This window comes from Dysidea avara, chromosome 3, assembly GCF_963678975.1.
Source record: "Dysidea avara chromosome 3, odDysAvar1.4, whole genome shotgun sequence".
Classification (NCBI taxonomy): domain Eukaryota; kingdom Metazoa; phylum Porifera; class Demospongiae; order Dictyoceratida; family Dysideidae; genus Dysidea; species Dysidea avara.
The window spans coordinates 33,639,308-33,919,043 of record NC_089274.1 but is presented as its reverse complement, the minus strand read 5'-3'; the positions used below and the strand labels follow the sequence as shown (position 1 = coordinate 33,919,043).

The 279,736-nt window shown below is 37.2% G+C and overlaps 9 protein-coding genes and 2 non-coding genes across 13 annotated transcripts in view; 9 read left to right on the top strand and 2 right to left on the bottom strand.

The window, feature by feature from the left end:
• Nucleotides 1-61,791, top strand: part of LOC136250804 (BAI1-associated protein 3-like) — a 72,420-nt gene extending 10,629 nt beyond the window's left edge. For both annotated transcript variants that reach the window (XM_066043103.1, XM_066043104.1), the window contains exons 8-36: nt 16,249-16,417; nt 16,470-16,517; nt 17,032-17,088; nt 17,149-17,212; nt 18,838-18,942; nt 20,172-20,249; nt 20,427-20,536; nt 21,661-21,823; nt 28,082-28,206; nt 30,225-30,318; nt 32,435-32,491; nt 32,545-32,639; nt 34,994-35,042; nt 38,458-38,576; nt 45,148-45,265; nt 45,313-45,381; nt 46,202-46,276; nt 47,589-47,693; nt 48,307-48,522; nt 49,187-49,255; nt 49,306-49,385; nt 49,443-49,512; nt 49,580-49,612; nt 58,574-58,645; nt 60,177-60,260; nt 60,310-60,388; nt 60,481-60,519; nt 60,621-60,741; nt 61,304-61,791. In XM_066043103.1, the coding sequence (XP_065899175.1) occupies nt 16,249-16,417; nt 16,470-16,517; nt 17,032-17,088; nt 17,149-17,212; nt 18,838-18,942; nt 20,172-20,249; nt 20,427-20,536; nt 21,661-21,823; nt 28,082-28,206; nt 30,225-30,318; nt 32,435-32,491; nt 32,545-32,639; nt 34,994-35,042; nt 38,458-38,576; nt 45,148-45,265; nt 45,313-45,381; nt 46,202-46,276; nt 47,589-47,693; nt 48,307-48,522; nt 49,187-49,255; nt 49,306-49,385; nt 49,443-49,512; nt 49,580-49,612; nt 58,574-58,645; nt 60,177-60,260; nt 60,310-60,388; nt 60,481-60,519; nt 60,621-60,741; nt 61,304-61,661 (2,921 nt within the window). In that variant the 3' untranslated portion in view covers nt 61,662-61,791. The remainder of the gene's footprint in view (nt 1-16,248; nt 16,418-16,469; nt 16,518-17,031; nt 17,089-17,148; nt 17,213-18,837; nt 18,943-20,171; nt 20,250-20,426; nt 20,537-21,660; nt 21,824-28,081; nt 28,207-30,224; nt 30,319-32,434; nt 32,492-32,544; nt 32,640-34,993; nt 35,043-38,457; nt 38,577-45,147; nt 45,266-45,312; nt 45,382-46,201; nt 46,277-47,588; nt 47,694-48,306; nt 48,523-49,186; nt 49,256-49,305; nt 49,386-49,442; nt 49,513-49,579; nt 49,613-58,573; nt 58,646-60,176; nt 60,261-60,309; nt 60,389-60,480; nt 60,520-60,620; nt 60,742-61,303) is intronic.
• Nucleotides 4,841-12,299, bottom strand: LOC136251606 (uncharacterized). Its single transcript, XM_066044066.1, has 7 exons — nt 12,076-12,299; nt 11,584-12,013; nt 8,631-8,812; nt 8,467-8,577; nt 7,932-8,418; nt 5,294-5,690; nt 4,841-5,236 (listed from the first exon to the last, which is right to left on the bottom strand). The coding sequence occupies exons 1-7, from the start codon at nt 12,297-12,299 to the stop codon at nt 4,956-4,958; spliced, it is 2,112 nt and encodes a 703-aa protein (XP_065900138.1). The 3' UTR covers nt 4,841-4,955.
• Nucleotides 61,792-67,740: 5,949 nt separating the features above from the next.
• LOC136250803 (BAI1-associated protein 3-like) lies at nt 67,741-121,726 on the top strand. The gene is made up of 36 exons (XM_066043102.1): nt 67,741-68,205; nt 81,552-81,648; nt 83,859-84,011; nt 84,718-84,807; nt 85,003-85,065; nt 85,329-85,356; nt 86,128-86,166; nt 87,228-87,387; nt 87,436-87,483; nt 89,275-89,331; nt 89,392-89,446; nt 89,581-89,685; nt 90,748-90,825; nt 91,115-91,224; nt 94,462-94,612; nt 101,037-101,161; nt 102,345-102,441; nt 105,318-105,374; nt 105,428-105,522; nt 107,109-107,157; nt 108,774-108,892; nt 110,526-110,643; nt 110,691-110,759; nt 110,851-110,925; nt 113,512-113,619; nt 114,059-114,274; nt 115,188-115,256; nt 115,305-115,384; nt 115,439-115,508; nt 115,576-115,608; nt 119,149-119,220; nt 119,786-119,869; nt 119,919-119,997; nt 120,096-120,206; nt 120,317-120,437; nt 121,240-121,726. The coding sequence occupies exons 1-36, from the start codon at nt 67,985-67,987 to the stop codon at nt 121,595-121,597; spliced, it is 3,660 nt and encodes a 1,219-aa protein (XP_065899174.1). The 5' UTR covers nt 67,741-67,984; the 3' UTR covers nt 121,598-121,726.
• Nucleotides 121,727-123,070: 1,344 nt separating this feature from the next.
• LOC136250802 (uncharacterized) lies at nt 123,071-157,893 on the top strand. Its single transcript, XM_066043101.1, has 16 exons — nt 123,071-123,375; nt 132,351-132,447; nt 135,003-135,164; nt 138,345-138,434; nt 138,633-138,695; nt 140,456-140,483; nt 143,145-143,183; nt 152,222-152,390; nt 152,443-152,490; nt 152,540-152,596; nt 152,651-152,711; nt 153,798-153,902; nt 154,168-154,245; nt 155,158-155,267; nt 157,355-157,517; nt 157,717-157,893. Exons 1-16 carry the CDS (start codon nt 123,128-123,130, stop codon nt 157,876-157,878), a joined length of 1,680 nt encoding a protein of 559 aa, XP_065899173.1. The 5' UTR covers nt 123,071-123,127; the 3' UTR covers nt 157,879-157,893.
• A 1,195-nt stretch (nt 157,894-159,088) lies between these two features.
• Nucleotides 159,089-177,756, top strand: LOC136250801 (protein unc-13 homolog D-like). Its single transcript, XM_066043100.1, has 22 exons — nt 159,089-159,239; nt 159,439-159,563; nt 160,836-160,929; nt 160,985-161,041; nt 161,093-161,190; nt 161,873-161,921; nt 164,162-164,280; nt 167,978-168,095; nt 168,151-168,219; nt 168,338-168,412; nt 171,202-171,309; nt 171,378-171,593; nt 171,640-171,708; nt 171,754-171,833; nt 171,883-171,952; nt 172,010-172,042; nt 175,244-175,315; nt 176,249-176,332; nt 176,382-176,460; nt 176,518-176,556; nt 176,671-176,791; nt 177,266-177,756. The coding sequence occupies exons 1-22, from the start codon at nt 159,117-159,119 to the stop codon at nt 177,621-177,623; spliced, it is 2,256 nt and encodes a 751-aa protein (XP_065899172.1). The 5' UTR covers nt 159,089-159,116; the 3' UTR covers nt 177,624-177,756.
• Nucleotides 177,757-191,702: 13,946 nt separating this feature from the next.
• Nucleotides 191,703-231,537, top strand: LOC136250800 (BAI1-associated protein 3-like). The gene is made up of 36 exons (XM_066043099.1): nt 191,703-192,078; nt 194,036-194,135; nt 195,236-195,397; nt 196,044-196,133; nt 196,848-196,910; nt 196,967-197,000; nt 198,321-198,359; nt 198,564-198,741; nt 198,793-198,840; nt 199,943-199,987; nt 200,144-200,174; nt 206,328-206,432; nt 206,506-206,583; nt 206,889-206,998; nt 208,515-208,677; nt 209,841-209,965; nt 210,158-210,251; nt 210,451-210,531; nt 210,586-210,680; nt 210,854-210,902; nt 212,033-212,151; nt 214,004-214,130; nt 220,397-220,465; nt 221,094-221,162; nt 222,533-222,637; nt 222,688-222,888; nt 223,039-223,107; nt 223,156-223,235; nt 223,286-223,355; nt 223,414-223,446; nt 223,536-223,607; nt 225,462-225,545; nt 225,595-225,673; nt 225,776-225,814; nt 230,593-230,713; nt 231,037-231,537. The coding sequence occupies exons 1-36, from the start codon at nt 191,843-191,845 to the stop codon at nt 231,392-231,394; spliced, it is 3,621 nt and encodes a 1,206-aa protein (XP_065899171.1). The 5' UTR covers nt 191,703-191,842; the 3' UTR covers nt 231,395-231,537.
• LOC136250795 (uncharacterized) lies at nt 202,229-206,070 on the bottom strand. The gene is made up of 3 exons (XM_066043088.1): nt 205,992-206,070; nt 205,689-205,937; nt 202,229-205,231 (listed from the first exon to the last, which is right to left on the bottom strand). The coding sequence occupies exon 3, from the start codon at nt 205,073-205,075 to the stop codon at nt 202,700-202,702; it is 2,376 nt and encodes a 791-aa protein (XP_065899160.1). The 5' UTR covers nt 205,076-205,231; nt 205,689-205,937; nt 205,992-206,070; the 3' UTR covers nt 202,229-202,699.
• LOC136251605 (anti-sigma-I factor RsgI2-like) lies at nt 226,424-230,585 on the top strand. The gene is made up of 2 exons (XM_066044065.1): nt 226,424-226,480; nt 227,329-230,585. Exons 1-2 carry the CDS (start codon nt 226,424-226,426, stop codon nt 227,749-227,751), a joined length of 480 nt encoding a protein of 159 aa, XP_065900137.1. The 3' UTR covers nt 227,752-230,585.
• Nucleotides 231,538-239,017: 7,480 nt separating the features above from the next.
• Nucleotides 239,018-270,790, top strand: LOC136250799 (BAI1-associated protein 3-like). 2 transcript variants are annotated; one of them, XM_066043097.1, is made up of 36 exons: nt 239,018-239,407; nt 242,827-242,923; nt 243,834-243,995; nt 244,857-244,946; nt 246,831-246,893; nt 248,301-248,328; nt 248,470-248,508; nt 248,570-248,747; nt 248,796-248,843; nt 248,947-249,003; nt 250,062-250,122; nt 250,333-250,437; nt 250,545-250,622; nt 252,543-252,652; nt 252,746-252,908; nt 253,897-254,021; nt 254,256-254,349; nt 255,513-255,569; nt 255,617-255,714; nt 257,858-257,906; nt 258,985-259,103; nt 259,173-259,299; nt 259,384-259,452; nt 259,836-259,910; nt 263,908-264,015; nt 264,075-264,290; nt 264,342-264,410; nt 264,467-264,546; nt 264,594-264,663; nt 264,715-264,747; nt 264,822-264,893; nt 266,178-266,261; nt 266,299-266,389; nt 270,010-270,048; nt 270,125-270,245; nt 270,363-270,790. In XM_066043097.1, exons 1-36 carry the CDS (start codon nt 239,166-239,168, stop codon nt 270,718-270,720), a joined length of 3,675 nt encoding a protein of 1,224 aa, XP_065899169.1. In that variant the 5' UTR covers nt 239,018-239,165; the 3' UTR covers nt 270,721-270,790. The 2 variants fall into 2 exon arrangements, with proteins under 2 accessions (XP_065899169.1, XP_065899170.1); XM_066043098.1 differs by having other exon boundaries at nt 239,019-239,407; nt 266,311-266,389.
• Nucleotides 249,848-249,920, top strand: Trnar-ucg (transfer RNA arginine (anticodon UCG)). The gene has a single exon. It is a non-coding gene; the product is annotated as a tRNA-Arg (tRNA).
• On the top strand, nt 254,488-254,560 carry Trnar-ucg (transfer RNA arginine (anticodon UCG)). Its single transcript has one exon. It is a non-coding gene; the product is annotated as a tRNA-Arg (tRNA).
• Nucleotides 270,791-279,736: the final 8,946 nt, after the last annotated feature.

The window sequence follows — 279,736 nt, the reverse complement described above, 5'->3', positions numbered from 1 at the left end:
GTAAAAAAAGAGTGCAGCCCCCAAAAAGGCCAAGGTGGAAAAAGAATTTTTCAAACGGGGTTTCAACTGGAAAGTAGATCCAGGATGCAGAAATCTGGGGGCACAACCATGAAGATTTAATTTTACAAAATTAATGCCGGTAGTCTGAGTGCTACATAATAAAGTAATATTCACAATAATACTAATCTATGGGGTGCCATTTGTGTCAAAACTCCACTTTTTTTAGACATTGTGTTTTTCGTGGTTATTTACATACATTGCATGGTTATTTACAAAAAGCATGGTTATTTACAAAAAGTATGGTTATTTACGAAAAGTATGGTTATTTACGAAAAGCATGGTTATTTACAAAAGCATGGTTATTTATGAAAAGCATGGTTATTTAAGAATAGCATGGTTATTTACGAAAAGCATGGTTATTCACAAAAGCATGGTTATTTACAAAAGCATGGTTATTTGCGAAAAGCATGGTTATTTACGAAAAGCATGGTTATTTACAAAAGCATGGTTATTTACAAAAGCATGGTTATTTACGAAAAGCATGGTTATTTACAAAAGCATGGTTATTTACGAAAGGCATGGTTATTTACAAAAGCATGGTTATTTACGAAAACATGGTTATTTACGAAAAGCATGGTTATTTACAAAAGCATGGTTATTTACAAAAGCATGGTTATTTACAAAAAGCATGGTTATTTACAAAAGCATGGTTATTTACAAAACGCATGGTTTTTTTATGAAAAGCATGGTTATTTACAAAAGCATGGTTATTTACGAAATGCATGGTTATTTATGAACAGCATGGTTATACGTACGAAAAGCATATTAACTAAGTTTTTCGTGCGATGTCGATACTATACAAACTGGAGGTTATGTATATCGATAACAACGGTGCGTATATATTTGTACCGGATGCAATCTATATAATTAGCGTTCTCCGGCGCGGGCTAGCTAACTGTCTGTAATATTGTTAGTTTCACTCTGTCTGGTGCAAATACACTAAGCGGATCGACATACGCCGAAACAGATGGCCAGTGGACTACATTTAGTTAGGAGTCAGTTAGGAAACGTTTTGCTGGAAGCATGCATGGAAGAACTGGAGAGAAGAGGCTTCATCACGGCTATGGATGATGACGATGACAACGGTGATCAAAGGTATAATTGTAGGTAGTTACGTATAGCTACAGTAAGTTATATATATGGCTGTCTAGCCAGGGGTCAGTGATAACTAAATCACTTCATTAGCTATGCTATTCGGTGCTGCGTAGCTGAGAGTAGTATGGCAGCGCCCACCCCTTTATTATTATCATTGTTAATTAAATAATGAAGAAATCAAAGCTATATATATATAATACTAGCCTTTTAGTCTGTCCATATCCACTCAGTTTCCAGATCTAGAACTTGTTCATACAGATATAACTATCACATGCTGGGGAAGGAAGTTCCACTGATTTACTGCTCTGTTGGTGAAAAATTTTGACCTGGGTCAAACTTGGCAGTGCTGTTTACATATCCTTTGATTATGTGCTCTTGTTGTACTGTTAGTAAATACAAAAATGGGTCAAAAGAAACTAAATTTAGGTGATTTACTATCTTATATATAGAGAGGAAGGGTTTGGCCACTCTATAGCATTACAATACAAAATTGTAGCTAACAATGGAATGCAATTAAACAATGGCATCATCCTAATGCCATCAAGAATCTCTGCAATGGTTAAATCTGGTCCAATCTCAACTACTCTGTTGCCTTACAAATATTATAGCATCCACACTCCGGAATGAAAGCTATATTGATTATTGAACAAATGTCGTGTCCATGCTGAAGATGTTATCAATCATGACCACCCACCTCCAGCCTAAATTGTCTTGTATAGCAACTATATGTACAATATGTGATAAGTAATACTACAAAATGGCTGTTGGACGCAGTGGCAAATACAGGAGGGTTGCAATGGTTTCAGCTGAAACCCCCTCTGAGAATAGCGCGCACCCCAAATTTATTGATGACTCGTCGTGTGGGTGATAAAATTACCACGAGTTATACATAGTGTGTTATAGGACTTTCTGGTGAAACTTTAACAAATGCCTTTGAAATCACAATTACGACATTCAAGAGCAGGTTGTGACTTTTTTTGTCTTCGACTTACAGCTAGGCTGAAGTTGAGTGGAATCTGAAACCCCCTCTGAAAATTTCTAGATCTGCCACTGGGACGTGTTGGTATGTGTTACTTTAAAATTCATGCTTCCACTATAAAGTGTATGGCATGTTTGACAACCAGTTGTCAACATAGGCTGCTAACATAGCTAACTAAGGATTCTTTCCATGTTGGTTATGCAGCATCTTGAGAACATCAGGTCCAACTATATACAAGAACCTCCATTTTTTTTGTTCTTGTAAAGAATATCCCATTGGTGACTACAAGCGGCCTCAATCATATCGCATCTTCACTATACAATTCTTTCAAACATTATACATAATATGATACCCACACAACAAATATTACAAAAGTTTAGTAATTATCAACAACGCAATCAGATTGTTGTTACCTATTTCCTATATGCTAGCTGTTGATTGCTAGAGTGACCAGACTCTTCCTCTCGATGTGAAGGGGTGGGCGCTGCCAGACTGGGTGGTGTATGTGCTAAATAAATATCAGTAAATCTTAAGCATATTATATAAATGATTAGTTATGCTTGTAATTATTATAAAATTAATTGTTACTTGAAACATTACAATACTTCAAATTTGGTTACTTGGGAGATTGCTACAATGGCTACAGCTATCCACAAGGAGCATAAGAAAGATTATTTAACTTTAATTGGCAAGACAGCAAGCTAAAGTTTCCAGGGGAGAGAAACACCCCAAGGAAAATTACACACATACATACAAAATACAGCTGATAATAAATTAGTACATATCTAGCAAATGATTTGTGTGTAGTGCATACAAAAAAAAATCAAAAAAGATTCTCTTCATTTTAATTCCTGGTTAATACATTGGGATTTCTACTGTGCTGATTGTCTGTATGATTTGGATGTACAAGGCCGTGCTTATTCCTTTATCCAAAATTTATATACAATTACAATATTACAATTGTTACTTGCAGTGAGGTGTGGATTTCCTGATGTGATGATCTTGATGTATTATTAGGCAATTTAAGGTATTTAAAATTATGATATCTAGAAAGTACATTATGGTAAAGCATTAAGAGTTGTTGGTTGCTATTTGTTGTGACCAACGGCAAAGTAGTCATTGATAATAATAATAGTGTTTTACTTAACATTGATGGCATTCCAGTGATCTATTGTCTTTTATTAGACTAGCTACACCATAAATTGGTTACTTTGTAACAGAATGTGTCGTACAAATGTAATGGTTATGTATAGTCTAGTCAGTACTGATCAAAAATGCAATCTCATATAAAGAGATTACCTTGGGTGCCTGAATTACCACCATGTCTTATTAAGAAAGTCACGAAATGTCTGTTTCTTATTATTACAATGACGTATGTATTGTAAATAAGTAGCTGCTAATAGTACATCTTTGGATAAGGTATTGCAATAGGTGTATATATACAATAGTTTTCATTTTAAACCTCCGGTTTCCATTTCTACCTGCCATTTGTCAATAATTGTCTTCTTGTTGTTACCTTATAACCTTTGGAGGTAGAAATGTGTTCTTAATTTTGAGATTCTTTAATACATTGACTTTGCAAAATTAATGTTTATTTTAGGTATGGCAGACCTAAGATTGATGTTTCAATAGAAGAAATTGAGTTTTTACGGCAGCTTAGATTCTCCTGGACTAAGATAGCTGAAATAATGGGAATCAGTAGATCAACTTTATATAGACGTTTAGATGAGGAATGTATAACACTAGATACTACCTACTGTGATATTTCAGATGGTGAGCTTGACAGAGCTATTGTGAGGATAAAGCAAGTTCACCCTAATGATGGTGAGCGTATGCTGATAGGTCATTTAACCAGGCTTAACATTTTTGTACAAAGAACAAGGGTAAGGGCATCTATCCACAGAGTAGATCCTATTGGTGCTACCTTGAGAAGGAGTGTAACTGTGAGAAGAAGGACTTACCACAGTGAAAGCCCAAATTATGTGTGGCATGCAGATGGCCATCACAAATTAATCAAGTGGCGCTTTGTCACTCATGGGGCAATTGATGGGTATTCTCGTTTAATCACATATTTAGATTGCACAGATAACAATCGTGCATCAACTGTATTGGCTACATTTCAAAAAGCTGTGAATGAGTTTGGTTTACCACAAAAGGTGCGTACAGATCTTGGTGGAGAAAATGTGGAAGTATGGAGATATATGATTGAACAACATGCTGATAATTCTGCTGTAATTACTGGTGCATCCACCCATAATCAGAGAATAGAAAGACTATGGCGGGATGTACACAGATGTGTGGCTGTATTGTTTGCAGATACTTTTAGAATGCTTGAAAATGATGGAAAGCTCAACAGTCTAAATGAAGTGGATATTTTCTGCTTACATTACGTTTACAAGCCTAGAATAAACTCAGCACTGCAATCATTTATGGAATCATGGAACAATCATTCACTTTCTTCAGCAAACAGTTGTACTCCAACACAACTCTACATTCAAGGAATGCTAGCAACTAATACTTTCCCAGTCCAGCCAACCACAACTACTCTCATTACAAATGTTCAGACTTTAGTAACAGAAGATCGTGTTGAGGTACCAAGAATAACCTTTGAACCATGCGCAATCCTGCTTTTATTGCTTTCAACAATTAACCCATTACAACAAAGCAGCCAATTTGGTTGTGACATTTATGAAGCAGCTGTAAGGATTGTTGGTGAACACCTGCAATCAGGATGCCATAGTTGTACATTATAAATGTCATTGTAAAACACATACTTCTAAATCACTTTAATAGTTACTGTTCACACTGTTATATGGCTCATTTAAGGCATTCCATAGCCTAAACTGTTAGTTATTCCAAAAGTCACCTTGTATGCAAACTGATCATATGACATCTCCTTTGCTGGAATTCTGATGTTATTGTCACAAGTGTTTCCTTCTGGAAACAAATGGTATCTACGGAATGTCAGTGATGGTTTAGGTTGGAATCCCATAGGTGGTTCTTCTGTCATTCCTGTGCCAAACATCATGATCATTTCCAATGTGATGTGATATGTCTCAGGTTCTCCTTCTGAATTCACAACCTCTAATGTACCATTGCCATCTATAATTATAATGTAAAGAAATAAAAAGCATTAGTAGCTAAACAATTCAAAATCACCTTCAACAGACTGGGTATAATTAACCCAGTGCATCAAAGCAGATTCCTCCAATTCTCTCGCATTTGAACCAGCTGGAGATAATTGTGCCGGAAACATGTCAAACAACTTGTCTGCTGTAAGTGGGAGTGGTTTGAAGTACACAAATAATTGCCTGGTGACTTCTGGATATGTTTGAAATAATTCATCAAATCCATATGCATGAAAACCACTCATGAGCTGATCCAGTTCAGCTTTAATGGAAAAAACTGACTGTAAAGCTAGTGCACTAACTATGTCTTCTCGATGACTCAACTTTATGGCAGAAACAGGTTGTGACACACCACAGTCATAACGAAAATTGTATTCTTCTGAATCCAAGAGTGCCACAAAAGATTCCTCATCCGGAGCATCCATGAGCTATAAATATACATATGTATATAATCAGGTATTGCATATACACTATAATTATACTGAAAAATAGTGTATGTAGATCAGTGCACTGACTATTTTAAATGTACATATGTGACCACCAAATTTATAATAATCATCAATACACACACACACACACCAGTGAAGTTCACTATTCACAATGAATGGTAGCCACACACACACACGCACGCACGCACACACACAAAAAAACAAACTATTGAAGGTTACTACTAAATGTAGTGAACATCACTACTAATGTCTGCCACAATACTCACTATTTTGTCTAGTGATGTTCACTACTAATTTTGTAGTGTGGGTCACTACAAAAGAGTAGTGAACGTCACTACACAAAAATAGTGAGTATTGTGGTAGAAATTATTAGTGAAATTCACTACTATTTTTTTACAGTGCACACACACCACAGCCATACCACTGATTTGCACAGGCTGTTTTTCATGACTGGATTGCTAGAGACCTGTGCCAGCCATGGGAATGTTCTAGAACCTCTTAAGGTCATCATCTCCTATGTGACCTCATTTTTCGTTGATACAGTAGGTTGTAGTCTACCAGCTACATTTCACATGCATGGAATATATATTATTTTTTATGTATGACACATTCTGGTACCATAGTATTATCTATGCTGGTACAAACTAAATGACGATGGTATATGACTTGTGGACAAAGAGATGACATTGATAATTTATGAGTCATGAAATACATGTTTGAAGCTTACCAAATATTACCATGTAAAGAGGTGGTCTTCATCAAAGGTGACCATGAAGTGGTCCTTAGCCATCTTTGAGACCTACTACAATGTGGTCTTTATACAGAGGTGGTCTTTATAGGAAGGTGGTCTTAAGAGGTGGCCACTAAACAAGGGTTTTACTCTATGGTACATTTATATGATGATTTGACCATTTCCACTTTCTGTTTCTGGTTTCCATTTCCACCTTTTCCAATTACCCAGCCATTTGTTTGGCCATAAGCATTGCAGTTGTGGTCAGGCAAATGGTAAGATCAAAACATAAGTTTTGACAATTTAAAAATAATAATTTCTGGCCACCCATAGGTGTTTTCTTGTTTTTAATGCTGTATTTCATGTTATATGGACTAATATATATATTAAGGTAATTTTTGTTGGATAAGATGACTTCCTAAAATGTGGCATTTTTTGCAGCATCTGGAATTTTAGGGGAAATCTCTATTTAAACAGTACTACTGTAATGTTGATAAAGAGCAGTGACCACTGTTTTAATTACAAATTCCTAGTTTTAGTGGTGTAGATTGTTGTTAACTAGTGTAAGCAATCAATTATTGACCGACGTCTATTATCAGCCAAAATGATGTGTATCATTGTCCTATAGAATCCAGATTAAAACACGGAACTTAGGATACTGCGATGCCTCATGCTGCTTTGTTTTGTTCTTCTACCAGCTATAGTCAACTTCTATTATGGTGGACTGTTGGTTAATGATGAGTGGTTTGTGTATAGATTAGTTTCGTTACACCAGTCTGTTATTCTTGCCATGGAAATGATGTTTGCGGCATAATCAACTGACATATACATTGTATTTAGAAGTTTGGAGGCTTGCATTGGGTAGATTGCTGGACAGCAGGAAACAAACTAGCTAAAGCTGAGCCCAGTGGCACCAAGATTATTCTGCTGACCATTGATGAAGCAATTGTTCTATTAAATTCATTTGTATTGTGTTTTAAGCCTTAATATTTGAGTGATTGTTTTTCTTAGAAATTGATTTGAGTGTATTCTGAAAATCGCATATAAGACTTACTTGAAAATTTGGTGGAATTACAATTAGTATACTGGTAGTCTATTTTGTAGTATTGGCAAGATTTAGTTTTAAATTGTGTGTGGATGCCAAGTGAAATACTTCAAATAAGACAATAATTGATGTACGCAAGTTACTGAGCGGCCAATAAATAACATCTACTGGCGATAATTGATGCCTTACATCACTAAATTTGGCTGGATGGTGCTAATGAATGCTACTGCCTTGAACACTGGCACATTGTGTACACCTAGAGTATTAAATTTCCTATCGCCGGGTATAAAAAGTTTGTGAATATCTTGTTCTAAATGAGATTCCTGTTGGTTGGCACACAACCAGGTAGATAATTGATTGCTTACACTATCAGTATGGGCAAAACTAGAGACTGCTTCTTAATTGAAACAATGAACAGAACACTACAAAATGTGACAATTTTTACCTTCGTTAGTTTTTCTTTCATCTTATCATTAAGCACATCTCGGATGTTAACTTTCACATGCTCTAAACCATACACAAGGTAATCTGCCACAAAATCAGCAAAAAATGTAGGAGCTGGTCCACCATTTAACAGAGAAGCTGCTAACATATTACCGATGTATTTGAAAGTCTGCTTTTTTAGTTCCAACACATTGTGTATTGGGATACGAGCATTTTCTTTGCCTTGAAATATTGTTCCCTTGGTGAAGATCTCTCTAAGTAGCAGGTGGAAATACTCTCTTAATGGTCCACCTGCATCAACAGCAGGTTCCCCCAAAAAGGTGATCCGCAAATACTTAGAAACAGGGACTCCCCTCTTAAAGACATTTAGTGAGTCCTCCCAAATATACTTCCTTCGGATTTTTATCCTAAAAATGTCATCTTTGTTCTGTGAGAGCATCTTCTGGCTGTGGTTACTGACTAGATCTTTAGTTGAAATAACGTTTTCCCTACAACAAATTCCAACAGCTATAAACTATGTGAAATTATAAGCTTACAGCTCTGGTCTAGGTGGCAGGATGAAGGACATACTAGGAGATAGCGTGGAGTCACCATTTTCATCGTTAGATTCACCATCAGATTCACTTGACAAGAGACTGATAAATGTGCTGTGATATACATATACCCATTAAGATACTTTATATGCACAATAATTTCTAACTTGTATGTATCATCAATATGCGTCCTTGTGCTTAAACCAGATGGCCCTGGTATCACACTCTCATCAACAGATCGCAGGACTAAAGCTTCTGAATCCGTATCTTTCTTGTCTTTCAGAACGATAGGGCCTTGAGGAAGTGCATCATCATCATCTGTCTCTTCATCGTCTGTGTCTTTCTCCATCTGTAATTCCATATTTATGTAGTATTACCCAAAAGCAAAAAAAAATTTAAATATTTTCCTTTAAACTAAGGGACTACAATTACAAACTGATGTATTTCTGTAGTGATTCTACAGATAGCATTCTAAGAATGTGTATTTGTTCATTTCCATTACAACAAGTGCCTAGACTGCAAGCTAGGGATTCAAGTCATCATGCAATGGGTGCAAATTTTTTCTGCACTCAGTAGGAATTTGACACAAACTGTGCTCACTGGCTATGTATAAGTAGCCTTTTCACAGGTCCCTAGTGGCCATAGAATCATAGCAATTATGATTGAAATGGTTATAATGACACATACGTATAATTATGTAAATAGTGCTGTTTGGGTATGTAGCTGACAACAAAAAGACAACGGACAGACTGTGTACAGCTAAGAAGAGCCATTATTTGTTTCAAATTAATCTGTTTGACTTGAATTACTTTATAGCAATGTATTTATTTCATGAATTATGAAATAGAGCATTTGCAACCCAAAAACTAAAAGCAAGCTAAATAAACATATAATGCAATATTATAAAGTTAAATCTGATCAAGTAGGGTTCCAGCAATAAAAGGTAGTGAAAAGAGATGACAGTGAGTACATGAGGGATATCTCTACCTGGCATTATAGCAATGTAAGAAAATTAATGCCAAGTAAGGATTTTCCCTCATGGCTGCCATGATCTCTTGTGTAACTACTTTTATTGCTGGAGCCCTACTTCATTTTAAATTAATAATTATAATTTTTATTTGCCTAATTTGTTAAGATTTTTTTTGTCAATGCAACGCTTTAAAATACAAGTGTGACTGTGACTGCTGCATTAGAGCATTTCAATCTCACCACTCAAATACACAGTACAATAGACAGTAGATCAAGCCATGGCCCATGCGTGGTACAATGCCCAGCAACTACATCATTGAGGTAATGGAACTAATTATTAGTGGTGCAGTTACATGTTCTGATTGTTCAAGGACTTTATAAGCAAAGGTTATTGTTGCTATCTGATACTAGCAGGGATACTACAGTTCGTTAAGCACCTCAAATATTTAGATGGCATCTAAATACCCTCCTTCAAGGAAAAAGTCAATAAATGGAAAATTAACACCACAGTGTGGTTTCCTGGCACAAAGAAGAAGGCAACCATTTAATCAAAGATATAAAGAAATTTTAAAGCACAGAAAACATATATCCATCGGAACCATTAAAGGTGTGTCCCACCTGAGAGTTTGTTGTTGTGGCATAAAATTGTGACTGCACACTGCTTAGTTTAGCAGGCAGGCAGGCAGACAGAATAAAATTCAAGCTTTATTGATTTAAAAAAAAGTTCCATACCCGGCAGCCTGCAATGGTTTTCTTGTTTTAACTCTGTATTTGATGTTGGATGGAATAACTAAGACTATTCTGAGTAAAGTATGGACCAATGTATGGAAGATGCCATCAACCTTAACATGATGGCAAGAATGTTTTGGAGTCTATACATATTGACAGTCACTACAATTGTTATTAAGGTTATGAAGTACACCTTAATTGGGACCTGGCTACTATATTGGGGTGGTCTTATCATAAGAGGTCATGAAGAGCATGTGTCTGGGACCTAACTACTAACAGACTCATTGTTACATGCCTTTGTAAAGATATTTCCATTTTTACTCTTTCCAAATTTTATACATAGTGACTAATTAAGGGATACCTGCATGGGCACCTGAATTTTGAAAGGAACATAGCACTATCTTGTTTTCATAAATGCTACCACAGTTAAGGTTGTGGTGGAAAATATAGTCATTTGGTAGTTTCTGCCAAAATAAAAATTTCACTGGGTGGCAACAGAAAGTTATTAGCTGAGTCAGAAACTTAATATCAAACTCTGAGTTTAACTTGATGCACGCATCAGTGGAGTTCCCAGACTAAGAAATTTTGGTCCATGTATGTTGGAAACATATGTCTGGGTGTCATGTTTTGGATGGGCCTTGTTGACACTAAGAGGTCTAACCAACAATCTATAAATCACACCCACCATTGAGGTTTTTCAGAGAAGGTCTAAGAATGATGCAATACTATTTGCTTGAGTTGTTTATGTCTGCATACCTCAAATTACTGTAGCTACCAGCTACTTGAGAACACACTCACATTCCCACTCACATTCCCACTTACGTTGTAATGTCATACTGTGTTGTATATAAATCTGACAAGCAGACAGCAGCCTGGAGACTATGATTGCTAATCTTTTCCATTTATATAGCCCTGCAGCCTTCCATTATGTTCCTATACCAGGTTGCAGGGTACATGAAAATGTAATACACATGTGGAGTAGAAAGCTCTAGCCTTTACTCCAGGTTCTGGAAAGGCCACAAACACTCCATCAACTATTGCTTTTTTAGAAACAAAATGTTGTATATCTACATGTCTAATTCCAAAACTGAGCTTGTTTGACAAAATTAAATCACATAGCAATTTAAGAGCATAATCCTTGAGCTGGATGAAATAATGTACTGTTCATATCATGTACAATATGCATGGTGCTGCTCAAATACAATGTCGCTATATATTTATAAGTGTAAGCAATTAAAAACCTCGCTGATTAAGGGGTGCGGTAGCCATTTCTTGTGCAAATCTTCATCACTCAACTTGCATGATGAAAATTTGCAAGCAAATAAACGACTGCCATGTCCCTTAGTTAGCGAGCATTGAAATAGCTTGCACTCATGCATAGCGACGTTGCGTTTGAGTGGTACTGTACATGAGTAAATATACCTGCAACTCATTTTCTGCAAGAATGTATATCACAGCTTTGTTACTCTTTCCTGCTATTGCTGAAGCTGTCCACCTGAAAGTAGAGCTGAGAGCTGGAGTAGATAAGCTTTTACTGCTACCACCAGTTGGCTGCAAAATCTTAAAGGCAAAGTTTGGGTTATTCCTCATTGGTTTTTCAAACACTGAACAAATTTCATCCATTATTTCGGCCTCAGTCATTGAGGATGTCAGTCGGATTTTTCCTAGTAATCCGTTCCGACCCAGCATATCTCTGACTTGCTTTGAACGTGGAATGTAAGTGCTACCATGCTTACAAAAACTATTAGGGAGGCACACAATATCTCTTTCATATGTGAACTCTTTGAAGTTTTTCTTCCGTTCGGATTTCTCCTGTTGTCTTGATAGAAAGGACGATGGAAGACTACGTTTGCTATTGCAAAATACGACAGCTTAATTTAAACAATAACTAGCTACTGGTGAGTCAAACTTTACCTCCTTTGAGGCTGGTTTCGACCCAGGTTATCACGGGAGGGTGTCAGAGTCGAATGGCGAACAGTAGGGAGGGTGAGCCCTTCAGTTCCTACTTCGTTGATAGCACCATGGGGCCGGGTCTCTCCTTGACCAGCGCTCTGCTCTTGATGGTCCCCTCTTACAATTCGCGAAAGGGCGTTCGAGATTGCTCTTTCTATACCACGCTCTAAACTTTCTGCGTCCATCCTGTAATTGGCGCATACTACACCTGTAGACTTCTGCGCATGCGAAAGCTCCATGTGACGTAGCTATACGTATACCTATAACAGCAGTATCGATAATGATTATTGATGTACAACGTGCTTTCATTTTAGCGATGCTTTAGCAAATAGCTAACCATGATTTTAGTAAATAACCATCCTTTTAAATAACCATCGTAAATAACCATGTTTTTCGTAAATAACCATGCTTTTGTAAATAACCATGCTTTTCGTAAATAACCATGCTTTTCGTAAATGTGTAGATAACCATGCTTTTCGTAAATAACCATGCTTTTGTAAATAACCATGCTTTTGTAAATAACCATGCTTTTCGTAAATAACCATGCTTTTGTAAATAACCATGCTTTTGTAAATAACCACGCTTTTGTAAATAACCATGCTTTTCGTAAATAACCATGCTTTTCGTAAATAACCATGCTTTTCGTAAATAACCATGCTTTTCGTAAATAACCATGCTTTTGTAAATAACCATGCTATCCGTAAATAACCATGCTTTTCGTAAATAACCATGCTTTTCGTAAATAACCATGCTTTTCGTAAATAACCATGCATATTCTACAGTTATTTGTAAATAACCATGAAATGTATGTAAATAACCATGAAAAACACAATGTCTAAAAAAAGTGGAGTTTTGACACAAATGGCACCCCATAGTTCTGTAATAAATATATGTATTATATATATAATTTGTATATTTACTGATAAATTCAGAAATATTTAAAGCATTTAACATCTGCTTCATCTTTTCTTCTTCCTGTGGTAAAGAAAAAAAGATAGGTTTAAAAAGCCCCAAAGCCAGCCTATGGCCAGCTTTGGGGTATACAAATACAGAAAGAAGTGAAATCTAATCAGCTTGGCAGTTTTGGATTAGATATAATTTACATGAAAGGTTACACTTCGTACTATTGCATGCCAAACATGCACTAGTCCGGAAGGATCTGGTTATCCCAGAAACAGGACCTCTATGGGGGATTGGGCATGTCTGCTTCAGTACTAGTGTGTCTTACTATGAAACACATTTTACAAGTTATAGCAAGGCACAATTTTGTTCTATGTGTGAGTTATGATTCCATGCCGCCATACGGTGGCAGTGGCTGTTAATGGGTTAAGCAAAAGTTAAAATTTAATGGATATTTTACATGATTATACATATTTCTTTTTGTAGACATTTTCCATGCAAAAACAGCCAAGTTGTAAAAAGGGTACAGACTTCAATTACCTGGGTAAAAATAATCAAAGGTGATCAAAGGTGGCTACCAAAATGTTAATTCCAATGAAATTTGGCATTCACTGTGCATTATTAAAATCAGTGGTGGAGGAAGCAGTTGATGGGAGGGGGGGGGGCTGACCAGAGTGTAAAATCTCTGGGAGTGAAGCTCCCCAGAAGCTGTAGCTTTCATGATGTCTTAAAGTACACCAGAATTAATTTATAGGTACAATTTAAAGCATTTCAATTAAAACACCAACTCTTTTAGTCTAAAGTGATCATACAGACTATTTGCAGTCAATAAGGGACCCTTTTGGTGAAATTTTTGGCTGTTTAGTACAGGGTTAATAAACATGCAGCATTTATAAGCAGTACAAAACAGCCTTCTGACACCTGGAAATACCTGGTACTGACGTAACAGTGGTAAGGCATCAACTCTCAAAGTAAGAGGTCAGTGGTTTGATTCCCGCTGTAGGCAATTTTTTTTGTGTTTCTATTATTAGAAACACGTTTTTAGAAGCATTTTGACTGCTCTATTAGAGTATGTGAGCATTTAATTAGAATTACATCTATATTTTTTCATGGTTTTCAGCTCCACTCCAAGAAGAATAATGTTGGTGAGATATCACTCTGAGGGGGCTTCAGTGTCCTAGCCGCCTATAAATAAAAATTTGGCATTAACATTACTTGTAGCCATTGTTATTTGAAAGCAGCACCCTTTTTACATCTTGGCTCTTTTTGCATGCTTTTGGTAGTTAATGTACCTCAAAGGTAGCCATAAGCTAGCACATTTCCTCTTATCTAATGATGATTGTGGAAGGTAGAAGTTACAGTTGTACATTGCATATTTTAATTGGACTATTTGTTAATATTATTTTTTGCAATATTCTAATAGAGTGCACTTTTTTGAGGACTTCTAATGTAACACACATAGAATCTTCTAGAACAATCTAGATTTTCCATTGGTAGATCTATAAAATTGTGATAACATTAGTGCTGAACCATCACTAGCATACCATATCAAAGGGTACCAAATGCATTATAAAAACTTAATTGTGTGACTGAATGCGCACCCTGACTATTGATTACTGAAACATGGAATGGTACATTTTCAGCTATGTTCCACCCATTAAATCCAAACGTGTGCCTTGAGTATCAATTACTAAAAAAAAGAACTGGCTGCTTAAACAATACTACCATGCTATCATGAAGGAAAAGTGAGGCTGGTTTTTGGGTGATTAAGAAACCCAAATCTCCACTATACAGTACTACCATACTGTAATTACTTCAAACAATTCTTTTCAAATTGTTCCCATAAGAAGTATACCCTACATGCATGACAAAAACCAGCAATAAATTATCCATAACTGTAAATATTTATCAGATTCACACTAGACTTGGTATGTGAATACATTCTTAAAGTATGCCAAACTGCATGGTAATCAAGTTATGCATTTACATTTTATTTTATATCAGTGTTTGTAAAGTGTGCAAAAAGATGAAAGCCCCCAAGGAAATTTTTGAGGGCTTGTATTTTACGATTGCATAGGGCATTTAATTGCATATGTAGGGTGCTGGTAGAGGGCATTTTGTAGAATAAAAATAATTTTGCATAAGAGAAAGTAGAGCTATGTATGTGTGAACATTGCATTTTCTTTCTGTTAATATCCCATTGTGTGGTACACCGGCTTCCTTGACCACATGACACACTCCCATGTGTCTTGTGTGATCTATAGATCAGAATTACCAATGTCTTATATTTAGTATCTTGTGTAATAATAGAAATAATTAGACTTTATTTAGGCTGCTTTGGGTGAGTTATAAATCTCATATACTCCACCTTGTTTTCTAATATACTCCACACCTTCAGGCACAATATAACATATGCTCAAAATCTAGGTTTATCCAATTGCTATGCATTGTTCACATACAGTGATTTAACGAGTGCGGTTATTTGGTCATGTGAGGATGCAGGGGTGGAGGAAGTAGTTGATATGAGGGTGGCTGACCAGGGTTGGATCCAGACTTATGGTAAAAAAAAAATGAACTGAAGCACTACATTGTCTCTGGTTTGATAAGGTGAGACCAAAAAAAAAAAAAGGTCACAACCAGCTGACAATAGCTGCCCATCTCACTGATAACCTACATAAAAATCCTTACATAGCTCACTACACACTGCTCTAATACTGTGGTAGCTTTATTAGAGTGACTGCTCTATTAGAGTACCTCGATCTTGATCACAGTTTTCAGCTCCACTCCAACAAGGATAATTTCACGTGATATCATTCTGAGGGGGGGCTTCAGCCCCCTAGCCCTCCTCCCCCCCCCTTTCCGATGTGAGGACGCATAGTTGCCATGGCGCTAGTATTATCGCAAGAAATCCTGCTGTTTTTGCTGAGCCTACAGCAGAACAAGCCGTGGATGAGGTAAGTAATCTGAAATAGAGTCTACAACAGTTATACGAGCACAATGTGGAGTCTATGAAATTTATAAACCCTCAGGCCCTTAGTAGCACCCTCGCTTCGCTCATGCGCTACAGCCTGGGCCTTTGGGTTTATAAATTTCATAGACTCCACATTGTGCCCGTATAACTATTATTTATTGTGTATTACTAGATTTTACATATGCATAATCATATAATTTAACATGCACAGTATTACACTTATGTACATACATACTTACACTGGATGTTTAATTTTTCTACAGGCAAAGGCAATCATTACTGCTTCATCACTATTGTCAAGTCAGAACATGTTGATATGATCACTTCTGCTAAACCTGATGTGGTAAAGATAAATGATACAAAACACCTAGGACTGAAGATTGAGCAATGCAGTGTTTCTCAGAAGCCAACATGGAATCAAGGCTTCATATTGTAAGATGACAAATGAAATGTTGTAAGTTATATACTTGTATTCCTTAATTAGACCACTGAGAAAAGGCACTGTATCAGATATGATTCTCATTGAAGTGTGGTGAGTATAGTTGTGACTGGATCTGCAACATACAACCACACAACCTAAATTTTATGATATTCATTGCACTAAATGAAACATGAAATATAAGCATATTTGTTTATATTATAGATGGGATATATGTTGTCGATGTATTTCATCTTTGTCCTTGATGACAAAAATATGTTACAAATCAACCTACCCAGCAATGTATTGTCCTGTTGGTGGTGAATATGTACATAACATTGTACTCATAAGTTATAACCATTTATTTAAATGTCTGTAATTTATTTTTCTTGTGTAGAAATCATGTTTTAGTTGTTACTGCTTTGTAAAACTGTCACTCCAGTCATATGAAGCTGAAATTTACCCAGATGTTGTTACATAGCTTTATAGAGTGAAGAAATGTAACAAAATAGAATTCAAAACCATGCAAATATATTGTTCTTGCATACAGACCTGGTCACATTAAAATGGTTTTGCTAGAAACAGAAGTAACCTTGAACCTAATGCCTAATGTATCTATTTCTCTCAGGGATAGTGATGAGTCTTCAGCAAAATCAAAAGGAAAAAGTTTTGGTAAACTTAGCAAGTAAGTATTACTTCATACTAACCGGTGATGTGTCAATGTTGCTGTTATCTTTGTTACTAGATTTCTTAGCTTGGATCACGGTGATTCTGATGGTTTCCTGGGAAGAGCATTTATGCCATTATCAGTTAGTGAATGTTGTTGTACACTCAACTACATGTATCAATGCTCACAGTAGTGAATCATATAGCCAAGAAAGTAAAAAGCGCATACCTCAAATAACTCTTAAACCTGAAAAAAACAACTGTTGGGGAATGTGTGTTTGCACAATGTGGGCACACATGGCAATATTAAGTGGATAACTTAATTCTTATAGCCTAAAACTACACAATGATCAAAAGTCTGTTCACTGGGATACTTGGAGAAGGTAAAATGAACACTGTTATTTCAGCGGTTTACTTGTTATGAAGCGATGAAGAACAGCGAGATGCGTCTCTGCATCTCAAAATTCTTGTCATGTTTTTAATTTCAATTGTGGGTTTACTCACGTGAGTCATGTATGGCCTGATAGAAAATTTAATGGTGAAGCTAATGGAACTTGTTGCAAGTTGATAGGAGCAATCACTATCAAGTTATGGATCATTTTATAAAGGTATGTAAAGGGTATTGCGTGTTTCCTTCACATACCCATGATACAAGTAATAGTTGTAACACTGGCAGCAGCCTTGATACACCTACACATCATACTACCAATGGCAACCCCACGACCTCCATCGCCAGGTAAGGTAGACGTGCATTCTATTAGAGTAATTGAATGTAATCTTCCCTTCATCCTTGTTCACAATGGTGTCAGGCAGAGACGTGTATTACAGAATCTTGTCCTTCTTGTTTGTAGCTTTCCTTGCTGACAATACTTGTTTTACGGGGTACGTAGCGGAAGGTAAAAATTTTGACACACCCACTCCAGAGCTCTTCCTTTTGTACTGGTGGGCGTGAATGCTAGATGATATCGTACACACCAGATAACATGTTCAAATTCTCCAATGTGATTGGCTAAATAGTGAAAAAGCAATTTATCCTATTTTATTATAAGCTAGATAATGATGTCATATGTCTCTCATTAGCAACGTGTGCATATCAGAATTGTGGAATACCGTGAGGTTATTCCATAAACTTAAAGTGATGATTTTTAAGAGAATTGTTCCCAAACTGAAGGTTAGCTTGTATGGATACGCACAAAAACCACCTTATGACACATTGATTTGGACAGGAGGTACGTCTAGTGAGTTTGAAACGTTTTGGGGAAAAACCCAGGAAGGGTTTGTGACAATTTTATGGCCTCGATTACCCCCTACCCTAGTCTGGCAGCTACAGAGCAGGGAAGGGCACATTCTAACAAAGGTACACATGGATGGCTGTCAACATATTATGAAGGTCCAGTGAGTTCAGGCGGATTAGTAGCTTCTTCTGTTAGCAATGGCAGTTTAAATGGATATTTCCGTAGTTTAACGAATCACCACCATACCAGGATCAAAAGATTCACATTCAATTGTAAATTAAAATAGTACCAATGTGCGATTGGAATCCAACCTAGAATGACGGGACAGTGTTAGAAAAACATGTGCGTGGGCTGACGAGAATTAATAATTTATATAGGTTAGAGGTAAAAGAGGAATGGAACAAATAGAACATGAGTCAATGATAAAGGTCTAATGTGAACACCTTGGACTAGACATTTAGATATAGTAGATCATTATGTTTATGTACAGTATGTACAAGTTTATCAGACACTACTGTGTATGCTTGTTGCAGGGTGTTGATCTGACTCAAAGAGAGAAGGCATTAACACTTTATAGTCGTAACAAGAAGAAATCAATGGGAGAAGTTATGATAAAAGTAAACCTTGTTGGAGAGAAGGTGTGTATTGTGTGTATTTACCTACTGTGTGTTAAACTGGTTTACATGTGTAACTACTTGTAAATTGATTATTGGAAAGATTACTGTTTCCATTAGATAGGTTTTAGAATTATTCACAGGCTTTAGGCCTTCTCACAGGTCCCTGGTGGGATAGCATTCACAGAAAAAACTCACAGTATACCTGTAATAGCCACTACATATGGTTCTAATAGTGTATATATAATATAACTAGGTAATTGTGTGATATGTCAACAAGTTGATGTTGTGCTACTTCTAAAAACCAGGCACCATGCAGCTAGCTAGCTAACTCATCTGGAATTAACTATAGACGGTATATGCTACTATGAATTAACCAACTATGTATTACTACTTTACAATAGGATAGTTTTGGGTTGTGCAATAATATTATTAGCTAATTCTCGTATTTTGTAATTCATGAAATATTTGTAATTTGTTAAATTACGTTGCTATGCACTGCTAAGGAAGTGTTTGTTAAACAAACCACTTTTACCAACATATTACGCACAGAAGTATCTTCTAAACTGTTTTATAGTGTGACTAACGTGTTTTTTCCCACAAATTCTCTCGACAAAGCCTCAAAGCTGCTCTTCATTTTCGTTTGCGTACGTAAGGAATACGCTCCCTTTCAACTCGAAGCGATAGGCTATTCCTGGTAGTGTACGAGGCCTCCACCGTTTGCTAAATGCCTGAAAACCTCAAGGGGAAGGTAGTCTGAGGAAAGTCACCACAGCCGTATTTCAGTCTGCCGAAAAGAAACCACCTCAGAGCAAAGTTCACCTGTGCAGATGTTTAATACAGACTTCATTTCACTTTTACTTCTTATGTAAAAGCTGCTTTTACTGTTATTAAATGCTTTTGCTCATGTGGGTGCGTACGGATAAACATAGATAGGTAGATAGATAGGTACACACACACACTTTCACGAAAACAATTTCAGTAAACCTGGCATGCGCCCACAGCCAGCCTTCGGTCGGCTGTGGGCGCGCGCCTGGTTTAATAACATTATTTGTAGGCACATACATAGATAAGTTCCCTAGCTGTATGCAGTGTTGAACATCTGTATGTAGTATCCAAAAAGTATTGTTTTAGCAGAGAATACATGTAGGCAATATCACTGAAAATCTTCTGCTATAGTAGCACTGTTATGAGTAATGTTTTTGGCACTAATGAGCTCTTGTTTGTTATTATTCATATCTGTATATGTTTAGCCTCCAGTGGATGAAGCTAAGGTGTTGAAGGATCATAATCTCCTTACTGCAACTATACTGGATTTTGAATCTCACATGGTATGAGCATGTGTGTGTTGTGTGTGTGCGTGTGTGTGTTGTGTGCGTGTGTGTGTGTGTGTGTGAGAGAGAGAGAGAGAGACAGAGGGAGAGTTCAGTGGAAATGTAAAGTAATTTTGATTGGATTTCATTTTGGCCTCTTATTAAACACAAATTGAATTATCTTCTTGTCCGCAGACTGGAGAATATGCAGTTGGATGGAACACAAAGATTACACCACTTGGTTATAAACTGTTATCACTCAATGCTGGTATGAACGGGATCACTCCATTACAACAAGTCTCATTGTACGTTTATTTTTACTGTTTGTTAACTTTACATTCTATAAAGTTGATCTGTGTGAGGACAGACATAGGTAGGTAGGAGGGTAGGTGGTTTGGTAGGTAGATAGATAGATAGATAGATAGGTAAATAAATAGGTAGATAGATACGTAGATAGTTAGATGTTCTATTTTGTTATTAAAATAAACTGGTAAACATATGTGCTCCGCATAAGAAAAAATGCACATTTTAATTGCTTTAGTACACAAAAGGTACATGGGTTATGGGCACTTGATGCAGTAGAAATAAAGTTTACCACCACTGTTACTTTGTTGAAATGGCCTCCTTTGTGCACGCAGAAAAAATATAGCAAAAGCACTAGTGTAAGTTGCCAATTATTGGCAAATACCAATTATTAGCACTTGTAAAGTATATAGACTACAGAGTATATAGAAGCTATCCAGTAACCCTGTGGGCTGTTATACCCTCTAAAACATTTCTTTCAATCATTTTCATTTGGTTATATTTGTTCCTAAAGTGCTCTATAAGCTATGGTGGCTAATCATGAAGTTGTGTAGAGACCAGTATGCTTTTGTGTCTAGCTTAAATATCTCTTAAACAGCCGGCCTCATCTCTGTAAAACTTCTGTGAAACGGAGTATCCAAGGGCTGTATATCCCACAAAAATCCACAAAGAACCAACAAGACACCGGAGAGGTAATTACTCACGAATTCACACAGTCTGTCAATAATTGATCAATCACTTGTCTAAGAAGTACAGGGTGCCAATAATACATATATAAATGATGCCAACAATTGGCGTACAATGGACTTTGTGATTTCATATATAACATGATGGTCACTCATGGGAGATAGTCAAAATTTGGTGTGTTGAGAGACTAAAGACTGGTCTATTGAATAATAGTTCAAACCAGAAATTCATGCATCATTGCAGTGAAAATTAAATAATTGCTTAACAAAATGCCAATAATTGGTGACTTATGCTATTTGCCACTCCTTTGTTACTATATAGAAGTCGAGGAATGTGCAAAAAAAACATCCAGTTTTTGCTTAGCCGGTCACATAAATGTATGTGTATGTATGTATAGGTACGCGTTAGTTTACAGTATTGTAATAATGGTGCAATGTAGCCTATTTCCACTTTTGCAATCTTATGATGAACACCTTGGATTATCCATTATTGGCTACTATGGAGTGGTGAGAACAATCAGGCTATACCAGAAGAAGTTTCCAGTGACTTTTAGTGGATCACGTGACAAAATTGAACAAACTACAAAGGCCAACTCTGAATGGGTAAGAAGAAAATTAACTGCACAACTTGTTATAATAATGTAGAAAAATACATGTTATAGACATCAGGGAAAGTAAATGTACAAAACTACTAGCACCACAATAATAAAACCTTACAGGATTTAGGCCTGCACCTAATATGCCGGCATAATTTCAAGAATTATAGGTCTCCAATTTTGTGAGCATAATTCCATGCAGAATTATAGGATGCTTATAAGCATAATTTTAGAATTATTGGGCATCAATGAGAATAATAGGGCAACACTCTTCTCAATTAGCTAAAAGGATGGGTTAAGAGTGAAATCTTGCTTATATTATGTTGGAGTGTGGGCTGAAAACTGTTAAAAACATTGATATACTTCAATATAACATTGAAATACTCTAATAGAGCAGTCATCATTTTGTATTAGAAAAGCCTTCTGCTAAGTGCAGGAATTAAACTGCCCATCATTGTAATCAATTTATAAGCACTACTGCATCTTCTCCACATCTAAATCTACACAGTTTTACTATGATGGGCTATATATACATAGCTAGATCCATGTAGCTATAGTAACTAAACACTAAAAGCTTGGCCATTACAACTTTTCTTGAGATGGTCTAATTAAAAGAGTATCCCTATTTTTGCCTACTTACTCCTAGATAAAAGATGAATGATGGGATGTTTTCTTATATGCCTACAGAGTACAATATAACGGTCGGCCCTTGGCCATTTTCCGACCAAGCGATGTTGTTGACCGATCAATGTAGCTGTTGATCGGCCATTTATGCCGATCAAATTATTTACAACTGTAATTCTTTATTATTAGTCTTTATAACATGTAATATTATAGTTATTATTATTGTTGTATCGTTAACTTTCCTTAACAAAGCTATTTAATCACTACGTGAAGTCTCGATCCCGTTGAAGCATCGACTCGATGCACATGCGTAAGCTAGAGCACTGCACCTAGTATTTACCCAATTATCGATTGTGGGTTACTGTCGATGTTGTGAAGAAGCGATCACTACACTGACTATACGAGTGGCGCCTTCCAAGAGAAGAAAAGAAAGTAATGTTTGCGAAGTGGAGGTACGATATTAAGTATAAGATGGCCATTTCGTGGTTATAATCTGTAGAGATGTAGTGGCTGGAGAAAGTGGAATGAAAGTCACGTGATAAAAGTGTTCTGCACCCGGAAAGTTCGAGAGTAAGTTTTGACCTATTGCTATTCACAAGAGAAACTTTAGCAATAGCTAGTTGATAATTCAATATATGTGACCGGGCCTGCGAAAACAGGGCATGTGGGCACAAACTACACCCCATCATACTATAGGTCATATCCCAGTACTGGAAAAGTATATTTCCATTCTGTAACTTGCATCATGATGCCAATTAAGTGCGTACTAACAGCTGAAAATTGCAATGCCATAGCATAATGATACAAAATGTTATGAGTGATGAAAGTGTGAAAAAGCAGGCAAAAATCATGTGCCCACATGCCCTATTATCGCAGGCCCGGTCACATATGCTGACTCAACACCACTTGTAACAAAGCATTTAGCCTAGCTAAGTCAACAAACTGGCTGTACAATACATTGATTCAGTTTTTTTGTAAAATATTTATGCAGCAGCAACACAAATTTTGTACATGTATTACTAATACACAATTCTCTGTAAAATGCATGTGCATAAAGTTCAGTGATAAGTAGCTGAAAGTGGTCTCAGATTCAATCTCAGAGTAATCCTTTTTCAAAAATTTCCTGGGGGGGGGGGGGGGGGGGGGGGGGGCATGCCCCCAGACCCCCCTAGAAGGCTTGTGCTTCACACTGTGGGGTGTGCTTCGTACACTAGGATAGTACACCTCTATCTTATGGCCATGCAATTTCAGAAATGGCCAATCAAATTTACTTTTGATTGGCCATTCTTTCCGAGCAATAATTTTCCCTTATATTGTACACTGGCCTATTAGCTAAATTAAGGCATGAATCAAAATGACTACAGATGCATAGGAAAAAAGTTTATTGGAACAATAAGTTAGATATAAGAATAAATTAAGTATAATAGGTAAAAAATTTGAGAAATGGTGGAAGGAATGACTGGTAAATTTTTGGGAATATTAAGCCTCAGGCCTAGCAGGATTGCTTTTGGCAAATACACATGTGTCTTGCTCCTGTGTATAACAATGTATTGGCAACATTTAGTAGTAAACAAGCAGCAGATATAGATACATAACGTTAGTGATTTTGAATGGCTTTGTTGATGTCAGGTTGCTAGTTTATAACTGAACTGAAAGATAATTTTATTTACAGAGAGGTCTATGTTATAATATTTCAATATTGTAATGAAGCAAAATACATGATGGTACAAGTACAATTTGGAATTTTCAACTAGAGTAGGGACTATAGCACATCGATAAAAAGTACTGAAACAAGTTGGAGTAGTCCATGATATTAAATCACAGTAAAACAATTAGAAGTGTTACATATATCCCTACTATGCTCAGGATACCATAACGGAAATGCACAGTAGGGACATAACACTTCTAACTGTTTTACTGTGATTTAATATCATGGACTACTCCAACTTGTTTCAGTACTTTTTATCGATGTGCTATAGTCCCTACTCTAGTTGAAAATTCCAAATTTTTTTGTGTATTTGTTAACTTTTTTTGTCAATGGTTTTATTATGGCTGGTGAACCCACGCATACCGCATCTGAAATGCCCAGCTCCTTATCGTCTGAAAAGTGAAATATCCATTACGCTTCTTTGTTAGTTATGTTCAACTCATTGCAGGGCTGGAGCCCAGAGATTTTGAGTGGTCCGGCCATCCATGGACTGCAATGAAGGTCATAGTCAAGCACACTACTCAGTTTTCATTGATCTAATATGGTCTATAAATCAGAGATTTATCTGCTTTGGTGTGTTACTTAACTGTATGTGCTATAAGTACACACAGCATGCTAAACTAGAGGGGTCAGGGGGCATGCTCCTCCAGGAAAATAGATACTCTGAAATGGCATCTGGAGGCTATTTTTAAATGCAAAGTCTCTTCTTTTGGTTAACATCAATGGTAATTTTGTGCTACATTACCAATTAATTGAGTTTCATATCTGACTATTATAGCTAGTAGCTAATTTTATTTTCATGATGTACACAAATTTCTCAATGTGAAAGATTAGTTTTAGATTGTAGGTGCATGCTAATGCATGACATGCATGATCAATTAGCTCAATGCAGTGTGCCATACAGATGACTCACTGGGTACTTTTAAGAAAGTTAACACAGATGTCATTGCTTAGACTATTAAGTACGGAATTCTTTATTAGAGTGTCACGATGACTTCTATTAGAGTATATTTTGAAGACTGCTCTATTAGAGTATCTCGATCTTTTCACTAAAATTAAGTAGCTGAAAAGTGATTGCATTCCACGCATATCAAAAGAAAGAAAAAATCGTGCCATGTGCCCCAATTATATTAATTATTGTCTGAAAAGTGAAGTATCCATTACGCTTCGCTGTAGGCTATGTTCAACACGTTACACACAAGAACTGTTTGAAAAGTACCTCTGCTTTCAAAATAGCCACTATGAAAAATACGGACAATTTCCGTTACAAAGGGAAGCCATCACGTGCTATCGACACTTTTCGCTGTCAGCAAAGATGAATGGGACACAAAAGAGGACACTGGTAAGTCCGTGGAGAATGCATTGTATGTACTGTGGTATGCCAAAAGGCACCTGTCGGGCCGAAGCGACGTCAAACAGTGAAAAATCAAGCTTGTAGCCTTAGCCGTTATCGAGTTACGTTTGTCTGAAGGCATCAGTTAGTCAGTTACTCAGTTACTCAGTCAGTCAGTCAGTAGAAAATTCTGTTGAATAAAAAATTTTAAAATTCCGTAGCAACTTGTTGAAAGCGTTTCAGGTCGATCTGAAAGCTTGTTTGGGCTTAGTTTTATGTAACCAATACTGTTTATCGTCGTCTGGGAAAATTGAGGCTGGTTTTTGGGTGATATTATTTTGTGGACCATGCCTACTTCTTTGTGGTCCCTACTATACAGTACTATTGTACTGTATGATAACAGTTATGTGTGGTGGCATACATGTATTTGTACAATGCCAAAGTAGGATTTTCCCCACACAACTATGTTGTAATTTATTATCTTGTTTCATTGTTTTGTGTTGCTTGAATCCTTATTTCATTTTAAAATATTTTTCAAATACCTTTTTTTGTTATAACATAGCTGTGATACCAAACTTGGCTTTGTTTATCTGCTTAAAACTATCATTTCTGTATATAGTATTTGTGAAAAAATGTGTTCAACTTTAATAATATTATAGTGGAAGTTCTAGATTGTTCTAGAACATTCTATTAGAAGTCCTCAAAAAAATGTGCATAGACATGATTATTGAGGACAGACTTATAAATGTATGCATCATTTACTGCAATATTTGGTAATATTATTGTATTACTTTAATAGAGTATAAGAAGAAATGTGAGTAAAAACAAACACTAAAGTCAGCCATAGGCTGGTCTTGGGGCCTTATAAAGTACTTGAAGAATTTTGGGTGAGAAGATCAAAGGGACCAGCAATTCACACCAACACGTTGTTTAGTGTACCAAGTCACTGAATCATCAGGAATCCTTTCCAGTGAACGAGTGTAAACATATAGTGACATTGGTGGAAGTCTTGGAAAATATTCATCCATTAGTTTCACAATACACCTATCAGACCCAACTAGAGCATATGCTCAACAAACTTTAGATATAAATTCAGTATACTGGTAATAATACACTTGTGAATTATAAATGTCAACATCTGAAGGAACAAATTTCCTTCGAAGCAGGTTATGCTGCTCCTGCACACCCCTCAGAGCAAACTGTAAGCCAAGATAAAAGAAAACAGTCCTTTGTAGCACTTTAGGTGAAGAATATTCCAGTAATCCCATCATCCAAAACCTATCCTCATTGTCCATTTCAATAACAGGAGCCTTCTTTGGATCAGCACCTATGCCTTCTTTGTGCAGAGAACTGCTGACAACATCTAGTGTCTTGCATAATTCACGAAACTCGGGATGCTGATCATCAAATATAGAAAATGGAGCTTTGTTTTCTTTCAAGTTACAATTCAAACCACTTAGCAGTGACCGGATTGAGCCAGGGGTATACTCAGTGCCATCTGCTTTTCGCACTTAAAGCACAAACATATGCAAATATTTGCTTACAAGTGACTTTCAAAGAGGTTTTCATTCCTCAGGAACAAGTGTATGGCGGTTCTCTGTCCATTCCATGAAGGTCCTTAATGCCCATCTGTTGCTACATTCTGTGTTCACCGGCACTACTCCTTTTGCTGCCTGTAGCATCTCTTCTTCAGTGCATGGCGAAGCATATCGGCTTTGATTAGCCATGTTAGACAGTGGCTTTCTTTTCTGAAGGCTTAAGCATTTCTTGTTCTGTGATTCACTGTCCTTAGCTGACACATCCGCACTTACTTTTTCTTGACTCCTTCTTCTTTGTGTGTACTGTTTGTTTCGCACTCGTCGTCAAGACAGTCAAACACAGACATATCAATTTTTCCTAAAAAGTCTGGTTCACACCCAAGGAACAGCTTGCTGCTGCCAGACTCCATGCTTGTTTGTCCTTGAAAGCTGTCAGATCCCATCCACTCTGCTCCAACTCCAAGGTCAAATTTTGGATAGCATTTAAATGATTCCCCTGGCCATGGACGGATCAAACTGGGAGACACCACTGTCTCTTCAAGTCCTTGTCTTCTTGTTCATATTCAAGCTCTTTGTTTTGCTGAAAATCGCCAAGCTTGCTAAGTTTACAGAAATTCTTTAAACCAGTTAAAGCACTGTATACGCTTGTGCTACACGTGAAATATAGTGCTCGGGGTGTGGTCTCGAGACCAATATAGTACTTGGCTTTGCCTTGTGCTATGTTGGTCTCTTGACCATATAGCACTCGCTACGGTGTTTAACTAATGCAAAAAAGTGAATTCCACACAAAACAGCCAAGCTGTGAAAAAAATGGTATTGATTGCACTTCTACTATTGGAACAAATGTATTGGGAAATTAGTGTAACTATATTGATAATAATAAATGTTAGCAGTTACTTTTGCAAGTTGCACTCTTTTTTCACAGCTGATTGATTGATTGATTGATTGATTGATTGATTGATTGATTGATTGATTGATTGATTGATTGTTAATTATACTCAAAGCATTTGGACTAGCCATTATTCCATAACTGCATTTCATCTATTGTGCATATCTCTGTAGGTTCAGACGCTATTAAGTTGTTTGGACAAGCTGGATAGTGCTGTGGTTAACGTATTAAGGAAACATCATGAGTTGTTTAGTTTCAGAACTGAAGAAGAGATTGATTACCTAGCCCTGCATGTTGAGTACGTATGTGTGTGTGGTGGACTGTACTGTATCATAGTAGTACTAATGTGTGTGTAACTTTCTCTGCATACATACGTATAATGTTTTTATGTATGTTCATGAGTGTGTAGAGTGTGGATGTCATTATACATATTTATGTAGCAGATGGACCTTTCTCAGAGCTTAATGGTTTCATAAGCTATCCTTGTTATTATTGTACTGGGACTGCATCATGTACAACCAAGTGCATAAACCAAGAAGACAACTAAACAGCAGGGCAAGGCATAATACATTGTATAGCCAGCACATTGTGTGCTCAAGAGAAACATACAGTAGCTTCTTCCTACATGTGGCACATTATATAAGTACCAGAGATGCATTATTTTCTATGGTAACTGTATATAGAGATATAACACTGACTACTGTATTAAGGTAAGTGACTGCTCTATTGGAGTATCTTAATCTATTAACAGCTACTTACAGTACCTACTGTACATTGTTGTTGCTGCAATATTATGCATAGCTACTAACCAGAAAATGCACTCTCATTGCACAGTGGCAAGCCAAGTGAGTCTGGCTGCTCCACACAAATTATTGTCTGCATAAATTGGGATATAGCTATAGAATCTGTGGTGTCTGACACATGATGGCATCTGTAAACAACCTTGTAATACTTGTGAAACTCTAATACACACACTATCCTGTTGTTTACAAAGAAAATTGCTGGTTTTTGATCCATATCCCAGTCTGTGCAGTTAATTAGAACTGAGCACACGTGCCAGGTTTGACAGGAGTTAAATGGAAATGGTGTATGTCTTTAACCATCAGCACAAAAAGACACAATTATTATATGTTTGTGCCTTTGTTCTTCAGTGATTACATTCCTGGTGAGAGCATATTTGTAGGCCTTGTAGTTTTAGAGAATATTTACAAAATAATTACTTTGGCCCCTTTTCTGTTACACCTTTTCAGTTAGTCAGTAAGTCAAGTCATTAGGTCTAAGTCCCTGAAATTAGGTTAGGTAATCCTAAGGCTGCAGCACATGTTGCTGTAGACCTTCAGTGCTGGTCACTGTAAAGTGCTAATAATAAAAAAATAAAAATAATAATTCTAACATCATTTTGTATTATTCTTAGTACTTGTTATTTTATAATAATATAATGTATGGGTTGTGTTTACATGTTATTGATCTTTGAAAATATTAATGGTGCTTGAGGTGTTGGTTGTTTTTGTTGAATCACATTCATTAACTGAATTCCAGATGAAGTAGTTTGCATTTATATGACGTGTATTATTAAGATTCACAAACATTTTATAGTGGTTTAGTAATGGTTTAGTGGTAAGCAATACACTTTTGGATCACTGCAAATTGTATCATATTATGTACACGAGTAACTAGTGATTATGTGCAGAGTGTATCCAATTTCTAAAATACTCGCCACCCTCAGAATTACTATTTTACCCAATATTTCCTGCTAACACCAGTAAAATTTGTACAAACTAGTGCTGAAATGATTATTCGGACATTCAACTATTTGGTCGGCATTACATTATTCGATTCATTAACACACTATTTGAATATTTAGTAAGTTGTAATCAGATGAATAAAGCCAATCTAGAAGCTTGAGATTGTGGCATTTTCATAGTGAAAAATTCTATAAATAGAAATAACTCTCAGGCTTTACCTTACTGCCCAATATAGATTTCAGTGCTTAGTCATGCTTAAAGAGTATTCAAATAATCGGTCATTTTGTTCACAACTATATGAATAGTATATTCATTTCAGCACTAGTATACAAACTGACAAAACATATAACATAATAATTGTCGCAACTTAATGTTCTTGTTCTTAGCTTACCTTTAAAAATTATGTGAAAAAATGTTAAGATCCCAACACCATTTTATCACTACATGTAACACAAGTGCAACCCAGATGTGTATAACACACATGACACACAATAAAAATGACACAGATAGTTTACTAACTCAGTGGTCTACTATCATATGTTTTGTGTGCATTTTATGTGTATCCACACAGACTCATCAAAGAGATGTATACTATTACACCTTATGTGGAACAATTGGAGGACTCCAGGAAGACTTTGAAATGCACTGTACAGAATGCATGTGAGGTAGGAAGTTTAGGATCATGTGCAAATGCCTGAAAGAGTGTATCAGTATCTAAAGTTGTGTAGTCACAATGCAATACAGATATACAATATAGTACACTATTTTGTACCCAAAATGTGTGGATGGTTGATAGAATTTAACAGGTTAGTACCTGGTATTAGTCCATTGTATAACAAGCTCAAAGAGTCTAGGACATATTGGTATCATGATACAACTATAGTATCATGATATCTGTGTGTGTGTTGCACATTGATATCACTATCATTAGTGTTTGAAATTTCCAATAGAAATGTCAACCTAAAGCCAGCCTTCATGGTGCCTTGACAGTATTGGTTGTATGCAATCAAGCCCAAACATGCCTTTAGAATGATGCAAAATACTTCCAAAATAAAAGGGAAAAGTAGGAATTTTAAGTTTGATTAGATCATAGAGATAAAATAAGTAATGAAATGAGGGAGGTCACCTACATGCGCCTGCAGATGATTTATTATACTAGTAGACATTTAATCCCTGCTTTGGTCTATATCCATGAGTGAATTAGAAATGTCCGTTAGTATATCTGTAGGTGTAGGCAAACTCCTTGTTACAGTACTTTTTATTTCTATGATCCCTAATCAAACTTAAAATTTTAGGGTTCAGTCTAATTTGATTCATTTTTCTTCTTATCTTTCTTTCCAGCAATTCTTTTATTTTTCACAGATTACTTTACCAGAAGCATTATGTTTTGCTTGAAATTTACTAATGTCAGTGTACAGGGTGGCCAAGTAGGGCACAGCATGACTATTGTTGTATGGCTATAATATAAATTAGACAATGGCATGCAGCATTTCCTTTGATGTGTGGAGGTATCTTATTTATGAAGAAACCTGGTATCAAGTGTCTTACTGGTAAGACAACCTGACTTAATAGTACAGTAACCACAATGTGGCCCACAGAGCCTCTTGTGGACTAGTAGTATTTAGCAAATCAGTAAACACCAAGGAAAATGATGCGAGCGGATTGTAAGAAAGAAATTACACTCAGGTACGCCATTATCTGTGGCTAGCTCAGTGGGATTAGATCACTGTGGTAGGTGGTTAATCAAAAAAGCCATTAATTCAGTTTGTGGCGTTCGCCATATTAAAGTGTGCTCTGTAGACCTAGACAGCCATACCGGCACTGGCTATTCACATTTGCTGCCAATCACACATATCTTACACTTTTTATCGACTTTGCAAACTGGCTTTATTCATGCTCCATGGTCTGTGTGACCTCACATCCTTAATTAATGTATGAATTTCAGGGGGGTCTGGGGATGCAACCCCCAGACGCTGTAGGACTTTTGCAATTTGAAGGCTTGAAAACAACCTAAACTTCATACTAAAAATAATAATGCCAATCTTGACTGTACAGGTCACCATAAGTCAAACACTATAATATATATCAATAAAATATATGTCATAAGAGGTACAAATTATGTGGAAAGTTTCATAATTGTATCACAAATGACACATTGTTTGCAATGTTCCAATTACTACACTGTCCCCTAGTCCCTGTTATTGACACCTCATTAGTATTTACAGAACAGCATAAATGTGTATAGATAATTATAGTACAGTGATTGACTCACTTGCCAAAGCATGCAATACCTAGCTAGTAATAACAGCCAAGTATTTATAATTAACTACTCCCTGATAGAAGTATTTGCAGTTGTATTTCAAAATACTAGAGTAATTGTATTTAAATACTATGCAATGCATATTTGACTACATTCTCATGCAGTTCTTGAGACGAAACAATTTGTAATGGTAAAGCAGAGCTGAACTGACCTCTTTGCCTGCTAGCAGTTAGTATTTGGAGACATGTGTAGTCATGTACTTTATAGTCTATTATGTTCTGGTGTCATTATTTCCTTTGATTGCAGTCACTATTGATGGAGCATGTTACAAAACTATCAATAGTACAGAATTTTATAACCTTCTATGGTTTTGTGATGATGATAAAAGCTCCTCGATAAAGCTGGCAATGGTTACATCATTGATATATAGTGATTTACATATTTCATATACACGTTCATGTATCTCATGCTATTATTTCCAAGATGCCACTATATATTTGTACACATGTGTTTTTTTATAGAATTCTTGTACACAATGGTTCAACACACTAGTTAAAATGGCTATACCTGCTGAACCGGTAAAGTTTCTTGTGTATTATTGTCTATGTTGACGATATAGTAACTATTATAGGATAATAAGAAAAGTTTACTCTGTTTCCTGGAAATAATAAATCACATTATTCAACGCCTACACAATACTACTGGAGTGCAAGCTGTTTTTGAAGGGTGTGTGTGTGTGTGTGTGCGTGTGTGTGTGTGATATATAAAAAGTGGTTATGAGGTATATTATAATAATACACACCCTGAATCTTAAGTCAAAGGAAATTTACTGTCGATAACCCTTGGCTTCACCTTGGGATTTATTGACAATAAATTTCCAATGTCTGATGATGAGGGTGTATATAAGTGCAATATGCTAAAGAAGCCATGGCTCAAATGATATTGGCATGCCTCATAATTAACATGCACTACACAAAAAACTAACACACCATTGCACACAAACTAACTAACAAACGAACTCATGTGTAATTCACCACAATTTGGTGTGGTAGAATTGTTTGTAACCTTCCTCTAGCGATTGAGTTGGCCCTACAATGGACAATTGATTGTGGGACTTAGTAAACATGTTTCCATGTATCCCTAGGACTTATCTGTTCATGTAGGAGCAATGTTACCTGCTGCCACCCATCATCAAAATCATGAGGTATGTCTATAAAATGAATCCAGTGCTTGAACTCTTATAATTACTTAATGCGGTGAGTGGTCACCCAGCGCAATGTGGGCTATAAGCCTGCATTGGCTCGGATGATTGGACGTATTGGTGTTGTCTGCTATTCCTGAAAATAAGCATGAAACACATTAGTGTCACACACCTCAAATGACAGGTGAGTATATATTAACATGTTGGTTGCCGTGGCATGCCTCAGAGGGGGCAATGGTGATACCACTATTTATTCAGGACTCCATTAAATTTATGTTGATCACGTGTAACTTCAAACAAGCTGCTGGGTGTATATTTAGGCATATACAGGTACTATCTTACATTATACCTACCTTAGGTAAGTATAATGTAATTTATTACCTCACAATAAATTGAAGTTAACATGCTTGCTATGCAGGGTATAGGATATATGTCTGCATATAGTTATTGTAACCTAAGAGTGGTGACATTAGATAGTTCATCAAGATACACAGCTCGTAAATTAGTTTAATAAGTTTTGGGTCACATGAGGTGTCATGCCATCAAAGATTAAATGATCCAGCTATACAAAAACCAGGGCAATGATAGAGCTTGGTGCAGTGGGAGGGTGGTGTGTATGGTTGACTGTGTATATATGAACACATTTATGTATGTATATTTGTACATACATACTTATACTACTCTTTTCTTAATTTCTAATGCTTTATGATTGCTTGACTGTAGTTACATAAGATTGATATGTGTAAACAGTATATACATACATACAAGATACACTTTGTTGTTTGCATGTTTAGTACCATATACATGCTTGGTCATAAGTTTATTTACTCAAAGAGCTTTTGAAACAAAGAAACATTGATCGTGAATCTCTAGATTTATGGTATACATATACACATATATTTGTAGGGTTTGCCATGCTGTATAGGGTTAGGGCTAGTGTTAAGGGATAGGTGAAAGCTAATCATAGATATATTAACCCCAGGTACAGGATTGGAAATGAGAATAGTGCTGTTGAAACACTCCATGTCTGATGAATCTTAAGAATTTGGCACCTTTTCCAGTGCTTACAAATCGTGCTCAAGGATTCTAGCAGGTTTTAAATGGTTCTTGTAAGTTGCTGAGTTTGAATAGACCGTCACTTTCCAGTAGTACTCTTTTGCGTGGCTTTTCAATGCGAGTTTCAATGGGAAATCAAGAAATGGCCATAGAGGTGAGTGTCAAATTTTGTCCGCTTGTACTGTCTCACTGGATTAGTCTACGAGGTTCCTACTCTGTTCATGTCTTTTATAAGGTGATATTACAGCTAGGTTCTCTAAAATTGTGTATTATATTGTCTTATGTAAAGCAAAAACTCACAATAAAATAGCACACTGGGTACTTCCTCATGCAAAACTATAGGCCTTGAACTACTGTTAAAGCGAAATGGACACCTCATAGACTAATCCAGTGAAGCAGTACAAGGGGACAAAGTTTGTCACTCACCTTTACAGCCATTTCATTGATAAGTCATGTGAAAGAGCACTACTGGGAAGTGACTGTCTTTTCAAACTCAGCAACTTACAAGAACCATTTAAAACCTTCCTCAGAACACTTGAGTACATGATTTCTAAAGACTGGTATTTGAAAACTAATCGGACTAGGAGTGAGCTGTTAATTGGTGAGGAATGCAGCCATTTCCAATCACATATCTGAGGTTAGTATATCTTTGGCTAGATGCACTCTGTCTTCTATTACTAAAAGACTGAGTGAATGCTTGTAAAAAATTTCCACATATACGTCACAAGACAAATACTGTATGTATATGAATGGCCCATGAAACTGGTTACACAGCATTAGCAGGTTGTTATTCTATATTGTAAAGAATTGTGTGTTTATGTAGAATTGGCATTGATTACTACACTTTGATGTTTAAAATCATGGACAAACAGGTTAGTGTAGCATACACCATACATAGAGCTACAATATTGATCTTTACACACCTATGGTGTATCCTGATCATATTGTGCAATCTCAACATAAAGTTGGCCCTATAGGCTATAGAGAGACTATATTATGTTGTATACAAAATGACTTATTGATGGAGCTACTGTTATTGGTATTGTAATGAGAATAAGTATAACAAATTTTACATTTGAGTAGGGATCATTGAATCAGATATAACAAGGTATGAAACAAGAAGGTCTACTACTAGTACACATTTGAGTCCTTTTTCAGTCCACGGGAAGTATCCAACCTTCCCCCAAAGACATTTCACTTCAAATCTGAACTCCCTTCCAGAAAATGCTGGCTACTCCCCCTGCTATTGACAGGACCATGTTTGAGCAAATATGCATACACAAAATGTGTCCTTAGGCGGTGCCACTCGTGCATCTAACTAGCTAAAATCTACACACTGCTGTTTATAGACACTATATACCACTTTAGCGTATTTGTTCAAAGGCGTCACTCAGGATTTAACTCTCATATTTACTGGGAAATATCTAGATATTCCCCGGGCAATATCATAGGAACACAGTTTGCTCATGGCTTTGATGCCCAGCTAGTTCAAAGATATGAAACGCTTTGACTCGTTTTATTAGCGACACAGAGCATTTTATTGTGGGTTTTAATTTACACATTAGGCAAAGCTTAGTTTAGTTGCTAAGCTTAGATGATTTGACATTAACTAAACTATATTCTAAGACTAATGATCTTTAAAACAATTGCTTGAGTGATGCGTGGATGCGTAGTTCTACCCACTGCACGGGGGGAGTCTCAACCATTGAGCATACCACGAAACAAGAAGAATATGACAACTAGGTGAGTAGTTTATAATCCTAAATGCTTAACTTATTATATTAACTTTCTGCCACAATAGCAAAGGTTTAATGTAGTATTAAAAAATTTACTAAACCTACTGCAACACTAACTAATCTTCTTCAATTCCAGATAGCACACCGATGGCTAACTTTAATTTCCTAGCACACTGGAGCCCTCCATCCTTGAGTCCCTTAGTTGGCAAAACCTTCTTCTTTTTATAAACATTGTTCTCAGTCCTTTTGTTGTCAGTCAGCTAACTTCAAACTTGACTTGTATTCCAATATATTCGAGAGACATCACGTGCCTGCAACATGTGACAAACAAACCATTCATCATGTAAAATTTAATTTACATCAATTATTCACAGTTTGTGCTAACCTGACACTTCAGTCCTTTGCCATTTTCACCATACATCATGTGCGCTATTGATCATGTGACACAATTCTTGAATGATTCAGCAATGTGACCCGCAGAGAGTTAGCCATGGCTGTAAGTTTGGTATGATTTTAATTTTAAACTTTTCTGCCTCTGAAAAAGGGGGTTCATCCAAACCATCCGAACCCACCTGGCTATGCCTTTGAATAGTATAGCCATGAGTAAAATAGAGATTATAATCCACTAGTATAGCTACTGCTGTAAATGACCTCCGTGATTTCATAACTTTTTATTTTTGTAATCCCTACTCAAAATGTTTCTATTTTTTTGTTTTTCTTGTTTGCTTATGTTTTTATTGGTGAACCAGCGTGTACTGCAATAAATGAAAGAATGGTGCCAGACATGATATAAAATTAATTTCACGATTGGACGCGTGCCACAACTATCAATTACTAAAGCATGACAATGCCATTCCACTTCATATTCTGCCCGTTATACAGCATTACAAATGAAGAACAGTATGAGAAGCATCTCTACAATCAATCCACAGTCACTATGGAAATTCTGAACAATTCTCATGATACAGTAGAAGCCATACCATGCTACCCACAAATTAACACCTACATAAATGGCAGTGAAAAAGAAACAGGACACAAAAATAGGTCAAAGGTAAGTCCACGATGCATGCATCGTAGTTGGAGAAAAGGCACATCTCAGGCCGAAGCAGCGTCAAACAGTGAAGAAATCAATACCACAGTGTTAACCATACTTGAGTTATGCTTGGCTGGAGGGGTCAGTTAATTAGTAGAAATTTAGAAAAACAAAATTTCATAGAAACTTGTTGGTAATGTGCACATTTGGATTTGATTGTGCCTAACCAATACTGCCAAGCTGTCATGAAGGAGCTTGATACATTGGGCAAGAAAGTCCAAGCCATCATGATCCCTACTACACAGTACTACTTTACTCTATGATTTACTTTTGACCTACATTTTGTCTTTAACAAATATTTACTAATTAATTATGAATGTGTTTAAATGGTCCAATGTAGATTTATTAAAATCTCAGATATTTATGATTCTAATAAAATAATTATACAAGTACAAGTAACAATAACCACAGTAGGGACCCCAATAAAAAGTACTGAAACAAGCTGGATCGGAGTAGTACATAATGTCCAATTTCTGTGAAGATTCTATACCTAATTGAAATGCACAGTAGGGATATTCACTTCTTACTGTTTTACAGTAGTTGGACATTGCACGCTAGCTCATTTCAGTAAATTTTATTGGGGTCCCTACTCTAGTTTAAAATTATTTTTGACCACTCAATATGCTCTGCATATACATATATATCACAAATCTAGTTTTAATAGTATTCATGACAGAAGTGATGATCTGCAGTGATCACGAATCTAATAATACATAGAAGTACAAGGGCTGTCCACTTACACTCCAGCTGCACCTACTATTGATATAGACTAGGGTCTATTAATAGCCTAAATGATACATTCAGTCAAGTGTAACAAAAAAAACTACATCTACGGTGCTACTTCTTTCGCAGAAATGCTTCAAATTCATTAAGAAACCTTTGCATATTGATAGCCATACAATACGTGCACTATTGTCTTTTTTATCCCTTTCCATAATGGCCATCAGTTAAGCACAGTATGGCTTTCATCTCCGGGTGTACACAAGTTATTGCACCAACATATTGGAATACACATGTCCTCGAAGTTCAGTTGGTGAGCTGTTCTCTGTAGAAGACAAGATGCTACCTGCCACCAGGAAATACACTGCTTGTAGAATGGTATGCGCAAAGCATATGCATGAAGTAGACTGCTATCAACTAGGATGCTGCAACCTTGCATGTACAGGTAAGTGAATTAGTCTGATGTAGCCAGAAAATTCCACTAATTAAATTTTTTTAAATTCTTTAGCAACTTGATAAAAACATTTCGGGTCAATCTGAGAGCATTTTTGGGCTTGATCCTGTTGTCATGAAGGGAAATTGAGGCAGATTGTTGGGTGATATTGTATTATGGGTCTTCATCGTCTCTACTATTTGTACTGTATGATGTGTGCTACATTGAGAACAAATTTGACACATTGATTTTTAAAGTTTTAAGGCTACAATTACCACTAAGTACATGTACACAAATGTTCATAGGTTTCTGATCACGCAAAAAATCATATCAAGAATGGAAGCAAAGTGGGAGGAATACCAACCTACCAACTCTACTTGCACATTAACGACATTTTAAAGCTCTCTGGGAAAGTCCCACGCAGGTAATAATATTTGTTGGTGTGCTCATATCAAGCAATAGGTATAAAGAAAAATTTTAAATTTGAGTAAGGATCATATTAATAAAAGGCTATGAAGCAAGAGAAGCTATCTACATACAGCTGCAGCTATACTAGTGGACCTATTTCAATCATATACAGTAACGGCCTGCTAAAATAGGGATTAAATGTCCACTAATATATCTGCAGGTGTAGATAATCTCATTCCTTTTTATTTCTATGATTGTGAAATATGTTTATTTACTTCTTTGTAATAACATAATCCATACAAAAACAGCCAAGCTGTGAAAAATGGTGCAGCTTTAAAAGTATGGTTGAAAAAATTGTGAAATCAAAAGTGGTGGCCAAAAAATGGCTGAAATGATGTTAATGCTAATAAAGTTTAACAGTGCACACAGCCATTAATAGTATTACAGGTTTTTGCAATTGAATTCGACGACTTTACAATTGAATTCGTCCTGTTTGCAATTGAGTTCGTCGCTTTTGCAATTGAATTTGTCCCGTTTGCAATTGAATTTGTCCCATTTGCAATTGAATTCGTCGGTTTTGCAATTGAATTCGTCCCGTTTGCAATTGAATTCGTTGGTTTTGCAATTGAATTCGTCGCTTTTGTAGTTAAATTCGTCCGTAACAAGAATGGCAGCTGGAGCAAACACGAAAACACGATGTAGCAGCTGCTACAAGAACTTATTCAAGTACAACAGTAGTAAACAACTCTTTATAAGGCAATAATTCTTCCTCTACAGCCTATCCAACAACATTCCAAACTCTACTACGCCATTCGCGATGGGTGTGGTCTCTCGCGAGCAAGTTAATTAACTTGTCAGACAGCTATCAACTTCGTGTACTACCAGCTCCAATTACCTTCTAGTGTCTCAAGTGTAACTCTCCAAGGCATAAATAGTTCATCTATTAATGAACGGGTTGGTTTCTTGGAGCCGTTTTGTTTATGACGAATTGTAATGCAAACGTGGCGAATTCTATTGCAAAACCGACGAATTCAACTGCAAAACCGACGAATTCAATTGCAAACCCGACGAATTCAATTGCAAACGGGACGAAGTCAATTGCAAAACCGATGAATTCAATTGCAAACGGGACGAATTCAATCGCAAAGGCGACGAATTCAATTGCAAAAACCTATAACATCACTGCAGCCATTTCTGGCTGCCACTGTTGATTTTGCAATTTTTTTTTACCCAGGCTTTTTAAGGCCACACTATTTTTCATAGCTAGGCTGGATTTCACTTCTTTTTGTACTTTATAAAGTCTCAAAACCAGCTTATGGCTGACTTTTAAGTTTATTGAAATTGTTAAAAGTGTGTGTGTGTGTGTGCCTGTCTGTCTGCCTGCCTGCCTGCCTGCCTGCCTGCCTGCCTGCCTGCCTGCCTGCCTGCCTGCCTGCCTGCCTGCCTGCCTGCCTGCCTGCCTGCCTGCCTGCCTGCCTGCCTGCCTGCCTGCCTGCCTGCCTGCCTGCCTGCCTGCCTGCCTGCCTGCCTGCCTGCCTGCCTGCCTGCCTGCCTGCCTGCCTGCCTGCCTGCCTGCCTGCCTGCCTGCCTGCCTGCCTGCCTGCCTGCCTGCCTGCCTGCCTGCCTACCTACTTATCTACCTATGTTTGTCCGTACACACCCACATGAGCAAAATCATTAAATGGAAAGCAGCTTTTACATAAGAAATAAAAGTTAAATGAAGTCTGTACTAAACTTCCGCACAGGTAAACTTTTCTCTGAGGTGGTTTCTTTTCGGCAGTCTGAAATACAGGCGTGGCGACTCTCCTTCAACTTTGTGAATTACCTTCCCTTCGGGTTTCACAGGCATTTAACAACTGAAAAACAACTGTGCAGGCCTCGTAGACTACCAGGAATAGCCTTTCCCTTCAAGTTGGAAAGGGGGCGTATCCCCTACGTACACGAACGAAAATGAAAAGCAGCTTTGAGGCTTTGTCGAGAGAATTTGCGGAAAGCAACATGATAGCCAAACTATAAAACAGTTTAGAAGATGCTTCTGTGCATAATGTGTTGATAAAAGCGGTTTGTTTAACAAGCACTTCCTTAGCAGTGCGTAGCAACGTAATCGAACGAATAACGAAAATTTTGTGAATTATGAAATATGAGAATTACTTATGTATTATTGCACAACCAAAAACCTATGTAATACGGATGAGTTAGCTAGCTGCATGGCACCTGGATTTTAGAAGTAGCACAACATCAACTTGTTTCTTTTCTATGCAAACACAATGATGATTAAAGACAAACTTATGAATGTATTGTATTGCATGATTTACTTCAATACTTGGTAACAGTATTGTAATACTCTAATAAAATGCATATAGGACTTCTAATATAACATATGTAGAATGTTCTAGAATGATCTAGAACTTCTGTTGGTAGATCTATTGCATGGTTAACTTCGGTAATATTATTATAATACTCTAATTAGGCTTGCGCCTATTATACTGGCATAATTTTCAGAATAATAGGTCACCAATTTCGTGAGAATAATTCCAGAATAATAGGATGGTTACATGCATAATTTTAGAGTTATCGGATGTTCATGGGAATAAACAGTGGAAGTAAGGGATGTGTCTATTCTTGATTAGCTAGAAGAAAGAGTTAAGTTACTAAGAATGACATATAGCTGGCATTATTGTACAAGTGTTGGCTGAAAAGCATCTAAAATATCGATATACTCTAATAGAACGCTCAAATACTCTAATAGAGCAGTCAGATTGTTTCATGTCAACAATGTGCAGCCAGCATCAGGGATGTAACTGCATTATTCCAAAACTTGTGTATCCTATACCAGTGTGTCTTCTTCAAACCTTTGAACATGTTGATATTATCTGTTTGTTTATTTTGTTTTATAAAAAAAAATGTTATCTACCTAACTTAGCATGTAGCTATAGCTACAGTTTTAATGCACTCAATATTATATTATTGAAGACACTTCAATTATTACTGTAGATATTCTAAGTCTGTTGTAACTATTGATGGCTAGAAAAATGGTTCATTTATGGCTATTAATTAATTCTGGCAAAACTACATATAGCAGCATCTTGAAAACTAAGTAACTAGCCACAGAAACTAATTATAGAATAATAGGCTAAATACAAGAATAAAAAAAGAGTATTAGGAGAAAATTTTAAGAAATTCTGGAAAGAATAATAGGTAAAATTTTGAGCATAATAGGCTCAAGCCTAACTCTAATAGAGTGCACATTTTGAGGGCTTCTAATAGAACATACATACTTCTAATAGAACATACATAGAATGTTGTGGTACAATCTAGTATACTTCTATTGGAAATTTCAAACATCTATGTATAAGAAGATTTAAACTAGATTTTTCATTTATAAAGCAGAAATTAAGTGAGGTGATCGGCCAAGATAGCAGCAGTCTATTGGTTAAGGATATGGGTGTTAGGTATAGAGGTCCGTAGTTCAAACTCTGGTAAGCTTTTTCTCTCAACATTTATGTGCACCTTTTTAAGTAACCCCACAGTAACACAACTGCTCTATTAGAGTATCTTAATCCCATGATTTTACACTTGTTTGATTTTTGCTTTATAACTTAATAGCTGTAACTCTATTGCTTTTCAAACCATCAAAAGGCACTGCTACAATGATCAGCCCATGTACACACCAATTTTCAAGTTATTCTCACCCTGTAGCAGTGACAGAAGTTTGATCTTTTTAGGTGAATAAATGCTCATAACGCCTTGGATATTCATCAGATTCACAGTAAACTTGGTAGGTGAATCCGACTTTGTTCATTCATTAGTACTAAAGATTGAGGCAATTGAGCTCCATGTTTGTGTTTTATAGCAATTTTTGCAAAGTGTGCTGAAATAAATCAAAGCCCCCATAGCCCCTACGGCTTAAGAAGAAAAAAATATTAAATCAAAAGTTTGAACGCCCATATCTTGCAAATGGCTCATGTGAATTGTGAATTTAATCAAATTTGCTGTGTGGTCTATACCTACCTGGTGGACAGCTACAATGCAAAAATAATGTGCTTTGGAGAAGGGGCCATTGAGCTATGCATGCATGAAAATGCTGTTTTCATTCTTCCTGTCAATATACTCATGGTGAGGTGTACCAGCTTTCTTGGCCGCATGACACACTACCGTGTGTCTTAATTCATTACTGTTAAACCAGCACTTACCACAGCAAAGAAAAGAATGGCACCAGAAACATTATGAAAATCAATTGCGCGACTGAATGTGCACCCTGACGATCAATTATTGAGAAGCGAAGTGGCCATTCCACTTCGTTTTCTGTGATACAAATAAAGAACAGTATGAGAAGCACATTCTGCAATCAATCCAGTTATTACAAAAGTTACAGACAATGCTTGTGATAGCCAGCACTGAAGCGCTGACACATTACCATGAATCAACACTTATGCTGTGGTGGAGAATGAAATGGAACACAAGGGAGACAAAGGTAAGTCCATGTTGGCAAAATTTATCTGGCTGATGCGACATTGAAACAATGAAGAAATCAAGCCCATAGTGCAAACCATAGTTCAGTCAGTCAGTCAGTCAGTCAGCAGAAAATTCAGTTAAATAAATAATTTACATTCCATAAAACTGGTTGGAAGAGTTTGGGATTGCTCTGAAAGCATTTTTATGCCTAACCAATGCTGTCAAGCTGTTAAGCTTGTGGGTGATATTTTTGATAGGAAAACCCATGATCCCTGTAGCTACTATACACAGTACTACTGTACTGTATGATAATGACTCTGATGTTACATTCACTAAATCATAAGAGGCCCTCTGTACTGATTCTATTATTTAAAGAGATTGAACATGCTGTAGCTTTTGATGATGTATGCATCCAGTGATTTCAGACTGATATGGGAAACATGTAAACTTTCTTTGAAAACTATTGTATGAGTACATATCATGGTTAAAAGTTGTGTGACACATCTGCACACTGATTAACTGGAGTTTCATGCGTAAAAGATCATATAGTGAAGCCTCTATAATCCGACACTCTTTGGGATAAGAAATTGTGTTGAATTTGTAAGAATGTCAGATTATTGAGGTAGTATATTGCATAGAAAAATCTTTTTGGCACATAAATTTAATGTCAGATTATAGAGGTATTCTGGACTATAGAGGCATTGGAGCAGAGAGTTTCACTGTACTCGGTTCAGTCCTCCTTCATGAATGGATTTTTCATGAACATCGTAAAGAAAGACACACAGGTGTAGTTATTGTCATTACTAAATTTTATCATCAATCTGAAGAAAAATCACCTGGGATAATTTATGCATCATAAGTTAAACATTATAGGCAGAATGTATTTCACGGACTGGACTAACAGACTGGACTCACGGACTGAGCTGGAAATAGCTTTTAAACAATAATCCAGGAATTATCCATCTATTTCAGCACTGGAGACACCATTATCGAGCTACAACTGCTGCTACTGCTCTTCCTTACAAGTTATGAAGGCAGCACATTTGCTAATTAATTAGAGTACACTTACAATACACATGTACTAGTAGTGATAAAGTGTGATAGAGGCTATTGTTGCAGCATAGATGTTTTCCTTTGTTGCTTTAGGACTAGTGTTAAGGCTGCAGTGATGAACCAGCTAATTATTCTCAGCAGGTGGGCGGGTTAAGGTTATGGTGCTATGCAAATAAACTGGTTCATCACTACAGCCCTAACATTAGTGCTAAAGCAACAAAGGAAAACATCTACGCTACAACAATAGCCTCTATCACTCTTTATCACTAGTAATACATGTGTATCGTAAGTATATTCTAGAGCTGTGTGATAATAGTAAAACCTATATCTCGATAAGTGACAACCATTTTATCTCGATAATCGATATTATCTTGATAATAATGTAATATTGTAAGCACAGTTTTACATATTTGTTGACGTAAAGTCCTTTGTAAAGTCAGAAATTTTACCTGTTCCTCTTTTAATTCGATACCTTTCCAAAGGTTTTTCATCTGACTATGGTTGATATACACTAGATTACGGAGATTTACTATTATCTCGATAATGAAAATCATTATCTAATTTACGATAGGTGATTTAAGTATCTAGATTTTTATCTAAAATATCTCCCAGCCCTAGTATATTCTAATTAATTAGTTCACATGTTACCTTCACACCTTGGGAAGAGCACTACAAGCAATTGTAGCTTGACAATGGTGTCTCCAGTGCTGAAATAGATGAATAATTCCTGGATTATTGTTTAAAAGCTATTTCCAGCTCGATGAGTCTGTGAGTCCAGTCCATGAGTCCAGTCTGTGAGTCCAGTCCACGAAATACATTACTCCAACATTATAAGTGCCATCTCACTAGGGACATGTGAGAAGGCAAATACAGTGAGTCAGTCTTGAGTTCTGCTGAATAAGTATAAACATATAATAAACTTACTGCAGCATGATCCGGACACGTATAAGAAGCTATTCCTATTATTAGAATAATATACATCAATGTGACTTATTTTTTTACAATTTTTATAATATAGTTGATCATATGTCTTTAAGATATGTTCAGTGTACATGTTTACCTCATCATATATGTACCAGTGAATTGCAACTCAAGGACTATCATGACTGGTTCAGAGGTTTAGTCGGTGACTGGATTGATGTGGCAGCCAACAAGTGTAATTTAGAAATCAAGAGAGCGGTAACATCACTTGATGAAGTAAAGAGTTACCCTGAATTACACAACTTCACATAATTATTTTACAGGTAGTTACTATCACTGAGAATGTCAAGTTTTCTCAATCTGCTCTTAGTGCTGCTGCCTGTTTTAAAAGGGTGAGTATAACTTGTCTATAGTTACAATATAACACTTTCCCACCTTCAAAGGAGCTGCCCAGGCTACATTTTGTATGTAGCCCTGTATGTAGACCAGGCTACATCTGGGCAGCGATTATATAGATGTTAAGGCCAAAATCAATTGTGGGGATTGATTAATACTCACATGTTAAGTATGCACGACTTGGATTTTGCCATAGAAACCACTTAGATGGAGAGCGTTTGTTAAAACATTGGGCTATAAGGCGAGGACTAGTACTATAACTTATTCACCAATCTTTTCCACACGTTTTTCGAATAGGGACCACACTCCCATCATGAAGTTACCACTCTGCATGAAGTAACCACTTGACAAGCAAGCTTACCTATCTAGGCCTTTAGTAAACTCTGTAATTATTAATTATTCCACAAATGATTCAATAGCACTGATTAAAACATTAAACTTGTGTAACCGAAATTATCTGTAATATCTCTAAGATTTGTCCGTTCATCCTAACCAAACGTAACCAGAACGTACTAGCTGTTGACCCGTAATCAAAATTTTTAGGTGTGCATATGTGATATATCCAGTGGTTGTACTCATATTGGCTTGGGTGATTGATTGCCTTGTGCAGGCTATCAGCCTGATACGGATGGAAAGTGTTACATATTAGCTGTAACACAGAGCATTTGGGCTTTGAAGCCTAAGGGCAGAGGGAATACATTTCTGGTAAAGCCCTCATGCCTGTGTTACAACTATTCTAGTAAAATTTAGATATTTACAATTGCTTTAATTAAAGATCCAAATGTATGTGTAATTTGTACTTTACTACAATTTTAGATTGCAGCATTTTGGAGCAACTTACAGTGGCCACGTGTGGCAGAACATTATTCTTTTATAATAAAAGTTGTTGAGGTATGTACATATGTGTGTGTGTGTGTGTGTGTGTGTGTGTGTGTGTGTGTGTGTGTGTGTGTGTGTGTGTGTGTGTGTGTGTGTGTGTGTGTGTGTGTGTGTGTGTGTATGTAACCAGAGGCGTAGTCAGAACTCTGGCCCAGGCTCGGGCATCTAAAATTCGAGATACTCTAATAGAGTAGTCAAGATTGAGATACTCTAATAGAGCAGTCAAGATTGAGGTATCTAATAGAGCAGTCACAGTATTCAGAGAAAAGTAGTGTAGCAAGTTACGTATTTAGTTATAAAATAAGAATATAGTTGGTGGAGGGCAGCTATTGTCAGTAGGTAGTTATCTTTTCTTTTTTTTTTGGTCTTCAACTGTAGCTGTTGTATTACGGGGACCATTTTATTAGAGTATCTCGATCTGGGTGGGTGGTTAGGGCATTATCATTGTTTTTATCAAAGTGCTATACAACAATTGTGATGAGGTCTAACCTGGTTAACTAACCATCTGAGTGCTGCCATTCCTGACATTGTAGTATAGCGGCACAGCACTAAAATTGTGTACTTTTCATAAAATCATGAAACTTTCCATATAAGTAGTACTCCTCATGACATATATAGTGCTATCGCAGCTTTGACCTTTGGTGACCTTTATGACCATTTTTGCACAAAAACTTGATCATTTATGTTTTTATCTTCCTGAGGCATTAATCAACTTGTCAAAATATGGTACCAAAATAAATATATTGTTGAATAAAACAACTTGGTTTTATTGCAAGTTGATAAGTGATTTCATTTCAAAGTTATGGTCATTTATATTACCCATGAATTTTGAGATAATCTACCTCCTCATGGTTAAAGGGAAGGTAAACTCAAAGAATTTTGCAGCTAATAAAAGTAATCATAACTTCACAATGTAACTACCTATTAAAAAAATAAATTTGTTTCATTCAAAAAGACCTTTACTGTAGTACCATGATTTAACAAGTTGATTAATGCAAAGGGAAATAAAGACAGAGATGGTCAAATGTCTGTACAAAAAATGCTATAAAGTTCACCAAAGTGATGGCACTACATCAAAAAAATTATGTGATGAGGAGTACTACTTATGTGGAAAGTTTCATGAATTTATGAAATAGTGCAAATTATGGGGGTTAAACTATTCACTGTAATAGCTAATGATACATGATTGAATGTGCTCAATACCAACTGAATGTTATTTTGAGTTATACATTATGAGGTCATTTCATTATTAGGTATGCATATCTATGTGCCGCATTTGTTGCCATTCTCATATATATATGTACAGCATGGTTTTCAAATCTAGAGTGTTTCCAGAGCTGCAAGGTTCTATGTAGAAGAGAGCCACAAACACTTGAAGAAAAAAGGATTTCACCATGGTTCTAGTAAAGAGTTTGTAGTTACGCAACAAGTATGTAAATAAGTAATGGTTAGTATTGTATCTGGGTTTGTATATACTCTACCCTCAGCCCTTGGGTGTTCTGCTTTTAAATCAAATACAAACCAAATGATAATTGCTTCATGGCATAGTGCATGCGTGGATCAAATGTACCCATAGATGTTATAAATCATTGGCTTGTTCAAGCCTGGGATTCACAATAGCTCAACTTATTGATGCCAACTTGTTATTTACATTAGTTTACTTTCTGTCCTTGTTAGCTATTGCATTGGCTAATTGCTTTGCATGGCGAGTTGCATGTGGTATCAATGACCAGTACCAATTTAGCATCTGTGATTGTGTTTTTATTAGCCATTGTCTCACCATTAAAGAGACGGCTGATGCTGGGTTTACTGCCATTTCAGATTCACACTTTGTAGTGGCTACGCTTGTGGGGATATAGTTTATAGTTACTTTGATAACCTTTGTACTAACTAGTGTAGCCTGTAATGATACCTGTGTTACAACTAGTTTTACCTGGTTTGTAACACTGGTGGCAGCTTTTTATCCACTCACGCAATATGCTACAAGCAAAACAAGAATACTTAAGTTATTGTAGAAAACTATTAACCGTTTCTTCCGACAGCTGTGCATTAGCCTAAATGACATCGAATATGTACGAAAAGAATTGTCAAAAATACCAGAAACTCTTCAGTTTGATGCAATGATATCACAACTGGAAGCAGTAGAAGGAAAACGACAGAGTGAAGTGGCTAGGAAGACTCTTGACAATCTGATAGATAGCGCTGATGATGATGTAAAGATTCTTATCAACCAATTAATATCAAGTATTGGTGAACAGGTAAATGAAGGCAGCTCTTATATTTTTGTATTTTAATATTGGAAAATCACCTGTATTGGAGTATTGATAGTTCGTAGATAAACAACAAGTTGTAAGTCACTATCCCTGGGAACTGTTTATGCGCTTTCACCACCAAATATGAAACTATCCATGGTTTTCAAAGAATTTTCTGTGTCAAAGTAATGCTTGTAGAGTTCTCATCATTTTTTCTCCACCTCTATCACAAGTGATCACATCTAGGTGGGGGGGAGTAGTGGATGGGTGGGTACCACCTAGAGTCAAATAGAGAGGGACATTGTTTGAAGATACCAGGCTAAGCTGAACAGCCAATCAGGAGCAGTTTACATGCACAAAATTTACACACGTCACACATTTGACACCCTTGACCGTAGTATTACTATTATAGTCCTCACTATATATCCAATCCCTATAGCTGGCTTTCAAAGAACAGTAGATACATTTGGCATGGTTATATATACAGACAGCCAGAAAACCAGCAGACGAGTAACAAATTTGCTTTGAAAATTGTTGATATCTGATAGTGTAGCAACTTTGTACTGGTATTATCTTTTACACCGATATAGTTGATCTTCCAAATGTCACATTAATTTTGTTAATGAGTACACTGCTCATATATATTACGTTTCTCTATACTCACAATTAGATATCAAATGATATCACTGCTCATCTAAAGGTAATAATGGAGAAAGACCATAAAGTTGACCTTGTGGAAGTGAGGATCAATGTAATCTTATAATTAATGTTATGAGGTTTTTACAATAGGCTATTGATCCACTGATGCAGTATTTAGTTAAGAACATGGGGACCTTTCATACTTCATTGTTGGTGTCTGTACTGGAAATGTGAGAGCTTTTACTGTACTTGTTGTCACACGTACATGACTATTATATGCTGTATAGCATGTTGGGGGAGATTTGGCATGTTACTGTACACTGCTTTACTAAAGTTGTTGATACTCGATTAGGACAGGTTAGTGTAATAACCACCTCATTGAGTGTTGTTTATTTAACTAACACACTATTATTGACTTTTGCAGAAAGCTGCTAAACGCCTTTTGGGAACTTTACAAGTGAGTGATACAAATAATATATCAAGTACAAATTATATTTGAGTAGTGACCATAGAAATAAAGTACACTGGTATAGCTGTCGGTGTATGTAGCAACGTTGAAACCGGGTCACTACTGCTGACCCGGATGACCCACTGACCCGGATGTGACCCGGATTAATTAAAGCCGAGACGTGTTTCGGCTAGTCTCGGGTGAGCGAACGAGTCTACATTTTGAGTGTTCGATTCGTGTTGAGTAAATATTGCAACTTCAGCCTAGCTGTAGGTTGAAGACCAAAAAAAAAAAAGGTCTTCACCTACTGGCAATAGCTACCCCTCACCATAGATACCCTCAGTTTCGTGCTAAATACTGCACTTACTAACAAATAGGCGTGGCTGAGCATATGTTGGTAATGCGATAAGTGGGCGTGGCTCACGAAAGAGCTACGCGATAGCGTTTATAAGTTCCACGTCGTCAAACGAACAATTTCGTTTCTCACGTGATCCAATCCGGGTCAGACCCGGATAAATTGTAAACCGGGTCAGACCCGGATGACCCGGAGAAAATGTGACCCGGATGACCCGGATGACCCGACCCGGTTTCAACGCTGGTATGTAGATGACCTCCCTTGTTTCATAACTTTTATTTCTGTAATCCCTACTCAAATGTAAAATGTTTAATTTTCCTTATACTTGTTTGTTTATAATAATATATCATACAGTATGATAGTACTGTATAGTAGGAACCACAAAGGTGTAGGCGTGGCCCACAAAAAAATCACCCTTATTTTACCCTGACAGCAATGAGGCAGTATTGGTTAGATAAAACTAAGACCAAACAAGCCTTTGGATCGACCTGAAATGCTTTCAACAAGTTGCAATGGAATTTTTTTTAATATTTATTAAATGGAATTTTCTGACTGACTGACTGACTGACTGACTGACTGGCTGGCTGGCTGACTGACTGGCTGACTGACTGACTGACTGACTGACTGACTGACTGACTGACTGACTGACTGACTGACTGACTGACTGACTGACTGACTGACTGACTGACTGACTGACTGACTGACTGACTGACTGACTGACTGACTGACTGACTGACTGACTGACTGACTGACTGACTGATGCCTTCAGACAAGCATAACTTGATAACAACTAAGGCTACAGGCTTGATTTTTCACTGTTCGACATCGCTTTGGCCTGAGAGGTGCCTTTTGGCATACTGCAGTATGTACAACATTATTCATGGACTTACCAGTGTCCTCCTTTGTGTCCAATTCATCTTGGCTGACAGCAAAAGGTGTCGATTTAGTGGTAGCATGTGATGGCTTCCCTGGCTTCATAACGTACGTAAATCGTACGTATTTTTCATAGTGGTTACTTTGATTGTAGAGGTGCTTTACGAACAGTTCTTGATTCGTAATGCTGTGTAATGGGTTGAACATAGCTGACAGCGGAGCATAATGGATACTTCACTTTTCAGATGATAATTGGTAGCTGGGGTATGCAGTGCCATTCTTTCTTTTGATGCAGTATGCGTGGGTTCACCAGTCATAATAAATTTATTTTACAAAAAAGTTAACAAACAAGTACATAAAAAATTGGAATTTTCAACTGGAGTAGGGACCATAGCACATCGATAAAAAGTACTGGAGTAGTGCATGATATTAAATAACAGTAAAATAATAAGAAGTGTTGTATCCCTACTATGCTCTTCTTATGGAATCTTGAGCACAGTAGGGATATAACACTTCTTATTGTTTTACTGTGATTTAATATCATGCACTACTCCAGCTTGTTTCAGTACTTTTTTATCAATGTGCTATGGTCCCTACTCTAGTTGAAAATTCCAATTTTTTGTGTACTTGTTACTGATGAACCAGCGCATACTGCAACAAAGGAAGAACGATTCCAGACACCTTATTAGAACTAATTGCATGAGTGAACGTAAGCCCTGACTATCAATTACTGAATCGTAAAGTAGCCATTCCATTTCGTTTTCAGCTATTTTCCTCCCGTTATATGCGTTACAAATGAAGAACAGTACAAGAAGTGCCTCTGCAATAATTCAGTCACACCACAGAAATTATGGCACTACAGTCATGACACATTACGTGAATCAACACCTATGCAGTAGCAGAGAAAAAATGGGACACAAAGGAGGGAAAAGGTATGTTCATGGTGCATGCATTGTAGTGGCCAAAGGGTGCATCTTAGCAAAGCAATCAAGCCTGTAGCCTTAATTGTAGTATTGGCTGGAGGCATCAGTTAGTTAGTCGGTCATTAGTCAGTTAGCAGATAATTTAGTTAACTACGAAATTCCATAGAAACTTGTTGGGATCACTCTGCAGGCATTTTTGATTATGTCTAACCAATATTGCAAAGTAAAAATGAGGATGTGATATTTTTGACCAGGAAAGCCCAAACTTTTATGATCCTTCTACCATACTGTATAGTGTTTTGAGGATACTTAAGTGAAAATAGAATCTCAACACCAACTATATTTAGAAAATTTTATGCAATATTTCCTTTGATATCTGAGGTTACTAAATCCAGTGGCGGGTTACTAAATAGTTAGTAACCTGTGGATTCTCTTGTGGTTTTTTACTACATTCATCAAACGAAAGCCAGCAAAGCCAAAAACAAAATGTACTTACTGTTAGCCAACTTTCTCAACAAGACAGGCATCATTAGTATTCAGTTAGTCTATAAGTTCAATACACCAATGTCTGACAAGGTGTGGCGCCGACAACAAACTCGAAGAATAAATCTTGATGCTAGCACTCACAGTTTGCTTCTTAATAGCTGGACAAGACAAGTGTCATTTAGCCTGGTATAGTAACTACTTGAACTAGCACTAGTCGTCATGCAACAGTTATAAATGTCACATCAGTGCAGTGGCACTGACACGATCAACTCAACTTAAGGATAAATCCCAATGCTAGCACGCACAGTTTTCCATTTTCTCTCATCCTTTCTTATCTAGGAAAATTTTCTAAATCACTTAGAATGGGTGGACATTGATTTCTATGCTATTTGGACAAGGCTACCCACAAACTTAACTACCAAGATAGCACATAGTACAGTGATAAGATTTAGTGATGCACTGATACCACTTTTTCACTACCAATCCAATACTGATACATTTGAGGTCTAAATGGCCAATGCCTATCCAATACACCGATACTTTGCCCCACAGGCATTTCTCACAAGAAACAGCTAGTAATTTGAATAATAGTTAATACACCAGCTTACTATATACATTTGCTAATCTCATCAACTGCAGTTTGCTGGTTTTGTGGCTATCAATTACGAGGATAATAATAGTTTATGGCTTCAATATATCGTGGCTTACTGCCGTTTCCACTGTATATACTAATAATGCTAGTGGTTGGCTTCTTTCAAAGAATTCATGGCTTATATCAGCTACGTTTGTTGTGCTATGTATGTAAAAAGTACTAAATGACATCATTTAAAGTATCAGTTTGTATTGGGCTTTACAGCTTTACTGATACAAGTCCAATACCGCCAAAGTAGGGCCGATTCATACCAATACTAGTAGTGGTATCAGTGCATCACTAGTGAGATTATACCATTTTGTTGTAGCATGTAGCTATGATATACACGCGTGACTGTTCTATTAGAAATTGAACATGGAGGTTGTTAGACTGCTTTATTAGAGATGTTACAGCTGATCACAACGGCATGTTAAGTAGATCCACTCAAAAACAGCCAAGCTGTAAAAAGAGCGCGGCCCTCAAAAGCCTGGGTGAAAAAAGTTGTGAAATCAAAGGTGGCGGCCAAGAAATGGCTGCAATGATGTTAATGCTAATAAATTTTAACAATGCACACAGCCATTATTAAAAATTTTTAGCATTAATATCATTGCAACCATTTCTTGGCCGCCACCTTTGATTTCACAACTTTTTTCACCCAGGCTTTTGAGGGCCGCACTCTTTTTTTACAGCTTGGCTGTTTTTGAGTGGATTTCACTTCTTTGTGTATTTTCAAAAACCAAATTCTGCACCTTTTTACTGGGATATGATTTCCAGGCTGTTGTATCACAAGTTTTGTTAACATATAGCACTTATTATGATGATTATGGTGATGATGATTCACGTGAGTTGGTCATATTAGTCTGCTCGCAGACCGCCTGGGGGCGAAACTAAGCTACCAATATACCACTGATCGATACGAAAATGGCTCTGATTTGATGAAATAGCTACTAGATTGAGCCTCAAAGTGTTGCAACAATAGTATGGTGCTAATGCTCTAATAGAGCGTACATTTTTGCTTTTGCTAAAATCATCTAATAGAACACACATAGAATGTTCTAGAACAGAACAATCTAGATTTTCTATTGGTAGATCAGTTTTACTTATTAAGGTAGAAATTAAGTGAAATGATCAGCCGAGATAGCAGTGGTTCAGTGGTTAATTAAGGATGCAGGCATTAGCTGTGGAGGTCCTTGGTTCGAACTCTGGTCATGATGAGTTCATTTTTTTTCGACATTTTTTATGCACCTTATTTTGCCCCCCAGTATCTCGATCCCGCAATTTTACACTTGCTCGGTTTTTGCTTTATAACTTTGTAGCTGTAAGTCTGTTGCTGTTCTAAGCACCAAAAGCACTCCCACATACCAAATTTGAAGGAAATCTCCCTAGCCGTTTCTGGGATATGAGTGGCCAAAGTTTCGTTTTAATTTCTTTGTTTTTTTTTCTTCGCCGTAGGGGGGCTACAGGGGCTTCGATTTCTTTTCACATACTTTGCAAAAATTGCTATAAAACACAAACTTGTAACTCCATTGTAATAATATTATAATGTCACTTACTTTGTGACATTAAAAATTTTGTGAAATTACAAATTTGCAGCCATTTCTTAGCCACCACCTTTGATATCACACCTTTTTTATACAGAAAAGCAGAAGAAGTAAATTTTAAGTGACATTTGTGCTGTTTTGAAATAGTGTTATTTTCTAACTACATATTAGTTGTTGAATGTCATATGTATATAGGCATGAGCAGGGGCGGATCCAGGAGTTGGCAAGGGGAGGGGCACAAACAGGGGTGGTTGGGGAGAGCAGTTAGTTACTGTATTTTTGAAGCAGCAGATAATCCACTCTTAGTAGTGTCTCACTGTTGATTTTTGCCATTTTGTCCTTTGCAGATGGTTTTGGAATCTTTTAAAGTTGCTTAAAAGGCTATGAATATTTTTAAAATCAACAACACAATAATTATTTTTAGAAGCGCTTATACTGTGCACAAAGGTGCTGGATGACAGTTTCAAAAGCTGCTTGACTTTGATTTCAGGTAAGTTTGCAATAATTATCCTGACAAGGTTTATTATTTCAATTAAAAGAAGTTGGCTTTGGTTCCTTCACAAGGGGGGGGGGGGGCATTTGCCCCATCCTGGACCCGCCATTGATGAGGCTATTATACTCCAAAACTTGAGCATTATATATACTTTTGAGCAGAACTCTAAAAATTACCTATTATGCTTTTAATGCCCATTATTCCCAAAATTATACCACCTTTTGTGGTCAACAATGTTAGTTATTAGACCATTTAAACTGATGTTTCAGCTTCAAATAATTTTCCATTATTTTAGCTGGTTGCTATATTAGAGTATTTCATGTCTACATGACTGTTTTATTAGAATACAGTGGATCCTCACTAATCCGAACTCCAGTAATCCGAACGCTCGATAATCCGAACAGTACAAATGACTGTTTTATTAGAGTATTTGCAAACAAATGTATGTTCTATTAGAGTAATTGAATTAGGTTCTGTATATAATCAATGGGTTCACTAATCCAAACAAATTCACTAATCTGAACAGACTTTTGTCAACTTAAGAACAGAGCTGTTCGGATTAGTGAGGATCCACTGTAGTAATATTGTGCAACTTTCTATTAGAATTTCTGACTGCTCTATTATTAGAGTATCTTGATCTTTTTTACTGGAATTGTGCAGTCTGCAGATTTTCCTACTGTTAAATGCCTGATTTCCACACATACCTATTATGCCTGAAATTATAATTGCTACATACCTATAATGTATATGACTGCTTTGTTAGAGGATCTCGAAACAAATTTGTTACAGTCTTATACCATAGGGTTTCACATCATAGCTCATACAGATTTTTATTGCTGAGGATTTGTACCTTGACAGTTTACTGACACATGCAGGATAATTCAACTAGAGCAATCATTGTAGATCTATTAAATAATATAACTTTACCATTCGGGTGTAGTAAACTAGAACCTTCATTTACAAGATGGAAATTAAGGCCATCATTATTTTATTCCTTGTTTCCCGTCACCGCCACCATTGATTCTTAGGTGGCCACACAAAAAATGATTATAGATTGCACTATTTCACGATAAGGGAGTCACAGAATAACCAAGTAGCTTTGCATACAAACAAAGCAAAAGGGCATCTAATGAATTGGACTCTCTCTTCAACACGATGCATAGTCTTTGCAACTTGCAAGATCGACGTAATATTATACTCTAATAGAGCAATCATATACTTAAATAAAACAGTCAAGTGTATAATTTAATAATCAATAATCACCTCCGGCTGCATCAGCTTTTGTTGCACTAGGTAAACAAGCAATATAATGTTACCAATTATTTTTAACTTGTAATTTATCTTGCTTGTAATTTTTGAAAATTGGTAATAACTTTGCACCACTTTTACCAATCTGCACACAAACTGGAAAGTAAATGTGCTACAATAATGTTCTTTATGCCCTCCTAATTTGAAAAGAATCCAATAATACTTGCGTGGATTATGATAAGTGTTGCAAAAAAAATATGAAGATAATAAGCAAACTTCAAAGGCACATATCTCAAAGACTGCTAGACTGATTTTTGCTCAAATAGATCCCACCCTGAGGGATGTTTCATAGAAAAATGGGCTAGTATAATGCATGAAAATCATGTTTTCTTGGTTTCTCTAAAATACACACTTGTCTGCCATGCACCTGGATGCATTGGCTTTCCTTGTCCGCACAACAGCCACAAAAAATAAGGCCAGTGCTTCTATGAGATAGTTTTGATAATTGTTAGCTAGCTAAATTTTTGGGAAATAAAGAGGTAGGGTGTTTAGAATAATATTTATAAATTGTTTACATGTGACCGGATTTGACAAAACCAGGCTTCCACATGCACACATCCAGATTTGCGACTTTGAAGGACCATAACTTAATGTAAGAGTAAGCTATCGCTTTCAAATTTTGACCTGTTATTGCATGATGCAGTGAACGAATGTTGTGAAAATTGTAGGTCAATAGCATATGAGTGGTCACATTACAAGCAGATAAAGTCAATGAATTGGAGGTGTGTGGAAGCCTGGCTTTGTCAAATCCAGTCACATATATAGTACACTTTGCATAGCTTTATAGCTTTCTATTGACAATTTGTAGGGGGGGTTTCAACCAAAAGTACTGAAACCCATTCAGATCTGCCAGTGTGGATTCACAGTTTTACACTAGTTCACAAGTAGTTTATAGTCTTCCCATTTTTCTAGTTGACTATACATCTGTGCACTGTACTTTGTAGAATTAAGTCACTCCTGGAATTGTATTACTCCTGGGATGATAGTATGGTGTATGGTTGTTATCATGAATAGATATCGTGATTGTTTGTTTGCTGTGCATTCAATAGGAACAATAAGTCTAAATCGTAAACTATTTATCTTGTTACAATATGTTTATAATCATCGTAATTGCCACAAAGTAATTGTATTTTGATTATTGTTGTAATTGGGTTGCTTGGATTATCCGGATCACTTGAATCGTATTTTGGCTGGGTTAAGTGTGTCTCATTAACTTTATATTTTCTGAGTCACACCCATGTTAAGTTACATGGTGTAGATGGCAATGTTTTGTATGCATTCATAAGTTTCAGAGCATATTATTGTTGGCAAATTGCAGATCTCACGGTCTAATCCTCTATATATATATATATATATGTACTAGATAAAGCACTGCTGCGAGTGCTATACGGGAAATATAGCAGGAAAAGAGTGGATGAGAGACAAATATAGCACGAGGCAAAGCCGAGTGCTATATTTCGTCTCGAGACCACTCTTTGAGTGCTATATTTCCCATATAGCACGAGCAAAAGGCAGTGCTTTATCTGGTATAGAGAACTGTCAACTTGAAGTACACACAAGACACACGAAACAATTAGAAACTCATGGAGAAGTGTTATCGTCGGTAGAATAGGCATTGCACCTGTGTTTCGCCTACGTTGCACTGTGCTGCGCCTTCATTAGTTGTTTTGTGAGACTAGTCCGTCTTCTCAGTACTTAAAGTTTTTGATTGTGGTACTTTAATAAGCATATTTCCGTGATATTCTTAGGATTCGTCCATTCATGTGAGTAAAACATTCTAAGAACGTTCACTGCTGCTGACTACAAGCAACCATCATCAAAATCTTCAAGTGTGTCTATAAATTAAATCCAGTGATTTTCCTCTTACTGGTTGGGTTGACTGGTCAGCCAGCACAGTCAGGCTATCAGCCTACACTGGCTTGGTTGATTGGTTGTACTGGCCAAAATGAGTGATTACTCACTCAAAGTAGGCTATCAGCCTACAAAATAGACCTGGCAGTTCTATAACTACCTGATATAGAACTGTGGTCTATTAAAGTGTTCTATAACTGCCCAATATAGAACACTTGCGACTTTATGGCGAATATAGAACACTTTTTTGCTTTGATACTCCCACTCAAAGTTCTTTATATATATATACCACTTTTCTTTTTATGGAGTGCTCAATTAAAAAATTGCTCTGTTAAGGTATTTGAGCTTCTATTAGAGTATATCAATTTAATTTGGCAAGATATTATTTGGGTAGGGAGTTTCATCCCCCTCCCCCCTCCCAGCCACCTACACATGCATGCATACACATGCGCACATATACACACATTACACATGTAATCACGTATGTACAATTATTCTGTTCATTTTAGGAATTAAGGGCATTTTTCCATGCTAATGGAGACGGACTATCACTAGATGAAATTCAATCTGATGAATACAAGGTATGTATATCAACTATGTCAAAAATGCAATTTAAAAATTGGGGGGAATAATTTTATTATCTCCATGTTGTATATAATGTTGCATAAACATATGTGACCGACCAGTCTTATTGCTTATTTAAAAACATTGAGAAATGCCAGTTTTAAGAATTGAAAGTGTTATAGCTTGCCAATGGTTGAAGCTACATGTACAAAATTTTCACAGGTTTATACCAATTCCTTACCTTCCAGAAAAGCCATCGTACAAGTAGCCAACAGCTCAGCTTCAACCATTTTAGATAGTTATTGATTCGATGTTGAATGTATCAGGCAAGCCCCTATAGGGTTAGGTTAGGGTTAGGGTTAGGAGGGTTAGGGAGGAGCGCAAGAAGAAAGTGAAAGAGGAATGCGTAAGGATGAATTAGGCCAAATTATTAACCATTCAGGTATCAAAACTGGCTAAAATGAAAGGCAATTTACACTATATTCAACACCACAGAGCTGTATAGCCACACAATATAGCCATCCCTAGGTTGGCCAGAGCTCCATTTAGGCTCCAGACCACCTGTATAACTTGCCACTGTGCTTGGGAAAAGCAGCTAGCAAAAGCATACCACTCAAGTCTAGCTGATTTTTTGTGAATTATTCATGTAGCTTTATGTTCTTGGTGAAAAATCAAATCTGCTATCATGAGCAATGAGACCAGATCCAGTCACATGTGGTGCCTGTATACCATATACATATACATACACATACAGTACTATGCATCAATTAGAACATTAACTGTTGCTCAGTTGCTCAAACCACCCAAGGCAGTGACCGCAAATATGCCAATGCCAACCCTTCTGCTGCATATATACTTCATATGGGACTATAATAGTGTCTAATGGCATCAAAGAATACCTCAGTATCATCAGAGTGACTTAGAAAATGTATATCACATACGTCCATAATGTTGTATGCCACCTGTATTGTCTAGCAAGTGTATGTTACCTAAGTTGCTGCTTCCGTTGCATTCATTCATGAAACACCTTACACTAGCCTCATACTCAATTATCTCCATTAAAGAAACCAATATCTTTACAGTCACTAGTAACAAACAGTAACCTACACATGAATGATCATTTATACAGTACAAGTTGCTCATGTGAACTTTGACACAGTAAAGAAATCAACTATACATAAGTGTATGCACCCTTGATATTTGCTAAAGTCTGTGGTAAGTTTTATTACAGAATGTAAACACAGGTTGGCTGCCATTTCTATTTATGGGAAGAAACAGATGCTCTGCTAGAATATGTGTGCATGAGATATAAGTGTATGTGTAAACCAATTGCTCAGTATGTTGGCCTATTATGGAAAGAGGAATATTAACTACCATTGTTATGTATCTTTGATAATGAAACCAAGAATATCTCAGATTATAAGGGCCTGTGCTCTTCTGTCCCCCATTCTCTGTCCCCCTTATACAGAAATTATTGTTTGCAAAACCACCCATTACTTATTAAGTAGCTCTATACTGTTTAGTTTAGTATAGTTCTTTCTATTTCAGAAAACATACAAGATACTGGATTTTCAGGCTACATTTGATGATGACTTAATAAATCGTCACCTAAACTGTCTGGCTGAATGGAGTGTAAGGATAATAGTATATAGTGTGATCATTGATGTAGTGTTGTGTACAGAGAAGTGGTGACAAGAAGAATGGTCTTTTATCCTTCAGTGTTGGGTACATTCAAAACAAAGAAACACTGGAAATTACTGGTAAGCAATGTTGCACAGCAGTAATTTCATGTGCTTTCAATTATATACTATATATGTTTTGGGATTATGTTTGTTATCATCTATACTTACAGTGGTTCAGGGAAAAAACTTGCCTGCATTGGAGACAGATGGTATGTTTGGCATGTTACCATACAGATATGTTATTCATGTGCATTTGTGCGTATGTATGTGTTTCAGACTTTATAAATGTTGTTCTTAATGTATTCTACAGGATATAGTGATCCATACGTATATATTGCTTTGATGCCTGAAAGAAGATTCAAAACAAAACCAGTCAAGACAGACTACAAGAGTAAAGATCTGAATCCTACATACTACAAAGAATTTAACATGTACGTATGTTCAAGTGGTTATAGTTATATAACATTGAATGCATGACTGGACAGGGTAACGGCCAAACATTCGCATAATACATGTAAAGTAGATGCATCCTAGCTCCTAGAATACTTGATAAAATTAGTAAATGGCCTACACAAACCAATAATGATATGACTTACCATTAGAGAGATTTCACATCACACACTCTACTCATACATATTGTATATAGCACCATTTTTCTCAAACGGTCTGTTTCAAGAACCATGACTAGCCAAACGTCACCAACTAAACTCTGATTCCATGTACCATATGCAGTATAAATTATTCAAGGTCAAAGATCTTATGTAAGCATTTTTTTGCTGGAGAGCTGTGTATAGTTGCTTAACCCATGCAATGTTATTTGAACAAGGTATGCCATTGTTCTGTGAAAAAACTTAGCTATATATGAAACCATCTCTAAAGGAAGTTGTAGTCCTTGAATATGTGCACCCATGAAATATGACTGCATAGAATGGATTTCTGAAATGTGTTGGCATGTGAATCATCAACAGCTTTAAATTAAGGTATTCCATGTAGGAAAATTAAAGAAAATCTTCTTGACATGTCTGGATCTGTTCTCACACTGACTGTCTACAATCACAATTATGTACAAAGAGATGACTTTGCAGGAATGGTGGTGATTGAAGGTGTAGAAATCCCTCGACTTCCTGGTGGCTCCTCCAACATTGATGATCCTAATGCTCCACAGAGGAAGACCTTTGAACTCCCTCTAGTTGTAGACACTATGACTCCTGCACTAAAAGAACTAGCAAAACGAAGTCACCAATATGTGAATGATTTTAGCTTGTGGCACAGTCGAGGATCCAGTGTTGTTGAAAGTGTTACATCAACTGTAACTGGTGGATTAGCTAGAGCTTTTACACTAAAGCATTAAAGATAGAATAAATAGACTTTTAAGAATGAATTGATAACAAAAGACTCTGTACACATACACACTGCATGTTTTATTACTTTTAACTGTTCATATGTCGTTACTAGAAACAAGGAAATTATTGTGAAGTTTACCTGGATAATATTCTGTGCGTTAGATAACCAGCACTACTGTTCATTCCAGTCCATTATTTGATTCCATTATAAAACACTGTAACCATCTCCAAACAAAGACCACCCCTTTGTAATGACCATTTAAGCTGTTTATTGCCTATAGTCTAAACTAGGTGATACACATGGTCATCATATGCCTCACATGTATTATAAAATACACAAAGACTTTAGTGTATAGATTGCATGATTCCTATAATTTTACTGGTGAACTGGAGAGGGGTGTATCTAGCACTATGTATATGATCATGATGTATGCATGGCATTGTTAGTGAGAACTTTAATGAGCTGACCCATGGCACTATCCAGTGCTTGTAATTAGTAGATTTAATAACCTCATTTCATTACTGAGCTAGGAATTGTTAGTATAATCTATAACCAGCTCGATTGCAGCTGGCACAGAACCAGTGGATATTTAATTGTGACTATATATGCATGTGAAGTTATAGGACAACATTACCTGCTGCATGCAATGCAATATAATGACATATAGATATATATATATACAATGCTCACACTACTCAGATGCTTTACTACACTTATCACAATTATACTCAACCTGATCAGAATCTTTTCTAGTTTGACCCATAATCCCATACACCTGCAAAATAATACATGGAGCAAGTGTGTGTATGTGTAGTGTAACAATGTCGTAACATAATGAATAATCTAATCAAAAACAGCCAAGCTGTAAGAAAGGGTGCGGCCTCCAAAAAAGCCAAGGTGAAAAAAGTGAAATCTAAAATGGCAGCCAAGAAATGGCTGTGATGGTAGGTTAATGACAAAAAAAATTAATAACAACAATTGCAATTCAGGTGAATTTGTGTTTTTTTCACCCTGCACAGGAAGAAAAGCTGCATTTCAGGTATTCAGAAATCCCCAGTAAATGTGCAACGATTTCACATTTCTGTACATTTCTGGTATTCATGAAATTTGCACACTTCCTGAAGTAGTATAGGACACAATTTCCATGACATCCTAATAGCAGAATTGATGATATTTCTTGACACTTCCTAATGTAGGATAGAAAAAATTTACTGACATTTCTGAAACAGGAAAGATTAATTTTCATAAATTTCTTGACATTTCCTGCACTCAGGATGGGTGGTGTCAAAAAGCAAATTTCCTTTCTAGGAAATGTCAGTCAATGTCATGTGTTAACATATTTCCTAAACACAGTATAGTTGGGGGACAGTACGGTGCCAGTGTGCATTATCCTCTCCACCAATTCAGGACACATGACATCATGTATTTATGGACATTTTCTAAATGGCAAGGAACAGATAGCATTAGTACATTATGACTAGCTAGCTCATGGGGAGGCTAGGGGACTTAGTCCCCCTCAGAATATCAAAATTGTCCTTGTTGGGATGGGGCTGAAAGATCAAGATACTCTAATAGAGCAGTCACAGTATTAGAGCAGTGTGTAGCAAGCTATGGAAGGATTTTTATGTAGTTTATCAGCTATAAGTGCATAGCTGGTGATGTGGGAGCTATTGTCAGCTGGCTGTGACCTTTTTTTCTTTTTTTTGGTCTCACCTTACCAAACCAGACACAATGTAGTGCCTCAGTTCATTTTGACCTGTTCATTTTGACCTATCCATCCAGTCTAGATCTGCCCCTGGTCAGCCCCCCTCATATCAACTACTTCCTCCGCCACTGAGCTAGCTTACCTAGAGTTTTCAAAATGTATAAGAAACCTATATTACCAAGATATTATTTCATTGTGGGTTTGGGTTATCACATTTACTGTTAATGTAGGAAATGTCCAGTAAATATGATATTTCTTGAAGTTTACATGACGTACATGTCCTTGGCCTCAGAGTCTATAATGTACCATATATATTACATTTCCAAATACACAGGTTACACAGAGACCTTATCCTAATCTGTAAAGTGTTACAGTAGTCAGGTATGACAGCAGCTGAAGTGATAATCTTGGACTAAAATGTCACTACATGCCATGTGTCCTTGACTTAGGAAATCTCATTGAAACTTCTGAATAGTATAGGAAATCTCACTGCACACCATGTGTTCTTGAATAAGGAAATCTCATGTAAATTTCTGAATAGTGTAGGAAATCTCACTGCATGCCATGCAGGGGCGGATTCAGACTTTTAAAAAGGGGGTTCACTTTGGAATTGCAACTTCAGCCTAAAGGTCATCACCTGCTGACAATAGCTCTTGCAATAGCTTCCCCTCACCATAGATGCCCTCACCAACTACATTTCCTCATTTATAACTGTATACATAGCTTGCTACACTGCTCCTCAAAGACTACTGTGACTGCTCTATTAGAGTATCTCAAGTAAGAGAGGCTCTTTCAAAAGGGGGGTTCCATGGAACCCTTTGAACCCCCCCTGGATCCACCCCTGCCATGTGTCCTTGGCTTTGGAAATCTCATGTAAATGTCAAATTTCTAAATAGTATAGGAAATCTTACTGCATTCCATGTAAGGAAATCCCAAGTAAATGTCAAATTTCTGAATAGTATAGGAAATCTCACTGCATGCCATGTGTCCCTGAATAAGGAAATCTCATGTAAATGTCAAATTTCTGAATAGTATAGGAAATCTCATTGCATGCCATGTGTCCTTTACTTTGGAAATCTCATGTAAATGTCAAATTTCTGAATAGTATAGGAAATCTCACTGCATGCCATGTGTCCCTGAATAAGGAAATCTCATGTAAATGTCAAATTTCTGAATAGTATAGGAAATCTCATTGCATGCCATGTGTCCTTTACTTTGGAAATCTCATGTAAATGTCAAATTTCTGAATAGTATTGGAAATCTCACTGCATACCATGTGTCCTTGAATAAGGAAATCTTATGTAAATGTCTGAATAGTATAGGAAATCTCACTGCATGCCATATGTCCTTGAATAAGGAAATCTCAGTCAAATTTCTCATTAGTGTAGGAAATTGCACTGCATGCCATATGTCCTTGACTACAGGGCTGCCCAGAGAAATTAGGGGGCCTAGGGGGCCCCAGGGTTCTACTCTGAATCACAACTTCAGCCTAACTGAAAGTAAAAAAGGTCATTACATGCTGACAATGACTTTAGCTGTCCCTCACCAACTATATTTCCTTATTTATAAGCTTGCTACACTGTTCCTCTGACGAATACTGTGACTGCTCTATTAGAGTATTTAGATCATGACTGCTCTATATATCGATCTTTTATACAGGCCCCTTTCAGGCTGGGGCATGGGGCAAAATGCCCCAGTTGCCCCCCCCCTGTGGGCGACCCTGATTCTACTCAACCAATACTGCCACCAAAGTTTCATGAAGGCATTGAGAGGCTGCAGCTAGTTTCTGGTCAATATATTTTTGTGAGAAAACACAAAATCCTGATATACAGTTCTACCATACTGTATGATAAATAAATAGATAAACAAAAATAAACTTCATAACTGAATAAAATATACATAAAGTTCAGATTGCTTGCCTAGTGCTAACATGTTTGGCAATTACGTCACTGTCTTGAATACAGGTGAATTCAGAGTTTGTCGAGGGGGTGCACCAGGGTAGTAAGCATTATGGAACAGGGGGTCTGGGGGCACAGCCCCTCAGAAGGTATTTTTGCTATATGTTTCAGGACTGAAATATTTGATGGGGAGCAGTTTTATGCACAAATAATATATGTACTTCAAGTGGTCTGCATTAATCAAGAGCATGAATAGTTCAGCTATGAACTTGAAGATATAAAATGGCACACATAGGACCACATGCATTTCATTTGCAAAAAGATCCTGGCAGCCTAAATGTACCCATGGGATGGTGCTGCAGATGCAAATTTTCATACTTGTGGACAATTCTTCGAAATTTTTGTGTGAGAAGGGATCATAGAAATAAACAGCAAGGAATGAGGGAGGTCATCAACACCTGCAGCTATACTAGTGGATATTCTAGAGAGTTAAATGTCCACTATGCAAGTCTATAGGTGTAAGTGTGGATGACCTATAGCATGTACAGAAAACAGCTTAAAAGAAAGTGATTTTTTCTCCAAGAGAAATAACATATATTTCAGCCAACTAGTGACAACATAGTACAGGTCACTCAGTGTCAAAAGCAGACAAGTGCAGTTTGGCTCCATTATGAGTTTAGGAGAGGGTTGTAACAAACCATGTACTATTATGGCTTCATCATAGGAAAATTATTGTGAAAATTTACGTGTCCAATGGCAGATCTAGGATGGGGCATTTGGGGCAAATGCCCCCCCACCCACACACACACACACACACACACACACACACACACACACACACACACACACACACACACACACACACACACACACACACACACATACATACACACACTCAGGAGTACATTTGTGGAGAAGCCATATTTTTCATTGCAATGTTAAAACTTGCCTGGCCATACAAATATGCCATTAGTTGTAAACTCACCTGAAATCAAAGTCAAAACAGCTGTCAAACTATCACCAGTACACTCGTGCATACTAAGTGCCTCTATTTTTAAAAAAAATTCTTTTGTTATTTAAACAGGGAGACAACATCAGCTAAAGCTGTTTTTCAGCTGTGCCCTGGACAAACATACATTAACAAAGGTACACACATACAATTATTACAACAATAACAATATTAAATATAGCTTAAATAAGCTAGTATTTAATGACTTCATTTGTTTTAAGACATTCATCATAGACAGCATTTTAAAGACTTCACAACCATCTGCAAAGGTCAAAAATGACAAAAATAAGCAGTGAGACATGTGATTATTTGCATAATTAGTAGCTGCTCTCCCTGACCACCTACAACTTAGCCTGTTTATTCCCCTCTCCTTGTCAGCTCCTGGATCTGCTCCTGGTGTCATGAATTTATTGTAGCGGGTCAAGCAGTTCTGAATTTCAAGAACATGTAGTTGCAGTTATTGAGGATTCAGCTCAATGCATACATAGCTACTACAGCAAGGGTTCCATGGAATCCCCCTTGAAGAGCCTTAATGTCACTGTTTACTTGATGAGCTGTAGCCAAACCTCTCTCTAACTTATTCATACCCACACCAAAATAATAAACATTAATGAAGTGTGATTGAAACAAAGTTTGCTAATGAAATTCAGAATCGAAGTTTAACAGTAGTCTTGTGTAGCCAGACCCTTTTCTTTCTGTGTGTGGGGGCAGGGAAAGAAATTCCTTTCCCCCATGCATAAGAAAGAAATGGGTCTGGCTACATGAGACTAGTTTAACAGTATGATTTTTCAACCTCTTGAAGACATAATTTGTCAAACTTTTCATCCCTACTTTATGCACCTGTCAATGTCATGCCCCACCCCCGGGTAGAATACAGGGGATTTGACAAAGTCTAGTGTCAAATTCCCCAGTACTGGGGCTACGAACCCCACTATGTCCCCACCTCAAGAGAGGGGTTTCTATAGGGAATTTGATTTACCTATTAAAATAATTTTTAGGGTGGGGGGATACAGGGGATCTGACAAAGTCTAGTGTCAAATTCCCCAGTACTGGGGCTAAGAAGCTTGGTAAACCCTACTATGTACCAACTTCAAAAGAGGGGTTTCTATAGGGGATTGATTTACCTTCTTTTTTTTTTTTTGGTTCAGCAAACTGTCGCCGTCAAAAGCCCCAGGGGTGGGGCAAGTGTAGATGTCAAATCCCCAGTGCGTGTGTAGGGTAGACCCCCGGGGTGGGGGGTGGGGCTTGGCATTGATAGGTGCATTATTAGGCCTGGGTAATGTAGTGACGGTGACAATAGGCTATTATCAGTTCCGTTTGAAAATTATACTGCTTGCGTGATGACGTCAACACGTTTAGTGATTACATCATCACGCAAAAATTCTTGATTTTAAACGGAGGAAAAAAATATATTTAAAAAAAAAAGATTTTAAACGGAACTGAAATCCCCGGTATTCCGTATTTTCCGGATATTTTCAGTCCGCAGACTTTCACAACTCGAGTTACAACTTGCCCAAATTCTGATTTACCATAGTTTGATACGATAGAATAGTAGCTAGAACCTCAAAAACTTTGGGTTCTTCGTAGGAATCTTGGAATCTCGTTATCTGCGAAGGAATCTACCAGAGATTCGGAATCTCGCCCGATCTCGTCAACGATACTTATATCAGCTTGAGAGGCGTATCAGCTTGAGTATCAGCTATATCCGGCTTAACTGAATGGCGACGGAATTCTTTTCTACAGCAAAAAAGAAGGCAGAGGAGATAGCTGAAAAGGGCCTTACTGACGTCTCTGACGCCATTTACGCTACTGGAAATGTTGTGAAGAGAGGTGGGTCATTGGTGACGAGTTTTTTGACCACTTCAGTTGGCGAATTTGGCAATGATATCTACGACCAGTGGTATACGAAGAAAGTCCAAGAAGCACCAGAGGCTAATGAGTGAGTAACTATTTAGTATTTTATCAATTTGTGAAAATTTACTGCATGGAGGCTAAAGAGCCTATAACACCCCTAATAAATTCACTAAATAGCCAAGCTGTGAAAAAAGGTGCGGCTTTAATTTAAAAAAAACCAGGGTGAAAAATGTGAAATCAAAGGTGGCGGCCTGTTATTAATTATAAAGCCGCACTATACAGTTGCTATCATATAGTATGATAGCAACTGTATAGTAGGGACCACAAAGGAGTAGGCGTGGCCCACAAAATAACATCACCCCAAAAAAAACAGTCTCAATTTCCCCTGATGGCGATGAGGCAGTATTGGTTAGGTAAAACTAAGCCCAAGCAAGCTTTCAGATCAACCCGAAATGCTTTCAACAAGTTGCTACGGAATTTAAAAAAAGAAATTATTTAATAGAATTTTCTAGTGTCTGACTGAGTAACTGACTGATTCCTTCAGACAAGCGTAATTCGACAACAGGTAAGGCTACGGGCTTGATTTTTTCACTATTCGACGTTGCTTTGGCCGAGGTGCCTTTTGGCATACCGCAGTACATACAATGCATTCTTCATAGACTTACCAGTGTCCCCTTTGTGTCCCATTCATCTTTGCTAACAGCAAAAAGTGTTGATTTGGTGGTAGCATGTGATGGCTTCCCTTCCTAACGGAAATAGTCCGTATTTTTCATAGTGGCCATTTTGTTAGCAGAGGTGCTTTTCGAATGGTTCTTGATTCGTACTGCTGTTAATATAGCCAACAACGAAGCATAGTGGATACTTCACTTTTCATCTGGACTATGATCGATATAACTGGGGCAAGCGGCACCATTTCTTTCAGTATGCAGAAATTGCAGAAGTGCTTTTCGAACAGTTCTTGATTCAAAATGCTGTTAACGGGTTGAACATAGCTGACAACAAAGTGTAATGGATACTTCACTTTTTACACATTAATTAACATAGCTGGGGCACGCGGCGCCATTTCAGATGCGGTATGCGTGGGTTCACCAGTCATATTAATTATTTACAAAAAGTCAACAAACAAGTACACCAATAAAATTTGGAATTTTCAACTAGAATAGGGACCATAGCACATCGATAAAAAAGTACTGAAACAAGTTGGAGTGGTCCATGATATTAAGTCACAGTAAAACAATAAGAAGTGTTATATCCCTACCGTGCATTTCCATTACAGTATCTTGAGCACAGTAGGGATATAACACTTCTTATTGTTTTACTGTAATTTAATATCATGCACTACTCCAGCTTGTTTCAGTACTTTTTATCAATGTGCTATGGTCCCTACTCTAGTTGAAAATTCCTTGATGTACTTGTACTAATAAATTTTAAAAATGCAGACATTATTAAAATTTATTAGCATTAATATCATTGCAGTCATTTGTTGGCCGCCACCTTTGATTTCACAACTTTTTCACCCAGGCTTTTTTATTAAGGCCATACCTTTTTTCACAGCTTGGCTGTTTTTGTGCGGATATCGCTTCTTTCTGTAATTGCAAGTTCCAAAGCCAGCCTATGGTTGGCTTGATACTTCATTTTTACCTTTTTTTTACCTTCACTACAGAAATAATTGAAGACTATGTTACGAGGACTGAAATAAGATGAATTTTGAGGATGTCTACATCTCAATGATAGATGGGCAGCGGATACATGAAACGATGTTTTCTGGTTTCGTAAAATTAGTATATCGCCTGCCCACACTGGCTGTACTTGGCCACACAACACACTTGATATAGCCTATTTTCAAGAGTTATTAATCTAGTGTACTAAACCAGAACTTTTATTTATATAAGGTAGAAGTTAAGTGAGATGAGCAACTGATAGCAGTTGCAGAGTGGTAAAGAACTTAGTGTGGAGGTCCCTGGTTCAAAACTTTGAGAATTTTTTCCCAATGTTTTTTGCACACGTTTTTACTTCTCTGTGACTGTTCTATTAGGGTAACTTGATTGCCCTTTTTTCACATGTTTGGCTTTTCTTTATATCTCCTTAGCTAATACTCTAAGTACTTTCAAGCCACAAAAGGTTTGCATTATGATAGTAACTTCATGTACAGACTGATTTTCAAGCTATTCTGTCAAGCAGATTACCCTGTAGGCATGACAATAAATCGCTTTTGCAATTTTCAAAATTGCACATAATTCCGTTGTTCTTAGTTTGATCTGTACGAAAATTGGTCTGTAAATGTACTGCATTTTGTATACTGCTCTCCAAATTTGAAGTCGATCGACTGAAGCACACACGATTTATTTCAATTTTCCTAAAGTGTGTGAAAAGAAAATTTACGTAAGAAGATTAAGAAGACAAACGTTGAAGGTGCACATCTCAGTGACGGCTGAGTGGATTCAACTCAAATTTGGAATAGGAGGTGCCCTATCCCGAGGGGTTTTCCGCAGCAAAATGGTTAATTTCCATTTAGGCACTATTGAGCTACGAATGTATGAAAACAGCGTTTTCTTGGTTCCTGAAAAATACACACTTGTCTGTCACACATCTGCACTAGCTGTACATGACACGGTCATGTGTCCTGATACAACACAATACACAACATGAACTACAAACAGCTACAAAAACAGCCACTAGTTATGCAAAATGATTAAGTAGCTACAAACTCTACGGGATTTAAATTACATATAGAAACTGGTAACTTATTCTGCAAAAAGAGCGTAAGTTGCCAATTATCGGCACCATTTCGGTTAGCAATTGTAATTCTTTACTAGAATGACATATGAACTTTCACTTTGAACTGTTCAATATAGCAGTCTTTAGTCTCTTAGCGCACCAAATTTCATTTATCTCACATGAGTGATCGTCGCATTATGAGTGAAATCGCAAAGAAGTGTATCACATACCATGAGGTACATATTATTGACACTCTGTACTTCATTGATTGACCAATTATCAGCAGATTTTGCGAACTCATGAGTAACTCTCTGGGTGGTTCATTGTGAAATTTTTGTGGGATATACAGTCCTTGGATAACTCCATTTCACAGAAGGTTTGTGACGAAGATGAGGCCAGCCGGAGATATTCAGGTTAGATGCAAAAGCATACTGGTTTCCTTATTTTACGTAACTCCATAGTCTACATAATTCACAAGTGCCGACTGATAACTGCTACCTGTGGATAATTGGTGACTTACATGACCACATTTACAACAACAAAAAAAGAATAGTGATATGCATTAATTATATAGAGGGCTTAGTTACTAGTGTTCTAAGATGGGATTGGGTGTTGTTATACATGTAGTTAAACTAAGAGTGATCAAGTATTACATGTGCTGTCATTCACACTTCAAACTCAGTGCCAAGTATTACAAACAAGTAGCTACGCTTGAGAATTTTAAGTTTGATTAGCTATAGGAATCATAGAAATGAAACAAGTAGTGAAACAAGGAAGGTCACCTACACATGATAGATATACTAGTGGATATTTAATCCCTACTTCAGCCAACTGAATTTAGTCTGACATAGCCAAACCCTTGCAAATAGACCCTTGCTCTGCAATGGTCTGGTCTGTACCAATACTAGCACTTGTGCAGCTGGAATGTGCACAGCTCTTGTGCTTCTATGAATATAACAGCATTATTAGATTCATGAGCACTACAGATCATGACCTCACTCATGAATATCTAAAAGCTGTTGCCAAGAATAGTAAGAAGCCAGTCAATGTGGAGAAATCTTATCAACTTTGAAAATAATGTTTCTTGCAGTTTGCACAAGTGCTAGTATATTGATACTGACCGACTTCGCAGAAGTTATGTCAAACTAACATGTCTGCGACCTCTCCTTGTTTCACTATAATCCCTTTTAAATCCTTGTCCTTATTTGTTATAAGTTCAAAGGAAATAGGAATTATTTAAAGTGTAGACCAACCAAAAGCCACCTAAGTTCTAACCACGCAATCTTACTTGGCTTCATTCTGCATAGCCACCTACACTAAGTGATAACAGGAGCTTATAAGCGCAGCATGATACTAGCAAGAGTAAATAATGGAAGAGAGAGTATCCAACTGCCATATACTGCATCAAAAATGAGCATGTCAAGTAGAGAAGCCATCCTGTAGAGCTGTCAAAGTAAGTGTTGAATGAAGTAATAAACACCTTCTAGCTCAGACTGTTTGACTTCAAATCATGCCTGGACACTTCAAACAGTCTGAGCTAGCAAGTGTTTATTACTTCATTTTGAAAGCACTACAGGTTGGCTTCTCTACTTGACATGCTCATTTTTGATGCAGTATATGGCAGTTGGATACTCTCTCTTCCATTATTTACTCTTGATACTAGTGGTTCCAACATTAGACTAATTACTTAAACCTCAGTCCATGTAGGGCATTCATCCTATATTCACTGCTACTCAGTGGTTTATTGCATCATCACTTTTTAAGTTAATTTTCAAAGGAAGCCATGATGAGTCTAAGTACTTGTGTGCTATTTGTAAACTAAAAGAGACTGAACAACTCTTAACAATGAACTAAGTAGCCATATGTTTTGTAAGCTCTCTGTGCACCAGAAACAGAGCTGTGTTGAAATAATTCTTTTAATTACCCTACCAGTATTACTGATACTCTATGGCTGCATATTAACTGCTAGCACCTGTTAACATAACCAAGCACAGCCCAGGAAATTACTGCTCTCTTTATAAGAACATGTTTCATTAACAAAAGATAGAACACAGCTATATCCTGAGTGTTACGCTCCTTCTATGGCGCTTATAAGCTCCTGGCGCAAGGAGCAATTTTCATACCAATTTTCATACCTAACACAGTAGTCTTTGCTTCTGGACCCAGACATGGTCTTCGCATAGCGCATATCCATTCACAATCGCATGTGCAGAAGATGCAGACTAAATCAGCTTTCAGTATAAGGTACAGGTGCTTATACCAAAGCAATGAGGCTCTAGGAGCTTGGCCTGTGAGACTAAGTTGGAGCATGCCAGCTGAATCTCTGTGAGTGCATTTCTAGAGCGATATATCATAATATGAACCCTTGATAGTAGTGTACTAGCCAATCCTCCGCACATGCACTTATAAATGAGTATATGTGATGATTTCTGGGTATGTAAGTGAAGACTACTGTACAGAAGAACATTAGTTATGAAAAAGTAAATGTAAGTGTATTTTGAAAATGTCTGTGTCTGACAATGTCCTCCTCACTACCCCCAACAGGCCTGTTAATTTGTGTAATAATTGTAAACCTCAGTAATTTTCTGTGGACTAAGCTGCTGATTACTGAGTTCTGATATAATGTTCAGTTGTCCTGAGGGTTGTTGACAACAGACCATCAGTGTCTGTATTTTAATTACTGTCATAACTTTTTTCTCAAGCTTTGAAGTTTCATAAAGTACAGTTGGGGGGATAATCTATGAACATACAGTGAAACCTGTGTATTAAAGATACCTTGGACTGACTAGAGGTTATTCCAGCATGCTAAGGGTCTTAGGGACCATTTGGTTAATCTGTACGAAATTGCAACACAAGGCTTGCCCTACAATACTATGCATTCACCTACCACTGGTGAGCCTACACCTACTGTATCAAAAGAAAGAATGGCTCCAGACGTGGTTACTAAATTCACAATGTTTCCATTCAGTATCAAACAGTATACAGTATCTCAGCCACCAGATATTGAAAGTTATTACACTATGGGATACCTATAGCACTAACCTGCATTCGCTGTTCGACTCTCATCTTGTAGACTAGTGCTCAGCCTACATGATCACTCGATCACCCATGATTCTCTTGAGCGAAAAGAGCAGCTAATAGACAGTCTGAATAAACAAAACCTAACTACTTAACAATACTGGTCTAATTTCTTACTATCCATACTGGCTAAACTTGAATCTGGTGGCATGACAAAAACTGGTTGCTACAATCGATTGTTATGGTGAGTATTATTTAGAATATGATAGTTTATTGAGTCATTGTTGAACAGATGGCACCAGACTAGTAAGGTGTATAAGTAGAGAGAACGTCACCACAGCATTCGGCTCTGTCACCCACAATCGATGTTAGAAACCTGGCCTTTATAAGGGGTGCAGCTGTCTTTTGAGACTCTCCCGGTGAGTGGTACTTAACAGTTATACAATGTGCATTCATACTCTGCCTGTATAAACGCACTCGCCTTTGGGCCTAATGGCCATCAGGCTTGTGCGTTTATATCAGGCAGAGCACTCGTGCCTGTTATCATAAAGCACTCTTTGTGGCAATAAAGCACAGTTGCCCTCGTGCTCTAGTGCAGGCTAATATACAAGGTAACTTCTTCTAGCTGATCTTTTACAGGGTGATTTGTTTGTAGCTGAATTCTCTACAAGGTGATTTATTAGCAGCTGAACTCTATACAAGGTGACTTCTTCTAGCTGAATTCTCTACAGAGTGATTGCTTTTTTGCAGCTGAACTCTCTACATGGTGGTTTCTTTGTAACTGAACTCTCTACAGGGTGATCTGTTCGTAGCTGAACTCCCTACAAGGTAACTTCTTCTAGCTGATCTTTCTACAGGGTATATTTGTTTGTAGCTGAGTTCTCTACAGGGTGATTTGTTTGCAGCTGAACTCTCTACATGGTAGTTTCTTTGTAGCTGAACTCTCTACAATGTGACTTCTTCTAGCTGATCTCTCTACAAGATGACTTGTTTCTAACTGAACTCTCTACAGTGTGGTCTGTTCATAGCGGAACTTTCTACTGGGTGATTTGTTTACAGCTGAACTCTTTGCATGATTGTTTCTTTGTAACTGAACTCTCTACAAGGTAACTTCTTCTAGCTGATCTCTCTACCGGGCAATTTGTTTGAGCTGAACTCTCTACATGATGGTTTCTTTGTAGCTGAACTCTCTATTAGGCACCTTCTTCTGGCTGATCTAACTACAGGGTGACTTGTTTGTAGCTGAATTCCCTACAGAATAACTTGCAATGTAATATAATTGAGTAAATTATAAATGCAGCTGAATACTTTATTATGGTGACTGTTCTATTAGAATATCTCGATCTCGCATTTGTTACACGTAGTTGTCTTTCGAATCATAACTCAGTGGTTTGTAATCCGATTCTTCTGTACTACTGCAAGGACTTTCTATGATGATTATTCCAGCTACATACTGATTTTTAGCTCGTTGCTCTAAGCGGTTTGCCTGGTAGACACGAAAACTAATAGTTTTTTTATTCATAAAAATCGATCGCGTAATTTTGACACAGGTCGGGTTTTGTGTCATATCTCCATGGTCTTTATCCCGATTCCTTTCAAACCACAGAAAGGCACTCCTACGATGGTTGCTCCATCTACATATCAATTCCTCAAAGGAGTTTACCCTGTAGGCGTGACAGACCTTCGACCTTATTTTATGCAAATAATCGGTCATAACTCCGTGAATGTTCATCGGATTCCTACCAAAGTTGGTACAGAGATCCGCCTTAATGAGCCCTTTAAGTGTGCCAAATTTCAGCCCTATCTGAGCACGCATTCGTGTTTTATGGCGGATTTTGCGAAATGAAGAAGTAGAAGAAGAAAAAAACGAAGAAATTAAAACAAAATTTTGTTCGCTCGTATCTCGGAAATGGCTGGATCGATTTTCTTCAAATTTGGTGTGTAGACTCCCCTAGCTGGCCGGCACGTCTGTAGCAGATTTGGTTCCAATCGGATAAGGGATCACAGAGCTACATAGGTGTGAAAATTGCGTTTTCTTTCTTCCTGCTAATATACTCACGGGTGGCACGCCGGCTTCTTGGGCCGCACGACACACTACCGTGTGTCTTGATCTACTTCCTCTTAAATGCTTCAAAAAATTTTGTGGTATCTAAATACGCTCCTCTAAAGAAAGTGTTGATATGGAAAATTAATTCCCTGGTATGGTTTCCTTGTATGAAGAAAACAATGACCATGTAATTGAAGATAAATGAAAGGCAAAGCACAAAATAGTATTGCAGCACAACCAAAAAATTGTGCACTTTTCATAAACCTTCCACATAATTAAGTAGTACTCCTCGTAACATGTATATTTATAGATGGTGTCATCGCAGATTTGACTTATATGGCCTTTTTTGCACAGAAAATTGATATTTTATATCTTTAACTCCCTGAGGCATCAATTAATATGGTACCAAAGTAAAATTCTTGTTGAAAGAAACAACTTGGTTTTATTTGAAGTCAATAGGTGATTTCATTCCAAAGTCATGATCTTTTATATTACCTAGCATGCTGATAGTTTTAACCTGCAAAATTGTAAATTTTATTTGTGTGGTGAAAATGGTACAGATCATCATATGTTTAAAAGTTCACCAAAGGATTCTGTTGTTATTGGACAATTATGTTGTCATTTTCATATATCCCACATATCTCACATCACAGACCATGACCACATAGTTGTACGTAACAGAATCCCTTTCTTATACCTGCATACCTGCATTACATTCCTAGATATGACAATGCTGCAGACTTGAGAGCAAAATGTATAATGACAGTATGGAAGGATTCCACAAAATATGATGTTGTCTGATATTTTGGGGACAGCTTGACCATGTCATTACAAATAAGGTTGGCACAGTGTTTGTCAATAATGCATCCAATTTCTCAATTGCTTTGGTTCTACAGCAAACAGCATAAAAGCATTAAATAAGATAAAATGCATTAAACTCACGCCTTCTTTCTATCACGCCACCTTAATTTACCACCTTCATATTTACAAAAATGTTTGGTTCTATGGTTTCTACGTATGCGTATCAGTATATGTATGTAATAGGACAGATGGCTGTGGTATTCAGGATTAATAGTGTGAGCATTGCTAAGGAAGGACTATTTCCTTCTTGCTTACAATGCAAGAACTATTAATCTCAAATATCACATTGATCTCAAATACCGCAGTGATCCGTTCTATTACAAATTAATCCGACAACCATAGCAACTGTTACTAAACAACAGAAATTTAAAAATAACCACTGCAAAAGGCCGATCACACTTAGTAACCATTGTCAAGCAACTATTGCTATCAGGGCCGGTTCACTTTTTTAACATTGGGTGGGCCAAATTGTTATATACTCAACAGTGGTAAAAGTCACTGTAGACTGCGCTTGCTCATGCGAAGCATGAGCCCTCTAGGGGGGTCTGGGGGCATGCCCCCCCCCAAGAAATTTTTTGAAATTTAGATGCTTGAGAACGAAATTATGACAATTTGACAGAAAATTTGTCAGTATTCACTTAGCTAGTATCCAGTTTAAAAGTTATCCACATAGCTACTGCTCTATTACAGAATGATATTTTTGATTTTTCAACAAAATTTAATGTCAAGAGATCTTTAAGTGGTTAAAACTTATGTTACAAAGTGATCAAACAATGACAGTCTGTGTTTGCTGTCAGAAACAAATTCTTCTGCAACTTCTAGCAAATCTATCTTATCTAGAAGTTCTTGATGTACATGTAAAAGCATTAAATTGTTCAATCTTTCTTGGGTCATTGTAGTCCTTAGTTATGTCTTTATTCACCTCAAGGCACTGAATGATCTTTTACTTGTAGCATTGCTAGCTAGCATCACAAGCAGAAGTTTAGCAATAGTAACAACCTCACAGTATAAATTACGGGCAGAAAAAGTTGGATTGGAACAAATATTTTGGGAGAATAGAGTTAACAGTTGAGCTTTCAAGTCTTCAGTGTGTAAATCAGATTGATATAACTCTGACACAGATTTCAGTTCTTCTTCATAATCCTCATGTTTGACTGATTTCAAAAGCAACTGTTCCAAGTTGGAGTAAAGTGCATATCCAGGTTGATCAAAACGCTCTGTTATTGACATGATTATTAGGTCTAGTGCTTCATAGTATATTCGTTTGTAATGGTCTTTTGGTTCAGATGTAAATTCTGCAGAAGCATGGCCATATTCATACCGAGCAGGTCTTTTCCTTTGCCGAGGTAACCTTGGAGCTCCAATGTTTAAAGATTGGGATTTTCTTTTATCTAAATCCCAAAAAAGAGTGAAATTAGAATCATCTCGTAAGCCCTGGAGTGTTGTAACAACACTTTTTGCTACTTGTTGTCCTGCAACGGCAGAAATATCTTTATGCTGCAAAGTACGACTTAAATTGTCTGAATGACGTAACAGTAAATGAGCTAATGATGCTTCATAATAAAACTCAAAAGTGGTCATTTGTGCCGCTACACCCATAATACGAGCTTTTGCGTCTGTGTCTTTTGTTTCCTCATATGCCTCATCCCACAATTCCAAAAGATAAATGTAATTTTCAAGTATGCTTTTCATTGAATCAGCACAGACAGTCCATGTGGTGGGACATAAGACTCGTACACCAGGAATGTCAGATTGTACATCCTGTTTAATCTGCTGGAGTAGGGCATCTCTTTTGGGTGAGGATTTTACAAGTTTGCATATTTCATGAGCTGTATCCAAGGTATTTTTCATCAAATTACACCTCTTGACAGTATCACTAACAGCAAGATTTAATGCGTGACCATAACAGTGCATATAAATTGCACTTGGCTCGATATCTGTGATGAGCTTAGCAACACCACTCTTAGTTCCAGACATTGTACTTTCCCCATCATAACATTGGCCACGCATCCTGTGAACATCAAGATGTAAGTCCTTCATTGACTCGGTAAGTTCATGAAAGATTGACTGTGCATCTGCTTTCTTTAGGTCTCGGAGGCCGACAAGTTCTTCATGTGCAACAAATTCATCATCTACGCAGCGATATACAATAACAAGTTGTATTTTATTTGCAGCATCTGTAGTTTCATCTGCCATAAGGGAAAAAAATGTAGATTTCTGGATACTTGAAGATATTTCATCCAATACGCATATGGCCATTAACCTAAGCAAATCATTCTGAATGTTGTTTGACAAATAGGTATCAGTCCGCTTACTAAGCCACTCCTCAAATACACTACCTTCAGATCGCAATAGAAAAGGCTGTTTAAAGTTTGAATTGCTTTCATCCCCTCGTAAAGGAAGCCCTTGTCTAGCTAAAAATTTGGCATTCTCGAGAATTGTTAGAAATACCTTTCGATTTCCAGGTTTTCAACTGGCATGACCAGGATCAAGCTGTTCACCAATGTCCTTAGTCTGCTTGGGTAGAATAAAAAGAGCTTCGTTTGCTTCTTTGTGGTGCTCAGATCAGGCATGATTTCTAATTTTTGCCAGTCCATCTTTCCAGTTTGAAAATCCAGTTGAAAGCTGCAATGCAATGTTGGTTTATAAACCGGTTAATACTTAATAATAAACTTACAAAAGCTTGATCAGACCTTGTTGAGCTACGTATTTTCTTCTCCCTGATAGCCTTCTGGTAAGTGTGGCAAAACACTGCATCGAGCTCTATATCATACTAAACTCAGTAAACCACGAATGTTGGCAAGAGCGATTCCTTAAACCATATGACCTTGTGGGAAACCTAAAAGTAGTAGGAGGATGAAATGGTTTGTCCAGTTCAATGTCGACACGTGTTGTCACGTTGGTAGACGTTGACGCCATAAACGCCGGTCCTAAATAAAGGCCAGGGGCGCTACTTTACAAGTGTGAGATAACAATCATGGATGGTCTGATTCAAAGAACAAGGCCTCCTACAACAACCACAACAGTCTACAACTACAACTATGACAAACAATGTCAACAGCAGCTGCTACAAGGAGAAACATGAGTCAGCTGGTTCGCCAGGTTCGGTGACGATTGGAAACCAGGCATCGGAATAAAACTAGTATGTATTGCTCAGTTAAAATATTTTAAGGGCAGGAATTATTGGGTGGGCCATGGCCCACCTGGCCCACCCTGCTGAACTGGCCTTGATTGCTATGGTCCTAAAGTGATATTTACCTTAGCAACAGTTACCTAGTGACCATTGCTAAACAACCATATTGTTGCTATGCTGTGGGGCATCTATCACTATGACACCACTAGTTGTCAAGTCAGACATTTACTTCCAATAAACACACCACACTATTTTAGCCAATCTTACAAATTTTTGTCAAGGGACCTTGGCACGTAAGTGTAATACTAATTCTATTGGCTAATCACTTGATGTATTTCAAAATAATACATAGAGGTGCTATTGTGAGTATCTTCTCACATAAACCTGCATGATCGTTAGACATGTTTCAATTTTGATCACATGAATTACCTTTGGCTACTGCCACATACCATAACAGTGTTTTACAGATGGATACATTTCACAGAACCATTTTTTTATTTGCTGATGGTGATCTTGTGATCAGCTGTAAACCATAATCTCCTAAATGCTTCATGCACTGCAACTGGTCTTCCTTTTCCATGTAGTAGCTTCCTCCAACCTCATTGTTCTGTATGAAGCTGTACATTATCATAATAACTAGTACATGTTAATTGCCCATGTAATTTACCTTTCTTTCAATTCCAAGTCTACAGTGGGTTATAAGTAGTTTCTTTGATGGTGATAGTTAGACAATTGAGTACTGAAAATAATCTCAGTATATCTTTGCTGGATGTACACCAGTGTAAAGCAACAGAAATCAAGATGTTGCCTAGTGGAGTTCTACTGATTTGAGGTTGACTTCTTCACACAAATACTTGTGATTGAATGTAGAGTAGTAATCCACAAACCTTTCTGATTAAACTTGTGGAAGAACTGCTACAAGCCTGCAGTACAGACTGCAAAAAGCAGCAACTGAGCTAAATCAGCACCAAGTAGTATAGGTACTTGGCTGCTGATCAGATCAAGCAACCTTCATATCTATAGATTTTAAATTTATTGCTAAATCTATCAATTGTGTGGGTCATATGTATCATTACTTTCCTCTTTAACGGTAGTAGTGTCTGTCTCATAGAACTCAGACCTTAGTGAGAGTTGAAGTGGTGAAAACAACATTGGTACTGGAAACAATTCACATTGTACAATAAAGTCTTGAACTTAAGGTTTAATTTCAGTTTCTGGTGTGTATATTAGATATGCAAAAAATATGGGTTTTAACGATGGGTGTTCCATAACACTTACCTCTAGATGTCATCTCGGGCAATGACGAATTGGTATTTGGTACTGCAAACTCAATCTCAGCCTCAATAGCAGTGCTGCTGCCCAATTGCGAATCACTAGATTCAGTCTGGGTGTCTGATGATGCAGGCCTCCTTGACAATCTGTATATGTTTTATTGTGAACAGTTAAATCTCAAGGCATTGTTATTTCAATTATTAAAGTTAGTAGGTAGATATTGTTAGGTATTATATACGTTGATGATCTTAATTACCTGTTGGCAAAAAGAAATGAAATACCAAAAGATTTTGTGATACAGTGACTTTACGTTCAGTTTCATTATTGTTATACAAGAAGTTAATGTTCTTGTTTCATTTCAAACTGTTGTCTGTTCTATTAGAAATGTTGCAGACATTATGGATACTGAAGAACAAGAAGATCAAAAAGTCAGGACGAGTGCTCGTGATGCTTTGGATAAACTATATGGTGAAGGAAAGGTACTGGATACACTCACACAAATGTATGTGTACACTATATATGCAAATAGTGCACCATGTTAGTATGCAGCAGGCTTCATCACGTGTTTGATACATGATATAATGTACTAGAAAAGCTGAAGTATATATTGCAGGGTTGAAACCAGGTTGGGCCATCTTGGTCACATCTTGTTTGGATCAACTGCCAGATTGTGCATTGGCTTCATTGACAGTGAGATGAGTAGTGTAAATCCTCAGAAATGGATCATTGCTGTTGAGTATATTCTGAAGAAAGAAAAAAAAGAATGGAGGACAGCATGAGAGCAATTTCAAATCAAGTTACACAACTGCTCTATTACAGTATTTCGATCTTTCAGTAATGTACACCTCAAAGTATATAGAGCAGATAAGTGAGATAACCATTTTGTATCAAACATACCGTACTGTTTAAGTAGGGTTTGCATCAAAAGTGACGCGCCGCCAAAAATACCACCCTTAAAAACCAGCTTAGAAACTTCTTACGTGGCGAAAATCACCTTTACAGAATAATATTAGTCCATCTAACATCAAATGTAGTGTTAAAAACAAGAAAACACTTACTGGCGGCCGGACGTAGAATTTTTAAAAAATCGTCAAAACTCGAAGTTTCGTCTCACTCACTCACTCACTGACCACAGTCACAAGCCTAGAGCCCAAACGAAGCAGCGCACGGTCACCATTTTATGCCACAACAACAAACTCACCGGTGGGATGTGCCTTTTGGGGTTCCGATGAGTGTACGCCCTGTGCGCCTTGTCTTTTCTTTTATCTTCAATCAGGCTGCTTGTCATTCTTCTTCATCCAATGAAACCGTACCAAGGCGTTAATTTTCCACATCAACACTTTCTTTAAGCAGCATAATAGACACCACAAAATTATTTAAGGCGCTTAGACTATGCTGTGCTACTGTACGGTCCCCGACTGTACGGAGGTACCAGTACTCCACGATAGGTCACAAGGTCACGCCCATTCTTTACTCTATGTATTATCGATCTATTGATCAAGACCATGATGACCATGCTCCTTTTACACTAGCTGTATTTGTGACCACACAACTTCAAGTTGGTAGGCTGATTTGAGATACTCTAGTCTAATAATCGATCAAAACCATGATGACTACACCCCTTTTTGGGGCAAGCACACATCTTCGCAGGCTGACTAGAGATACTCTAATACAGCAGTCACCCTAATAAAACAGTCACATGTTTATAGCTAGCTGTATGCTTTAACAAAAAAAACTAAACAAACTAGTATATTATAAATTATAAATTTAAAAATGAAGTAGGAATCCAAGCTATAAAAAGTAGTGAAACAAGGGATGAACAATGGTAGCTATTACAGCATAGCTCAGTGTTAAATCCCTACTTTGGCATGGTATAACAATTATTTTGTGTTCAATGCCAAAGTATGGATTTCCCACTGAGCTATGCTGTAATAGCTACCATTGTTCATCTCTTGTTTCACTACTTTTTATAGCTTGAAACCCTACTTCATTTTTAAATTTATAATTTTTAATATACTATCATCTTTCTTATCACTCATTGTGCAAACCTACAAGTTGTCCAGTTGGAGAGAGTATCTATGTATCAAGTTAATGTGTCACTGTTTGGTTCATATATAGCCTGAATTACCTTTTGCTCTTGCAAACTATAATACAGAACCAATGTGATCTACCATATTTACTTGTTAAAATGCCTCACCCTCAATAGTAGCTGCACTTGAATAGTGCAACAATTGATTGAAATAAGGGCTGCAACTTTGTTTTCGAGAATCTAGTGGTGGTCAAATTCAAATAGCTGCTGCATCAATTTTTAGAACTGAGGTAATAAACGCCAAGGCATTTCACTGAGTAAATACTCTAGTTTAAGTGCACAGACACACAGACACACAGGCACAGACACACAGACAGACAGACACACACACACACACACACACACACACACACACACACACACACACACACACACACACACACACACACACACACACACACACACACACACACACACCTGTACTTAGGTCGCATCCCAGTCAGATCTGGATTACTATCTGGGCATCTAGGTCAGTAATGCTGACTCAGTAGATATGATTGCATTAGAAAATGTATGATTCATAAAGATGTGCAAATTTCATTACATATGCAGTAGTATGTATTGTATTGAATTGACTTGTGATGGAAGTTTCTGTTGCAGAAAATGGTTGGTATGAGCAGTAAAATAGAACTTGGTCAGTTGGACACAATGTTACCACTTAACCCATCCATTGATGTGTGGAGGGAAGCTCAACCCGTGACAAAGATTACTGACTCATTGTACCCATTTGGGAAGAGACCAACTGTAAATGAAGTGAGTCAAACATTTAATATAAAGAGTGTATTTGCGTTTACATATGCAACTGGCCGAACACTTAAATCTACTGTACCTCATTAATTGAGATTGGGATAACTGAACAATTTTTAAGCTACATTCATGCCTCTGGTGACTTGTAGTGATGATCTAGAGGCTTTGGATGGTTTTGTAGATGTAGAACAGACACAAAACTCTTCGTGAACGTGCAGCATTGCCTTTATCAGGCCATGTTTGAGTCTTGCAGGATCATAATTGTGTTGATGGCCTTCCATTGTCTTCCCCCTCCATTTTATGATGTTACTAATTCCCTTATTCAGGGGTAGACTAATAAGGATGGGAACAGAGGCCCCTACCTTAAAGGGTATAGAGGAGAGGTCCCTTTACTTTCTCCTGTGCGGCTTTGAAATACGTATACTCACATGCTTGATTATGCTTTTAGTGCAGACAGATTTGGATAAATTACATAGCATAATTATATTGTGATTTTTGTACTGAATGTTGCTCTGTTTTGAGAGTATGTGTCTCAGTCTTGTGCTCTCTCAATACAAAGTCAAGTAATATTTTATAACCTGGATCACAAACCGTACAAAGGTAAGGAAAAACAAGTCAGTTAGTGTATTATAATAGTTGCTCATAAATGCTATACTTGCTTTTTGCATTGAAATTGAACAAATCCATTATTTATTAACTGTTATCTATATAGCTTGATCAAGTATACAAGGTAGCTCTTGGTGTTCTACTCAATCCTGTTAACAAGGATTATCAGAAAGAACTGGAGCCTTACATAATTCAGGTACAGTAGACACTTTAGTGCTTTAAATATGAGAGTATCTTGTTAATATACATGTGTGCATACATACAGTATAACACCAGTGTGCACTGATTATATTGTTTCGATTGCTTGTTTTTCAGTACGAAGATTTTACTATACACGTACTGTATTATTATGTTGTAACACACCTATTGTGTGTACGTATATATGTTGCAGATGTTTGGAAAGAGTATTGAGAGACATGAAGGACTGAAGAGCACAGTACAACTGGACAAAATGGTTAGTTTCCATCAGAATGTTAGCCCATGGTTAGTCTGTATAGTGAAGCGATCATGTCTGTCACACTCACTCCTTGTACATCATTTTTGCATGTCCTATATGTTGTATAGTTCATATAAGAATATTTGTACAGTAAATTTATCAAAGCTACAGTATGCATATGGCTGGAATGTAAATATTCACTTGCTAGTTATGGCAACTTTGGCGTTTCATTTATATTGGCTGTTTGCATTATCATTTGTTTTTTTTGATATTGTATGTAGCCAACTGAGTTCAAGCTGCACATAATGTGTAAGTTGTGGTAATCTAATGACACAAAGCGTCTAGCATGTTGATCAATTTATATTATGGCAATGTGTACTGGTGGTGGGTTTTTGTAGTTTCAGTCAAAACCCTGTAGCTTAATAGTAACGTTCATTATAGCTATTAACCCTCAGTTACTTTTCACTTCCCAACACCAAGATGTTCAAATAAAGCAGTCAAGTAACTGCATACTCTAATAGAGTGATTTTAGGGCAAATTTTGTCCTATAGCTAGTTTGTTTTACAGTTTAAAGTGTTGGATTACTGTGATTATAACTAAAGAAGTCTAAAATCCACAACTTCAAATTTTCAGAGGACATGTCTCCAGACCCTCTTTCTTTAACTATAATATGTTCTAGCCAATTAATGTTAAATTTTCAAAACTTACTTAAAAATTCTGGATTTGCCATTGTGTATTAACCCCCTCACCACCAAACTTTTAGAGGCTAAGTACACCTACAACAAAAAGTTTACATACTACTGTCTGACCTGTACTATGCAAAGGATTTAAGAAATGACAATGTTCATCAGGTGCTTTTGGTAGTACCTTAACTAGCTCTAACCTCTTAAACAAATGTCTAGATACCATATTTCTAGCAAAAAGTTCTTTCATGCATAAGTCAATATTTTTGACTTTTAGCATTGCAGAGTTAGACTCATAGTTTTTACCCTTTAACATGTACATACATATGTGTGTGTAGGCATTTTGCATATGAGTGTAGTACTCACATAAATTTTATGTATATTGTGTGTCTTATAGTGGTTGGGGCTAAGACCTTAGCTTCACGGGATGCAAGTGGTAAGTCTATTTGTGGCATGCATGTATGTGATGGAACACTTTGTTTACAAAGTTATGTCTTCTTATTTTTATCATCTGTGACCAAGACCTGACTGGTTTGCAATTTTCTTGTATTTTGCATTATAACTGATTTTGTTGTCTAGAAGGAAAAGCCAATAAACCGTTAAAGTTTCAGCTTAATCTTCTTTGACTTTTCGCACACTTACAAAAGCTGTGATAAAACGCAAATGCGTAATGTGATTGCCATGAAATTTGGCACAGATAAGAAGAGTTTAAAGGAGAATTATAGCACCAAGTTTGGTTTGAATACAACAAGCAGTCACGGAATTACATACAGTATATATGCATGAAAATTACATTATTGTTCTTCCTGTCAATAACATACTGGTGTGATGCACTGGCTTCTTGGGCCACATGACACACTCACTACCTTGTGTCTTGATATTGAAATTATTTACGTCACTTGTACTGATCTAGATACGTTTAGCTTGATGTTTACAAATTTAAATACTGTGAACAAGCTACGTACATCATAGTTGCGGTGATTTGTTATGATTACTATCTGCATGTGCAAGCTGTATCTTGCAGTAACACATTCTGTATCACATGATACAAGTGATAGTTGTATCAATGGCAGCCTTGATCCATCAAAGCATTTGATTCACCAAAATAAGTGAAATCTTCCATGCGAATATAGCTTGGCTGTAAATGGTGCATCTATGAAATTAGAAAGTAACTGACAACCGAAAGAACTAGTATCTGGAGCAGTCAAAATTGAATGTTAATATAGCTAACTCTAGGCAAAGTTTTATCCCTGACTTGTGTTCTGCATTTAGCCTTTTTGCATTTCTAATTAATCTAATTAACTAGTAATTTGGGTGTCTTTTTTCCTCTACACTGAGCATTGAAAAGGCGGCCAAATCTCTAGCCAATTAGACTTAAAGAATTAATTAGGAATGCAACGCTACTATACATATAAGTGATTCTTGCATATACTGCATTTCACTTTATGTACACAAATACGTATGTATGTATACTTTATTTATAATTTCTCTCTACAGACAAGAGTGACCCTTACTGCTTCATCACTATTATCAAGTCTGAACATGTTGATATGATCAGTTCTGATAAACATGATGTGGTAAAGATTAATGAAACAAAACACCTAGGACTCAAGATAGAGCAGTGCAAGGTCTCTCAGAAGCCTCAAGATTTTGTATTGTAAGATGACAAATAGAATATTATACAGTACCTCTATCCCATAATTAGGCCACTGAGAAAGGGCACTACATCAGATATGATTCTCATTGAAGTGTGGTAAGTATAGTTGTGACTAGATCTGCAAGCCTGTCATAATCATACAACCTAATTTTTACAATGTTTGTGTGTTAACATAGTGTTGGTTAAGTAATAATTAGATCTCTCCAAACTTCACAACAAAAGGGTCTAAGTGTAGGTTATTGCACAAATTGAGGTATCTTCACTATTTTAGAGACTTGAGGAATGGCACAATAATCACCGAGGGCGAAGCGTGAGGTGATTATGTGCCATTCCGAAGGTCTCGAAAATAGTGAAGATACCATGGATTTGGGCGATAACCAATTTAGACTATGGCTTGTATGGCTTTGGTCACTGCTAATAATGGTGGCTTCCTGATCGAATTAAGGTGGCGGTATACTGGAAGCCATTGAAATATGCCTTCTCTCCTAAATTTAGTTCTAGCACACAGACCTTACAGGTTACACGCACAAGTCATATTGCAATTGAAGAAGCAATGTAACCTCTACTCGTGGCTACAAGTTCAGAAAAGTGGGACCTTCACTTGCCGACTTACACCACGGGTAAAATGCACCTTCGGAATAACCACTCAACGTCAAATTCCAACGAAGGAAGCACCTACAGATCTGTGATCACAACACTGTACGCTAGTATAGGCTACTAACTAGTGCCCAGCAACAGAGAATACTAGGTAGCTTTCAGCATGCAAGAGTTATTACCCGTTATAATTTTCTTGACATTGCGAAGTTGTGAAAACATCACGAATATTACTCACTACAGCAATAAAAGCCGTTTCTTTACACGACTGATCACTACGCCTACATATATTGCACAAGCTAACACAAATACAGAGGTCTAACTCATTACTATACTAGAGAAAACTGGCACAGAAGAACTGTCCTCGCCATTTAGGATACCATACTAAAACCACAAATTACTCTTGCCGCCAAAATTTCACGCAAAGGATATGATGTTTTCCAGCGATGTTTTCTTCACACTCTAGTGATGATTTCTGATGGCTGTTGTGACTGGAATCCAGCTAAACACATGACGCATGTGACAAAAAATTTTGTCACAAGTATCTAACCAGTTTAGATACCTACCCGCGGGTATCTGTTGGATTTTAAATACTTCATTAACGACCAAACTTCAAAGCATACTATGTGTACCATAGTCTAAATGTAGTACACTAAATGAAATATGAGATAGAAACATATTTGTTTATAATATCATGTCTAAGAGACGGAATATATGTTGTCAATGTGTTTCATCTTTGTACTTGCTAATTGATTGAAAATATGTTACAATACAGAACAACCTACCCAACAATGTATTTTCCTGTTGATGGCAAATATGTGGCCTGATTTTGGAAGACCTACCTTTTGGGCATATTGTACACTCATAGATAAACAGTGTTTTATAATTTACATGGTACATGTAAGAAATCACCAACCTTGGCAGCTGTCTATGCAGGTGAAATTTGGAGACAATTTATGGTCTTTCAAACCATCTAGTGTACAAGAAGCAACCTGTACAGCTCCTGCCAATATATTTTTCACTAGTGTTGCTGGATCACAATTAAGTCCTCACAAGGAGGTAGTGGGTGGGGGATTGTCTACCCAATAAGTTATAGTCATGTTATTAAATGACTGGTGCAGAAATCATTTTTTCTGTTGTTGTTGTTGTTGCTTTGTAAAACTGTCACTCCAAGCATATGAAGCTGACATTTACATAGAGTGAAGAAATGTAACAAAATAGAATTTAAAAATATTGTTCTTGTAGGTCACATTATAATGTTATTGAACCTGAACCTAATTCTATTTCTCTCAGGGATAGTGATGAGTCTTCAGCAAAATCAAAAGGAAAAGGTTTTGGTAAACTTGGCAAGTAAGTATTACTTCATACTAACTGTTGATGTGTCAATATTGCTATTATTTTTGTTACTAGACTTCTCGGCAGTGACTCTGATGGTTTCATGGGAAGAGCATTTATGCCATTATCAGTTAGTGAATATTGTACACTTAACTACATGTATAGATATGCTCCTATAACATGTATTTCAATTTCTTCTTGTAGGACTAGCATGTACAGTAATTACATATTTGTAGAGCACATAATGTATTATGCTTGTTGCAGGATGTTGATCTGACTCAAAGAGAGAAGGCACTAACAATTTGTAGTCGTAGTAAGAAGAAATCGTTGGGAGAAGTTATGATAAAAGTGAACCTTGTTGGAGAAAAGGTGTGTATTTACCTGCTATATGGTAAACTGATTTAACTACTTGTAAATCGAAAGCTGCTTATTAGAAAGATTACTTTTTCCACTAGATAGGTTGTAAAATTAATTCACAGTTGATGTTGTATACCTGTAATAGCCACTACATATGAAGTGTTGATTCTAAATATATATATATGATGTAGTAACTAGATAATTATGTGATATGTCAACAACATATTTGTAGTGCATACATAGACAAGTTCCCTAGCTGTATGTAACTCAAATTTCAAACATCTGCATGCAGTACCCACAAAATGTGTGACTGAATTTGGGAAAACCGTCGATCTATGCAAAATAGCACTTTTGTAATTTGAATTAAAATGTAAGTTCCAGAAAAAATTTATACAAGTGTCTATCGCCTCACTGGTGGGTGAATTGACACCCTATGAACCCTGGGTATCATCACATTCACCTGTTCATAGGGAGTTCAAAAACCTTGTTTCATCTCCATACACTGGAGGGTTTCTGAGTTACAGACATTTGTTTATGTTCAGAGACAAAATAATTTACTGACAATCTTTCTTCAGTGAATTTGCCTTCCTTATCAAACACCTTGGGAAAATACTCTACCTTGATAGATTCTCAAATTCATGATAAACATAATGAACCAAGATTCATCACCGTACACATAATTTATGATGGTTTATGTACATAAGCACATGTAGACTATTTTCTTGATGGCTACACTGTACATATCAATTTATTTGCTTGTCTGGCTGTCTAGTGCTGTATTTCCCACGCTGCTGAACTTATGAAGCTGAAACTTGGTCAGTTCATTCCTCTGTCCCTATAGACAACAAACAACCATTTGAAAAATGTGCGGATATTGATGGTTTTCTAAAACTAGTCACATATTGATGATACGTGCAAGCAGAATCACTGAACACCCCCTGCTGTAGTAAGTGTAATAAGGTTCATAAATCTTATATGCACATCTGTGCTTATGCACTATAAAATGGTATGGGGGTACCAATGCTTGTTGTTATCCATATCTGTGTGCAATTATGCATGGTTATACATACGTAGCCTCCAGTAGATGAAGCTGAAGTATTGAAGGATCATAGTCTACTTACTGCAACTGTACTGAATTTTGAATCACACATGGTATGAGTGTGATGTGTTTGTAGCTCTGTGTGTGGGTGTGTGTGTGGGTGTGTGTGTGGTTGGGTGGGTTGGTGTGCAGGTGTGTGTATGCGTGTGTGTGGTTAGTCAGTGAGTGAGTCATTGAATGAGTCAGTGGGTGAGTGAATGTGCATGGTGTATATGGGTATAGTATGTGTATGGGTGTAGTGCGTGTGCGTGCATGAGTGTGAATAATACAGTAGAAAAACAAGTAATTTAAGAATTGAGTTTTTATCATGTTGAATTCTTTTTACAAATTGAATTGTCACAGACTGGAGAATATGCTGTTGGATGGAACACAAAGATTACACCACTTGGTTATAAATTGTTATCACTTAATGCTGGTGTAAATGGGATCACTGTATTACAACAAGCCTCTGTGTGAGTTTATTACCCTGTATGCATGTGCAAGGGGAAATGTGATTGAGCTGTATTCTTTTGTTGTCCACACCTAAATTATGGCTTGGTGACATCCAGGCATCTGAGCAACTCGAAACCTAAGTAAATAAGTAGAATTCCCAAAAGAAATGACTTCAGTCACTTGAAGTCATTTGGAATAGTTCACAGGCATCACAAAGGGCATTATTTCATTGAGTATAATTCTATCTAAACCAAAACAGCCAAGCTGTAAAAAAAGAGTGTGGCCCCCAAAAAGGCCAGGATGAAAAAAGATGTGAAATCCAAGGTGGCGGCCAAGAAATGGCTGTGATGGTAGGTTAATGGAAAAATTTTTAATTACGACAATTCAGGTGAATTTGCGTTGCCTCCTCCGCTAGGATTCGGCACCAATTTCACCTGAATTGTTGTAATTAAAATTTTTGCCACTAACCTACCATCACAGCCATTTCTTGGCCACCACCTTGGATTTCACATCTTTTTTCATCCTGGCCTTTTTGGGGGCTGCACTCTTTTTTTACAGCTTGGCTGTTTTGGTTTAGATATCACTTCTTTTTGTATTGCAAGCCACAAAGCCGGCCATTAACTGGCTTTGGTGCTTCCTTCTAACTTGTTTTTTTTTCTTTTTTGCAGGAATTGTGGAACAAAGGAAGAAATGTTGTGTACAGTTTTTTGTCTGATTAAAAATATTTGTATATTAAACAATGAAAGATAAACATACTGTAGGTAATAAGGTGAGTTCTTATACATAACTGAACTGTAGCTGAAACTCCCATTGTTTGTAGCTGAACTCTTTTCAGAGTGACTTGTTTCTAGCTGAACTCTCTACATGGTGATTTGTTTCCAACACATATTTCTACAGGGTGATTTGTTTGTAGCTGATCCCTATAAGGTAACTTGTATCTAGCTGATATCTCTACAGGGTGACTTGTTTGTAGCTGATCTCTCTACAGGGTGACTTGTTTGTAGTCGAACTTTCTACATGATGGTTTCTTTGTAGCTGAATTCTCTACAAGGCAACTTCTTCTAGCTGATCTTCCTACAGGGCAATTTATTTGTAGCTGAATTCTCTACAGGGTGGTTTGTTTGCAGCTGAACTCTCTACATGGTGGTTTCTTTGTAGCTGAACTCTCTGCAAGGTAACTTCTTATAGCTGAACTATCTACACAGTGATCTTTTCGTAGCTGAACTCTCTACAGGGTGATTTGTTTGTAGCTGAACTCTCTACAAGATGATTTGTTTCTAGCTGATCTCTTCATAGGGTAACTTGTTTGTAGCTGAACTCTCTACAGGATGGTTGCTTTGTAGCTGATCTCTCTACAGGGTGACTTGTTTATAGCTGAACTCTCTACAAAGTGATTTGTTTGCAGCTGAACTCTCTACAGGGTGGTTTTTTGTAGCTGCACACTCTCTACATGATGGTTGCTTTGTAGCTGATCTCTCTACAGGGTGACTTGTTTCTAGCTGATCTCTCTACAGTGTAACTTGTTTCTAGCTGAACTCTCTACAGGGTGATTTGTTTGTAGCTGAATTCTCTACAAGGTGACTTCTTCTAGCTGATCTCTCTACAGGGCGATTTGTTTGTAGCTGAATTCTCTACAGGGTGATTTGTTTGCAGCTGAACTCTCTACATGATGGTTTCTTTGTAGCCAAACTCTATGTAGGGTGATGTGGTTGTAGCTGAACTCTCTACAGGGTGATTTGTATGTAGCTGAACTCTCTACAGGATGGTTTCTTTGTAGCTGAACTCTCTGCAAAGTGATTTCTTCTAGCTGATCTTTCTACACTTTAACTTCTTTTAGCTGATCTCTCTACTGGGTGACTTGTGTCTAGTTGTACACTCTACAAGGAGATTTGTTTGTAGTAAATACTCTACAGGGTGATTTTTTTTTGTAGCCAAACTCTTTGCAGGGTGATTGGTTTGTAGCTGAACTCTCTACAGGATGGTTTCTTTGTAGGTGATGTCGCTACAGGTGACTTGTTTCTAGCTGATCTATTAGGGTGACTGTTCTATTAGAGTATCTCGATCTCGCATTTGCTACACGGAGTTGGCTTTCGAATCATAACTCAGTGGTTTGTAATCCGATTCTTCTGTACTACTGCAAGGACTTTGTATGAAGATTTTTCCAGCTATACACCGATTTTCAGCTCATTGCTCTAAGCGGTTTGCCTAGTAGGCGTAAAAACTAATACTTTTTTATTCATAAAAATCGATTGCATAATTGTGACACAGGTTGGGTTTTGTGTCATATCTCCATGGTTTTTATCTCGATTCCTTTCAAACCACCAAAAGTCACTCCTACGATGGTTACTCCATCTACATAGCAATTTTCAACTCCTTCCATGAAGCGGTTTACCCTGTAGGCGTGACAACAAATCGATCTTGTTTTACGCGAATAATCGGTCATAACTCCCGAACCATTCATCGGATGTGCACCAACGTTGATGCTAGGATTCGCCTTTGGACTCCCTTTCTGTGTGCCAAGTTTCAAGGCGATCGGAGTACGCGTTTGCGTTTTATAGCAATTTTTGCAAGTGTGCGAAAAGACGAAGGAGAAAAAAAACGAAGAAAAGAAATTGAAACTTTGGAAGCTTGTATCTCGGAAATGGCTGGAGCGATTTCCTTCAAATTTGGTATGTAGACTCCCCTGGTTGGCGGGCAACTCTGTAGCAAATTTGGTTCCAATTGGTTAAGGGATCGCCAAGATACAAAAGTGTGAAAATGATGTTTCTTTCTTCCTGTCAATATACCCACAGTGTAGTGCGCCGGTTTCTTGGGCCGCACGACACACTATCATGTGTCTTGATATAAAGTTTAGTAATTTGTTGCATAACATTGTATATTATGGATTTAGATGTCAGCAAAAGTGTTTGTGAGTAACAGAATACAAGCTTCTGAGATATAATCATGTTAGTAGTTATGTGCAAACTATATCAGTTGGTTGGTTAGTCACCACTTTAGCCTTTTAAGACTCTTGTCCAGTCTAGATTATAGAAAGTGTGCAGCAGTTTAGCCCAAACAGTATTTACAAACAATGGACTAAACAAGAAATACATACATGATCACAATACAATCACATCACTAATTCACTTGTAGATGTTTGACATTTGTTCATGTCTCATGTAATTCAAAGTAAAGAGAGACAAGTGTACTTGTGTACAGATGTATTGTATATGGGTACATGTTTGTTATAGTGTTGTAATAATAATGATGCAATGTAGCCTATTTCCACTCTTGCAATCTTATGATGAACACATTGGATTGTCCATTATTGGTTACTATGGAGTGGTGAGAACAATTAGACTACACCAGAAGACTTTTAGTGGATCACATGAAGAAATTGAACAAGCTACAAAGGCCTCCTCTGAATGGGTAAGAAGAAAATTAACTGCACAGCTTGTTTTAAGATTGTAGAAAAATAGACATCAGCAAAAATAAATGTACAAAACTACTAGTGGTGCAAAAATAAAATCTTTCAGGATTGTTTTTGGCAAATACGTACCCTATACATAAGTTCACATGAAAATTGCACGTATGAGCATGTGACTCATTGTTTTTACTCTGGTTGGCAACGGAGATTAATGTTGTAATTAGTTAGGCAGTGTTTACTATAGAATGAGTGACTATTTCAACTCTTTGAAAGACGAAGATAAAGAGAGATACGAAGTGAAGCTTAATGCCATTGGTTTGCAGTTAGATAGGGATCCTTATCGAGGGGAACACAACTATGAGGCAAACATGACCAGTTGGCCACCAGTGGAATACGGGCATATATTTGCCTATTTCATTGCACGACCGGGTGTCTGTGTTTACACATTTGAACAGTTGCTATCTTGGAAACAACTTGATGGTTACAATTATTTTGCAAGTAACTACATGAGGACGGTGATGTCAAGAAAAATTGGAACTAGGGATGTAATGTTAAAAGCATTTGTCAACCCAAGCCAGAAAACACCAAGCAAAGCTAACCAGGCTTGGGTAATGGTGAAGTCAGACGGAACAGTTGTAACAGCTCATTGCACTTGCATGGTTGGGTAGGTCGCATTATAGCTATACCAAGAGTTCATAATATAGTAGAGCCCCAGTGGCGGATCCAGAGGGGGGCACGTGCCCCCCTCCACTTCAACAATTGCATAAAAGATCGAGATACTCTAATAGAGCAGTCAAGTACTCTGATAAAGCAGTCACAGTGTTCATGAGGCTTACCTATGAAGCTGTTAATAAGGATTTTATTTTACATACGTGATATATATACATATGGTAAAGGATAACTGACTATTATTGCTGTGACCTTTTTTTTTTTGTTCTTCAACATTTTTCAGCAAGGTGCATGCCCCCCCCCCCCCCCCCCCTCTTTCCAAACTCTGGATCCGCCCCTGAGCCCTCTCTACTATATTATGAACTCTTGGATATACTGTATCTATAATCAGTTGCCATACTATTATACATTCAGGTTAGGTGAGGGGTGCTCTCACATTGCAGCAGTCTTGTTTAAAATAGAGTGTGCAGTTAGGTTAGGATACACTGCAGGAACATCACAGCCTTGTCAATGGAATGAAGCATACTCTTATCTTGTGATATTCACACTCATATAGCCATTATATTTATTGTCACAACCTGCTTGAGTGATTGATATGGACTTCACTCAACCCAAGCGAAAATAATCTGATGAAAAAGGCACCATTACTTCAACTACTTCAAGACAACCTAAGGAACTCAAGACTATCTCACAGAATGGTGAAGGCATGTTTTGGGAAACTGAAAGAAATTTTACCCGATTTGGGAATTTTGACTGCAGTAGAAGCTAGGGAACACACAGCAGTTGATGCTACCATACGTATAGTAAGAAACCTACCCCCACTGTTGACTGCTTTGCAAGATAAGAAATACAAGGAACTTAATGAAGAAAACTTAAGCCTGGAATGTTCAGAATATTTCAAGGATTAACTGTTGATGAGCATGAAGTTCAGTACCTTGAGGAGTCAACAAAATTGCAGTCTGGATGTCTCTTATGGCACAAGCATCGTATTGGTTGTGTAACAGCTTCCAAGTTTGGTCCTATTAGCAGAGCAAACATAAAGTGTCCACCTCAGTCACTAGTGAGAGAAATTTTGTCACACAGTCAGTTCAATTTTATGAAAGTACCTGCATTACACTGGGGAATAACAAATGAACCAGTTGCATGCGAAGCTTATGTACTTGAACCTTTTTTCAGAGATGTACTCCTACCACTCCTGTTGAAAGGGGATTTTACAGCTTCAGCAGTTTCTGAGCTGAAAACTTCTACTTCAGATGAGACTAGTTCTGTGTACTGCTGGTGTAAGCATAATGAATTTGGTAAAATGATTGCCTCTGACAATAGTACATGCCCCAATGGAGAGTGGTTTCATTTTAAGTGTGTCTAATTAACACGTAAACCGCTTGGTAACTGGTATTGTAGTGAACAATGTAAAAGTGTTGCTACTAATGAATAATATTGTATACGTATGATACATAACATCTGTACAGTGAGTTTATGTTGGTACAACAGATGTCGACAAATTGGTGAGAGCTGCATATGTTATTAATATTTTATCTACATTGGCTACTTCTGTATCTGCTTTGTGTTTTAAACAATTCACAGGTATAGTGCCTTGAAGTATCGTGTACTTATTTTTCATTTCCCCAATAACTTGTTCGACATGAATGCGAATTCTTGCTATTCTCTGTGATACTTCCACCTACTGCTGTGACAATTGCATTTTACCTTTAGTGAATGCTGGCGTTATCAGCCTAGCTCCATGCAGTCCAACATCATCACCTATATTGAATCCTCTGTCAGCAAGTATGCATGGTGTCACCTGGATCTATAAGTTTCAAAAATCCACTCTGCTGTGTTAAGAACTTGTCTGAAACACGTCCTCCCCACACAGCTGACACATATGAAATCGTTCCAGCAGGAGTCACAGCAATTAGAAATTTAACTGTATTGTGTTTTTTATAGTTTGAGTAAGTTTGAGCTCATGCCTGAAATGAAAGTGGTCTTTCAATGAATATCTCAGAACAGTCGATTATACAATGAGCATTAGGATAAGTTTCTTTAAATAGCTGTGGCATGTTGGATTGTATTATCTCCCGAGGAGGCCACTTGATTAGAAACTTCAGATGGACAGCCATGACATTGATCCAATCGGTGTAAATTGAACCAGCTGTTGACTTTGCAATATTAAAACAGTATGCCAGATCTTCAAATAACAAGCCTAACCGGAGTCTCATCATTACCAGTAGAAATTCATCTTTGAGATTGAGTTTTGTGTTGCAATTTTTGTCTTGGTATGAAGGTGTATAAAAGAGAAAACACATGTAAAAGACTTCCCAAGATGGTAATCCTGTGTATAACTTTGTTTTGTTGTTGTCTCCTTTAATATCACTAATACCAAATGGTGGTAAATCAGCTTTATCTGCAAAATGAATTTTAGGTGGTGTTTGAATGGAGGTTTCAGTTGTTTGTCTTCAGTCTGAGCATGAATGGATACTTGTGTTTCTATGTATTATGTTCATCTTTATCTAAATCACACTGTGTTTCAGTACTACTAGTACATGTGCTAGACATTACTAATGGTTTAACAGCACTCTCTTTCAACTTAGCAGCTAGTTTTCCAGCTTTCAATTGTCTAGACTTATTATTATTAGCAGCTTGTTTGTCAACTTTCAATTGCCTTCTCTTCATTGCTCTTTCTAAACGGTCTTGCTTTTGTTTCAGTGCTCTTAAGGGGACAGGTTTGTGAGAAAAGATACTTGGAACATAGTCAGTATGAAGAGGATTGTCCACTGGCATACCTAAAAGGTACAAAATTTCTAATAAAACATACTTACCTAGATATTCTACCAGATTATAGCAGGCTAAAATCAGTAAATAAAATTGTAGTACAGCTGAGATTCTAATGACCTACCAAAAGGCTCACACCAAGGTCAACCCATTAATGCAACTCTACCATTAAATTCCATACCTAATACACTCACCACTACACATGTAAATGCACGCAATGATGATATGTTCGAATACTCTAATAAAACAATCACTAGCTACCCTAATACAACGCACACGAGTCTAACAACCCTGTTACTTATTGATAACTGAAATAAGATTCATGTCCATTGTCCATTCAAAACTTATCTTCTCTCAACAGAACAAACGTACCTGATATAAAATGGTCGCCACAAATACATGACTGCTCATTCGGCTGCCACGCCTTCCTCTTCATCGCCTCTACCCATTTCTGCCCCCTTTCCGTTTGTGTAGAAGGAACCCTAAAGAACCAAGTCCTTTATGCTTTCCATTTCGGTTCCTACATCCATACACACAGCAACTAATAACCATTCTGTACTAGGCCAACTTCAAGCTTGCCAACCATGCGGCCTACCACGATTAATAATAGCACCGCCTTGTGCTAATAGAAATGCATGAACTTATCTATATCAGCTTTGCTGTACAATTATATTGGCAACATGTAGTAAACAAGCAGCAGATCAAGACACATGGTAATGTGTTGTGCGGCCAAGAAAGCTGGCACGCCACACCATGCATATACGAAGAAGACACACCACACCATGCATATATGGAAGAAAGAAAATGCTCTCCAAAGCACACCATTTTGCATTATAGCTGTCCGCCAGGTAGGGTAGAACACAAAACGAATTTATACCAGCCATTGCAAGATATGGATATTCAAAACTTTGATCTGTTATGTTTTTTGCTTCTCAAGCCTTAAGGGGTCTACAGAGCCACAGATTTCTTTTTGCATGCTTTTGTAAAAAGTTTTTTAGAAAATACAATTGTCACAGTTTTACTTGATTGCATTAAGCTTTAGTGCAAATAAAGAGCATGTAAAGGTGATTTCATGTACTAAGTTTGGTATGAATCTGGTACACATCCACAATGTTATGAACATTCATTCACATAAAAGATGGTTGCAGGAACTTTAATTGTCACAGCTACACAGCACACCATGTATAGGAATAACTTGAAAATTGGTGTGTGCATAGGCTGATCATCATAACAGTGCCTTTTGATAGTTTTAAAAACAATGAAGCTACAGCTACAGGGTTGCAAAACAAAACCAAACAAGCATAAAAGTGCTGGGTTGAGGTAATACTCTAATAGAACTGCTTATTAGAGCAGTCACCACAAGGTTAAAGATGCAGCTTAATATGGTTCAAACCAGGGACCTCCACACCTAACACCCACGTTCTAAGCACTTAATTTATACTTTATAAATAAAAGTTCTAGTTTAAAAGATCTACCAATGGTAATTTAGCTATCAAAAAATAACCTTTATGATACATACAAATTGTATATGTGGCAAGTTTCATGCTTTTATCCAAAAGTGCACAAAAAAGGTCTTAGATCCCTAGGTAGGAGCCACCTCCTTTACACCATAAATAATGTATGCATTCCTAATGGATTGGAAACACTCGTTAAAATATTTTCCTATCCTAGTTACAGTGCACCAATACATTGGGAAATTTGTTGAGTGATTGTTTGGCTTTTTCTCGCTTGTTTGAAGGCCAGTTTGAAGGCGTGGACATTCCTTTTACATTGTTTATTGTGTTGCATTGGGTACTGAACAAGAACACAGCGTGTCTGTGGACATTGGGAGAAATATTGTTTGCGACACGTGACAATGGCAGGTACGCACCAGCTAATATTTCAGCAGCAGTACTATTAGCCAACTTCTCGTCACCGCATTTACACAACCAAAGAAATGTGTGATACATTGAAATATATTTTATGCTACAGTACTGCTCAGCTTGAGCTAAACAATTGCACAAAGTAGTACCTGTTTTTTGAAGTTTTGTCGAAACAGTGGAAATATACAGCGAAGCAGTGAATATCTAGCTAGCCTACTACACTCTACCTGCTACAAGTGGTGTAAACAGCAGCAAAGAAACAATGCTGTACTTTCTGTTTTTTTCAGGAAATTCGCACAACTGTTTCGAAACACCATATTTCACCTTTAAACCTGAATTTTCTTACGTTGTTGTTTACTACTCTCCAGCATCCCTACCCAGTCCAGCCTCCAATTAGTGTAGGTGGTAACTAACCCAGCTGTAAATAACAAACACTGATTTGCTGGTTACAAGAACAGCGAAATCTTCCACCTGTCGAGGCCATAAGTTTATGCGCAGCAAAACGAGGATGGCCCATGACATCACTATGTAAATAATACGGGCGTTTCCAATCCATGTGGCATACATTATCTATGTTTACACCCAATTTAATGCTTTAAAATGTTCGGTTTTTCATCTATCTTACCTATGCACGATGCAAAGGTGGTGTCAAATTAATGCTCTTGCTCTAAAGAGTACACTTACATTGAAAGATAGCTTTTTCAAAGTTGTAGCCATTTATAAGAGCAAAAAGGAACCCCATTTTCACCCGCCCATACACACAATGTAATAGTAGTATTTATACATACATACTACAGATTGTATTTACAACATAATTATTAGATGCTGAATTAGATATGTGATGTATGACTGATATCATGTACAGTAGAACCTGTCTCATGGCTAAAATGCTATAATGCTTATGGGATGCAAAATATCCAGTAAAGTAGAGTACATGCAGTATTTTAGTTGTCACCTTTCTCTTGTTGTAACAATGCCATGTTCTTGTTGTATGTGCACTGTTAATACAATATATCATTGCAGATAATTATAGTATCTTCATTTACATAAGGACTTATTTGCTGTTGCATATACACAGCAACATGTACATGTATATACAAAGTAGTTAACAGGCATATCTCTGTAGGTTCAGACACTATTAACTTGTTTGGACAAGCTGGATAGTGTTGTGGTTGACGTATTAAGGAAACATCATGAGTTATTTAGTTTCAGAACTGAAGAAGAAATTGATTACCTAACCCTACATGTTGAGTATGTATATGTGTGTGGTGGATTGTACTGTATCATAGTAGTGCTAAAGTGTGCAACTCTCTCTGTATACATATGTATAGAGTGTTTGTATGTATGTTTGTGTATGTGCGTGCGTGTGTGCGTGCATGCATGCATGTGTGTGTGTGGAGTTTGTGTAGAGCATGTGTATGTGTGTGTGTACATACTGTATAGAGGGAAACTTTGGTGAATAGCAAGCTAATTGCATTTGGCAAAATAGAATTTAAGCTCACTGTTTAGCTATGTATAAAGATGCTAATCTGAGGTGCTATGAGTAATTGGTAAGTTAAACTTTAGCGAATTTGTAATAAATAACCAAATTCGCTAAATAGGGCTATGCAATATACCTATATTTAGTCATACCAAGGTATTACAAAGCCACAATACTATATACTGAGGCACAATACTGAACTGTGATACTGAAATATATTGTAGTGGTTAATAGTAAAATATAAGGAATTGGAATATTGTGCCGTCAAAATAAACTGCGTATTTACAAAATGGGTAGCTGAGTACAAATGTTTTTGGCCTTGCTATTTGCTAAATACCTTTTGTGATCAATAATTTTGTACAGTATCCATTCAAGGGCAATAACCATATTTAGTAATACTGTGGTATTATTTTTAAAAATATGCCAAATAAAGGTTTTTGGCAATACCGCAGAGCCCTATTGCCAAAGTTTTCCCACACTAAAATTTCCCTCTATATGGTATGTGATATATGTACTGCTTATGAAGCTACTCACTATAATTGACATTTCTCAGAGCTCATTGGTTACCTCATTGTTATTAGAACAGACGTATAACTGTGTTTGTGTGCTATTAAAACTGTAAAAATAATTATGGTACACTTAAGGTGTTGGTATGAAATTGTGTTTACCGAGTCACATTCATTAGCTGAATGCCATATGAAAAGTAATTCACTTGTGACAGCATTTTACAGTATATGACATTTGTGTTATTAAGATTCACAACTGGTTTAGCATCAACACCTCCAACACCATTTTATCACTGCATGTAACACAAGCACAACTCAGACATGTATAACACACATAGTACACAATAATAATGACTCAGGTAGTTTAATAGCTGAGTAGTTGACTTTTGAGTAAGACCCATTCTGTGTGGTTGTCATGTTTTGTGTGCATTTTATGTGTATCCACCAGACTCATCAAAGAGATGTATACTATTACTACACCTTATGTGGAACAATTGGAGGACTCCAAGGAGAGTTTGAAATCCACTTTACAGAATGCGTGTGAGGTATGAATACTGTTTTTTGGGAATCATTAAATAACAATGTACCAGATGATGGAATTTATGTAACAGTTTCGTAGTCCATTGCTCTGTTATATTAGGAGTCTAGGAAACTGGTAAACAACCCAGCTACATTGTTAAATTGCGCAAAACCTTGTACCAAAACTCATGGATGATGCAGGTGAACTCCCTTGTTTCATTACTTTTTATTTCTATAGTCCCTAATTGCTTGTGTTCATTATGTGTTTGCAGTGTCCTATTATATAGTACAGTGTAAATGCTGTTAGTGATTGTTCTATTAGAGTATCTCAATCTTGAATGACGCATGGAATTATGTGTTTTAACTTCCTATTATTCCAAAATTTATTCCAGCATGATTTACGCATCCCTATTAAAATTCCTAATTTTTCCTTGTACTTGAGGTGCTGTATGTAAGGTCTTGTGCTAGATTACAAACAAGGCTTAATTTGCAGAACAATTAAGGCTTTCTACAACTGATAAAACCCATGACTTGTCACAAGAATGTCACTAGCAGCTGCTACAAGGAGCAAAAGGATTTTTTAGCTGGTTCACGAGTGAATTATAAGAAATAAATGCCTCCCCCCCCCCCCCCCCCCCCGGGTGTGTATATGGATAAATACAGTAGGCTGGTGTTCAAACCTCAAAGTTGTTGAGGTATAGCTTTGTGATCTCTCTCAAATGTCAACGGATGGTTAATTAAACACCATTTGCTTTGTTTGGCTACTCTCCAGCAGTGTTGTGGTCTGAGATATCCAGACACAGTATCCAGGTCTCTAAGGACTCATCATGTATTGAATTGCACAACAACCATTATTGCATTACATCATCTACTTCATTGTACAACACCTTGCATCATGTACTTCCATTACAGACTCACAGGTAACAAATAAATAAATAAATATTAATGTTCAAAACTGCATATGTAATTGTTTGCCTCATGCTAAGGCCATGCCAAATTAATTAATCATACATTTCACAGATTATTTATTTACCCGGGACCTGGCAGGTCTGAAAATTAACATATAACTACACCTAACTGTTTTATTATTAGAGTATATATGACTGCTCTATTAGAGTATCACATATGCAGGAACTAGAACGTTTTTGAAATAGAGTAGGGAAACTATTTGTGACCGGATTTGCAAAAAGGTACCTTTTTCATGCACAAAATTTGACCCATTTTTTGAACTTTAAAGCTTCATAACTTTTTGATCATGGCATATAATTGCTTGAAATTTTCAATGAATGTAGCTACAGTATCTGGCTACATTTTCGCAAGTTAATCAGTATAAGGAATCAAGTGTTACATCATTTTGTTTGCTGGTATGTTAAATGTGTGGAAAAGGTACCTTTTCACAAATCCGGTCACATTTTCTCTTTACTTTGCTGCTATACCTATGATTGTTTGCACAAAATTCATGAGTCTACAGGGGTTTGCGAAGTTCTTGCAAATTCCGTAATTCAAACGTTTGCACATGCGCGTCATTATTCCTACATTTATCTCAACATTTATCTCCATAAACATGAGTGTCATCTACTACAACTGCCTACTCGTATCTACTGGTAGATACTGATTCGGCAAACATTATACGGTGACACTAGTGTAGACACGGCTTTGTGTCTTGTAGCTAATTCAAACTTTTGCACATGCGCATACAACGCAGTTCAAATTCCTAGGCACAAAAGTGAAATAGGCCATGTCTACGTGAACCACTGTAGCTACCATATCATATTTGAACACTATCAACATTATACAGTTGTAGTAGACAACATTCCTCTCGAGATAAATGTAAGAACAATAACGCGCATGTGCAAACGTTTGAATTACGGAATTGGCAAGAACTTTGCAAACCCCTGTACAGCCATCTTAGCATGCTTTTTAAGGGGTCAGGCGATTTAAATTTGTTTTCTAGTTCTGGAAAACATGGGTCCACTGCATCCATGAAACACATTTGTCATGGCCTAAGGTGCTCAGCATCAAATCTGTATATATAATTTCAATACAGTGGTCAACTCACTTGTCAAATATACAATACTGAGGGTTCTGCCCAGAAATACTTAATAACAGCTAAGTATTTAATTGTATTTAAATACTTCGGAAATTATTTGAAATTAAATACTCCCCTGATAGAGGTATTTCCGTACTATTGAATGTACTTTGTACTATACAGCTTTGACATATCAACTATAGGCTGTGCATAGTGTGCTGTGGTCAGCAATAGTATGGCTTCTGATTTGTGCAGCTATGTGATTACAATAAGTCAAGTACACAGTGGTACACAACAACATTGTTACTCTGGTATGAACTTAATATACTGTGGTTAAATATATTAACACAAATTAGCACGTTGGTTACCCTTGCAGAAAGTGTCAGAAACTAAGTCAGAAGATCAATGGCAAAGTGAACCAACAAGAGGCAAATTTGCTTGTGAATGGGTATTATCATTGTAATATGCATTTAAAAATAGGTAATGGACATGAAGAAAGACATAGGAAGGAAAGTTGTGTAGTTTTATTCCCAAAAAGTACTCACATTTTGCTCTAGCCCTGTGGAAAAATAATAATAAGAAGAAGAAGAAGATGATGAACAAAATGGCATATTTCAGAAAGTTTAAAAAAGTACTTTTATTCATTCCTTTTGACTTCATATTTTCCAGTGGACCTAAACTTCCAAATTAACTTTTAAGGTTTCTTTTGTGGTTGGGGAGCTTCCTAAGGTGGTGTTTAGATGTGTGTTCTTTTAGGATTTTGGCCAAAAAAATATAGGTGATCTCTATTATGAACCACTACCGTGCTTCATGATATTTATGTGTCTCATTTACAAGATGCCATTACATACGTATGCACATGTTTTCTTATAGAGTGCTTGTACACAATGGTTCAACACACTAGTTAAAATGGCTATACCTGCTGAACCGGTAAAGTTTCTTGTGTACTATTGTCTATGTTGATGATAAAGTGACTTTTATAGGATGATAAGAAAAGTTTGCTCTGTTTCCTGGAAGTAATCAATCACATTATTCAACGTCTACACAATGCCAGTAGAGTACAAGCTGTTTTTGAAGGGTAAGGCACTATATATGTAATAGTTGTAACACGGGCATGAGGGGCTTTGCCTGATATGTATGGTAGACTGCCAAGGGCCGCAGGCCCAAGGAGGAGTGCAATATGTATTAGGCAAAGCCTGAATGCTCCGTGTACAGCTAATATGTAACACTTTCCCATCTGTAATAGGCTGATAGCCTGCACAGGGCGATCAATCACCCAAGCCAATACGAGTGCAGTCACTGGATATATTATATATATATATATATGTACATACCTAAAATTTTCAATTATGGGTCAGCTGGTACGTTCTGGTTATGTTCACAATGAACAGGCAAATCCTAGAGATATCATGGAGAATTTCAAGTTTAATGTTTTTAATCAGTGCTATTGAATCATTTATAAAACAATTACATAGTTCACTAAAGGCTTAGATAGGTAAACTTGCTTGTAAAGTGGTTACTCCGTGCAGAGTGGTAACTTTGTGATGGGGACGTGTCCATATTCAAAAATGTGCAGAAACAATTGGTGAATAAACTATAGCACTAGTTCTCACCTTAGCCTAATGTTTTTCAACTCATAGAATGGCGAAGATAACAAAACGCTCTCCGTCTGAGTGGATTTCATGGCGGAATCCAAGTCGTGCATCCTAATCACTTGAGTATTAAACGATCCCTACAATCAACTTTGGCCTTAACGTCTATATAATTGCTGCCCAGATGTTGACCGGTCAACATTTCGTATGTAGCCTGGCTAGCTGGGCTACATACGAAATGTATCCTGGGCGCTTTGATCTGAGGTGTGAAAGTTTACATATTACGTGTGTTGTTGACAATTTGTGTATGTGTACATACGTACATAGTTGCACTACACATTAACTGGTAATGATTTATGATACAATTGTGTACTTAATCACAAATAATTATTTATGTTACTGTATTGCCCAATTATCCACATAACTGTATATGGGACAAGACGATGTTACATTTGAGCAGTACCATACAATATAGCATATTAGTGTGTCCCTGCTAGTAGTGCCATGATATGAAAATTTTCATATCACGATAATCATGATATCATGGGACTTATATCACAATAATCACAATATATTAAATTAATTGAATTTGTGATATTTTCACAGGATAAGTTTTATTCAGTCTATCTATTATACTTACGTAAATCAATGATGTGACAAAGTTGACGCTTGTTTATTAAGTATCACCACATGTTGTCATAAATATCCTCACATTTTGCAAATATCAAGCCACTGTCCACTAAATAATTTGTGTTTTTTTATATCATGATATGGCTGTTTCCCTATCACAATTATCATGAAATGTTACTATCACAATATGATATATCGTGGCATCACTAGTCGCCAACTACATGTTGAACTACAAGTTTTTTAAGTCCTGGCATTTTAAAGTTCTTATCATAAGCCCTAGCTAGATTGCATGTATGTAAAACATTAAAAAACTGTTTACATACGTAAGTGTCACAAAACAAATACATTGCACATATCTGAATGCCCCATCCCAGGACTTTAAACTTTTACACAGCATTTCAATTGTTATCATGTTTTGTTAAGAATTGTGTGTGTTTTGTAGAATTGGCATTGATTACTACACTTTAATGTTTACAGTGGTGGACAAACAAGTTAGTGCAGCATACACCATACATAGAGTAAAGACTGCCATCCCTCTATTGAGGCCATGTGCATCCTGATAATATTGTACAATATTTCTGGTCCTATAAGCTATAGAGAGACTTTATACTATACAAAACGACTATTTGAAAGTTATAGATCAGGCTACTGTTGTTGGTATTGTAATAAGACCTACATTATACATTTAACAAATATTTACTTATTAATAATTGTGAATGTGTTTAAATGGCCATAAATTTATTACAAACTCAAATATTTGGTAATTCTTTATAAAACAAGTACACAAAAAATTTAGAATTTTCAACTAGAATAGGGACCATAGCACATTAATATAAAGTACTGGAGCAGTGCATGATATTAAATCATAGTAAAACAATAAGAGGTGTTGTACCCCTACTGTGCTCATTAAGATATCATAATGGAAGTGCACAGTAAGGATATAGCAATTCTTATTGTTTTACTGTGATTTAATATCATGCACTACTCCAGTTTGTTTCAGTACTTTTTATCAATGTGCTATGATCCCTACTCTAGATGATTTTTTGTGTACTTGTTTGTTAACTCTTTTTGTAAAATAATGATATTATTATGACTGGTGAACCCACACATACCGCATCAAAAGAAAGAAATGATGCTGCACACTCCAGCTATCAAGTATCATCTGAAAAGTGAAACTTACAATTGCTTCCTTGTCAAGTATGTTCAACCCGTTATACAGTATTACGAATCAAAAACTATTCGAAAAGCGCCTCTGCAATCAAAGTAGCCACTGGGAAAAACATGGACGATTTCTGTTGTGAAGGAAAGCCATCATGTGCTATCGCCAAATTGATACCTTTCGCTGTCAGCCAAGGTGAATATGGGACACAAAGGAGGACACTGGTAAGTCCATGAAGAATGCATTATATGTACTGTGGTATGCCAAAAGGCACGTGTCTGGCTGAAGTGACGTCAAACAGTGAAAAAATCAAGCCCGTAGTCTAAGCCATTATCGAGTTACGCTTGTCAATCAGTCAGTCACTAGAAAATTCCATTTTAAAAATTTCAAAGCAACTTGTTGAAGTGTTTCGGGTCAATCTGAAGGCTTGTTTGGGCTTAGTTTTACCTAACCAATGCTGCCTCCTCATTGTCAGGGAAAAGTGAGGCTGGTTTTTGGGGTGATGTTTTTTCATGGACCAAACCTTTGTGGTCCCCACTATGCAATACTATCATACTGTATGATAATTGTGTATGTGTTGCTTTGCAATAAACTGACAGATTAATTTAAAGTTTTAAGGCCACAATTACCACTAAGTATTATTCACAGATTAGTCGAACTCCCTTTACCCAGTTACGTGTACTATTCCGTCTGGGTATGATCCCCAAGAATCACTCGAGGAAATGCCTGTAAATTCACCCAACCCACCACATATATCGATCCCTATAAGTATAGTTTCTTCACAAATGTGGAACAGTTTATCTCCAAACATTATAAATTCTAGCGATTTAGATATACTTTTATATAGAGATTTATACTTGTAGTTGTTAGCTAAGTACCACTTACTGTTATAGATATTTTCATCTTTTGAGGTTCTGCAATTTATTTAAAGTGCAATAATGTTCATAGGTTTCTGGTCATGTAAAAGATTATGTCAAAGAGGGAGGCACAGTGGGAGGAATCCCAACCTACCAACTCTACTTGCATATTGGTGATATTTTAAAGCTGTCTGGGAAAGTGCCACACAGGTAATAATGTTTGTTGGTGTGCTCATTTCAAACAACAAGCATAAGGAAAAATAAGAAATTTGATATATTTGATAGAAATCAATAGCAATGAAACAAGGGAGGCCATCTATACCTGCAGCTACACTAGTGGACATTTAATTCTGTCAGTATTATAGCCATGACTGAAATAGGGATTAAATGTCCACTAGTATGGCTGATGTAGATAACGTTCCTTGTTTCATTGCTTTTATTTCTATGATTCCTACTGAAATCTAAATTTTCTAATTTTCCTTAGACTTGTTTACTTACTTCTTTTGTAATAACATACTTAGTATAGCAGCGTAGCCCCCAAAAATTGGCAATATTGTGCACTTTTTCATAAAACTATGAAACTTTCCACATTAATAGTATTCCTTATGACAAGCATTATTAGATATAGTGCCATTGCTGAGTTGACCTTTGGTGACCTTTACAACCATTTTTGTACAGAAAATTGAACAGTTTTCTCTTTAACTCCATGAGGCAGTAATTAACTTGTTAAAACATGGTACCAAAATAAAGATCTTGTTGATACAAACAACGTGGTTTTTTATTAGTAAATGAGTGATTTCATTACAAAGTTATGGTCATTTTTATTAGCTGCAAAATTTGATAAATTTACCTGCCCTTTGGGTGTGAATTACCTGTGTGCAGATTATTATGCATAAATGTATCAAATTTTATAGCTAATAAAAATAGTCATAATTTAAGAATGAAATCACTTATTGACTTCAAATAAAAACCATGTTGTTTGTATCAGCAAGATCTTTATTTTGGTACCATGTTTTAACAAGTTAATTACTGCCTCAGGGAGTTAAAGACAAAAATGATCAATTTTCTGTATGTACAAAAAGGGCCAAAAAGGTACCCAAGGGTCAAATCAGCGATGGCACTATATCTAAAAATACATGTCATGAGGACTACTATTTATGTGGAAAGTTTCATGGTTTTATGAAAAAGTGCACAATTTTTTGGTTGTGTAGCTATACTAACTGCTAAACCAGCACATACCACTATAAACATAGTGAAACAAGACATATTAATGCTATAGTCTATATCTAAGCTACATAGGTCATTACGGGTGTTAGCACTAAATAGGGCGTGATGGAATGTTCTGACTGTTTAGGGGTGTGGTTCTGTGTGACCATTTTATACATGTATCTACTCTCCCTTAATCACTTCAAATAGTATTGTAGCATCTTTCTGTGCACCTTAAGGAAAGTGTTAATATGGAAAATTATTGCCTTGGTATGGTTTCCTTGCATGAAGAAGATGATAATGTAATTGAAGATAAAGGAATGGTGAAGTGCAGAAGGCAGACACTTATTGGAATCAGAAAAGACACAAGCAACCCGTGAGTTTGTAGCATGAAATGGTAGCCATGCACTGCCACTGCTTCGTTTGGCCTTTAGCTTTGCAACTGTGATCAGGCAGGCAGGCAGGCAGGCACAAAAGCAGGCAGTCGTGTATGATATTTCTTTCGGTTTTTTAAAGGCAGCATTTTGGGGCATATACATCAAGGTGATTTATTTTACAATTTGTATGCAGTTGATCATTATTATGTCTGTTATATATGTAAACAGTGTACATGTTTACCTCATCATATATGTACCAGTGAATTACAACTCAAGGACTATCATGACTGGTTCAAAGGTTTAGTTGGTGACTGGATTGATGTGGCAGCCAGCAAGTGTAATTTAGAAATCAAGAGGGCAGTAACATCACTTGACGAAGTAAGGAGTTACTCTGAGTTGCACAACTTCACATAATCATTTTACAGGTAGTTACTGTCACTGAAAATGTCAAGTTTTCTCAATCTGCTCTTAGTACTGCTGCATGCTTTAAAAGGGTCAGTATAACTTGTCTATACTTACATTGTAGCAATTTAGATATCTGCAATTGCTTTAATCCCATGCATACTTTATATACTACATTTTTAGATTGCAGCATTTTGGAATAACTTACGGTGGCCACGTGTGTCAGAACATTATTCCTTTATAATAAGAGTTGTCAAGGTATTGTGCATGTACGTAACTGTTTGTCTTATTGACTTTTTATTATTGTAGTGTATTATTTGTGCATACACCATGTATATTTATCTTTAATTTTTACATATGTACGTAAAACAAGCAAACACATGCATATGTAATATGTATATACGTACTTACAATACATTACAAATATGCTTGCATAGAATATATTGTGACCCAATTGTTCATAGGAAAGCATCCTTAGTAGGTGTTTGTATGATCAAGACACATAGTAGTGTGCCGTGCAGTCAAGAAAGCCAGCATGTCGTACTGTGTTGACAGGAAGACGAAAACGTATTTCACGCATGCATAGCTCCATGGTTCCTTCCCGAAAGCACACGATATTTACATTATGACTGCCAGCCACTTTCAGCACCTCACATTCCAAATTTCAGCAAAATCACACACTGTGCATTTGTGAAATACAAGCCCTCAAAATTAGACTTAAATTCTTCTCTTTTTTCTTTGTTTTTGGCCTCATTTTTCTTCTTTTTGCACACTTTAAATTGCTGTGAAATTTGGGTTAAGGATGCATTGAGGTGCTTTCACATGCTAAGTCTGAAGCATAATAACTACCACTATAGCCAAGGAAAGCCATATTGCATTACTTCAAGTCAACACCTTGCGTTGTCAGTGAAAAGAACTGCACCACAAAGGAGGACAAAGGTAAGTCTGTGATGTGTGTATTGTACGTACTGCAGTTGGCGAAAAGGCATGTCTCGAGACAAAGTAATATCAAACAATGAAAAAATCAAGCATGTAGTTTTATGCATTGTTGAGTTATGCTTGTCTGAAGACATCAGTTAGTTAGTTCAGTTTAGTTAGTTCAGTTTAGTTAGTCAGTTTGCCATATATGTGAGGGGAGAGGGGTTCCTACTGTAATGTACAATGCTGTTTTACTTTTTGTACAAGAAGTCATGTCTTTACAGGGACGGATCTAGGATTTTTCAAGAGGGGGGTCTCTGAGCTGGGTGGAGGGTAACTCCCCTAATGTTCACATATGCAACTCAGCACATCCCAGCCTACAGCTGTAACATTCATGCATAAAATGTGCCCTTAGGAAAACTGTAACAAGCATAATGTGTGTATCTAGCTATAATCTACACTGCTGTTTGTGCAGCTTATTGCTATACTATGCTATTGTAGACTTATAGCTTACTACATACACAACTTCTGGCACACAGTAGCTAGGACGAATGATGGGATACTTGTTCATCACACTTCTTCCTGACCAAGTTGAAGAACTACTGAAGTAGCTAACTCCGTAATTCATACTGCCGAGTGCAGGGACTGAAGTTCAGTTCATTCTGTGCCTTCTGGGTGAGGTCTCAAGAACAGCCGAGTGATATCACATGCCCATACAAACCGAAATGTCAGGAAGAGTCAGATGAATTACCACAAAAAAAAGTACCAGCAGTAAAACACTCTTTATATAAAGATTATACATACCTATACAACAATATCAGTGACTACAAATGCCACTGCTTCCTTGCAGTTGCCGGCTCTTCCACTCACAGTAAGCACTTGTCTTCTGCCATTTGCTGAACTTTAAACAATGCATATTACGTGAACTATCATCACGTGATGCTATATTATAGTTAATTAGAATAGTTTGGGACTGCTCTTTAGAGTATATTGATCTTTCGTGATCTGTTGCTCCTCCGCACACTTTCTGTCTTAGATTCCTGTTCAAGGTTCAACCTGAACGGGGGTCTCGAGATCCCAAAGACCCCTCCCATCTGCCCCTGCTTTATAAAGGTGTTACACCTGAGGCTGTGCATGGTTATTTATTGGTGTAAATTTTCTCTGATTACTTTGCAAGGAATTATACAAACATTGCTATGTACTCTTGTGAATAATTTCCATCCATAAGATAAAAATAATTTTGAGGGACTACATGTTTTTATAATTTGATCCAAATATCTTGTCTATACATCAATCCATACGTCTTGTCTATACATCAATCCATACGTCTTGTCTGTAAAGTATATATGTAGCATACTTGTTGTTTTATTGTACCAAACCTTTTATATACATCCATGAAAACCTTTCAATAAAATTATAAAGTTATATTAGTAATTGGTAATGTAAAATAATTAAGTATTGAAAATTACTAAAATATTTTTCATTCTTGTATTCTTGCTAAGGATAGTGAGATACAGCTGTATGTAATTATATATTATTATTACACAACTTGTGTCCATATATCACAACCAGGCGGATGGTTGGAGCATTGCCATAGTTATTGTCAAAGTGCTATGCAACAGTTGTACAAGACTTACCTGGTTAAACTATCCATAAGCTTGAGTCCTAACACATCTGGTTTACTTGCTAGGAACACATTATAGCTATGGTGTATATGAAATAATGCATGATATATGTCCCCGATACCAACAGAATGTCCTTTGAGTTGTGTACATTGTGACCTACTTGTATGTTCATTATTACTAGAATCTTTAGTTCCATACAAGCCCTAGTAGATGAGGTTCATGCACAAAAGTATCTATGTAACACATTTGACAAAATGTTGTCATTCTCATGAATATGTATAGCACTTTTTTTCAATTCTAGAATGTTTCCAAAGCTGCAAGATTCTATGTAGAAGAGAGCCACAAGCACTTGATAAAAATGCGATTTCATTTTGATTCTAGTAGTAAAGAGTTTTTAGTTACTCAACAAGTACGTTAGTAGAACATCCATTGGGCATGTTACAGTTGTTTTGAAGTATATTGTACACATGGATCAAAGGCACCTATGTAGTTGTATTATAAAGCACTGGCTTATAGTGTTCAAGCCTGGGATTGCTAATTGTTCAACCTATTGATACCTGTATGACGGATTGCATGTGGTATTGAAGGCTGGTATCATTTTAGCCATTGTTTGGCTTGTGTTCGCCATTTCCACAAAGATATGACCATAGCTGAGCTTACTGTCTTCAAAGTGTATCATCACTTTGATAACCTTTGTACTAACCACTAAAGTAATGGTCAGATTGTATGGTGTGTTACAAAAACTAGTTTACAGCATAACACTGGCAGCAGCCTTTGATCCATCCATGCACTATACTACAATCAAAGCAAGAACATTTAAGTAACTGCAGAAAACTTAATTCCAACAGCTGTGCATTAGCCTAAATGACATTGAGTATGTACGAAAAGAATTGTCAAGGATACCAGAAACACTGCAGTTTGATACAATGATATCAAATCTGGCAGCAGTAGAAGGAAAACAACAGGGTGAAGAAGCTCTAACAACCCTTATCAACTTGATCAATAGTGCTGATGATGATGTGAAGATTCGTATCAACCAATTAATATCAAGTATTGGTGAACAGGTAAATGAAGGCAGCTCTTATATTTTGTGACTGAATATTGGAGTGTATTGATTCAGATTCACAAATAATGTATTGTAATATTTAAGGAAATATAACTCACCAACCCCAGCAGCTATATGTATATGTAAATGCTTTCACCAAAAGATAAAACTATCCATAGTTTTCAAAAAAGTAATGTCTGTAGAGTTTCCACTGTTTTATTTAATTTACTCCATTGGCTTTATCATGAGTGATCACATGGGATGGGCACCAGCTAGGCTTCAAAATGGATACACAAGGCCAAGCTGAACAGCCAGCGTATGGGCTGCATGATATCTCACAAAACAAACACATTCATCATCTGACCATCCTCTCTAGTTAGTCCCCAGGGTTGTTTCTTTGTATAGCCATCATGAAATATGAATTGTAAATGCGATGTGTAACTATAAATACATCAATGTATGGCCGTAAACATATACTCAATGTTTGTCACTGGTTGTATGCTGGTTGTGTGTATATCATAGTAGTTGTGACTGGTTGCACTGTATATTGTCCCTGTCCCCAGCCTTTAAAAGAATAGCTCATAGGATATTTTTCTAGCTATCAGATATTTACTTGTATATAGATCAAGGACCTTACAGGCTTATACCTTTCTTGTAATTATTTTCTGTTTAATAATAATAAAAAAGAGCAGTCAGTACATTTAGCATGGTTGTACAGAAGATGATCTGATAACCAGCTGCCAACAGCAGACAAAAGCAAATTGAAAACAAAATTAAATTGTGATTGCTTTGGAAATTGTTGGTCTGATAGTTTACATAACAACTTTGTGCTGGTGTTTTCTCAACTGCACTTTTGCACCATATCATGATTTTATAATATCCAGACATGTTTGTTAAATGTGTACACTATTCATATTATATTTCTCAATTAGATATCAAATGATATCACAGCACATCTAAAGGTGATAATGGAGATAGACCATAAAGTTGACCTTGTGGAAGTGAGGATTATTAAACTTATAATAAATGTTTTGAAGTTTTTACAATAGGCTATTGATCCACTGATGCAGTATTTAGTTAAGAACATGGGGACCATTCATACTTCATTGTTGGTGTCTGTACTGGAAATGTGAGAAACCTTCACTTGCTGTAACACTGTGTAGTACAAGGCTATGTGCTATAGCATGTTGAGGAAGATTTGGTATGTTACTGTACTTTGCTTTACTGGAGTTGTCGATGCTCAATTAGGGAAGGTTAGTGTAATATCCACCTCATTGAGTGTTGTTAATTTAACTAACACATTATTATCGACTTTTGTAGAAAACTGCTAAACGCCTTTTGGGAACTTTAAAAGTGAGTGATGTAATAATTATATGTTAGATACTTGAGTGTAAAAATGAATTCTCACCAAATAGAACAGTGACAGAACTGTACCTATATTAAAGTTTACACATTCTCACAAAAGTATTGACCAGAAACCAGCCTCATAATGCCTTCAAAGTGCCTTGGCTGTATTGGTGAAGTATAACCCAAAAGTACGACCCAAAATTCTTCCAATAAATTGTTTTAAAATTTTAAAAATAAAAATTTAGTGAATTTTTTTGCTGACAGAATGACTTACTAACGCCTTCAGACAACATAACTCAGTAATGGCTAGGGCTTGATTTTTTCACTGTTAGATGGCCTAACTGATGCTTTTTGGCATACCACAGTATGCACTTACCTTTATAATTTTTTTTAACTTTGTCCTTTTACCACTATTTCCCATCATTTTAGATAGCTTTTTACTTTACATAGACTGTGTCAGGCAAGCTCCAATAGGAGTAGTGGGTGGGGGTGGAGGGGAGGGAAAGGTGCTGTTTGCAAATGAAATAGGAATGCGTTGGGATGAATTAGGCCAAGTTATGGGCCATTCATGTATCAAAACTGTTTAAAATGAAAGGAAATTTTCAGTGCAGATCTTTATTCAACACCACAAAACTGTACAGCCACATACACCTGTACAGCCACAGACAACCATCCCCAGGTTGGCTGGAGTTCCATCAAAGCTCCAGACCATTTGTATAGTTTACCACTAGGCTTGGGAAAAACAGCCAGCAAAAGCAGACCATGCAAGGCTGGCTGATTTTGACAGTGAAATTTGATAGTTTATTCATGTAGCTCTGTATTCATAGTGAAAAATCAAACCTGCTGTCATGAGTGATAAGACCAGTTTTCCCAGACCTATTGGTCACAAATGTACTGTCTACTGTCAACAAAATATTATAATCGCCACACAGCAATGGCATTTTTGATTATTGTGGTAATTGGGTCATTTGGATTATCCAGGTCACTTGGATTGTATTTCGGTTGGGTCAAGTGTGTCTCATCAGCTTCATAATTTCTCATATTAAGTTACATATGATAGTGAATTAATTGCGCTTGACTGTGCTTGATGATCGATGCACATGTCAATGTTATTGTACACTCTCACAAACTTTATAGAGCAAGTCATTGCAGTCTTTATCTAGTTCCTGTTCTTTGGGCTGACACTTATCAATTAGAGACTCCCTCTTTACAAGATGACACTTATAACCATCTAATCTGTAAGGGCCACCCAAGAGAAAGGAGGCTGGGGATTAGATTACATTCAGTCAATTTGCCATGGCCTTTTATGTTGTCATCCTACATTATTTTATGTTGAGTGTGCTGCATACTGGGTGACTCCATTATTCACACAAACACACCTACACTTGCAATTTGGAAGGAAACCATTCAATGGATGATGCTTATTCTGAAGAATCTCATAACCAATCATTGTCAGCCATGATGTTGAAGGCACATTTGTGTCTAGATATGTCTTGTACTCTCATAAAAGATCTGTTGGCAAGCCTCACAATGAAAGGGGTTAGATTGAGGCTGTGGTCCAGCCAGCAAATTCTCTAATCCTTAAGTAATTAATGGTTTCCATAAATATCTGTCTTTAGGTACCATGGGTCACTAGAAGAAAAACTCTTAAAATTCTGTTTAATTTTATCACACCATCTTAGTTTATAAAAAAGGCTGTAATAGCTGTGTTAAAAAAACTTCACACCCAGGGCCGCCCACAGGGGGGGGCAACTGGGGCATTTTGCCCCGGGCCCCAGCCTGAAAGGGGCCCCAGGAGGCCCCATGAAGGGCCCCCTGAATACCTGTTTATAAGATCGATATACTCTAATAGAGCAGTCAGATCTAAATACTCTAATAGAGCAGTCACAGTATTCTTCAGAGGAGCAGTGTAGCAAGCTTATAGATAAGGAGATATGGTTGGTGATGGGTAGTTATTGTCATTGCCAACAGGTTGTGACCTTTTTTTTTTTTTTTTTTTTTTTTGGTCTTCACCTTACAACTTGGGTCAAGGGCCCCACTTTAACTCTTTGCCCTGGGCCCCTTAATTTCTCTGGGCGGCCCTGTTCACACCATGGGGTCATGTCTGTGATCATCACTTATGTGCAACATGACCAAACTATCTGAGCCAGGCCAAGCTTATACAGATTGCCAACAGACTCTTGCATACCAAACTGTTCAGCCTACTGACTAGTGGTATGTAAAAGTACCTTAATTCCAGCTGTATTACAGTGACTTAGCCAACTTCAAATAACCAATTCAAAATACAAAATAAACAAAGTTAGAGCATTGGGTTGATGCACACTGTTTCACTGCAAATGGTGGTGCTTCCTCTCTACTTACTGGTACAGTAGCAACCATCCCATCATGTAAGAAAGTACCAAATCAACCAAAGAGTCAGGCACACTGTAAAGCACACCAGAGGCCTGTCTTGGCACAAAGTCATACACCTTGCAGAGATCAACAAACTGGAGAAATATCTTGCTAAGATGTTCAATGGTCTTCTCCACCAGTTGACCAACACAAAAGATATCCACATGACCTCTTACTAGCCCTGAATCACACTGAGAGTCAGCAACTGAGTCTTTTACCACCGCTTAAAGTTGTTCATTGATCATTCTTGCCAACAGCTTGCCCATCACAACCCATAAAATGATACCCCTCCAGTTATCACCATAGACAAATCATCCTTCTAAGGAACCAGTCCTAGAGTTGCATCATGCTCTTTTGTAGGTACCTGTTTCTCTTTCCACACTGTACCAAACAATGACACTATAAAATCCAACAGTGGGCCACAGGTAAGAGGTCGTTACTTGCAGTGTAATTCTTGAAAGCAGTTAACACTTCGTCACCAGTAAGTGGATCACACATCTCTTCCCTTATTGCCATTAGTTGAATGCCATCAATGGTAGCCATATTAAAGGAGCTCTCTACATTAAGAGCACCTTCAAAATGACCTCTTCATTGACCTAGTGTCTCCACTGATTCACAACATAAACTACTATTTTGCTTCCTCACAGCTCTGGGTTAACTGCAGCTCTACTCTTATGAATAGCGTGAATGTCCTGCCACACCACACTAGGTCTACCTTGCAGCTTAAATAGATTTAGCCTTCTGGTACCATCTGTTTACACTAGCACATACTTTGTGTGAAACTTGACGTCTCTGCTAAAAATGTCTGTCAATCTTGATGGTTTTGAGACTGTAGCCACAGCAAAAAGACTAATTTGTTACATTTATCTAAAAGTGGTCTCACACATCCTCTGCTTCATGTCTCCCACTTAGTCCTAGCACACACAGTATCTTACGAACTATCTCTAATCAATTATTGTCAATCCGTCAACATCATCATTCCGTTTAGCTACATGTACAACATGGTCAATAAACTGAGGCACAAAGATAGCTTTCTTTAGTAGAATAACATTGAATCTACAATGCCTATATACTTGATGATTTCCTTTGAGCAATATAGGGATAAAAGTACTACATACATAGTCACATATATACAATTATTCCATTCATTTTTAGGAATTAGGTGCATTTTTCCATGCTAATGGAGATGGACTACCACTAGATGTAATTCAGTCTGATAAATTCAAGGTATGTGTGTGAGCTATCAGCTGTCAAAAATGTATTTTAAGTATTTGAAGAAAATTAAATTCCCAGAATGTCATTATGTTCTATAGTAATTTCAATGTCAAAATTTTTCGATGCAACATTATTGTTATTTTAGTAACAATGAAAATTTATTACAGCAAATTTAAAACACAGTGTAGATAGAAGCGAATGGCAATGCAAAGGTTGTGTCCGTTTGAAAAAAGATAGCCATTACATCCACACCTGCTAGTTACTAGAACACTATAGCAGCTCTGCTGGATTGCAAAGTCAATAGCTACCGCCTTGCCTGTAAGCCCACTGCTCAAGCTGAAGATACAAAGCTCCTCACAAGTGAACGTTCCCTGTGTTGAAGTGTGATGGATTTTAACCATAACTACATCATGCCCTAACCAACATTCTTCATGGGTGGTGGTATAAATTTGTCATTTTGATTTTCGTTGTACGGGCAATGGCAAAAAAGTTTTGATGTCACTAATTTATGCCGATATGCTCCATGTTATATAATGAAAATATGATGCCTGCATATATGCATAGTTTCTATATTTAGAAAATATATAAGATACTGGATTTTCAAGCTGCAACTGATGATGAGTTAATAGATCGTCATCTGATGTGTCTGGCTGAATGGAGTGTAAGGGTAATAGTATATAGTGTGATCAGTGATGTAGTGTTCTGTACAGAGAAGTGGTGACAAGAACAATGGTCTATTATCCTTCAGTGTTGGGTACATTCAAAATAAAGGAACACTGGAAATTACTGGTAGGCAATGTTGTACATCAGCAGTCTATATTTTACTTAGTGGGGTGTCAATTACTATGTTATTTTATAACTATGTTTGTTATCATCTATACATGCAGTGATCCAGGGAAAAAACTTGCCAGTATTGCATTCAGATGGTATGCAAATATTTTTATCATCTGTGCGTACAGTGGCCGAGGGAAAAGACCTGCCAGCACCAGATCCAGATGGTATGCATATAATAATTCTTACATGATATAGATGCATGGCTTATATATGTTTGTTTGGTGTATATCAGCCTTTAACGTGTACAGCTATGCATGTATTATGTATTCTATAGGATTTAGTGATCCCTATGTGTGTGTTGCTTTGATGCCTGAAAGAAGATTCAAAACAAAACCAGTCAAGACAGACTACAAGGGTAAAGATCTGAATCCTACATACTACAAAGAATTTAACATGTATGTTAATTTATATGTTGGCATGAGCTCCTTATAATTATGTGTCATTGAATTCACTGAATTTCTATCACTCTGACACTTGAAACATTCACACAATACCTGTCATGTAACTGCACTGTTATCCTCCATTGTTTGATATAACTTAGCCTACAACAGATCAATAATGATACGTATATGGCTTGTACTATTACAGAATTCACATCATGCACTACTCAGTGCCACCAATCTGATTGATCAGATTTCAGCCAGCATGCCACTTTTTATAAAGATCGAGATACTCTAATAGAGCAGTCAGATATTCTAATAGAACAGTAAGGCGAGCATACCCCAGACCCCTCCTAGGTGTATCGTACTCGTACAATGTACCCACTATGCAATAGCTGCTTAATGTCAACTGACTACTTTAGACTTATTGTGCAGCCCTGCTACTCATGCAGTTTGTAGTGTCATGTTTGCCAAAAGGAAGCCGTGACTAATGACCTGCAAACATCACCAAGTTTAGGATGCAATTTTAAACTCTGATTTTATGTACCACATATAATATAAATTATTCAAAGTCAGAAGATCCTCTGAAAGCAATTTTTGTTGTTGTTGGATAGCTATGTATAGTTGTATAGTTGCTTAGATCAAAGTATGCCATTCTGTGAAAAATTACTATGAAAAACATACCCATATGATTTAAATAAATTGACCATGCTAGTCCTTGAATGTGTACTGCCACGAAATGTGACTGGTGCATGCACATGGAATGGGTTTCTGAAATGTGTTGGCATTTGAATCATCAACAGTATTTTCTGTGTAGGAAAATTAAAGAAGATCTTCTTGATATGTCTGGATCTGTTCTCACACTGACTGTTTACAATCACAAATATATCAAAAGAGATGTATTTGTAGGAATGGTGGTGATTGATGGTACAGAAATCCCTCGGCTTTCTGGTGGCTCCTCCAACATTGATGATCCTAATGCTCCACAAAGAAAGACCTATGAACTCCCTCTAGTTGTAGACACTTTGACTCCTGAATTAGAAGAGCTATTAATACGAAGGCACCAATATGTGAATGACTTCACCTTGTGGCACAGCCGAGAATCCAGTGTTGCTGAAAACATTAAATCAACTATAACTGGTGGATTAGCTAGAGCTTTTATAGTAAAGCATTAAAGATAAAATAGACTTTTAAGAATGAATTGATAACTGTTAATAAAAAGACTGTACACTTATGCACACATAGAGTTTGTTTTATTGGTAATGTGATGTGTTACTAGAGACAAGGAAATTACCATGAAGTGTTGCTGGATAATATTATGTTGTTGGTTAATTGTATTATGCATGGGTTTCAAACAGAGCTACAAAACTGATAGATTTGTCACTATAATTTTATAAATAAGATTGAGATACTCTAATAACGCAGTCACATACTCCAATAGTGATCTTTTCTACTGTAGCAGGAATCCTATGGGATTTAGTGCATAGGATCGTTTTTACTAGGATGCTTTCAAAGTACACACAAAATTACCCCTAAGATTATTACTAGGCTTGTGTACTGTAGAATTTCATCCCTTTTCCTGCTAGCAGAGCAAACACTGTTTTACCCTCTCTTCTTGCCCTCCTGTGCCCCTCCCCCCAACAGGGTCTCATAGATCCACTTATGATATTATGGACAGGCCACTGAATCTTGCATAACCTCTTAAGTTGAAGAAAGCAATGTCAAATGTAGTGTAGTTACCACATAAAAAAGTTGCAAAAAAAAAAAAACTGGTGACCTGCGCTACTGGGATTTTTCCTTATGAAAATGTAATGAGAATACCCATGAAATTGAACATTTCCCATGAAAATCCAATGAAATAAAGCCATGAAAAAATCATTTCATATAATTCATGCCTTTTTCATAACATCATTTCATTGGTGAGGTTCAATTTCATGGGTAGGTATCCCATGAAATTTGAGGGTATTTCAAATTCAAACATCCTGACCACCTGGTAGACTCCTGTAAGCGTTCGAGCGTAAATCGGATGGCTGCAGGTTCGAGGCTACCTAGGTCCAGTCATGGATTTTTTCTCCTTTCTCCAACTTTTCAAACACATCTTAAGTAGCTAAAGTCTTTGAGCAGGCTGTAGGACCAGGTGTCCTACAGACCTTCAGCACTTGTGCTGTAAAGCATTAATAAATAAAAATTTAAAAAAAAAATTTTTTTTCAGTCTTTTCATGGTGTTTCCATATGGTGAATTCTTCGGTAGTGCTGGTCAACTTTGGGGAATTGATCATGAGGATTACAAGTATAAACACACGTGCATACTGAAAACTACACCAGGGAATTGGTAGGACCAGAAATATATAATTAACTTTTGCACGGCCTTAGGTGTGACTGCTGTGTACAGTCTGTTCTACAAAATAATTAGCTACTGTGCAGCCGGAAATAAAATATTGTTGTGCACAGGTGTGTATGTTCAGGTTGGTACAAACTCATCTAAGGTAGGCGGGAGTAAATTACAAAGGGGGGGTTCCAGAGTCTGATTGTAGAAGGGAAAAAGGAAAAATTAAATGTAATAAGAGTCAATCAGTGTTAAGCTGTTTATGCTAATCCTGGCTTGCCGCATCCGGCAATTTTGTTAATTATTTTTAGGTGTTAGCTAATTGGCCAAGCCACGCCTTAGTGATAATTTCGTGGAAAGTGACCAGGGGAAAGTGACGATGGAGTTCTTATCTGCTACGAGAAAGAAGGCAGAACAGCTAGCCGAGAAAGGCATTGCTGGTGTCTCTGACGCCATTTACGCTACTGGAAATGTTGTGGGGAAAGGAGGATCTATGGTGACGAGTTTTTTGACCACTTCAGCTGGTGCAGTTGGCGAATTTGGTGGTGATATCTACGACCAGTGTTGTAATCTCGTGGGGGCCGCCACCAGTACGAAGAAAGTTCAAGAAGCACTGGACGCCAATCAGTGAGTAAAACAATTAAAAGCATTACATAGATTAAGCTTGGTGCATGGATCCCTGAAACAATCAGTAATGTCATTCACCCCTTCAAACATTTATAGCATGGCGGAACAACGCAATAATTGTGCGCTTTTTCATACTAGCCAAGGGGGTGACACCGGGGGTCCTTCACATACAAAATCCATCTACGAAATATGGAAATTTGCCAACCCAAATTTCTAATTTCTGGATAATTTTCCACCAAATTTCCGAATTTCTGTCTTGGGTGCTACGAAGTTGTAGCTTGAGTTGTAGTATATTCTGTGCCTTAGGCTACTGTATTATGGTTTCAGCATGGGTTCAAGCATAGATAGTATATTCTACGGATCAAGCCGAGCCGTCAAGCCGAGCCAAACGGTTCACTAGTGGTCTGGTAAGCCGTCGTGACTCTGTCACGGTTGGGGTGAGGTAGGAATTTGAATAGAACACTCACCAGTAATCCACGGACACACCAAAACGACTTACACTGTGGCCATCGAATCAGTTCGAAAGTATACAACAAATTTACGAAGCAGATTACGTTACGGACAAATGTTAGTGCGTATAATCTAGATGGCGCTATACGTCTTTTATTGATAGTGACCCATCTTCCTTGCATCTGGCTTCATGTATATTCACATATAAATCCATGCAATATAACTTACACTGATGAAATAATCAAAATTCAATGCCAAACATTATAAAAATTTTAATCGTATGGATTTATGTATTTAAAATTTCAGTTAATATTTCTGACTTCCCAACAAAAATTTCTACATTTCTAATAAAAATTGCCAAATTTCCACGATCATCGACGACATTTCTGGAAGTGAAGGACCCCTCGGGTGACACACAGGCACTCACTGTAGGTGGATCTGCGACCGTGGTCAAAGTCTAAGTCAAAGGTCAAGACCGCCAAAATTGTGCCAAGTAAACGGTCAAGGGTAACAATTTCCAACCCGCAATCGAAAAGTACTGAAATATCGTTGCTAAGTCACTGGTCAAAGATCGGAAAAGGCTCTTAGTCACAGGTCAAAGCAAAATTTCGGCCGGTGAAGACTTTGATCGTGGTCGCAGATCTACCTACAGTGAGTGCCTGTGTGTCACCTCCTTGCTAGCTAAGGCCATACCTATTTGAAAAGTTGTTGCTCGGATTTATTTTACAGCAAAATGGGTCGGTCAGTAGGCAAAAAAAAAGAGTTGATGTCCTACTTCTAAAAACCAGGCACCATGCAGCTAGCTAACTCATCTGGAATTGACTACAGACAGTATATGCTACTATGAATTAACCAGCTATGTATTACTACTTTACAATAGGGTAGTTTTGGGTTGTGCAATAATATTATTAGCTAATTAATTCTCGTATTTTGTAATTCATGAAGTTTTTGTAATTCGTTCAATTACGTTGCTATGCACTGCTAAGGAAGTGTTTGTAAACAAACCGCTTTTACCAACATATTACGCACAGAAAGTATCTTCTAAACTGTTTTATAGTGTGACTAATGTGTTTTTTCCCACAAATTCTCTCGACAAAGTCTCAAAGCTGCTCTTCATTTTCGTTCACATACGTAAGGGATACACCCCCTTCAACTTGAAGCAATAGGCTATTCCTGGTGGTGTACAAGGCCTGCACCGTTGTTTTTTAGTTGTTAAACGCCTGAAAACCTCAAGGGGAAGGTAGTCTGAGGAAAGTTGCCACACCCATATTTCAGTCCGCCAAAAAGAAACCACCTCAGAGCAAAGTTCACCTGTGCAGAAGTTTAATACAACTTCATTTCGCTTTTACTTCTTATGTAAAAGCTGCTTTTACCATTATTAAATTTTAATGATTTTGCTCATGTGGGTGCGTACAGACAAACATAGGTAGATAGGTACACACATACACTTTTACGAAAACAATTTCAGTAAACCAGGTGTGCACCCACAGCCAGCCTTTGGCCAGCTGTGGGTGCACGCCTGGCTTTAAAAAGAAAAAAAAAACAGCTAGCTATTCTATATGTACATGCTTATGATTTCTGGTTACAAGCCATATAATAGATTGGTAAGTCGCATTAAAGTTGTATGCAGATCTATCAAATCTCTTCTAACAAAAAATGGATAAACATAGCTAGTAGTTCAATGAGCATTGCACTGATGCTATTATAGATTTTCTTCGCCAGGGGGTGAAGAACACACTGGTTTTACGTTTACAAATAGCTAGCATTGTATTTGAAATCAAAATTGTACCAACTGACTGTTTTATTAGAGTATCTTGATCTTTTGCAGCATTTTAAAAGGTATCACGTGATCTAATTTTTTCTTTTCTTGATTAAAATCTGTGCAAAATTGGGTCAGTTGGGTCCGAGCGACAACGTTTCAAATAGGTATGGCTTAAAGCATGAAAATTTCCATAGAGTAACTCACCTAATATCGGACCGGCTCCAAAAGTGGACATGATTACTCGAGCTACAACAGGAATTTTTGAACAACTGATATGTCTTTAGCTAGTTCAAGGCTGTGGGACTTTGCACACCAAGTCTCAGCTTTCTCGGCTCCTTTGTCTGGCTGGTGACAGCGAGGGGTCAGCAACCAACCAATTAGCACCAAAAATCGCCTGTGAAATTTCAGATATTAGCAAAGATTTCAAGATTTTTGAAAGTTGTTGCAGAAATTCCCAAGGATTTTTGGAAAGGGTTGAGAAAACCGCACGTAATTTCCGGAAATATCCTATAGATTCCAGAAAATCTGCAATAAAAGATTTCAGATTTGAAAATTTCTGAGTATTTTAGTAAGGATTTTCAGAATCGACCTACAAGATTTTAAGCTTGTTGCTAGGCCCTCAGGTGACAGCAGTCCTGCAAAGTCATTTTCGATTAATACATATAGTCTGGAAAAAAAAAGGTCGATTCATGGACACCACAGTTTACAAATCACACTTACGTCCAATCAACAGTTTTGTATCTTCACTTTGTAGAGCAACTCATCTACTTTCTAAATATCCCCAATTTATTTAATCAAATCCCTTAAATCACGAAGTACAAATTAAATAAAATGAGACGTCACTGGAGTAATAATCGCACCATAAATGGAAACTTTATTAACTATACGAGATAAGTTTACGGGAAATGTGTACTGTATACTTTTACTAACACCATATACTTATGTACACTTAAATTCATGGTGCGATTATTACTCCAGTGACATCTCATTTTATTTGATCATGATTTAAAAGATTTGATTAAATAAACTGGGGATATTTAGAAAGTAGATGAGTTGTTTTACAAAGTGAAGATATAAAACCGTTGATTGGATGTAAGTGTGATTTGTGAACTGTGGGTGACCATGAAACGATCTTTTTTTCCAGATTATACATATTAATCGGAAATGACTTTGCAGGGCTGCTGCCACCAGACAAAGAAGCCGAGAAAGCTGATAATTGGTGTGCAAAATCCCACAGCATTGAACTATCTAAAGACATATAAGTTGTTCAAAAATTCCTGTTGTAGCTTGAGTAATCATATCCAATTTTGGAGCCTGTCCGATATTTGGTGAATTAAGTAGTACTCCCCATGAAATAAATTTTTTGATATAGTCCCATTGCAGATTTGATCTTTTGGTGACTTTTATGGCCAATTTTTGCCCAGTGATTTCATCATTTGTGACCCTATTTTGGAAAACTATACATTTGGGCACATGCAAATTTGTGGGAATTCTCAATTGAAAATTTCACAGATTTTTTTAAAATTACATATTCTGATAAAGCAACTATTAAGCCTTCTTGCTGTGAAATTTCACGCCCATAGCTTCTTTTATCTAGAAGATATATTGAATTATATCAGACCATGTAGTAGTTTCACAATACGTGAGACAACAATTAACTTACAAATTGGGTGATTTGCTCATTCCCAAAACCAAACATTTTCTTGTCTTTAGACAATAATACAAGTGATTTAATTGAGAAAAGGCACAAAGAACACATGATTAAACTCTCAAGGATCTCTTTTCATTAATTTTAGATTGTAAGAATGGTGATCTTTGTCAACAAAGTGATTTGTTATCAATTTGTCACTTCTGATCACTATAAGTTCTATAAACTGATAATGAAAAGTTAGTTTGTACAGTAAATTGGCCATATCTTTGGAATGCTTCAACGTATCATCACAAAATTTTCACACAGGTTAGATAACCACTCAGTACTTCATTGTAGCTATAAAAAAGAAAATTGGCCAATGTGCCCAAATGTATGGTTTCCAAAATAGGGTCACGTTTTTGTTTTTATCTTCCTGAGGCATTAATTAACTCACTAAAACATTGTACCAAATATAAAGATCTTTTTGAATGAAACAACTTAGATTTTATTTGAAGTTAATAGATGATTTTATTCCAAAGTTATGATCATTTATGTAACACTTTCACATCTCAGATCAAAGGAGCTGTCCAGGCTACATTTTGTATGTAGCCCAGCTAGCCAGGCTACATCTGAATGTAGACTGGGCTACAAGGAGCATTCAGGCTTTCGCCTGAACTGTATGCCCTCATGCTCATGTTACAACTATTACATATTACCCATGCATTTTGAGATAATTTACCTCCCCATGGGTAATTTACACCCAAGGGCAGGTAAACTCAGAAAATTTCGGAGGAGATAAAAGCAATCATGACTTCAAAACGGAATTACCTATTAACTTCAAAGTTGTTTCGTTCAACAAGACCTTTACTTTCGTGCCATGTTTTAGCATGCCAATTAATGCCTCAGGGAGATACGACAGAAACGATCAAATTTCTGGGCAAACTGGACATAAATGTCACCAATGGTCAAGTCTGTGATGGCACTATATCAAAAAGTACATATCATGAGGAATACTATTTATGTGGAAAGTTTCATGCGTGCACGATTTGGCTAATTTTGGGGCTATGCCGCTATACTATTATTGTTAATAATAGTGTAAATAGTAAATAAATTTTGTGACCAGATTTTGGAAAATCAGTCTTAATGTCACATTTTACAACTGGGATATTTATAATCAAAATAAGGCATTATAAAAATCTGCTCAACTTTATAGTGATTAGATCAGTAGTCAGTACCCTGAATTACAAGAAATTCTGTGAAATATTTTACTAGGATAATTTTCAACTGTTTCCTAATTTTTACCAAGGCAGCTGCCTTGATTGCCTCAGTGTTAGCTACACCACTGAGCTGAGGGGCAAGTTGAGGTAAATCAGTAACAATTTTCCATCCACAGTAACTCTGCAGGTGCCATATTAGTGGTATAGTTAATAGCTGAGTAATGCCGTGTGAGGATCTGAAGATAACCCTCTCACTGCTATCAATCCATTGCTTTGTGAGTATCTCAGAATGATGGAAGCTATATTGTGAGGAAAACTGTTTAAATGTAGCTAAACTGTGGTCTTTAGTCAGTTACCAGAGAGATGCCATGTCTGAATCTGAGTATGGCAGCTGAGATGGTGGTACACAGCTGGATGACTTCTAGGTTTCATGAGTAATAATAGTCTATTTTATCAGGAAGTGCTGCAGTTTAAACAGGTCTGCAGCTGTTTTGTTTTATGGCTTTTAAGTCTACACATGAAAATCCCTCTAGAGTTTTTTTTCTGGACTACTACCATGCCAAGCCACCGATTTGTTGGCCCAATAGTTTTGCTTTAACTCCTGTAGCCTTCGTCTGTTTGAGCTCTTATTCAGTCTTACGTCTAAGGGGAATTGGTATCTGGCAGGCTGAAAACAAAAGGCATCTTGTTTGATTTTTATTTCATATTCGGCTTTCATTGTTTACAGCCCTTGAAATGGGTCTGTGAATTGGGAAGGAATACTGTTGGTGTTATTGCCAACCTTTGTAAGGATGCAATGGCTGGAAAACCCATGGCTTGGTGTTTTTACAATGTACATTACAGGTATTGTGTTGTGTTTGTACCTTAGCTGTGCTGCAATGCAGCTCAACTCACTGTCTTCTTGGTCCACAGAGTATCTTTGTTGACTTGTGAAGTCTGGGCTGACTGTTGGTATCATATACCTCCTGACAGTGACTGTATCAACCTTAAACACTACTTCATTGCTATTCACCATTGCTCAGATATACCAGGCTGTTGGGAGTTGTCGTTTATGGTATCAAGGGATGTCGGTGTTGTCCTCAGGATCAGGTGTGTCTTCGGATACTGTTTTGGAGAAGTACATCTTGTCAAAATGTCCACGTTGATTGAAGTCACATCTCTAGCCTGGCAGTGGTCTCTGTTATGACTTTTACCACATCTGGAGCACAGTGACACTTTGATCTTGAGTGTACCTGTAGGTTTCAGTTTGACATATTCTAGTGTACATATGCATTCTTCTTTCTTTAAGAAGGATTATTGCTCTTTAAGTGCCTCTCTTTGGTGAATGAGTTTCTTGGCCTTGTGTAGGGTTACTGATTCATCCGTTTGGAGTAGTTCTGACAAACTAGTATTGTGGATGCCAACTACTAGCTGGTCTCATATTATATCTCCTTTGGCATGCCATACTTGCAGTGCTCTACCAGGTTGTAGAGATTAGTGATGTATTGTTCAATGAATTCACCCTCAGTTTGCACCCTGACATTGAAACGCACTTGCTCAAATATCACATTTTTATGTGCTTTCAAACTTTCCTGGCACTTCTGTGGATTTCTTGCAATTGTCGGCAGAAATATTTATGGAAGTAAGGACATCATCAGCATCATCCCCCAAGCAGTAAATGAATGTACTAACTTGTCTTTCTTCATCTTCTGTGCACAATCCAGATGCTACTAAAAGCTGTTCTAAACATCGACACCACTTGGGCCGTTTACTTGATCATCTGCGTAATAGTGGTAATTTAAAAAGTTGTCAGACTGACTAGTATGCTTTCCTATTAGTAGGTAGGAATTTGTTGTGGTGAAATTCCCATAGAACTAGGGCAGTGAATGAGGGATGGACAATTGTACAATTATCGTGACAATCGTGATCATTTTGTTGACAATAATCGACATCGTATAATTTTTGTTAATTCGAAATCGGCAATTATCGTCTAATAATCGCAATAATTGAGGATTTTTTAATCATTCATCTTAAATAATTTGTCATTTAGTTGAATATTTTAGTGTTTTTGTTACAGTGGTTAAGTGGACAATAATTGTGATAATCATGATATTGACTCATGACAATAATCATATGACAGAAATGTCAATACCGCCCATCCCTACAGTGAATGCAGCATTTGTAATGGGCTGTTGATGTGTGGTCACACTGCAGGCAAGTACACACAACTGAATGACAGACAAACATTTACAAACACCCGGTTGTCTTACTTCCTCCTTACAGCCCATATTTACAAATCCGTGATACTAACAAAATTTGTATGAGTTAAGTTATAGTTATATCGCATTACGAGGGTGATATCATTGTTATTACACAAGGCGGAGCCGAGGACGAGTGTAATAACAATGATATCATCTGAGTATACGGGATATAACTATTTTATATCCCAGTACGTGCGTGGGAGTGCGCAGAAGTTTACGGATAGTAAATTAAGTTCCGGTTTAAGTTCCTGTCACTGTGCTGAAGATTTCGTCCGAATTGTGTGGAGATTCTACTTCGTAGCTACAAGAGAGACCTTGCATACTGCCTACAAACTGTAGCGAAGGGCGGTGTCACGAAGCAGCAATTCCAGGTACGATTCGCCGTCGTCAGAAGTTGGTATGGTGGTGTCACATGGTGTGCAAGAGAAAAATAAAGACCAACAAGTGGCTACCGTAGTCCGAGATAGAAGCTAGAGGAAGTTAGTTCTTCACCATAGTGACCGTTGGGAGCGATTGCTGGAGCAAAAATCGTCGCAGACTACTGTATAGCTGGTAATTTTCAAAAGGTGTTTATTTTTGGATATTTCGAAGAGGCCCTTCTCTTCGAAAATAAATTCCCACGTCCAGTTGTTTTTTGAAAATAAATTCCCACAAGTGATTGAAAAAAAAATTACATGTTTACAAGTGAAAGCAACCGTCCAACTTTCGGCGATTCGTTTGTGTATTCCTCGAGTTTTAGCTCAGTATTGCTGACGATAATGGGTAAACTGTATCATTACTGTTCCAATAACCAGAAAACAGGTGATCCAGAATGGAAATTGATGCCATCTGCTCTAGAATCTATGGTAGGATAGCTAGCTATGATCGAGTGTGATCGTGCCAGTGAATTCACTCCACCCGAGACTCCCTCAGTCTTCTCTCCAGTGCACAGGAATGGGGATTATTCCATCAGTAAGTCAGTTTTTGGCAAACATTCACTCATCTTCATAATTTGTGACACGAATTTTTGTTTATTTGAAATCCACCCGGACTTCGAAATATGCACTCTTCAAAATTATGAAATTCAGATTTTGCTTCTTGTGCGAAAATTTCTGTTTCGAAAATAACCCGCTATACAGTATTCTTGACATTTGTTGAACTATCGTATTGGTAACTTGTAGTGTTACTGTGTAAAGGATTAACAGTTTTCTTGTAAGATTTAGCTGGTTTAAGTGCTGTATTGGTGTGTTTTGTATCAATATTTCCTTATTTGGCTCTTTGTTCTATTGGTAAACAATACCATTCGCGGTTATTATGATGTCACGAACGAGACTGAGTGGCTCCGCAACAGGGTGATAAGTTAGTTATCACTGGGTGATAACTAATATATCGTACAGTAGCAGCGCCGCTCTGTCTAGCTGTATGGTAGTTATAACCCAGCGCGGTGCTTTGATACTCCCACGCACTGGGATTTAATATGATTTATATACTCCTCCTACATGTGTAAATGTATTTTGTAGTGTGTGTGTGTGTGTTTGTTATTAGTGCTATTAAAGATCATATTATTTCTTTGAAGCATGCTTAATTTCACCTATTTTGTTTTATCAAAAAAATTAAAAAGTGTGCTTGTGTAAACTAGGCATGTTTGCTGAGATGGTCATATTTTCCATTTCAAATGGTTGTTGTGTTTCTATTAGGAATGTTGCAGACATTATGGATACTGAAGAACAAGAAGATCAGAAAATCAGGATGAGTGCTCGTAATGATCTGAATAGAGTATCTGGTACAGGAAAGGTATGTACTGTATGTACTACGTCATAAACATATTGCATGCTTTCACATGCACACACCTGCACACTGTGCATACACATTATACATCCATATCCTAACTTACGTACATACTAATATCCTGCAGGGACTAATATCCTGCAGGGTTTGTCTAGATTAAAGTACTAGACTAGGATTATCGGTACTCTTGCACTAGAAAGATTTTGCAAATTTTGAAATACACATGTTATACTGTGGTATACATCATGCTACGTTTACCATACGTGTATGGTGTAACATCTTCAAAAGCCTCAACTACAATAGTAAACAATTCCAACAACAAGTGCCTAAATTGACCTACCATCATGTACCTGGAAATGTCTCCTTGAACACTTCAAAAATGACAAGTGGTGTACATTTGTCTGAGTCCTGAATGCTGACTCCATTGTATAAATCTGCTGATTTCCATTGCTAACTGGTACACTATAAATATACTATCTCTGATTGTTACATCTACTGAGGTGTAGTATGTATTCTATACCAAAGCAACCAAGCTGTGAAAAAAGGGCGTGGCCCTCCAAAAAGGCCAGGGTAAAAAAGTTTAGCAAAACTGGTTAATTTCCGTTCAGGAACTATTGAACTACAGAATCATGAAAATGGCATTTTCTTGGTTCCTGTAAAGCACACACTAGTCTGTTGCATGCTCCACACTAGCTTTACTTGGCTGCATGTCACATCATTGTTATTATTTGTTGTTGTATTGTGCAGACCTCAAGAAGAGTGTGGCACAAAAGAAACAATAGAGGGTTTGCATGCGAAAAGTATTGTGGCGCGAATTATAAAAATGCTTAACAACTGTTGCTAGTCTGACATTTGTGAGGTTTACTTTTCAATGGTACACAATGGGGCGAATACACTTACTTGGTCACCACGCTTTACCAAATAAGAAAATCTCTGTCAAAAAGCTAGGATAAGGTTAGAAACAAACATTAAATACTAGCACTAGTTGGACAATTGTAATATCAATTTTTTGTCAACTAGTCGTGAACATTAACGCTTTGTACAATTTTGACGACGGCTATCCTAGTTTACACAAGTGACTAACCTAGCGAACGTGTTCCATTCTACACTGAACCATTGAGAATGGCTGTAGCCTTCACTCACGTACCTCACAAATGTCTGACAAGTAACGGTTATTAAGCACTTTACGAAAATACATCATAACACATGCAATCCCTCTATAATACAATTACAATCATACATAATTACTAATTAATTAGTTAAAGAACAGTCTCTAGACCAGCTAGGTTGTGCTTGAATTGTTCAATCTCAGTCAAGTTGATCACATTTTGGGGTAAGGAATTCCAAATTTTAATAGCGGACGGAAAAAAAGAAAATTTGTAAGAGTCAATCCTTTAAATCTTTTATTGTGTCCTCTGGTGTGGTAGATGTCAGGGTTAGGAATAAGGAGATTGTCAGCATTTATATCGACCTGGCAGTTTATGATCTTATATAACATTATAGCCTTCTGTTCATTTCTACATCTGGTTAACGTGGGCCAGCTCAGGTTGGATAACATTTCAGTCACACTTGCGTACCGGGAATAATTGTTAGTTACAAATCTCGCTGCACGCTTTTGAACATTTTTGATGGTATCAGTGTCTCTCTGCATGTGGGGTGACCAGACAGTGCTTGCGTATTCTACTATAGGTTTAACAAGAGCCTTGTAACAATCACATTTGGTTTGGGGGGGGACTCTTGCTTATATTACATTGTAAAAAGCATTTTACATTATTGACTTTCTTGGTTATTTGTTTGATATGCTCTGACCAGGATAAATTTTATCAATAGTCACCCCTAAACACAAGTCATTAATAGAGCAAAGAAACAGTAGTGGAGCAAGCACCGTCCCCTGAGGAACGCCAGATGAGACGCTAGAGACATCACTTTTTTAACCATCAATTATTACACGTTGAGATGTATTCAAGGTAAAGTTCTTTATCCAGTCTAGTACATCTCCATAATTACCATAGTGATGAAGCTTGTGAAATAGGTGGTAATGGGACACTCTATCAAACGCTTTGGAGAAATTCAAAAATACCACATCAGACTGTTCTACTCTATTAAGTGTTTCAGCAAAGTCGTTAACTGTTAGTGTGAGCTGGGACTCACACAATCTTGATTGACGAAATTCATATTGTTGGTCGCATAAAATCCTATGGTGAGATAGATGGGTGAATATATGTGAGTACACTATGTGTTCCAGAATTTTAGAGCATATACAAGTTAAGGATACGGGTCTATAGTTATTAGGAGCAGCACGATTGCCCTTTTTGAAGATGGGTACAATATATGCTCTTTTCCAATCTGCAGATAATGAGCACTGATGTATGATTATCGTGTGTCCTGATAGTTATACCACAATTACTCAGGATAGAACTGATATATACACACTTTCCCTCAAGTGCTGCACACTCTTGGGAGTTATGTGCATATTCCAGTCATATCCCTTCTAAGTGTGTTGTATATACACATATATATCGTGTACCTACATGTGTATATGGTGGATGTTTCCGTTTCAGAAAATGGTTGGTGTGTGCAGCAAAAAAGAACTTGACCAGTTGGACACAATGTTACCACTTAACCCATCCACTGATGTGTGGAGGGAAGCTCAACCAGTGACAAAGATTACTGACTCTGTTTACCCATTTGATCTTGATGGGAAGAGACCAACTGTGATTGAAGTGAGATAAATGTAGAGTGTATTTATATACACACATGACTGGATTTGCAAGAACCCCACATGTTTGCACATTTTTGAATTCCAGTTTATTACATTCCATTCATCTAGAAAGCTGGTCAACCAAAGTTTCAGTCCTAGAAGCCATGAGCATTAGAAGCTACAGCACTACAAAGTGGTATCAACAGAAAGGTCAACTTATGCAGTAAAAATACTACAGGTGGTTAAATAAGTTGCAGTCTTACAGAGAAGCATAACTCACACCTTCATGTTCCCCATAAACAGGTAAATCCATTGCTGAATAAGTTAAATCCATTGCTAGGTAAGTTATGTCTCACAAGTCCTTCCTATGACCAGCACAAAGCCAAAACAGTGAGAAAATGATGAGAGTAAACCACACGTCCAACATGAGGTAAGCTAACACTCATATCTTGCGTCTATTTGGAAGCATTGATGAGACAAAGATTTTCAAACTCGTTCTGCTTTGGGGAAGATAATGATAACAAGGTTTTTGCTGTTAGCACCTTCCTTCATCGTGCTTTAAATCTGTGGACTTTTGTTGTTGTTGTTGTTGTTGTTGTTGTTATTTTACCCAGTTTGTTTAATGGATTCTACTGTAAATTAGAGTTGTGCATACAAGTGGGATTCTTTCATATCTGGTCACATATGTACTGTATACTTTAAGCAACCTGCTATATCAAGACACGTAGTAGAGGTGTCATGTAGCCAAGAAGTCAATGCACCACACCATGAGTATATTGACAGGAAGGAAGAAAACACAATTTCACACATGCTTAGTTCCATGCTCTCTTCTCCAAATGGAATGGTTTTTATGCTGCAAACACCCTCCACCTTCATACCAAGATTGCCCTGTGCATTCATGAAATACAAGTCCTCAAAGTTTGGCTTAATTTCTCCCCTTCAGTTTTGGGGGCTTAGATTTATCTTCTCTTTTTGTACACTTTACAAAAGCCTCAAAGGAACAGCTTGATTGCCTTGAAGTATGGTTTACTTTAAAGACATACTAAGGCTAATTCACATACAAAGTTTGGTGTAAATTTGATAGATGATCACAGAGTTATGTGTAATTGTTTGCAGTAAAAAAGACCAATAGTTTGTCATGCCTACAAGATAAATCATTTATGGGAATAACTTGAACACCAGTTTGTGTATAGGGTACCCATCATAGCTGAAACCTTTTGTGGATTGCAGCAATAGCTACCCAGTTTACAAGGAGAAAAGCAACTTGGTGTAAAATTATGGGGTTGAAATACTCTAATAGAACAGTCACCAAAATTTAAAAACTTGCATGAAAAATGTCTCCCAGGGTGCAAACCAGGGACCTCTATACCTATCTCTCCAACCCTTTATAGCTGAACCACTGTTGTCAGCTGATAAGCTCACTTAATTTCTACCTTATAAATGAATATTCTAGTACTCAATAGTGAATGTTTATAATATTGTAAATCTACCAATGGAGAATCTAGATTGTTCTAGAACATTCTGTGTGTGTTCTATTAGAAGTTCTGGAGTTTAGAATTAACAAATAGTAAAGTTTGCAATACAATATTTGTAACTTAACTTCTGTCTTCCATAATCATACGGTACAATAGTACTGTATAGTAGGAACCACAAAGGTGTGGGCGTGGCCCATGAAAAAACACCACCCAAAAACCAGCCTTACTTTTCCCTGACAACAATGAAGCAGTATTGGTTATTGGTTAGGTAAAACTAAGCCCAAACAAGCCTTCAGATCAACCAGAAACACTTTCAACAAGTTGTTATGAATTTTTTTAAATTATTAAGCGGAATTTTCTATTGACTGACTGAGTTAATTGACTGAGTAACTGACTGACTGTTACCTTCAGACAAGCATAACTTGGTAATGACTAAGGCTACAGGCTTGATTTTTTCACCATTCGACGTCGTTTCAGCCCAAGAGGTGCCTTTTGGCGTACCGCAGTACGTACAATGCATTCTTCATGGACTTACCAGTGTCCTTCTTTGTGTCCCATTCATCTTTGCTGACAGCGAAAGGTGTTAATTTGGTGGTAGCATATGATAGCTTCCCTTCGTAACGGAAATCGTCCATATTTTTCGTAGTGGCTACTTTGATTCCAGAGGTGATTTTTCGAACAGTTCTTGATTCGTAATGCTGTGTAATGGGTTGAACATAGCTGACAACAGATACTTCACTTTTCAGACGATAATTGATAACTGGAGCATGCGGCACCATTTCTTTCTTTTGATGCAGCATGCGTGGGTGGGTTCACCAGTCACAATAATTTTATTTTACAAAAAAAGTTAACAAAACGTACACAAAAAAAAATTGGAATTTTCAACTAGAGTAGGGACCATACCACATCGATAAAAAGTACTGAAACAAGCTGGAGTAGTGCAGGATAGTAAGACAATAAGAAGTGCCTACCGTGCATTTTTGTGTACTTGTTATCATTAATGTAGATAAGATAAATTCAACAAGGCCAAACTGGCTATGTGGGATATTTACAATTTAAAAAAAAGCTAAACTGTAAAAAAGTACAGCCTTACAGGTATTATTAAAATTTAATAACATTGCAGCTATTTCTTGGCTGCAACCTTTGATTTTACAACTTTTTTCACCCAGACTTTTGAAGGCCACAGTTTTCTTTACAACTTACATGAATACTAGTATCACAAACTTTCTCTTATATTAAAAAGTGCCATGCATGTCTTGGCTTGTATTGGAGGTTATTCATTAAGTCACAGATAATCTGGGATTTGAAACAGTGATGTCGTTTTGGACAGGGTATGACTTGTCCTGGTTATGGGTCCGGTAGTTAACAGTTTTAGCCTAAATTTATAAAACGTAATTTCCATAGAAATCTTCAATCATTGTTCATGCCTATAATTCTCCTAGTCCTTAGTAATAGTACCATTATAGTAGTGAATTGTGAGAAAACTGGCTACATTCATCCAATGCAGTACTAAAGAAAACTGTCAAGATAAGTTGCAATGGAACATTTAAAATATGCATAGCCAAACAAAAGCCTGACTGTATTACTGTGGGAATGATGACAACAGCTAAACACAATATCCTAACAGAACAATCTCAACCACTTAAGTGTATGACTGAGAGTTCTGTCAGAGTATTTATCATGTGATTATAAACCATTAAACATTACATGATGTATTTGTTATGTAGGTTGATCAAGTATACAAGGTAGCTCTTGGTGTTCTACTCAATCCTGTTAACAAGGAATACCAGAAAGAAATGGAGCCATATGTCATTCAAGTATGTGGTCTCAAACATGTAGCTAATACTTACAGTATTCCATAGCGTTAATATACATGCATACATTTTGTAGTTGATTGTGAAATGTTGTGATCATTCTAGAACCAGAATTATCACTCCTCAGAATTATAAACTGTAATGTATATACAAACTTGGTATAGTGAGTGTATATCCTAGCAACGTATTGTGTATGTTCAGATGTTTGGCAAGACTATGGAAACAACTGAAAGATTAAAGAGCGCAGTAAAAGTGGACAAAATGGTTAGTCTCTATATTGTATTTAAGACTAGTCTGTATATAGTGAATCAAACATGTTTGTTGGTATCTCATTGCTACATTTTGCTTCCTCCCCTCCCTCACATTTTGTATAGTGATTTATGAATAAAGATTTGCATGATACAGTATTCATATTCACACAATGGCCGATGTTGATAGCAAATCAGATTTCTTTATTTGCTCAGTTTCTACAGTCTTTTGTCTTGTTATTACAGTCAGTAAAATTAAACAACATAAAATTTGTTGGGTTCTCCAGAGGTTTAGGGAACTCCTTTAGATTCACTTACTACTTGTAACATTGAGAAGGAAATTGAGACTCACACAATCAGAGATTCAGGATGTTTTACATCTCTATGTGGTTTCTTTCTCACTTTATATACATATCAAAATCAGTTTAGTAGTATTATTTGAACAATGATTTAGGTGTAAAAATCAGATGTTCTCTAATAACACAGTCAGGCAATATTAACTATTCTAATATATTAAAAATTTTAAAATGAAGTAGGGATCCAAGCAATAAAAAGTAGTGAAACAAGAGATGAATGATGGTAGTTATTACAGCATAGCTCAGTGGGAAATCCCTACTTTGGCATGGTATAGCAATTATTTAGTGTTCAATGCCAAAGTAGGGATTTCCCACCGAGCTATGCTGTAATAACTACCACCCTTCATCTCTTGTTTCACTACTTTTTATCGCTTGGATCCCTACTTCATTTTAATATACTAGTTTGTTTAGTTTTTTGTTAAGGCATACAGCCAGCTATAAACATGTGACTGTTCTATTAGGGTGACTGCTGTATTAAAGTATCTCGAGTCAGCCTGCAAAGATGTGTGCTTGCCCAAAAGGGGCGTGGTCATCGTGGTTTCGATCGATTATTAGACTATATCAAGTCAGTCTTCCAACTTGAAGGTGTGTGGTCACTGAAATACAGCTAGCGTAAAAGGGGTGTGTCATTGTGGTTTCAATTGATAGATCGATAATGCGTATAATAAAGAATGGGCGTGATCTTGTGAGCTATCTAGTACTGGTGCCTCCGTACAGTAGTGCGTAGTCTAACCCGCACCTTAAATAATCTTGTGGCGTCTATTATGCTGCTTAGAGAAAGTATTGATATGGAAAATTAATGCCTCAATATGGTTTCGTTGGATGAAGAAGAAGACAAGCAGCCTGATTGAAAAGACAAGGCGCAGAGGGCACACACTCGTCGGAACCCCAAAAGGCACATCCCACTAGTGAGTTTGTTATTGTGGCGTAAAATGGTGGCCGTACACTGCTTCGTTTGGCCTCTAGGCTTGTGACTATGGTCAGGCAGTCAGTCTAAAATTCAAGTTTTGGCGATTTTTAAAAATTCTATATCCGGCCACCTGTAATCCGTAAAGGTGATTTTCATCTCGTAAGTTATCTCTAGGAAGCTTTTTAAAGGCGGAATTTTGGGCGGCACATGAAAAATTCACCAGGATCCCTACTTAAATGGTACGACCGTACCGTTTGATAGTTTAATAGAACAGTCAATCACTTACGTAACTGCAGTGGATTTTAAAATTTCTTCATACGCCTGTAATAAGCCAATTAACTGATGTTTTATCAATAAATTGGACTCTCAAACGGTATGTGTATGTTGTATATGTCATTTGTAAGAACATTATTAGTACACTAAATTCATCTATTTGTGCTGTTCAGATGACAGTGTTAGTTGGCTTATGAATTTTATGCATTATGTCTTCTTTTTTTTTTACTTTTACAGCCAACTGATTTTAAACTGCATGTAGTGTGTAAGTTGTGATAGAGTCATTTAAGTAACACGCTATAGTTTAGTAGACCACATTTGTGTGTAATAATATGTATTAAGTAATTTAATGATGTATTTTGCACGTATGCATTTACATACTATCTCTTTAATTCTACATACAGTTAATCCTAAACACTCGCCATTACTCTTCCATGACAGACATAGCAAACATTATTTTAATGTGCATTTGTATTTTACTTTAGTCAATGAAACTTGATTAGGAGTTTTAGTTATACCATGGTTGCGAGTGATTTTGCTGATGTATACATAAACCCAAAAGCCTGAGGGCCACAGACCCCGAGGGCTAAGGGTGTATACTGTATATCAGCAAAATTTGACACAGTCATGGTATAAGTGATCTAGGCACACTCACCTGAAAGAACTAACAAGTACCCTGTTTGTTTTATACATCAGTGTCTGATGATCGATAGTGGTTTTAATAGCATGGGATAATTGCAGCCCTCAGAATGTTAGTCATATGTCATTTTGCTTCTGCACACAATGCCAGAAAAATTAAGGTCATTGCTATCTAGTTTAGAGAAATAGGAATTCACAAAAAATGCAGGAACATGTGGGGTATTGCAGATTCAGTCAAATTTGCATGTACACTATTGCTGTATTGTTTTAACTATAGATGAATAAAAATTGGAAATTTTAAAATAAGAATAGGGATCGCTGAAAAAAGCCACAAAACAAGAAGGGATTGCTGGGGTGGTAATGTAAACCACAAATCCCTATTTTGACTCTGTCATAAATCTTTACTTACATGCTCTGTCATTTTGAGGTGAGTCAAAATAGGGATTTGTGGTTTACATTACCACCCCAGCGATCCCTTCTTGTTTTGTGGCTTTTTTCAGCGATCCCTATTCCTATTTTAAAATTTCCAATTTTTATTCATCTAGTTTGTGTACTTTTTATTAATTCAGTAATGGATTATGAAGAAGACTGTTGTGAATTGTGCATTCTGCATAGTAACACCGTCAACATTTCAGTACACACATGAAACTGATCAAATTGCAATGTGCATACAGACTGAGAGTCTCCTAATATGAGCTACAATACTGGTGCCTTTAATAGCTGTCAAATTCAGTGCAAGGATTGTTGTTATACACTTGACTGCATTATACATCAGGGTGAACTCCCTTCAGACTGGAATAGGGCATACGTAACACCAGAAAGGCCCGCGTACTAATCTGCATAGTAACACCGTCAACATTTCAGTACACACATGAAACTGATCAAATTGCAATGTGCATACAGACTGAGAGTCTCCTAATATGAGCTACAATGTACATTACTGGTGCCTTTAATAGCTGTCAAATTCAGTGCAAGGATTGTTGTTATACACTTAACTGCATTATTAGAGTATTTACACGACTGTTCTATTAGAGTATTTAATCTGGATAACCCGCCCACGTACAATAATCACGGAGCGTAAAAAACCACCTTGCAACAAAGTCATCAGCCCAGATTAAGCTTCCTGGCCTATATTGAGTTTAATAAAGACAGATTCTATTAGCCACAAGAAGCACACGCCAAAAAACTTAACTGTGAGCGTGATCTTGTATGGCTCCTTGAGCGTAATGGCATTTTGGCAAGAAGAAACAGCCCGGTTTGGGCTGTTTCCATCCGAAAACGAAATCAAAAATAGGTCATGGACACACGCAATGACCCATTCAGCAAGCCTTGCTACTTTTTATCCCAGGATTCTCCTTGTAAACTTCGCTATGCCTGTGAAAGAAGAATAATAAGAATAATAATAATATTATGAATAATAATATGAACAAACAGGCATATTTCAGTTTTGTCTGAAATACACATACTGTTTCCTTTTCACTTGATACTTACTAGTGGACCTATACTCATTGCAAAGAACCACCAGAGGGTTGTTTTGAGTTGAAGGATGCTTTTTAAGGTGGTTTTTAGATGTGCGTTCTATTAGGATTTTTGCAAAAAACATGGGCGATCCCTATTATGAACCCACTATCGTGGTTCATGATCACTTTGAAAAGGCTTTGATTGAAGCAGTCTTCACCATTGTTAAGCTACATGTGGCACAGGATCCCAGTGGATATTTAGCATACAAAGTCAAATAATTTATCCTGTACTTGTAATTGTACCATTACAATTTTACGTATGCAGTAAAGTGCAAAACATAAGATAAGCAATTACTGTATTAATTCGTGTGCTTAATGAATAATGTTTACTGCCCTCATTTTTCTTCAAAACACAAACTAGTGATCAGGCTAGATTTAAGCTTGCAGTGATTTTTATCAGTTATTTAAGTTAACGATAGAAGCTAGCTGTAGTGTTAAATACAGTCCAGACTGGTTGTTAATATGTCTTATGTCATAAGTTTATCAGCATTTCTGACACAAAAACAAACATTGCACACTGGATATGTCAGATGATAGCCACTATTGGCAATTTCTTGTTCTATCTGCCATGAATGTAACAAGATATGTGAATTTTTGCATGATTTAGTAGTGATGCAAGTTTGTCTAAGAGAGCAAAGGAAGGGTATGCCCACCACTTATGACATAGCTGTGTGTATGGTACAGTCATAATGCTTATGGTAGGAGTTTTATGTGTGTATGCATGAGTGAGTGCTATGATTATATTGGATATGCATAATTTTTATTAGTGGTTGGAGGTAAAGACTTGGTTTCCCAGAATCCAAGTGGTAAGTTCATTGTAGCACACATGTTTTTTTGTTTTTTTTGTTATTGTTTGTTTACAAGTGGAAAGAAATGTAGGAATAGTAGTGGGGAGCATTACAATAAAAAGTAAAGCAACTAGGGGAGATCATCACTTGACATGTAAATCCTACCTTTAGCCATGCTGCTGATTTACCGAAATTTATAGGAATTAAATTTGCACATCAGGTAATGATTTCTTCACTTTTTATTGTAGTGGTCCTATTAGGTTGCAGAATTCCTTCCACTTGTTTGTCTACTTTTTATATCCAATCATTGAAAGTAGTGATGCACCAATACCGATACTTGTCGGCCCTATTTTGGTAGTATTGGACTGGTATCGGTAAAGCTATAAATGTCCGATACCAACCGATACCTTGTATGGCGTCATCTAATTGCTTTTCAAGATGGCGACATAGCATGTCGAACAGAGTTGAGCACAAGCTGATATAAGCCATGAATTCTTTGAAAGAAGCCAGCCATTAGCATTATTGGGGCGAGCCTGAGCGAGCCCCACACTAGGGAGTCAGCAGTGTAATGGACACATTTACGATAAATTACTATATAAAGCGGATTCCTTACATGTGCTTCCAGACCATTCTCCTTATACGGTGTGCGTAGTCCATACAAGTGTGTGTAATTGTCCATTCCACCAAGAACTTAACGCGTAGATTACTGCTTAGCCATATTTGGTATGTGTAATGGTTCATTTCACAGAGGAGTTAACAGCGTAAACTACTGCTTGCCATATTTGGTATGTGTAATGGTTCATTCACAGAGGAGTTAACGACGTAGTTACTGCTTAGCCATATTTGGTATGTGTAATGGTTCATTCACGGAGGAGTTAACGGCGTAGACTACTGCTTAGCCATATTTAGTATGTGTAATGGTTCATTTCACGGAAGAGTTAATCCATATTTGGTATGTGTAATGGTTCATTTCACGAGAGCTATCGGTGTAGATTACTGTTATGCCATGTGAGCGATGTCTGGCCACGTGTAACTATTCAGTGGATACGGAGGAACGTCTTCGATGTAGGAGGAAGCAGTACAGGCTCAGAAGGGATGCAGAAACTCCTAAAGAGGCAGAAAGGAGAAGGCATAGAAACCGTGAATATATGCGGCATCGAAGAGCTGCAATGACGTGAAAAGAGGTGGTTAAAGTAGCAGATCAAAGACTTGACCTTATCAACACCTATCATACCATCAATGAAAGGTTTGCAGATGTGTACATAGTGATTTTGCACAGGCTATATTGATTCTTAGACACTCTCCGCTATAAAATATTATGAACTCTTTATACAATTCCAGAATTCCTCACATTGTTTCAGTAGCCATCAGTACTTCAAAAATATACACTCAGGCTCGCCCCACGATGCTGTTAGCATCTGTCTAGTTAGTATAATGGAAATAGCTTTAAACCACAAAATAAAGAATCATTGAAGCCATAAAATAATTTTTATCCTTTGTTTGATGGGTTTATGAAATTAGCAAAATGTGTTTAGTATCAACTACTATTGCTGTTTTTGTAAGTAATGCCTCAGTGTGGCAAAGTATCAGTATTGGATCGGTATCAGCCATTTCCATCTAAAATTTTTTTATATATATTAATGAAAATTATTTTTTAATCTCTGGCCCTAATGGCACTCCAATACAGAGTACATTTCCATCTAAAATGTACTCTGTATTGGATTGGTAGTGAAAATATGGTATTGCTGCATCACTACTATATGATACTTGAGAGAACTTCTATTTTTTGTTAGCCAAGCATTTTCTTGTACAACTTAAAAGCAATTAACAAGCCATGCGTGATTAGCATTGTATTGTACGACTTGATTCAGTCTACTCCTTATGTGTTAATAGTGAAATATGTGATGCCCCATCCTGATGCTTGTTCGAGCTAATCATGTAAGAGGGCTTGTCCTGAAATCACTGAGCTGCATCATGTTTATATGAATAATGTTAGGGTGAAACCATTGGCAATTTGGACCACAAATCAATGCTTCCTGCAGGAGCCATGGCCACTGATTGAAAAAGAAAGAAATGTAACGAGGTTGAACTATACTGCATACAGTCTTCCTCCTTCAGAATACTGAAAGGCACTTCTCAAATCAATTAATTCTCTGTGAAAGAATTAGGTGCATAGCTCTCCTGTAGCGCTGTCTGAATACCAGCGATTGAGTCAGTCAGTTAGTCTATAATTTATATTTCAAAACAATCTATACTATAACTTACTGGGATTGTTTCAAATGTTTATATAGACTGGATTTTAGTGAACCAATATGTCTGTATCATTGTGTTTAATTTGTAAGGTTGACTTTTGGTGGAGTTTATTTGGCAGGAAATTGCAAACCTTCATCTTCCAGTACTTCTGTACGTGTGATATGTGTGTTTAAACACTATCGTGTAACAATGCTAAAAAGTGCAGTTTATTTTTGCTAGGGCTGTACAAAAAATCAGTATTTTTTTGGTGCCAACATTGCATGTATTGGTAAAATTTGTTATCCATAGCATATATATTTGTACCTCTTTACACCTCTGAATTTTCCAGCAGACTATACAGCACACACAGAATCACACTATACAACTATTATTATACCTCTACCATGCACTAACCATTCAGCTATGGTGCCTGCATCCATAAATGCCCAAATTTTAAAACACCCATAACTTTCTTCTAGATAAACATTATCTAATCCAAAACAGCCAAGCTGTAAAAAAAGTGTGCGGCCCTCAGAAAGGCTATGGTGAAAAAAGATGTGAAATCCAAGGTGGCGGCCAAGAAATGGCTGTGATGGTAGGTTAATGGTAAAAATTTTAATAATGACAATTCAGGTAAATTTTGTGAAGCGGCACAAAAATTCACCTGAATTGTCGTTATTAAAATTTTTACCATTAACCTACCATCACAGCCATTTCTTGGCCGCCACCTTGGATTTCACATCTTTTTTCACCATAGCCTTTCTGAGGGTCGCACACTTTTTTTACAGCTTGGCTGTTTTGGATTAGATTTCATTTCTTTTTGTATTTATATACCCCAAAGCCGGCCTATGGCCAGCTTTGGGACTTTTTTAACCTATGTTTTTTTTCTTTACTACAGGAAGAAGAAAAGATGAAGTAGATGTACTTTAAATATTTTATCAGTAAATGTACAAATTATATATATGTGACCGGATTTGCGAAAAGGGGTCTTCCACACACATCCAATTTACGAACTTTGGCAGTTCATAATGTCAGATAGGAAAATAGTATTGCCTTGAAATTTGGACAGTGATGAGTAACAACATAGGTTAATACATGAACAAAATTTCAGGTTAGTGTCTTCTTTGAGCACAAAGGTATGGTCATTCAAGTTCATAGAATTGGATGTGTGTGGAAGACCCTTTTTCGTAAATCCGGTCACATATAATACATATGTGACCGGATTTGCGAAAAGGAGCCTTCCACACATCCGATTTGCCAACTTTGACAATTGATAACTTCAGATTGGAAAGAGCTATTGCCTTGAAATTTGGGCAGTGGTGATTTCTTTGCAGCTGAACTCTCTACATGATGGTTTCTTTGTAGCTGAACTCTCTACAAGGTAATTTCTTCTAGCTGATCTCTCTACAGGGAGATTTGTTTGTAGCTGAACTATCTACAAGGTAACTTCTTCTAGCTGATCTCTCTACAGGGTGATTTGTTTGTAGCTGAATTCTGTACAGGTGATTTGTTTGCAGCTGAGCTCTTTACAGAATGGTTTCTTTGTATCTGAACTCTCTACAAGGTAACTTTTCTAGCTGATGTCTCTACAAGGTGACTAGTTTGTAGCTGAACTCTCTACATGGTGGTTTCTTTTTGTAACTGAACTTTCTACAAGGTGACTTCTTCTAGCTGATCTTTCAATAGGGTGATTTGTTTGTAGCTTCACTCTCTACAAGGTAACTTATTCTAGCTGATCTCTCTACAGGGAGATTTGTTTGTAGCTGAACTCTCTACAGGTGATTTGTTTGTAGCTGAATTCTGTACAGGTGATTTGTTTGCAGCTGAGCTCTTTACAGAATGGTTTCTTTGTAGCTGAACTCTCTAAAAGGTAACTTCTTCTAACTGATCTTTCTACAGGGTGATTTGTTTGTAGCTGAACTATCTACAAGATAATATCTTCTAGCTGATCTCTCTACAGGGTGATTTGTTTGAAGCTGAATTCTGACCAGGTGATTTGTTTGCAGCTGAGCTCTTTACAGAATGGTTTCTTTGTAGCTGAACTCTCTACAAGGTAATTTCTTCTAGCTGATCTCTCTACAGGGAGATATGTTTGTAGCTGAACTCTCTACAAGGTAACTTTTCTAGCTGATGTCTCTACAAGGTACTAGTTTGTAGCTGAACTCTCTAAATGGTGGTTTCTTTGTAACTGAACTTTCTACAAGGTGACTTCTTCTAGCTGATCTTTCAATATGATGTTTTTTTTGTAGCTTCACTCTCTACAAGGTAACTTCTTCTAGCTGATCTCTCTACAGGGAGATTTGTTTGAAGCTGAATTTTCTAAATGATGGTTTCTTTGTAGCTGAACTCTCTACAAGGTAATTTCTTCTCGCTGATCTCTCTACAGGGAGATTTGTTTGCAGCTGAACTATCTACAAGGTAATTTCTTCTAGCTGATCTCTCTACAGGATGATTTGTTCGTAGCTGAATTCTGTACAGGTGATTTGTTTGCAGCTGAACTCTTTACAGAATGGTTGCTTTGTAGCTGAACTCTCTAAAAGGTAACTTCTTATAACTGATCTTTCTACAGGGAAATTTGTTTCTGGCAGAATTTTCTACAGGGTGATTTCTTTGCAGCTGAACTCTCTACATGGTGGTTTCTTTGTAGTTGAACTCTCTACAAGGTAATTTCTTCTAGCTGATCTCTCTACAGGGAGATTTGTTTGTAGCTGAACTATCTACAAGGTAACTTCTTCTAGCTGATCTCTCTACAGGGTGATTTGTTCATAGCTGAATTCTGTACAGGTGATTTGTTTGCAGCTGAGCTCTTTACAAAATGGTTTCTTTGTAGCTGAACTCTCTACAAGGTAACTTCTTCTAGCTGATCTCTCTACAGGGTGATTTGTTTGTAGCTGAACGCTCTACAAGGTAACTTCTTCTAGCTGATCTCTCTACAGGGAGATTTGTTTGTAGCTGAACGATCTACAAGGTAACTTCTTCTAGCTGATCTCTCTACAGGGTGGTTTCTTTGTAACTGAACTTTCTACAAGGTGACTTCTTCTAGCTGATCTTTCAATAGGATGATTTGTTTGTAGCTTCACTCTTTACAAGGTAACTTCTTCTAGCTGATCTCTCTACAGGGAGATTTGTTTGAAGCTGAACTTTCTAAATGATGGTTTCTTTGTAGCTGAACTCTCTACAAGGTAATTTCTTCTAGCTGATCTCTCTACAGGGTGATTTGTTTGTAGCTGAACGATCTACAAGGTAACTTCTTCTAGCTGATCTCTCTACAGGGTGGTTTCTTTGTAGCTGAACTCTCTAAAAGGTAACTTCTTCTAACTGATATTTCTACAGGGCAATTTGCTTGTGGCAGAACTTTATACAAGGTGATTTCTTTGCAGCTGAACTCTCTACATGGTGGTTTCTTTGTAGCTGAACTCTCTACAAAGTAATTTCTTCTAGATGATCTCTCTACAAGGTGATTTGTTTGTAGCTGAACGATCTACAAGGTAACTTCTTCTAGCTGATCTCTCTACAGGGTGATTTGTTTGTAGCTGAATTCTGTATAGGTGATTTGTTGCTGCTGAGCTCTTTACAAAATGGTTTCTTTGTAGCTGAACTCTCTAAAAGGTAACTTCTTCTAACTGATCTTTCTACAGGGCAGTTTGTTTGTGGCAGAATTTTATACAGGGTGATTTCTTTGCAGCTGAACTCTCTACTTGGTGGTTTCTTTGTAGCTGAACTATGTACAAGGTAATTTCTTCTAGCTGACCTCTCTACAGGGTGATTTGTTTGTAGCTGAATTCTGTATAGGTGATTTATTTGCAGCTGAGCTCTTTAAATAATGGTTTCTTTGTAGCTGAACTCTCTCAAGGTAACTTCTTCTAGCTGATGTCTTTACAGGGTCACTAGTTTGTAGCTGAATTCTCTACATGGTGGTTTCTTTGTAACTGAACTCTCTACAAGGTAACTTTTTCTAGCTCATCTTTCTACAGGGTGATTTATTTGTAGCTGAATTCTGTACTTGGTGATTTGTTTGCAGCTGAGCTCTTTAAAGAATGGTTTCTTTGTAGCTGAACTCTCTACAAGGTAACCTCTTCTAGCTGATGTCTCTACAAAGTCACTAGTTTGTAGCTGAGCTCTCTACATGGTGGTTTCTTTGTAACTGAACTCTCTACAAGGTGACCTCTTCTAGCTGGTCTTTCTACAGGGTGATTTGTTTGTAGCTGAACTCTCTACATGATGGTTTCTTTGTAGCTGAACTCTCTACAAGGTAACTTCTTCTAGCTAATCTCTCTACAGGGAGATTTGTTTGTAGCTGAACTCTTTACATGATGGTTTCTTTGTAGCTGAACTCTCTGCAAGGTAACTTCTTCTATTGATCTCTCCACAGGGCGATTTGTTTGTAGCTGAACTCTCTACATGGTGGTTTCTTTGTAGCTGAACTCTACAAGGTGATTTTTTCTAGCTGAACTATCTCTTTCCATAGTTGCATGAACTCCCTACAAGGTAACTTCTTCTAGCTGATCTCTCTACAGGGTGACTTGTGTGTAGCTGATCTCTATACAGGTTTCTTGTTTCTAGCTGATCTCTTGAATTCTCTTCAGGGTGACTGCTTTATTAGGATGACTGCTCTATTAGAGTATCTCGATCTCGCACTTGCTGCACCAAGTTGGATTTCGTGTTATAACTCCGTGGCTTTAAGTCTGATTCTTCTACACCATTGATGAGCCTTTCTAAGATGATTACTCCATCTGTACAACGATTTTCAAAGCATTAACCCAAGCGGTTTATCTGGTAGGCGTGGCAAGCAGTCGTTTTTTTATTAACCAATCTCGATTGCGTAATTGTTACACACTGTTGGTTTTTTCGTTGTATCTTCCTGGTTTTTATCTCGATTTCTTTCAAACCACAAAAGGTTTGAGGTTCAATAGTTAACCTATTCACCCACCGATTTTCAGCTTCTTCCCATACGCGGTTTACCCTGTAGGCGTGACAACATATTGGTGTTATTTTTCGTGAATAATCGCTCATAACTCTTTGCCTGTTTATCGTATTCCAACCAAAGTTGGTACCGAGATGCGCCGTTATATCCCCCTTCTGTGTGCTAAATTTCAGGGCAATCGGATATTGCGTTTGCGTTTTATAGCAGTTTTAAGTGTGCGACAAGAAAAAGAAGAAGAAAAAAAACCCGAAGAAACTGAGCCAATTTTTGAAGTCGCATATCTCGGGAACGCGCGAAGCGATTTCACTCAAATTTGGAATGTGGAGTGCTGCAGGTGGAGGGCATGTCCACAGCAAAAATCGGCTTGTTTCATCAAGGAAGCACAGAGCTACGGAGGTGCGAAAATTGCGTTTACTTTCTTCCTGTCAATATACTCACGGGTGTTACGCGCCGGCTTCTTGGGCCGCACGACACACTACCGTGTGTCTTGATTACATCATAGTTGGAAACCAAGTGGTAACTAACTTGACTTATAACATACTTGAAGGGTAAAGTCATGACACACACCCTGGAGGCGTGGTTGATTAAACATCAAATATACATTTTGAGATATTTCTGTGTTACCATAAATCTCAAGGTGCTATCCTTTCTTGCTCAGATTCCCCTTCATATCACACAACTTTTCACAGAAGATATTTTACATACAGAACAGTAGCCTTGATTTATGACAGTTTCAGTCACATTCACATCATTTTTATGAAAAGAAATTTCAAGCAGCATACAAAAGCTATTGACTTACAATAAAGATCACAAGAATTTCTGTAAAATGTTCTTGAATCTCACAGAAGATATTTGTCTAACACAAAACAGTTGTACGTATAGAAGTAATTCCATGGAGTTTGAAAGGTCTTTTTTCCTCTTCCATCTCACGCGTAATTGACAAGATTCATTTTGCATTGATCGCATTTTTGTCTTGCTCTGCCATTTTATTAAGCTGCAATCACGTAATACTACATACTGCATGACGTGCCATGACGTGATGAGCCTTTTGAAGTTTATCCCAGCACTGTAGTGTAAACGGGGACGAAGTTACAGCAGGTTTTCTAAATATAAACAAAGAATTTAGATTTAAAACGATGTTTTAACACCTTACTATTGTTCAAGAAAGAACTCTTTGGTACTATCGCTATCACCAATCTATAAGGAATAAAATGGCAGTTGATGTGTGGAAATAGTGCAAGCGAGCATCAAGTTATAAGAATTTGAATGGAATAGTGTAAAATCTAATGCGTAAGTTTTGGGCATTTATGGACCATATGTTGTTTTATTTTTGTCTATGTAAAGAAAAGTAAAATACAACTAAACCACAAAATGCAATTTAAAAAGTAGTCAGTCACAAATTGCTATGATTAAGTGTTGAATCTATAGAGTTGTTCTAAACTGTTGCTGTGGTTGTATTCTTAGTTGGTGTTTATCCCATCTTTTGTCTGATGTATACATGTGTATAATACCGCTATTGGGATTAAACAGGTACATCATGCCACACTTCTGAAAAAATAGCACACTGTCATTTTTTTGATCATCCTTTTCTAATGAGAAACAGTCTGTGGCATACATGTACCAAATATAAGAAGTCTGAAATAGTGCAAGAAGGACTAAGTTAAGTACTGGGAGTATACATGTGTGGGTTCTATAATCTTATTGAAGCCTTCTTCATCACAAAGATTGTAGCCACCCTTTTTGATATTATTTCATAGTTATAGAACAGCCAAGTTCACACTTGATCTTTTCAAGTAACAGTATATGTAAAGTAAAAAATATGTCAGATATTTGCAAAGAATGTTAATAAATTTTTGCATCAATGTAAAACTATTCTATATGATTTTTTTTAATTCCAAAGCCAAGAGCAATTATTACTGCTTCATCACTATTGTCAAGTCTGAACATGTTGATATGATCAGATCTGCTAAACATGATGTGGTGAAGATTAATGAAACAAAACACCTAGGACTGAAGATTGAGCAGATCAAAGTTTCTCAAAAGCCAACATGGAACCAAGAGTTTGTATTGTAGGTTGAGAGAAAATGTGATGAGATTTAATCTTGTATGCCATACATATAGGCCACTGAGAAAAGGCACTAAAACTGAAATGATCTTCATTGAATTGTGGTGAGTGTATTTACCAATAAAGTGAATGCTGCCCAATGTATTGTATTAGGGATAGTGATGATGCTTCAGCTAAATCAAGAGAAACAGGTTTTAGTAAATTTGGAAGGTTAGACTGTTTGTATTTGATTCTTTCCAGTGATGTATTTATGTTTACTTTTAGATTCCTTAAGGAATTTGGTGATTCTGATAATTTCATGGGAAGAGCATTTATGCCATTATCAGTTAGTGAATGTTGTATAATTACTTGAATCATACATCTAGTGTGTCGTGCAGTCAAGAAAGCCAGCACGCCACATCGTGAGCATGTAGCTCTGTGCTCCCATCATTTTTGTATTGCAAATTCCCTCCACCTTCAGCACCCCACATACCAAATTTGAGCAAGATAGCGTAATGCTATTGTGAAATACAAGCCCTCAAAATTCGACATATTTTTTTTTGTTCTGGGGGGGGGGCTTAGATTGTTCTTTTCACACGCTTTACAATAAATGCAAATGTGTAACTCGATTTTCTTGAGCTTTGGTGCACTTCAAGAATATATATTGCAACAAAATCACGTATCAAGTTTGGTGCAAATCTGATAAATAGTCACAGAGCTATGAATGATTATTTGCAATAGAAAGGTTGACTTGTTGTCACGCCTACAGGGTAACCGCTTATGAGAATAACTAAAAAAATGATATGCGTACATCATAGCTCAAACCCTTTGCAGTTTTAAAAAAATCACATTGATAGCTATAGAGTTACAAGGGGAAAATCTAACAATTGTAAATGGCGGGGTCAGGATACTCTAATAGAACAGTCATTACAGGATAAAAGGTGCTTGAAAACACTTGTCAGTGTTCGAACCAGGGACCTCCATACTGAACATCCAAATTCTTAACCGCTGAGCCACTGCTATCACGGGTGACACCTCGCTTAATTTCTACTTTATAAATGAAAATAATAGTAAAAATTTATAGTTTCATAGCTCTACCAATGGAAAATCTAGAACATTCTATGTGTGTTCTATAAAAATCCTCAAAAAAAGTGCATTCTATTAGAGCATGCAAACGTAATCAAATTTTTTTTAATGCAAAGATTATTTAAAAACAAGAATACATTAATATAATAGAGGTAAAACAAAATTAAATGTCCCTAGGCCACGTTGGGGGTATTTAAAATGCGAAAAGAAATGAAATCCATGCAAGACAAGCAAGTTGTATACAGCTTGCCTGTTTTTGCATGGATACGTATATACATGAAAATTTTGTGTGATTTTTTTAGAAAGCCAAACATGATATTTTAAGTAAACGCGTGATGTTACCCAGGATATTGATCTGACTCAAAGAGAGAAGACATTAACACTTTATAGTCGTAACAAGAAGAAATCAATGGGACAAATTGTGATAAGAGTGAATCTTGTTGGAGAGAAGGTGTGTATTATGTATACATCTGTAGTGGTTTACTATATGTATGTGAATAAGCTAATGGCTACATTCCTAGAAACTTTACTTATTACTTTGCCTTAAGTTGTGTTGTATACATATTTACAGCTACACAGAGTTACGTAGTTATTCTACAAAAGTTTATCCTAAAAGCTAAATGTATGATAACCAGATAATATCAATAGCACATTACACTTCTAACTTGTACATTTGGTTACTTACAATCCATATCTCTATGCATGGTCACATTTAGCCTTCTGTGGATGAAGTTAAAGTGTTGAAGGATCATAGTCTACTTACTGCAACTGTACTGGATTTTGAATCACACATGGTATGAGTGTGGTGTGTTGATAGTTGTGTGTGTGTGTGTGTGTGTGTGTGTGTGTGTGTGTGTGTGTGAGCGCGCACATGCTCACATGCTCACACGTGTGTAATATTAGCCAACCACCAGTGATATGTCATTTTATGAATCATACATTAGCTTATAGCATTAGCTTCTGCTGAATTCATCAGTTATGTTAGGCAAAAAATTTAACAATGACAATTCAGGTGAATTTGTGTTGCCTTCTCCAAGGATTCAGCACCAAGTTCACCTGAATTGCCATTATTTAACCTACCATCATTGCTTTGGTATGCAATGAAAAAACTCCATTCAATAAAATTAACTCATGCACTATTGGATTCGCCTGTTTTTGTTTCGTTTTCGTACAACAAAAGGCATGTGAGTTATGGGTACTTATTCATGATGCAGTAGAAATAAGTTTACTATTGTCATTTCTTTGTTGGAATGGCTTTCTTCTTTGTCCGCACAGAGAAATACAGGCGATTGATGCATTTTCCAGTTTATGGTGAACAGGCTAAGCCAAGTCCCATCTTTGTAGCTTGTTTCAGTCATGAGTTATGTACAAGCCTGTAATTTGTTTTCCGTATTGTTGCTATATAAATCAAAATTAATGCTGTTCCAACTATCTAGCACTATAACTCCAAGACTATTCATTACAAAAGCTGAAACTTTCGTTGTCCACTCCCGTGTTACTATAGATAACAGAGACACAATAAAATGGAGTTCGAAGAATGTACAAAAATGACCAGTTTTTGCTCAGCTGGTCACATGAATTAGTTGCCATCTTGAATATAGATGGTTGTACATATACATTACTGTGCATGGTCAGTATGTGTGTTGTTGATTGATTGACGTCATGTTTTTATTAAAAGTAATCTTGTGATTGTATTTTATCCACAGACTGGAGAATATGCTGTTGGATGGAACACAAAGATTACACCACTTGGTTATAAACTGTTATCACTTAATGCTGTTATGAATGGGATAACTCCATTACAACAAGCCTCAATGTGAGTTTTACCTATCTTTGTACATTCTTATTTCCAGTTACTGTGCAATCAATGCAGTTAACCATAAAACAAATAATGTTTACACTGTATTATTGTATTACTTCAGATTGTGGCCAAGGTATTTAAGCCACTTTTTACCTTGGCCACTAAGTCAAGCTGACAACCATGTGCAGCTATACATAGTATTTGTATACAAAATGAGCATTTATGTATTACTTCCATGTTGCACCTCTGTGATATTTCCTCAACAAATTTTACAAAGAAAGGCCACAGGATACTCTTCATGTTAGCACTGTATATTATGTTATAGTTAAAGCACCGCCGCGCATGTGTATGCACGGGGGAGGAGGGGTGTTGAGAGGCTAATACAGCACGAGGTGAAGCCGAGTGCTGTATTTGCCTTGAGACACCCCTCGAGTGCTATATTTTTCATACACACAAGCATAGGCGGTGCTTTAACTGTTATATTGTACTTCCTGGTTGTCTGGCTCAGAGCGATTTTCTCTAGTACTCAAACCGCTGTGATTTTCGGTGATAAGAATACCAGTAAGTGGTTAACTAATCTATTTCTAGTCGTAGAACGAACTATTAGGATTAGTTTGGCTAGTTTTAGTGATTTACAATGTCATGCACGTGATCAATCGTGCTGTCTTAGTGGAGTCGTGTTTAAGAAGCTTCATGATCAGACGATCAGTAAGTGTTTATACTATCTATTCCTAGCCGTAGAACAAACTCATAAGATTAGTTTGGTTGGTTTTAGCGATTTACAGTGTGTTGTTTACGTAACATTCCACAATAAATTCTCCGCATACCTGTACTGTATTTGCCCAATTAAGTGCATAACTGTACTGTATGACTCATACAGTACAGTTATGTAGTTGATTAGTATTGTATGGACAATACGATATGCGGCATCGCTTTGATCCTCCTGCGCAAAGTACTATATACCGTATAAGCAGAAATTTTGGCATGGAATTAAATTTGGCGATTTGGCGAATGGTTACAAAATCGCCAAATTTAAATTTCGCCGTTTGTGTTTCTGTAATAATAATAATAATAATAATAATAATAATAGGTAAGCAATAGAATTGCACGCGTGTTGAGACCTGCTGAAAATCGAAGCTGTGTCCACTTTTGCTATTGTCATTCTCTTCTTGGCTGGTGGTTTGTGTGGCAAGTCTAGATTTCTTTTCAATGGCTTCGTCTGTTCGGCCTCTATGGGAGGGCCAGTCTTTACTAGCTGTTTAATTTTGTACATGTCGCAACTCTTAAATATAAGTAATTACAATACAACTTGTGAAATGGAGGATGAAAATTTATTCGATCCCGGCATATGCAGTAGCCATCACTGAGAAAGGAAGCGACGTGATTGGGCATAATATTCCACGCAAGATCTCTGCTGCGTCAGTGCTCCCTCTTCCTGGAACCTCAAAATTATCGACTCCGATCTTCAGTTTTCTTTCGCTTGATTTTATACCATAGCCGGTAGCCACATACACACTTTTTCACCACATGTAACTCCAGCTGGAATTCCATGTCGCTGAAAGGCTTGCTGATACACACATTTACACATAATAGCTACATTTCGCCAAATGCAATTTATCGAGAAATCGCCAAATGTTCAGCTCTCCAAAATTTCTGCTTATACGGTACTTAATTAAAACACTGCCGCATGTGTGTACGGAAAATACAGTACAAGGGGTGTGTGTCAAGAGCCTGATATAGTGTGACCTAAACCAAGTCCTATGTCACTCTCTGGGTGCCATAGTTTTTGTAGACACACTGAAAGCATAAGTAGTGTTTAAGTGTTTCTGATTTCTGATTTGTCCATTTCAGAATGTACCCTGTTATAGTGGTCTTTATCACCAACAACTATTGGACTGAGGAGGCAATACAGTAGATTAATTATTTACTGATCTATCCTAATAGAAATGAGAATTATACTACTGTAAATTGTTATACAATCTTCTGAAACTGCAAGTGTTCAATAATTATTTATCACATTATCTATCTCACATATAGGCAAGCATATTTGTATGCATGTGTACAACAATATATTATGGTATTGTGGTAATATTTTTGTATAGTCTATTCCCACTTCTACAATTATATGACAAACATGTCAACATGTCTATCATTGGATACTTTGGAGCTGTGAGAACAATTAAGCTACATAGGAACAAGCTGCCTGCAAGTTTTAGTGGATCTCATGATGAAATTGAACAAGCCACTAAAACATATCCAGATTGGGTAAGGTCAACCATACAATTGTTAAAGAAATACGTACTAATAAAAACATTCTATTTCATTTTGTGAGTATATATTGCCAGCACATTTGCGTACGTAGTGTGCAAGTATGTAGTATGTACATATATTTATAATTGTGATTCATTTACAAGTGAATGTGTTTGGAGTGTACTTGTGACTGGTGTATTTGTACCATATGTAGGTTCAGACACTATTAAGTTGCTTGAAAAAGCTGGATAGTACTTTGATTAAAGCATTAAGAAGACATCATCAGCTGTTCACTTTTACATCTGAAGATTCTATTGATTATCTAGTCCTACATGTTGAGTATGTTGAGTGCACTGTAGTATTGTGTACTATATAAAAGGGTGTGGCTTTAAAATCACGTCGGTTAAAGGCTGTTAAATCAGAGGTGGTAGTCAAAAAATGGCTGCAGCAATATTATTGCTAATAAATGCTAGTACATTTAAAATTGTTAATTTAAAAATAAAGTAGGGATCCAAATGATAAAAAGTAGTGAAACAAGGGATGAATGATGGTATTGTAACATAGCATTATGGGAAAAAGTAAGGAGTTTCTCACTGAGCTATGCTGTAATACCATCACTGCTTTTTATTGCCTGGATCCCTACTTCATTTTTAAAATTTTTAATGTACTAGTTTGTGTTATAGCTTTTAATGTACTAGTTTGTGTTATAGCTACAGCTTTGATATGCACATGCATGTGACTGTTTTATTAGAATATTGAACATGGCCGTTGTATTAGGGTGACTGCTTTTTTGGAGTAACTCAAGTAAGCCTCACCCAACTGGACTGTACGCAATATTCAGCGTGGTCATGACATGCTTTGTTTTTCACCATGCTACCAATAAAAGTATGTATTGCTATGTATAAGTACAGGAAAATCAGTAAGAGGTGTGTCCCGTGATCAGTATTGTACTAGATCATAAAAAGGCGTGTTGCTCGATCATTATGATTAATCAACCAAGATCACATTAATAGGCGTGGTATTGAATCTATTGTGAAGTTACAGGTATATACTGAGCATAAGCACTTAAATAAGTTTGCTGCTCAAGGAAAGTGTTAATAGGGAATATTAACACCTCAATATGGTTTCATTGCATGAAGAAGGAGTAGACCAGCCTGATTGAAGATAAATGGAAAGACAAGGAACAGAAGGCACACACTCATCAAAACCCCAAAAGGCACTCCCCACTAGTGAATTTATTTTGTGGTGTAAAATGTTGGCCGTGCACTGCTTCGTTTGGCCTGCAGCATTGCAACTGTTGTCAGGCTGGCTGGCAGGCATGAAGGCAGATGAAAATTTGGGTTTCGGTGATTTTTTAAAAAATTCTATATCCAGTCGTCTGTTTTCTTGTTTTTGAATACTGTGTTTGATGTTAGGTGGACTAATAGTGTTCTGTAAAGCCAATGATTTTTGTCACTTAAGATATTTTTTAAAGGAAGAATTTTAGGCGGCACGCGTCATTTCTGGAGGAATTCCTATTTAAACAGTACTACCATACTGTTTGATTAATAATACATAACTCAAGCCAGGTGATGTTAAGGCCCACTTCTACAATTATATGACAAACATGTCAACATGTCTATCATTGGATACTTTGGAGCTGTGAGAACAATTAAGCTACATAGGAACAAGCTGCCTGCAAGTTTTAGTGGATCTCATGATGAAATTGAACAAGCCACTAAAACATATCCAGATTGGGTAAGGTCAACCATACAATTGTTAAAGAAATACGTACTAATAAAAACATTCTATTTCATTTTGTGAGTATATATTGCCAGCACATTTGCGTACGTAGTGTGCAAGTATGTAGTATGTACATATATTTATAATTGTGATTCATTTACAAGTGAATGTGTTTGGAGTGTACTTGTGACTGGTGTATTTGTACCATATGTAGGTTCAGACACTATTAAGTTGCTTGAAAAAGCTGGATAGTACTTTGATTAAAGCATTAAGAAGACATCATCAGCTGTTCACTTTTACATCTGAAGATTCTATTGATTATCTAGTCCTACATGTTGAGTATGTTGAGTGCACTGTAGTATTGTGTACTATATAAAAGGGTGTGGCTTTAAAATCACGTCGGTTAAAGGCTGTTAAATCAGAGGTGGTAGTCAAAAAATGGCTGCAGCAATATTATTGCTAATAAATGCTAGTACATTTAAAATTGTTAATTTAAAAATAAAGTAGGGATCCAAATGATAAAAAGTAGTGAAACAAGGGATGAATGATGGTATTGTAACATAGCATTATGGGAAAAAGTAAGGAGTTTCTCACTGAGCTATGCTGTAATACCATCACTGCTTTTTATTGCCTGGATCCCTACTTCATTTTTAAAATTTTTAATGTACTAGTTTGTGTTATAGCTTTTAATGTACTAGTTTGTGTTATAGCTACAGCTTTGATATGCACATGCATGTGACTGTTTTATTAGAATATTGAACATGGCCGTTGTATTAGGGTGACTGCTTTTTTGGAGTAACTCAAGTAAGCCTCACCCAACTGGACTGTACGCAATATTCAGCGTGGTCATGACATGCTTATACACTCAGTACAGGTATATAAATAATAGTTGTAACACGAGCATAAGGACTTTGTGGCCCAAGGGCAGAGGGAATACATATCAGGCAAAGCCTGACTGCCCCGTGTTACAGCTAATATGTATACTTATCAGGCTGATAGCCTGTACAGGGCGATCAATCGCACAAGCCAATACAAGTGCAGCCACTGGATGTATTATATATGCATACCTAAAAATTCGATTATGGGTCAGCAGCTAGTACATTCTGGTTACGTTCGGTTTCGATGAACGGACATATCGTAGAGATATTACAGAGAATTTCGGTTATGCAAGTTTAATGTTTAATCTGTGCTATTGAATTGTTTATGGAATAATTACGGAGTTCACTAAAGGCCTAGATAGGTAAGCTTGCTTGTAGAGTGGTTACCCCGTGCAAAGTGGTGGCTTTGTGTTGGGGGGGTGTCCATATTCGAAAACATACGGAAACAATCGGTGAATAAGCTATAGCACTAGATCTCACCTTAGCCTAACGTTTTTCAACTTATAGGATGGAGAGGATAACATAACGCTCTCCGTCCAAGTGGTTTTCATGTTGAAATCCAAATTGTGCATCCTAATCGTAATCAATCCCCACAAACGATTTCAGCCTCAACATCTATATAATCACTGTCCGATTGTAGCCCGGCTACATACGAAATGTAGCCCAAGCGGCTCCTTGATGTGAGGTGTGAAAGTGTTACATGACGTTTTATTTGTATGTGTGTACCTCATAGACTCATCAAGGAGATGTACTCTATTACACCTCATGTGGAGAGACTGGAAGACTCCAGGAAAAGCATCAAACATACTATGCGGGATGCTTGTGAGGTACTTGATTCTGCAATTTTATTCATGTGCGTGCTACATAGATATACTTCTATAGAAAGCTTGCACAGAATGGCTTAATGCACTAATTACAGAGGCTACATCTACTGAACCGGTAAGTGGTTTTGTATTAATACTTGCAGTGATGATATTTCATTCGCCATAGGATGATGATAAGAAAAAATTACTCAGTTTCCTTGAAGTTATTGATCACATTATTCAACGTCTACACAATGCCAGTAGAGTACAAGCTGTTTTTGAAAAGTAAGCCACACTCGTGTACTTGTGTAGATTGTTTTCATGAGCAATTATTGTTATTAGTGCATGTAGAAGTTTCGTAGACTTCTTTGCTAGAGGAGATGTACATGTTACATACACATGCAAGGTGCAAGGACTAATGTTAAATTTGATTGTTGTAACTGACATACGGGTTGAAAACTGCTGCAGTACACTATTATGTGGACACAAAATACACCATTCTACCCTATGTATGTAGATTTTTCCTACTACCATACTGCTCCATGCCAGATTGTACATTGCAACATGTGAACTACTTATATCGATTATATTGATTATCGTGATATATTAATTTTTATATCGTAATCGTGATAAAAAAATCAATATCGTTATATCGTGATATATGATGGTGTAGCAATTTCATCAGAAAATGATGTTCAAGACAGTATTTTCTTTATAACAGACTTACTTGCAGAGGAAAGTGTATGTTAGGGACTATTTTACATGGTTTATACTCAAATACTAGCAATTTATTACCATGACTTCATGCAATTTGTATATCGTGATAATTTATCGTATCGTGATAAAAGAAGGGAGCAATAATCGTGATAGGTGATATACAAAATTTGCCATATCGCACAACACTAATACACATAGCAATATACTTCTAGTTGGTTGTTAATATTGTGCATATGTATCTGTATTTCAGGATTGGCATTGACTACTACAGTTTAATGTTTTCAATTGTGGATCAAAAGGTTGGCACAGTTTATACATACATGCATGCACATGTGTGCACACTGAATCACCTACTTGTAGTACTGAACAATGGTGAACTCCTAAATGTCCAAAATTAATGATAAGACACTGTTCACAATTGTCACAAGAGCATGCTAACTTCAATATTGTAGCAATGGTGGATACTCTTTGTTGTGATGAATGCCCAAGGATTAATTGTGCTAACATATTGTGACTAGAGGCGTGCAATTATCCAATTATCGAGATAATTATCATAAGACTTATCGAGATAAGGATGATAGGTTTATTAATCTAGATAATAGCAAACTTCCGTAAATTATTTGTATACCTGATGGTGTAGGCACCTCCTGGGGGCTCCAACCCTCCTACCACTCGGGAACGGTGTTAAGACTAACTTTTTCACTTTTTAATAGTCTTCAAATTGCAATTTGCTCACTTTACTGGTTACAATATTGGCAGTTTACTTAAATAAATAATTGTTTCAGTTATCGAGATACGTATGTTAGATAATCGAGATAAGTTCAACGGAAATATCGAGATATGTCTAAATTAGTCATCGCACACCTCTAATTGTGACAAGTCCTAGTATTATCGTTATCTGTACTGCGTGTCTTGCAAGAAGGCATGGTTGGCATGAAATATAACTATAAGTACTATATTCATATTTGAAGTCACTAAGTATGTATACAATACTTCCTATTGCAATATCATGTAGCCCTGGTGCATACCATGCAAGAGATTGCACATTTTGGTAAGACTGTATCAACTTAATTAGTTGCTTCAAACTTAAATATTTCTATCTATGAACAATGAGCACAAGTCTCATATTCTTTCAATGCTGTTTATCTTCTCCAAACCTAACTCAAAAACACTATGGCTGCAAATGAGCTGCTGTTTTGTCACCATCACACATCCCTTTATTGTATTTTGTTACTTTTGCACTCAGTTTGTTCTGATTTCTGTTAATATTTTTATTTATATTGACCCTATTTATCATACACTACGATAGTACTGTATAGTAGGGACCACAAAGAAGTAGGCGTGGCCCATGAAAAAACATCACCCAAAAACCAGCCTCACTTTTCCCATGCGACGATGATGCAGTATTGGTTAGGCAAAACTAAGCCCAAGCAAGCCTTCAGATTGATTCGAAATGCTTTCAACAAGTTGCTATGAATTTTTTTAAAATTATTAAACAGAATTTTCTAGTGACTGACACACTGAGTAACTGACTGATACCTTCAGACAAGCGTAACTCGATAACAGCTAAGGCTATGGGCTTGATTTATTCACTGTTCGACATCGCTTCAGCCCGAGAGGTGCCTTTTGGCATACCGCAGTACATACATTGCATTCTTCATGGACTTACCACTGTCCTCCATTCATCTTTACTGACAGCAAAAAATGTCGATTTGGCGGTAGCATGTGATGGCTCCCCTTCATAACGAAAATTGTCCATACTTTTCATAGTAGCTACTTTGATTGCAGAGGTGCTTTTCGAACAGTCCTTGGTTCGTAATATTGTGTAACAGGTTGAACATAGCCAACAATGAAGTGTAATTATATCTCACTTTTCAGACGATAATGATATAGCTGGGACGCATGGTGCCATTTTTCTCTTTCAGTATGCGTGGATTGCAGAGGTGCTTTTCGAACAAAAAAGTTCTGAAATTTTCAACTAGAGTAGGGACCATAGCACATCGATAAAAAGTACTGAAACAAGCTGGAGTAGTGCATGATATTAAATTACAGTGAAACAATAGGAAGTGTTATATCCCTACTGTGCATTTCTGTTTTGGTATCTTGAGCACAGTAGGGATATAACGCTTCTTATTGTTTTACTGTGATTTAATATCATGGACTACTCCAACTTGTTTCAGTACTTTTTATCGATGTGCTATGACCCCTACTCTAGTTGATAATTCCAAATTGTTTTTGTGTACTTGTACTATTAAGATTTTTCCCGTGAAACAACTAATCAAGTTGAAGCCTAACTTAGAGATGATATACCTCAGTGAGGTGTTAACCTAACTGGGACTGTTACAAAAATGCAGCACATTTATGTAGGGCAGCATAGGCAGGGACATGTTTACCAATTGTGTCTCTGTTTGTTCATCAAAACACACTACTGATATCCTGTCATCTTAGTAGCAATTTTGCTTAGCCTTTACAAGTATTTTTTTTGTTCAAAATTACCACTAATATGGTACATATGTATGTATTGTACTTGTGGCAATAGATTTCAGGCCACATTCAAGATTATATCAAGAAGAGCAGTGCAATGAGAGGAACCTCATCCTATCAGCTCTACTTGCACATTAATGATGTCCTGAAACTTTCAGGGAAAATCCCACACAGGTAATTGTATGTATGTATGTATGTATGTATGTATGTATGTATGTATGTATGTATGTATGTATGTATGTATGTATGTATGTATGTATGTATGTATGTATGTATGTATGTATGTATGTATGTATGTATGTATGTATGTATGTATGTATGTATGTATGTATGTATGTATGTATGTATGTATGTATGTATGTATGGAACCAAATGAGCATTGGCATGCAATTTGTAGGCTGTTTTAGTAGTAATTTTGCTGCGTAAATTTCCTATGTCCAAGTGTGTGTAAAATCCAAAAATTGGTTTTTCAAAGCCCTGAAATAGTTGATTAGCATTAACAATATGCCACCACCATTTTTTACTTCATCACTTTTTACCCCAAAAGCTGCACTTTGATCTTAGTTTAGTTGCTATGGTCTATTTTTTTCATGTTCCAAAGCTAGTTAGGAATACGTGCAGCATAGCTTGAAAGTTAAATATGTGTCATTCCATGTCAAATCAACAAGGAATTTAGGATCACCTCTCGGATTTTGACGAAACTTGGTGTGTTTGTAGTACCTGTGGTGCTTATCACTCATGCAAATTTTTAGCTCCATACATTCCATAGTTTCTGATTTATGACCACAAATATTTTGAATATTTCATGAAAATTTGGTCCATCTCTAGTTATAAAATTGAATGCAACTTTAATCTGTGTAAATATTTTTAAACACAATTTTCACTGATGGAAGACTGTTGATTGACCTTTCCAATGATCCCTAAATTATGGGATATCTACTTAATTATGGTTCAAAAGTACTTCATTGAAAACTGTAATCCTTTGTATTTTGAAAAATGCTGCTTGAAATTTTTCAACTTCTTTTGTGAATAATGATTGGGTCATAGTCTATGTTTGATAAATTTTTTGTGGTGGGACCACAATGGGCTCAAGAGATATAATGAATTATGTTGTGGTATGCAGTGGAATTTGCAGGCTATTATTGCTGTATTGGTGTGACACCTTCAATAACCACTCACAACAAGGCCATGCCAAGTTTGTCTTACAGAGTGAAGGTGTCTAGGTACATTGGAACCTGTATTAGTGACCACCTGTATTGAAAGGCCACCTATATACTGCAGTTAAATTATACTTCTTTAATGTATAGCACAAAAGCATCAACCCTTTCTAGCAAATCCAAAAATGGTCCTTATTAGACAGGTTGACTATAACATAGATCTGACCACCATGTGCCCCTAAACATCATGTAAATGTTGTACCATCTCTTCACAAGTACCTTCTTTATTAAGTTGAATCCCACTGTAGTGGATTTAGCCATATTTAAGTTCCGTATGTGGCTGCATAGATACATACAACAGGATTCCTCAGAAGGGATACCTGGATACCTTGATAACCAGGACACCTGTTTATACACTGTACTCCCACTCTAGCGGTGCACATACATTTAGACCAAGATACTTCTGTGGCTTCTGTAATATGAGCACTTTATTATGGTCCTAAGAATGGAGGGGTTTTACCATATACATACATGCATTGATTGTACCTCAATGTGTGAACTACATTACATTCACAACCACTTTGAAGATCAATTCATAAATTCATACACATGCTCACATAGGAAGTAAATATGTTGACCACATATTTACCATTTACCTGTACTGATCTTCAAAAATGTGAACACAAAATACTTTGATAAACCATTAATTTTAGTAATTACAGTACTATAAATCACACATTGAGGTGCAAGCAAGTGTTAATAATATAAAAACTCTTGGTACAAGTAATGCATCTACTATATACAGTGTAACTCTTCTATTCCCTGGACCATTGATAAAGTGTTCATTTTTGAGAAACCACAGACTTGTCTTGGATCCAAAATGTACGTACAATTATAAAGTGAGATCATGAGGCTATCAAGGTATCCAGATACCGTATGGAGGGAAACTTTGGCGCCGTTAAAATTTGGCGAATGACCATAAATTCGCCAAATTTTCCCCATCCAAATATTTTCGCTGGTGAAGAAAACAGCAAACCAAGCTTCAGACCAATGTTCTACTCAACCAAGGGCTACTGGGCCAGGCATCACGCTAGAGCAAGGCTTGCCTCGACTATACCTCACTAAGCAGCTAGCTATACTCAGCTAGCTAGCTACTGTACACGTAGCTAGTACCCTCAAACCTCACTCGAAACGGGCTTGACAAGTAGCAAGTCCTACCATATTAAGTACGATATTCACCATTCCAGAGGGACGGGAGGGTGTAGATCTACTGTTAGTTGATAGCTGACTCCAGGCGCCGGAGAGGCGTGGCACTCCCAGTTCGCTTCAAACACAGCAATTCATAATCAAATTAATTTAAAGGGGCGTGCGCTTTGCTAATAATTCGCCAAATTTTATTTCGCCAATAGTGATATTTTGTTTCATTCGCCAAATTTTTCCTCCTCCAAAGTTTCCCTCCGTACGGTATCCTTTTTGAGGAGGTCTGTTGTACCTATGCAGCCATGTACGTAACTTGAATAGTGTAGAGTGGGGATATGTATGTAAGTGCACTACGGCAAGATTTTACTTAATAAATAAGGTATAACTGAAGAGATGGTACAACATTAATGTGTTTATGGACGCATGATGATCTCATTTATAGTCAACCTGTCTAATAAGGACCATTTTTGGATTTGCTAGAAAAATTGATGCTTTGGTGCTATACATTAAGATCCAATTAAAGTATAAATTAGCTGCAGCTTATAGATGGTCTTTCAATACAGGTGGTCATTAATACAGGTTTCAATGTACCTAGACACCTTCACTCTGTAAGACAAACTTGGCATGGCCTTGTTGTGAGTGGTTATTGGAGGTGTACACTCCAATACAGCAATAATAGCCTGCAAATTCCACTGCATACCACAACATAATTCATTATATCTCTTGAGCCCATTGTGGTCCCACCACAAAAATTTTATCAAACATAGACTATGACCCAGTCATTATTCACAAAAGAATTTGAAAAATTTCAAGCAGCATTTTTCAAAATATAAAGGATTAAAGTTTTCAATGAAGTACTTTTGAACCATAAATAAGTAGATATCCCATAATTTAGGGATCACTGGAAAGGTCAATCAACAGTCCTCCATCAGTGAAAACTATGTTTTAAAATATTTACACAGTACAAAGTTGCAGTTGATTTTGTAACCAGAGATGGACCAAATTTTCATGAAATATTCAAAATATTTGTGGTCATAAATCAGAAACTATGGAATGTATGGAGCTAAAAATTTGCATGAGTGATAAGCACCACAGGTACTACAAACACGCCAAATTTCGTAAAAATCCGAGAGGTGACCCTAAATTCCTTGTTGATTTGACATGGAATGATCCATATGAAACCTAACAGTACAAAAGTGACCTGCATACAGCAGAGTTTAATGTCAAGAATTGTTTGCAGGCTTTAGCCTTTGTACAAGTCCCCAGTGGGATAAAGTTATACTTGTGTACTTCTAAATGGTGTGGTGTATTTATGTTACATATTTTTGAGATGTGTTTATGTACATAGCAATTGTATAGTCCAATGGTTTTTGAGGTGCTGTATTGTCGATGATCATTGGAATTGTTATCATGTGTTAAAAAATACAAATACTGCATGTGTTAACATCCATTGTGAGCAATACACATTGGCTCTTTGTATTCTAGTACTTCATCTTTGTTGTTTATACACACAGCGAGCTAGAACTTGGCAGGTACCATGATTGGTTCAAGGATATGGTTGGTGATTGGATTGACGTGGCAGCCAACAAATGTAACACAGAAATCAAGAGGGCCGTAACATCACTTGATGAAGTATGTAGTTATAATTTTTGTTGGGTATAATTTAAACTGGTATCATTTTTTACAGGTTGTTACTATCACTGAGAATGTCAAGTTTTCTCAATCTGCTCTGAGTGCTGCTGCATGTTTTAAAAGGGTTAGTGTGTATATCGCACTTGCTTACATGAGTACTACTGTGTTATTACACATTTGATCAACTGTTTATTGTAATTGTTACCTTATTACCTGCACACTCTAATATGCACTTTCTTCAGATTGCAGCATTTTGGAATAACTTACAGTGGCCACGTGTGTCAGAACATTATTCCTTTATGACAAGAGTTGTTGAGGTACATACATATGTGACTATTGCGTGTGCTTGTGATCATAGATATACGACTCTTAATAGGGATTGGAAACGGCGTCACACGCCCAGTATACTACCCATAACATTCGAAACAAGCCTATTTCTGGTGCGTGACACCGTTTCCAATCCCTATTAGGAGTCGTATATCTATGTTGTGATTAAGCCCTTGGATTAGTGTATGTACAGTAAAATAATAATTATAGTATATAACTGCATGCATCCATGAATAGATGGCTAAGATGAACTTACAGCTCTCCTGTTTTCCTGCACACTACTGTTTCCCTTTAGAAGAATCTGTTTCAACAACCTTTCTTTTGGCATATCTAATGCATCAGAAATTTTTCAAAAGCAAATGAATGAGACCTGCAGAAGTCCTATGCCATGTTGATCACATGGAAGAGATGCTGCCAAACATGAAACAAGATTGCAGTCCACACTAAAGAGAATTCAATCGGCTGGAATTACACTTAACGAAGGCAAACGTCAGTTTTACCAACCATATGTTACCTTCCTAGGTCATATAATTGATAAAATGGAATTTCATTTGACCCAAGAAAGATTGCTACAATTTGAGAGATGACCCAACCCTCCTCAAAATGAGTATGGTAAACCAGATGTTTAAATTCTCCCCAAATGTTTCCAGAATATCAAAGCCTGTTAGGGAGTTACCGAGTTCCAAGACAGAACGACTGCAATACACAGAGATGTATTCCATAAGTCAAAAGAAGACATCTCCCGGAGTCTTGGCTTTGTGTAATATAAAAGCTAATATAAAAGTCAGAGCGGACACATCAGGATGTGGGTTTGGGGCAGTTTTGCTACTGCTACAACAAGAATTCTGCCAGCCTGTTGCATTTGCCTCACGTGTACTTGAAACCTGCTATGTTCAAACAGAGAAAGAGGCATTGACACTGACTTGGGAATTGGAAAAGTTTGCTGATTATGTCGTATCTCATTGGAAACAGATCACCACAGCCACTGGTACCACTGCTGGATATCAAAAATCTGGACTTACTGCCTCCACAAATACTTCGATTTAGACTTTGCCTATTAAGGTTCCAATATACTATTGGACATGTCCATGGAAAGACCCTTTACACTACTGACATGTAGTCAAGGACTACTCTCAAAGAGATCCCAGATTACAAAGTTGGTTTGTCTTCAGATGAAATAGAATACTTTGTACAAGCTATTACTGCTATCCTTCCAGCATTTGGATTCCTACCACAAGGCTCAGGCTAAGGACATTATCTGCTCAAAACTCCTCTAGATAGCTTGTGAGAAACAAACTACCTAGAGATCTGAAGGATTTTCGTAAGTTTTGTGGTAAGCTTACACTTAGTGACACTCTGCTACCATTATCAATCTAGAATAGTTGTCCCTGCAAGCATGCAGCAGATGACTTATATCTACCATGGCCACTAAGGCACTGAAATGCAGATTGTGTGATTCTTCGTCAGTGTGGTGCCCAGGGGTGTCAAAAGAGATGAAGAACTTTTTAAACTCATGTCCAGGTCACCCCACTTAATCAAGAGCCACTGCTTACCCAGTTGTCCTTGGGAACGTGTTGCAGCAGACATATTTAAGCTGAAAATCTATTATTGGTAGATTACCATATTCATGATTCATGGAAGTGCAGAAGTTAAAACACTACCACATCATTGAGTATAATTGCACACCTGAAATCCATGTTTTCCAGGCAATGGCCCTCAATTGAAATGACAGTGTTCTGCAATTCTTATGGATTTCGGCACACCAAAACAAGCCCTCACTACTCACAAGCCAATGGTCTGACAGAGAGAACAGTAACAACAGTCAAAAGCAATGTTCCACAAACCCTTACATGTAGTTACCGTGCTACCCCAAGCCCTGTGTGGATTAAGTTCAGCCGAACTACTGATGGGGAGAAGAGATGTTCCACAGGTAACCACCACTTTTGTACCTCAGTAGTCATACATCAAGAACTTTTGTGAGAAACATGAAAGGTCGCAAAAGAAGCACTATGACAAATGCCACAAGGTGAGAGAATTACCTCTTTGTGAGTGCAGACTAGGTGACTCCTGCGAGAGCACTACATGCCGCAGGCACACCAAGGTCATATGTGGTCAGGAGGTCAGCTGAGAAGGAACTACTTCTGTATAAGAATCCAGCCAAACTTGCAAATGCTATCCCTCCAACTGAACCTATGGAAACTTGCTGCAGACTGGTTACTCATTCACAGACCAATACAGCTGTGTATCCTCTTGATCAATTAAGATTCTAACCTAAAGGGGAGATGTGACATACTGACTTATATTGTATTGTACATATTGTTATGTACCTATATGTATGGTGTACTATATGTGAGATAATCTAATGTTGCACATGTGCTGTTATTGCACAGTAGTTTAAAGTGATTTTGCAGTAAAGAGACATATAATAGTGTTTTATTACTATAGACCGTGTTTGCAATAGGTAGTTTTTATTCATTAACTGATTTAGGTTAATTTTCTTTCCACTTGTTAAATTAAAAGGTTTTTAATGCACTAGTAAAAGTTCTACTTGTATAGTATGCCATTCAGGTACACCAAATGTACTACTTAAATACATAGTGAATTCCTCTCGACTACTTTATTAGGGAGATTGCTTCATCACATTGAACAATTTGTGATAGTACTCTTGGGTTTTGGCTGTTGTATAGTAAGAAACAGCTCTAAGTACATTGTTGTGGTACAATTGTCTTATTGTACATTTACAAAGGTGTATGCATTACACCATTTTCTCTTCCCTTAGAATTCTTCCAATGCTGCAAGATTTTATGTAGAGGAGAGTCACAAAAACTTAAAGAAGAAAGGGTTTCATCATGATCCTAATAGTAAAGAGTTTGTAGTTACTCAGCAGGTATGTATATATGCGAGTTTCATAATAATATGGCAGAAAATGAGCCATTTTGTAATCTCTTTTAAAAGCTATGCATCAGTCTAAATGATATTGAGTATGTTCGAGAAGAACTGTTAAAGTTACCAGAAACTCTTCAATTTGACCAACTAATGTCAAGACTAGCTGCAGTGGAGGGAGATAACCAAGTCATAGTTGCTCGGAAGTCTCTGAAGAATTTAATTGAGAGTGCTGATGATGAAGTGATGTACTGTATCCACCAAGCAGCTTCAAGTGTTGGTGAACAGGTGAATAGAAACTTAAGTTGTGTACTACACATACCATATTTCTCAGATATCAAATGATATCACTGCACATCTAAAGATGATAATGGAAAAGGATCATAAAGTTGACTTTGTGAAAGTGAGAACTAAGTTAATGAGCTAACTATGAAACTTTATGCAATAGGCTATTGATCCACTGATGCAGTATTTAGTTAAGAACATGGGGATCTTTCACACTTCATTGTTGGTGTCTGTGCTGGAAATGTGAGAAATGTTCACTTGCTGTAATATTGTGTAAAATACATTCTGTTAGCATGTTGGGAAAGATTTGGCATGTTACTGTACACTGCTTTGCTAAAGTTGTCCAAACTCGGTTAGGACAGGTTAGTGTAAATGACCATCTTATTAATATTGTTACACTATATCACTATCATGTTTAGAAAGCTGCTAAACGTCTCTTGGGAACTTTAAAGGTAGGTAATACCTTACAACAGGAATTTTGATGTCTCATTTCATCAGTGTTGATGAATTAACTATTGATAAAAATGACAATTATAAACTTTTAAAGGTGCTAATTGGGGTTTGACAAATTAAAAGTTGATGAATTTATTCCATTTGTCAAATTTGTCAACTTTTTCTTTCATCACAAATTTCCTGTCGTACAGTACGTACGTGTTTTTTGAAGAAAATCACCCCAGCCATTACCAAGAAACAAGTGGCCCATATAATACAAATGCGTACTCCGATCGAGCAGGAATTTGGCATACTTCAAGGGCTCATTAAAGTGAATCTCAGTACCAGGTGTGGTGGAAATCCAATAAAGAATGACTGATTATTCGTTTAAAATAAGATCGAACTTCTGTCATGCCCACAGTGTAAACCCCTTGAAGAAATGAACTGAAAATTGCTGTGTAGATGGAATAACCATCGTAGAAGTGCCTTTTTGTGGTTTGAAAGGAAGTGATAGAGATAAAGACCATGGAGATATGACACAAAACCCAACTTGTGTCACAATTACGTGATCAAGTTTCATGAATAAAAAGACTATTTGTTTTCATGCCTACCAGGCAAACCGCTAAGAAGAGTGAGCTGATAACAAATAATCATCATAGAAAGTCCTTGCACTGGTATAGAAGAATCGATGTAAAAGCCACTGAACTACGTGTAGCAAGTGCATGATCGAGATCCTGTAATAGTACAGTCACCCTATTGGAACATTCAGCATTGTTAGTAAGTTACTCTATTAGAGCGTTCAACTACATACCAAGTCACTATGTAGAGAATTCAGCTATGTAACAAGTCACCCAGTAGAGAGTTCAGTTAAAACAAGTTACCCAGTAGAGAGTTCAGCTACAAAAAAAGTTCCCCTATAGAGAGCGCAGCTACAAACAAATCACCCTGTGAAGTATTCAGCTACAAAAAGCCACCTTGTAGAGAGATCAGCTACACACAAATCACCCTGTGGTGAGTCCAGCGACAAAAAGCCACCATACAGAGAGATCAGATAGAAACAAGTCACCGGTAGAGAGTTCAGCTACAAACAGGTCCCCCAGTAGAGAGTTCAGCTACAAAAAGCCATCATATTATAGAGAGACCAGCTAGAAACAAGTCACCGGTAGAGAGTTCAGCTACAAACAGGTCACCCAGTAGAGATTTCAGCTACAAAACGCCATCATATTATTGAGAGATCAGCTAGAAACAAGTCACCTGTAGAGAGTTGAGCTACAAAGAACACACCTGTACAGAGTTCAGTTACTTTTGTAACTATATTATAACTAATTACATAGTAATTTGTAACAATGATTAATTAACTGTCCGAAATTGTAACAAGTTGGATAGTTACATACTATTGGCCTGTTGAGAAAAGTTCATTTTTACACAACTATAAAAATGTATGTTAAATCCTTTACATCTCACTTCTCCTTCCTGTAGTAATGAAAAAATACAGGCCCCAAAGCTGGCCTAGGGCTTGCTTTGGAGTACACGAATACAAAAAGAAGCAATATCTAATCCAAAACAGCGAAGCTGTAAAAGAAGGTGCGGCCCTCAAAAAGCCATGGTGAAATCCAAGTTGGGTGGCCAAGAAATGGCTGTGATGGTAGGTAAATGGCAAAAATTTTCTGAATTATTGTTATTAAAATTTTTGCCATTTACCTACCATCACAGCAATTTCTTGGCCGCTAACTTGGATTTCACACCTTTTTTCACCATGGCTTTTTGGGGGCCACACCTTTTTTTACAGTTTGGCTGTTTTGGATTAGATATATATCCACACAAAAACAGCCAAGCTGTGAAAAAATAGTGCGGCCTTAAACAGCCTGGGTGAAAAAGTTATGAAATCAAAGGTGGCGGCCAAGAAATGGCTGCAATGATGTTAATGCTGATAAATTTTAACAATGCACACAGCCATTATTATCATTAACATCATTGCAGCCATTTCTTGGCTGCTACCTTTGATTTCACAATTTTTTTCACCCAGGCTTTTTAAGGCCACACCATTTTTTCACAGCTTGGCTGTTTTTGTGTGGATTTCACTTCTTTTTGTACTTTATAAGGCCCCAAAACCAGCCTATGGCTGACTTTGAGGTTTGTTTTTACTCACATTTCTTCTATTCTATGCAGACACAATGATGATTATTAAAGACAGACATAATGTATTTCATTGCATGATTAAATCCAGTATTTGATAATATTATTGTAATACTCCAATAGAGTGCACATTTTTTTGGGGACTTCTAATAGAAGAACATACATATATAGAATGTTCTAGAACAATCTAGTGCTTCTATTGGTAGATCTCTGAAATTACAAACGTTTGATTATAAGCAGATTTCAACTAGAAATTTCATTTATAAAGCAGAAATTAAGTGAGGTGATCAGCCAAGGTAGCAGTGGTTCAGTGGTTAGGATGCAGATGTTAGGTATGGAGGTCCCTGGTTCGAACTCTAGTAAGGTTTTTTTTCAACATTTTTTGTACACCTTTTTACTCCTTGGTGACTGCTCTATTAGAGTATCCCAATCCCGCGATTTTGGTTTTTGTTTTATAACTTTGTCGCTGTAACTCTATTGCTATTCAAACTACCAAAGGGCACTGCTATGATGATCAGCCTATCTACACACCAATTTTCAAGTTATTCCTATGCTTGTTTTACCCTGTAGCTGTGACAGAGGTTTGATCTCTTTTTTTACATGAATAAACGCTCATAACTCCTTGGATATTCCTCAGATTCACAGTAAACTTTGTATGTGAATCCACCATTACATGCTCCTCATATGTGCCAAAAATCGAGGAAATCAAGTTACAATACATGTTTGTGTTTTATAGCAATTTTTGCAAAGTGTGTGAAAAGAAAAATTGAAGCCCCCATAGCCCCATACAACATAAGAAAAACAAAACGAAGAAATTAAAACGAAACTTTGAATGCCCATATCTCGCAAATGGCTGTTGCGAATTTGCTGCGTGGCGTACCCTACCTGGCGGACAACTGTAATGCAAAAATGGTGTGCTTTGGAGAAGGGGCCATGGAGCTATGCAAGCTGTTTTCTTTCTTCCTGTTAATGTACTCATGGTGTGGTGCACTGGCTTTCTTGGCTGCACAACACGCTACCATGTGTCTTGATATCCAACCACTATACAGCATGTAACTTTGTACATGTGCACTGTTATTCCATAGGAACTAGAGACATTTTTCAATGCTAATGGAGACGGACTACCACTAAATGTAATTCAGTCTGATGAATACAAGGTTTGCTATGTCTTATGTATGCTATATGTGTTATGTACGTATGTGTGAGTGTAGTTAGATACATTGAACCTATGCACATGCGTGCGCAGGCACACACACACACACACACACACACACACACACACACACACACACACACACACACACACACACACACACACACACACACACACACACACACACACACACACACACACACACACACACCTAAAAGCAACTTTTCACCATGGATGTATTACTGCATTACATATCTACACAGGGATGAACAATGCATACCCCTCCCCCCACCCTATTAACTTAACCCTATTAAAGCCATTCACAGTAAATACTAATTATTAATGTTCAATCAAGGTAACTTATGATCAGTCCTCAAAAATGGGGGGGACCTCAAACCAAAGTAATATTTCATAAAAATACTTCAATAGAACAGTTTTCGAAACACTCTTATAGAACAGTCATTGCATACAACACAGAGAATTATTCAAATGTTTCCCATTTATAAAATTTTCTAGGGGAGGCATCAGGCAGTCAGTCAGTAGAAAATTTAAGTTGAATATATATTTTTTAATTTCATAAAAACTTGTTGGAAGGATTTAGGGTCGCTCTGAAGACATTTTTTGCCTCGATTACACCTAACCAATGCTGCCAAACTGCCATGAAAGAAAAAAATGAGGCTAATTTTTAAGGTAATATTTTAGGCTAGAATAGCCCAAACTTTCATCATCCCTAATATACAGTACTACTGTACTGTATGATACAAAAACATAATGCACACATGTTGTGGAGTGAGTATGAAAATAGAAAATTCTCATCTGTAATTTTACATGCTACATATAGTGGCTGTATCGAATGTTGAATGTTCAAATCACTCTTGATGCATTTTCTGTATGCAATGTTTAATGTGTTTGCTTGTGCTTTTCCAACTTAATTTAGGTAACATATAAGACACTGGATTTTCAGGCTACAACTGATGATCACCTGATAGATCGTCACCTATACTGTCTGGCTGAATGGACTGTAAGGATAATAGTATATAGTGTGATCATTGATGTAGTGTTGTGTACAGAGAAGTGGTGACAAGGATAATGGTGTATTGTCCTTCAGTGTTGGGTACATTCAAGATAAAGGAACACTGGAAATTACTGGTAAATAATGATGTTGTACATCAGATTTGTTTTGTTCATTGTCATCAATACATGCAGTTATTGAAGGAAAAAACTTACCAGCATTGGACTCAAATGGTAAGTACGACAAGCTCTTATTAAAATTAATGTGCTTGTAGCTGCTGTAGTACGTGTTTGTTTGTAGAAGCGCATTATCATTTTAAAATACTATTTTTGTATCGTATTTTACAGGATTTAGTGATCCATATGTATATATTGCTTTGATGCCTCAAAGAAGATTCAAAACAAAACCAGTCAAGACAGACTACATGAAGAAAACTCTGAATCCTACATACTATAAAGAGTTCAACATGTACGTATTTTTAGAAAATCAGTAGTAGTCTAGATTTCATGAATTGTCATTTTTTAAATTTTGGACATTAGTGATGCACCATTGCATTTTTATTTCTGGTCCCATTATTTAATAGCAGTTGGATATTTTACTCCAGTACACTACTATATTAGTTCCGTAGCATTAACTACACAGCTAGTAGTTTTGTCTCTACGGTCTGTATTAGGAGATTGTATAAACCAATCATGTGCAAATGTAGCTATGTACACTTGTACTACATGAAGTCTAAGTCATGTTGTATATCAAACCCACTAATGGTGTGACATTGAATACAGTAGCATATTAATTACCATATAGTAGACTATTTTCAAAACAGAAAAATTTGCAGAAAAGGAAAAATTTGAATTTATGCCCAAAAATAAAACCCTTTGAAAATTACCCGCTATATGCATGGTATTGTTGTTTTAATTAACAATTGTAACTGATATTTTCCAGAAAAATTAAAGAAAACCTTCTCGATATGCCTGGATCTGTTCTTGCACTGACAGTCTATGATCATGACCTCCTTAAAAGGGATGACTTTGCTGGAATGGTGGTGATTGAAGGTGTAGAAATCCCTCGACTTCCTGGTGGCTCCGCCAACATTGATGATCCTAATGCTCCACAGAGAAAGACCTACAAACTCCCTCTAGTTGTAGACACTATGACTCCTGAATTAGAAGAACTAGCAAAACGAAGTCACCAATATGTGAATGACTTTAACTTGTTGTACAGTCAAGGATCCAGTGTTGTTGGAAATGTTGCATCAACTGTAACGGGTGGATTAGTCAGAGCATTTACACTAAAACATTAGTGATTACATTTGAAATTTTACCAAGTTATCATTAAAATAAATGTACATGTATACCAACACACTTCTAGAATGATCAACTCCATATTACATATTGACTATATATAAATATGTTTAGGTGAAGGATTTACATGTACCTATGTGGACATATACCCAGTAGTATGCCTATACCATGCACATTTATTACTTGTTCAGCAGTGGCAGAAGTAGTTGATGTGAGGAGGGTGGCTGACCAGGGTACAGAATCTGTGGCAGCAGGCACGTAGGGTGTGAATCACCAAGCAAAATCACCTATGATTTTGAAAAGATGTCATGTATCATGATATTGTGTCAGATAGGTAACATGTTTATTTCATGAAATTGAATTACTACAAGTTAGTAAGTTAGAACACACACTTGTATAAGCTGATCACACATCTACAGTAACACTTCTGAAAGACATATGTACTTAGCTACATGTGTGGGTATGCACCTTGAGTCATCCAGTGTAGAAGAGGTACATGTTTATGATTAATTATGATTATGATTAAATACGGGTAAAGGCACAGCCTGCATACCCGATCAATGCAGTAATTATACAAAAATAACTCTTGAATCAATTAAATAACTTATACAAAAATAAATCTTGAATCAATTAAATGACTATCTAATAATGATTTAAAAGTGTTAATCGAAGAAATATTTACAACATAATTAGGCAAACTATTCCAATTGTTGGTAATTCTATTGATAAAGTAATTAGATCTACACAATAGTCTTGAGCGTTCCTTAAACAATTTGAATTGATGCCCCCTGGTAATAGATCTTGAGTACGTATATATATCAGTAAAATCGGTGGTGAAATAATTGTTAAGAATTTTGAAAAGAAATATTAGATCACCTCTCAAACGTCTATAATGAAAAGATGGCAAATCTAGTTGTGTCAACCTCTCTGAGTAAGATTTGTCTTGAAGTTGTGGGATGAGACGAGTAGCCCTTCGTTGTATCTTCTCTACCTTTCTGTTGTTGACAAACTTTGTGACAGCCATTAAAATCATGCATGTAATTACCATGTACAGCTATCACAATATGAATATTTTAATATTGGTGTCACGCTAGTAAATTTTATATATCAATGTAATATTGGTATATCGGATACATCCCTACCCCAAAGCCATTATTTTTAGCTTTCATGATGTCTCAAATTTCACCAGTATCAATTTGTAGCTATATGAAGGTGCAATTTGAAGACTCATTTGAGTGATTAATATAATGCCCTTTCTACCTTTTCATTGCCTATGTCGTTCAGCCTATTAAAATGATTATAGTTTGTCCTTGAGAGATTCTGGACAGAGCTCCAATATGTTCCTTGCAATACACATACATAACACTTTGTTTCTTGTTGACGTTCAGGACTGATTACAAATTGCCACATAAAGCACTGTCAAATGAAAGTTATGTGCTCAGTTCCTTGTCCTTCATGTCAACTACATAATTTGTAATGTCACATGAATGCTAGCAGACATACTCTTGCTTTGTTATGTAACAAATGTGTTGATAGTACTGTCGGGGATGAGGGTGGGCTAGAGGTACCTCCCCACTCCTGGAGAGCCCTCACTTGCTGTTTGATAGTCTGGCACCAACGTGACTGTACAAAGATTTTACTTTTTTAGACTCCCTTGGATATTATTGTTTTGCACAAAATTATAGCTTAGTCACTTAGTGATACTTATGGAAATACTTTATATCTGGAGTTGTGAAATCTTTGCTATTTTCACAAGATATTAAAAATTAAATTGTTACTATGAGAAGAGGTATATGTAACAGTTGTTTAGCTAGCATGCTCGACTTTTATGATCTACTAAAACACTTATGTATTAATGGCTGCAGGCTGTCAGATTCTCCATAAGCTAAGATTATGTTGCAATTGGCTTATTGCACTATATATGTGCAGCCTGCAGCTAACTACACATGACAGCTAAATATAATCACAACTGATCACAGCAGCAATATTATTGCAGCACTTTTGATTTGTGTAGTTACTTGTTTATTTTATGACACATGAAAATGAATGAAGAATTATTTTGATATATAATTACTTATGTATGAGGAGTAGCCTATAGAGTAACCACTAAGATTTCAGATGAGATCATAATATTGTAAATATAATTTACTGATGTATGTGCAATCAATAACTTAAATACAGTTAGTGCAAGAAACTACATTGATGAGAAGTGATTGCATAGTTATATAGTTAGGCAATTGTTTATTGTGTACTAACACAACTTAATAATCCACACCATGCCAATCAGTGGTTCCTGATAATCACGATAATTATAAGTCACCTCAGGAATATCATTAAGTGTTAGATGTTCAGACACAAAATTTGGTTCTCTGTACAACATTGTGATCCGTCTTATCATTGTAGTAGTACACCATTGAAGTTTGTTCCTGACCACTCCACCACACATGAAAGTAATGATATTTGTTGAGACAATGAAGGCAAAGTGAAGCGCAGCCATAGCAATCATTGTGTTTATAGCAGTGGCTCCTAGGCCAGACAGTGTAAAGGTATACAATACTTGAAGGTTTATATGGAATAAAATTTCATGATATGTTTTTGTGTTGTTCTTAAATGGTCTAATAATTCCTAATATCATACTAAGAATAACACTACCAATCATGAGGTTGATATTCTTGTCTAGAGCTGCTACACCAAAGAAAACAGCTCTTATTGAAAGTTGTAGACCAGTCCAGTAATAGAATTTTATTTTATGTGGTCCTTGATAAGCGTCCAGTAGTGGCTTGAACCACCTGGAATCTTGACAGGATTCTTGTAAACAACAAGATGACATTAAATGGTAGTAGTATTAGGAAGAGGATGAGACACACAATGAACAGTATAGTAAACCTAACTCCGAACAGAGGTACATTAGCATCTACTGACCACACCAGTGTAGTGTGTTTACTATGTAGGTGAGTGATTGTGGAGTAGATCTAGAAAAACAGTACACCAGACACATTACGTAATATCTTAGTATAAGAAGAGTGTAGCAAGAACTGGTAGTGCTCTATGTGCAGTTAGCCTCTGTATTGTAGTAGAGTATCGACTTATTATGATGAGTGATGTAGCTATGAAGATGAGGTAGATGGGAAATATTAATTGTAGCCACATCTTAGCATAGTCATCCATACTATTGTAGAAACATGTTTTAATACCCAAGTCAAGGTTTGCAAGTGATATAAACGTATAAGCTGCAGGTGTAGCAACATGATCAGTGTCAGTAAAGAACACATCACTATTGATACTAATGATATTAACATACATAATAAACACATTGATAGTTCCATCAGTAACTGTGAGGTTAAGAAGGAAGAGTAGTAACACTAGTAAAATACCCACAATTGTGATGGGTAGGATGAGAAGGAGGTGCATATTGGAGCAGTGTTGACAATGAGAGGAACCAAATACAGTACTGAGACCTTGTTGACATTGTCCACAGAGGAGGTTAGACCTGTTAAACTGGCATTGTGAGTTAGGAGTGAAGAAGTTAAGTGTTGAGGAGTGAGGTAGGCAGTAGTGAAATGGACAATTATGGGATATGTGATACGAGTGAGAATTATTATGAGATTCAGCAGATATCCAACTGTTAGCAGGACGTAGTACAGTCTGATCATTAATGTTACACTGTGCTGTCACTGTCTTCAGTGATCACATTTACCTGTATTAATATGAAATGAAAATCCCATTGGACATTTATAGAACTCTACATAAAATATAGTGATATAGTTAAAGTACTTAACATTAAGGAACAGTTCACATCTTCTTTGGTTTATTGATTGTATAGTGTAATGAATCTGACTACAAGTGGCCTTGACAAAATGAACAGTTTCTTCTTTAGAAGACGCTTTACAGTGTGATTGTGGTAAATAGTTGTAATACATTTCAGTAATAACTTGCAGTACATTTGTTGTGTTCTTGTGATTCGGATTTGTTCTCAAAGTTATTGTCATTTTTGTCCAGGGTATATAGGACCCAGTGTATTGTTAAGGCAGTCTTGCTTCGTATTGTTGGAGCAATAGCACAGTAATCCTGTATCAAACAATGGGAAGTGTCCACTTTCATTTTGAAAGTGTACTGTATTTTGATAGACTTGTAGAGGGTTATGGTCATAAAATTCTGATCCAGGAAGCATTTTGCAATTTATGCTTCCTGTTATTAAGGTAGCGAACACTTTTTTGCTATTGGTATGACTAATCAGTACTGTGTATGACTTTGTTGACACGTTATTTTTATGGGTGGTGTAGAATTGGAAATAACATGGTGGAATAATTTCACCTGGTTGTTCATTATGAAATATTTCTTCTATAACATAATTTCTGGTAATGTTCAGCACAATGTTTTGTATGAGGTTAACACTAGTATGAAATGAAGTAAACAGCAAGTATCCTACTCTGTTCTGTGAAATTTCTATATAACCACAGAGCTGTACTGAAGAATTAAGTAGTACATTAAATGTGTTGTGTTGAATCACTATTGGACCTTCTAGTCTAATTCTTGAGTTTGATTTTATCACAGAGAATTCATCTGTTGAATATGTGAAGTGTTGGGAATTTGATGTGAAGTTTGTTCCAGCAATGAGAACGGCATCAATCATTGTTGTAGTTATCAAAAAAATAAAGTATCACTGATGCTTTATTATCACCAAATACACAGAGATCAAACACTATACTTGTGTGTAATTTTTAATTACTTCTAAAATATTGCATAGTCCATTCACAATATACAACTTCATGTACTGCATTATTTAGAAATAAGCTATTATTGAAAAGAACAAGTGTGTTACCAAGCTGTGTACTGTTAGTATGTACAGTTAAGCAATAACTCAATATCAATCATGGGAATCGAGTAGTATTCTATATAGTTGCTGTTTAAGAAGGTGCAGTTGTTTATGATAATCATGTTTTTTTCATATCCACAAGTTTTACTTTCAATATGCAATTATATGGTTCCAAATGTTTGCTCAAAAATGCTATCAATGATATTGATGGTAGCTGTGTAAGATTGTTGCAGCATTTTAACTACTATAGTTGCAGACTTTGGGGATGTTGTGTAATAGTTACGAATCGTGAGCTTGTTATTTATAGCAATCTCTGTTACATTATCTGAATAGGTGACATATAACCACGCTCTTATATTAACTATGCTTGAATCACCTAAAATATCGTTAATAACAATTTCTTTTAAAAATATATGGTCCTTAAATAATAACGTTTTTAAGTGAAAGTCATATACTGTCAAAGATGATTCTATTATCCTGTTCTCTGTATTGATAGTCAAATATTGTAAATGCCATGTTTGAAGCATTCACATTAGTACTGTTGTTCACTCTTATACTGGTACAGTAATCAAACTCACAGTGAATGGCTATGTGTGGTATTGTATCATTAGTTGTACTACCAATGAGTGAAATATTGTGAACATTTTGTATGATGAGATCTATGTGAAGGCGATGTAGTCCAGGTAGGAAGAGTAGCTGAGTGTTAGAGGTGAAGTATTTGGTGGTATTGAGCAGGTAGTGTTGTAGGTTATAACAATGATGACATGTGTTGGGATGATCATCAGGTATCACAGTGTAGCCAGTACAAGTTGTACTGTGTAATAATGATGATAAGAGGAGTGGTAACAACATACTGAAGTTCTAAATGTAATTTTGAATGAAAAATCCAACCTATCAGCAGTTACAGAGTATAATAATAGTTAATTAGCTTGAACTGTTTATGGTCAGATGTATGTGTGCTGTGATGAAGGTCTATTATCAATACAATAGGCAACACGGAAATGACAATATCAGATTTCTGGAAAGCTATAAGGTAGGTTTTTACAGGGCCAGTCACACAACATACTATACTGTTGTTTTACTATGTACATAATATTATTAGAATACAAACACAAAATAAAGTATAGTACGTCATATATTACATCGGAGGTTATTCAATAGTACAATTTACATGCAACATTTGTGTGCTCTTACCAATTACATACTCACTGAACTAGCTCAATATTCCGTCACTCACAATTTTCTGCTAACCTTATCATCCAAAAGTGACCACTCAGGGTTGGCTAATCTGTAATATGTATTGTGTACTTCTCTTATAACATGGCTAACTACAGTGTGTACAGTTTATGTGCTTCTGTATACATGAATATATCATTTCCAGGTAGTGCAAACATCAACTATTACACAGTTATTAATACACAGCTACAGTATGTACGTATATTATAGAAACCTGTTGTAGATATTTCACTTTCAGATGTTTATACTTTGATGTGTCATATTTAGCAGCATGTAATTGTTACAGTTACCATTGTCACCAAAATCAAAACAGTTTTATAAATATATATCAGTACAGTATTTTGCTATATTTGCTACCATCGATTACTATACACAACTGTTACACTGTATAACAAAAAGCACATCATTTATTAGATATAAAATTACCTTTGTATATAACACTTACTTATGATCACCATTACATAATTTACATAATTACACATGATGATATTCAACTTTAATATTAACAAAAGCTAGCCGTAGTGAAGTTCCTTTGAACCCTTTAGCTGTGTAAGATCAACAATTGTAATCCTGTATACAGATTTTCTAATAACTCTAAAGTGATCCACAATTCCACACCATATCATTCATTTAAAAACACACTAACACCAATTAACAGTGGCTTAATAACACTTCTAAGTGTTAAGTATCGTCTCTTCAATTTTATGGTACTGTGAATCATGAATCAGGGGGGAGCTAGACAAGAAGGGGAGAGGGCATACTTAGAAAGGTGAAGTTCTCTAGCTTCATATAGTGGTTAATGCATACAGTAAATTTAACAATGAGGTATTCAACATTATTGCGTAAGAGCAACCTATATAAGTTGTATACATCAATGATTTAAATCTTGTAGAGTTAGTAACTGACTTAAAAGTTCAAACACAGCATATTGCTATGAATTGCTCTATTAGAGTATCTCTCTCGATTATCTATATATGGTTAAGCTGTAGGGAAGATACCTTCCACACCTGGTTTTTAGAAGTAGCACAACAACTTTACCATTAGCTCAATCATTATTATACTAAAAAGCCAAACATCAGTTATTAAGTGACACTAGATCTCATTGTGAGGATCACTAAACACTTTTAGTTCAGTGCAAATTTGAAGATTCAGCTAAGCTGGATGGTACTTGTGGAATCACTTGCTATCAGAACTCCGTCCATGTAAGACAATTGTCCTTTCTTTTGAGGGCTTCATTTGACACATTACCAATTAAGTGCTGTCGATTTGTGTAGATGGATATCCAGTGTAGTGCATGATGTGTTTTATGTGATTCCCCATGTCACACTACTGTCCATGTTTTGAGTGGCTGCCCAGTGGTTTTGTCACAGAATAGATACACTTACTGGCATAATTTAGTATTGCAGTGTTTGGCATCCTGATTTATCAATATTTTCAGAAATCTACCATTTATCCGAGTTTATGCTGACCTGCCAAACTCATGAGCCAGTGAGTCACGCCACAATTCCACCAGCTGTGATGGTGACTCCTTATCGACCAGACATTGTTATCCATATAACACAGCCTTAATTGAGTTGACCTGTCCTTTGGATTCAGAACACTATCTTCAGTCAGCAAGACAGCATGTAAACAGAACAAGGTGGAATATCTGCAGCTGTTAACAGAATTGGATTGCTTGAAGATCTGCAACTTTTACGAAACTCAGTTTTTTGGGCCACTACCATCGTTTAATTAAATGTGTTAAGAATTTATGGAACCTCTTATATTTTATTCACTAAGATACACTAGTGCCAAAAGACAATGCTATATACAGCACGATGCTTCACAAGCAGTGTATATTATGCTTCCCAAAGGATATTTATGGCTCAGGATTGCTGCGAGTGGTTCCCCTTCCCAGAATGACTTTCTTTGTAGTTAATGTACATGCATGCATGTATGTATATTTATTTTTGTGCTCTCCTTGCCATGCCCACACAGGTATTAATCACTAACCCTGTTTTAGTGGCTGCATGTGACCAAAGACTCATTATTGTGCCTAATTATGGTTCATCTATCTACATAAACGGTCTAAATAAGTTAGACTTCAGATCACAGGAGGCTACGTAATTTAGTAACACTTGGGCCCTATAATAGTGCCTTTGCTTCACTCAGGCGCTACGACACAGGGCCATCAGATTACTAAATTAGACCTCTGTGATCTGAAATCTAACTATTACTTATATTTCCCAGATAATTTATGTCCCCACGGATAATTTACACCCCATTGCAAATGTTTGACTCACTCCTGCCAAGCCCGCATAAAATATAACAAAGCAAATCTTTCCTGGAGAAGAGAAAATTTGAATAATCGGTTACTATATAATGGGTTGAATACTGTTACTTTATATATGAGGACAAAGAGTTTATGAATTTAGATAATTTTAGACTATGCATATTGCCTGCATGACTGATGATATACTCCCTGTAGCCACTTAGTATGACATACACTTCAGAACTATGTACATCATACTGTGAAGCTTATCATCATATATATATATATATATATATCATTGTAAGTGCATAACCATTGTGCCTGTAACTGCATGTGTGTGTGTACACAGGTCTTTTACAATAAAACATAGCTAGGACAATCAAATCCTAAACACCCCTATATAATACAGAATGTATTTTTACTATGTATATACATGGAAGTTTCATGGTTTTATGAAAAGTGCACGATTTGGCTAATTTTTGGGACTATGCCATGCCAATAGTACTATATATGCATACATGAAAGATCTGCACCTTGAAATTGAAAGGAGAAGGGACCAGGGGCATGTGCTGGATTTGTCTACCATGCAGGGAAGACTAGAAAATTTGAAGTTATACCATGTACGTAGATATGACTAAACCATGATATGAGTTTGAATGACCATAACTCAATGTAGGAGTATGCTACCAGTTTCACATTTTGACCTGCATTATGTTACTATGGAAGGATTGTGTGAAAATTCAGTCTAGGTCAATAGCATGTTGAGAGGTAGCTATATAGCTAGTTGGTTAAAGTCAAATACTTGGATATAACAAATACCCTCTCTCTATATATATTTCAGTAGGATGTGTGCAATTACTCTTCATCACATTTATTAAAACCCTCAGCAACACTTTCAGGACTTTTCACCTCCTAAGTTTATAAGTATACTTTATATATTTATTTTGTGCGGAAGCCTGCATGGTTTTGTCAACCGGCTTGGCCAGACATAGCTCTTTACATTGCAACAATTTTCCATAATCTCCAATATATAGCTATTAGTGTGCTGATTATACTATTGGACTTTGATCACCAGCCTTGTGCATTAGACAGTCCATGCAGTCATAAACATATGTATAATTCAGAACTTATACTGAGCTCTTTTGGAAGTAGATGTACATAAACTTGAAAATATTCAAAGAAGAGCAGCAAGATGGGTGTTGAAAGATTACAGTAGATACAGTTCAGTTACTTCTATTCTCCAACATCTCTCCTGGCCTGAACTTAAAACTCGACACAAGATATCCAGACCGCACCTCGAACAGGCTCTGCCTTCTGTGTACACCCTCCAGTGCCTAACTGGTAAAGTAGATAATAACAACAACAACAACCGCAGACATTTTACAAAGCACTTCACAACCAAATTCCCTTATCTATTCCATCCAATTATCTTCCAATGACCAGAGAAACCAGGCAATATCATCAGTACCATTTCATACTCCCTACAACATCTACTACAGCTTACCAAAAAAGTTTTTTCTCCAGAACAGCTAAAGACTGGAACTCGTTGCCACAATTCCTAATTGATTTAAATGACTCTGACTCTTTCTCAGTTAACGTTTCTAATTATTGTAGTAATGAACATGTGAAAAATTTTTTTTTTCCTGAGCGCATCAGCAGTGCTGGCTGCTCAGTAATAAATAAATAAAATAAATAGAGGTCATGGCTATCAGGGGCGGACTCCAGAGTTTGGAAATGGGGGGTGCACTTTGCTGAAAAGTTGAAGAGAGAAAAATAAAAAAAGGTCACAGCAATAGTGGCTTTCCTTTACCAAATTAAAGTATATAAAGATCCTTATTCAGAACTACACTACACTGCCTCATGAACACTGTGACTGCTTTATTAGAGCGATTGACTGCTCTATTAGAGTATCTCGATCTTGTATGCAATTTTTTTGAAAGGGATGAAGGGGGGACGTGCATGCCCCCCTGCATCCGCCACTGGCTATTGGACATCATGCAGGAATAATCATAATTCATTTGTTGAGTATTGAATGATTAATCGTCAAATCACGTACAACACTTACAACATAGTCATAGATTACAACAAACGTGCCTCAGGTCTAATTGGTGTCACTCTTTCTAGAATAATCATTGATCACGTGATATCAGTTGCTACACATTCACTAGATGTGCATCGATATCATTAATTCAACTAGAATTGAGAGGAACAATTTACCAGGGAGATATAGTTTAATGTAGCCATATTTGGAATGACTTCACTGAATAGATAAAGTTTAGCTATAGTATGTGTGACAGATCAGTTTAACGGGCTATGCAGTCTTAAGTAGCTAGCTAGCTATACTGACAAATATTAGCTACAACAGCTTAGCTACTCAGTGTTTACTAGCCAAGCAGCCAAGCTACCAGCGTATTTTACACTAAAGAATTTCTTAGGGCCTTCAAGTGGCATAAGGACTACACTGAGTGGAACCTCTCCGGCTATTACTGACATTTTGGGACCCAGAATTTTAGGCCAATTTTTGCTGTAATATAGAGGTTTTCCTCTTCAGAGGTAAATATGTATTAACCAGACCTGTTGGGACCAAAAATTTTTGTCCTCAGTATTATGGAGGTTTTTTCTATTGTGTCTTTGGAATTTGTTAAGAGAGGTTCCACTGTATAGCTCTACCAGAACAGTATGCTGGCTCATCAGTGACAATCACAGGAAGTGGCGTAGCCAGGAAAAGATTTTTACCGAGGCAAAGTTTATACATTGACCACTAATATTGATCTGGGCTACTCCGAGGGTCGCTTGGAGTCTAGCGACCTTGTTTGATTGCTGGTATTTCCAGCTGTCCAGCACTTTAACACCTAGTGCCAAATTGAGGGTCTGCTTCTGACTCAACTGATTTACAAATACTTTTAAGTCAGATGGGTGGTACAGCATTTGCAGGTTGACTATCTGGTTGGATGGAGGAACTGTTTCAGAAGACTCAGAATGTTTTTCTACATGTCATAAGCAATGCTCCATGCAGCATAGTTAATGATACAGCATACCATACTTCAATTATTAGACTAGTTTAATTGCATGCAACACAACTTACTCTGGAGATATGTTGAGCGGTCAGACCATCCATGGACATAGTCATGTACACTACTTTTTATTGATCTGATGTGATGTTTAAGTCAGAGATAATTATCTCTTTCTTGTGATGTTCAACTGCATGTGCTAAACATGTCAAGCTAGGAAGTCTGGGGAATGCTCCCTCAAGGAAAATTTTGAAAATATCATAGTATGCTTTGAAATGGCATGTGGAGTGGGCTATTTTTTTTTTATTCAACTGCTAATGCATTATATGTAGCTCATTGTAATTTTTACTGAGGCAGCTGTCTCGGTTGCCTCAATTAATGATAGCTACGCCACTGAGTGACAGGCTATAGCTATAGCTAGCTTAGCCTAGCTAGCTACCATAGTTCAGCTACCATAGCTTAGCTTGTCTTTATTTATTATCATTTACTGTACAAACTCAAAATTTTTAGTGCTCTGGCTTCATCTTTGCTGCATGTTACCAGTGAAGCAACACCGATCTCTTCATTGTTTTGATTAACAACTACCAGCTAGTGGTAATGATAGTCGCTCCATTGTCACAGTCTGGAATTTTCGAACGAGGAACTTGAAATATTTTCGCGGATTGTCACCATCCACCAAAATTTCGAGGCTTTTCGCTTCTTTAATGCGTTTCATAGGAGATAGCTAAGGCTCAGCAGGGGCGGATCCAGAGTTTCGAAAGAGGGGGGGCACCTTTCTGAAAAACAGTTGAAGACCAAAAAAACTTGCTGAAAACCAGTTGAAGACCAAAAAAAAAAAAAAAAAAGGTCACAACAATAATAGCTAGTTATCCTTACCTACTATATCACGTCTGTTATGTAAAATAAAATCCTATTTGTAGCTTCATAGGTAAGCTACACTGCCTCATGAACATTGTGACTGCTTTATTAGAGTAATTGACTGCTCTACTAGAGTATATCGATCTTGTATGCAATTTCTTGAAGGGGGGGGGGGGCATTTGCCCCAAATGCCCCATCCTGGATCCGCCACTGCTCAGTTGAAATAAAACCAAAATTTCATGATAGTTGTGCAGTACACTGGTCATAGATAGTACAGAGAATATACTATCTATGCACTGGTGTACAGGTGTCAGTGGCGGATCGGGGGGGCACAGGGGGCACGTGCTCCCCCCCCCCCCCCCCCCCCCCTTATCCCTTAAACTATAAGATCGAGATACCGCTCTAATAGAGCAGTCAATCACCAATCACCGGGCTCTAAGACTAAGGCCACTCCAATTTGTTTTTATGTTTCTGGTCATTTGAAGTTTAGTTTTAGGTGCGGGCGGGCGGAATTCAGCAACAAAGCAACAATGAAGTGACTGCTCAATTAGAGTTTTATTTTTATGATTTACTGACTGTTCTATTAGAGTATATCGATCTGTACTATGCACTATGTTCATTTCTTGCAGGTTTTCAGTGATAAAAGGAAAATTATGATACTTAAACAGTTTGATTTAGCATCTTTGTTCCAGCCCAATATTTGTTTCTGAAATCTGGCTTTTTAAAAAATCTGATGCGGGCATTTTTCCCATGTATTTCTGAAATTTCACATTCTCCAAAAAGGATGCGGGCGGTGGACCAGAAACATAATTACCAATTGGAGTGGCCTAATAAAGCAGTTACAGTGTATATGAGGAAATGTAGCTTAACTATGAAGCTATGGATGAGTAAGGATCTTTATATACTTTATAGTATATACACTTGGTAAAGGACAGCCATTATTGTTGTCGACCTTTTATTTGTTTAAACCAGGCGCACGCCCACAGCCGGCCGAAGGCCGGCTGTGGGCGTGCGCCTGGTTTACTGAAATTGTTTTCGTAAAAGTGTGTGTGTGTACCTATCTATCTACCTATCTACCTATGTTTGTCCGTACGCACCCACGTGAGCAAAATCGTTTAATAACGGTAAAAGCAGCTTTTACGTAAGAAGTAAAAGTGAAATGAAGTCTGTATTAAACTTTTGCACAGGTGAACTTTGCTCTGAGGTGGTTTCTTTTCGGCGGACTGAAATACGGGTGTGGTGACTTTCCTCAGACTACCTTCCCCTTGAGGTTTTCAGGCATTGAGCAACTGAAAAACAACGGCGCAGGCCTCGTACACTGCCAGGAATAGCCTATCACTTGGAGTTGAAAGGGGGCGTATCCCTTACGTACGCGAACGAAAATGAAGAGCAGCTTTGAGGCTTTGTCGAGAGAATTTGTGGGGAAAAAACACGTTAGTCACACTATAAAACAGTTTAGAAGATAGTTTTGTGCGTAATATGTTGGTAAAAGCGGTTTATTTAACAAACGCTTCCTTAGTAGTGCATAGCAACGTAATTGAACGAATTACGAATATTTCATGAATTACGAATATTTCATGAATTACGAAATACGAGAAATAGCTAATTATATTATTGCACAACCCAAACTACTCTATTGTAAAGTAGTAATACATAGTTGGTTAATTCATAGTAGTATATACTGTCTATGGTTATTCCAGATGAGTTAGCTAGCTGCATGGCGCCTGGTTTTTAGAAGTAGCACAACATCAACTTGTTTTGCCGGGTCTTCAACTGTTCAGCAAGGTGTACCCCCCCCCCCCCCCCTTTCCAAACTCTGGATCCGCCCCTGGGTGTAGCCTCATATGTTTCATAGCAAACAATCAATGGTTTCTTTTGGAGGGTTCGTGGACAACTGCCAATTCGCGAAAATTTTCCCCTCGAAAAAATCTACGGTACTTACAAGACGAAACAACACTGAGAGGCGTTTATTCGAATACTCGAACAAAAACCACGCCTTTGTAGTATTTGTAGTTGATAATCCGGTAGTCAGAGCGGGTCAAAGCGATGGAGGCGATGGGGTACTTAAGAAAGAAGGCAGAAACAATTGCCGAGAAGAGTCTTGCTGGAGTTTCTGATGCCATATACGCCACCGGAAGTATTGTTGGAAAGGGCGGCTCAAAGGTGACTTCTTTTTTGACCAGTTCTGCTGGTGCTGTGGGTAGTGGTATCTACGAGCAGTGCTGTGACCTGGTGGCTGCTGCTGGAAACATGACTAAAGTGCGTGAAGTGCTGGACAACGAGTGAGTGCGGTGATAACTTCCCGGGGTAATTTTTTCCCGGGGTTAACTACCTCAACAGAAGTACCCGGGATTGAAATCATTCGGTTTTTCGTGCAGGATCATTGTTACCAGAAGTATCAATATCTTTGAATTTACTACTTTTGTGCTTCCTAAAATAATTGAGTTGCCTTGCACTTTGGTTTTCCAATATGGTGCCTACGCTTTGACCAGTAACGTATTTTACTATCCCACCTTTTTTGAAGGGGCAGCAATGATCTGACGAACATGCTTGTGTTTGAGTCAATGAGCTCGCATGAGATGATTCCAATCCCTGGTACTTATCTATGCCCCAATAGGGTTATTTCCTGGCAGTACCACCATCCCAACACTGAAATGTTAAAAGTGTAAACACTGAGTCAATCATACCTGGAGAGCAAACAAAGAATCTAATTTGTATAGTAATAGTACTAAAAACCATGTACAGGGGATTTATTACTTGCAACACAGAAAGAAGGCAAATTCACTACAATATGACAAAAACAAAACTATATGAGATAAAAATAAACCACAGATACAGTAAATGATTCCAACACACATGAATCCACAGATTTAGCACAGTAAGTTAACAAGTTCAGGATAAGTCATTGTAGGAGGAAATGGTACCTTTGACATTCCACCAAGTGGAAGTGCTAGATCGATGTTTTATAGTCCTAGATGAGTTGACAAAGTTATTACCACAAAGTGTAACGTACAAGTGCTGACAACCAAGACATTAGAAAGATCTATGTGTAGTGTTTCATTGCTGGTAAGAACAGGACAGCAGCTATAGTTATCAATAATATACAAATATCAGAAATTCAGCACACTGGTATGCCATAATTATTGGTTATGTTCGGCATACACATTACGTTGTGTACTAAAGTGTTTACCAATTCTTTCCATAGGATTACTAATGCAATATATTTGAAATGCCCTGTGGTAGTTAAATCCCAGTGTACTGGCAAAACAAATGAAATGTTTTAGAATCCTCACAAGTGAAGCTTTCTGTCACACTGAGCTGCTTTTCAAGATGCAAATGCTTGTACAGAATATATATCATACAGTAATCCTGGGGTCTTGGTAGTATCGATTAGGTATAACCAAGTCTAAAAGTGCCTTCACTATGATAGCTACAAATTAATTTTTTTTTAAATAGAATTTTCTGCTGCCTGCCTGCCTGCCTGCCTGCCTGCCTGCCTGCCTGCCTGCCTGCCTGCCTGCCTGCCTGCCTGCCTGCCTGCCTGCCTGCCTGCCTGCCTGCCTGCCTGCCTGCCTGCCTTCTGGCATGTAGTATGTACATACAGTATGTAATATGTACATTCCGTGTTGACTGGATTGATTTGCAGAGTCACTTCTACTGTTCTTTGTTTGTAACACTGTGAGACAGGCTGAACATAGCTGAAGCAAAGCATAACAGCCACTTCCTAGGCCACTCCAGTAATTGATAGCTAGGGGTGCGAATTGTCCATATTTTTTGTGGTGACTGGATTGATTGCACAGGCACTTCTACTGTTCTTCATTTGTAGTGACATTCAGAGCCTTCTAAACAGTTTTTAAGACTTCACAACCATCTGAAAAAGCCAATATGGCAAAAATCAATGGTGAGACACTACTAAGAGGTGATTAAATGCTGCTTCAACACTGAATAGAGAGAGAATCTGACTCTCCCCAACCACCCTACAACTTACCCTGTTTGTGCCCCTCCCCTTGCCAGCTCCTGGATCTGCCCCTGAGTATATCTGCAGGTATAAATGACCTCACTTGTTTCCCTACTATGATCCCTAATCGAACTTGAAATTCTTGAATTTTCCTTATACTTGTACACACACACATAATATAAGGAAAGACTTACAAATGCCAGTATTAATACTGGTTGCTAAATTACATTTTCTGTTACATCCTAAACAGGATAATTCAATGTTGTTGTGTGCTCCATTAGGGAGTTTGAAGACATCATGGAAGCTGAAGAGCAAGAGGATGATAAGAAAATCAAGATGAATGCACGTGAAGCTCTAGATAAGGCATCTGCTGAAGGAAAGGTATATTGTACGTAGTGTGTACATATTGTAAACACATGCACACACACACACACACACACACACACACACACACACACACACACACACACACACACACACACACACACACACACACACACACACACACACACACACACACACACACAGAGTATATATACAAACACACTGATGAAGTAAGTGCAAGTTTTAATTGATACAATACTTTTGATATCAACCCATAGTAGTTATGTAGAGTTACATGAGATGGTACCTCTGACAATTGTAGTATTATAGTTTATGGTTTTCTACAGGCTATGTGAATGCATCTTTCATTGTTAGTCATGTACGTACATTATGTATATATTCACAATGAAAAGTGGGTACATATGTAACTTTGCATACCATACTAATAATGCAAAAGAACATTAAATGGTTACCAATGACATTGTATTATAGGTGCCCCCCCCCCCCTTGTTATCATTGAAAGTATTTCTACACTATATTATGTATCATAACAATGAATATGATTTGCAAGTCTAAGGACTTCCCCAATGCATTCAGGCCTAGGATTAATGGTTGAAAGTTTTAATACTAGGAAGTAAGTAAATATTATGAACTCTTGGTTTAACTTATAGGGCTATAGATAGTGTCACTTGGTGGCCACCTCTTTTAATACAACCCATACCATTGTAATAATGAGTAGATCCCACTGGTATTCTTAAGCCTGTCTCATGGTCCCATATGTACAGTAGGTGACTTGAGACCTATCCAGGTCTGGTATGCCTACTTGTACTTACAGGGTATGCCTTGTTTCTGGTGCCACTGACACTGTATGGCCATCATAGTCTTCCTTTGTTGTGTAGGCCTAGCTTTGATCCAGTCATATTGTTGCGAGCTAAGATTGAAGTACTTGTTGTGTTATGTTCACTGTTTGTATCAATCTAACAGCTGCTTACATTTATGACTTCATATTGTTGTAACATTTATGACTTCATATTGTTGTAACAGCAATGTTAGGGTCAATTGCATATCAAATGATGGATGGGAAGCTGGTATGATTCCCACTCATTTTTGTTAGGGAAATATGTAGTTTATTGGAAGTGATATATTTCTTCTTACAGAAAATGGTTGGTGTCTGCAGTAAAAAAGAACTTGGACAGTTGGACACAATGTTACCACTTAACCGATCCACTGATGTGTGGAGGGAAGCTCAACCAGTGACAAAGATTACTGACTCATTGTACCCTTTTGATGTTGATGGGAGTAGGCCAACTTCAGACAAAGTAAGAAACACACATTGCGTGATAAAGCTCAAAGTATTTAAGACCTTTCAGTTAGTGGACCTTAACTGGTTAACCAGATAGTTGTCTCGTTATTATCAAAATTTCAGTTAACCAGTTTTAAATTTAAGTAATTACATGGTTGTTAACTGGTTTGTAGTTATTTCACTGTAATGAATATTTATTGTACTATTATATTTGCTTCTTGTAATTATAGTTTACATTGAAATATGCATTCATTAAATTTCCATTCATAAAATAATGTTGCAAGATTTTATATCTGGAAAGCCATAAAGACGAAATTTGTAATTTTCAGACCATTTTCATATAATAGGTACCAGTTACCTGGTTAGGATGGTACATAACCTTCAGTTGATGTCCAATTAAAAGAAATGGTGTGAACATATAAACTGAAATACCACAAAACAAGAGAGATTTTCATGGCTTTGATGCCTTATATACACCAAATGTATATATTTTACGCCCTACCCAATGCATGAACAGTTTACTTTGTTTTCTGGTACACTTTTCTCAAGCTATTATATGTTGTGTGGCAGCGTATACTAAGTACATAACCTGTTATGTACAATGTATGTATACAATTTGTAGTGGTGATTCTCCAGTGTTTCATTGTATCTATCTGTTGTAGCTTGATCAAGTGTACAAGGTAGCTCTTGGTGTTCTACTCAATCCTGTTAACAAGGAATGTCAGGAAGAACTGGAGCCATATGTCATACAAGTATGCAGTAGTAGAGAATATAAATCTTTTTCTGGCTTTAAAAATCTGTATACGTATGTGTTGCACTTTGTTATGTGATTAGAGGGAGATGTAATGGGCTTGTTTCTACTATTAATGCCTACTTCACTGTGGCAGTACAACAATGAACTGTTATATTAAGTAGACTTCAAAACACAGGGTTCTATGAAATTTACTAATTGTCAGCATCCTAGCTTTGCTCGGGCACCGTAACACAGAGCCTTCAGGTTACTAAATGTCCGTAGATACTGGAGTAATCGAGCGTTCTATTTCAGTACATTAATGCATTCTATAATACAGGATTGTATTGCTATTGTATAATTCTACACACAAACTAATTCTAGAATAATCATTTTGGTGTTGGTTTAAATGACGTTAGGATATGGATAGAACCACAGTTCCACTAGGAGCTGGCTTTTACTGTCCAGTATATTGCCCATGCATTGCCAGTGTTGCAGGGCACGTAATTGCCGTGTTTTGTATCACCCCAGTGACGGGATCTATCGAGACAATGTACAGTATTTAGATACTATGAGCAGCCAATGAAATTCGACTATCTGTGGTTTAAGTAATATAATTGGGACCATGACATTGTATTTGCTTCTAATGTACTTCATTTTGTAGACATTTTATGTAACCACCACTTTGACTGTGCGTATAAATTAAAGCTTATACTGACACAATGTGTTTGTCTAGATGTTTGGAAAGAGTACGGAAATACATGAAGGAGCAAAGGCTAATATTGCTATGGATAAGACGGTTAGCCTGTAACTGTATTTCTGTATTTCTTATTTTATGTTTTATGTATTCTTTAGCCGTTTGCAACCGATTTTAAATTAAATCTTATTTGTAAGTTATTGTAACTAATTTATACATTGCATGCTTGTGTACACTACCTGTTACATCAGTTGTTTGGGTGGATCAGTAACTGGTAGAGGCTGATTTTTAGGCCATCGTTATTTTATTCCTTGTTTCCCGTCACCGCCCGCATCAATTTTTAGGTAACCGCACCAAATTTGATTATTGATTACGTGAATGCACTGTTTAGTATGGAGGGAGGCACAAAATGACTACTCAGCTGTTAAGGTAAACACATATAAACATAGCCGAGTATGGTAACTAAGGGGTTGGAGTCCCTCCACTCTTGTTGAACAGGCTGCACCTTTATGATCAAGATACTCTAATAGAGCAGTCATGTACTCAGACAGAGCATTCATTTGTATAGCTAATAATCAATAATCACCTCCCACCTGCATCAGTTTTGGCTGCACTAGGTGATGGGAAACCAGTAATATAATAATGATGGCCTTAGTGTGTTTTGCTGTATCATTTGTAATGGGTAATGGTACACTAGCCTGTTCAGCTGCAGCTGTATATTGAAATAGAGCCAATTTGTATGTACGTATATGTATGCACATATTTTGGTCAAGTTGACCACACAAGCCATCTCCTAAACAATGAATAAAGATGGTGTTTATTAATTTTGTTAGTAATTAGCAGGGTAAGCTATCCATTCTCAGACACCATGTATGCTCAGATGCTTGTTTTTGTGAGCTGCTGGATGGAATCATATGAAAAGGAACCCATATCCTAGAGTGTAGTTAGACTTTCAAGTTAGAGCAAAATATTTTCTTTGCTTGCTGTACTACAATATTGTAGCTCGAAGGGCAGTGTTGTTTGCACAATTACATGTATTATCGAAAACTACCCAACAATCCTACATGTACTTGAAATACTTTGATGACCTACCACCATCACCATCTGTTTGGGCTATTTTTTCATGGAGGCATGGTTTGTTTCCTCATCTCAATTACAGAAGGCTGTGGTAGTTAATAATTAGCAGGCATGTCTCATGCTATTCTGTTTGGACATGAACTACTGTAATCAGCTTTTTCTCGTATACTGTTAAAAGAAAATTGGCCTGGACATACTTATTCTACTCCTCCAAGCTTTTGTTGTCTTACTAGAGCAGATTAAAGTTGCTTCTCAAAATTCCTGTAATCTTGGACAAGTTACACATATTCTTGGACAACGGCCAGCATTTACTATATTGAAACTAAATACCAACAGTTGGAGTGATGAAAAGTTCCAACAGATGTTGATGGCATCAAGTTGTTAAATTTTGTGATTTTTAATATGATATGTTATTGGTGTATTATGTATTTATAGTGGTTAGAGGAAGAGACATGATTTCACAAGAATCCAGTGGTAGGTGACAACATGGCATGTTAAATATACAAACAGCTACCGTGTGCTATAAGTATAGCTATGCAGTACAGGTGTTTGTACTTACATATGTATGTACGTATGTGCCTATACACATGAGTAAGATGTTTGCCTGCACCATTAGCACATGTACTAGAAGATACAGCTACCTAAGTACATATCGGGTTGTTTTTTAATTCCATTCAGGCAAGAGTGACCCTTACTGCTTCATCACTATTGTCAAGTCTGAACATGTTGATATGATCAGTTCTGCTAAACCCGATGTGGTGAAGATTAATGAAACAAAACGATTAGGGATGAAGATTGAAAAGAGTCTCATTATTCCAAAAACACTTAATCCAACTTGGAACCAACCTTATATAATGTAAGGAGCTTCACATTTACTGCAACTTGATTATGAATTGTGTATTATTAGGCCTTTAGGGAAAGATGGGAAATCAGATATGATTCTCATTGAAGTGTGGTAAGTGACATGTGTTAGGACTTCTCCTCATAGATAGTATACCTTTGAAATGAACTTTTAAAAATTTGATACCTACACAGTTGGATACAATTGCACAGTATATGCGACTGGGGGGAATCGGTCTTATCGCCCACAACAGCAGAGTCTTATTGCCCATGACAGCAGATTAGATTTTTCACCAAGAACACAAGGCTACAGTACGTGAATCAACTCTCAAATTTCATGCAGCTTAAGTGGTGTGCTTTTGCTAGCTGCTTTTCCCAAGCACAGTGGCGATCCGTACTAATAAAGCTCTGGCCAGCCTGGGGATGGCTGTATATGGCTATACAGCTCCATGGTATTGAATAATGACCTGTGCTGTAAATATTCTTTCATTTTAGCCAGCTTTGATACCTGAATGGCCCATAACTTGGCCTAATTCATCCCTACGCCTTCCTCTTTAATTTTTTTAACAGCCCGGCTCTTGCCCTCCTCCGGCCCCTGCCACCCACCCCTATTGGAGCTCGCCTGATACAGTCAACATTGAGTTAATAACTTTTTAAAATGGTGGGAACATCATCACTAAAAACATGCAAAAATTTGGTACACACAGCTTCAACCATTGACGAGCTACAACACACTGAATATTTAAAACCAGTGCTTTAAATAGGCAATAGACCAGTCTTCACAGACCAGGTCATACAGTATATGAGGCTAGAAATTCAACTTATTTTGATACCAGCTATTTCCACAGTATTCAAATTACACATTTACTGCTTGTTCCGTGTACCAATTACAAATCTTTAAGTATGTTCTCATATTGACTTGTGAGCACCACCTATTATAGCTTTGTAGAAATAAATAAAAGGCCATATTTTAATATTATTATAGAATGTATGGTACAAGTAAATTATACCGTAAATCCACAATCATTTTATGAACAAACTTGCAAAAAATCCTTTCACAAACTTTCATTTGTCACTCATTTGTCACTCATTTGTCACTCATATTTAGCAGAATAATTAAACCATCTGTTGCTCCAGCTATGCGGAAGTTTCTTGGATTTACACTAGTATAATTTTACAAATGTGGCAGTACATGTGTGTGTATCTCCTCTACACAGGGATGGTGATGTGACCACTATGAAGTTGAAAGATGCAACTAACAGGTAAAGCTGATTCAGTGAATCTACTACTTAATAAGACATATGGTTCACATATTGATGTAGTATAGTAAAGTTTTTCTATAGAAGTACTTCTAACATATGTTCTGTTATAGTGGACATGTTAATGTTGTTTACAACATGTTTGTCTTTTGTTTCCAGGTTTATGGGAAGAGCATTTATGCCACTATCAGTTAGTAATTGTTTGTTGTGACATTGTTATTACATGTGTACTGTAGCTCTTGAACCTGAATGATTATTGTATGGAATGTGTGTTAACCTAAAATGGTTACAATGGGCAGTGCCTATAGGCTTGTCTAACTCTATTATTTGCCACAACCACGCACAGTTGGATCACCACTATCCACGTATGTACCAGTTTAGTGTTAAGATTAGTGAATTCATATGGATAACTGAAGCCCGTTTATGGACTTTATCCACAATGACGTCACGTAACAAAATGGCCGCATTATTTGGGGTAGTTTTGTATTGGCGCTAACGAGAGTTTGAACAAATTCGAGCGTTGAGCAGTTAAGACACGAAGGTAAGGCTATCAGATGCGGTGATAATGGTAAGTAAGCTAACTATCGTTATTACAGAGGGATTAAGTGCCAGGTAACAGACATGCAGGCTGATTTTGATGAGAATTTTGACGATGATGCCTTTCAGTCGAGCTCCCAGTCTGAGGATAACTAGCGATCAGGTAGTGGCGATTCTTCGGTGCCCCTCCGTAAGAAAATGCACGTAACTGCAGCAATGAAGGCGTGGAAAGGACATTATTGTTGTGTCCCACTGTGTCGTAGTTCTGCAGGGGACCAGTCTGAACGGAGAAGATTGGGAATGCCAACGCTTTCATTTCATAGTTTCCCTGACTTGAAGACAGCCAGAGCAAAGGATTGGATTGTAAAGATAAGAAGGGATCCTGGTATAAACTTCAAAATAAACATAAATACTAAAATTTGTTCACTGCATTTCAAACCTGATGATTACACACACAGTGAGTATCAACTTCCATCAAGCAAGCCCCGCCTCAGGCCAACAGCTGTCCCATCAGTCTCCCTGGACAGGTCAGGTTTTTCAGCGTAAGAGTAGGACATCAGTGGTAGCTATTTCATCTCAGCAGCGATGTGACTTCAATCATGAACTATTGCCAAATGATGGATTGGATGACCATGGACTCACAATCAAGTGAACTCCAAGCTTTGGAAAGCAAAGTACATGCATTGGAGTTAAGGATTAGGGAGTTGGAAAATGAATTGTACCAAGCTAAAAATGAATCAGAAAAGCAACTATTTCGCTTGGAAAATATCAAAAACAATGATGAGCTAGTGAAGTTGTATACAGACATCCCAGACTATGCAACTTTAATAATTTTTTATGAAGAAATCTTGAAGGGGGATGCAGAAGTAATTAGAATTTGGAAAGGAAAGAATTCGAAAGATGATTTTGACGAAATAAAATGTGGGCGATCTCAAAAGCTTCCTTTGTTAGAGCAGTTGTTTATGACAATAGTGCGACTGCGTATGGCATTTCCAGAGTTAGATTTGGCAAATCGATTTGGTGTTTCACAATCAACTGTGTCGCGCATTACAATGACTTGGATAAATTTGCTTTACCACAATTTTAAAGCTATTGAACGGTTTCCATCATGGAGTGTTGTTAATAAATATATGCCAGAAGTTTTCAAAAAACTGTATCCAGATACTAGAGTTATAATAGATGCCACCGAGTTTTTTATAGAACGACCTTCATCGCTTCTAAATCAGGCCTGCACATTTTCCAATTATAAAAACAGAAACACTGTTAAAGTTCTGATTGGAATTACACCAAGCGGAGCCATATCATTTGTGTCTCAGAGTTATGAAGGATCAATATCTGATCGGAAATTAGTTGAGCTTAGTGGGCTCCTACAAATGCTAGAGCCGGGAGATGAGTTAATGGCAGACAAAGGCTTTTTGATTCAGGACCTTCTTGCGCCACTGGGTGTAAGATTAAATGTGCCTCCACTTGTGTGCTCAAAGCAGCAAATGCCAATGAAAGATGTTGTCGTTACAAAGAAAATAGCTCAGTTAAGAGTACATGTGGAGAGAGCTATTGGACGAGTCAAGGAATATAGAATATTGCAAGGTGTTATTCCCAGTGCTATGTGGGACTCACTTAATGAAGTAATATATGTTTGCTGCATGTTAACAAATCTTAGCCCCCCATTAGTTTGCTGAATGATTGATTACATAACTATTGTTTACATAATTGAATGATTGAATGTACACAGTGTTATTTATAAATGAAATTACTTACACGTTGAATCATAATGGCTATGTCCGTTGTATATTACTAGTAATGGAGTGGCATCTAGTGATGTCCACTGACCACAAAGTTCATTAGAAGATAGCGGGATAAAAATTCCTCCTCTCATCTTGGGAATTGGAGGTGCTTGGCAAGGAAATTGGCGTGCATAAGTAGAGCCATCATGTACGGCAGTTAGTACCACAATATCTCTTTTCAGACCAATGGCCAATAACCGCAATTCCAAATCACCACCCCATTCAGCAGGGTCAAGGATTGTCTGTTTCTTTTGCAGCCACTGTATTGGAGATAAGCCATCTTCTAAACGAACAGCAGGGTGATCTGTCATCATTCTCAAAGCCGTCTGTCTTAAAAGAGTACTGATGATGTTGTCACCCCTACTGTCTTTAGGGATAAGGCCTGCTTGATGAGCTACAGCATGGTACATACAACTACCATCCCCGAATGTTTTCTGACACGCATGTGTTGCAAAACACTATTCAGAGTTGGTGAATGTCTCTTTGTAACAGAAGTGATTTTGAAGTGTGCTGAAATTGTATTTTTCACTGTAACTGGTGGGATTGTCTTCTTCACTGGTGTGGCTGGTGGTAAGAAGTTCTTTACTGTGGCTGGTGGGATTATCTTCTTCACTGGTGTGGCTGGTGATAAGGAGTTCTTTACTGCTGTGGCTGGTGGGATTGTCTTCTTCACTGGTGTGGCTGGTGGTAAGGAGTTCTTTACTGCTGTGGCTGGTGGAATTGTCTTCTTCACTGATGTGGCTGGTAGTAAGGAGTTCTTTACTGCTGTGGCTGGTGGGATTGGTATGGTGTTCTTTGCTGCTGTGGTTGGACTCTGTACTGCTGTGGATAGTGGTGCTGTGTTCTTTACTGCTGTGGCTGGTAGGATTGTCTTCACATCTGTAGCTGTTGGTACCATATTCTGTGATGCTGTAGCTGGTGGGACTGCACTTGTCACTGTTGTGACGGGTGAGACGATACAAGTAGCGGATTTCTGTTCAGTGTCACCAGTTATCACTATGTATGGTACCACTGATGGCAAAAATTTCTTAAAATAAAATTCTTGAGCTTTCGACATTGCTGTTGTCATAAAGGCAGGATCGTAGTACACACGTTCAACAAACACATCTTGCATCGGCGACCACACTACAAAATCACACCATGAGATGTGTGTGACATGCATTTGAGTCTGTACTTGGTAGTAATATGCATGTGTTCTTGACAGAGACAATTCACCATTTTTCTGCACAAGACAAAACCCGGAAATATTCTTACAGGCAGCTGCAAACAACATCTTTTCACACGAAAGGGGGCACTTTACTTCCAGACATCCTCTCTTAGGATGCTTCTGTGTAGGATCAACTACAATTGCATCTGGACTTGCAGCCAACCAAGGTGTTGACGGGTCAATCGAAAGGCCACAGGAATTTACCTGAATCATTATACCACGTTTGTTTTGGTAGTTCACATATGATCTTACTGCAATTGTTTCATTATGTTGTCCATAACGAACTGCAGGTGTATTGATCGACTTTGACCCTAGTTTCTTTCGAATGAAAGCCTCACAGCTGGTAGACGACTTTCGGTGGCAAACTTCTTTCATTATAGAAGCAGTAATTCTTAACTTTCTTTCGTGATGCCAAGTTTCTGATTGTGATTGTGCTTGTGTCTTGGCTTCAACTTGTACACAAGCTTGTGGGCTCAGACAAACATGATTTCTGTACAGCCTATTTACTAAATCCTGCTGCATATCCATAGGCATTTCAATAGTTGAATCATTACACCTGTCACTCAGAGCAGTGGGACAGCTGTACGGATGGTCAAGTTGAAGTAATTTCTGCAAAGCAGATAAATCGTCAAGCAATTTCTTCTTCTGTGCTGTCGCCTTTTTCAGCCTTTCTGTCCTCATTCTCTCCACTCGATTTTCAGTACTAGGAGCCTCTTCATCCAGCAGCTGTAGGAAACAGGAAGTTCCATATTGATTAAGTAGTGATCTTGTTTTCATTGCTTTCTTCTTTTCAGTCTCACTCCTGGCACAAAGGAGAGCTTTGTCAGCAGCTTCGACTTTACACTGCTCAAGCAAAGATAAACGTTCCCTGAGATTCCTAGCTCTGTTGGGATCAATAATTCTCCTTGATACAGGACGACAGTCCCATGAATTTATGCGGTAAAGTTTTGGTCTTTTTTCAATTCCATACTCCATCTTGTTTAATACAACCTCATCAGTTGGACGAGCTTCCACATTTTGCTTTCTTGGTTTAATCCATGTTTGCAACCGATCTGTGCATCCTATCAGCTCATCTTCACATAGACCTGCATGAATGTACCCCTCCAGGAAGTACAAAGTTGCTGTTACATGATTGCAGCATCCGGAGAGACCAGCAGTACAAGTACAATAAGCACTTGCAACACTTGCAGTGGATTCACAGAGGACAATTTTTGTAGTGTAAACCCGATCCTTTCTCATAGATGGTAGAACGCTTGACCTTATACACACATAATTTACTTCATGTGGCATCGGGTGATATCTAACTTCTTGAACATGGCCATCTCTGAAGAAACGATACCCTTTGTTAAATATTCTGGTATATTCAATAGGCTCGTACGCATCATACTCTTTACGCTTCTCAGAATCCTCAATTTCATCATTACTCTCATCCATGCCAGTATTCTTATCAACAATTTCTTCTAAATAGCCAACTTTCCTAAGAAGCACTTTTCGATCTACCAAAAAGCCATAGATTGTACTGTATGATACTTTTGGTAACTTGTGCAACTGGCTGGTCCCCATTGTTGATCACTAGCTGGTGGTATAGATTGAAGTAATCGAAAAGATAATGACTCTGGTTCTCTAGATGCTACTGAGGCTAGTTTCTTGCGGCAATTTTCACCTCTATCTGGATCTACCAAGTACTGATCCCATCCATGTTTAATGTAACAAATCACCCTGCAAACACATTACACAGCATAAAAATAAACTTATAAATATACCATTACAGTGGAACCTGTCTTCAGTCACCTTCCTAACAATACCAGCCCGCTATGAGACAAACCTCAAATTTTGTGAGTAAGAGATTTATACAGTAATTTATGTGTTTAAGGCCAAATCCATTCTTGGTTAACTGGCTTAGTCACAGGTTCCATTGTACCTATACAGCTATATAATTTTATCACTGTCACCTATAAATATTGAGCTATAACTACTGTAAGCCCCAAGTAGAGCAGCAAGCAGTAGGATTCACCAACTGCAGTTGCCTCCAGAGTATATTACAGAGCCAAGGGAATTCATCATAACATTTACAATTCCCCCTACTGAGCTGCACACTGGCTAATTCACTACCAATATTACATACACAATGACATTTATTTGATTTGCTACTTTTCAAGAAGCTCAGGCTTATTACCCTTCACCGGTGCTCCGCGACAAGCCAACCACCTCTTCAGTTGTATAACATTCAACTGGCTTGGCTCTTTACCATGAAGAGATGCACCAGGAATATCCAATTCCGTTAACGTAAGTAATTCATGACTATCTGAATAGGACTCTGCTTCACCATCTACGTCTTGGTTAAAATCGAGGTTAAAATCTTCGTCGCCGGGGCTAAGCAACACACAAGGGTTGCTGGGAACCTGACTGGGAATTGCGCACCCATCTGAAACATGACACAGTGTTGTATTATAACTAATACTGATCATTTAAGGTGTACCTTGTTTGTTACACTGCTCAACGCTGTCTGAAAACTCGAATTCATTTGAATTCTCCATTGGTGTCAATACAAAACTACTCCAAATAATGTGGCCATTTTGTTACGTGACATCATTGTGGATAAAGTCAATATGTACACAGTCGGTGCAGATTGTGTAGTCATGTGATCAACACTTGAATATTTACAATGCTTTGTTAGCCATACATGTAATGGCCAATATATTGGCCCATGCCAGGATGAAGTGAAACAGCCTAGTACATGCATGCTCATAGCTAAATGAAATCCTTAGCTGTATTTTATGGTGATTGGTAGTTACAATGTGTTCTTTTTCCCCAGGATATTAGTTTGACTGAAAGAGAAAACACGTTAACACTGTATACTCGCAACAAGAACAAACCACTTGGAGAAGTCACAATAAGAGTGAACTTAATTGCAGAAATGGTATGTGCTTTTAGAGAGTATGTTAATTTTTGTAAATGTTGATTTGTTAATTCATATATGACTATACGTTTAGCCTCCAGTGGATGTAGCTAAAGTGTTGAAGGATCATAGTTTGCTTACTGCAACTGTACTGGATTTTGAATCACACATGGTATGAGTGTGGTGTGTGTAATTTTGGGGATCTACTGTGTTTAGTGAACTTGTCTATTCCAATCACCATTAGGTGAAAATTTCAAGTATTTCTGATTTGCTCAGGTTGCCATGTACATATTTGGGATTTTTACTAAATGGGTAGTAGACTCTTGGAGGTGTAGAATCGTGGTGTTATTTGTTGGTGTTGTGCATATATGTGATTCTATTTAACTCAGCTTTGGGTAAATATCACAAGTGTAGAGTGCACCATTTTTCATACGTACTTTTACAAGCTATACATATATTGAACGACTATTTCTGTAGAGTGGGAGTTATGTTGCTCGATGGAACACAAAGATTACTCCACTTGGTTATAAACTGTTATCACTTAATGCTGGTATGAATGGGATCACTCCATTACAACAAGCCTCAGTGTGAGTACTACAGTGTTAAGTGAAGTTGCTCTTTGGTCTGTGTTATATAAACTACGTTTGGCATTCAAATGTTCATAGTTCTCCAAAATGCAGTAAATATATTTCATTATCGCAATCATAATGATCTGAATAATTATAATGCAGGGTTATGCAATTGTAGAAGTGTCTTAGTATCTGGTGTGTAGTCTATTAGAAAAAGTGTGGGTATTATTAGAGTAATGTCCTGAACCGAATAGGATTCCTTTATTTCACTACCTGAGTAGCACTGAGATTGAATTAGTACTCAAAAATTCACTGTATTTGTCTACTTGGAAAGTGTATTGTACAGTAGTTCTTTTACTACCATGTGCTACATGCCTAGTATTCAAAGTTAAAGCACACAACTGTGCACATTTAATGTACATGTAGTTATGCACTGTATTGTAGTATCCCAGGTATATTTATATGTGTGTGTGTGTGTGTGTGTGTGTGTGTGTGTGTGTGTGTGTGTGTGTGTGTGTGTGTGTGTGTGTGTGTGTGTGTGTGTGTGTGTGTGTGTGTGTGTGTGTGTGTGTTTGTGTATAGAATACTGTATATTGGGAATACTTTGCAGAAAAAATATTCCTAAGTGGTCTATCCTTTTCTCTTTTGTGAGATATTGTTTGTGATTTGTTGAGTGAAGCAATTTAGGAATTGGACACATGTTTACAACCTGTCAGCACACTTGATTGTTAAATCATTAGACTTGTTGACTGTAATGACTGTAAAGTGTTGGATTAATGGACGATATGCAGCAGGGAAGTGGGTAAAATTTACGATACTGAGCAGGTGATAGGCACACTGTGGTAAATTGGCTGAAATATTTGTCCCATTTCTCTCCCTGGCTTGAGTAACATTTCTTTTCACAGCCACTTGCTGATGTTTGCATCTCTGTTTGAATCACGTTACATTGTGTGTGGCCGTGCGTAGTAGTTAAGCAGGATGCAAAGACTTAGCCTCTTGTGGAAGCCGGCTACAATCATGCTCACTCCCCACACGATCATTGTGCGATTCAAACACTACTACAAACTCAATATAATTATTCCCTCTCACCGTGTAAATGCTGAACTAAGCTGGTTGGAAATTCTGTGCAAATAAAGGAATGAGAAAGTTTTAAAGGTTTTTCAGGGAGCATTTCAAAAAAGATTTTTTGTAATAGACGTGATTATGATGGGGAAATGTATACAAGATAACATTCTCTAAAATCGTGAAATTCGCAAACTCTTCTTCTGCAAATGATTCCTGGTATCACGAGTGCAACAATTCTAGTAATTGCTCAACCATGCACTTCTAAATCATGTTTATCAATGAAAGAACCAACGTGGGTATGTGTATGCATGTGCCTTTTAGACATGTTAACTATAGTCAGTACACTTCTTATCCCTACATGTGTCATTCTTTAAAAATATATATGCATGATATGTACTGTTAGTATGTAGAAGTGCTATTATGGGATGTGTAAGTACCTCTTTATAATTGAATGCAATTTTTATTGCAGTCTGTTTCCACTACTACAATTATATGACAAACATGTTAACTTGTCCATTATTGGCTACTTTGGAGTAGTGAGAACAATTAGTCTACACCAGGACCAACTGCCTGCCAGTCCTACTGGGTCACGTGCAAAAATTGAAAAAGAGGCAAAATCTTATCCTGAATGGGTAAGCAAAGTTATTTGGGTTCATTGTTTAGCTATACTTTTTTTTGAATTGACGAATAATTTGCTATTTTATCGTACCATATATTAGGAATCACAGAGGTTTGCAACTCTCACTAAAATATTGATCAGAAGCCAGCCGTTCATGGTGCCTCTTGGCAGTATTGGTTAGGTATAACCAAGCCCAAAAGCGTCTTCAATACAACCTGATGCGCTTCCAATAAGCTGCTATGAAATGTTATTGAGTGGAATTTTCTGCTGACTAACTGCCTAATTCCTTCAGAAATGTTTTCGTCTGAACACGCGTCCTAACTATCAAAAAGTCAAATAGCCATTACACTTTGTTTTCAGCTATGTTCAGCCCATTATACAGCATTACAAATAAGGAACGTTACAAGAAGCACCTTTGCAATCAATCCAGTCATACAGAAGATTTTCATTACTAACATAGGGAAACCATCACATGCTTGAATTGACAGCTTGCACTGTCAGCGAAGAGACATGGAACACAAAGGAGGACAAAGGTAAATCCATGATGTGTGCAGTGTATGTACTGCGGTATTCCGAAAGGCACCTGTCGGGCTAAAGTGATGGCTAACAGTGAAAAAAATCAAGCCTGTAGCCTTAGCTATTATTGAGTTATGATTGATGATTGAATTTGATTAGGGATCATAGTAATGAGGTCGCCTACACCTGCAGATATACTAGTGGACATTTAATCACTAATTTAGACTATAGGCTACCCATAACTGAATTACTAGTATATGTATCTGTAGGTGTAGGCAATCTCCTTACTTTTTTTGGCTATGATACCTAATCGAACCTAAAATTCCTAATTTTTCTTTGTACTTTTGTTATAGAGTCCACGCTACACATGTGTACATACATACGTACTTACATATATACATACCTACACACAGACACACATACACACACAGGCACATGCACATACACAGACACAGACAGACAGACACAACACACACACACACACACACACACACACACACACACACACACACACACATACACACACACACACACACGCACGCACACACACACACACACACACACACACACATAGATATGTATGTATGTTTGCCACATGTCATGTTTGCCACATGTCATGTTTGCAGCTTCTCATATATGTCATACGTATTTCTATTTTAGGTTCAAATTATATTCAGTTGTTTAAATAAGTTGGATGTCACTTTACTTGGATCACTGAGTAGTCATAATCACCTGTTTAATTTTGGCACCGAAAATGGGATAAGCTATCTGGATGTGAATGTGCAGTACGTCATAAGTAGATTTGTGTGTATTGCAACTGTGTTTTATCATGACTCATGAGTACAGTAATATAGTTATCTATTAATGTACGTGTAGATAATATGGGTTGAGTGTACATGTTTTATGGATTGAGTTACCAATAAAGTTGTAATACATGTATGCCATCACTGTGATCCTTGTTGGTTTTTTTTTCATAGACTGTTTAAGGAGATGTACACTATTGCACCACATGTGGAGCGACTAGAAGACTCCAGGAAGAGTATGCATGCTACTGTGCTTGTGTCATGTCAGGTGTGCAGGATGATTGTGTACTATCTCTTACACATACATAATATTATGTGTGGATGTATTAAATGAAATGCCATTCTTCAACCAAACAAGTGTGTTGTGTCAAATAAACATCTACATCAATCACTGTTGTGTGTGCATTGTGTGTAATATGTACTAGTTTTTTAGGCTTGTGTAAATGCCTTTTGTTTTGATTATATAGAAAGCTTGCATGCAGTGGTTTGGCACAATTGTTTCGGCCAGCACATTAGTTGCAGCTGATAGGCTACAAGAACCAGATAAGGTACTTATGCACATTTATGTATTGGGTTGTACTAACTGACATAATTTTCTCTAGGGTGATAAGAAACGATTGCTTTGCTTTCTTGAGGTGACTGACCACATTATTCAATGCCTGAATAATGCTAAGGGTGTTCAAGTTATTTATGAAGAGTGAGTCATTAGACTTAAAATTAATTTGTATGGAGTGCTGTCCATAGCTGTTTTCCTGTGTAATGCTTACTTGTGGTAGAAATCATCCTTTTTATGAAGAGTGAGAGAGTAATATGTATATATTGGTTAATTTTTATTCTGGATTTTTATTCATAAATATTTGTTTATTTCAGAATTGGTATTGACTACTACACATTACTGTTTAAAGTGGTAGATGAGCAGGTTAGCATTATATAGAGTATGCTAGCAATTTACTGGTACCTTTAAGTATTTTTTGTGACCAAAAAGTTGTAATGCAATGTAAACCAGGAAGGTTCAAATTACACACAAATATATGTTCAGCAATAGAGATGTACCGATCTACCAATCTGGTATCGGATTGGCAGCGGATTTGCACAATTTAAGTATAATTGGTACGACCAGTCTTTGTATATACATGTAAACACCAATCTGATTCCAATCTCTCTGATAATGTATAATATATAGGTTTACAGCACAATTCTTGATCCTTCTGCTAAAATGATTGAAACACTCTAATAGAGTAGTCACCTGCATTACTCTAATAGAGCAGTCGAGAATGCTTTGTTAACTACCCACCAGGGATTTGCATTGAAAGCCTGTGAATTGATGGACTATTTGTAGCTGGCATAGATTAAGTATATAGACTAGCTAAGTCACCAAAACTGAAAGTTGCTTACTTTTTTGAAACCATAAACATTTTAAAAGATTCAATTGTTAAACATGAAGAGGTTTACAAAGTATTCTAATTAACTGACACTTCCTGTATATAGATGTGGGAAGTTATATTATACCTACAACCTCGGGGTAAAAGCCAGTATGGGGCAACTGCAGTATGTGTCAAGCTGGGGTGGTTCGAAGATTAACTACAATAAACCAGTCATGCTGTGAAATTCAACCTGTGTATTGACACGATGACCTTTATCAGGTATTTTCCGTTAGTCGTTCCTGTTCCTGCCCATTTTCCTAAATTCTACTTACCCTAGGTCTTGGTATGAGATCACATTAAAATATTTGTGGGTGCGTTATTGTCTGTGCTGTGTAAATGAGGCCACACCACAATTGGGACTGACTCCAGTAGCAATACATTGAGCTTACAATTGCCGTTTGAGACAGTAAAATCGTATGAGTTACCTGTAGCAGATCAGTCATCATACATGTTGATATAGTTGATGTCAGATCAGTATAATGTCAGTAGATCAGTAATACATGTAATTACAGTACAGTATGTTAGAAATCTGAATAATTCAGAAATGTTGAATCAGCACATCTCTATTCAGCAATATAGAACTAACGTGTTCGTACATGTTGTAAATACATTTTGACTTACATAGGTTTCAGCGTATGTTCAAGATTACACTACCAATTGTACTAGCAAAGGAGGTATCCCAACCTATCAGCTCTACCTTCACCTCAGTGACATTTTGAAGCTTGCAATGACCATCCCCTCCAAGTAATGTTTCATACTTTGATGTATGTACTGTATTTGTCTCTCATTTATATTATTGTATGACATTTTTTTAAGCTTAGGGGTATTATGTACCCTCCATTTTAATAGTGATATTAAAGTTTCGTTTAGTAGAACATAATGTATGGATCACACTAGTTTACATTTTGTGGCCAAAAGTAAATCAGAAACCAATCCATACCATCACTGCATCTTGGCAGTACTGCTGGGTACAATCAAGCCAAAACATCCCTTAAAATTATTGTGTTGGTTGGGTCCAAAACACAACTGTTTACTTATGGCCAGATACGAAGTACATGCAACTACCACAAAGGTTTTGATTAATGGGTAGTGTGTAATGGCTTCCTTCACATTTACAGTGTACTGTTTGTAATTACCGTAGTGACTGGATTAAAGTATTGCAGAGGTGTTTCTTGTACTGTTCTTTTTTGGCACAATATTGGAACATGAAAACGAAGTGGAATGGCCACTGCACTTTGTAGCTGGGCATGCATTCAGATGCAAAATTTGTTTTATGTATGTTTAGTATCATTGATGTGCTACGGTGGTTCACCAGTCATAATTATGTTATGTACCACTCTGCGTGGGCAGTTCAAAGGCGCCATGAGTGCTATAATTCGTATATGGCACTACTGCACTAACCACAGCTAGTGCATTATAACTTACAATGCACTAGCCGCAGTGCAATATATTTATATTGCACTGGCTGTGGTTTTGTGCTACATTGCACAAGAGCCAGTAGCTAAGGTCGCTACGACACCTCACCTAATAGGTGGAAAGGCACTACACTGTTTACTCGAATTCTTATATAGCCTAACATGCGAAATTCGATTGTGGGGCCATACAGGGAACGTCACTACTACGTTATACATGCGATCTAAAAGCAGCCAATGGCAATCAAAGAGGCAAACATGGCAGGTAAAACTCTATTTACATATGTATAAACGTAGTTACATACCTTACTAGTTTGATCGAAGCTTCCACCTTAACAAATCGCTTTCTATAATAATATTATTCTAATTGATACTCACCATAACAATTGATTGTGGCATTGCCATGTGATTGTATGGTCAAGGCCATGCTTGATACGTAATAATGTCGTTAGTTTTAGAGCGCCACAATCAATATCAGCATTCTACCTTATAAAAGAAATGTAGCTGCAGCATTTGATCTTTCCACCTATTAGGTGAGTGGTACATAACAGTTATACAATGTGCACTTGTGCTCTGCCTGTGATAGTTAGTTAGAAGTACAAGGGAGGTTCGAAGCTATTTGAATGGACGATCTTGACAACAGCGGACTACTTCAACTACACGTGTTCCGAGACATGTTCACACTACTAATGAAGCGCACTAACCAGCACATACATGCACGTGATACACAATACATTACATCATACTACAATAATGTTAGTTACTAGTTCTGGACACTGCCTGTATAAACGCACTCGTGCCCATTGTATAATATATAACAAAAACCAACAAAGAAGTACAAGGAATCTTTAATTTGAGTAGATCTAGAGGTCATAGAAATAAATGGTAACGAAACAAAGGAGGTTGCCTGTACCTGCAGCTATGCTAGTAGACATTTAATTCCTACCTCAGTCATGGTTATACTTTTGATTATGTACTAAAGCAAGGATTAAGTGTTTACTATACATCGCTGCAGGTTAGATAACCTTCCTTGTTTCATTCATAACTTTTTTTTATTTCTATAACCCCTACTCGAATTTGTACTTGTGAAGTGAAAGAATGTATGTACCAGTATACGTAGTTATAGGTATAAATGCCTTCATTGCCATGATCCATACTTACATATGATTATGTCTATTGATCAGGAATAAGAAAGCTCTAGTTATCAATGAGTACCATGAGTGGTTTAAAAATTTGGTTGGTGATTGGATTGATGTAGCTGCCAGCAAATGCAATTTAGAAGTCAAGAGGGCAGTTACTGCACTTGATGAAGTAAGAAATTTCTACACATAAAGCTATAATCTAGACATACCCTGTACTTCACTACATGTGTATCTGTGTGATATGTACATAAACCTTACATAGTGCCCACCTCTTTAATAAGACCACCTCTAGTAGGTCCCAAACACAGCTAAACTGCTGGTTACTAGCCCCGGTCCAGAATGATTTGCCTGCACAAGACTCAAGCGCCTGAGTCGTGTACAGGCATCCTCGTGCTGCTTCACTGGGCAGCAGTAGCTGTGTTTTGCATGGCTGCCGTAGGCTTTGCTTTACTATGTATGTATGTGTTTGTATGTACTGTACCTTCTATAACAGTGCCAAGTGACCGTTTTGTCGTGGATAATTGCTGACTATGCTGAATCCCCCTGTATGCTTGGACCGTGTGTGCAGACCAGATTGGGTGTGCAGCTGACCCATCTTGGTGTTGCGAGCCATGATGGTAACCTTAAGCACCAGAGAGTATGCTGGAAACTTAGTGGTATTTACGATCTTCGCCACTGTAGAGATTATTCAATATTCCGTTGAACAGCTGGTATGATTTAACACTTAACAGAAATAAATGGTTCCAGTTATATACTAGAGAAGTTGTGGATAGCCAACACCCTGGTGTGCAATGTACTGTGAAAAACTTTGAATGTGGGTGTGGCCGTTCCTTCCATCGTCAGGGTGATTTAACTCGACATTTAAGATTTTACGATGGCCAAGTGTTTGAATTCATGTTGAACAAGTCACCGGTATGGTGAGACAAAAATATACAATCCTTCAGTCTATAATACCAATCAATTTGATCATGTGTGAGAGTGAATCAGGCAGCGAAAGTGAATCAGACATTTCTCCTGCAGATAAAATAATTATTATAGCTTGTGCACTGTGTAATCATTGTGATTCTGTTGTACCACTGGATTAAATAATTGAAATTAACTTTATAAAGTACATGTATACAATTACTAGTAACTTCAAAATACCAGAAACACAATTCACTTATTCTGTTTTGCTTTGCCCTTTCCTTTACACTTGATTGGTATCTTTCTTTGTGACAATCTGGACAATACCATTTACCTTTTGTGTAATTGACTCATCGTCAGTTGCAGACATGACAAATGAAACCATTTTATTTCACAACTAGGGTTATCACAACCAACCAGTTCTTCTGGTAAATTTTGCTTGCAATAACTCTAAAGAGTGCCTTCTTCAGACTCCATCATCAAGAATTTGCAAACTATCTTGAGTGCTGGTAACATCACTTGAAACAGTCACTGTATTGACAACATCGGCTTGAAGAGAATTAGAGGGACCATCTAAAGAGTCACTTGCCACCTCTGAGACCACTTCATTTAAAGAATCGACTGGTGGTTCTGCTGGCTGTGTGAACCATTTACCAACTAGTTCTGGTAAAATACATAGTTTAACAAAGGTGGAATTTTATCAAGTGCTTCAGTAATAAATGATTAAAGGGAACCCTTTGAATAAACATCTCATCTTGCCTCCATGCCACAAAATCACAGTAGTTGGCACCATATAACTTCATTTGAAGCTGAACTTGACAATAAAATGGATGGCTCTCTTTCAAACAAAGATTTCCACTGTCATCTTCCTCCAAAAAGAAAGAATGTTGATCAGCTCTGTTCTCAAATGTTTTGTCCTTGCATGAATAAGGACTCTTTATTTCAAGCACTCCATACCCATTACAACAATCACACTGCACAATACCATCTGGAGAAGTTCCCACAAAAGGACTTGTAGGATCCAATAGCAAACCAGAAGCTTTTAAAGTAAACGAGGAGTGGTTTACCTTCATTATCTCAGCATAAATTGACCTAGCTTCATCCTCATGTTCACATCATATGCACAAGCCTCTGAGTAAAAATTGACCTTTTGTAGGTAGCAGATTGATTTAATTAGTGAAACAAGGGATTAGATACTTCTGTGTGTAACACACTGTGTAGCTTCGAGGCTGTGCCTTGCCCTGATCATTGTTCAAACCACACCCTGCTGTTTGACTGTTGCCGTGTCTCCTCTTCAACCTTGGAAACTGGCTGAACAGATAGTGAAATACTGTTATATACTTCCTTGCACTTGTTTAAGACGTCTGGGAATGACAGTGATAAAGTACTTTTGTCATAGAGGTAGGTTAATTGGTTAGGTAGGGCACCACTAACATACTTTGGTATGTAGGAATCGTTTAATTCTGACACAAATGACAACAAAATTGGTTTTCCTTTCATTCTTGATAACTGTAGATGGTGGTCTCTGATGTCTTCTTCAGTTGACTTAGGTATTTCAACCCTGCGTTTCTTAGATTTACCACTCCATTCCCCACTATGTTCATTATCTGATTTCCGTTTGTGTTGAGGAGTTGCAAAATCAATGTTACATATTTCATCAAATTTTACACTTTGAAAGGTTGGTGGTAGCCACGAACATGGTAAAGATGTTGAGCTAAACTGACACTTAGTGAGAGTATTGGTCTGGGCAGCAAAGAGCACAGCAGCTTTATGAGAACAAGCCTCTCCTAGCCCAGCCATGCATGTACAATGGCCACATAATACTTCTCCATTCTCTTTAGTAGCTACCCAGACTATTAAGTGGCATCAATGATAGACTTTGGGAATGCTTAACAGCAGACAAGAACAAATAATTTTTCTGTCTTCCACTGCTTGTGGCTAAAACTGCAATACTGTTAACCCAGCCATTTACCAAAAGTTAAACTTTTATAAACTTTCATTTGTTCTCCAGTGTACAAACTGACAGTAAGAACGAGATAGTTGTACACATCTGGATACATCACATCAGGCCATTCAGTCCATTCAACAGTTCCAGCAATATCATTTTTACTCTCTAAGTAGCGGTAAGGATCTGTAGCACAACTCACTATCTTCATTTTATCCTCATATCTCTTCTTCTCTTTGTCTTTAAGCTCACAGAAATAGTTAGAGTACTCAAACGTCGACCACCTGTGTACTTCACAAGAAACATTTCTACTCAAAATGGCACCCACGTGTATGTGAGTTGATGTGTAAACGTGATGCGGTCACACCCCCTGCATAACCTCTATACCCAGTCACAAATAAATGCTTTATTAGTTTACAGGTCAGGTCAAAAAACTGAGAAGAAATAAAAGTCTGGGATTTTATAGAAGGTAACCTTGTAACCTTGTAAGCCCATCAACTGATGATAGCTTGTCCTGGACAGAGTATGCTCCTTGCAATACTTCATATGCCATGTAAGATCACCTTGACGATGGAAGATCCGTCCACAAGAACATTCAAAAAGTTTTCTTTGTACTACTTTAGGTTGATGCTGGCGTGAAGCATCAATCTCCATTTTACTCAACTGTTTCTTCTAGTATAGGGTGGGAGTTTAACCTCTGCACAGTAAATCCCAGCAGCCTCATGAATATTAAAACATTAATCAGCTAAAACTGCATCGCCAGGTAAAAGTTTCCTTAAGCAAGCCACAGTTTTCTGTTAAGTGCACATCTGATACCAACTACCCCAACCTCTTGATACTACCCCAACCTCTTGATATAAAGGCAATAGATCCTTGAGGTGTAATGCCAATCAAAAACTTCACTGTATTGTTTTTTATAATTAAACTAAGTCTGAGCTCTGGCCATTAGTGACGTCGGCCATTCAATGAAGACCTCAAAACAGGCAATAACGATTACACACTTTCTAAAATTGTTCCAAACTCCATTGGCATTGTCTTCATTGGTCTCGTTCAGGCCAGCATACAAAGACAGATAATTTTTGGTGCAGAACATCAAGCCACTTATTGAAGTAGCAAGATACAGTGGATTGGTGTGTTCCAAATCTGTGCGCTAAGTCTTGGTCCCCAAGGTTAAGACGAAGCTTCATCAATATTATAAGGAACTGCTCAAAGGGGCTGCAAGAACTGGTAAAGAATCCGTGTGGCAGGCCAATCGTAACAAAATCAAATATGAATTTAAGCATTTCATATGATGGTAGGCCAGTATAATAATACTTCACCACCTTGTCATCATCACTTAAAGAACTCTCACTGACTACTCTGCTACGTAGCTTAACATTTTCTGAGTTTAACTTATCATGCTTCTTCTGTAAACATAATAGCTCTATAGGAACCTGGGCCGGTGACGACCCAGGTGGTAGTTGGTTAGCCTAGATAACTGATCATGATGTATATTGACACAGTATTTGTACAGACAGGTGGTAATAGCTAACATACAAGTACAGTGACATGATGTACGATTAGTCAATATCCTACATCTCCCCCTCAAGTTTCCTGTTCATCCTCCTCCTCCCCCATGGCGGGGTGGAAAGGTAAGTGATAAGGTTGATCTCAATTGGAAGGATAGGCCTTACAAGGTCTTCAAAATTGACAAACTGGTGGCGATTCTGGCGTCCCTGGCGATCCTGCTTGCTGAGAATGTTGTGCCTGGTTGCCGCTAGCCCATTGACTGTTGTAAGGGACGTGACGTTGTGTAGAATAGCTCTCTTGGCTGTCATTCTGGTAGGTGGGGGCTCTATTATCGATGTCCTATTCCTTTACTTCGTTGCATGATCAGGAGTTATTTCTGTCCTTCTCTCGTGGGACTCATCAGTAGGCACGTAGGCTATCGTCGAGGCTGTACAGTGTGCTTGAGTCACGCCTAAGTTGTTTACGTGACACTTGGTTATCCCTGTGTATCCTGTGATAGGAGGGTATGAAGAAACTGGATAGCTCTTGCTTGGTGAAGTCTACCGTACACCCTGTGGTCGGACGCACGCTGTTGCCTGGTGTCTGATACACAAGTGCTCCGTCTGATACGAGCACTCTTCCTCCGCAGCAGCCAAGGTCATTTATGCTCGCAGTGCCATGACGACCCAGGTGGTAGTTGGTTAGCCTAGATAACTGATCATGATGTATATTGACACGCTATTTGTACAGACAGGTGGTAATAGCTACCATACAAGTACAGTCATATGATGTACGATTAGTCAATATCCCACAAGCTCATCCTTCACCTCTGATAATTCTTCCTTAGTTTGTGAAAGTTGTTGCTCAGTTTCCGTCTTGCTGCAGAGTTTCTGCTAGTAGCTTCCTTGTTTCTGACAACTCTGAAACTGTTTTAAAAAGTAATTGATTTGTTTTCCCAAGTCCTCGAATAAGTTCAAGCAAGCCTTCATTCTGTGATTCTCCTTCTATGGTTACTACTCTGTCACTGACAGTGTCTTCACATTCTTTATCACACAACTATTTGCTGATCTTTTATATCTTTCACCACACTTGTTCATATAGTCTACACACTGTATAAAGGTTCTCTATGCTCACCATTACAATAGTAGCATTCTACCAAGACCTGAATTCCAATTAAATGCTGAGCATTACTTGGACTTATCCAAAATAAATAGAGGTTATGCAGGGGGCGTGACCGAATCACTTTTACGTATCATTAACTCACATACACGCGCACGGATGTCATTTTGAGTAGAAAATAGCAGAGCTATGGTTAAGAGTTGTTGTGCCGTTGGATGCAAAAGTACGTTCATTTCAAAGCGAAAAGGTGGTAAACTTTCATTTTACAACTTCCCAGCGGACAAAGCATTGAGGAATAAGTGGATTGCCGCTGTGAAAAGAGAGAATTGGATACCCGACCAATACACCGTCATTTGCAGTAAACATTTTGTGTCAGGCATAAGGAGCAAAAATCCTTTGGCACCCAACTATGTTCCTAGCTTATTTAGCCACGTAAAGAACCCAGTCAAAAGGCGGTTGAAAGAGACATGGAGAGATTTCGAAGGAGGCAATGCATGATGAAGAGACGACGAATTTCTGCTAGTGCAACAGCTGTACATTAAAGTTATGATGCAACAAGTGAAGGAGCCAGTGCTGAAAATATGCAGCAATAAAATCAGGAAGAGTTGAATGAAGAGTTAGAATCTTCCAACAACAAGGACATTGGCTGCCAAGATACAGAAAGTGAAGAATTTCCCAACAATGAGGACATTGACCAAGAAGAAGAATGTACATATGTATTTGCATGCACACGGACTCACACGAGCTACTCAGGTGATTACTTGTAGCACCTTTGTCCCTCAGAAGGCTTGTGAATAAATTTGAAAGAACAGCAGCATTCCGGACCTACAATATTTGAGGCCGGGCAATTACTGTATTTTCCAAATATGCTAGAAACCCCCTGGCTTATAATTGCGACTGGCATTTATTTGAATGCATTATGGTATAGATACGCACCTGTCTGGACATAAACTGGTACAGTATGTATCATCATTTTACAGGTTGTTACTGTCACTGAAAATGTCAAGTTCTCTCAGTCTGCCCTGAGTGCTGCTGCCTGCTTTAAAAGGGTTAGTGCACTTTGTATGGTAGTGACTGGTTGTATGTATTCCATGTATACTGCAAGTATCATTGTGCTTATCTTGTTTTTGTATGTTATACACAGATACTTATCGTATTTCCTCGTATAAAAGCCCATCCAATTGTTTCCTTTCCAGCATTTTTGACCCAGCCCGTAAACGAATAGTGCATTTATTTGAGGCCCGGCATTTATTTTGGGTTGGTCTGACCGACTCCCAGTGTTTATTGAATTTGGATGGTAATAGTAACATAGAAAACAGTAATATTTTGCGTTGACTATATAAACAAGTGTAGTCAAGGCTTAAAATGATTGGAAAATAGTTGTATCATACATATCTGCATGCATGTGGACTCGCCCGGACTACTCACATGATTACTCATAATACCTTCATCTCTAAACACAAGTATTAAGAAGCAACAGCAAAAATGGAAAATAATTAAAGCCATTAACAGTAGACTCAAGTAATAGCCTAGGTCTCTATTTGAGACCAGGCGTTTATTTTCCAGAGGTCTTGGAAACCTCCCGGCTCATAATCGAGACAGGTTTTTATACAGGAAACATGGTACTGTACTATGCACTGTGGTACTATACTATGTGTTGACAATTAATGTGTTTAGATTGCAGCATTTTGGAATAACCTAAATTATCCCAATTTATCAGAGGAATATTTAGAGAAAGTTGTTGATGTGAGTAAATATTTTGTATGCTTCACAGTATTATTGTATTACTAGAGCATTGTTGTACAATATGTGTGTATGTGCTTGTAGATGAGACATTTATACAATAGAGTATTAATTGTGAAGCAACACTTTTTACATATAATGCTTGTTTGGGTAAGCTACTCATGATCATCTAGACCAAATACATAACTTAATCATTACTTGTGTATTCATCTACTTGTATGTGACATTTTGGCATGAATGTAGAGTTATGCAAGTTTTCAATAGTGGCGAAGGAGGTTGTATATTATATAGTTATACAACGGCCATGAGTGCTCTGCCTGATATAAACGCACGAGCCTGAGGGCCGTCAGGCCCGAAGGCAAGTGCGTTTATACAGGCAGAGCACGAGTGCACGTTGTATAACTGTTATGTACCACTCACCTAATAGGTGGGGAGAGTCTCACAAGACAGCTGTAACACTTATAAAAGCCAGGTTTCTAACATTGATTGTGGGTAACCAAGCCGGACGTTGCGATGACGTTCCCCCTGCAGTACTGCAGCCACCTGAGATATTGAAAGCTAGTACGCTATGGGTTATATCACTAACCTGCATTCGCTGTTCGACTCTCATCATGTAGTGCTCAGCATGCCAGCGTGCCATATAGACTAAGCACCAGACTAATCGCCATAGTGATTCTCTCGAGCGAAAAAAGCAGCTAAATAGACGGTTTAAGTAAACAAAACCTAACTATTAAACGATACTAGTCTAATTCTTACTATTCACACTGGCTAAACTCGAATCTGGTGGCATGACAAAACTGGTTACCACAATCGAACGTAAAGGTTAGTATTATTTAGAATATATTCAGTCATTGTCGAAGTGGACTACAGTATAATCTGGGCTAAGATGGCACCAGACTAGTAAGGTGTATAAGTACGTTTATATAAATGTAGACAAGAGTTGTTGCCACCCGCGTTGGCTTTTTCGATCGCCATTGGCTGCTTGTAAACATTATACATATTGGTGACGTTATGGCCCACAATCGACTTTTACATGTCAGGTTATAAAAGAATTCGAGTGATCTGTGAAGTGTCTTTCCACCTATTAGGTGAGGTGTCGTAGTGGTCTTCGCCACCGGCACTTGTGCTATGCTGCACAAAACCGCAGCCAGTGCAATATCTGTATATTGCACTGCGGTCGGTGCATTATAACTTATAATGCACTCGTTGTGGTCTACAAAACCGCAACCAGTGCGTTATAAGTTATAATGCACTCACTGCGGTCTGCAGCAGTGTAATATACAAATTATAGCACTGGCGGTGCCTTTGAACTGCCCACGCAGAGTGGTACATATGCACATATACTTAGTATGCGTGTAAATTTTTCCTTACAGTGTGTTGCGATGGCTGCAAGATTTTATGTAGAAGAGAGCCACAAACACTTGAAGAGTAAAGAGTTTCATCAGTCCACTGGTAGTGAATTCATAGTTACTCAACAAGTAATTACAACCATTGAATAATTAATGTACTTGTGAGTTGTTTTCAATAGTTGTGTATCAGCCTCAATGACATTGAGTATGTTCGAGAAGAATTCACTAATATTCCTCAAATTCTTCACATTTATTCACCAACAACAGAAACAGATGCCACAGAACAAAAGTTTCCCGAGCACCTAATTGACAAAATCAATAACGCAGAACGTGACATAAAGTTTCTTTATGACCAAGTGATATCCAGTGTAGGAGAACAGGTATAGTGTGATTGTTGTGATGGTTTGTTAGCTGAATAGCAGTACCAAACATCCCTAGATTATCTGCCTAGGTTTAAATAGCGTCCTTGTTTCATAAGCGTTTGCTTGTCACGTAAATAAGGGACTCCAATCATATTTAATCCCATGCAGATTTCTAGTGACGTTAATGCACATATCAAGGAGATTGTACAAAAAGATCACAAAGCTGACCTTGTGGAGGTGAGGAGTGACTATGAATAAACTTATGATTGATGGATATATGTACAGGTTATTGATCCACTGATGCAGTATTTAGTTAAGAACATGGGAACATTTCATGGAGCACTGTTAGTCCCTGTACTTGAAGTGTGAGTGAATTTTCCTCACTGACATGTGTGTATATTAATGTGCATAATAGCATGTTAGAGGAGATTTGGAGTGGTACAGTTCATTGCTTTGCACAAGCTGTTAAAACACGATTAGGACAGGTACATACACATGACCACTGTGTTAATTGTGTTAAGCTCCTGTGTTAATATATTTCAGAAAAATGCCAGACGTCTCATGGAAGCTATAGCGGTGGGTAAACACATATATGATATATGTACGTATATTTGTATGGATGGGTAATATGTGTATATGTATGTTTCATCTGATACATCTTTCAGGAGCTGACGTCATTTTTTCATGCTGGTGGAGATGGAATATCACCAGAAAAAATGAATTCCGATGAGTACAAGGTCTGAGTTTGGCATAGCAGGTTTATACTGCTCACAATCTAATTTACACATGTAGCTATACAGGCTGTATTATGTTAACATGATAAATAATAGGTTGTAGGGCTTGACAAAATGGTTATCAGTTATTTGAGGCCTGAAAACAGAGGGTAGTGCTAAAAGCCGGAACGGAATGAAACGGAATGGGGCGCGCGCCAAGTTAATGAATCGTTTTTGCAGATTGCACACCGTTTCTTACCATTACGTAGTGACTAGAATTGTGTTAAAGTTTTTCTTCTGCTTGTAGGCATGCTAGAAATCGCTCGCTCGAAGTTTCTATTTAATGCCCACTGCATGAAAGCGTTTTGCAATCACCTACGCTGAAAAACTATCACTTAACCTGCTAAACTATTATTTTGTAAGCACTATAAGCATATGATTCAGCCACTAACATGCACTGTGGTTAACTCTCGTAAATTATTGTCCATGCTGGCAGACTTCAGAAAACCATCCTCGCTGTTACTAGAGTTGGACACGACTATATCATGAAAATACTACAGTAGTTTACCTTTTACAATGATAAGGAAGCAATTCTACATCAGGATTAAATAGAATTTGATGGATTGGTAAGAGCACAACATGCCACGTGGCGGGCATTAAATAGCAACTTCGAGAGCGCGATTTCTAGCTTGCATATAAGTAGAAGGAAATGAACTCCAGCACAATTCTAGTCACTGTGTGGCAGTTGGAAACGATGCAAAATCCATCTCAACCGGTTTTTCTACTTGGCACGTGCCTTAATTGGTTCCGTTCCGGCTTTTAGCACTACCCGAAAACGGATACCATGATGTCAACATATTGAAAATACTGAATATGTATATAGTTTAACTAAAGAACATATTTGGAGTGTTTGGCATTAAACTGAGTTATAACTCCACAGAAGGGATAGTTGAGCACAAGATTTTTTGCATGTTTACTAAAAATTTTGATCTGCTGCTCTTGCACATACAAGAGTATGTGATACAACAAGCAATACATTGAAACTATAGACTAAAGTATCTTCATTTAAAAGTTACCAAATAAATGTGTTGGATGATTACAGCAGAGCCTAAATAGTTTGTATGCTATGAAAGTGTACATTATACAGTACTAATTTTGACAATATAATATGTGACTGGATCTGCAAGAATCCCATACGTTAACACAAACCTAATTTTACAGTAGAATGCAATAAATGCAATAGGTGAAATATTTTTTAAAAATTCCATTAATTTTTTGATCGTTTGTTCCACAATGAAGGAAGGTGATAACAGCCAAAACTATAGTGACATCATGATCTCCAAAACAAGAGGAGTTCGAAAATCTTTGCTTTGTGTTAGTACTCCTAAGGAGAGAGAAGATATGAGCGTTAGTTTGCCTTACAGTGAATGAGCGGTTCGGTCATCATTTTTTCAGACGTTTTTCCTTTGCTCAGCTTGTAGGAAAGGCCTGGAAGATGAAACTTACCCAGCAATGGATACACCTGTTAATGGAGAACCTGATGGTGAACGTTGCATCTTGGTAGAGGACTGTATTCAAAAGTTATGACCATTTGTTTAAGCGCCTGTAGTATATTTTCTGTATCGTCACTGTACAAATCAATTTTTCTGTTGCTGCCACTGTAACTTCGAAAGTTCTTGACTTCTAGAGCTGAAATTTCGGTTGGCCATTCCTTTGGCTATCTAGATAAAGAAAATGTAATAAAATTGAATTCGAAAAATGCACTAACGTATGGGGCTCTTGCAGATCCGGTCACATATGTCCTTGTACATGTCTGTATGTATGTTTGTACATATGCAGCACTGGTGATTATGTTGGTATTTGTTTGATTTATTGTAGAAAACATGTGAGACGTTGGGTTTGCAGGGTTCAACTGATGACGAACTAATTGGCCGTCACCTGAAGTGTCTAGCCAAATGTAGTGTAAGGATAATAGTATATAGTGTGATCATTAATGTAGTGTTGTGTACAGAGAAGTGGTGACAAGGATAATGGTGTATTGTCCTTCAGTGTTGGGTACATACAAGATAAGCAAACTCTGGAAATTACTGGTAAATGATGTGTTTGTAAATAAACAAGTCCATGTAATAAGAATGTGAAGCATAGTCAATATAGGTGCTCATTTTATTTTTTGGTATTTTTTTTATGTTTAGTTATCAAAGGAACCGATTTGCCAGCCATGGATTCAGATGGTATGTATGTTAAAACATCTATAGCTGTGCATGCAGTGAATGTCTGTGTGTGCGTGTGTGTGCGCGTGCGTGTGTGCGTGCGTGCATGCGCCTGTGTATATATATGTATATATATGTACATGCATACATGTATGGACATCACAGTCAAGTGGTAGAGCTGGCTCCAGGTTTGATACCCAGTTATGCCCAGCTGCTGTTGTTGTTTCTTTGGGCAAAAAACTTTACTCACATTGCTCCAGTCTACCCAGCTGTTAAATGTAGACCTCAGGAAGGTTTCTGAGGTTTCCAGAAACTGATTGAAGAAGACCAAATACCCTAATAGAGCAGTCACTCTAATACAACAGTCAAGCTAATATATCCTCTATTTTAACACTTGTTTGCCAGTTCAATCATCAGAGTGTTCAGATAGGTGAATTTGTTTGGATAAATGAAGCCCATTCACAGTTCTGTTCAACTACTCCAATAGAATATTCACATAATGACGAAATACTCTAATAGAACAGTCACTTTTACTGTTTAGATTTTGAATAATGGAGATTTGGTCAACTTCAGAGGAGGACATCCCCAGATTGGCATGTTTTGCATGCTAGTGTGATTTCATACTAAGGAATGCCTTCTTTCGGCCAGACGAAGTTGATTAACAGTTTATCATCAAAGGCTTTCAGGGTGGGCAATTGTTTTTCATTTTTCATCATGGAGATTGCATTATTGAGGATGAAATGTGTTATAGTTTGGAGATCATTACTGAGCTGCATTTCATCTAGATTTCCACTAAGTCAAATGATCCATATGATTTACAGTAACCACTGCCAGATACAATTAATGTTTGTATAAGTGTAATGCAGCATCACTGCTACTTGACCACTTGCATATGATTTTCTTCTAAAAAACAGAAAGTCTGGTATAAACCACAGAGTCCCTGGCATTGCAGCCAGACTCTCTGTGAGATACATGTACAGGTGGAATGAACCACGAGCTAGTGAAACCATAGATAATATATGCATTCTGGACTATTAAAGGATTTGCCTATCCTAGTTACAGTGTGCCAATACACTAAGAAATATTTGTTGAAATGTACTGACTGGGCTGTTTGGCTTTTGTCTTGCTTGTTTGATGTGCATAGATATTCTTTTTACATTCCTTACCATGTTGTATTGTATACTAAACAAGACAGTGTGGTTATGGACATGGAAGGAATAGTGTTTGAGACAGGTGGACACTCCATGCATCAGCAGCTGAACTCATTGTCTCTATTACACGCCTAAAGAAATGTTTGATATATTTTTGTGCAAAATCATGTTCAATCATCTTGGGTTAAACAATTGCACAAAGTAGTGCCTGTTTTCTGTTATTTTATTGAAGCAGTTGAACTACACATGTACAGCAAAACAATGGATATCTAGCTAGCCTATTGCACTCTACTTGTAACAAGTGATGTAAAACAACGGCAAATAAATAGCACTGCACTTAGGAAATTTCACGATTATTATAAAACACCATAATTCACCTTTGAGCATGTACATACGTTACACCCCAGTGTTCCTACTAGCGTTCCTACCAGTGTTCCTACTAGTGTTCCTACCAGTGTTCCTACTAGTGTTCCTACCAGTGTTCCTACTAGTGTTCCTACTAGTGTTCCTACCAGTGTTCCTACTAGTGTTCCTACTAGTGTTCCTACCAGTGTTCCTACCAGTGTTCCTACCAGTGTTCCTACCAGTGTTCCTACCAGTGTTCCTACTAGTGTTCCTACCAGTGTTCCTACCAGTGTTCCTACCAGTGTTCCTACTAGTGTTCCTACCAGTGTTCCTACCAGTGTTCCTACCAGTGTTCCTACCAGTGTTCCTACTAGTGTTCCTACTAGTGTTCCTACTAGTGTTCCTACTAGTGTTCCTACTAGTGTTCCTACTAGTGTTCCTACTCATTCAGCCTCCAATTAGTGTAGATGGTAAGTAACTCAGTTATAAACAACAAACACCAAGATATGCAAAATGTTCCACCTGTAATAGTAAATTTTTCTTACACCATAATGAGGATGGCCCATGACATCACTATGTAAATAATGTGCAGGTGTTTCCAATCATATGTCATGTGTTGTCTAGAGTAAGACTTATTCAGTGTGTGAAATAACTTTTCAGACATGTGCTGACGTACTGTCAGGACATTGTAAAAGTTGAGTGGACAATGGACTTCAGGCAATTTGACCAGACTTCTTAACTTTTGTCTCTTTTCCTGTGTTTTGACCAATGCTTCTGTAAAACATTGGGGCCACCTATGCATTACAGAGCTGATTACTACTCAACTACTCATTGACGTAACAGTATTTTAAAGGGTAACTACATATTCTGGTAACATAAAAGAGCTTCTATGGAATTGATTCTGTTACAAGGGGTTTTATAGGAAATGAGTCATTGTCAAGGCCTTCTACTTGCTTTTATATTCAAACTTTGTATATGTTGCTATGCTCTATCCCTAATACAATGAGGTGCACTGATATCTTGTTCATTCTAGCTTAAAACATAAACTGGTGTACTGGTGATCATGAATACCACAAGTAAAAGAACTAGTGGCAATTAGGTTACAAATACATTTTACTACTGCAGTACAGGTGGCCTATGCTGGCACATCATAGTAAACTGTTAATCCCAGAGTGCATCTTGGCAAGACTCTTGATCTTGGGCACACCTTTGTGGTCACTACATACCAAAACCAAATAACTTATTTACGTGTCAATACCATCATGTCTGGCCTCCCTCCTAGCCCAATGTAAACTCTGCTACACATGAAAGGAGACCATTTCGGGTAGTTGGAAAAGGCAGATATGTGGACACGGACATGGACATTTTCAAAAGCCCTTCTACATTTATATAACAATTATTTTCATACCTAACGCTGTTTTTACAGCAGTCTTTGTTTCCAGACCCAGGGGTCGATCTTTTCATAGCGCTTATCCATTTATAAGCACACGTGTGAAGGATAGACCAGCACCCTAAAGACCATTATAGTGTTGTATACGTGCTCTAGAAATCCGATTCAGAGTCACAGAGATTAATCTAGCAAATCCCAACTTAATCTCGTAGGCCAGGTCCTTGAAACTCTCAACACTTGGTATAAGCGCCTGCGCCTTATGATAAAAGACGTAAGACTGTGGATTTGGCCTGCTAAGCTAAGTTGCATGGGGCATACAAGCTAATCTCTACAACTATATAACTCTGTATTAGACTTTAGAGCATGTGTACAATGCTATATGGTCCTTGGCATGCTGTGGAGTGCTGGTCTGGTCCTTCGCACGTGCGCTTATAAATGCATAAGCACTATGAAAAGATCGATGCCTGGGTCTGGAAGCGAAGACTGCTGTAAAAACAGCATTAGGTATGAAAAATAACTGTTACATAAATGTAAAAGTGCTTTTTGAAAATGTCCGTGACTGCGTCCAACCGTATCCGCCTTTTCCAACTACCCCACTATTTCCATAAAAATTCAATTATGGCCTGACAACTGATGTAATTGACCGGAAATTGTCCGGTGACTGGACATTATTTCACACACTGATATTGGTAAAGAGTGAAATGGCTAATTGTCTTACAATGATTCAGTTCTGTCCAGCTGTTTTATTGTAGTATCAAATTTTGACATAGTTATCAAGTGAAATCCAAAGTGCATGGGAGCTTAAGCCCCACATAACCACCTTTTGTGTAAGCTATCTGCTAGTCCTGTTGTGAAAATGTGCACCTAGAATTCAAGATATAATAATGACATTTTTTGGTTATGTTGAAACGCCATGCAGGCAATGTTGATAAAAACTGGAATAATTTTGCCTGGCCTTTAATTTATTGTAGCTATGCATCAATGGGTACCTCGTGTTATCCAGGGGAACAAATGCCAACTGTCCATGTCTCATGTAACCGGTGAAGGTCCAGATGGGGTTTTAGGTTCCTACACATACACTGTGGTACAGCCTCCTGCGGATTGCTACAGCTGTAGTCCTGCCCCAGGAGGATTTGCCTGCTAACTCATAGCATTGGAGTAGTGCATATGTAGGTATCCCAGTGTTGGTGCAACCATGGTAGATTGCTTTTGCCTGTGTCACAGTGTGTGTGCGTGTGCGTGTGTCAGACATGGGGCCAAGTACATGAGCACTTATACTTAAGTACACTTAAGTACAGATTTGAAAGTACTTGTACTTTACTTAAATACTTCCTTAATTTCCCCAGTGTACTTGTACTTATACTCAAGTACTTTGCTAAGTACTTGTATGTACTTGAGTACTTAAGTACTTGTAAGTACTGCAAACATTGTACGTAGTTTGTACACAGTGGGTACATTACAAAATTGCATGAAGGTGCATTGTACAATTCTTCTAGTGCCTTCCCTAACCTTACTATGTATCATGTAGCCACAATTAATGATGTCATAGAATTCTGGCAAATAAAAACAATGCTGCTGCTAAAGTTAGTGCATTTTAAGTGTTTAAGAGAGTGAATAGTTGACAAAAACCTGAAAGTACCAACCCCACTATGTACACTTACATACTACAATACACTGAATATGTGTACATTTTGCTATAGCAAAATATACTTGTACTTTACTTGAGTACTTCCAGCATGTACTTGTACTTTACTTAAGTACTCTCTTGATTGTCGCCAGAGTACTTGTACTTATACTTGGAAAATTCAAAAGTACTTGTACTTTACTTAAGTACTTTCAAATGTACTTGGCCCCATGTCTGGCGTGTGTGTTTAGAATACCTTGTGATTACAAAATGTTATTACACACTACAGGATTTAGTGATCCATACGTACAGTTATTATTGATGCCTGAAAGAAAGCTCAAGATAAAGGCTGTGAAGACAGACTACAAGAATAAAGAATTAAATCCAACATATTACAAGGAGTTTAAAATGTATGTACTTATCTATGTATGTTTGAAATGGAGAGCAGGGTGGAAAATTTTAAAATGTTACTTGAAAAACTTACTACCTCATTTTCATAGAATTTAGTTAGATTAGTTACATTACAAGATTAATAGATGTTTGAATGTTTTTAACACCTTCTTTGAGCTTGTATCAATATCTTACCTAACTAAATGGTAGATATTGCTCCCCATTTGAAGTTTGGTGGGATAGAAGTGTCCGCCAAAAAGGGAAAGGACTACCTTTATAGCAACACTGTATCAAGTAATGGCCATAAGTATGCTATATTATTTCTATGCATTTTGCATTTTAGTAAAGTTAAAGAAAACCTTCTTGATATGTCTGGATCTGTACTGGCATTGACTGTCTATGATCATGACTACCTTTCAAGAGATGACTTCATTGGAATGGTGGTGATTGATGGTGCCGAAATCCCTCGACTTCCTGGCAGCATCTCCGACATTGATGATCCTAATGCTCCACAGAGAAAGACCTATGAACTCCCTCTAGTTGTAGACACTATGACTCCTGCATTAAGGGAACTAGCAGAGCGAAATCACCAATATGTCAATGATTTTAACCTGTATTATAGTAGAGGATCAAGTGTTGCTGGAAATGTTGTTTCAACTGTCACTGGCTCACTTGCTAGAGCATTTACAGTAAAACATTAAAATATGCTTTCAATTTGATTTTGTAGTTGAACTTTTTTCATTGTAGTTTAGTTTGTTTGTATGATGTACAATAAAACTGTTGCTGGATGTTCAAGTGTGCAAATGCATAATTGATTTATTTTGTTATTTAAATTGTAAACTAATGTGTAGTATGTAACATAGTTCAAGATTGTGATTCCTTGTATTTACAAGGTTAACCTGCTCATGGGTCTCTAGTGGACTATATTTCAATTCAAATTCTATGTAGTGAGCTCAAGGATACCCTCCCTCCCCCCCACTCTCCTTGGATAATGCTTGCAAGTAGAGACAAAACACTCTAATAGAGCAATCAACCACAGTCACTTTTACATTACTTATAAGTAGCAACTTAATTTGTTTGCAAAATAATGTGAAATCATCTAAAGAATATTCCTTGGGGGAAAGTCCACAATAGCATCTATCCATGTATACTTTAAATTCCATTGTGCAAAATCTATTGTCAAAGTTGGCCCCCTCATTGTACATTCTACACCCCCAGAGACTTTCTTGCCTGATGAGACCATGTATATGCTTTTGTCGTTTCAATACTCACTCGCAAACATCACAGTTGACCTGTGATCCCTTACAACAGGATCTACTTTGTGTAAACAAAATATTCTACCAGTAGTGATTGGTTTATTAATTAATGATTTTATCTCTTGGAGAGCTGTTCTTCCTCATTGGAGGGAACATGCAAACACATTATACACAATGGCAGTACAATACACACAGACGCATACAATAATAATGTACAAAATCAGTACCATACAAGTACTGTAAGACATTGGTTCCTTTAATTTTTTGAGGCAGATGGTTCCATAATATGGTGCCAATTGGTGTTTTGCTGAGTTTGACTATAATGTGCAAACTAAAGTGGAGTTGTAATGTCATAGGGTGTATGGTTTCCAAACTGTGTAGGTGGCATAAACATGATTCCTTTGGGAGCATGATATTAATTGAACACAAGTGAATAAGTTGGGTAACTATGCCATTTCAGTTCACGATAGTCAGAGACATGATCAGTCTTCTTTAAGAAAAACAAAAGTCAGTTTGCACAAGTTTTGAAGACGCAGCAACGGACACTGATTCAATGATAGACCCCAGACTGATAATACGTACTGAATGTGTGATAAAACCTGTAGCTAATCCATTAGATGTTTAGTCAAACTAAGAGGAAGAACATGTCTGTGTTGATTAACAAAGATAGTAACTCATCTACGAGAAACATGATCAAACCAGCTCAATGTAGGTATGTGCCTGCATAATTCAGGAATAATAGGTAGTCGAAAGAATTGGAGAATTTCCGGGATGATCGGATGAGTTCAAGGAATAATTGGTGCAAAATTACAAGTTTTCTTGTAGTCTGATGCAAAAATCTTGAACATACCACTGCCACAAGCATAAAAGCAGCTGAATAGATCAAGATACTCTAATAGAGCAGTCACTTACTCACAGTCAACTTCAAGCCCATAATTCTAATATAGCAGTCACTCCATAATTAATATGCTTATATCTGGCACAAATTTCAGGAATAATAGGTAAATAGGGAATAATTTTGAGGTGAGTAAAAAAAGAATTGCCAGAAAGAATAATTGGAAGATTTTGGAGCATAGTCTGTTCAATAAAACTGATCCTTTTTATGATGGACGTGGAACCAAATCATCTTCGTGTTTGATTGCATATTCTGTAGCATTTAAAGTTAGGAGGAACCAGAATTTTATTGAGCATGTACTACCAATAAAAGATACATTTGCATGCAGCCTCCAAAAAAGTGGTTTCACAATAGATAATAGGATGCACCTGCCTACATCAAGAATTATACTGAGGAGAGTATGTATGTAGGTCATAACCGGATAGTCTTAATAATATAATTTCTATAGTTGTAAGTTTAGAGATGCTTATTTACTGCAAGGTGCTGGAGAAGTTTTTGAGTAATTTTGTGGTAAATCAAAGCAAAATTTAAAACAAAAATTTCATGACACATTTTAGCTTAACTGTGATTAGCTATACAAAGTGAATTTTCAAACAATGAATTTCAAAATACATTCAGTGTATTCTTGTGAATTATACCTGAACAAGAATTAACTAAGCATATACTATGATTTCTATAAATCAATGATATTATCTTACACAAGTACCATATCAAGTGTCATACAAATTGTGACACTCATTTTCAATCACATTAATGATATTCAGCAATATACAATGCAATGTGAACATTTAAATGCGATACAAATTGTCCATTTATGTAAGCTTTTTAACAAACATAGCTAGTCATTAGCAATTACATCAATGTTCTAGTGCTTTGTTGCAAACACTCTAGTAATTCCACCAGTGACTGTAGAAACAACATTCCCAGCAACGCTTCATCCTTTGCTGTGCCACAAGTTAAAATCAGTCACATGTTGGTGAGTAGTTCTTTTAATGTAGGTGTCATAGTGTCTGGTATTAGAGGGAGTTCATAGGTCTTTCTCTGTGGAACATTAGGATCATCAATGTTGGAGGAACTGCTAGGAAGTCGAGGGATTTCTGTACCATCAATCACCACCATTCCAGCAATTCTTCTCTTGCAAGTTGATTATGATCATAGACGGTCAGTGTGAGAACAGATCCAGACATGTTGAGAAGATTTTCTTTAACTCTACTAAAAATATATGTTTACTTTATTATCACCAAAATTACTCCAAGACTCAGAGCCATGAAGTTATGCACTCTATGCAAGCACATGACAGACTAAAGTTCATTTTAACAGGAATTGTGACTGCCATGAATCTGTAGCCTGATGGTACCTGATAACTGTTTCAACTTGGGCAATTGCCACCAGATTTGCAACAGCCTTATGAAGTACAAGGCTATTATAGTCAGTAGCCTTTGACTGTTCTATTAGAATATCTCAACACAATTACAGATTTTATTGTTGATGAAGCCTTAAAATTGCTCTAAAATTCCACCATAATATCTGATGCCCACACATGTTTGTACAAGCAACTGGAGGTGCTAACAGCAAAACATTTGGTACAATCATATTCGCCAAACCAAAAGGAGTTTAAAATATTTGTTTCGTGTAAGTGGTACTAAAGAGCCGTAAGATTGTGACATGAGAGATTAACACCACTGTTGAGCACTAACTAGGAGTAGTACATGACAACCGCCACCATTTATTGAGGACTCTATTACACATATGTGCTCATATATACATAGCATTTTTGCATAGCTATACACACCACCTTCCACCGCACCGAGCTCTATCATTGCCTACTTTGCCCTAATGCTAATCACATAACATTTTCCACAAAGCCAGTAGCATGTGTAATAATACACAACAATCAACAAGAACACAATGACACCATAATAGCAAATGAGAGATTATATATACATGAGATAATGCATGACAACAAATATATAGATTATAAAATATACGACTGATGATATAGAGAGGATGAGTTTGGATGAATAACGGGCAACTGAGGAAACCATAGGGCAGGCAATAAGCTCTTCCATAAACAGGGTAGATGAATGAACATAGCATTTGCGACTTAGTATTGTCTGGAAAACAAGTGATAACAAACTGCTAAGACATGTCAAACTGCAGCAATTGATGACTAGCAACCAAAAATGACAGACATAGCTAAGTACACCACAAACATTAATATTGGCATAGATTGATAAAGCTTTACAGCTACATAACTAGCATTTAATTCACCCAAATTCCTCCAAATTTCCCCAGTTTCCCAAGCTTGCCTTACTAATAGTACACCGTGACAGACTGTAGTTACAGTAATATTATTGTAGCTAATAGTTTTAATACAGATATGCATGCAGTATAGATGACACATCCAGATGGTATATAGCAAATTACGACCATAAAGGCATGGATGAACATGCAACTAGGTGAGCCTATATATATGTGCCAATAGCTTTAAGCAGCATGCTGAGCCTGTATGCAGGGAAGTAGAGTTGTTACAGGACCAGCAGGATGAATACTTATGAGTATAAAGGAGTTTGCAACCATAGTATATAGCATGAATGTATGCAGTAGGCCTGCAAATGGTTGTATGCAAGCATCACCTACCTGTACACAGCAACAAATGTACACACACATTAGTGAGCATGAAATGAGTCTGAGTTCAAATACAGCAATGTACCATACATACAGACATTGGTAAAGCACAAGTAAACTTACAACTGGAACTAAAAGAAGTTACATATGTATGTAGTATATAAGCCTGCAATGATTTTAGACAGCGGGTTATGGTTTTATACCCACTGATCGCATGAACTCACATATATAGAGATATAGCAGTTAATATTGTATGCAGAGATGCTTTTCAAGTTTTAAGTACAAGAGTATATTCGTGTGCACACAAATACTATGTACACAAACACTGGCAAAGGCAAGTACAAGTGAGGTCTAGAGGTATGCACCTCCATAACAAGCTAGGTAAGCTGCAATTTATGTGCACAAGGACATTACAATGAGTAGTTGTTATTATTGTATGCATGGCTAATATCTGTCATGATAAACATCTACTTGCTTCATTTTGCAGGCTACAACTGATGATAATCTAATACAGGTCATCACCTGAAGTGTCTGGTCAAGTGCATTGAGTGTAAGGATAATAGTATATAGTGTGATCATTGATGTAGTGTTGTGTACAGAGAAGTGGTGACAAGGATGATGGTCTATTGTCCCTGGTAAAGAATGGAACGATGTAACATTTCAGCGAATATGTTGTATACACTGTATGGCAACTGTGTTCTATTAAGTACTTTCATATTCACCAGTATAATAGTGTCACTGAAATTTACATGACATAAACATGCACCTTTTAAGGTCACTATAGTATTTAATATAGTAAACAATGTGTTATTTATTATCGCCAATACTTTGTAGTTCTAGTGATCAAGGCAGTGAACTTACCAGCCAGCATTGAACTTCTATGGTATGTATGTATGTATGTATCATCCTTGTGTAAACTGTATTTTATATATTACCAGGTGCATTAATTAATTAATAGTGTCTGGATGTACTAATCCATGCAAAAACAGCCAAGCTGTATAAAAAGTGTGCAGCCTTCACTTCGCCCATTCCATGTATTAGCAGGTTATAACATAGTTATAGTACCAAGATTCTGATTCCTTGTACGTATTACATGCAGACTTTACTACCTTCTCATGGGTCTCTAGCAGCATTTCCAATTCAATGTAGTGATCCCATATGATATTTCTATAATTGATTTTAAGTACGGAATTTGTAACAGTGCATCATTTTAGGGGGGAACCCTATACTGAACAGTACTGTTTTTGGTACAGGAGTATACTGTATTCTTGTACCAGTCAAAGATGTACCGTTTATGAAGTATACTATACTGCATTAGATCTCAGATCAGCAATGAACATGTACACTGCATGTTCCCATGCGCATGCCAGTGGCTAGTTTGATTGTCAAGAAATTACAACGTAATCCAAATGTGAGCTAAAAAAATGTCCGTCAAGCAGCAACTACACATTTTTATTAAAATTTGACAAACTCACTTGAGATTTCTTACTTTCATGCTGATGTTAAGTATATGCTTGAGATATCAGATATATACAGCAATATTACTTTTCTTCAAAAGCTTTAGCAGCTGATAGCTAGCTACCAATCAATTCAACATCATTACTGTCAGAGCACAATTGGGGCACAATGGTAATAACACTAACTAAGCCATGGAAAATAGTCCTTAGGGTGACTTCCAAAAAATTCCAATTATTCAGTAATTAAATACTATGATGGGTGTTCTGTCTAATCAAGAGTTCATAATATAAAAAAAAGGATTATGAACTCTTGATCTAATTGTTATAGTTTTCATGTGTAAAGGCTATGAGAACAGCACTATTTATATTGGATATAAATTTAAACAGTGTGCATTAATTAGAATGCCACAATTATTTATAATATGTAATAATCCACCCCTGTAATTTAAAAAAAACAACAACAACAACACATAGTAGTATACTGTAATAAAATTCGAATACAATGGATAGAACATGAGTAATGACGTATTTCGTAGCAGTGAAAATTTTACACTTGTTCAGATAATTAGGGATATTGCAAATTCCCACTTTTCACCCTACGGTCCCTTTCTATTTTCCATGGCTCAATTAATATGGCCACAGGGATTTGCCGATATATATGCTCAAGCCCAAGGACGCGGGCATATATATCAGGCAGTCCTAAGCGAGGGTCCTAAGGGCTTGGGCATATATATCAGGCAAATCCCTATGGCCATGGTTTAGGTAATATATAGCTATACCACTCAAGGTTTATGCTCACCTGATAGGTGAAGGAAGGCAAACATGCATTTACCACATTAATTTTTATACTGAGGTTTGCAAACATTGATAGTGGGTTTAAATTGTGGACACAAAAAGAAAAAAATATTATACACATGATATTGAAATATTGATAAGGTACTGAATTCTTGAAACAATTGATAGTGTCAATATGCATTGTAAGTTGGGATTGGTTCTAGAGAAAGTCGATCTGCATATAGCTAGTCTTCATTTTATGAGTATTGATGCTATACTGTTCATTCATGACTTGGAAGAAATACAACTTAACACTATATAGCTTATTGCTTATGTGACCATCCTTGCAATTTTGCTGCATGTTCAGATTGTGGTGGTGTGGATCACAAAATTAATACCAGTGTGCCAGATCTATACAGATGAAGTACATGCATGGCTTGATATACTAGCTACTGCATGCCACAACAACATGCCCATGACTTAATTCCACAAGATACAGCTATAGTTATGATGTTACAAGCCAGTTAATTTCATTGCCTTATCACATACATGTTAATTGTAGTGCTAGTCACCATGTAGAATAGCTATAGCTAATTATCTCATCGTTTCAAGCTTAATTAGGCAGAAACAACAAGAACCCCATGCACTTCAAAGTTGTTTAGCTAGAATTTTATTGTTGCTCAAATTCTCTAAACAAGAATACATGGCTAGCTATGAGACATCTGGATTAATGAATATGCTCGTAACTACTCTATTTGTGCAAATACTATAGGGTGGCACAATGCAAACAATGTTTCATTTAAGTCTAAATTGTACTTCTTATGACTCGGATATATATATTGAAAAAATGTCTTGCAGATTGACCTTTGGTGACCTTTACAGCCATTTTTGCATTGAAAATCTTTTTGTCTTTATCTCTTTGCAAGCATAATGGAACAGTAGAACATGGTTTCAAATCTTTACACTCCAAGGGCAAATAAATTCAAAAATTCAAAGCTGGAATTTTGTGACTAATCAGTAAATATGATTGCGACTTTTGAATGAAATATATAGCTAATTGACTAACTTGAAACCATTTGTAACAGCGTAAAATAACGCTTCAGGGAGATAAAAGCAAAAATGCTATCGAGACTAAAATTTCAATGCAAAAATGTGCATGGCACAAGAATAGATAGCTGCTATGTAGCTAAAATAATAATTGTCACAAAGTGATCGATGTGTGGAAAGTTTCATAATTGTATCACAAACAAATATCCATGCCGCATAATGTTTCCTTAATGAAGTGGTTTCATTGCATCCGGCTTATTTATTAGATCTCGTGATTTACCGGATATCATGAACACACGAGACCCCTTCTTAGAACTGTCAACCTTCTCGTGTGAACCTTGATCTGTTTAATGTTGTGACCAGAGAGAGAGATCCTATTACCTGAGCTACTCCTTTTTTTTTAATTCTGAGCACGATGTCTTTCTCAAGGTCTTCCATAATAAAGAAGGCAGAGGCGTTAGCCGAGAAGAGTATCGCGGGAGTTTCTGACGCCATTTACGCTACTGGAAGCGTTGTGGGAAAGGGAGGCTCAAAGGTGACTTCTTTTCTGACCGGTTCAGCTGAAGTGGTTGGCGGTGGAATTTACAACCAGTGTTGTAATCTCGTGGGGGCCGCCACCAGTACTTTGAGAGTCCAAGAAGCACTGGAGTCCAAAGGGTGAGTGTTCATTTGTGTAAGTGTTCATCACAGGGGAGTATGATGCTGTTGTTTTAAACCCTTTTCGTTTTCATTAGCAATGAAGCAAGGGGTAGTTCACTTTTATACTGTCTGTTGAAACACTTAATTATGACCAGGATCAAGAATCAATCAAGAATCAATCAAGGGCTTTTGTACAGTGAATCAAGTGATTAAGACATTGCCAAAAGTGGCAATCAAGTAACTATGAAAGTGCAGTAACTTTAGCAACCCGAGAATTTACTATGCTTTCACGGTTGACAATCAAAAATCAAGGCTCTTTAATTAATAAATATCAAAATTCTTGATCCTAGTTGTAAGCGTATCAACTGACAGTGTGGATGTGACTACCCCTTGTGAATTCCAGTATAACTAAGTGTACATAAAAATTATACAGACTTGTCTAAAAATCATGTGCAGTCACATGTTTACATGTACATGCATGTGTATAGTCTCACGTGGAAGATTTTGCTTGTGCTTTATCTTCATTGATGACATTTAGACAAATCTGTGTAATACACTTCCTGTAGCTAGTGTACATGGATATACAATCACTGCCTGCCTCACATTTTCACTCTGTTTCAGCCGTAGGCTTCTACATTTACAAGTGATATTTTATCATACTCTGTTTTGGAAAGTGGCTTTAAGGATAAAAAAATTGTCTCTATACAGTACAGTTTGTGTGTGTACATGTATGTAAACAAAATATATGTATTTCAAAATCTTTTTACCTCCATGGTCCCATGACATATACTCTTTACACTTTCATGTTGGTATGTCTTTCTAATGTATGATGCAATCTATTGCTGTAGTCCCTAGGAGATATCTTTTGACCTTTGATGGAAGCCTTATTAGAAAGTTTTTTTTTTCTATTCCTATAAGTGGTAACGGTGATTATATTGTATAGTAGAAACTTAGTCAGTATAAAACAATGGTGAATTTGGCAAATTGCCCTTCAACTCATAAAACCTTTTTTTCACCAAAGTATATTTCTAGCTGTTGATATCACATGATGAAGTAGGCAAATTGCCAAAGTTTATTGTTTCCTGATTGGATTTCACAAAAGTTTTGTGCCACCAAAGTTTCCTACTATATGGTATGTGATAATTATTGTATGCAATAGTTCTAATCTATGTGATGAGTTGTGCATGTTGTAATAGTCATACTGTACTTAGAGCCATTGAAAATTTACCTTTGAACATTCACTAATAAAATATTCAAACATTCAAAGCTTTGGTGTTACCTTTCAAGTTACAGGTTTTCTTGTATTTATGCACATCCTTCTTAAGTTTTATCTTTCTAACCCATGAAACATTCTAAGCTTCATCCCAGCCCTAATCATGCTTAACTTTCCATTGTTGAGCCTTTCCTTACAAGCACACAAACACAACAACAATACCAACAAACACCTAATATATACTGTAAACATTTGTTTGCATGACCTCACTCACATTTTTCAAATTATAATTTTCAATTATGTTAGAATTTGATGACTGTTTGCTGAGAGGGTGAAGGATATACCTCCTTGACCAATGGGACTATTGTTTGTTACATGAAATTTTGACTTTTCAGAGGGTTTTCAACATTTTCAGAGGATTTTCAAAATTGCTTTCATTGAGTTTTCATGAGAACTCTTCCAGTAGTGATTGTCCTACAGTTTAACATGTTGACTTGGTTTCTTTTGCTTTTTTAGTGATCTCTATTTCCCATATTTAAATTTTTTTTAAATCACAAATAAAAAAAAGCAACTAGTTTTATATACATAGTTTACTTACAGCACAATCCATTCTGCAGCTGTTTTCTTACCATTATTTTGGTATTGCACATGTTTGTATATATATATGCTTGTGACCAGTCCACTGGCCATGCATTGTCCAGGATGTATCCAGCTCTTTATTGATGTACAATGTTGTGTTGATGGTCAAATAATAGTTTTTGACTTGAAGAACAGGCTAAGAGTCTATTCTAGCAAGAAATAGTTACCACAACTACATAGCAATCACACACGGATCCAGTTATCTTAGAAACGGTATGTCTGTTTCAGCACTAATGCATCTTGCTACATATGAAATATATAACAGTGAAGCAAATTTTATTATATAGTTATACAACGGCCACGAGTGCTCTGCCTGATATAAACGCACGAGCCTGAGGGCCGTCAGGCCCGAAGGCAAGTGCGTTTATACAGGCAGAGCACGAGTGCACGTTGTATAACTGTTATGTACCATTCACCTAATAGGTGGGGAGAATCTCACAAGACAGCTGTGACACTTATAAAGGCCAGGTTTCTAACATCGATTGTGGGTAACCAAGCCTGACGTTGCGATGACGTTCCCCCTGCAGTACTGTAGCCACCTGAGATATTGAAAGCTAGTACGCTATGGGTTATATCACTAACCTGCATTCGCTGTTCCACTCTCATCATGTAGTGCTCAGCATGCCAGCGTGCCATATAGACTATTAAAGCACTAGACTAATCGCCATAGTGATTCTCTCGACAGAAAAAATCAGCTAAATAGATGGTTTAAGTAAACAAAACCTAACTACTAAACGATACTAGTTTAATTCTTACTATTCACACTGGCTAAACTCGAATCTGGTGGCATGACAAAACTGGTTACCACAATCGAACGTAGAGGTTAGTATTATTTAGAATATATTTGTTTTATTGAGTCATTGTCGAAGTGGACTACAGTTTAATCTGGGCTAAGATGGCACCAGACTAGTAAGGTGTATAAGTGCGTTTATATATATGTAGACTAGAGTTGTGGCCACCTGCGTTGGCTTTTTCGATCGCCATTGGCTGCTTGTAAACATTATACGTATTGGTGACGTTATGGCCCACAATCGACCTTTACATGTCAGGCTATAAAAGGATTGGAGTGATCTGTGTAGTGTCTTTCCACCTATTCGGTGAGGTGTCGTAGTGGTCTTCGCCACCGGCACTTGTGCTATGCTGCACAAAACCGCAGCCAGTGCAATATCTGTATATTGCACTGCGGTCGGTGCATTAAAACTTATAATGCACTCGTTGTGGTCTACAAAACTGCAACCAGTGCGTTATAAGTTATAATGCACTCGCTGCGGTCTGCAGCAGTGCAATATACAAATTATGGCACTGGCGGTGCCTTTGAACTGCCCACGCAGGGTGGTACATTCCAAGTTATGCCATGCCACCAAATGCGGTGGCTACAGCTGTTAATGAGTTAAGTATTATGTTGATGCTGGAAATTACTCTAGTGTTTATTACTTATGTGTGCAGCAGCATGTAGTTTAGTGTTGGTGATAATTAGTGATATTATATACGACTGTGTGTTATTGTATATATTATATCAGTTACTACTAGTGGTGTAATAGTAGTATACCTTATTGGGTGTGAGTGTTGGTGTGTGTTCTATTAGGAATGTTGCAGACATTATGGATGCTGAAGAACAAGAAGATCAGAAAATCAGGATGAGTGCTCGTGATGCTCTGGATAAGGTGTCTGGTGAAGGAAAGGTATGCACCTGTGTAATTATTACTTGTAAAGGCACATGTAGGTATAACCACATGCATCCACATATCACCACACACGTGCACGCACACACACACACACACACACACACACACACACACACACACACACACACACACACACACACACACACACACACACACACACACACACACCTACTGTACTATATCACATGTACACAGATAGATGCACCTGCTCCATCAACACCACACAGACACATGCACACAAACACACAGAGACTACATGTACCACACAAACACACAGTTGAGTGTTTACACCTGCAACTTGTCAGTAATGAAAGTGAAATGTAGTGAACATAACCGTTGCTTTCAGCATTAAAGAAAAGCCTCCAGTAGCCATGCAAAAACACAGTTATTGTCGCTCAGCAAACCAGCATTGGGATGCTTGTGTACCACTAAGGCATAGGCAAATCTTCCTGGGGCAGGACTGGTAACCCATAGGAAGTCTCATGGATAGAGGCCATGGAATCCAAAGTTCCACAGTGACCATGTGTGCCAGGTGGCAACTCGGGCACACATACAGAGACACACAACACACGTACAGAGACACACAACACACATACAGAGACACACAACACACATACAGAGACACACAACACACATACAGAGACACACAACACACATACAGAGACACACAACACACATACAGAGACACACAACACACATACAGAGACACACAACACACATACAGAGACACACAACACACATACAGAGACACACAACACATGTACAGAGACACACAACACACATACAGAGACACACAACACACATACAGAGACACACAACACACAGGTTAATTGTACCATTCACAATTGCTGTGATGTTGATAGTGTAAACATTACATGTATGTACTTACTGGAAGCGTCTGTTGCAGACAATGATTGGTATGAAAACCACAAAAGAACTCGATCATTTTGATGTAATGTTGCCACTGGACCTGTCCAGTGATACATGGAAAGAAGCTGAGGCCGTGACAAGAATTACTGAGACAATGTACCCGTTTGAGAATGATAGGAAGAGACCGAGTGTAAAAGAAGTGAGATGGACACGACTACATGTGATATTTTGATATTTTGTGTGTAAACTTTAAAGTGGCAAAGCTTTTATTGGGTATTTAGTGAGAGCTACAGACCCTTTCATTATGACGCAGAGTATAAAGCTTGATCATAGTACTAATTATATTGGAATATGTGGTACATTTCACGGTCTTAAATTTTGAGGTAATTTGAGAGTTGGTAGGGCCAAAGCTCCTGTCCTGTCATGTCTCTGGTGCCATACGTAGTACTAGGGCCAACTGTACGTACCTCATTGTGATTCACCAGATAATGACATATGTTCATTCAGTACAGTGAAAAATAACTTGTGAATTAGCTCATGGTAATAAATAACTCAGCTTATGTGTGTTAATGGGCACTTTTTGTAAGTTACAATATTTTAATGTGACAAACTGTTGTATCATGGATGTGTATAGTGTATAGGAGTTAGAACTGTGAAACCTTACCAGGAGGTAAACCAATTAACCGGACAGTTAGTTATCATTTTTTTACATAACAGGTTACCTGATCTCTTAAGACATTCACTCAAAGTGTATATTTTGTGTACTCTTTCTCATATTATGCTAACACTGATATACCACAGGATTCTGGTATAGGCATAATCACTGGTGCCTGTTATGACACAAACTGTACTACATAGTGTGTACTACAGATTTTAAGGTGTCACGTGCTAACTTGTTAGGTATAGCTTTAAAAAATGCAGAGAATCTCAGTTAACCAAATAGCATCTGCTCAGTATAACTGGTTATGATATTCTGTCCAGTTTCACAGTTCTAATGGGAGTAAATACGCATTCTTAGTAGTAGATCAATATGTGTTGTCCTTATATTATTGTCATGTAGCTTGATCATGTATACAAGGTAGCTCTTGGTGTTCTGCTCAATCCTGTTAATGAGGATTACCAGAAAGAACTGGAGCCATATGTCATTCAGGTAGTAGCTTCATGTAATGTATTGTATAATGATATCCTGTGTAATAAGTTGGTTGGCTACTAGCCAGATGATGGGGAAATTACACCTACATACAATAATGCAGTGTAATATTTTACCATACCTACCGATGTGGAATTTCCGAATGCCACTACGGTATGTAGGCTTTGGGTGTTAACCACATTAAGTTTGAGTACAACGATGCCTAGTATAGGCGTAGTGCTGGCCTTCTGTTGTTGTACAGTAGTGAGTTGTTATTATTATGAAACAAAATCTAATACTATAATTTGTAATAGTAGACTACAATAATGTGTTTATGGTTTTTATCACAACATTAAAGAATAGTTTTAATACAAAGTGATCAATAGCAGACTTCTTCACCTACATAAATCAAGTAGTGTTTTCGTTTTTATGGTCTGTCACATAATCTACTAATGTTAGGATCAAAATCTCATGTTTGCTATACAACAAACAGTGAAGTGGTGTAAAGCTATAGTGGATGATACATTGTTGAGAGCAGTTTGTTTCTCTGTGAAGATATATGGAGGACATTTTTGCCTGGTGTATTGATGCTTGGTACCATTTTATCAGGAATTTCATGATGTTTGAGTAATGTGGTGGTGGTAGTGGTATATTTATTCTAAAGTTATAAAGTTATGAAAGTTTAAACTGAGGCATGCTTGAAATATTGGCTTTTGGTACAATGGGATGGTTATTAACATCCAACGAGACTTATGAGAGTAAATATTGTGAAACTGTTGTATTTGAAAATATCGAGAATTTAAATTGGTGAAATGCTCACTGACCTATTATTGGTGTTGTACACTTCTATACAAAGTCCACAACAATCACTGATAAGTTCATGCACTTAATATGTGTAGCTGAGTTATGTTAACCTTAAGCTTCTGAGTTATCCTATGTAGTACATGTACTGTGTTAATATAACAAGAGGGTGTTTAGTGTGCAGGATGCTAAACATTACAAAGCTGAGACAGAGTGATTGTAGCTGCAGAGTTGCGAACAAGACTATCACTCATGAGTAGAATTTAAATTTGTGACCATTTGCCACATTTTGCCAGAATTTGTTCTTAGACAATATCAGTAGTCATGGTGTATATAGTACAAGTGCACAAAATTTTCAACTAGAGTAAGGACCATAACACATCGATAAAAAGTACTAAAACAAGCTGGAGTAGTGCATGATATTAAATCGTAGTAAAACAATAAGAAGCGTTATATCCCTACTGTGCTCTAGATACCATAACGGAAACACACAGTAGGGATTGGATACTTCACTTTTCAGATGATAATTGGTAGCTGGGGTACACAGCACCATTTCTTTTGTTGCGGTATGCGTGGGTTCACCAGTCGTAATAATTTTGTTTTATAATAAAAATGTTAACAAACAAGTACATAAAATTTTTTGGAATTTTCAACTAGAGTAGGGACCATAGCAAAATTAACACCTTTCGCTGTCAGCAAAGATGAATGGGACACAAAGGAGGACACTGGTAAGTCCATAAGAATGCATTTACTGCGGTATGCCAAAAGTCACATGTCCGGCTGAAGCAATGTCGAACAGTGAAAAAATCAAGTCCGTAGCTTTAGTCGTTATCAAGATGTACTTGTCTGAAGGTATCAGTCAGTCAGTTACTCAGTCAGTAGAAAATTCGATTTAATAATTAAAAAAAAAATTCTGTAGCAACTTGTGAAAGTGTTTTGGGTCGATCTGAACGCTTGCTTGGGCTTAATTTTACCTAACCAATACTGCTTCATCATTGTCAGGGAAAAGTGAGATTGGTTTTTGGGCAATGTTTTTCATGGGCCACGCCTGCACCTTAGTAACTATCATACTGTATGATAAATGTATGTATGTAATTTGTGTAGATGTTTGGTAAGACTAAGGAAGAACATAATGCCACAAGGACCACTGTTGCTCTGGATCAGAAAGTGAGTAGCTGTACATACAGAACATTACTTTTAAGTCTTCCTGCTATAAGCCATCTCGTAAAGTTGGACTGAATCATGTAGGCCATTCCACTGACAAGCTCTGCATGCTATAGTATGTTCACGTTGAGCTGAATCCTGAAAAACAGCTAAAAATTAAAAGTGGATTTTTTCTCAACGGAGTTAACATTTCAGCCAACCAGATGATTGTTGGTAACAGCAAAGGTGTCAACAACAGACACGTACGGTTTGGCTCCATTACAAGTTCGGGAAAGGGCTGTAATGGACACTGTACTTATATGGTTTCCCCATAGAAAATGTATTGCAAAATTTTTGATTGGCTGTAAATATTATGTCAAACATTTGAACAAAAAGATTTTGAAATATTTTTAGCGGGTCAAGCACTACTACAAATGGGCCAAATTTCAAGATCGTGTGTAATTGCATCCATGAGTTATTAAATGTTTTTGAGGATTCAGCTCAACGTGAACATACTATAGACAAAGACCATATAAATTGCCATTTATTGACCACTGGCACCTACAATATTATCTACTGGCCATACATTTGCAATAGCACAAATATCAACCACCCAGCAGCTACTGCTGGCTATGACAAAATTACCTTATCCTTCTTGTACTAACCCACTAAGTTTCATTTCTTTTCCTTACATTGCAGACGAGCTATTGACAAAACCAATCATTAAATATTGTGGTTTCCATCACACCAGTAACTACTATATAGTCATAGCTATGCCAGCTCTGTGATTGATAGTTGTTTCTCCATGCCTGATATAACGGCACACGTGATTGCATAAGTTTTTTATCAAGAGTTGTTGATGGTTGAATTTATTGTCAGTCTTTCGGTCACAAATCCAACAAATAGTGTCTCCTTCCTTGTGTCAAGTGTGAGCAGCTGTTGTTCGTTCTGATCGGTTGCGGTTATCAAGAGTCCTCCATGCCACGTCTTTACCTTGTGAAAAAAAAAGAATCAGGTTTCAGTCAGGCACGTGTAAAAGAGTCCCTACTAAGGAATCTGGCAATAACCAGAGCCCCACATCTCACCATTACAGATTACAAAATATTCATACTAATTCTGTAAATGCATGGTCAATAGTTGGTATCATGTAAGTTGATAATAAGTGTAGTTGCATCGGCCACTTACACTAGAATTGTGTAGTCACATCTCATACTGCAAATATAATTTTGTTTTCTATTCGCTCCCCTCCATAAAAGCTACATGCACAAATGTTACATTACATCCAAGAAGATTACAATCTATTGTTTGTCAAGTGTAATGTTGGCGTGGTAGTCTGTATGTGCTCTGTGAGTGTGAGTGATGACTAAGTTACGTACATTGTAAATTGCACGTATATGCATACGCATGTACATGCTTGTCCTTTTTATATAGCCAACTGTATTCAAGTTGAATCTTAAATGTAAGTTGAGATTATTGACAAATAGAACAGTACATGTACAAAGTTTGTAATGTATTTTAAATACCTATGTATGCACATACTGTACCTATCTACACAGTTTACTAGCTAAGATGTGCTATTATACACATGTTTTCACTACAGTGGATAGAGGAAAAGACATGGTCTCACGAGATGCAAATGGTAATTGAGGCCCCTATACCATACACTGTATATGTAAACTATCAACGATAAAAATCCACAGGCAAGAGTGACCCTTACTGCCTCATTACTGTTGTCAAATCTGAACATGTTGATATGATCAGTTCTGATAAACATGATGTAGTGAAGATTAATGAAACAAAACAGCTAGGACTGAAGATTGAAAAGAGTCATGTCATTCCCATGACACTGAACCCAACATGGAACCAGGAGTTTGAGTTGTAAGTTGATAGGAATGTGTGCAGTCTAACTTTTGTACTTCATTATAGGCCATTAAGGAAGGATTACAAATCTGATGTGATTCTCATTGAAGTGTGGTAAGATATATGAAGCTCTTTACTGTCATGCATACACTGAGCTATAGTAGTGCAGGGCATTGTGTATTGTGTACACATCTGACTGAGTTGAAATATTCTCCAGGGATAGTGATGAAACTGCTGTGAAGTTGAAGGATATCAGTTTCAGCAACTTTGGCAAGTATGCAAACATGAGATGTGTTGACTAGACTGATAGATGTGTGTGTGTGTGTGCGTGCGTGCGTGCGTGCGTGCGTGCGTGCGTGCGTGTGTGTTGTATGTAGCCTTGGTACTAGTAACAACATCAGAACCAGTTGGTTTCCCTCCTGAGTTCTCAGCTTTTACAGTGCACACATATTCTTCAACACTGGATGTAGTAACAGAACTGTAATGAAGTTACAGTAGTCCCTCCATTATCTGGCCATCGATTATCCAGATTTTCTGTTATCTGAACTGTGGAGTTGATTGTTCTATTGGAGTATTTTGTCTAAAGTGTGTGTTGCACTAAAGTAAATGAACAAGGGCTCTGTATATTAATGAATGGGCTTCTATTATCACAATGAGTTCGGATAATAGAGGGACCACTGTAGTTATATTTAATTGTTACGTCTTAGTATCGTGAACCATGATAGTGAGTTCATAAAAGGGATTGCCTTTGCAAAAATCCTAATAGAACGCACACCTTGTAAAGCATCATACAACCCTCTGGTAGTGGAGTATAGGTCCACTAGTAAGTATCAAGTGAAAAGGAAACAGTATGTATTTTTAAAAACCTTAAAATTTCCATTGTGTTCATATAATTATTCAGGTATAGCAAAATACTCAAGGATAATTCTAGGATAAAAAATAGAAAGGCTTGCTAAATGTGTCTGTGTCCAACTCTTATTTTTGATTTTGTTTTCAAATGAAAACAGATAGAACCAGGCCTTTCATGTACCTTTGAAATTTCATAAATTACAATTGGCCAATTGACCATGTTTATCACATACAATAAAGGTTGGTTAAATTCAATTATCAAACAGGTGGGCTGTGTGGCCTAATGGATAAGGCATCTGACTTCGGATCAGAAGATTGAGGGTTCAAGTCCCTTCACAGTCAGTTTTTATTATTTTATTTTTGCTTTTTAAGATATGACTGTGTTAAAGCTCCAGCAATTGGAGACACTTTGTCTGAGATTGAAATCTTATGTAATGACAAGTTTGTTGTTGTGTTTGCTTTTATTGGCAATTAAATTTTCAGGTTCCTCAGGGATTTTGGTGATTCTGATGATTTTATGGGAAGAGCATTTTTGCCATTATCAGTTAGTTATGCGTATATTGACGTATTGTTTCTTGTAATGGTTATGTTGTGTGAAGTTAATTAAAAGTGTGTACGTGTTTGCATTATGGAATAGTCTATTACAGTATTTAGTTAATACTTATGTGAATGTGCAATGAACTCCCAGGAATTTTGTTTATTTGTAAATGCAGATGGTACGTTGCAATTACTCATTGTGTGTTGTGTTATCCAGGCTGTTGGTCTGACTGAACAAGAAAAAACACTGACAGTTTATAGTCGTAACAAGAAGAAAACATTTGGAGAAGTTACAATACACGTGAACCTTGTTGGAGAGAAGGTATACTGTATATGTTTATATCCAAGTGAAGCCATGCTTAATTTACTGAAACTGTATCTGGGCATATCATACATTGTTATGTATTATATACAATGTAATTTGTTTAGCATACGGTGGATGAGGATGAAGTGTTAAAGGATCATAATCTGCTTACTGCAACTGTACTGGATTTTGAATCACACATGGTATGAGTGTGTGTGTGTGTGTGTGTGTGTGTGTGTGTGTGTGTGTGTGTGTGTGTGTGTGTGTGTGTGTGTGTGTGTGTGTGTGTGTGTGTGTGTGTGTGTGTGTGTGTGTGTGTGTGTGTGTGTGTGTGTGTGTGTGTGTGTGTGTGTGTGTGTGTGTGTGTGTGTGTGTGTGTGTGTGTGTGTGTGTGTGTGTGTGTGTTGCTAGTTGTTGTATTGTGTATTTTGTGTGTATCTCTAACTGACAGCTTGACTGATGCCTTCAGGCAAGCATAACGTGATTAGAGTTCTAAACGTGATAACAGACAGGCTTGATGTTTTCACTGTCCAACATCACTTCAGCCTAACAGGTGCCTTTTGGCATACTGCAGTACGTACAGTGCATGCTTTGTGGACATACCTTTGTCCTCCATCTATCTTTGCTGACAGCGCAAGGTATCGATTTGTGGTAGATGGCTTCCATATGTTTGTAATGGGAATTGTCCCGGATTTCCGTTGTTCTTGTAGTGTTCTTCATTCATAATACTGTGTAACAGGCCAAACATAGCTGAAAATGAAATGTAATGTAATGGTCACTTCATTGCTTTAGTGATTGATAGTTGGTCATGTGTTCAGACAAAAACAATAAGCCTAGTGACATTCTTTCTTCTAATACAGTATGTGTGGTTCCACTAGTCACCATAATATTACAGAAAAGTAAACTAACAATTGCTAGGAATTTTAAGTGTGATTAGGGGGACAAATATCAAGTAGGGAAACAAGGGAGGTCTCCTACATGAAGATATATACTAGTAGACATTTAATCCCTAATTCAGTCAGGGTACAGGGTACAGACTGAATAAATGTCCACTAGCATATCTTCAGGTGTAGGTGTCCTCCCTTGTTTCACTACTTTTTATCTCTTTGATCCCTAATCGAACTTCCTTGTGCTTGTTAATATATGTCCAACACCTCTATCCAGGGCCTCTGTTATCCTGTCTGTGTATACCACTATTCTATTACTTCAATAGAACATACACTAGCTTACTCTAATAGAACATACATGTATACCTGTCAATGAAAAATAATGCAGTCACTCTACTGCTTGGGTTTGGTTGATAGAAGTCCTACTGTGTTCTCAGTGTGTACTAGTACGTGTAATAGTTGTAACATGGGCATGAGGGCTTTGCCTGATATGTATGCCCGAGGGCAGAGGGCATACATATCAGGTAAAGCCCGAATGCCCGTGTTACAGCTAATATGTAACACTTATTAGGCTGATAGCCAGTACAGGGCGATCAATCACCCAAGCCAATATGAGTGCAGCCACTGGCTGTATTATATATGCATACCTAAAATTTTCGATTATGGGTCAGCAGCTAGTACGTTCTGGTTACGTTCGGTTATGATAAACGGACATATCCTAGAGATGTCATGGAGAATTCAGTTACACAAGTTTGATGTTTTAATCAGTGCTATTGAATCGTTTATGGAAAAACTACGCAGTTCACTAAAGGCCTAGACAGGTAAGCTTGCTTGTAGAGTGGTTACTCCGTGCAGAGTAGTATCTTCATGATGGGGGCATGTCTGTAATAAAAAATGTACGGAAACGATCGATGAATAAGCTATAGCACTAGTTTTCACCTTAGCCCAATGTTTTTCAACTCGTAGGATGGCAAGGATAACAAAACACTCTCCGTCTGAGTGGTTTTCATGGCAAAATCCAAGTCGTGCATCCTATTTACGTGAGTATTATTTGATCCCCACAATCGATTTCAGCATCAACGTCTATATAATCACTGTCCAGTTGTAGCCCGGTTTACATTTCGTATGTAGCCCGGCTAGCTGGGCTACATACAGAATGTAGCCCAGGTGGCTCCTTTGATCTGAGGTGTGAAAGTGTTACATATATATTAAGTGTATGTGCTTTTGTATCTATAGTCTGGAAAATATGCCATTGGATGGGATGTGAAAATTACATCACTTGGTTACAAGCTAATATCTCTCAATGCTTGCATGAATGGAATCACTCCATTACAACAAGCATCAATGTGAGTTGATAAGACTGTACTTACATTTATTTGTAAACAGTATAGATATGTAATGAGTACATAAATAATGTTGTTGTTGTTTTTCCTCTTTAGTCTGTTTCCACTTCTACAGTTATATGACAAACATGTTAACTTGTCCATTATTGGCTACTTTGGAGTAGTGAGAACAATTAGTCTACACCAGGACCAACTGCCTGCCAGTCCTAGTGGATCACGTGGTAAAGTTGAACAGGCCTTCGGCACTTATCCAGAATGGGTAAGGAAATTATCCCTCAACAAGTTTTATATGACGTAGTCATTTTGTTCTTTTGTATGTTCTGTGTAGTACAGTACAGTACAGTACATAGGTGTGTATTTCTTACAATGCACAAGTGTGTGTTTAGGTATGTTTATGTTATAAGTGACTGTCTCAGCAAAAACTTGCTTAGTTTGCACATCTTTCAAAATGCGTTTTTATTTTCTCAGCATAACGTAACAGTGTCCAAGGAATGAATCACCATAGTTTTAAGGTTATTGTCGTAAGTGGTTTTGGAATTATAGCGATAGAGTGTAGGAAGAGCAAGGAAATCGATTTGTACAGTGACTGTACTGAAAATAAACTACAAGCGCTTACATTTGCAGCTGTAACTTCAGCATTGGGATTTAGGCCACTTCAACTAAATCTTTTGTTTCTCGGGCCTGACCGACCCTATATTTTTCAGCATAAAATAATTATGTTAATCACATGATCGCCTTGCAAAGAGTGATAACGCCACGAAGGAGTTGCAAAGTCATCTTTAAGCTCTCAAAAAGTAAGTAACACAAAATATCTCAACATATAGCTGCCTACTCACAAGTGATGCAGCAACCGTAATTTAGTTGAAGTGGCCTTAGCTTAAAATGTTCACAATGGATTGGCAAATAAAGATAGTGTTATTAAAGAAATGATGATGATCTTGTTTATGTCTACAGTATCGTAAACAAAAGTACATGACATACATACCATTGGGGCTACAGAAATGAAACAAAGATTTTTGAACTCTCCATAAACAGGCAAATAAGGTGGTGTATAGGTTTGACACTGGCTTCCCTGCTTGATGTTTTTTTTTCTTTGTAACATTAGTAATTTCACCAATATTTTTCAAAATGCATGGGTTTTTGCTGTGACTGTCACATTTACAACAGTACCAAAGTATTGAATATATGTAGCACATATTGTGTTACAAGCCACGTACTGACTTATGTACTCCTCTATCTCAACTTAGGTTCAGACAATATTCAGATGTTTAGAAAACCTTGATGATACTATGATTGGAGTGCTAAGAAGACATCATGGATTGTTTAGCTTCAAAACAGAGGAAGGCATTGGTTATCTAGCCCTACATATTGAGTAAGTGTGTGTTGTGTGTGTATGTACACCTGCATGTATTTGTGTGTCTGTGTGTGTCCTGTATTGTATATTGTGTACTGTCCGTGGTGTGTGTGTGTGTGTGTGTGTGTGTGTGTGTGTGTGTGTGTGTGTGTGTGTGTGTGTGTGTGTGTGTGTTGTACTGCCCTTGTGTGCATAAATGTTATGTACATATGTGCATGCATGATTATCTGTTTAATCTCTATAAACATACAGGCTCATCAAGGAGATGTATACCATTGTACCTCATGTGGAACGACTGAAAGATGACAGGAAGAGTCTGAAAACTACAGTACAGGAAGCTTGTTTGGTATGCTATGTATTATAGCATGCATGCTAGAAAGATAATAAATTTTGCTTAAATTTGTCAAGTACGTATTTACATATGTGTACTTTGTGCTTTACATTATTGAATAAAAGTGTGCTGAAGTTTACAACAATCAGGTCAGGCCGTGTGGCCTAATGGACAAGGCATCTGACTTCGGATCAGAAGATTGAGGGTTCAAGTCCCTTCACGGTCAATCTTTTTTTTTTACTTCATTTTTTCGCTTCATTTATATGCTAACATATCTTTGCATCACTTTGGTACATAGTTTTAAAATGTGCGTGGTCACCTCAATACGGTACACTGCACAAAAAAGTAACAAAGTAGTCGCAATAGTTCACACATGTTTGGTAGGTGTGAGCTGGTTGCATAGCCTTTACAAATAAGTCACACAGGCTTTACAGATAAGTTGCACAGGCTTTACAAACAAGTCACACAGGCTTTACAAACACTATACAAACTAATTGCTAAGCCATGTTGTGTTGTATTTACTAATTGAATCAGGCTGTAAATTATAAGCTGTTATTTAAGGTTACGCTTTGCTCCTAAAGGTGTTGTGGGTAACCTAGCAACAGACAAACAGCCTAGCCTACAATAACTGACTAATGATTTCCTGTTTCTTATTAAAGTGTTTTTTGCATGTGGCACAATGAACCCAACCAACACACAATGCGAGCACTTCATAATTCTTTCACGATTCTTTTGCATACCATTGCAAACCTTACAAAATCTGTTGGCAACCTAACAGACTTCACAAACATTCGCGAGCTCTTGTGACTTTCTTTTTGTGCACTGTACCATGGGTTACAAGTGTACTGCATCTCCATGTGACGTATTTGTATTTGCCATGTCAAATGCAATAGTTATTAATGGTGCAAGAAGTCTTTACCTTCAATCAATGCACTCTACTGTACGCAAGGAAATTTTGACGTAAGAAAAATTTGACGAATTCAGACTTCAGCAGATTTGACAAATAAAATGCTGACAAAAATCAAGATATTGTAGGCAAAACCTGTACTTTTAAGGGCGCTTATAAACATTTGACGAATTAAACTGATTTTTTTGACGTCAAAATTTCCTTGCGTACGGTATATCTTAAGCATGGGTATATGTATTTGTAAATGAATATGAATCATTTTGTCATTTAGAGAGCTTGTATGAAATGGGTTGAGACATTAATTGCAGAAGTCACACCACTAGAATTGGTAAACATACTGTTGTTTTGTGGGTGGCTTACATGAGGTTTCTGTAGGATGAGAAGAAAATAATACTGTGTTTTGTTGAAGTGATAGACCGCATTATTCAGCGTCTTCATAACACCATTGGACAAGTCCAAACTATATTTCAAGAGTGAGTTGGTATCTTTTATTTCATTTTGGTGTCGGCATATACATCCAGCTACAGTGCAGGTGTAAAGTAAAAGGGATATGTATTAAAAGTTAGCCAAAGATTTTGTTTACAAGATAGTGGCTGATAGTAGTGCCTTGCCTCAAGCTTTAAAAAGAACCCTATATCTTTTGTGGCTAGTACTACCCCTAGATTTGTGTCTTGTTTCCAGCCAACAAAGAATATGGGACCAATACAATTTATTCTTCATCTCATACATCAGTAACATTCAATCTCCTTGATGTCACATATGTGACCCACTGAGCAAATCTGGTCATTTTCACACATTCCTCGATTCCATTTTATTGTTTCTCTGTTATCTATAGTAACAAAGGAATGGACAGCCAAAGTTTCAGCCTTTTGTGATGAATAGTCTTGGAGTTATAGCGATAGACAGTTGGAACAGGAATAAACTCGATTTGTACAGCAACAATATGGCAAATAAATTACAGGTGCTTATGTAATTTGTAATTGATCATAACTCATGACTGAAACAAGCTACAAAGATGGGGTTTGGCTCAGTCTGTTCACCATGAACTGGCACACCGATCAAGGTATAGTGTTTTCCCTGTATGTCTCCATGTGGATAAAGAAGAAAGACATTCCAACAATGAAATGATGATGGTAAACTTTATTTCTACCGCATTGTAAATAAGCGTCCATGATTCATGTTCCATACACTGTACAAACACGAAACAAAGACTTTCTTAAACAGGAGAGTCTGGTGGTATATAGGATTTATTAATTTGAGCTTTGTTTCAGTTCACGCTGATGAGATTAAATGTGCATAAAATTGTTATGCAGTACTCGTATTTTTACCCAGTTTATTTCAATATGTTTTTATGGCAAAATAGAATTTTGCGAAAGTGGCTTGTTTTTGCTCACCAGGTCATGTATATTGTGTAGATTAATACTGATAGGACATGTCCATAAGTAGGCCATATAGATCAGTATTGTACACATGTCCATCATATCCATTATGGTAGATCTTCTGTTCTCTGAACTTTTATTGATAATTGCTCTATTAAGGTTACGGTATACTGGATGTCGTTCAAATTTTTGTTATACGCATTCTCCACAAACTACAGTTATAGCACAAAGACTCTACAAGTTACACACTAAGCTTAGATTTTACATGAAAGAGCAAAGTATCCTCTACTTGCAGCTATAAATTCAAGTACGTGGGGTCTTTATTTGTCAAGTTATGCCGCGAGATAATTGCGCCTTCAAAATAATGATTTGGCGTCAACTAGCGATAAAGGGAACTTGAGTTAAGCCACTGTCGCAACACTGTATGCTGGTATGAGGTACTAGTTAGTAACCAGTAACAAAGAAGGCTAGATATCTTGTAACACAACAGTGCTATTAACCATTAAAATTTGCAAGGCACCCGCGAAGTTGTGGAACATCGCGTGTGCTATTCGCTACAGTAACAGAAGCCGTTTCTTTACACCACTGGTTACTACGCCTACATATATTACACAAGCCAGCACAAATACAGAGGTCTTACTCACTAGTATACTAGAGAAAACTGACGCAGTAGTACTCTACTCACCGTTTAGGATACCATACTAAAACCACAAATTATCCTTACCACGAAATTTTTGCGCGAATGACACAAATCCTCTTAAACAAAGCTCTTTCACTGTTCTACACACTTGTATAATTGTCTTCTTTACTGTTACTTACTAAACAACAACTAATTACTTCTTATTACAAAGCCACGCATTGTAACACACAGCGTAGCCATATTATTATTACCGTAAATGTAATCGATATAATCGCGTGATGCAACAAAAGGAATTTTTGTGGTGACCATATGGCTTCTTTTCATATGGCTTCCAATTAGCTAAGTTTCCAGTATACTGTAACCTTAAGTATTTTGTTTGAAGTGGTTATTAATTATGATCATGATCTTTCATATGTAAACAGCTATCTGAACACTAGATATTTCTTGGGGATTTGATATACAGAGTTCTACAGTATGGCTAAAATATATCCAAACATTTTCTCAACAGAGTCCACGTGTCCTCATATTGCTATAAATTTAAAACACTTGTATTGTGTGATCTTCTGTCACTAGTTACACAATTTCCATTTATTGCAGAATTGGCATCGACTACTATGCTGTGTTCTTTGCAGTTGTAGACCAGCAGGTACACATTTGTAGTAGAAACATTTGTGCATACACTTATTAGGGCAAGCCTGAGTGAGCCCTATACTAGTGAGAATATTCCATATTTGGTCATACAATCAACACTTCAACAGTGTCTAATATGCTTAACAAATATTTACTGAATTTGTTTGGTACAGTTGATGTATTTCCTCATATAAAAGCTCAGGCATTTCCTTGCCAGCATTTTGACCAGGTCTGCATATGAGTAGTGCCTTTATTTGACAGTGGGTGTTTATTTTGGATAGATCTAAGTTACACCCGGCGTTTAATCCAATTGGAGTTGTGGTGGTATAATCCCATTATCGTAATGATAAGCATAGAGAACCTTTATTGGGGCGAGTCTGAATGGCTCCGTGGACCTTGTAGAAAATTTAACAGATTGCAAATAGAAAGAGAAACACCAGAAGAAGAGGAATTGAGAAGAGCATGCAAGAAGAAGGGAACAAGACGAGACAAACAGAAACACCAGAACAAGTGAAATTAAGAAGAGGTACGAGACACCAGCACAACAGATCACTTATCTAAATATCTACAGAACAGCATCAATAGAACAGTTTACTGTGCACAAGGTAGTAGTGAAATAGATCATGACACCAGTGCCACTAACACTGCACAGTTTAATCAACCAAGTGTCATTGCTAAAATGATAGAATTTCATGCAACCCCCCGGCTTATAATCAAGACAGGCATGCAGCTTTTATATGAGGAAATACGCTATGCTACGTTTACTGAAGTTATGTGTCTATCTATCTTCTTAAAGCAGCAATTAATTACAGAGAGTCAGTTATCCGAACCTCCAAAATGGCTGTTCTATTAGAGTATTTTGTCAACATCTGTATTCCCTATTAGAGTAATTGAACATAGCTGTGTATATATACATAAATGAATAGCTGTTTTGTTGTATGCACTTTTCAATTATACGAACATCCCTCCCCCATATTAGCTTGGATAATTGACTCTCTACTGTATATATAGTACATCATGTAATGGTGGTATAATTGTACAACTTGGCATGGACCATATCACATACTTGACATAATACACATTTACACACACAGGTGTCAGCTCAAGTTCAGAATTATACTGCCAACTTCATCACTACTGGAGGAATTCCATCTTATCAACTCTACCTACACCTTGAAGATGTAATGAAACTTGCTGATCACATCCCTCCCAAGTATGTACATGTGTTCACTCATAGTACAACAAGAGGTCTGTGTATTATGTGTCATGACTAACTTTATAGAGATAGAGCACAACTACATCTCAAGGACTATCATGACTGGTTCAAAGGTTTAGTTGGTGACTGGATTGATGTGGCTGCCAGGAAGTGTAATGATGAAATCAAGAGGGCAGTCACATCGCTGGATGAAGTAAGTGGTGTTGTGTTGTTTGACATGCTTGCCTGTGTTTCATATATGTGAACTGTGCTGTTATTCACTATGTCAAATTCACAGGTTGTTACTGTCACTGAGAATGTCAAATTCTCTCAATCTGCTCTGAGTGCTGCAGCTTGTTTTAAAAGGGTCAGTAGTTTGTATGCACTCACATGCATTCATGTGTATTGTATATTAATCTAAATCAGGACCTCTAAGTAACAGGCCCATTCATTTATATACAGAGTTCTGTTCAACTACTCTAACAGAACACACTTACTTACTCTAATACAACGTTCACCTAATGACGAATACTCTAATAGAGCAGTCACTTATACTGTTTGGATAATTGAGGTCTGGCCTACTGTATCTGGCCTACTGTATCCTGTTGTAATGCTGCGTCTGCTGAGTATGCTCCTTTGTGTGTGTGTGTGTGTGTGTGTGTGTGTGTGTGTGTGTGTGTGTGTGTGTGTGTGTGTGTGTGTGTGTGTGTGTGTGTGTGTGTGTGCTTACATGAACAATACATTGTGTAGATTGCAGCATTTTGGAACAATTTGCATTGGCCAAAGGTTTCTGAACATTATGCCTTTATAACAAGAGTTGTTGAGGTATGTGTATATGATATATTCTTGCACGTACTATTGTTTATGTATGTAACATTTTTGCAAGTGTGTTTGGCTTTAGTGAAGGACACTTGAAATGAGGACACCTGCTTAAACTGGACATTTGGTATTGCCCTAATGTAGGGAGTCTCACAACTTTGGTCTTTTCCAGTCCATGTTATGCCTCCAGGTGTAATACTTTATGCATACTTTAGTCTAGCTGCTTTTGTCTTTTGGTTGTATGGATATTTACATTCATTACTTTCACCCTGCAAGTATTTTATACTAACCGAATGACTGAAATTTACAGTGGAACCTGTGTATGATGGGTTACCTACGGGCCAGAACTTTCTGACCTTTATATACAGTTGGCTGTTCTGGACAAAAACCTGCATAGCGTGGTCAGCAGCATTTTATGGGCTATGACCATTATAAACGGTAATTACTACAAAGAGGCTACTGCCAACCACAATGTTCCATTTTGTCAGAGTACAGGTACAAGCTTGTTATGAATGCTGCTAATGGCCTTGAAACAAAGTTATATAGTATTCATTGAAAGGTAGGAGAGTTACTCTGTTCTCAGCTGTACTCAATTTCCTACTGTAAGACTCAAGAGGTTAGCTGTACAATTATAATAGTTTTCTAATGTTGATAGTGAACTGTACATATTACTGTGCATTCACTGTGCTTGTGTACATACGGGTCATTCCATGCCAAATCAACTAAAAAAAATCCGGACCCCTTCGGATTTTCATGAAATTTGGCATAGACATGGACTCTACTAAGAAACTTTCTCACACCAAAATTTGGCCAATTCTATTGATCTCCCTTTAAGATATGACCGCTCAAAGTTTATTAGAAAATATTACAGCAGTTTACACAGGTTTAATAAAATGGCCATAACTTTGTTGGTGATTTCCACAGAACCTTTCTGTTTAGATTTTTGGAATGCTTATTAAATTCTCTTTCAAGTGATATATAATTCATTATAATTACTCAAAGGAAAAGGTCAAACCACAAAAATGTGACTTTTTCCTTTGATCTTAATTATTTCAAAAACGGATATTTTAATTGCTTTTATTTTTTGTTCAAATATTCTTCTAATATCTTTCTTTCATGCCAGTAAGTTTGAAGTTGGGATGGCAAGTAGACCATGAGTTATGGCTACATACATAATTCTTATTGATGTTTGCATGCTACAGGAGGTATAACTATGGACACTACTATAACAATACAAACTTTTAAATTCAATTATAGTATGGAATTATTGGAATCTCATAAGAATGTGGTTACACATACAGTTGGAGGCATAGTACACAGGTATAATCACGAGATTAAACAGAAGTATTAATACTCTCCATTGCTGAGGCACACCAATATACCCATGTTATGTATATCAATGCAGTTATGACAACTGGTGCAAATATCGTCAAAAGTCCATAATAGAGGTTGTATACCATAATTATATTGGGGAGGTTTGGTGGTAAATTATCTTATGGTACTGTAAGTTTGGTAAGGAAAAGGGTTTTAGTTTCCATTTCTTCGCCAAACAACTCCCCTGCCAACTTCTCGTATAGCGTCTTTTACAGTATATGTATAATTTGTTTTGTAAGATCTGTATGCAAAGTTTTTTGACATAACAGCTACATTTCATAAAATCACAAGAAAGTGCCAGTGCAAAGAAAACTTCAGAGGGGATTAGTGTACTGTTCCAAAATCTGGTAATGTTTTTAAAATTTTGTAACTCAGTAATAGAATGTGGTATGACCATGAAATTTGGAGTAGTTACACACAATTGGACACTGATAATGTACGTAAACCAATTTCTCGAATTTTTGCAAATTGAGTATGAGGTGCACCTACAGCTCCTGATTTTTCATGAAAAATGCATCAAGTCAGTGACAGTTTAAGTTATCCTACAGTACACTTACAACATTTAGTGTTCACCAATGGTACAGCAAAAAAAAAAGTTACAGGGCATTTTGATTACCGCTTTAGAATAAGTTATGCAAGCAGTTATGTGAAAAGCTAAATACACATCAAAAACTACATACTTGCATAGGGATCCAACTTCTTTTCAGTAAATATATATATTATTATTATTGTACGTACAAAAGTTACTTAGCATAGCTTATTTGATAGGGTATATAGTGTATACATATACTGCTTAATCTATGCAGACTAAAATTCTATAATTTTATCAATTTTAAAAATATGATAATCTAAGGTAATTTCATTCATTAGTTCATGAAAAGCAACACAAAAAGTGTGTGAAATGGTAGGATTTGTTGTTAAGTATTCTAGTATATCAGTGCATGGATTCCATTCATTGCTGGACATATATAGTACCACCATTGGTGTTGTACAGTCAATTAAGATTAATCAGAATACAGTGTTTGATGGTGAACTACTGTACGTATGTCCAGCAATAAATGTAACCCACTGATACTCAAATTTCAGACAATGAAAATATTCTTTTACAAATTTATCTTTTGGTTTTGAAATATTCAATAATGCTTTTGTCTATGTTGATGTCCATATATGAAGTTTTCCAGTGTCTAAGTGTTACTGGTGCAATACATTTTTGAAAATTCATGCCGATATACAGAGTAAATATAGAGAGGTCTTGATCCCACAGACAGTCTGTACTCTACCACCTAAATTGCTATAGTATCTCTGACGACAAGGCAATGCTATAGCCTATATTGTTCCCCATCTGGAGTTTTCCTTGTGACTATGAAGTATAGTTATTACATCAAAAAACATTACATGCAGATCCCGCAAAACAAATTATACATGTCATAGGCATAGCTGAATATTTTTCAATGGGGGGGGGGGCTCTTTTCCAGGTGGTTGTAAAGGACAGTATAAACATGCGGACACAACCCCTCTAGGGGGTCTGGGAGCATGCCCCCACAGGAAAATTTTGCCTTCTGATATCAATTGTGAGGGCAATTTTATACAATGACTGCTCAACTGACTATTCTATTAGAGTACTTCGATCGTTTTGCACACTAAACATAGAAAATCATTAGGGGGCTCTAGCTCCCCTTGCCCTCCCCCCCAGTTGCTATGCCTAGCCTATGCATGTCGGACAAGCACTATACAAAATAACAACAGAAAAGCTTAGCGGAGAAATTGTTCGGCAAATTTGGTTACTTTACCAAATTAAAACCCTCCTATTATGAAGTTTCACAATTTTGTCAAACTATTTTCTTCACCAAACTTAAGTACCAAACCTTCCCAATATATGGCACAAAATCTCTATTAGCTATGGACTTTTGACGGTATTTTCACCAGTTATCAAAACTGCATTGATAACCATAAAATGATACTTCTGTTTAATCTCGTGATTATACCTGTGTACTATGCCTCCAACTGTATGTGTAACCACATTCTTATGAGATTCCAATAATTCCATACTATAATTGAATTTAAAAGTTTGTATTGTTATAGTAGTGTTCATAGTTATACCCCCTGTAGCATGCAAACATCAATAAGAATTATGTATGTAGCCATAACTCATGGTCTACTTGCCATCCCAACTTCAAACTTACTGGCATGAAAGAAAGCTATTAGAAGAATATTTGAACAAAAAATAAAAGCAATTAAAATATCCGTTTTTGAAATAATTAAGATCACAGGAAAAAGTCACATTTTTGTGGTTTGACCTTTTCCTTTGAATAATTATAATGAATTATATATCACTTGAAAGAGAATTTAATAAGCATTCCAAACATCTAAACAGAAAGGTTCTGTGGAAATCACTGACTAAGTTATGGCCATTTTATTAAACCTGTGTAAGCTGCTGTAATATTTTCTAATAAGCTTTGAGCGGTCATATCTTAAAGGGAGATCGATAGAATTGGCCAAATTTTGGTGTGAGAAAGTTTCTTGGTAGAGTCCATGTCTATACCAAATTTCATGAAAATCCAAAGGGGTCCGGATTTTTTTTGGTTGATTTGGTATGGAATGACCCATACATAGAATTGTATTTTCACAGAACGTTGCCAGGGCTGCACGATTTTACATAGAAGAAAGTCACCAAAATTTGAAGAAAAAAGGATTCCACCATAGCACTGGTAGGAAAGAGTTCGTTGCTACACAAGAGGTTTGTGTGTAGGTAATCATTATCATATGTGTGATCAAGTGTGTAATCTCCCCCAACAGTTGTGTATTAGTTTAAATGACATTCAATATGTACGAGAACAGTTGTCTGAGATACCAGAAACACTTAAGTTTGATAAAGTCATTTCAGAACTGTCTCAAGTAGAGGGAGATCAGCAAGCTATGATAGCTCGAAAGACCCTTGAAAGTCTTATTAAAAGTGCTGATGATGATGTGAAGTTTCTTCTCAACCAAGTTGCATCAAGTATCGGTGAACAAGTGAGTAGATACAAAAAATCAAATAGTAGTTACGTAATGTGTGTTGTCCAGATGTCCCGTGATCTCACTATACACATAAAGGAGATAATGGAGACAGATCATAAAGTTGAACTTGTTGAAGTGAGAATTGGTGCTACCCTACTGTAATATTTTTAAACCAGTCATTTTATAAACAGGCCATTGATCCACTGATGCAGTACTTAGCAAAGAACTTAGCGACATTTCATGCATCATCATTGGTGTCTGTGTTAGAAATGTGAGTGCTTGATGTTCTACATAGATGCATGTGTATCTGTGTAATAGTATGTTAGAGGAGATCTGGAGTGTCACTATCCACTGTGTTGCACAGGTTGCTAAAGCACGAATAGGACAGGTAAGTGTTGTTAGTGTTTCTTATTGTGCTCAATGTTGTCTTGTACTTCAGAAAAATGCAAAACATCTTCTGGATGCTGTAGGAGTAAGTAATATTATTCCTGCATTGCATATATTGTATACTCGTGTTCTGTCTAAAATATGTTCACTGTTTTCTAGGAGCTGTGGTCATTTTTTCATGCTGGTGGAGATGGACTACCACTGAACAAAATGAAATCTGACGAATATAAGGTTTGATGGTGTGTTCTCTACATACAAAAGATGCAAGTGTTGGCTGTATGTACAATGTGGCAAGTTTATAGACAGTTTAGAATACAGGCTAAAATTATATTTTTGAGTCCTACTGTTAGTCATTCCTACTGTCACTTCCTTGCTACTACAATTGTTTCTTAACTGAACTATCAAGAACTTAATACATGACTTGACTAGTCCAGAATATAGCTCTTGAAGGTAATAAACTCTTAGCCTTTTAAGACATACGTGTGTTGAAATGCAGTACCTATGCATGTGTTATCCAGTACTAATAGCTGCTACAGCGTTATTTCTGTTCCTAAAGTGGCCTCCTATTATATAGCACATGGAATTTTAAGATATCTGATTAGCAGAATTTTATGCTGATTGACTGACTGACTGACTGACTAACTAACTGATTCCACCAGCCAAGCATAACTCGACAGTGGATAAGGCTACGGGCTTGATTTTTCCATTGTTCGATGTTGCTTCATCCCGAAATGTGCCTTTTCACCAACAGCAGTACATACAATACATGCATTATGGACTTGCCTTTGTCATCCTTTGTGTTCTAGTTCTTTTCACTGACGACCCAAGGTACCAATTCACGATAGCATGTGATGTGGCTTCCCTGTGGCTGTGTTGGCTATTATGCTTATCACCCATATTTTCCGTATTGACTGGATTGATTGCAGAGATGCTTCTTGTACCATGCTTCATTTGTAACACTGTGTAAAGGCATACTTTTGCTGAAAACAGATTAAGTGTAATGGCCGCCTTCCTTTCCATTACGTAATGGCTTGTTTGGGTGTGCATTCTGGCACAAAACTATTATGGTACATTCTTATTACCATTCTTTCTTTTTAATGCAGTATGCTCTGGTTCATTTATCATAATTATGGTATTAAAAAGTAAACAAACAAGTAGAAGGAAAAATTAGAGTTGTGTTAGGGATCAAAGAAAAAAAGAAAGTAGTGAAAGAAGGGAATAGCTAAAAAGTTGTGAAACAAGGAAGGTTGCCTATATCTGCAGATATACTAGTGGACTTTTAATCCCAAATTCAGTCATGATTATAGGTTGAAGTTTAGGGATTTCATGTCCACTAATATATCTGCAGGTATAGGCAACCTTCCTTGTTTCGCTACTTTTAGCTATTCTCTTGTTTCACTAGGTTTTTGTTTCTTTGATCCCGTGCATCAGAAGTGATAATGATAACAATGGTACATGTTAATTTCATAAATGCTAGTTATTTTACATGCACTAGTTACAATTTTTTTTGTTCAGAAAACATGTGAGACTTTGGATATGCAGTCCTCAACTGATGATGACTTAATAGCTCGTCATCTGAAGTGTCTGGCCAAATGGAGTGTAAGGATAATAGTACATAGTGTAATCATTGATGTAGTGTTGTGTACAGAGAAGTGGTGACAAGAGTGATGGTGTATTGGCCTTCAGTGTTGGGTACATTCAAAATAAAGAAACATTAGAAATTACTGGTAAGTGATAATGTTGTATTCCATGTGCCACATTTAATTGTAGTATGGTGTGTGGGTGGATCAAAAGCTGTCATTAGTGATACAAATCAGGTAGTTGTTGCTCAGTTAGACACATTACAAGCTACACAGTTTGACCATTTGGTTAACAGTTAGCAAAGCAACTGTATAGCACATTACCACAGGAGGAGGCTACCACAATGTTTATGTATGCCAATGTGTTTAGAGTAAGAAAGGCAGTAAGATCACTCACTCTACTCAGCAACAGCTATCATCCCTTTTTGTGAAAATGACAAATATATATGAAGCCAGAAATGGCTAATATATGTGCGAATATATAGATAACTCCATTGGTACTGATCCCCAGTGGAATATGAAGATATAAAACTGGTAAAAAGTGGATGTTTCTAGATCCCAGGCTCCCTTGGTGCATGCCTAAATTGTATGTAGATGAGATCAAATCACTGCAATTTTTTCTGCATTGTACTAGCCACCAAACCACTAAATTATCCAATGGGAAATATGTTGTGGCTGGTCACATGCATAAAGTGATTGTAATACAAACGTTTATTATGAACTTGAGCCTTCCACCAAAATAATCATGATAAGCACTGAAATACTCTAATAGAGCAATCAAGAACATTTGTGAGAGACTGCAGGGTAACTGGCTAATAAGTACTTCACTCATGATAATGGAGTCAAATGAGCTCTGAGAAGTGATCTGTGTGGAGTCTTAGTAGGGATCCCTAAAATAAAGAAATAACAAGGGAGACCACTACAAGGGAGACCACTACTGAAAGTGCAAATATTCCCACGCTGGTGGTTTATTGCTAACTTTGTGGGCTAAAGTAGGGATTAACTATCCTGGTGTAAACACTGTATATTGGAATGATTCCTACTACCTAGCTTATTTCCAAGGCGGAACATTTACACAAACCAGGAGCTTATGAGCTGCCAAAGGCAGTGAAGGAGCTTGAAACCGAGTTCCTTGACAATCCAAATTACATCACTGTGTCTGTTTTACGTCACTCACAAATGGTGCTCCAGCTGCACAAAGTAGAGACGAGTTCGCTACCATCAAAGAAGAGAAAGACCCCAAGGAAGTCTCAGCTAACTTTCCCATCGCCATGTGTCACTGGTCACACGCAATTTTGTATATGGCTTCAAATAACGAGATTTTACTTTCCTTATATGGAAATTAATCGGCGGTTGATTTGGATTGTGATGGCACCTGTCAGGAAGTGTAAATTTCATGCTCCTTCACGCCTTCAGCAGCTCATAAGCTCCTGCATAAACCAAAGGGTAAGTGGAATTATAGGAAAGTGGAAATAGCAACAAAAAGTGGAAATGGAAACGGCTAGTGGAAAATGACTGATAAAGGTCACACCTAAATGCCAGGTTGAATTTTAATTTTATACCTAAACAATGTGTTGAGCTAGTTCTTGATTCAATTTCTTGTTAACGTAATTTGTTTTTCATTAGTGAACTTCTATAAAGCTACATCAAAGAGATATGTTAAGCTATAATTGTAAGACAAAAGCATGTGCCTCTAGCTGACACTACATTCAACACTGTCACTCCAGTCAGTACTGTCATTATTGCCACTGTTGTCACAGCTGTCACTACTGTCACAGCTGATATTATTGTTACTACAGTTACAGCTGTCACTACTATCCAAAATGTAGCTGTTTTGCTTAGTTTTATCCGTGAAGCTAACTTGTGGTGCAAGAATTATGGACAATTCCCATATTTCATACGCAGTAGACAACACATGAAGCTATCAATGTGCTACCTGCAAATAAACGCCTTTCACTTACGGGACATAAGAGTGACAAATGTAACCCACCTGTAGTATGCCAAAAGGCACATATTGGGTTGAAGCAATGTCAAACAGTGAAAAATTAAGTCCATACCATTAACTATCGGGTTATGTTGTCCTGTGGCATCAGACAGTTAGTCAGTCAGTAGAAAATTCCACTAAATAAAATATATTGCAAGCATTTCTGGTCAGTGTGACAGCACGTTTGGGCCTAACCAATACAGCCAAGACATTGTTAAGGTATTGTGAGGCTGGTTTCTGACAGACTTTTTTACACGGAAAAGTACAAGCCTTCATAATTACATATATGTTAAAGCATTGCCATGAGTGCTATATGAAAAACAAAGCATGAGGCGTGCGGCTGAGATGCAAATAAGGCACGAGGCTTTCTCAACCGCACGCCTCATGCTTTATTTTTCATATAGCACTCACAGCAATGCTTTAAATGATTTATGGAACTTTGTAGTCATGTAGCTTCACCATACACTAGGACTTGTAATTAACACATGTTACACGAATTATTAGCAGCCTGAATGCATGCTAACTAATTTAACAAAGTAACTCACCATAGTTTGGCATAGTAGACGTTCATTGTGTATTTTGGCAGGTTTTGGTCACGACCCACAATCGATTGTATTGTGACACATGGTGAAGTTTTTCCGTGATATCTCCAGGACTTGTCCGTTTACATTAACAAACGTAACAGCAACATTACCTTCTCCCACCCATCATCGAAGCATTTAGGTATGTCTATAAAAGCAATCCAGTGGTAGAACTCATATTTGCTGGGGTCATTGACCATTCAGCGCGGCGAGGGCTATCAGCCTTCACCGGCTTGGGTGATTAGTCGTACTGGCGTGAGAGCCGCGGGCTATTAGCCTGCACTAAAGCACGTGGGCAACTGTGCTTTATTTCCCACAAAGAGTGCTTTATTGTACGAATAAAGCACTCTTTGCAGTGCAATAAAACGTGAATAAAGCACTCTTTGCTGTGCAATAAAGCACTGTTTTCCCTAAAGTGTACTTTATGAAATTTAAAGTACATTTTTTTCCTTTGATCTCGCCCACACATAGTTGTATAACTAATTTGTGACTTGTTAATTAATACTAGATGTGTAACAACAAATACTTTGCAAAGTAAAATGTTTAAAATGGTTTCTTATTCTCTTAATTAAATTTTAAAATGTGTGAATATATGCACAAGGTATAAATGTCCTGTGGATAGATTTTAACTATAATTGCCTACTGCTTGTGAGGCGATGAGAAATAAAACAGTTGTAATTATTTTATTCTCATTACTGGTACCAGTAGCAATCATGTAGTATGATAGTACTGTGTAGTAGGAGGGACCACAAAGGTTTGGGTGTGGCCCATGAAAAACATAACCCAAAACCAGCCTCGCTTTCCCTGGTAGTATTAGTTAGGTAAAACTAAGTCTTCAGATTGATCCAAAATGCTTTAAACAAGTTGCTATGGTATTTTTATTAAATGGAATTTTCTAGTGACTGACTGACTGACTGAGTAACTGACTGACTGACTGACTGAGTAACTGACTGACTGATGCCTTCAGACAAGCATAACTCAATAACAGCTGAGGCTACAGGCTTGATTTTTTCACTGTTTCACAGTGGGTACTTTAATTGCAGAGGTTGCTTTTCAAGCGGTTCTTGATTCGTAATGCTGTGTAACGGGTTGAACATTGGTATATACGGGTGTAAGAATTAAAATCTGTACCTGTATATTAGCCCTTTAGTAAAGTACTATTTGTGTATTTAGTACATATACATGTAAATTATTTTTTACAGTGATCAAGGGAATGAATTTACCAGCATTGGACTCTAATGGTAAGAATTGTTGTAATGTGCATAACCTTGAAATGCAGTAGTTGTTGATTATTTTCATTGTCAACTTCTCTCATAGGATATAGTGACCCTTTTGTTGATATTGTGTTGATGCCTGAAAGAAGATTCAAAATAAAGTCAGTGAAGACAGACTTCAAGAGTAAAGATTTAAACCCCACCTATTACAAGGAGTTTAAAATGTATGTGTATACAATGGCAAGGAGTAGTGTATGTAGCTGTTGTCATATTTGAGCAACTGTCTTAATTTGGAGTTTACATATACTTCTTTAGTTACATGAAATCTTTCCTCTCTATAGAAAAGTTAAAGAAAATCTTCTTGACATGTCTGGATCAGTTCTTACATTGACTGTCTATGATCATGACTACATTACAAGAAATGAATTTGCTGGAATAGTTACAATTGATGGTGCAGAAATCCCTCGACTTCCTGGTGGCTCCTTCAGCATTGACGATCCTAATGCTCCACAGAGGAAGACCTATGAACTCTCTCTAGTACCAGACACTATGACTCCTGCATTAAAAGAACTATCAGAACGAAGTCACCAATATGTGAATGATTTTAACTTGTGGTACAGCAAAAAATCAAGTGTTGCTGGGAATGTTGTTTCTACAGTCACTGGTGGATTTGCTAGAGTATTTTCATTCAAGCATTAATAGACATAATTTTGTAAATACTGTACATATGTTTCAAAATTTCATATCATACTATTAATAATTGCTTACATTGAAGGAGTTAGGTCAGTATGTGAATAATGTGTGTACCTTGCAGAACTTGGTACACGTGTACCAGAACTTTGCAATTGAATAGTAAATAGAATCAATATTGTATTGTTTTGTTTGTATATAAGGTAGTAACTGTGAAACAGACCTGTTATACAATTAACACACTATGTGGTGGATGGCTGTCAGCTACACTGTATAGTGTGTATATGAAGTGCATACACACAATCATGAAGTACACTTGACATGACTACTCAATGGTTATTAAGTAGTGTCCCATTTTAGTTTCTTTCTGCCGTTATGCATTCCCTGGGTAGCTCACACATGACACTGACTGAAAGAACTATTTTGTAACAATTTTGTTTGCTACTCATAACTGGTAAACCTCTAATGGCTTAAATATCCAGCCGCTACACTCACAACATTATTGTACTTGGTGTGGGTGAGGTCAAAGTGTAAAGTGCACTGTATTACATGTGTACCAGGCTGCTCACTTAAAGGTACAGGTGTGCTGTATTTCTGTTAACTGCAATAGTACTGTATTATTACATTTCTTTTACTGGAATATTTATGATGCCACTCAACAATTATTGTGTATCATTAGAACATAGTACAATGCCATGTCGTGATGTTTAGTGACAGACTTTTTCATTTTAGTTACAAACCGAGAAAGTAATTATGTATTTAGTCACTTACTTTCATCCTTGGCAGCTGAAATCAGCGATAGATAAAGTACTGGGGACATTCTCAAGCCTAACAGTGACTAGGCATTGCCTTATGTTTTAAACAGCCATTTGTATTAGTGCAATTAACTATAGCTAGCTAAAGCACCACCAGACCACCTACCCTTTTGTCGAGCAGAAATTTTTTTTGCAGATTGACAGGTATCCACAAACTTCCTCAAAATTTGCAACTCAAATTGTTTTGAGTGTTTTTCTTATAAAAATTTCTCAAAATTCTGCTATACCATAGTTCATGCAATATGAAAAAATAGCACATGGTTGTGGTCTCAACTTTAATATAACACAAAACTCCACCCTGTATATGTCATAATGTGCTCAATCAGTAATGAAAACATGTGATTATAATCTTAACTACATAAAATGGCCTAACAGTCTTAATTGCATTAAGTTACACAATTCCACAGTCATGACAGTACATTATGCCTAAAGTTTCACACAAGGCAGAAGTAAGGGGTGTATTCATTCTGAGCAATTGTTTGACCATTCTGTGGTTCAAACAGGATCAGCTCTCCAAATGGATCAATTGTAAAGTTGTAAGCATGATGTCCTCGTGCATTTCTACCCCACATAATCCCACAAAGGCTTCCCTTGTCATCTGGCTTGGATTGATTGTAGGAATACTTGGCCACTTCTCCCTTCATGATAACTGCAAAATCATCACAGTCAAACTTGTGCTCCTTCCACTGGTAACTACCCAGTCCAGACCTGTCCCAGATGCCCCTCAGGAGGTTATAATCCAGTGTGCCAAAATGGGGATCAGATTTGTAGTAGGTAATTGCTACTCCAGGGTAAATACCATGGATAACATTCTCTACTTCTTGACCGGTAAAATGGTCCACTCCAACCATCCAGCGAGATCCAACACTTGCACTATCATCAGTCAGATAGACACTGTCTCCCCTATCAGCATAGTTGGGATTACCATGAAGGTAACGTCTGCTACTGCTAGTGCTCTGACACTGTAGTGTGTAGCTACCATCTGCTTGTAGCTGAGGGCGAAATTGAGAACCAGCTCCAGAAGTAGCTGGGTCAAGGTAGACAGAATCACCACGGTTAGGAGATGCTGGCCATGTATCAATGTATCGTCTGTTAGTACTGGAGGTGGTGTTCTGGCAGATGAATCAGCAGAGGCCACCAGCTAACTTTTCAACTTCAAAATGACCACCAGGATGGGCAGAGAAATCTATCGAATCAATGAGGTATACTGCATTACTCCTTGTATCATAATCAGGCCAAGTATCAAGGTACTGTCTTGATCCACTATTGTCCATTGATTTGAAGACAATGGTCTTTCCTGACTCAAATGGATCTCCTGCCATGAATGCTGCTTGATTGGAGTAATTTCCAACGGATATCTGCTTCTCTAAAGAGTTGTGTTGAACAGTCAAACTAGTGTCTTTTATACAAGAGAAACTCACCACAACATGTCATGTCACTAACCATGGTTAATGTTGACAGCTATTAAAGTATTACCCACAACACCTGTGTATAAGTGATATCCAGCTTCATTGTGACCAGTTAAGTATACTGGAATCAGTGCAGCCATACTAGTTTGCCCATTTCGTGGTTTATTGTGATTATTATAGCTAGTCTTATAGAAATAGCCACTGAACACTAACGGGTCTGAGAACAAAATGCACCATCCTTTTGCAATATATGACCATGGGTTTGGAAGATTTTTTACAAGATTATGGATCCATACATTGTAGCTAAGTTGTCTGCTGTAATGAAAAATCTTCATTATTTTATGCATCTGTAATTGATCGTTAAACAGTATAACAGTCCTGGAGTCAGTTGTACAATACCACAGCTAATACAGATAGCAATGAACCAGTATCAGTACACAACACACATGGATCTAAAATGCAATAATTGCATCAACCTGTGATGAAGTGAATGTTAACAAACAACACTTGTAATAAAGTAAACATACAACTGATTAATTATAAAACTCACAGGAAAATAAATAAAACATACAACCTTGACACCTGAAATTCAGTCATGTATTGTAAACCTTTATAGTAGCTTGTTGAGTACACATGCAGTAAATCAATCATATAATATTTTACATGACTGCTTAATGTCACATGCATGATTATTTACAATGATCTGATGTGTCACAAAGTTGCAAAATGAATCATCAGATTTCATACATAAATTTATGCATGCTGAAAATGTCTGGGCAAATTGCTCGATGACACTATCAATATGTCTGAATAGTAATTTGCATGCTATAAATATATATATATATATATAAATGCTAATAAATTTTAATAATGGCTGTGTATATAGCATTGTTAAAATTTATTAGCATTAACATCATTGCAGCCATTTCTTGGCTGCATGTCACCTTTGATTTCACAACTTTTCCACCCAGGCTTTTGAAGGCCGCAATATTTTTTTTAACAGCTTGGCTGTTTTTGAGTGGATTTCACTTCTTTTTTGTACAGAAAATTACCTACTCATCCCAAACAGCTATCAACAAAGAGAGAAAACCATCAGTATTATTGATGATGAAAAAAACTAGATATGGGTGTCCTCGGACACATGCTACCACAAACATTACTTGCTTGTTCATTCATGTATGATGGCCATAATATATAGTGATTTATATGAAAGTGAAGGTATCTTCGGTATGCATGATTGTAAGATATTTCATTTTGCAGTGACTGTTCTATTGGAGTAACCACCTCGACTGATTTTTCATGCAAACATGAAAAGATACAGTTGCTCAACCTTAAACAAAGCAAATCCTGCACCTTTTTTTACTGGGATATGATTTCCAGATCACAATTTTTGCTAGCATAGCACTTATTATGATGGTTACGATGATGATGATTGGCGCAAGTCGGTCTCTATAGCCTGCTCGCCAAGCTTGCTGCTCGCAGACTGCCTGGGGGCGAGACTAAGTTAATGTGAATATACCACTGATCAATACGAAAATGGCTCCGATTTGATGAAATAGCTACTAGGCTGAGCCTCAAAGTATTACAACAATAGTATGGTGCCAAGAGCACACATTTTTGCTTTCGTTGAAGGCAGTCATCTAATAGAACCCACATAGATTGTTCTACGGAACAATCTAGATTTTCTGTCCAAGTTTTACTTAGTTTTGCTTACCAAAATAAACCCCCAAGTACTGAGCAGTAGAAACCTATTTCAAAACAGCACCATTCATGATCAAAACCAAGTTCAAACTCTTTCCACATACCGCAGTGGAACCTCAGTTATCCGGACCCCACTTATCCAGATTCTCGGTTAACCGAAATACGGAAATGACTGCTCTATTAGAGTAGTGACTGTTCTATTAGGGTAGTTGATAATACAGAAATTTTTAAATGTTCTTTATGCTATTTTAAGGCTATTTCTACACAGTTTCAGAGATATGGACTTTTCAAACTTATGGACCACCCCTGGTCCCAAGGGGTTCCGATAATTGAGGTTCCACTGTATCCTCTGATGAGAGCCAATCAACATCAAGATCAATATAGCTACATAATGATGGCCAAACAGAAATGTTTTGAATCAGTATCTGTTTCAAGGGTTGGCTCCACTGTCGAAAGGTCATACACTGTTACTAAAAATGATCAGCAAACATATTGATATCAGATAAATCATTAACATATTTAATTCTGGTACCAGGATAGACCCGATTGAGCCCTGAAGAACTCCAACTTTGACAAACCCTTTAGATGACAAGGATCCCTGAAGGTGGTAAGTCATGGTTCTATTACACAATAGCTTACTAGCCAGAATAGACCATCACCATGCAGTAACAATAGTAAAGGTATTTTTTACAATAGAATGTCATGGTCAACAGACTAAACACAGTCAAAAGATTTTAAAACACAGCACCAACATAGCTATACTGACTGACCATTAATGTCATGCAATAGCACAGCCACTTAGAAAAGAAGCTGTATTTATTTATTGCTTCATGGCAAGAAGCCAAAGATCTGCAGGCAACCAGTGCCTACAGGCCAGTACACAAGTGTACAGTAATTAAATGGAATTAATTAACTTAAAGTGTCTGAAAGTTAGTTGGTGGGGACATTTGCTGCATGGGCATAGATAATAATAAGTTTAGTTTTTTTTCCGGGCTAGGTGGTCTGCCCTTGCCACCACCCCCAGCAGCAGTTGGCATGTACTGGAAAACTGTTAGGAGAAGATAAAACAGGTTAGACTCAGTAGTCCCTGTGCCCATCAAAGCGGCCCATCTCTGGAGAGACATATCAGTTAGTGATCGAAGTGAGATGGACCTACAGCTGCTACCACAGATGCACACTGCCACAGAGCACAACAGTGAAAAAGACAGTGTGTATCTCATCCAAACTTGACCTCATCCAGCTACAGCATACACAGTTGAGGACAGTAACTAGGTCAGCCAGATGTCTATAGAAAACTACTGACCAAAGTTTAATTGGGATTACATACCTCAAAGTCAACCATAGACTGGTTTTGGGGCCTATAAATTACAAAAAGAAGTGAAATCCACACAAAAACAGCCAAGCTGTGAAAAAATGGTGCGGCCTTAAAAGCCTGGATGAAAAAAAGTTGTGAAATCAAAGGTGGCAGCCAAGAAATGGCTGCAATGATGTTAATGCTAAAAATTTTTAATAATGGCTGTGTGCACTGTTGAAATTTATTAGCATTAACATCATTTCTTGGCCACTGTTTCACAACTTTTTTTCACCCAGGCTTTTTAAGGCCGCACCATTTTTTCACAGCTTGACTGTTTTTGTGTGGATTATATATATAACACAAAAGAATACAAACTACAAAGACTAATTACAAGCTACCAAACTAAATACAAGCATAACTAAATTACATACTGGCAAGCTAGACTACACTGTGACCTATACTTAGTACTTACGTAGCTACATTACAAAACCTAAGCTATAGGCTACTGCCTTTTTTACCATATCCCCAGTAGCTAGTTGTAAACACAAGGGGGGTAAAAGAAGCCTGCTCTACCTCAGTGCAGTCTCCATATTCTGTACAGTTTGTGGTGCCGATACAACCAGCGATAGCTACAGAGCGATGGGATACTTTGTACATCAAGCAACACGCCAGAATAATATATTGGATTTAGTATTTTCTACACATCCAAATATTTCTAATTTTAATACTGTACCTGGCATCTCTGATCATGATGCAATCATATTTGACCTTCAAATAACTCTAAAGCCAACAACAGGTAAAAATCAACATAGTGTTGCACTATATCATAAAGGAGACCTCCAGTCAATAAAAAATGATCTTGTAACCTTTAGTAATAATTTTCTGAACAGTGATCCTCAATCTAGAACTGTCGATCAACTATGGCAGAAATTCAAGGAGGCAGTTGACAAAGCAGTTATTGACCATGTTCCACACAAAATGAACAACTCGCGTAATAGACTACCAAGGATGAATAGGCAAATTAAAGCAGACATGAAAGTACGAAAACGATTATACAACAAAGCTAAAAGAAGTAAGTTGCAACATGATTGGGATGCTTACCGTAAAATGAAGAACTCCATAAACACTAAATTGAAAGAAGCACATAACAACTACTATAAACAACTGTTTGATAACTCCTTTAGTGGCAACCGACGACAATTTTGGTAATACATCAGAGCTAAGCGTCAAGACAAACCTGATATACCTGCATTATTTGTAGACGATCAACCAATTCATAGTGCAAAGGATAAAGCTAATGCTTTGAATAGTCACTTTAAATCAGTTTTTACAGAAGAAAATTTGTCAACAATACCAACTATGGATAATCATACTGATGTACCCAACATGCCTGATATATCTATTTCTCAAGCTGGAATATACCAATTACTTACATCACTTGATGAACACAAGGCCAGTGGACCAGACCGTATATCACCTTACATCTTAAAGCACTGTGCAGATGAAATAACACCGATACTACGTATAATTTTTACTCAATCTCTATCTACAAGTCTTTTACCAAATGACTGGCTAAAAGCTAATATATGTCCTGTACATAAAAAGGGTAGTCGTAGTAATGGTGCTAATTATCGTCCTATTTCATTAACCTCCATTTGTGCTAAAGTCATGGAGCATATCATATATCACTCTATCATGAGCAACCTAAATCAGAACAACATATTAATTGAAAATCAGCATGGATTCAGAGCAAACCATTCATGTGTAACTCAACTCATCACACTAACTGAAGACATATCCTTTGCTTTAGATCACCAAAAACAAATAGACATCATCCTATTAGACTTTTCAAAAGCATTTGACACAGTGCTACACCAGCGACTACTGACTAAATTAAGCTTCTATGGAATTAATGGTAATAGTTATAATTGGATCCAAACTTGGCTTACTCACTGCTCCCAGTGTGTTGTGTTAGATAGTGAATCCTCGAGTCCAGTACCAGTGCTTTCTGGAGTACCACAAGGCACAGTGCTCAGACCATTAATGTTTCTGTTGTACATTAATGACATTACTAAAGATATCAACTCACCACTCCACTTGTTTGCTGATGATTGCCTACTTTACAGAGTTATTAACAGTGCAGAAGACGCCAACATGCTTCAAGAAGACCTGAATAGGTTATCAGAATGGGCAAACACCTGGCAACTTAGATTCAATGTTAGTAAATGTACTGTCATACGTTGTACAAGATCTTTGACACCATTCAATCACGTCTATACCCTCAATAATCACATCTTAAATCTATCTGATCAACATACTTACTTGGGAGTAATCCTTAATACATCACTATCTTGGTCACCACACATTTCTAGTATTGTTACTAAAGCATCTAAAATACTTAATTTTCTGAAACGCAACTATTTGAACAAATGCTCAAAACAAGTTAAAGAATCTGCTTATCTAACAATGGTCAGGCCACAACTAGAATATGCATCTGACGTCTGGGACCCTCACCAAACTGGAGATATTGCAGAGCTAGAAAAAGTACAACGAAGAGCAGCACGTAATGATTATGGTAGACTTAGTCCTGTCACCTCAATGTTAAATCAGCTATCATGGCCAACTCTCCAGACTCGCCGCAAATTATCTAGTCGACTACAAACATTACACAAAGTTTTTTACCAACAGATATCACTTACAATTCCTCCATACTACCTACCAACATCACGATCGGGGATCCACGCGACAGTACCATCCACTGCACTACATCTTACCACATGTATCTACCACAGCACACCAAAATAGTTATTTTTCAAAAACAATTAATGATTGGAACTCTTTACCAGTAGATCTTATTGAAGTTGCAGATGCTGACATTTTTAGAACCGGACTACAATCATTATTGTAATTGTGTTATTATTATTATTTATTACAGGTAATTTATAAGGCTAAACAGCCTGTTACACCTGATCAACAGGTAAAAAAAGTACAAGTAGACTAATTACATACATTTGTGTTGCATGTATTTGGGCAAATCTGAGCACACCAGCAGGGCTGACTGCTCAGTAATAATAATAATCATAATCATACTGGATTGGCAGTATTGAAACTCCGTAAGTTATAGGGTGAAAGACCCTTACATCAATGATCAAAAAGGCTCCTGCCATGTGTTTGCAAAAAAAGAAAAAGAAAAAAAGGCACTTGTCGCTGCCCCCAGCATAGGCGGCGGAAAGGGGGGGGGCTAGGGGGCTAAAGCCCCCCCTAGGTCTGCTGAGGGGGGGGCTTAGCCCCCCCTCAGAATGATATCACACCGAAATTATCTTTCTTGGAGTGGGGCTGAAAACCGTGATAAAGATCGAGATACTCTAATAGAGCAGTCACTCTAATAAAGTAGTCAGTGTGTAGCGAGCTATGTAAGGATTTTTATGTAGTTTATCAGCTAGAAATGGTAGCTGGTGAGGTGGAAAGCTCTTGTGAGTTGGTTGTGACCTTTTTTTTTTTTTTTTTTTCTTTTTTTTTGGTCTCACCTTACCAAACTATAGAAATAAGTTTGGGTCAGCTCAGCGGAGCCCCCCCTCATATTGTATTGTATTGTATTGTATTAATGCTTTATCAACTACTTCCTCCGCCGCTGGCCCCCAGAATCCCCTAGCATGAATATCAGCCCTATAACTTCATTCTGTTGGTTTGCAGACCTTGGCTCATGCAATAGCTAGCTAGTTTCCCCACATTCTAGATAGCTAAGTTGATGTTTTAGTTGAAATGCCGGTGCCAGGGATTCTATACATCCTGGTCACATCCCCCCC

Bases quoted from the DNA above. Each gene is read 5' to 3' on its own strand.
- LOC136250795 (XM_066043088.1), bottom strand. From the start codon at position 205,075: ATGGGGACCAGCCAGTTGCACAAGTTACCAAAAGTATCATACAGTACA.
- LOC136250803 (XM_066043102.1), top strand. From the start codon at position 67,985: ATGGCGACGGAATTCTTTTCTACAGCAAAAAAGAAGGCAGAGGAGATA. The intron at 113,620-114,058 runs GTACGTTAGTAG...TAATTCCAACAG, and splicing joins AGTTTTTAGTTACTCAACAA to CTGTGCATTAGCCTAAATGA. The intron at 114,275-115,187 runs GTAAATGAAGGC...TTTCTCAATTAG, and splicing joins TATCAAGTATTGGTGAACAG to ATATCAAATGATATCACAGC.
- LOC136251606 (XM_066044066.1), bottom strand. From the start codon at position 12,299: ATGGACGCAGAAAGTTTAGAGCGTGGTATAGAAAGAGCAATCTCGAAC. The intron at 12,014-12,075 runs GTAAAGTTTGAC...ATTTTGCAATAG, and splicing joins CGAAACCAGCCTCAAAGGAG to CAAACGTAGTCTTCCATCGT. The intron at 5,237-5,293 runs GTGATTTTGAAT...TTATAATTATAG, and splicing joins TTATACCCAGTCTGTTGAAG to ATGGCAATGGTACATTAGAG.
- LOC136251605 (XM_066044065.1), top strand. From the start codon at position 226,424: ATGCCTTCTTTCGGCCAGACGAAGTTGATTAACAGTTTATCATCAAAG. The intron at 226,481-227,328 runs GTGGGCAATTGT...TTCACCTTTGAG, and splicing joins TATCATCAAAGGCTTTCAGG to CATGTACATACGTTACACCC.
- LOC136250801 (XM_066043100.1), top strand. From the start codon at position 159,117: ATGTCTATCATTGGATACTTTGGAGCTGTGAGAACAATTAAGCTACAT. The intron at 171,709-171,753 runs GTGAGAACTAAG...TTTATGCAATAG, and splicing joins ATAAAGTTGACTTTGTGAAA to GCTATTGATCCACTGATGCA. The intron at 171,834-171,882 runs GTGAGAAATGTT...ACATTCTGTTAG, and splicing joins TTGGTGTCTGTGCTGGAAAT to CATGTTGGGAAAGATTTGGC.
- LOC136250802 (XM_066043101.1), top strand. From the start codon at position 123,128: ATGGAGTTCTTATCTGCTACGAGAAAGAAGGCAGAACAGCTAGCCGAG. The intron at 152,491-152,539 runs GTGAGTGTATTT...GTATTGTATTAG, and splicing joins ATGATCTTCATTGAATTGTG to GGATAGTGATGATGCTTCAG. The intron at 154,246-155,157 runs GTATGAGTGTGG...TTTTATCCACAG, and splicing joins TGGATTTTGAATCACACATG to ACTGGAGAATATGCTGTTGG.
- LOC136250800 (XM_066043099.1), top strand. From the start codon at position 191,843: ATGGAGGCGATGGGGTACTTAAGAAAGAAGGCAGAAACAATTGCCGAG. The intron at 196,911-196,966 runs GTTAGCCTGTAA...TGTATTCTTTAG, and splicing joins ATATTGCTATGGATAAGACG to CCGTTTGCAACCGATTTTAA. The intron at 223,236-223,285 runs GTGAGTGAATTT...TGTGCATAATAG, and splicing joins TTAGTCCCTGTACTTGAAGT to CATGTTAGAGGAGATTTGGA.
- LOC136250799 (XM_066043097.1), top strand. From the start codon at position 239,166: ATGTCTTTCTCAAGGTCTTCCATAATAAAGAAGGCAGAGGCGTTAGCC. The intron at 246,894-248,300 runs GTGAGTAGCTGT...CTTTTTATATAG, and splicing joins CTGTTGCTCTGGATCAGAAA to CCAACTGTATTCAAGTTGAA. The intron at 270,049-270,124 runs GTAAGAATTGTT...CTTCTCTCATAG, and splicing joins ACCAGCATTGGACTCTAATG to GATATAGTGACCCTTTTGTT.